We start from the raw sequence: 288358 nt of genomic DNA, 5'->3' as shown, positions 1-288358 counted from the left end.
CACACACACACACAAACAGTGGACCCTCGGGTTACATTATCTTTAGGTAATGTAACTTTCAGGTTGCGAGCGCAGTAGACCTGTATACTTCCGGGTTTTGCCGCATGCACCTGCACAGAAGCGCTCTGTGCACTTTGGTCATGTGCAGAAGTGCTCTATTGCGCTGCGCACGTGCGCAGAAGCAGCGCCTCATGTTGCGGACTTTTCACAGTACATACAGATCCCTGGAACGAATTAAGTTGTATCCGGAAGGTCCACTGTACCTTTATTGCAAAACAATTTACATAAAAAACAGCAAAAACAGACCATTACCATACCCACATAACAACTAGACACTAACTAACAACATATCATTTAACATCACACACACTTTTGACTTCCAATTCACCTCATTATACTTTTTACATATTATTGGTCTATTCACACTTCTTTGGTTTCCCCCCTGTTACATATCAAGAGAGATTTTTGCTTTTATAATTTCCTTGATATTCAAGATTCAATCTAGATCTGTCAGGAGATTTGCGTTGCCTCAGTACTTTTTTAGATATTCTTTAAATATTGTCCAATCTTTACTCACTTTCTGATTTGAGTTTCCTCTTACTCTCCCAGTCATTTTTGCAAGTTCTAAATATTCTATCATCTTCGCTTGCCAGTCATTTTTTGTGGGAATCGAGTCACCTTTCCATTTTTTTGCTGTTAAAATTCTAGCCACTGTGGTTGTGTACATAAAGGTTCTAAAGTTTTGTTGTATTTTGATGGATATAATGCCTAACAGAAAGGCTTCTGGGTTGTTTTTTGAAAGGAGAATTTAAAGATCTTTTTGAGTTTGTTATATATTATGTCCCAGAATTCTTGTATCTTCACATAGTCTCACCACATATGCATAAAAGTACCTACCCCTTTTTTGCATCTCCAGCAAATGTTTGGGGGTGTTTTTTTTTTACATCTTGGCCAGTTTGGCCGGGGTCAGATACAATTGGTAAAACATTTTCATCACATTTTCTTTCAAGTTATAACATGCGGTGAACTTTATAGCCAGAGCCTTTCCCATTCATTCATATAGTTATTATGTCCAAAATCCTGGGCCCAATGGACCATAACCGATTTTACCTCTTCTTCCTTGACTTCCCAGTCAAGAAGGAGATAATACATCTTAGATTATTTCCCCTTCGGCTGGATTAAATTTTCCTCTAGTTTTGATATTTCTCTGGCGAACCCTTTTTGTTTGTCTATACTTAATCTTTCATTAAGTTGGACATATTGGAGCCAATCCGTCAGACATATACGAATATCCTCAAAATCCTTTAATCTCAATTTGTTATTTCCCCCCTCTAATAACATTTTATACTTTACTGTCCATTCTTCACATCCAACTCAACAAGCAATCCACAAGCAGGATGAAATTATAGGTGTTTACTTTCTGAAGGGAGATGAGTAATAATAATTGAAACAAAAAGGTCACACCATCGTTACATCCCAGATGTGGAAGTTCAGGTTCAGGAGCTGACAATGCAAGCTCAAAACATGGTATCAAATGCGGCTCCCTCGATGAATGCACAGAAGCTAGGTATAAACTCACAGCACATGAACAAGTCACGTACAAATGTAGACAAACTGAATGATATTTGGAATTCATTTTTATAAACACTGTATTGGGTTAAGTTTATGTTATCTACAATAACAATCATATAATGTGTGCGCATATTGTCTGTTTGCATTTCTTAGTGCAGAAAGTATTGTTCTGATGTGTAGAGATCTTTCCTATTCTAATTAATTCAAGAGGGTTCTGGAAGCTTCTCTGTGTGAAAGCAGCAAGCAGAAGGTTCATGATGCTTGGGTTATTCCTTCAGAGAAGCAGAATACAGCTGGCTTAAACTGGTTCTGTTTTGTCTTCTGCCAAGGTCATGCTGACTATAATAAGAGGCCAGAAGGAGCCTGGGTTTCACTTTCCCTTCCTTCCTTCCTTCCTTCCTTCCTTCCTTCCTTCCTTCCTTCCTTTCCATCTAGTGTGATGTTCTGTACATAGTATTAAGTTTTAGTCTTATTATAAGTTACTGTAACTTTAAGTTAAGTCTGCTGCAACAGGATTTCTTATAGACTGTGCCAATCCTGAATGTATTGGATTTGTGACCATTATGTTCATTTGCCTTCAGTAGCAGTAAAGCTCTGCTGGGTGAAATATAATTGCCTCTCGTCTATTTTGGGGATGAATCCTGCAACGCGTTTAAGTTTTTACTCTGCTAACTATATGTCAGAGCTCTGCTCTGGATCAATATTGAGTAGAATTTCATGACATGTATATGTACGTGTAAATATATTAAAGGTAAAGGTACCCCTGCCCGTACGGGCCAGTCTTGACAGACTCTAGGGTTGTGCGCCCATCTCACTTTATCGGCCGGGGGCCAGCGCTGTCCGGAGACACTTCCGGGTCACGTGGCCAGCGTGACAAAGCTGCATCTGGCGAGCCAGCGCAGCACACGGAAACGTCGTTTACCTTCCCGCCAGTAAGCGGTCCCTAATTATCTACTTGCACCCGGGGGTGCTTTCGAACTGCTAGGTTGGCAGGCGCTGGGACCGAGCAATGGGAGCGCACCCCACCGCGGGGATTCAAACCGCCGACCTTTCGATCGGCAAGCCCTAGGCGCTGAGGCTTTTACCCACAGCGCCACCCGCGTCCCGGGTAAATATATTACATGGCCATTATTTCTTCTTCTCTCTTTTCTTTTCATGTCTTATTTTACTTTGTGCACTGATGATTTTATACTTTCATACATTCATACATACATACACATACATAAACACACACACACACGGTATCAACAGTTGAAATCGATTGACTAAATGCATGGAATCTCTACAGGGATCTGTCTGGCCCCTGAGAGAAGAAGAGGTTGGATTAGATTGGCCATTGGCTTAATCCAGCAGGAGTTTCTTAGGCTCTTATTACAGCTTCAAACTCTCTCTGGCTTTCCAAGGATATTGAGGGTGGGAGGGAAGTGCCACAGGGCCGGGTAGAATAATATAAAAGGAAGATTAAAAACAACGAGAAGAAAGCAAATAAAATCCCCAGCAAGCAAAAATGCTCCTGCTGCTGCAGAGCTACAACTATTCCCAGCATGTTCTTATGCTACCAATATTAGAGCTAACAAATAATCTTCTGCTTATCAGCTGTCAAAACAAATCAGAAACAAAAAAAACTAATCAAGCAACAACTTCTGCGCATTCCTACATGCATTTCCTTTCAGTCTTCAAAGCATTAAATTCATGCACTGAAGCATCAGAGAAGGGGGAAATCTTGCTATCTTTGCCATCTGAAGAACAGAGGGCCTGGCGCAGGACCAGTTGAGCTTGCGAAAGTCATTGTATTTTTATTTACTTATTTATTAAATGATACTTATATACTGCTGTTTCATTAAAAACATCAAAGTGGTTTACAAGAAAAATGCATAAAATTGCACAGTTCAAACCATCTATTTATTTATTTATCGATATATCTCGGTTATCTTATTTTATGGATTGGGTTTTCAGCAGTTTGCTTGCTTTGCGGCATTAACCTTGAACAATTCTCGTAAACGCATTAATTTAACTGGCATACATTTGCAATCATTTAGATGAATTCCCATGCAGAGGTGAAGAGATCAATTATGGAGAACTGCTGGGTTCGTTCTTTATTGAAGCATTCTTTCGTATTTTCTCACTACAGAACCATAATCTTCAAAAAATTGTTATTGATTGTGCCAGAAAAGAAGTCATTGTTATTCAAACAGAGCTTCCTTCAGGTCTCTAAATCAAATACCTCTTGGCTGTGTCTTCATATCAAGAACGGCTATCTAAGACATGATACTTTCGAGTTGCAATAGAAAAGTGAGTTTGACTTGATTCATATTGGGTTTCTAATATTCCCAACACAGAGAGGAGGCAGGGCTCAGTTGTAGAAATTACAGACAGGAATTTCCTCCCCTGCATATTATAGAGTAAACACAGGCACCAAAACTCTAAATCAGCCTTTGTTTCATCAGTAATAAAAGTGGTGGATGTTTTAAAGGCCAGAGGCACAAGTACCGCATGATTAGAGGCCTTAAAATCAATGACATATTTGCCAAGAATGCCAATAGATGTTGTTTTTTAGTCATGTGGCATTAAGGCAATATATCAGTGTTACTTCATTTAAGTTAGTTCTTTTACTTGCTGGATCTACAGAGCTGTTTGGGAGCTCACACAAAAATTTTGTCCTAGAACGGTGGAACTCTCCTGTTAGTTCACTGTGGGGGAAGAAAGAAATGTCCAAGAGAGGGGAACTGGAAGGAGTAGCCAAACTCATTGTTTCATTCAAAAATACTAAATTATTATATTATTACATACATACCAGCCCGTCATTTTTATGGAAAAATTGGTATTTTTTGGTAGTGTTTTGGAGCAACAAGTTCAATGATAATGCCCAACCATAATCTGCTTTCAACCTTCTGTAACAGTCTTTCTTTATGTTCTTTAACTTTGGTATATTTTGTTTACTGATAAAATAAAACTATTAAAATAATAACATAATGCATTTTCCTTTTCATCCTTCCTCTTCTCCTCACCATTTCCCCCTTCCTTGATTATTTGAGTGATTGTTGTTAAAAGTGGGCTCATGATTATATTTCTTGAGTTGATCGTTTTTTGGGGTTGATTATAGAATAAATCTACATGGATGTGCATTGGAGAGGGATAAAGAAACACGCTTTTATTTATGTTGTGATTTGAGGAAATTTAATTACAATTTTAATAACAATAATAGATCCACAGTTGCGCTTAAATTTCTCCAACATATTTTTGGGCAGGGAAGTTAGGCAGACTATTTTGCTAAATATTCTCTAGAATAGGGAAACTGAAATCCTCCAAAAACACAAGGAAGGAAGGAAATGGTCAAAAATGTTAACAGAACATTCTTTTCTGAGAAATTTCAGTTCAGTTCTAGAATATTCACCCCTTGGACACAATGAAGGAATGTCAGCCGACAGCAGTTTTCTTATACCAACTTGAGGTTCAAGTCTTATATAACAGAAACTACATTATTTGGACTTCTCCATTTTCCAGTCTGGAAGTCAGTCATTTCTAGCTGAGGTCACATAAAACCACCAGCGTGGTTGTCTCACACACTCAAAGCTCCATCTTCCTGCTAAAAGCTCTGGCATATTTATTTTTTACGTGTTCATCCAAGCCAAAAAAAGGACTTCCATAATAGCTTGTTGTGGCGAATGAAATAATTTATGATGCCTGTCAAGGGTCTTGTTCTTTAAATTCACACCCAGCATTAAGTGATTGTAAGTGCTGCGCTTTCTCGGTGTCACACTGACTTTCAGGACGGATGCCTGTGTGTTATGAGCGGCCAAGAAAATGAGCTGGAATAGCTGGTGTTCATCCTTCACAGTTCCCTAGAGGCCTGCTGAACAATACCTCACCAGCTAGGGCTAATGGTTGAATTACCTAACCCCTATTCAAATGTCCAGTGCTGAATGCATTTGAGGGAGAATGGGGGCCATGGCTGCTTGCGCCATTCCTTCTGTCACATTCCCAGTGCTCAGTTCCATTACCCACCCCAAAGATATGCGGGGGGAAGACTTCTCTACATGCATAGGATTCCTTAGGCAATCTAGAACCCTGATCATGCAGGGTTCTAAACCAGGCGGTGAGTTTGTTTGAGTACATCAGGCTCCCTAGTGCAGTTCTCCTCCTCCAGAGAATGGAGGGTTACAGGACCAAGCAATGGGAAGGGTGTAGTTTTGGGGAGCACATTCTCACACCCTCTTCCCTCCAACAATAGTAATCGCAGGGAAGCCCAATGCCTGTGGCGGGCTCTAGGGAAATCAGCACACAGTCAAGGGGTGGAAGAGAGTTTTAGGAACCCTCCAAACGATGTATTTATTGAGCATTCAATCCGATTTGCTTCCACAAAGCTTCCATGGAAGTTAGACTATGGCTGCATTCACACAGCAGTTTATTCCATATTCCATAAGTTTTTGCATACATTCTTCTTTTGCTGGGACTTCTTCTAGCTGTTAGTTTCCAGCAACCTTCTACTAGCTTTGCCTCCACTCCAGCCTTGCCTCCAGCATGGCCTCCAACATCTGACCAGAACACAACAGTTCCATATATATTATATAAAGCTGCTTCTCACACACAGCTTCCCGAGTGCTCATCACAAATCCTACCCATGCAAGTGAATTTCCCATTCAGGAGACTATTTCAGCAAATCACAGACTCGAATTGAGTAACACTTTAGAAGATAGTGATAGCATTCACAGTTGTCAGACAGAAACAGTCCAGTTCGTGGTTAATAATCTGTATGGATTCCTTAGAACACAAATACGAAGAAAACTAAACAAAAATAATAACTCTTGAAGTCGGAATAAAACAAAAACATTCACAACAGGGACACTACTCATCTCATATGTCCCCCACGCTCATCTCCAGCAGAAAATATTCTCTGAAAATATAGCTCTAACAATTTACTGAAGAAGTAAAAGATAATGAGTTTGATACTGTTCTTTAAACGGATATTGATGGATGACTATAGCAGACTAAATTAAGAACAGCTGCTCTGAGCCTAGGTGAAACAAAGTAGATTTAGGCTACAATGAGATAAGCAAACACTAGATGTGATTCTTAGATGAGCAAAGCACAAAGCTGACAGTCTCTAATAAACTACTTAATGGTTTCCATATTAGTGCACTCAGATTGTAGTTTGCTTCTGGATAGCTTCAATTGTGTTTTAATGCACATTTAATCACCCCGTCTACTTTCATCCATGAGTTCTTCTCAGTAGCCTCTTGAAAGAACAGTTGCTGTTTGGAAGTATATATAGCTAAGCAGCAAAACCCTAACATATGTGTTTGGAGTGTCAAGTTCAGAAATGCACCAACATTCATGAAAACTATTGCATTTCCCCCACCCCCCAGTTTTTTTGGAAGACTATAATCTATTTTTAAGTTCAGAAAACTACACCAGAAGTGTTTGGAAACCAGCTCTATAGAAAAAGCAGGATTTTTTAGTATAGCTCAAGGTTCCATAGAATCAAAGATTTGTAGAGTGGGGAGGGGCCGCATGGATCACCTATTGCAACCTGTTGCAATGCAGATCCCCATCAGATCCAACCTCTGTTAAAAACCTCCAATGAAGGAGAGCCTTCTGAGTCCATTCCACTGCCAAACAGCTCTTGCCATCATAAAGTTCTTCCTTACGTTTAGTTGGAAATTTTCTTTCTTGTAATTTTAATCCGTTGGTTTGAGTCATATCCTCTGGAGCAGCAGAACACAAGCGTGTGATTTTCAGCACCCAACTTATGATCATGAAGATAGCAACCACATTTTGATGCACACTTAACTCCAACTGAAATCGGTGGGATTTTCAAGTCCCTGCTCTGTTGGATTGTGGGATTAGTTAATTTTTACATTTATCACCCCTCCCCACCCCACCCCCAGAAGTTTAGGGTGGTGTACATGGTCCTTCTTTCCATTTTATCCATTTATTTACCATTCTGTGAGGTTGGTTGGGTCAAGAGAGCGATTGGCATGAAGTAGCCCAATATGATACTACATAGCTGAGGGAGGATTTGAACACAGGCCTCCTTGGTCCTGTTGTGGCCACACTACATAACACACATATGCCACACTGACTCTTGCATGACATACGGGAGTTCATTCGTGCTGTAAAACTGTTTCACTCACATTGGCTTTTAGCATCTCCCCAGATCCAGGAGAAGGAGGGAGGCTGGAGAAGAAAAGCACTACTTGCTTCAAGGTATATTCTAAATATTTCATGCTCAGAAATGCATTCCACTAGCAAATGAACAGATGACATCCTTTATGATTCACTGTGGCATTTCAGCTCTCAGGAGCCAGCGTGATACATCCATGTTACGTTACATCCACAGTTCAGCAGCTAGAATCACATAAGGTGCTTGTTTCATTTGTGTGCACACTTCTTTCATGTACGGTCTAGTAAAGTGTTTGCTTCAGGATCAATATGACATCTTATTCATGACAAAACAGCAAATGTAATAAAATCAGAAAAGGATTAATGATGCTATAAAACCATCAATTCAGAGTTCCCCCAATCATCACCATCATTAATAAAGGCATAATAACAGCAGAGCCTCTGACAAATATTTGCAGCCAGTCTCCCATATATGTGTGTGAGTAATATTAGCAAAACTAATGAAAACAATTAGGAAAGTAATAAATTGGCTGCAATTACTTATTCCTGGTCATCTACTTTTGTTTTTGTCCTCTATTAGTTATGTTCCCTCTGTAAACAGGACAAGTATAAATTTCACACTATGTCATACTAAATTTCTAATGCATGCTTGGGGTGGCATTGCGATGCTCTTTCAACACTTTTTCTGCTAAACGAATTAACCGGGATCCTTATATTGCATTTCTAGCCATCAGTCTTCCTTTGTGAACAGCAAGTCATGCTATTAATAGTCTCAGTTTCCTTGACAATTAATGTTGTCTTCAGAACATTATCGGGGGTTTTTTTTTTTCATATCTTGTGTACCTGATAAGCAGGCTAATAATTAGTGGGAAATGTTCTCTCAAGTGCGGCCAATGCAGAAAAGTGAGGAGGCGGCGAATATGGGCATATTGCAAGGGCAAAGAACCCTAACATGAAGGCAGAGATGATTAGATAAATGCCCTGACGTGGTGACAGTCCATTGCTTGGAGGAATAGGATGATCAGATGCAAAGAAGACAGGACTTCTGAATCATTAGCTGAATCAGTGTGCTGCAGTTTTTAGATCAGGGGTAGGCAACCTCCAGGCCTCTCCATTTGGCCCTCAAAGTTCTCCTCTTACTGGCCCTGCTTCACAACCCAAAGTGCTTTTGCCCTCAAACTCTGATAATGCCTCTTGCTCGTCATGGATAGAAGACAGAGAAAGGTGTGTGAGCTTGTGTAGAAACGCCTGTTGTACAAGGTTAACATTCATTTCTCTATCCCCTTTTGCCTCTGGCTTTGCCCACCGCTGTTAGATGATCCTTGGAAGGTTTCCCAGAAGTATGTTTCTGAGCACAATTCAAAGCGTGGGTGCTGACCTTTAAAGCTCTAGATGGCTTTGGCCCTTTACACCTGAAGGAGCATCTCCACCTCCATCATTCAGCCCGGACACTGAGGTCCAGCGCTGAGGGCCTTCTGGCAGTTCCCTCACTGCAAGAAGCGAGGTTGCAGGGAACCAGGCAGAGGGCCTTCTTGGTAGTGGCGCCCGCCCTGTGGAACACCCTCCCATCAGATGTCCCCACCCAGAGTGGCTGGGGAAACTCAGCCAGATGGGTGGGGTATAAATAATAAATTATTATTATTATTGTTATAAGGGAATGGGGCCCCTGTTGTGGTCTCATTGCTGAACAACAACAGGCAGAGCTCAGTGAAGTGGGAGACCAGCCAACCAGAAGAGTCTCTGAAGTGTACTTGCCTAGAGGCAGAGGCAGCATCTGAAGTCAGGTCCAGTCCTAGGGTCGGGTGAACAGCAATCTACATGGTCAGATGATCACGGGGTCAAGATGAGCAGGAAACAGCAAGGTAGGACCAGGAACTGCTGCTGGAAGCTCTGCTTAAGAAGGCTGAAGCTAGCTGGTTCTCATTAGCACCTTCTCCTCTGAGTCTTTGAAGACTGATCAGCTGCAGATGGAGTCACTCCACTTTCTTTGCCTTCAGGGTGCTGTTCAGCAGGCAAAGCTGACTCCTAGCCCATGACACCCTCAAGCTGAAGAAGACTTCCCACCTCTGGGTTAGAGGAGGACTGGGGAGTCCTTAAATCCCCATTCAGCCTCATTGATGATATTGAGTTTCTCTCTGGGCCAACCCACCCATCTTGTGAGGATAAAATGTAGGAAAGATGCAGGTATACCACCTTGAGATCTCTGGAGGAAAGGCAAATATTCATGTAGCAAAATACATGCTTAATATGCATGAAGAAGAGAGAACTTGTGCAAGCTTAGTTCATCACAAGGGGCTGAAAATGCTCCACCTGCAGATATCCCTTAGTCTACACAAAAGGGGAGATACAGAAGCCCCTTCCCCCCTTGCATCTAGTTGGCCAGAGGACATGCATAGGCCCACCCTGGTCCATTCTCCACTTCCATCCCCTTGACTTGTCCCTCAACTGTCTGCACTGGCATTTGTGTGTAATAACTTTCCAGGATGTCTGTGAACTTGGCAGAACATCCAGCTCGGTACACTGGGGCAGCCCATCAAATAAATCAGATGCTTATTTGGCTAGGATTTCTTAATCAGCTTTCTATCAATCACTCTATTAGGCTATGATCCAAAGTGGTACACTCATGCTTATTGTGGATGCAGCCAGAATTATTCTGAGAATTTCCATCTCAGCACTTGCCCCCCCCCCCAAGGAACTTTCAACATGCCTTTTGTAGCTCCCTATAAGGAAGAGTTGGCACCAGTCTTAAATCATGTGTACTCCAGGACACTGGTTGCATTGGTGACGTTGCTGAACTACCATGTTCAGGGCCAGCCAAACCATAGATGGAAACTCAACAAGCATGGGGGACATCAACATTCCAGTCATTAGTCTAGCAGAGGGTTCCCCACCTTCTCTGCTCCCCCAGCTTTCACTCATTAAATCCACACTCCACTAATAATAACCTTTCCTACACCTTTGCTCCCTCAATCTAGTTCTTCCAAAACCACCCCTTGAAGGAATGTGAGCTACTTAACCACAAATATATTTACTTTTCATTAACTGAATTCTGTTCTGTTGTGTTTCTCTTCTGCTGATTAAGGTCACTGTATGTCAACCACTGGAATTGTATTCCTTCATCTGTTGAAACTATTCTACTACTGGACAGTTTTTTGGTTTGTTTTTTTAAAAAATCCACTTAAGATAGTTCTTCTTTTTCTTTATACTTTGCAAGGGAACCCACAAGTAGCTTAACAACATGCATACATACACAGGGTGTATCTTATATTGTGACCCAGAAGATGGACATAAGTACTCCTGACATAAATGAAACTGACAGTTGGGATGGCTGTCTGGCTGAGGACCGCAGAAGAAGTTTGTAGTGGTCTATAAAAATAGCAGGTTTTACTTATGGCATGTGAGTCAGTTGGCCCATTCTCTATGGTCATGTAATGGCATGGGCAAGGATCACTGTAATCTGTGCATGTAGAAATGAACCTGAATTATACTGAATTACGTCACTAGTGCATCTTGTTCCCAGCACAGTGTGTGCTCTGAGGTAGGACTGAAATGGGATGTGGCAGGAGCGGGGGGAGGGGGATTGCAAGTAGCATTTTCCCCTCTCCCTTTTCCTCTTCAGTCCACTGAGTATGCAAACCCACAAGGTGAGATTATGAGAAACTGTGGCCCAGATCCCAAGAAACTTAGTCATTTTAAAGTCCCGCTGAAACAAGCAAGACAAGTTTGTTATGAAGTTCATTAATTTTGATAGGATTTTAACACATGAGCTTCCATTGGATCTGAGCCACGGTATTTTGGTGTCATCTCTGTGCTGATTCATTGGCAGGAGATTCAGGAGCAAAACAGCTCCAACAAAAAAGCTGCTGTGCAGATATTCCCACCGACACTGTTCATTGCATTAAGGGACACAATCAGAGAAAGGGAAGGAGAGGTAATTTGCATTCATCAGCAATTACTGCAGCTTCCGGCAGTTTTGCAATATGAAAGCAGTTCACATATCGTAGCATCCAAAGGAGTTCTTAAGCACAGGAGTAAGGCTGTGAATTGTGCAGTTTTCTTCTGCTTTATTTGTCCCACCGGGCATTAAATTTGTCACGAGATGCAGTGCATAGTCTATCGTAGCAAAATGCGGAAGTTTGTTCCTCCAGAAGCCTCATTTGGAACTGCCTAACAACATGGGATTTGACCTTGAACATTGACAGATGTGTAATGAGTGGTGCAGGGAGAACAAGAGCATCTAAAGCAAAGGAAACTAAAGAGGCTAAGGAAAGAGAAAAGGAAAGAAGACCAGCACAATTTGTACAAACAACATTGACCCAAGGACGCCGTTCGTCGGTTCCAGCTGTACTGGTGACCCAAAGAGAACAAGGGGAAATAACTGAGAAGTCCACTGAGGAAGATATGGCAGCAGGTGGGTCAGATACACTATTAAAACAAATATTGGAGCAATTATCAAGTCTAAACCAGAAGGTGGACGACCAGTCTGTGAAGATAGATAAAGCAACTTCCTCGATTCAAAAATTGACTGACCAAGTTTCCCAGCACACGCAAGCCATAGAGAAATTGCAAGGAGCAACAGCGGAAAATCGGGAATTAGCTGGAGAAGCAATCCAGAAAGTGGGAGTTCTACAAAAAGAGGTTGAAGAAATAAAAGGAGAAGTCAGGCCCCTGCACAAACAGGTGGGTGAACAACAAGTCTATCTGTCAATGGTGGAACTGAAAAACCGCGAGAGCAACATCAAATTGAGAGGTATTCCGGAACTCGAGCAAGGAGACTTGATTGGATACTTAACACAGGAATTCTCGAAGTTCTGGGGTTTAAAGGAAGATACAGACTTCAGGATTGTCTCGGCATATAGACTGGGAAGACTGGTAAGGAAAGACAGATCCAGAGACTGTTTGATAATTTTAAGAACAAAGGAAGAGAGAGACAAGATCCTAGGCCTTCATTTCAAAAAAGCAATTGAAATACAAGACAAAAGGGTGGAAATTTACAGAGATATCCCGAGGCAGCTGCTGGACCTTAGAGCCACCTATACAGAATTAGCAAAATTGCTGAGACACAACGCAATTCCCTATAGGTGGGAGTTTCCACAGGGATTATCCTTCACCTACAAAGAAAGGAAGGTTAAAATAAGAACACCTGAAGATAACCAAAAGTTCCTTCACGACCACGGAGAAGATCTCCAAAAAGGAGCGGATTGGCTTCCAGTTTTACCAGCACCAATACTGCCCGGAAGTGGGCCAACGCCTACACCCTCGGGATCTGAGCAAAAGGAAGGCACCCCATCTTAAGAGTATTTTAAATAGAACAGGATGTCTCTGCAGCTACTTAGTTGGAACATAAATGGCGGGAATTCTCCGGAAAAAAGGAGAAGGATATTTCATATCCTAAAAAAAGAACAATTGGATGTAATATGTCTGCAAGAAACACATGTGACTAGGCTCCACAGGAAAGTATTAATCAATAAAAGACTTGGCCAAGAATTTATCTCATCAGACAAAGTTAAAAAAAGAGGTGTTGTAATTTATGCAAAGGAGAACCTGTCGCCAAAATTTTTATTCAAAGATGATCATGGAAGAATTCTCGCAATTGAAATCCAAACACAAGGGGAAAAGATTTTGATACTAGGAGTTTATGCGCCAAATGATGGAAAATCAGAATTCTACAAGAAGCTGCATGAGACAATGATGGACTATTTGGACTATGCTAATATTATTGTGATGGGAGATATGAATGGGGTGGTGTCTACAAATATGGACAAATCCCAAAATCAAAACTTAACAACAGACGGCAGACTCCCCAAAACTTTCTTTGAAATGACAGACAATATGGATTTGATTGACATTTGGAGGACAAGGAACCCCTTGGGTAAAGAAGGAACCTTCTTTTCTGAGGCCCACTTGTCATGGACACGAATCGACCAAATTTGGATATCTAGAGGGCTGGCTCCGAAAACGAGAAAAGTGGAAATCTGCCCAAAAACCTGCTCCGACCATAATGCCTTAAAAATGGAACTGAGACTTTTCCCAACTGGATCCTTCAGATGGAGAATGAATGACACCTTGTTAAGAGATCAAGAGATTGTGAAGAAGGCCCAAAAAACATTAAAGGACTACTTTGAAATAAATTTGAACACTACGGTGGAGAAAAGAACAATCTGGGATGCAAGTAAAGCTGTAATGAGAGGGTTTCTGATTCAACAGAATTCGATAAAAAGAAAATATTGGAATGGAAAAAAAGAAAAAATTTTAGAGAAAATAAGTGAAGGAGAGAAAAAGCTGAGAATCAAACCGAAGTCAAAAGAGGTGCTAAGAGAGATCAAATTCCATCAAGCACAATATTCGAAACTGATCAATCAAGAGATTGAGTGGAAAATCAAACAAATGAAGCAGAGATCGTTTGAATCAGCAAATAAATGTGGAAAGTTGCTGGCTTGGCAGCTGAAAAAAAGACAAAAGTTAAATACGGTTACAAATTTGGAGATTCAAGGAAAAATAGTTCAGAAACCAGAAGAAATAAGAAAGTGCTTCCACAGATATTTCAAAGAGCTCTACGCACAGGGGCCTCAGAAAGAATCGGAAATGGACCAATTTCTGGAAACAAATGGACTATCTAAAATAAGTCAAGATAAAAGATCAATTCTTAACAGCAAAATAACTCAATTGGAAATTGAAGGTGCCATCCAAAACATGCAGCTGGGCAAATCTCCAGGCCCGGACGGACTCACCTCCAAATATTATAAAACTTTGAAGGATTTCTTGATACAACCGTTGTTGGAGGTTTGTAACCAGATCATGGAGGGGAGGAAGGCACCGGAAACGTGGAAAGAAGCATTCATCACATTGATTCCCAAGTCAGAAAGGGAAAAGACTCAGCTTAAGAACTACCGTCCCATCTCACTCCTGAATGTGGATTACAAAATTTTTGCAGACATTTTAGCAAGTAGACTTAAAAATGTATTAAATGAAGTAATTCACAAGGACCAAGCAGGCTTTCTCCCTGGTAGACACATGTCGGATAATACCAGGAACATTATTGATATATTGGAGCTGTTGCGAATTAGAAACACAAGGGCTGCTTTAATCTTTATTGATGCGGAGAAAGCATTTGACAACATTTCTTGGATGTTTATGAAGAAGAACTTGAAAGGGATGGGAGTGGGACGGGGGTTTGAAAATGGATTAGAAGCAATTTATTCAGAACAAAAAGCTAAACTGATAGTGAACAATGTGGTATCGGAGGAACTTCAAATTGAAAAAGGGACACGACAGGGGTGCCCTCTATCCCCTCTGCTATTTATTTCTGTTCTGGAGGTATTGCTGAATATGATTAGGGAGGACCAGTTGGTGCAAGGTATAGTGGTCGGAGCGAAACAATACAAACTGAAAGCTTTCGCAGATGACTTAGTCTTGACATTACAGGAGCCAGAATCTAGCACAAAAAGAGTTTTGGAACTTATCCTGGAGTTTGGTCGGGTGGCGGGATTTAAGTTAAACAAACAAAAAACTAAGGTTTTGGTTAAAAATCTGACACCTACAGAGATAGAGGGGTATCAGAAAGAGACAGAGTTAAGTGTGGTTAAAAAAGTGAAATACCTGGGAGTATCCTTGTCCACTAAAAATTTAAATCTTTTTAAAGATAACTATGAAAAATGTTGGTTGGAAATTAAAAAAGACTTGGATATATGGTCAAGATTGAAACTTACCTTGTCAGGCCGAATCGCAGCTATAAAGATGTGTGTTTTACCAAAAATGTTATTCTTATTTCAAACCCTTCAGGTCGTGGACAGAATGGAATGCTTTGGAAAATGGCAGAAGGATATTTCTAAGTTTGTCTGGCAGGGCAAAAAGCCCCGAATAAAATTTAAAATACTAACTGACTCAAAAGATAGAGGGGGGTTTGCCCTGCCGGATTTAAGGTTGTATTACGAAGCTGCAGCCTTCTGCTGGTTGAAGGATTGGTTTCTGTTGGAAAACACCGATGTCCTAGATCTGGAAGGGTTTGATAATGTGTATGGTTGGCACGCATATTTGTGGTACGACAAGGCGAAGATTCATAAATTGTTTAAAAACCATATTGTCAGAAAATCAATTTTTGCCGTCTGGATGAAGTACAAGGACCTATTAGAAAGTAAGACCCCGAGGTGGTTATCACCTGTGGAAGCCAAGATTTCTAAAAAAAGGCCCAATATGGAGGCCTACTGGCCAAAATATTGGGAATTGATTGAAAGAGTTGGAGATAATTGGAAGCTCCAAAGCCAGGATAAACTAAAAGGTAAGGTGCGAGATTGGTTGCATTATGCTCAAATTCAAGAGGTATTCAAAATAGATAAAAAAGTGGGTTTCCAGTTGGAGAAATCGAAACTGGAGACGGAGTTATTAGAACCAAAGACTAAGGTACTTTCGAGGATGTATGACTTGCTGCTTAAATGGAACACACAGGATGAGACAGTTAAATCTGCTATGATAAAATGGGCACAGGATGTAGGACACAACATTATGTCTGAGGACTGGGAAAGGTTATGGAACACCGGTATGAAATTCACGGCATGTAGTGCCTTGAAAGAGAACATTATGAAAATGGTATACCGGTGGTACATGACCCCAGTCAAGTTGGCTAAAATATATCATCTTTCTGATAATAAGTGTTGGAAATGTAAGGAGGCAGAAGGGACATTCTTTCACCTCTGGTGGACCTGCCCGAAAGTAAAGGCCTTTTGGGAAATGATACATAATGAGCTGAAAAAGGTATTTAGATATACCTTTTCTAAGAAACCAGAGGCCTTTCTCCTGGGCATGGTGGACCGGAAGGTGCCAAAGAAGGACAGAACCTTGTTTATGTATGCAACCACAGCAGCTAGGATTCTCATCGCTAAGTTCTGGAAAACACCAGATTTACCCACACTGGAGGACTGGCAGACGCAGTTGATGGACTACATGGAGTTGGCAGAAATGACTGGCAGAATCCGAGATCTGAGTGAAGAAACAATGGAGGAGGACTGGAAAAAATTTAAGGACTACTTGCAAAAACATTATAAGTTGTTTGAATGTTAAGATAGCGCACGATTAAGAAACGTTATGCTTCTGCAATTTATTTTAAGCAAATGATAAAGTAAGCATTGATGGAAAAAAACGAGACATATTTGAAACAAAATATTATGTTTATTAAGAGTCTTAAAACTAAATTACAAATTTTTGAAATTGGTAACATAATATATTTAAAGGTATAATAAGATGGGAAACAAGATAACAAATTGCTGAACTGGCTAGAACAATGAATGCAATGCTGAGAGGATGTGAGGAGGTCCAAAAGTGAACTGTTGAAGGACGTTAAGGAAAGTTGCTTAATATTTCTTCTTTTTTTATTTCTCTTCATATATATATATATATATAATGTTTCTTGTATGTTGCCATGTAAACAAATTTGTTAACCTATGAAAAGAAACGCAATAAAAAATCATTATAAAAAAAACAACAACATGGGATTCTTTACAGAAAATAAAAGGGGAATTTCCCCTATGCGGTGGCTTGTAATTTTCTCGTGAAAAATTGCCAGCCATTTTCATGTGAAAAGCTCCTAGCTGTAATGAACTGAAACTTAAAGAAGGGAAAATGTGCCATTGACTAAAGACTGTATCGGTGAAGAACAAGCAAAATGTTAGGTGGCAGCACAGCTTCCAGCGGGAGTTGACAGAATCATCATTAAAGGTGTCATTAAAAAATTTAAAAATTAGAAGTGGGAACCAAGAAGAATGTGTGGGTTGCGAGGGGAACACAGGATAAAGAGGCACCCCCCCCCCTTTTGCCTCCTTTCCTTGTACTCTTCACTGTCTCTCAGGTTGCCTTCAGACAGTCAATATTTTGCAGGAGGGAATTCAAGCATGTACTGGAAATTTAGGTTTGTGCAATTACAATGGATCAAAGAGCTCTGCTGGCCTAACACAACAAACCCACTTCCCTTAAAAAATAAAAAATGGACTTTTTGCTGTTAAGAAAGTGGTAGGGATATCTAGTGAAAAGTGTGGGGTGAACAAATGATTACTGGAAAGACATACAACCACCGTTGTTAAGTCTCAGGATGAAATAACCATGCAAACAAGTCAAGATTAAATCTGGATCAGTGCTCATCATGGTATAATCTTCCTGGAAACCTGAATGAATGCTCAGCAAAGACAGCACATCATTTGACTTCTGTGTAAGCTTTGCACAAGGGACTCAGGATGAATGTTCACTAAATGGGCCATCAGGAGGAGTCCTCACACACATGCATGTCTCCTCTCACACACCTGCACATCCACATTGTCTTTCCTGCTCCTGTCCCCTGCTCACCAGGTGGATGTGCAATTTCTTCCTGTTTATCTCAGTTTTTTAAAATCTTAAATTCACATTTCCATACTGGTTTGCAATTTTTAAAAAAGAGAAAGTCATTGTAAAAATTCATCAGCATTATAGTGTGAATTTCTCCCAATATACACATTCTGTATGCAGTTTTGTATAGTATACGTATATATGTGATTGCAAAGCAACTTCCCCTAATGTAATGCAGTTTTGTATGTTATTTTCCATAATATATGTATTTTTATATGCACTTCCCCTTAGCACATGCATTTTACAACATATTACTGGGTTATAGAAATGCATGCATCCAATTCTCTTTTAAAGCTATCAAAGTTGGTGGCCATAAGCCTACAGCTGACTCTTGAGTCTGAGGGACTTTGAATATTCACTTGTGTCAAACTCAGTTCTCAGAATCAGTCCTGTATTGTTGAGCGGCTTAGAGGCTGACTTTCAATTGTATACCTGTTTGCTTCCTCTTCTCTTTCCCCCTCCCTGTTTATTAAATATTAACTCCTGGTTTGACAGTTCTGTTAAGTTATCCACCAATTATTTGCTTTGCCTCCTGACAGGGGACATAGGACTGTCAGCACCAGACGCTATTTTGTGGCCCTAGTATTCTACTCCCATCCACCCCACTACTGTTTGAACCCAGAACTCATAGGTCTCTCTGTAAAAAGGGAAGGAAAGTGGGATTGCGTACGTGCACACACACACACACACACACACACACACACACACGAGTCTCCCCTGCTACTGTTACCTGGGGCCTTAACTGTTGGAGTCACAAGTGTGATTCACAGAATCTCTCTCCTGCACAAAATAATGTAGGAAAAGTGGGCTATCAAATTGGTACTCCTTTAGGACTGGGCGATATCAGCTTTTCAACATTGTGGTATATCACCAACCAAACATGGCGGTCAACATGATATAGTTCATAAACAGGGCTGTTCTTAAACCGAAGTACCACTTTATCTGTATCTGCAAAAGCCTACAAGCTGTATATATCTACATCCAGAATGGTTTAATTGAGCCTTATCTTCTGCAACAATAAACTAGCTGAAACCTTCTCTACTTCTGTGTGGTGACTGGTACTAGGAGCAATTTTCACTGCATGGGTATTTTACCTGAGATTCCCAACAAGCTTGAGGCATTATCACAACTCAGCTACATATTCTAGCCAAGCCAAACCATGCATGGGGGAGGTGGTGCAGAACTGGACTAGTGAGTAGGGGTGGCCAGAGGAGTGTGCATGACTTAGGAAGAGTCTCAGGCACCCGATGGGGAGGACTTGAGGGCTGTATTTGATACCAGTGGTCAATGTTGCTACTCCCCCACCCTTTCTGTGCATCCTTGCTTCTGCTCCCCCATGATTCACCCATGAAAATGACAGGAAATAACTGTATCTCAGCAGAGCACCACAAATTTAATCACTTAACTCCTGTACTTTTCTGGGTTAATAAGGTTGCAAAAACATTTTTTCCCCTGGGAGCAATTAGGATGGAAATGAGTGCTAAACTGACTACTTTTGTTATATATAATAATAATAATAATAATAATAATAATAATAATAATAATAATAATAATAATAATAACAACAACTTTATTGTCATTGCCCTCTCTCGGGGACAACGAAATTCATATTGTAAGCCGCCTGGAACATGGTTTGAACTGCGGAAAGGCAGCATACAAATGAAATTATGTATGTATGTATGTATGTATGTATACTCACTCTATTTCTGGAAGTGGCTTTTACATTGTGTTAAAGGCTAAAAAATAATGCAGAAATTAACAGTCAGGGAGAGCAGAATATGAGAGCAGAATAAACTGCTATGTGAATGTAGTTTCTCAGGAATAGCTGGTGCTCCATTGCTGTCTATTTCTGAATAAGATTGGCCTTAATAAGAAAATAATATCTATTTTTTGGTACTACAAAACAAATGAATTATAGAAATGGAATGTGCTGTCTGCTTACTTTTTGTGTACAGTTTCCTTTGTCAGATAACACTTCCTCAATGTCTTCTGCCTTGGGGATTGTTTTATTCTCAGTCTTTTCTTGTTGCAGGGAATAACATAAGGGCTCCCAGCGATCTGCCAGCTAATAATAAAGCAATAACTTTAATCAGTCTGCTGGGGGACACAGTTTAATATCTTGTTTTCTAGCAAGAAATAAATTATTCTTGTACAATGTAATTCTATATATACACAGGATGTAGTCCTGAACACTCTAACAAGGGAATAAGCCCCATTGAACATAATGAAAATTACTTCCTTCCATGTAGAGTTAACATGCCTCTTATTTCACTGACTCATTTGCATGGGGCAAGACACAGGGTGGGATTTTACTTACTTCCAGGGGGAGGAATACATTTTGAGGGGAGAGATATAAAACACACCAGTGCTCCTCCTAGAACAGGCATAGGCAAACTCGGCCCTCCAGATGTTTTGGGACTACAACTCCCATCATCCCTAGCTAACAGGACCAGTGGTCAGGAATGATGGGAGTTGTAGTCCCAAAACATCTGGAGGGCCGAGTTTGCCTATGCCTATCCTAGAACCTTACCACTGCTGGCCACCATCTTTAATTTCCCATCAACACAGAGAAGTTGATGAAGCCAGGAAAGGGCATATGGGAAAGGGAGTGGACCAATGAGATTGCTTCCCCTCCCCTTCTCATTGTGTGATTCTTGAACACCTCAAGTGGGCTTGCAAGATGGTGAGTGGTCCAAGGTCAACCCATTAACCTAATGGAGATTACAACATGGGTCTTCAAAATCTTAGACGGAGATGATAACCACTCTGATTTCAGAAAAGCTGCTGCATAAGTGGACAAAAACCTGTAGTTAGGGGGAAGAAACCTGCCTATTTGTAGAGAAATTTGCAATGCACAGCATTTTAAAGAGATCCACAGCCTTTTGTCACCTTGTAAATAGGCTATAGCCTACGTGTATCTCCATGGAACTGCAGCCTTTTAAAATGTGAAAACTATCCCTAAGTGGAAATTAACATAACCAAGTGACCTAAGAGCAATGTTTTTAAAGGGGGGGGGGGAATCAGTGTCTTTTGATATTTTCATTTCTTTGGTCATTAATGTCCTGCACAAGGTGTCTTCTCCTAGAATGCATTTGGACGTCTCCTCCGTTAAAAGTAATTCACTATTTTACAGCTTCTATTGCTCAGTCTTTAAATGCCATTAATTAATGGGCAATGGCAGAGTCAATAACCTATTGGAGTCCATAACAACACAGCTTTTAGTATGGCAAAACCTACAGTGTTACCCTTAAGAACATTCTGCCCCCGTACAACACTCTTTCCTACATCTAGGATAAAGTATGATGGCATAAACTTCACGACTCCACTGTTGTTCCAGAAGAGCAAGTGAAATAAAACAGTAAAAAAGTTGTAAAGTGAATCATTTTATTAATCCTCCAGGGAATTTTCTCTCCTCTGTTTATGAGACCAAGCACACAAGGTACTCACAAGGCAATCTGGAAGCTTTTAGTGAAATGACTGGGCATCTCCTCCCCAAACTTCAAGCCCCATTCTAGCCAGTAGCTAAATGGTAAGGTAGGGAGGGAAAGAGAAAATGTGTGGGGGGTTTTTGTCAGGGAAACAGCAACTAACATTTGGCCAGAGTACTGCTAGACCTAATAGAAAATAATAACTTGGTAAACTATATCATCTGTTTCTTGTCCATGGGCTGTAGTGACCAATTTTGAACAACAAAGAATCCTTGTTATCAGATGATTTTCTAAAGGGTTCTGTTCCCTGACATCCCTGTATGTTCTGAAAGTCTAGCTCTAGCAGAGATGGCAGAAGCTCTGCGCTTTTAAACATCTGCTTCTTGCTTTCAGACACATCAGAAGCCCTGAACCAGGCACTTATTTATAGTTCGGAGCTTGTGAAATATGTTGAGGTTTGTTGAATATGTGACCTAGCAACATAGAGAAGGCTTTGTTCTTTGGTTACATTGGAAGGAAGGAAGGAAGGAAGGAAGGAAGGAAGGAAGGAAGGAAGGAAGGAAGGAAGGAAGGAAGGAAGGAAGGCATAGGAAGGGTACATAGGAAGCAATAATTCCTATGCACTGGTGTAAAGTAAATAAACATAGTTATATGGCTTTAAGGGACAGAAGGGGAATGAAAGGAAGGGAAAATGTTAAGAACGAGCTAGATAGTGTTAAATGAGACCACATCAAAACCAGGCCATTGAAATGATGGTAAAGGATCTGGAGACCAAATTCTAATAGTTTGAAGAGGCTGATTAAGAGTCAATATGACATCCATATTCAATTATCCGTTGGGCTGTGACATTCAAGCACATATTGGAAAATTCAAGTGGATTAAAGTGCTCTGTTGCCCTAGTGCGACAAACCCATGTATTTTAATGGACTGTTTGCTGTTAGGAAAGTGACAGTGAAATGCACTGATAAGCATGGGATTAATGAGAAGACGTATAAACACCCCACAAACAAGTCAAGATGACTGTCCATTGCTGAATAACCTCCCCACAAACAGAATGAATGCTCAGTGAAGACAGACATCGTCTAAACTCCACATAAGCTTCGCACAAGCAAATTAGGATAAATGCTCAATAAATGCTCAACACACAGTTGATGGAGCAAATGTGCCTTGTGTTGCTCCAGAGGGAGCACCCAAACCATTGTGTTGAAATTATAAGAAAGGGGATATAAACTAAACATTAATAAGAACTTCTTGGTAGTACAAGCTGTTTGAGAGTGGGACAAGCTGTCACAGAAGGCGCTCCATCATTAGAGGTCTATAAGCAGAAGGTGGATCCTCATAAATGTTGCAGTTGCAGGTTTTCTGCAGTGGAAGTGGGGTGGAATAGATTAACTTTGAGCTCCTTCCAACTCTGTGTTGCTGAGAAATGACGCTGCAGCAAGCAATGTTAGGCACAGACATAAAAGCTGAAGAATTGAGTAGAGATAGAAGGCACTGGCCTAATAGAGAAACCCAAAGGAGAATCAATATGAATCTGAAAGTTTCCAGGAATAAGAGAACGAAAGGCAAGTAGTCTGATCTGGAATAAAGCAGCTTCATCCGATACATGAGTTTGTGTTAATGCAAGTAAAAAAAAAAAAGGTTATGAATAAGGAGATTTGATAATAACAGGTCAATAGTTCATTAGACATGTCCCGCAGAATTCTAAACTGGTTCTGTTCAGAAGGATTTCACAGCACCCATCTTCTGTTTGAGATGGGGGTGAGAATTAACAAACACACACAGGAGCATCAGGCAGACAGGTTGCAGAAGAAACATCAACTATACCCCAATAGTTGATCTCTGCATGGACATTTCGCTTCCATGCTTAATTTGCAGCTGTTGGATCAGAGTGCCTCTGTCTAATTAACTACTGCTCCTTCTTCATATTGTTGGAAGCGATGCCTTGGAAGGCAGAAGCTTTATAACCAGCAAAAGCAAAGAAAAAGGACAGTGAACAAATGCCACTATTTGATCTGGAGGAAGTTCCTTTCCAGTTTCACATCTGGCAATCAGTGATGGCCTGATCAGGAAAGTTCATCCAGTGAAGCGAGGAAACGCTGAGATCACATTACCCCCAGCTTACCTCTTCTGTTAGTCTGTTTGCATTTGTGGCCACCTCTTAAGGAGGGAAAGAAAAGAATCCAAACATCTCAGAGAATGACATCAGGGCTCCCAAAAACTTTCTCAGAGATTTATCTCGCAGAAGTTTCTTGACCTCAAATAACCCACTTTCCCACTTAGGCTCGTGGGTGGATTATGAATTTTTTATCAGTGCCAGAGTGAAATATCACTGCATCTCTTGAATCCCTAGGTCTAGTCCTTGTCTTGTTCACTTCCTTTCTACTTGTTACATTAGTGGGACATCACTGGCTTCAACATACCTCCTCTGGATTTACTCTGATTCAAGCTAGGTGAAGGCCATTTCCAGCCCTACAGCTTCTTGCGATTCTTACTCGGCATAGCCAATGCACCTTAGGAACTTACTGTACTTCCATTTCTTCATATTGCAAAACAGAGAGTGATGAAATGATTAACCGGCATCATTTGCTCTGTTTGTATGTTTAAACGCATTTCTTACAGCTGCGGCCTCTCTGTGCAATTTAGAGGGCAGCCTATGTGTACACAGCAGACTCGCCCACTTCAGACTCCCTGCTAAACACGTGTCAGATGCTGTGGCAGAGATGCAGCTGATGGGGCTGGGCCAGTAAGGGCAGGCTAGGGGATGGGGAGAAATTAGATTCAGACTGCATTGAAAGGGGACCCTATGCATGTTATTCGAAAGCATACACAAGCCAAAACACAACCAAGCTTCAAAATTTTCACTTCTCCAAATTGTGCAGCCAAGTAATGTGTACAAAAATGCATATACTGGGGTAGAATATGCATAAATACAGTGCTTTTTCTCAGAGGGGGGGCACAGGGGTATGCATACCCTTAAACATTTTGTGAATCTTTGTACTTTTCTCCAATTATTGTATTTATTTTTCCTGATAAAATGGTGATTTTCTTGAGTCAAAATGAGAGTACCCATTTTTTTTAGAAAAAAAGAGCACTGCATAAATATACTAGTGAAAATAACATACAAAATGCATTGTTTTAGGGGAAATGGCTTTGTGAAAATGTGTATAATAGGCAGAGATTTGCTGGTGAATTTTCAAGTGGATTTTGTCTGGAAAAAAATCACAAACTGACGTAGAAATTTGGAGAACTGTACTGAAGAGTGTAAAGACTGAGAGAAACCAAAATTGACAGATTTGACCATCCCTTGTGTAGCTCATCTCTTCCCCACCCCCACACACAACTGGAATTACATGAGTATAGACACCTGATTCAGGATTACAGCCACAATGAGCCTCTGGTACCGTGTTCTCTAGTAGCCAAGAAACAAGGGGACTGTGATGGCTAACTTAGCTAGAATTTCTATGCCAGGAGAGATTTACAAAACAAATACATTTTCCAAATACGGAAATTCCAGGGATCCAGTCCCTGGAGCTGATGGCATTGCCTGAAGAAGCACAAATACACACCTACTTTCCCCACAGCGGGAGCTGGCCTGCCTTTGTTCTGTGTTTATTTCTCCTCCAGGGCTTCCCACCTGGTGTGCTGACTGCCTCAAGCCCAGGCGAAAGAACCTGTGTGGATCCCCCCTCTGCTTTTATTGGCCTGGAGCTGGGGGATCTGGTTTGGTAGCCTCATGCCTACCAGTCTCAGGGGCCCATGATCAAGGCTCAAAGTCAGGAACCTAGTCCGGCTCCTCAGCCAATGGCTCTGTAGCGTCTGCGTTCTGGTCACTGCTGAACTCCAGGGTTATGATATTTCCTCACTTCCCCATAAGGCGGGTATTTCAGAATGTGAGGAACTTGAATCCTCTGAGCAGAGGCATTGCTACGTACTTGAAAGATCCAAGGTCTAGATCCAGAGACACAGATTTTTATGTGCTAACTTATATGCACAAATGCAAATTTAGTGTTAGGCTTCAGGGAATCCGATCCCTCCCCTGGTGGCAGCCAGTAAGCAAACAAACAAGAGGCGTTCTTACCAAGTAATTTATTCCATAGATCACAGAGACAAAGGAATGCAGCCTCCCTAAAATAATGGTGTTGATCTGAATGAAGTCCAACCCCTTCCGTCCCTCCTATTCTACATCACCCTTATGATGGCTTATCTGAGCTTTCTGCCTCTGAGCCTTCTGTTCTCCCACCTTTAATGCTCACCTGGTCTTGGGGGGTGGGGGCAGAATGCTCTCCAAAGACACTGAGCACTGAGTCTGTTAGTTGTCTCTCTCTTGGTGTTTCTTCTTCCTGCTGCTCCTCTCCTAATATTTCTCAGCTTCTCCCCTCTTCAGCCTCTGAACTACGACCTTCTGCAAACCACTGTTCTAAATCTGTACTGTCCTTATGTTCTCAGGAAGGTTCAGGAGAAGGGGAGGCAGCCCCCACCATCCCTCCTCAGTCCAGCTCCTGACATTTAGAAATGATGACCGGGATTTGCATTTCACAGAAGGTAAACCAACTTTCTTCCCCAACCGCCCCCCTCATAAACATTTCAATTCATTTTCACTCCAGTACAGATTACCCCAAATCAGTTCAATTCATTTACCTACCCAGAAACATTTCATCTTCAGTAACCCCATCCATCCATCATCGCATCATCACCCACCCTAAATCTAATTAAAGTTGATTGAAAAATAACAAGGGTGCACATTGTGCTTGAATTTAACTTAGTTCTAGTCCTCATCTCCCCCATTCAGACATTCGCATCAAGATGCAGAGGTTAGCCTTGGCATCCTTTTAATAGGTGCTAATTGCCACCATCAGAATTGCTGAAAAACACTTGTACAAAAAGAAATCAGAGTGTTGTCAGTTTGGAGAGATTAATGGAGATATATTTCCCATTCACCGCAGCCATTACTATGGCAGCAACGCAGGCAAAGCACTCAAGAGATGCTTAGAGGTTTTCATGTAACAGCACAGATTTCTTTGCTTCTAGCAGCCTGAACACTTATTTTTGTGGCAGTTGTTCTGTAAGCAAAGAGAAGCAGCTTTCAGAGCCTTTTACCACCTGACCTCCACGGAGCTCCCAACAAGACAAAACAAAAACAGAGATACTGTATATGTCCTAACACTACCTGTATGGAATCTTCCCACTGCAGGGGTGAGGAACTTTTTTCAGCCTGATGGACCACATGCCCTTGAAGGACGGGGCCAGAGTCAAAAGTCAATGGCATCAATAATGTTACCTTCCTACAATAGGCTGGTTTCTACACAAACCGGCACTCACTTCTCCATCCAACATTCAAGTTAGCAAAAGGCATGATCAGAGTTCAAGGCAAATTCCAGCCAGGCAAAAACACTCAAGGAAGTTGTGAATCAGAACTGATGAAGGATATGGTCTGGGGAGTGTGTGACGAGCCAGGCAGAGAGGCTTGAAAGGCATTTCATCCATGTATTAAAGGCAGTGAGCATAGTAAACAAACAAAAAAGAGTCTGGTGGTTAACATTGAGATTGGTTTATTTGTTGCTTCATTGGTCTGCAACTCCATGAATGAGGAGCAAAGCTAATACAAAAGCCAAGAACCCTTGGCTCACAGCTTCCTGCACCCTGATAGTGGGGGCATCCCTACATTAAAAAGGTAAAGGACCCCTGGATGGTTAAGTCCAGCCCAAGTCAACTATGGGGTTGCGGCGCTCATCTCGCTTTCAGGCTGAGGGAGCCGGCGTTTGTCCACAGACAGCTTTCTGGGTCATGTGGCCAGCATGACTAAACCACTTCTGGCACAACAGAACCCTGTAATGGAAACCAGAGTGCACAGAAATGCCATTTACCTTCCCACTGCAGCCATACCTATTGATCTACTTGCACTGGCATGCTTTTGAACTGCTAGGTTGGCAGGAGCAGGGACAGAGCAATGGGAGTTCACCCCATCGCGGGGATTCGAACTACCGACCTTCTGATCGGCAAGCCCAAGAGGCTCAGTGGTTTAGACCACAGCACCACCCATGTCCCTACATCCCTACATGAATCTCAATGATGGAGGCACAGCCATTGGGTCTCAGCCTTCCACACCTGAAAGGCATTTCATCTGAGATTATCTGAGATTGTACTATCAGCCGCCAAAATGTGAGTTCTTCATCCACAGGTACTATTGCCAACTCCTAATGAGAGACACTCGGGGGACATCCTTTGGAAAATGTAAGAGCCTGCTGAATCCCACCTAGTTTAGCATCGTGTTCTCACAGTGGCTAACCAGATGCCTGTGGGAAACCTGCAAGCAGGACCTGAGTGCAAGAACACTCTGTCCACCTGAGGTTACCAGCAACTGGTATTCAGAGACCCGAGCACACAGAAATGCCGTTTACCTTCCCACCGCAGCAGTACCTATTTATCTGCTTGCACTGGTATGCATTCAAACTGCTAGGTTGGCACACCCCATGTTGCCTCTGCCTGGACTTAACTATCCAGGGGTCCTTTTCCTTTACCATTATTCAGAAACATGATGCCTCTGACAGTGGAGGCAGAACATAGCCATCATTGACAGGTTTGTCCTCCGTAGATTTGTCTACAAGTTGCTGGCCATCACTTTCCCATCAGAGAGCAAGTTTTATAGCTTAACTGTGCTCTCTGAACACAGAGAAAGAAATGCTTTAACAGGAGCATTCCTTCCTCTTAGGAGGTGGTTGTTTTCATCCAGCCATCCCAGGTGGAAAAGAACCAAAACTAAGTAATGCAGTTGTGCATTTTATCCTATTTTCATCCTGTATGCTCTGAGAACACACACACACACACACACACACACACACACACACACACACACGTTTTATTCAATGATAGCAGTACCGAGTTTACATCTATCGCTGTGTGCTCTTCTCACAGGAAGGCAAGTGTATTCAAGAATGCTTCTGAGTTTCAGTTCAGAATTATATGGAATCTTGAATTCCAGTGTTATCAACAATTGCAGCATTACACCAATGGGGGGAAACTAGGCGTAATGAGGAGAACTGGCAGGTCAGGAACAGGAACAAAAACACATTGCCTCATCTTTATAATAGTGTCACTCATAACAGCAAGCAGCCACATCTACAAAACAAGCTGAGGGCACTCTTTTCTGACCTGCCATACTTAGCGAAACAGGCAGCTTTTCATATTTCTTAAAAGCATGCAGAATTAACATTGAGGTTCTGTAAATGGCTTCTGGGGCCTTTGTCTCCTTTTGCTGGGGTAATAAGAAACAAAAACAAACTTTGAGAATGGCAATGCCTTTGTTTACTGAGTATACAAAGTGTTCCTCGAAAAATGATGATGATGATGATGATGATGATGATTTTATTATTTATACCCCACCCATCTAGCTGGGTTTCCCCAGCCACTCTGAGCTGCTTACAGCATATCTAAAAACATAAAGATGTGCCACAATTACATGGCAAGGGTTCTGGGGAGGAGGGGGAAAGTGAACCCCGAAGCAGTAAAATGGAGGAGAAAGTAGATACAAAGAAGTGATTGAAAGTAATAGCAAGCATGTACACAAGCAACCATATTTCCAGACTGACCCCAAGCTCCTCGTATTGCGTGGCTTGGAGTGTAGGCATTGTTTGGTCAATGAAAGGCACATACCGTATTTTTCCATGTATAAGATGATATATTTTCCTTAGAAATAATTGGCAGAAATCATGGGTCGTCTTATACACGGATAGCCATGGGGGAACGGGCAATTGGTGGCAGCAGCCAGCAGGAGATTTGCAGTGGTGATTGGGCACATGATTGGTTGCTGCAACAAGGCCTCCTGACGATTGGCTGTGGCTGAGGCAATTGGGTGGGCTATTTACAACAGCGGTGATGCGTGAGTGCAATTGGCTGTGGTTGCGTTGAGTGTTCCTGGTGGGTTTCTGTGTTAGTATGACTATTTGTGAGACAATGAGAGACAGGAGCAGATGCCTGCAAGAAACTGGCACAAAGGACCCAAACACAAGAGCTCTCCTGTCAGGGACCGTGCTGAGGAGGGCTGCACTGAGGAGGAATGGTGGGAGCCACCCCCTCCCCCTGCTCCTGCTCCTGAATCTTCCCAGGAGCAGGAGGACAGTATAGATTTGGAGCAGTGGTTTGCAGAGGGACATAGTTCAGAAGACAGAAGCTGGGAAGTATTGGGTGGGGAACAGCTAGGAGAAGAATAACTGGGAGAGAGTGAGTTAACAGACTCCCTTTCGCTGAAAGGTGTCCATCCGCTCAGCCCAAGGTCAAGGAGAGCAGATAAGGTGGCTGCACAGAAAGTGCAGTGGTTGCAAGATCAGGTTGCAAGACACGGAAGTGACAGGGGAGACTGGGGGGGAAGTGAGTGGAAACCTTAATTGGGAGCACCTTCATTCCTAGAAATGGATTCTTTGCTCTCTCACTGTGACCATTAAAGTTGTAACTGGTAAGAGACCCCTTTCGCTTTGTTCTGCTTATCTATGGCCAAATGGGGAGAGGAAGCCAGGTCCCAGAAGCCTGACATCTCCCCTTTCGGGACTTCTAGCAACTGCTATTCAGAAGTCTTCTGGCCTTTGACCATGGAGGCAGAGTAAAAGCTAACATACATCATTATATCGCGTTGCCAATTTCACCCATGCCCATATCCCTCAATTTATTCTCGTGTCTTCTGCATGCAAAGCTCCATCCCCAAGCTCCATCTACTGCTCACATAGGAAAAACATTGAGAGTACGTGTCAGGTGAACCCTGTAGCATCTCCCTATTGTCATTCTTTAGTAATGCATGAGCAATTCCATAAGCATTTGGACTCGTCACATACTGGGATCGCCATGGGACTGTAGACACCATCAAGCTTATTATATCTCCTTGCCCTTGAGCTCTGAAGAATGACAGGAGGCAACCCTGTTTGAAGGCACAGGAAATCAATATAAGTACTTGACAATCAAATTTGTCCCAACTTCATTCGAATAATGGGAGAGAAAGCAGAAAGTTACACTCATTGGCTTTCTCCCCCAGGGGGAGGGGGATTAATCATGAACAGGGAAATGTGGAGGCGGAACTAAGCTGACTGGGTGAGAACGTAGCAACGTCGTCATTACTTTAAAAGTAAATACAGGAAATTAAACTGACTTATGAAAGGTAAGGGCATGAAAAAATGAAGCATCAGGAGAAGAGCAATTAAGGCATCATAAGAAAACAAATAGGGAATAAGAAGGAGGGGACAGAGAGTAATGCATAAAGCAGATCTCCAGTTTCATTACATTCTCATAAGTATTTGTGACTAAATAATAATAATAATAATAATAATAATAATAATAATAATAATAATAATAATAAAAAAACAACTTTTATTTGTATCCCACCCTCCGTTGCTGAGACCGGGCTCAGGGTGGCTAACATCAAATATAAACATTGATATAAAAATCAATCAATAATTAAATCACATCTTAAAAACAAGTCAGGATAAAATTGAAATCTGAATTAGATGGCTTTCCACCGAATTTGGGTTGGGAACAGTAAACTCTCATCAGGCCCAACTGTGTGATCTTATATGGGCCTGTGAAAATGCTGGGAGGCCTCTTTCGTACTAGTTCTTATACAAAAAGGGAAGGGGAGTCAGGCTGAGCCCTGACCAAACCCTCCATAAATTATTTATTTATTGCATTTATTTCCCCCACGTTCTTTTTCAAGGAACACAAGGTGGCATACTAAGTTATTGGCGCTAATGCTATTTTTCCTAGAAAAAAGAGGTGCCGGAACTCACCACGAACGTCTTCTCTTAGAATGGCAATGGCACCCACCTGAGAGGTACTGGAATGGACTTCTGGTGAGTTTCAGCTTAAAAAAAAAAAAGCCCTGGTTCTTGCCCTCCTCATTTAATTCCCACAACAGCCCTGTAAGGTAGATTAGCCTGAGAGACAGTGTCTGGCCCAAAGTCACCCAGTGAGCCTAATGGCTGAATGGGGATTATGAACTCTGGTCTCTCAGGTCCTAGTCCAACATTCTAACTACGACACCACAGTGGCCCTCAGTTGACAGTAGCATGGAATAAGTAGGCAAGAAGAAGAAGAAGAAGAAGAAGAAGAAGAAGAAGAAGAAGAAGAAGAAGAAGAAGAAGAAGAAGAAGAAGAAGAGTAGTAGTAGTAGTAGTAGTAGTAGTAGTATTTTGGACTTGATGTCCTGCTTTATCACTACCCTAAGAAGTCTCAAAGCGGCTAACATTCTCCTTTCCCTTCCTCCCCCACAACAAACACTCTGTGAGGTGAGTGGGGCCGAGAGACTTCAGAGAAGTGTGACTGGCCCAAGGTCACCCAGCAGCTGCATGTGGAGGAGCGGAGACACGAACCTGGTTCACCAGATTATGAGTCCACTGCTCACCACACTGGGTGACCCGAAAACAGGACATTCCAGGATCCAAGCAGAAGCTGGGCTTGGCTTCTTTGTTCTGGTATGCCACACTTAAAATGGGGCACTTGTGGAGTACAATATAGCAAGTTGGCTGTGGTTCTGATTTTCATCAGAAAATCAGATTTTAACAGTATTCAAATTTGTTTTCATGTAGGTCAGTCCTTTGGATAGTTTATATTGATATAGGAAAATGGACAGCACCATACAGAAGTCAGTCATGAAATCAGCAAATTCTTCCTGAAATAAGGAAGAAATAATGCTACAGTTAACAAAACAAACCCATGCATATCCACTCAGATGGAAATCTAACTGAATTCAATGGTATTTATTCCCAATGGAGTGCAAATAAGATTATAGCCTAAGTAAAAGAAACAGCTGGTCATTTATAGGGAAAATTACCATATAGTTGGTTGACTAATATACTGTAGATAGCGGTGAAATTAAATTTTTATATAGCCTAACAAAATTTAAGATAGGTTCAAGTAGGGATAGATGAGGTCTCAGGATATGGTCTGATGGCACAGACGAGGCCACAGCCTTGCTAATTCTAAGCAGGTCTGGGTCTGGTCAGTGCTTGGAGACCACAGGGTTGCTGCCTTTGGTTTTCATGATGGAAGAAAAGCAGGATGTGGGTTTTCGAAAATAAATAAGAAAGATTTATATGATCTGAAGAGAAACCAGAGTAATAAATGAGGGGTTGTCTCAAAGCAACATATGCTAACAGCAGACCCATCAAAATCAATGAACTTAACTCCACTGATTTCAATAGGTTTGCTTGGAGTAGGACTAAATAAATGAGCATCCCTTGGTTTGATCTCCCATCAGCCCCATCTCCTATCAGCCAACAGCTGGGGAAGATGGGAGTTGTGGTCCTTCAACGTCTGGGGGGGGGTGTCACAGGTTCCTCATCTCTGGAGTAGACAAAGTTGACCCAGGTGGACAAAAGGTTTGACAGTGTGGGGTAATTTAATATGCTCAAACCACGTACACTTCCCAGAGTGCTTGAGCAAGAAGGAGATAAAAATGAAATTAGTAATATTTTTCTTCTTCTGCACACATCCATTGAATTATTTCCCCTTCTTCAGAGGTAATATTTGTTTTAAATACATATTTATTGGGGATAGTGTACAAAAAACACTCATATAACATACAGCTATCAATGAAAACAGAAAAAGAAAATAATAAAAACAGATAGATCTGTATCATGATTGCTTCATTTCCCCCTTTTTTGACATTTCCATCTTTCTTCCTTAAACATTTTGCTGCCTATCTGATCCAGTGAAATCATTATTCAACTGTTATATTTAAAGAGGCGTTACCCAGCTAAAGTCATTAATATTAATCCACTGGAAATTTTGTACTTTACAATTATTTCCTTTCTTCCAACCCATCTTGCCCTCCTTCCCTTTTACTTTACTAAATATGTTTTGTTGGTTTTAACTTTATAGTGTAAGATTGCACTGACGGTGCAGAGGCAAAGTTATTTTGCTGTTGCTGTTCAGCACTTAGCAATTTTCGGTGCTTTGCTTTGACAACTCTATTGAGGTTATTAATACTGCACATATGGAAGCAAATTGGATGAATAAAAGCTGACTTTTAAAAATTGTTTAGCACAAAAATATGGTTCAAAAGTGTTAGTACAGAACTTTACTCCAAAACAACTTGAAACAAATAAAGTTACTTTCAGATAGATGCATAATATCTTACGCTGATCGCAGCACAGGTAAAATATCTTAGATTATTGATATCTTACACTCAGAGCTAAAAAATCAAAGCTCTGTCTCTCTTCCAGCTTTGAAACAACCTCTAGTCAGGATTTTGATTTGTCTCTTCAGCAGTGGCTGAAAAGTAAACTTTTCAAAGCTACTGATCCAGGAAGGAAATGTTACACTTCCCTGCTCTGTGTTACATAAGACAACTCACCATTAGAGTAACTATATGTCAAAATCGTAAAGAACCCTTCTTATTTTTAGATCTGTTGCTCATTCTTCAATGAGAATATTCACTGCCTGGAGCAGTTCCTGTATGTATGTATGTATGAATGAATGAATGAATGAATGAATGATGGTATCTTAACAGCATAACAAAATGCAGGATGATTCAGAACTCAGAACTCAGTGTAGTTTGATTCAAAATGATCCAAGAGCCACTGGAGGTGGGGGGGGGGGAGAGAGAGACTTCATCTTTTTAGCTAACCATCGCCTTGTTTCAAACACACATTCAAGATATTTTCAAATATCAAAAGATTAATATTTCACAAAGAACTTAGTATTTAATATACCCACTTCATATTTCTAATAAATTGAGTGTTAAATGGTTTCCTAAGGTTAGGGTGGGACGCGGGTGGTGCTGTGGGTTAAACCACAGAGCCTAGGACTTGCCGATCAGAAGGTCGGCAGTTCAAATCCCTGCGATGGGGTGAGCTCCTGTTACTCAGTCCCTGCTCCTGCCAATCTAGCAGTTCGAAAGCACATCAAAGTGCAAGTAGATAAATAGGTACTGCTCTGGCGGGAAGGTAAACGGCATTTCCGTGCGCTGCTCTGGTTTGCCAGAAGTGGCTTAGTCATGCTGGCCACATGACCCGGAAGCTGTATGCCAGCACCCTTGGCCAATAAAGTGAGATGAGCGCCGCAACCCCAGAGTCGGCCACGACTGGACCTAATGGTCAGGGGTCCCTTTACCTTTTAAGGTTAGGGTTGCCCAGTGGTGGAGCTTCCTGGTGTTCCAGGTTCTAGCCCCACTCTGGCTCTCCTAGAAGCCATATACTTCTTGGAAACCTTGTTTAGTTGGACTGGAGTCATTCTGTATGTGGCAAAGATGAGCCACTTTGAAGTGGAAACAGTATACATTGCAAAAGAATAATAAAAAATTCAAGCCATTTTATGTAAATATGAACATTTTCTACAATAAATGCAATACATGGCGTGATTGAAAATGAACAAAACAGTGTCATCCACTTTGCACTTAAACTTTGCACAATCTGCTTGAAACATCTACTATGACACTCCTTAAAATCACACTGGAGCTATGCAAAGAAGAAGATTGTTTTCATTATAAACTGAATGCCTGATGCTGAATATATGATTTGCCACTAAAAGCATAAGACTTCTAGGCGGTGTGTGATTTTCTGCCTAATGGTTCAAGCTACAGTGGTACCTCGGGTTAAGTACTTAATTTGTTCTGGAGGTTTGTTCTTAACCGGAAACTGTTCTTAACCTGAAGCACCACTTTACCTAATGGGGCCTCCTGCTGCCGCCGAGCGATTTCTGTTCTCACCCTGAAGCAAAGTTCTTAACCCAAGGTACTATTTCTGGGTTAGCGAAGTCTGTAACCTGAAGCGTATGTAACCTGAAGCGTATGTAACCTGAGGTACCACTGTATATGCAATGGAAAACGTCTTTTGAAATCATGATTTGCCCAACACTGCATTGTTAAAATAAGTGATACTTGATTCAGATCCCTGTTGACTGTGTATGGAATGATTCTAGGCGATGCAAAACAAGCTTGCCAGAAATATTCCCATCAATGCTCCCATATATATATATTTTTAACAGAGTAGCTCGGAGGCACAAAGGCATACATTGTCATTTAACGTTGAACCACAAAGAAGATCAGATAGAATATTTGCACAAAAGCCATAGCCAAAGGAATACAGGCTAAAACTCACAATCATTCCTCTCTTTGAAAGCCTGGGAAGAGTTTGTGGTCATTACTAACCTTTTGCATTTCTCAAGTTTGAAAAATTAATTGATTCACCCACATGCTCTTATGGCTAGTTGGCAAAGAGGTGAACTATTTTTCCCCATAGTCAACAGTGTCAAGCTGTGAAGTTATTCATGTTGACATTACTCTTTTCTTTTTCAAAAAAAGAAAAGAAAAGATAATGCCCTGGTAGAAGCCTGGCAGGTCAAATTTGAAAAAAGGTTGTCATAGATGCTGTGGAGAAGAGCCTTTTTTAAATTCCAGCCTGCATCCAGTGTACAGAATGATAGACAGGAAGCTCAAAAGGAAATTGCATCTTATGAACACCATTCTTATTCATTACAGTCAATGAAACTTTTGCCCCTAGTTTTCCTGCATTTGGTTGAAAGCTTCTCTGTACACAATGTGTACAACATTGCTTGTTGTGTGGGCTGTATCCTCTTCTCGGCAGCCTCAAACCTACCTCTAGGCAGCATATTCATTTAAGGCAAATTAGCATCTATACTGGGCAGGTATTGACACCCTGGGGGCAAAAAGATGGTTCGTGAACCAGTCTTGAATTTGCAGGTGATGATTTCCTTGTATCCTGGATGACAGCACAGCAGATTAGCATTTAACCGAGGCACCTTGAGAGAACGGCAAAGTAAAAGTTGTAGTAATAGCTGCAGCCTCCAGAGTCCAGTCTTCCTCAGGCTATAAAGAAGGAAGCTACATCTATTAATGGTCTATTTAAGGGATGCTGTCTCCCATATGCATGCCACCACAGGTGGTGCTTCCCTCAGCAGAGTCTGGTAGAGGAAACAGCTTTCTTATCTTGGCTCCTCATGGTAAAAGCACACTCTGTAGGAGTTGTGCCATATATTGGGACCAGGGGAACTACAGGGATGCTATAATAAATTTGCTGCTGCTGTTGATATATAGAAACCACACTGTGATGTTTAAACAAGGAGGAAAACAGACATCAGTTCTGAAAAAAATTAGCAGTTGCCATTTGTGGTTGTGCGTTATTTGTTAAAGGTGCCACACTCATAGATTCCATCTAAAGGAAGTCCATTGCACTGCTCAGAGTGCCCCTGCCTTCTGAAGTTAAGTTAGGCAGCTGCAGGGAATAGGGGAATGAGCCCAGAGCATCAAAAGGGGCCTCTTTTTAAGCATTTATTATTATTATTATTATTATTATTATTATTATTATTATTATTATTTGAAAAGAATGTGAAGATGTTCACCTATCAAGAGTGAAGTCTTTGTTTGCCTTCAGCGACACCAGCCCATACTGAAATATGATTGGTTGCACGATAGCTTTGTCACAGCATTCCATGATCCCTGATTGGCTAGCATCACCTATCTAGTGGACCCCGGAAGCATGGCCCTATCTCTCCACTGGCCTTTTGCCCTTGATAATGTGATAGTATAGTAAACTGCCAGTGCAGCACCAGATGTTATTCCCTTCACTGTGTGAACCCTAGTTGGCCAGCTTTACTCATGTGGCTAATCAAGGAAGAAGAAAATGCAGTGATGAGAAGATGGAATATGAGGCCAAAAAAAATATTGTGGAGATGGGAACAATGGGAGCAAACAGGATAGGGGAACAGGGAATGTTTTTGCAAGTACTCAAGTATTTGGGGAAAAACTACATCAAAATAAGAGAACATTTGGGGCACCACTTCAGTAGTTGCTCCCTCAATATGGAACCTGCTTCTCATAAAATTCTAAGATTTATTTTTTTCACTAAGCACTCATAAGCCAGCCAACATGTGGTGTTTTTGCTCAGCTTTTCCTGATTATATATAGTCATAGATATGGCTTTTTAATTGGGCTGTGCTATTTTATCCTTACAGTCTGTGTCATTCTAATATGTCTAATGATAAGCATTTAGGATTCTTAAGCAAGGGAAGTCTGTGTGTGTGTGTGTGTGTGTGTGTGTGTGTGTGTGTGTGTGTGTGTGTTTCTGTAAATGAATCATCCATGTTCAGGTACAGTATACCTCTGAAGAAGAGACCCTGGGAACAAAGAATTGCAATCTTCTTGCTACCTGCTGAATTGCATGGACTTTGATCTGACCTACCAATACAATTGTTGGGTTATTATGACCAAATGGCTATATTGAAAGTAATCACACCATAATCATGCATTCTAAAATTGCTCATTTTTTGCGGCACAGATGATGAAAGAAGACCATCTACCACTATAAAAACCTATAAGAACGCAAAATTATTTATTATCTGAGATGCAGGAAGGATTATTCTCTTCTAAGAAAAAGGTTTGGAAGGTGAATGATAAAAATGTTCTAGTTTTAATGAAGTAGAACAAGAGAAAAACAGGCTGCATTATATATCCATGGTTTGTAGACCTAAATTCTAGGAATACCCTTTTTCTCCTTTGATGTGGTTCGACATGAAGTGTATAGATCATTTAGTATGCTTGTTTGGTGCATAAATTCCTCCGCTCATGAAAGGAATATCTCCTTCCCTTTAGCATCTAAATTATATATGAGGACATTGATAAAGGAAGATCTAATTCCTTCATTAAACAGTCAAGGCCTTTGACTGGCAATGAAAGAAGGGCCATCCATAGCAGGGCTGGGGAAGCTGCGGCTTTCCAGATGTTGTTGAACTCCAACTCCCATCAACCCCCGGTAGCATGGCCAATGATCTGGGGTGATAGGAGTTGTAGTGCAGCAACAACTGGGGGGGGGGGGAGGACACAGACTCCTCATCTCTGATCTATATATATAGTTCATTGGTATTAGCATTGACAATATACTCCATGAACACTCCCCCGGTGGACAGTATATTTCAAAAACCACACTTGTACCTAAAGCAGTAGAAGACAACATGGTAATGTCATTGTCTGACCTCCCAGCAGGTGAGTCATTGCTGCTTACCTGGAGAGAGAAGGGCAGGGTTGAGATGGTGAGGAGGGAAGTGCGGTGCAAATGCACCAGCAGAGGCAGCAGATTAGCGCCACTGGTGTATTTGCACTGCACCAGCCACTCTACCACCTCGTCCCTCCCCGTCTCAGTAAGCAGGAGGGACTCACCTGCCAGGAGAACAGGTAAGCACCTCCAGCCCACCACATTGTTTGCTACTAGCTTGAAGTTATTAGCTCATGAAGTTACATATCTCCAGAAACCTCTCTCATTACTTTTTCCATTTTTCTGGACATTTATTGTTGGTTTGCAAATAGTTGCCTTTGTGATATTACAGTGGTACCTCAGGTTAAGTACTTAATTCGTTCCAGAGGTCCATACTTAACCTGAAACTGTTCTTAACCTGAAGCACCACTTTAGTTAATGGGGCCTCCTGCTGCTGCCACGCTGCCGGAGCCCAATTTCTGTTCTTATCCTGAAGCAAAGTTCTTAACCTGAAGCACTATTTCTGGGTTAGCGGAGTGTGTAACCTGAAGCGTATGTAACCTGAGGTACCACTGTATCTTGTATCGATTGCAGAAGTCATTGTATCACCGCCGTTTTCATTGTTTTATTGCTTATAGCACAGAGCAAGTCACCTTTTAAACAAAAAAACCACTTCTAGGATGAGATTTTAGCTATATCACTGCAAGTCACAGTTTCATCACTGCAGCCAGAACAGAACCATGGGATCAGAGCAAGCCTTTTTTGCAACAGGGAGATCTAATTGCTTCCTCCTGAATCCTTCAAAAGCACCATCAAGCCTTTCATCCGTAACATCAAAATGAATTCTAGAAGATGCAAATGAAAAAAAATATCAAATGTGAATTTCCCAATATTCTCTGATGTATATCATATACAGGCATGTGGGAAGGAGAGAATTGGTGCCAAATATTTCATCATTCATTTCAGTGGTCCAAAGAATACCAAGTCAGTTCCCAACGCATTGCCCTTCTCTGATGTACATTTCCCAGTCTGCTTGAAACTAGCACAGAACAAGCAGCTGGTATCTGTCGTTTTTCAAAAGCTGCTCTGTTGTCATCAGCAGGAAAGAACCAATCATTTTAATAAGCATATCAATGCAATTCTTTCTGATGTGATTGCTATTGTTTCTTGCAGGTATCAGATATTCTGTATCAAGCATGTCCATATCACTACTCATGCTTAGTAAGAAGGAAAATCCACTGTGTTTAGTGGGGCTTCCTTCCATGGATCATAGTGTTGCTTAAGTTAACAGAGTTGCATATGAATCCAACACATTTTTGCTCAGAAGTGAGTTCATTGAGGTTCAGTGAGGATTACTTCCAGGTACATAGGATTAGAGCTCTAAACTGGTGCTTTTCCTTCTTGTGGGTGGGGTTGGGTGGCAATGATCAAATCTGAGTATCCTTGGATTGTTTTGAATGCATGTCTGAATGCTTTAACTGGTCCGTCAAAGCCATTCCTGGGGTGTGGCCGCTGTCGCATGCTGACAACTTCTATGAACTACAGGTGAGCGCTGAGTTCAGGGTGGGGACCAAAGGTGGACAAACTACCCCAGAAGGAGCATGATGTGTCCCCACCCATGGTAGTACCCCTCCCGTAACACCCCACACATTCCATGATATATTCTTCTGAATACTCGTGGCTGGAAACCGCAGTAGAGGAGAGTGGTTTTCTGCTTGGGTCTTGCACCTTAGGCACCAGGTTGGCAAAGACTTGGTGAAGAAGAAGAAGAAGAAGAAGAAGAAGAAGAAGAAGAAGAAGAAGAAGAAGAAGTTGTTGTTGTTGTTTTATTTATACCCCGCCCTCCCCAGCCAAGACCGGGCTCAGGGAGGCTAACACCAGGTATAAAAACAATTGATTAAAATACAACTTAAAAACAAGATTAAAATACAACATTAAAATGCAGCCTCATTTCAGTAGAAACTCAAATCAAAAACTTTTTGAAAACGTCAAATCTTCACCAAAGCCAACTATCCAGACTGGTCCTACGTGGCCAGAAAAAAGCCAGGGAAGTCCCCAAATAGGAGTTCCATCACAGAAGGTGAAAGGAAAAAGGAAAGAGGGGAAGGGGATCAAGTTGATTCCAAGCCAAAGGCCAGGCAGAACAACTCTGTCTTACATGAATACTATTTTCTCTTACATGCCTTTTCTTTTTAAAAATGGTTAGCAGCTAGTGTCAAACTTTGAATGAAATGGCTTGTCTAGAGAATATTCAACATCCTGACAATGTGCCTACTGGGAAAGAGCCAAGGTTAAATGAGCACAATCATGCCTAAGTAACCTTGAATCTAATAAAACAAAACAGCTCCAAGATTTGTTAAGGGAACTTAAGTTGTTATTCAAATGGAATGCCATAACTCACGCGGGGCTGTCATCCTGGGGAGGGAATGTAGATCACAAGCAACCTTCTCTGTCACAACGAATGTTCGCTTTACATTCACACACAAAATGAGATCCACCATGCCAAAAAAGCTGTTGATGCTGAGAGTGAATTCACACGTGGACATATTCATCACTGTGTGAGATGGCCACCACTGATTAAACAAGGCAGAGGGAAAGTTCAGGTCCCCTGACACCACTTTGGACTATACTTTCCATTGGAGGCAATTCATGTATTCAGCTGCAAATCACTGAGTAATGTATGTGAATGTGTACATCAAACTTGAGCTACATTTTACTTTATATGCTCTTCTTGTTTTACATTTATTTAACATCAACAGTGTGCGAGTGCTCTCTCTCCTTGTAGTAGTAGTAGTAGTAGTAGTAGTAGTAGTAGTAGTAATAATAATAATAATAATAATAATAATAATAATAATAATAATAATAATTTATTAATTGTACACAGTGCTTTTTTCTGGGGGTACCGGCACCTTTCCCCCACAAATGTTAAAAGTGTGGCATTTATTAGAATTACTTCATAACGAGTACCAGCACCTTTTTTTCTTAAAAAACACAACACTGTTTGTACCCCACCCGTCTGACTGGGTTGCCCTAGCCACTCTGGGCGGCTTCCAACACAGGATACACCAGACATTTGCTTGCAAAAAGGTCAGTGAGATATAGGTGTTAGAGCAGCCTTAGTCCCCAGATGTTATTGAACTACAATTCCCATCACCCCTAGCTAGCAAGGCCAGAGCTCAGAGCTGATGGGAGTTGTAGTCCAACAACATCTGGGGACCCGCAGGTTGAGAACCGCTAGGTTAGAGTGTCAGATTATGTTCTGACTGAGCTTTCAAAGGTTTGATGCTTCTGACTATCAGCTGCTGGGAATCCAAAATGGGGAGAATGCCACTGCACTCATGTCTTATGTGTTTCCCTTGGGCACCTAGTTGGCCACTGTGAGAAGAGGATGCTGGACTTTGATGAGCCTCCCATCCGATCCAACAGGGCTCTTTTTATGTTCTTCTGTCCCTTAGAGAAGACCCTGGTGGAGGAAAAGGACCATCATGGAAGGAGGCTGGAGATGATTCAGGCATATTGTTATGCACAAATAAATGTTCATTAGCAGACTGAATGTAATTTTCTATGATAAATCCAGCCACAGGGAACATGGCACAGGAGTGCCTTTTGAGATGCAAACCACAGGAATATAATATGAGAGGTTTTATAGACAAACAGGGCAAAACTGTTCCAGACTGAACCACTTTAGCTGGGGTTGGGGGTTGCATGACTGAACACATATCTATTGTTGCATGCCACTCCAATCTCCGAGTGGGGTTCCAGGCGCCTGCCAAGGGCTCATGATTCCTCTGGGAAATGAGGCAAAGTGGAGACTGTGGTGTCTTTATAATATATGGTTTATTTCCACCTATATACAATCCGAGCCTACAATGGACGGGCTCACAGCGTAAACACCCCAAAAGGGCCTTGTTTCTCCCATAGCTGCAACCTTGGATTCAAACAGAAATCAAACATTGCTCTCGAATATTGCTCTTCCTCTCTTTCTCCAGATTGCTGCTTTCCTTGCTAGGTCAAATCACTGCTCCTATTAACTCTAAACTGTTGAGTTATCTGTTGAGGGATGGGGCCCCACATATTTGCTGTCTCACACCGAGCCCCTTAAACACCCTTAATCCTCATCTCCTACCCAGACTATCACCTGACAGTGAGAGCTGTTTGACAGCAGAAGTTGGGGACTCTCCTTCCTTTGAAGTTTTAATCAGGGGTAGGATGGCAATCTGTCACCTATGCTTCAGCTGAGATTCCTGCATTGCAGGGGGTTGGACTAGATGACCCTTGGGGTTCCTTCCAACTCTCTGGTTCTATGAGCTCACCAGGAGGCTCGCCTGGCTATTCCAAGAGTTAGGAATTTTGATTAAATTTTAACACCTGCTGGATCCAGTGATTAGAGGGGGCTGGCACCCAGGTTAAGACCCCAACTCATAACTATACAGTGGTACCTCAGCTTACAGATGCTTCGGGTTACAGACACTTCAGGTTACAGACTCCGCTAGTAGTACCTCGGGTTAAGAACTTTGCTTCAGGATGAGAACAGAAATTGCGTGCTGGCGGCACAGCGGCAGCGGGAGGCCCCATTAGCTAAAGTCGTACCTCAGGTTAAGGTCAAGTTAAGAACGGACCTCCAGAACAAATTAAATTCTTAACCCAAGGTACCACTGTATTTTAAATCTCCCTGAGCATAAAAATTAAAGGAGTCTAATATATATTTCTCTCGAGCAGCGAATCAGCAAACGTCTCTAAAGCATGTACAAAACTATTCAAGGATCAGAATAGGTGCTCCTGAATACAGAGTGAGCAGGAACTTTCTGTCCAGAATATTTTTTTCTTCCCACATGAGAGTAAAGTTTTCTCCTAATTGGACTGTTTTGTTCAAATAATCCTCTCTTGCCACTAATCACACCCTGAGCCATTAAGTGGAAATTACTGTCAAGACAACTTTCTTTCTAGCTGCAAAGAGAATAAAAAGGAATGGGGGAATCTACAGGTAAAGGCAAGTAGACCAGTTCAGTTTCCATCAGGCTGCTACCACCTGCCAGAAAACCTTTTGGATGAGTACCTGATATCATATCTGACTCATAAGTTGAATCAAATGAGGGTTATTTTCTGTCCATCATCAATCAGCAGGGTAAAAACACAAAAGAATAAAATACATGGGTTATTTTTTAAAAACAACCACAACAACAAAGTACACAGAGCTAAAATCTTATGATGAGTTTTGTAAACTGGCCAAGAAATTTCATCAAACTGAGATGGCTTGATCATGCCCTCTAATAGCCAACTCCAGTGGCTGAGTGCTTATCAGTCTGGAAGTATATGGTTCCCCTTGAAAATAAGGTTGCTTTTAGAGACATGTGTATAGCAGGGGTGGCTCACCTGTGATCTTCCAGATATTGTTGGATTCTCATTATCCCTGACTATTGGTCTGACTGGGGCTGATGGGAGTTAATCTAAGCAGCTGTACTTCATTTTCATTTATTTCTTTTCATTTACAGTGGTACCTCGGGTTACAGACACTTCAGGTTACAGACTCCGCTAACCCAGAAATAGTACCTCAGGTTAAGAACTTTGCTTCAGGATGAGAACAGAAATCGTGCTCTGGCGGCGCAGCGGCAGTGGGAGGCCCCATTAGCTGAAGTGGTGCTTCAGGTTAAGAACAGTTTCGGGTTAAGAATGGACCTCCAGAACGAATTAAGTTCTTAACCCGAGGTACCACTGTATTAAATTCCTTCATCTGAGGATCCCCTCGGGGGAGGGTTACAATATAAAAAGGGGGGGGAGTACATAACATAGTCACAAACAGAAACAATAGCGCCCACAGCATTTCATTAGCAGTACCTGGGAATTGCAATGGCTGTTTTGTGTGAGTCCCCCTCAAACACAGACCTGCAATCTTAGGTCTTGGATTGCACTGTTGCACAAGCAGAATTTAAAAGATATTGCCCACTGAATTCACCTTTCTGGGTCAGCAGAAACAGAGGAAAGCCTTTCTTCTTCAGACAAGATTGTCTCTTTGTTCCTGAGGTAGCCATTACTGATTACAGTAAAGGAACCTAACCTTGGATCCTGCCCTAGCACCAAGATCCTAACATGAGATCTTGAAATGACACTAGATGGATTCATTCTGCAGCTCCACTCCCCTGGCTTCTAACCAAGTAGGTCAAAGTTTTCTACATTCCTCATAACCCATATAACATGAGTGAGAGCCGTTCATATCCTTCAAAGTGCCAAAATATATGAAATCTAAGTACCACAATGCAATTGGGTTGTACCTTGATGTACAACTGGGCAGGAGACAGAGCAGACTTCCTTCTCATTGCAGTTAAAGTTCTGAAGCAGAGGTGGGGGTGTGTTGAAACAGGGGCGTTAGCAATCCTACTGCCTAGCAAATGAATGTCCTTGTCCATCTCTGTGGCATTTAGCAACTGAGCCTGGAAATAGTACATGATGGAGAAAGCAAGGAAAAAGTTTGCAGACCAGCAACCCAAGATTGATTTCTCTGCATCTGCATTATCAATGGCATAAGCATTTCGTGCAGCCAAGTCACACAGCTTGTGCAATCATTTGCAAATTTGATGTCTCTATCTATCTATCTATCTATCTATCTATCTATCATCTATCTATCTATCTATCTATCTATCATCTATCATCTATCATCTATCTATCTATATCTATCATCTCCTGATCTAGCGGTTTATTTAGGGCTTTGTAAAGAAGAAGTCATCCTTCCACTCCTTGAAGCGAGGCCTTGAGGCCCCTCATCTTCAAACCAAGCAGGGCCTGGCATCCAAAAACGTCTTCACAAAGTCACCCCGGATGAGTCACTAAGATCTGCTTTGATGATTCATCGGATTCCTCCTGGGACAATGGCACAAGAGGCATCTTGGGGAGGCCTGGAAGGAGAGGGCTCCTTCCTACGTAGATACAAACCCCAGATTGCATCATCTGGAAAAACCACACGGAAGACGGCTCTCTGCGTGCGGACTCTCAAGTAGGGGGCCACCCCCCCCAAAAAAAAAGAAGGAAGGAAGGAAGCGAGCGAGCCCTGAGGTGACTGGATGCTGATCCGTCTCCATCACGCCTTGGGGCGGCCTGTGCGGGTGGGGTCTTCTCATGTGACTCACATGATAAATACCAGGGAGCAATTAGGCTGAGGCAGAGGAAGCTCTCTGGCCCTCCCCACCGCCAGGAATATAAAGTGGAGAGGGTTGGCTTGGTGTGCATTCATTGAGCCCCACACCCAGGAAAGCAGCAGCGTCCTCTCAGTAAGTGCCCTCTCCCTGCTTCAGCGTTGGCTCCTTGCCTTAGGCATCACTTGCATCCAGGTTCCTGCATCTCTCCGCAGCATCCAGCGGGAGGACCAGCCGCCTTTGCCTTCTTTTCATCTCGTCTAGGCTGAGATGCGCTGGCAAGGAGGGGAAAGCCTGTATTCAACACACGCCCAACCCTCACTTTTCTCTCTGTGTGTCTCTGTCTCTTTGCTACAGCTTCTCAGAACTTTTCAGCAGCCGTAGGGCGAGAGGAGGGGACGACGGTCCGGGCTTTTCCTCGACGCCATCCTCTCCACGTCCTGCCGTCCTCACCAAGGGTTCCTCGGGCTGCTTCTCGACGTGAAGGAAAGCGGGCGGCGGCGACGATGAAATTCTTGGCGGTTTTGACCGTGCTGTTCCTAGTCTCGGCTCAAGCCTTTGCGGAAGAGCTGGGAGACAACGAGGAGCTGAATTACTGGTCGGACTGGTCCGATGGCGACCAAAACAAGGTGAGCGAAAGATGCTTTTCAAGCCCCGACGGCTAAGTCCGATGGTGGCTTTTTTTTCCCACGGTGGCACACGGGCGGTGGGGCGTTACTGGGATCGTGCTGGTTTTTGCTGTTGAGTTTGAACTGGTTCTAAAACCAGAGATCACGTCTGGGGAAAGTCCTGGACTTCACGGGTGCGCAGCGATTTTCTCCGGGGTGTGTGTGTGTGTGTGTGTTTATTAGAAAGTGAGAGGAAGGCAAATCCAGAGGGTTGTTTGTTTTTTCTTTTTTCCAAAACCCTCGTCTGTCCATGCAACTTGCCAACATGTTTCTCCCCAGCAAAGGAATTCACAGCGTCGTCGGAGAAACTGCGGACGGTTCTGTGGATGCCCCGTTAAAGATTAGAAGCAAAGGAGACCGAGAGAGAAAGATATATTTTTTCATCGCTAGCTATACTCAGAGCAGATCCCTTAAAAGTAACGGGCATGGCTCCCGTATGTACATTAATTCCAACGGATCTACTCTGAGTAGGGCTCAGTTGGACGCCACCCAGTGCACTTGCTTTTTATTTCTTCTTTCATATTAAGGCTGCCGTCCTTTCCTTGCAAACGGCCAAGCCCCGATGAACGCAGGGTGGGTGGTTTATTCGTCGGACAGCGCCGCAAAACTGCAATCCGATGCACGCTTAATCTGAGAGTAAATCCGAACCAAAAGGGTGGGAGTTTACTTCGGAGTTAAGCGTGTTTTAGATTCGGCTGGTTGTGCAGCCAGAGCTGAGGAAATGGGATATTTTTATTCGTTTAGGACACCGAAGATGCAGTATGTCTTATAAGAACTCCTATACCATTCTAGTGGAACTTAACTTCTGAGCGGATTGCACTGGGAAGCGGGGCGCAGGGGTCGTTTGGAGTTTGATCCTTTAAAATTCCCACTTCTTCTTCTGCCAGACCCCACCAGAGATAATAGATAACAAAGTTGAGAGGCTACTTCTTTGAGATTTGAACTCCCTTCGCCACCCTCCCAAGACTGGTTACATTAACTCATGGGGCAAAAGTGTCACAGAGGTTCCAGGTATAGGATAGAGGGATAGAAATACAGTGGTACCTCAAGTTACAGATGCTTCAGGTTACAGGCACTTCAGGTTACAGGCACTTCAGAACAGAAATCGTGTGGCGGTGGCGTGGCGGCAGCGGGAGGCCCCATTAGCTAAAGTGGTACCTCAGGTTAAGAACAGTTTCAGGTTAAGAACGGACCTCCAAAATGAATTAAGTTCTTAACCCAAGGTACCACTGTAGAGAAAAGTCAGCTCTAAAGCGCTCCTGTCCTGCGGAATAACATTTCTGTCAAGCTCCACAGGTGCCCACTATCTTTACCTTCTAGAAAAACACATTTGCTCCAACAGCCTTTCCCAGCCAGATAGGTGGGTCTTTGCCCTTAGTGTCTATTTTGTATTGCGTTACTTTTGTACTAAATGTATTGGTTGGTTGTGTGTTTGTGTTTCACTGGTTTTTGCTGCTTTTATTGTGCATCCCCTTGGGGCGATTGCTTGGAAGGCAAATAATAAATTATTATTGAGAATAATAACAACAGCTCTGCTGGGTAGTGCCTGAATATAGGGATAAGAATCTGTGGGTCTCCCAGGTGCTATTCAGTTTGCTTACCTGCAAGCCACCTGCATGCCAAAGTTAGAGTGCATTCCCCACATTCAGGGTCGCCTGCAGCAGCAGGATGTGGGAAAACACGGTATCTAGACCAGGGTAGACAGAGGTTGCTGGACTCCAAATCCCACCATCTCCAATCATTGGTTTTCTGGCTGGGGCTGATGAGAGTTGGAGTCCCAACAGGATCTCTAGGGCACCACACTGACTATTCCTGATCTAGACTATGCTGGTAGCACGGTGCCCATAAAATGGAAAGATGCTACGGAGCCTTTGAAACGTGTGTCCTCCAGCAACAATTCCTGGTCTTGCTTCCAACTTTGCACCAGAAAAGTTGAAGCAGGAGGCTTCTAGGCAGACATGCATCCAATTTATTTAAAGACTCCAAGGTCCTTTCCATCCTTTCAGGTCAATTCCATCCATGCCCTGCTCTGTTTCAGATTGGAGTGGCAGTGGTGGTTTTCTCTTCCCCCTTCTTTTTTCCAGTACTGGATACAACATCAGTCTTTGGGGATCTTTAAGGGTGATGGGAGACAATGACAAGGATTCTTCTCTATCTGCATACTAACACGCTAACACATGAACACAAACAACAGCAAAGTGCTCCTGAACTGTAATGCAAATTATAATGGGATGAGAAATAGGGATTACCAGTGGGCACAGGATAAAAGAGGAAAATATCAAGGGCAAGCTATATATTTCTTAATAAATACAATATTGTAGGCTGAGCTGCAGCTGTCAGTTTTTCTGAACTATGTGGTTTAACCTTGTCATACTGGGGTTCTGGGAAAACTTCCATAGCAATGGAATTTTCAAATCTTTATTGGCATGTATATACAGGATTCAAGTAGGGTTCAATACCATAAAATCACTCATCAAAAACCTGCATCTAATACTTAATGTTGGATAACATCCATGAACCCTCACTGTGTGTTGCAGAAACCTCGCAACTAACTCTATCTTATCCGCATTCTGAGTAAACATAAGGAAGGCTACCTTACGTTTGTCTGCATGCCATTCCCTACTAACAACCAACTGATTAATAAACTTAGATCAAATTGTCTGATAGTTGGGGCAGTGCAAAAGAACATGCGCAACTGATTCTATTTGTCTCTGCCCACAGTAACGATGGATATAGGCAATAGGTGAATTGCAATGGGCTCTTAAGTTTGCTCCGCAGCGCTGCTCTCCAAAGGCATGTTTTTTAAGCAAATAATGTGAGATCGTGTGAGATTTTGTCAGTTTCAAGACTTCCTCTGCAGTTTGCTCAAATAATACAGTTTTGGAATGTGAAATTGAGTGCATCCGTACAACATATCACTCCAGGGTTCCCCACCCCTGCAAACACAATGAGGTGGGATCTGGACTGAACGCCAGGGATTGCTTGCTATTTGTTCTCCAATGGTTTAGAACAGGGAAATCGAATCTCTTTTACCTCCCTACAATGGGGGGGGTTTAGAAACCTAGCTCAGTTGGTAGAGCATGGGTTGTGGGTTCAAGCCCCACATTGGGCAAAAGATTCCTGCGTTGCAAGAGGCTGGACTAGATGACCCTCGTGGTCCCTTCCAACTCTACAATTCTATGATTCTATGTGACTTTCCAGGCATTGTTGTACTACAACTCCCATCATCTCTGACCATTGGTCATGCTGGCTGGAGTTGGAGTCCAGCAACATCTGGAGAGCCACAGCTTCCTCACCCATGGAATAAGACCATCTTCTGCCAGTTGGTTAGGTTGCTTGGGCTTGACAGGGAAGATGGCACCAACACAGAAGTTAAGACTCAGAATCATGCTTTAGTTTAGTGTCATACATGCTAGTCTTTAATTTTCATTAGAATCTGTCCTCTTATTGATTGGGGTTTTTTTTAGTGCTGATGAGGAAATAGTAGGGATTCTGCTACACCTTGAGTAAATGCCTACTAATTTCAGGGCAGCAAAAGTACATCATTATTACATAGTCATCAAAAATAAAGAGGGCTAAAGATAAAGACAAAAAGTTGCTGGAGGGGGGAGTAAAGGGTCGTCTCCCAAAGATTTCGAGAGATGGAGCTCCTAGAGAAACATAGCATCCATTATCCATTTTCACAGGATCCTTAATCCTCAATTATCTTTTTCCTAAACTAGCCAACACACATTCAAATGTTATCATATTTAAAGTGAGCTTACACACCAAGTGATTGCTGAAACTACCACCACAGACCAGACACAACAGCTTTCATATCATACGCCACAAAACCTTAAGTGTGGGGCTCAATAGAATCAGTTGATAGACATCAAGTGACAGTTGACTGAGGGATGAGAAATCAAGCAATGTGCATGCATGGATCCAGCTTCATCCTGACCAAAAGCCACCTGGGTTGATTAGAAATGGTTGGACAGCAAAACTGAGCAGAAATAGATTGTTGTTAGGTCTTGCTCTGAACCACTAACAACACCTTGTGATGTCTGAAGGCTTAAAGAAGATATTCTAAGTTAATCTGAAGTAGTTCAGTAAGCAAGGGACATTCTACCTATTCCTTCGGTTCTCTCTGTCTCAACATCCACTTTTAAAATTTGGTGGATGATCAAAACTGAGTTACACATGGAATTTGATACTAGTTGCAGCATTTAACTTTCTGAGAATCTTGAATTTTAAGAAATTCTCTGTCTAGTCTGGTTGGTTGGTTTATATCCCACCATTTCTCCCAAAGGACCACAGTCTACACCGACAGACAGGCAGGTTTTCAATATAACCTCAGCAGTTAGTGGGTGCCTAAGGGTTTGACACATTTCCAGTGGCTGGAGGAAGAAAGTCTTTGTTGCTGTGCAGATTCTCTTGCCCCTCTCCGTAAAAGAATTAACAAATGTTACTTGCCATGAAATGTTGCAGTGTGCTGTGTGTCAGGGCTGGCCCCCATCACCAGGCAGAGTGAGCTGGCTGCCTGAAAAGTGGGAAGTAGTGGCAAGATGTTGGAAAACAGAGCTGCGCATCCTGCATAGCTTGCCCAGTTGCCCTTCACCTGTCCTGCTCAGGTGCTGTTAGAAGGTGCTGTTCCATTGTCAGTGCTGAATAAGCTTCAGTCACCAATACGTTTGCCTTTGGTACATGGAAAGGGAAGGAATGCTATTGTCTCATTTGCCTCGGGTAGCAAAACACCATGTGTATGAGCCCTGTGTTCACAGTTCTGGTCAGCCAGCCATGCCATTCCCCTCGCTATTCCATTCCATTCCATTCCATTCCATTCCATTCCCTCTCCAACATTTGTTTGTTTTTCTGTTTGTTTTTCTCCCAAATCAGTCAGCATACCAAGATGCTAATACTCAATCCACACTGGACTACTTTTGAAGTTTCCCATCATCTGAAAATCTTGGGGTTCCCCAGAGCCTGCTGTTGCCTCCCTCTTGTGTACTATTTTGGCCACATGAACAGCGGCACTCTCCTCTGAACTTTGGGAATAGAGGGAGTCGTGCTAAAATAAGCAAATAGTTTTCAATAAATTAAAAAATAGCGTCATTGGGATCATGGTGGCACAGAATGCTGTGCTGGTGTTGATTTTATTTATTTATTTATTTATTTAAGTGTTTAATACATGCCTAACCACTGCATATGAGAAGTAACGCAAATCTAAATTGTGGGTTGAGTGCCGCATGTGAGTCACACCTTCGTTCCAGCACTTGCTTTGAACTGATTGATTTGGGGAACATCTGGATTAATTATGAAAAAAGCTCCTCTGTGCATGTCTAGAGTGCCTCTCCCAAAACCCTGAGCAGAAATATATTTTGGTTTCAGGCTAGGAAACACGCTACGTCCAGCACACTCCTACTTTTTAAAAACAAGAGACCCAGCAGGGATGGTTTTGTGTATATCTGGTGTGCAGTGATGTGCTTTGTTGCATGTGAGCTCACACAGAAGAACATAGGAAGCTGCCTAGTTTAGACTAGAGCATCTCAAGGGGGGGGGATGTGCTTCAGTGTTTCCACTCCTATCTCCAGAGCCATTTCCAGAAAGTAGCCATGGGAGACTTTGATTCAGTGCCATGGGAGTTGTTATGTAGTCTCCCCTATGCTGTTTAACATCTATATGAAGCCTTTGGGAGCTGCCACCAGGAGATCTGGAGTGCATTGACATCAATATACAGGTGACACCCAGCATTATCTCTCTGCTCCAACTGAATGAAGAGAGGCGGTCGAGGGGTAGACCAATGCTTGCAGGCAGTGATGGGTCAGATATGGGCCAGTAAACTCAAGCTGAATCTTGAAAAGACGGAGGTGTTACATGTTATGAGTTATGAGTCCTTACATCTGGGAGGCGGCCTGCCCTGGAAGGGACAAGTTTGCAGTTTGTTTTTTTCCCCTTTTTTCTGGATTCAACAGTGTCACTGAAGCCTCAGGTGACCTCAGTGCCTTTTTCCAGCTCTGGTTGGTTTGCCAGCTACAGCCCCCTTTGGATAGAAATGACTAGACCGCTGGACTCCATGGTCTGGTAACTTCCAAACTGGATCATTGTATTGTGCTCCACGTGGGGCTGCTCTTGAAAGATGACTTGGAAACTTCAATGGGTCCAAAATTCAGCAGCTGGATTACTGGCAGGGATACCCTTCAGATTTCATATAACCCTATTTTAAAAACAGTTGCTCTGGTTGCCAGTTCGTTTTCAGGCCCAGTTCAAGGGGACCACATTAACTGAGATGACTCAGGTCTCAAATGCCTGAAAAATGGCCTCCTTCCCTGCAGACCCTCTCAGGTGCTAAAATCAGCAGAGGGAGCCCTCTTGGCGGTGGGGTGGTGGCCCTAGAAAGGGCATTCTCTGTGGCTGCCCCTAAATTGTGGGGCTGCCACCCCACAGCGCTGCATCTGGCACCTTTATTATACAGATTTTGGTAAACCCTGAAGATGCACCTCTTTATGTCTGGGTTTTGACACTTGAGATGCATATTTTTGGGACCACTTTATTTCTGTATTTTAAAGTTAATTTAAACTGTTGTGTTTTAACTGCTCTGGGACCCTGAGGTGAAGGGCTGGTAATGAATAGTAATCACCATCGTCATAGTAATGTCTACAATGTTGACAGCAGCTTTCTAGAGTTCGAGTTCCTAGCAACCCTTAAACTACAGGGACCAGAATTCTTCAGAGGAAAGAATGTACTTTTAATGTGCTTTAATGTGCCCAAGATTTGACTGCCAACAGCTTCCATCCAGGAAACATGTTTTCTGTATCGTCTATTGTATGTTGGGCCCAGCTTTTGGCCCAGCATAACCAAACTTCCTAAATATAAAACAGTGGTGGCCTTTATGTGTCCCGTGTGACAGTGGATCGAGTTTAAATCCACATGACATGGGAATATGAAAGCTCCATTGCTTACCACAACCATTTAATTTCCCTTCCATGTCAACTCTCACATATACATCTGCCACAAACAGTGTCAGAAAAGTTCAAAAGCACACATAAGCTTCTCATGTAAAAGCTCCTTGAGAGAACTATTAGCACATCCCTTAATGAATGCATCCCCATTGGGCCAAACCACATTTGACTCACCTGATGCTCTAAAGCAAATTTAAAATGTGCTGCAGATTTAAAACAATGCAACGCTGTGTGATGATAAGGATGATGATGCTAATAGTTGGATATTTTCATGAGATTCTAAATTTAACTGAAACACTGGAGCACCGGAGGAAATTGCATCTTACACTTCCAAACATATACATTCCTCTGATCTAAACTGTCCATCCTTGTTCTTATGTTTACCTCTTCACGCCTATTTCAAAATGCTCATCACAGATCTTCAGCATCAGGTGTAGTTTGCCCCTAGTTTTGGGATTTTCTGACTTTGTATTTCCACTGCCCCCTAGCGGCCTCCTTGTGACAGAACATAGGGTAACTTGATTCCAGATTGGATTTTGATTGGAGTTCTGTCTGGATTCTGTTCAAAATCTGGCCTTAGAGGAAAAGACATTTTCCTTTGCAACAGGATCATTTCTCCCTGGAGACTTTGGGAAAAGGCAGACAAGAAAAGTGAGGAAACTAAGGCACCATATGCTGAGTGATACTTAATACCTCCAGACTGAAGGGCTTCTTTTTCTGTTCACCCAACATTGCGCTGTCAGTCTCGCACACCGAGTGCTCCGCTAATAATACAATATCTCTGTTTCAGGAGGAGTTGCCTTTACCCTTTGAGCACTTCCTCCAGAGAATTGCCAGGCGACCAAGACCTCAGCAATTCTATGGCTTAATGGGCAAACGAGATTCTGGTGAGAACCCTTTTCCGATCTCACTCTTTCATGCAGCTCACTTGATTTATATGATGGTTTCAGCTAAAACTGTCGGCTCTTTTATCGAAATTGTTTAAACTTCCCTTTCTTTGGAATCAGTTTAAAATTAAAAGCCAACCAAGATGTTTAAAAGGTTAGATTTGTGAAGAATTAAGTTTGTTATTATTGTCTATTTGTTTATTGTTCCCCCCTTCCCCCCTTCTTCTTTTTTCTTTTCCCTTTTTTGTTTTTGTGTATCATTTTGCTTTGTGGTTTGTGTTATTACGGTGGGAAAAAAATTAATAAAAATTTATTTTTTTGAAAAAATTAAAAGCCACCGCAACTAACATATAGCGGCTGGACAGAATGCGTTTAGCAAAACACCAAAACGTTTACATTCCCGTCCTGAAAAGTCCCATGGAAATAAACCCCCCTGCTGCATGCAATCAAAGTATTTTCATTTTTAAAGAAATGAATTATTATTGGTTTTTAAACAAATACAAGAACCGTTAAACGCTTTTCCAGCAATACATCTAATGGTGTATGTTCTATCCATTGACTCTAGACAGAAACTTACACATTCAATGTTCAAACATATAACTTAACTTGACCTCTCCACTGAGAATATTGAGCTGTTGTTATAACAAGGTCTTGATTTTGATCATTAACCTGGTTAAAGAAAGGGGCCCATGTTTCTTGGAAGGTGTCTCTGTTCATTATGACTTTAATTGTCTGGTGAGACGCTCAGACACTGCTGTATCCCAGATATTACTTTCTCATATGTTCAGGGGTATTTCAGTCTGGTTCTTCCGTTGTTGAGCTATCGCTAACCAATATACATTTCTTCTTCCACCCACTCATGTCTCTGTCCCTCTCCACCACTTACATACAGCCTCTGGGGAGTTACCCAGAAGGAAAGTTGGCCTTCAGGTAAAAATATATCTCCCCACCCATCAATGCACACACAGTAGTTGCAACAATACCAGTGAATCTGCTAAATTACACTGCATATAAAACCAGTCGTTAACAAAATCCATTTCATTTTATTGCTATATTTTGCATCCGGAACATCCCTCGCAGAGGGATTTAGTGGAGAAGTTGGGGAATGTATAAAGGCATGTTCTTTTTTTAAAGGAAGCTCGTGCAGGAAGCAATCCTGGCGTATTGTGCCTGTATTGAAAAGTGTTTCGTGGCCATGAATTATTCAGAAAATAATCAGTGCATTAACTGCAATGTAACGCTACTGAGCTGGTGCTAAATGCTTTTGTTCTTTTCATGAAAATGACACAATGAAATGCCATCTCTACTACTTCAGCTAATTGTTTCTTTTTTATTGTTTTCCAGGATACAGCCCTCTCTCCCATAAAAGTAAGTTAATGCTGGTTTTGCTGGAAATAATGCTGATTCCCTCCCCTACAATAATTCCCCAGTGTGCCGTTTCTGGCTGATTTCAGTGCAACTGATATCCAGGACTGCAAGTTTACACCTGTTTCTTATTGCTTCCAAACCAGAAACAGGGAAATGCTGATGTACATTCTGGGGCTTCATGTGTACAAAAGCTGCTCTGTGATTGTCTGTACAGGGGACTTTGTGTAATTGCAAACAATATAATTCACGGATAATTTTTGCCAACTGGAAGGAATCAGGTGATCACTGCGTGGCTCCAATCTGAATCTTAAGTGGGAGTCAGCACTTCTGAACACAGTGGCACTTACTTCTAAGTTAACACGCATAGGGTTGCTCTGAATTTCCATTGTGGCAACAGCTTGCTTACTCAGAAGTAAGTCCAAATGAAGTGGAGTTTACTCCCAAGTAAGAGGGGTGAGATTCCAGCTTTGGTTCCCCTGAAGGCAACATGAATTCATACTAACTTTTCAATGGGACTTAGCCATGACTATCTACTGTTGATAGGGGCACAAATGTGCCCCAGTGTGTCATTGGATCATGGCCACTTTGTGAAAGTAATAACAGTATCGCTTATAGTCAGGGCTGGTTTTAATAGGGCTTCCATACGTCCAGAATTTCCCTGACATAGCTGTGATTCATCTGTCAAAAATGGCTTCCGTGAGGAAGTCTCAAAAAGTGGCTAAAATATCCAGGAAAACCTGGAGGGAAGGCAGCCCATATTGTTGGTTTTTGTGTTGGTTTTTTGGTGATTTCTGTAAAAAATAATAATAAGTAAAAACTTCACTCAGAGATTTTGCAAAACAAAAGCAAAACAAAACAAAACCTCAGCATCTTTGCCCCCCCCCCCCAAGTGTTCAGATTTTCACCTTTTGAAATCTGGCAACCCTAGCTTATAGTTATGCACAAAGGTCATGCATAGGCCCTCCAGCGGCTGTTGGACTACAGTTCCCAGCATCCTTGGCCACTGGCCATGCTGGCCGGGGCTTATGGGACTTGGAGTCCATCAACATCTGGAGGGCTACACACACACACCCAGCTTAGCTGTGCAGCTAGGGCAGGCATAGGCAAACTCGGCCCCCCAGATGTTTTGGGACTACAATTCCCATCATCTCTAGCTAACAGGACCAGTGGTCAGGGATGATGGGAGTTGTAGTCCCAAAACATCTGGAGTTTGCGTATGAAGAAGAGTTTGGATTTGATATCCTGCCTTATCACTACCCTAATGAATCTCAAAGCACTAACATTCTCCTTTCCCTCCCCCCCCCCAACAACAAACACTCTGTGGGGTGAGTGGGGCTGAGAGACTTCAAAGAAGTGTGACTGGCCCAAGGTCACCCAGCAGCTGCATGTGGAGGAGCGGAGACGCGAACCCGGTTCCCCAGATTACGAGACTACCGCTCTTAACCACTACACCACGCTGGCTCTCGGTGCCTGAGCTAGGGTGACCAGGTGCAAAGAAAAGGGACAGGGCTCTAGCACCTTTAATAGGTATATAGAAGAGGGAATTTTCCCAGATGTGGTTTGCATGACAAGGTGCACCTGCTGAAGTCCAGGCTTCTACGCACAACTATTTAAGGTTCAGGAGCCCTGCTCACTTATGTACATGAGCACCTGACATGCAGCATTACTGACATTATTTCACCAACACTCAGAAAATTGTGGCTTTAACTCTGGGAACAGTAGCAAAACATTAAATGTGCAAATCTACCCAGACGTGAGAGTAAAACCAGGTCTCCTGACCTAGGCTCCTACGGTTGCTTTTTTCTTCTTAAATCAATTTGGTTTAAGGTGCAGTCCTAAACAGACTTACCTAGTAAAAGTCCAATTGAACTCAGTGAGACTAACTCCTGAGTGGAGGCATAGGAAGGTCAGGTGGTACCCGGTGTGGAAAATTTATTGTCCCCCCCCCCCCATTATTATTATTTTATTTATTTATTTTTTGGCCTGCAAAAATGGTTTTACGTTATTTCATATTTTCTTACAAAGGAATAATAATAAGTAATAATAATAATAATAATAAACTTTTATTTATATCCCGCCATCCCCGGCTGAAGTCGGACTCAGGGCGGCTAATATCAGATACATAGCATTGGTATAAAATCAAACAATAATTAAATTACCTCCTAAAAACATGTCAAAATCAAATTAAAGTCCAATTAGATGGCTTTTCGCAGGGCTTCACGACATAGGAAAATGGCCAAGTAAACAGCTATTTTCGTGGAGGAGGGTCAAGATATTAACGGATATGCATGAAATTTCATATATAGCTATATAATCCCTAGTGTAGTAAGATAAGACCTTTGGAGCAGGCATTTTCAAAAAATAAATAAATTATGAACCGCCCTAGCAGGGCAGTAATTGTTCCTTGCTAATTTGTCACCCGCCTCCATGATGGAACCTGGGGAGACCCGCCCTGCTTCCTACGCCCCTGCTCCTGAGTAGGCTTGCATGGGATTGCATTGTGATGCAAACTTCAGAGCCCAAGGTCTCGGGGTTTTTTTAGAGTTTGCAGACACGTACACAAAATAGCACATTATTACTTCTGGAGTGGGAATGTCTTGTTCTTTGAACAGCTTGCAACCATAAATGATTGTTACAATTGTTAACACATTAATGCAAACTGCACCGATAGTGATTTTGGGTCAGTACAACCTTGCACATGTCTGCTCAGAAGTGAGCCCCACTGTGGTCAATGGGACTTACTCCCGAGTAAGGGTTTATAGTATTACAGCCTAAATCTAATTCCAGCACTACCTTGAACACGTCATTTGATTTAGGTTGTTCCATGCGATACTTTATATATAAGCCTAGGCAACAAAAACTGCAGGTTGCATTTTGTTAGAGAAAAAGCATATCAACAGAGAGAGAAATTTTCCCCCAAACTGTCCAAAGCCATACAAATCCAAATGCTTTGATTTCAATAAGACCAATGCTGAGAGGGTTTTTTTTGGGGGGGGAGTTGTATTTTGCCACAAATTAATAAGACTCCTAGCCATCCGGGCTGGTGGCTATATTAAATCACTAGGATTACCCATTTGAATGACAATTAAAACTCTTCCAGCCAAAACTCATACAGCTGTACATAGTGGCTGCTTTCAAAATTATAGTGTGCTGAGCAGCGCTGTCTCAGCTTGGGAGACAAATCTTTTATATACGCAGATGTCTGGCTTCTGAAAGCTTTGCCATTTGTTTTGTCTTGATCAATAGTTTTAACTAGACAAAACTCTCCCCAAAGGGGGAATTTATAGCTGCCACTTGGTTTTGGGGTATTAAAGAATGGGGAAGTCTTTGGCCAAGTTAGCCTATTGCAGCTCCCTCCTTTCTGTAAGCAGTGGAGTCCAGGTGAGCCTTTACAATGTATGTTCCCTTTGGGAGGAAAAAGAAATAGAGACTTTTGGTGAGTAGATGCCAGAGCTGTGATCTAATCCAGCATCATCCTTCTAAAGCTTAGAAAGGAAGAAGGGGGAAGAGGCATGAAAGAAACACAAAGGAAAAGCAGATAAATTGAAAGAAACAGATAGAGCAATAGCTGGCAAGTAGAAGGCACAGGAGAGGATACAGGTAACCTCAGGAAGAATGTGTGGAAGGGGAGTGAAAGATTCTGCCAGCATCTTCTACTCTGGGCTGGGAAAGTTGTCTGTGATGCACCTTGATTGCACATTTCTAGTAACTGGTCCTTTCTATAGCACTTCTCGGTGCACAGCTGGTGTAATGTACCTGCCGCCCTCCAGAAGTTACTTAACAACGACTCTCAATATCCGTGCAAAAGTGTCTTGCAGTTCAAGATAGTTTATTCAGTAGAGCATAAGACTAAACCTCGGGTCTTAGGGTCATGGGTTCGAGCCCAACGTTGGGCAAAAAGATTACTGCATTGCAGGAGGTTGGACTAGATGCCCCTTGTGGTCCCTTCCAACTTGACAGATTCTATTATTTATCCTTGTAACAATTCAATAAGAACAGCTACACTGAGGGTCACAATTTGCCCAAGGCCCTGCAGTGAGCTTTGCAGTAAGCCCTGGTGCAAAGTCAAACTCAGTACTCCGACCAGTTAGTGTGACTCTCTAAAATTCACTTTCCCCACACGCACCCAAGGATGTTAGCCTCATCCTAAAAAAAGTATTTTTGCAAGGCAACATTTTCTTACAGAACTTAGTAAATGCACTGTAAAATGCGTCATCACCCCCTATTTGAGCTCATTGGACTGGGACTCTTAGCTACAAAAACCAAGGAACTGTAACTAAAGCTAAGCCCCAAGAAACCTCAAGGTATTTAAAAAAAAAGAATTAAGGCATGATGCTTCCCAGCACATGTTCCACCATTAAAGACAGCTCAAGAACAACTGTGGATTGCAACCGAGGCTGGTAGCTCAGTGACCACTATTTAACTGCTAATCCAAACCCATGTTGAATGAATAAACATTGGCAATTATTTGAGCAGGACACAGAAGTAATAGATGAGGGGTACTTCTGTCTTTTCTTACACTAAGACCTAGTGAGGTGCCACATTTAATCATTTGCAGTTTGTTTCTACTGTGTATTCACCATGAACACTCATTGCCACGAGAGAGAGAGAAAGATGTATTTCAAATGTACTTAAACACCCCCAAATATATTTTTCAGGACATAAAACAGATTCATTTGTTGGACTCATGGGCAAAAGATCTTTAGATTCTGGTATGTATAAACTACAGCGAAGCCTGCAGGCACTAGCTCTCTTACCTACTATTTTAAATAGTAATAATAATAAGTATGTTCATAACATATCCATCTTCCCATAGGAATTTGCCTCCCACCATTGGCTCATCTTGCATACTGGTGCACTCTCTGATGGTCAACAGGTCTCCAAGGCTTTTGACACGAGCCTTTCCCAGCCCTGCCTAGAGAGACTGCAGGAAATTGAACCTGGAACCTGAGACTTTGTGCATGCCAAGCCTGAGCTCTGCCATTGAGTTTCAGTGCCTCCCTCAGTCAAACGGCACTTGGCTGAAGTAACAACCAGTTACATATTTTTGGGTGGCAAAACTGCTTCGTGGAGGGGAAAGGCACCATGCCATATCTCTCCAGTCAAACCTGTCTTCACATTAAGCTGTCATTCTGTTGCTGCTAGTTTATCAAGGCTTCATTTACCCACTGAAAATGTGATGTCTGCAAGTGGGTTCACAAGACATGTAATTACTGAATAACAGAAAAAAAGAGACCTTGGTTAGTTTAAATGTGTTCTATAGACTATTGAAAGGTTTCAAAGGAACACCCTCTGCTATTTTCTTAAGTGGAGTAGGAAACCAAACTGCCTAACATGTTTAGCAATTATTTAAGCTTGCGTTGCAAACTATTTTTCTGAAATTCCAATTGTGGGTTGCTTCATTTCCAACCCAGTAGCGTTCATCACTGCAATATTATGTCGGTACTCTGTTTAGTTTTACAAATTACTATGAATCATGAGCAATTGAGTGTAGGGTTTATCTCTGGGTAGAGTAGCCATTAGATACTAAGGCACTTGCAAATACCAATTGACAGATTCAAGCTCGAGTTGAGATTCTGTTCCTATTGTGATCTGAAAATACAAGAAGTGCGAAAAACCATGTTTTTAAAAAATATCTTATTACTTCAGAATTGCTGCAATGTATAGAATAATTTACAGCTAGTTGCCTAAAGTGAGCATGAGCAATAGATATTCATCACCACACTTGGAAACTGAAATATTCTAGCCTGGAAGATTAAGTTCCGATTTCAATCATCTCAGTATTCATTGTTCTTCTCTTCTACTCTGGTGTCACCCACAGAGCCTGAGTGGCCGAATACAATGAAATATATAGATCTGATTGCAGAAATGAAAGAAGGACAGTGTCTTTAATTGCTAGAGATATATACCAGAGTTTTATGTACAAAACCACCCCCTCTGATTGCATTTTGGTGTGCTGCAGAAAAACAAACCAAAAAATGGGAAGTGGTTTCTTTTTAAAGAGACATTTTCCACACTTTAGTTCAATCAGATGTTGACGCTAAAGTAGTACTGACATACCCTGTAATTTATTCACTTCAGAGTGGTCCTTTTAAATTCAGTGGGGCTGCTTCAAAGTGTCCGAGCAAGATTGTGACCTAGCTCCAAATTCACTGTGTAACACCAGAGCTCTGGGATTAGTCACCTACTGGAAATTATGTAACAGTAACCTGAAATTAAGAAGTCTCCTTTCTGAAAGATATTGTATAGACATTAGAGATGGCACCAGGGTTCCAGGCAGACGGATAGCTTTTGAGATATTTTGAGCTGTGAACTGGGAATATATGGTTTGTATAAGCTACTGAGCATGCTCAATCCTTATTATGTTTTTTTGTGAGGAAAGAGTAGCCTCATTTTGTTTTGTTCTTTTTTAAAAAAAGGTTTTGTACATCTGCCTTCCTTGGGGTTCACACAAGTACCGTATGTTGATACCTTGCTTTCGCTTCTCCCAGCGGCGTAGCGTGGGTTGTCAGCACCCGGGGCAAGGCAAGTAATTTGCGCCCCCTAACCCGGGGCAAGGCAAGTAATTTGCGCCCCCTAACCCGGGCAAGGCAAGTAATTTGTGCCCCCTAACCCCTAACCTGCCGCCGCTGCCAGCTTCTTCTTGCTGCTGCCTGGTCTGGTCTGGTGTGGTTCTCTCCCACGCTCAGCGCTGCGCTGGGTGGCCGCTGCACTGTCCCTCCCCCAGATAGTCCCTCACTCTCTCTCCACACCGCACGCCTGGCACCCACCCCCTCCACAGTCGGCGGCGACCCAGCGGCTCGGATCGGATTCGCACAGCCAGCACTGCAGTGAGAGAGAGTGAGTGAGCCAGGTAGGGGCAGAGAGCTGCGAGTGCGAGCGCCACCCCCACCCCCCGATGTTGCGCCCAGTGCGGCCAGCCCCCCTGCACCCCCCACGCTACGCCACTGGCTTCTCCAGCATTCAGTCCTGTCGACACTCAGCCACCTGAGTCTGCTGTCATGGGGAATGACAGCACTGTGCAAACATTAGCAATCGCATAGTATCATTTTCTTTAGGTGTCTCTTCCTTTGTTAAATAAACTCTCATTGAAAGGCTCTGCCTCTAGGAAAATTGAACCAAGTCTATGGGGACTAGGCCTGTTCCAGACTGTCCAAGTGTCCCTATTTTCCAGGGACAGTCCCTGATTTAGAGAGGCCGTCCCGGTTTCTAATTTGATCCCGAAATGTCCCAGTTTTCCTTAGCATCCCTATTTTCATTGAAGAAATGTTGGAGGGGAGTTATCTGACCCCTGAGCCACCTGAAGGCAGCCTTGTATAGGGAAGTTTTTCAAATGTTAAATGTTTTATTATGTTTTTTATATATGCTGGAAGCCTCCCAGAGTAGTTAGTTAGGGCAACTAAATCAGATAGACAGGGTATATATAGTAAAATTACTATTATGGAATGGGTTGTCCTGTTTTCATCGGAGAAAAAATGGAGGGTATGGTGTTCTAACTAAGGGGAAGGGCAGACAGAAACTCTGAATGCTTGTGTAGAGCTACAGTGGTACCTCGGGTTACATACGCTTCAGGTTACAGACTCCACTAAGCCAGAAATAGTGCTTCAGGTTAAGAACTTTGCTTCAGGATGAGAACAGAAATTGTGCTCTGGTGGCACGGCAGCAGCAGGAGGCCCCATTAGCTAAAGTGGCGCTTCAGGTTAAGAACAGTTTCAGGTTAAGTACGGACCTCCGGAACGAATTAAGTACTTAACCCGAGGTACCACTGTACTTTAAACTGAGTTACTGTGTGGGTCCATTTCATGCAACAATGTCTTCCCTGACTGTAAGTATCCAGGTTCTCAGACAGAGGTCATTCCTATTGCCTACTATGTGATCCTTTATAAATGAAGATGCACAGGATTGAACCTGTCAACTTTCGACGGTATGCAAGTCAACTACTCTAGCAGTGAGCTATGATCCCATCTGAGCAGGCATTAATCTGGACTGAGGTCTTGGCCTATTGTTCAGCGAACCTGGTGACATTCTGCTGCTTCCTTATGCATTTAGAACTTTGGGACTTCTTTTTAGAGTAGATGACTGGTAGAATCCATCAAGTAGCCAGGCTGATACCAAGTTAGGAACATTTCTTGTACAGGAAGGGGTTGTTCACAAGTCTTTGGGGTGGTCAAAGTTCTGGAAGTGACTTTTGCTACTAATATGTGGTGCCCTTCCCTTTTCACAGGTAGCTAAGATAATTTTTCAGCCTCTCTCGTCTCCTCAGTCTAGCCCCTCTGAGGCACCGGGGAATGTAGCCAGCCTCTGTCACACTGCCTCATATGCCACCAGTTCTCCCAAGTCTTTCAGCCAGCCAGACCTCCTAGGCTTTGTGAGTCAGACAGAGGCACACTCCAGGCTTCAGGCCTGCCCTGAATATTGCCAGCTGACCCATGGAGATCGTCAGCTGATCTCACAGGCAAATGAAGACTCAACCTGCCACACTGAAAGATCAATTTCTTACAAACGCAGAATGAGTATTATGCAGCACATGTAGCAGTGCCAGTTCCGCAGATCAGAGCAGTCATATAAAGTATACAAAGCACTTCGTTTGCTACACCCCCTCTAATTCCAACCTCTTAACATAATGAAGAGCAAGTTTAAACTAGAGGCATCTTTTACTACAACTGCTTCCAGTTCTGTATTTCTAATCCGTTGCAAGTGTGGATTAGAAAAGCCCCACTCGAAAAACCACTTTATCTCCAACTGTAAGAGCAAATGGGCGATTAAACTAAATCTTGACTGTACAGGCCCTGATGGAGCCCTGGTTCTTATCTTGCAGCAAATGTTGAAGACAGGAAAATTCATGTTTAAGGAAAAGTGTGGCAGTGTGGGCCTTTCTCTGCTTCCTCTGTTTGACTGACATTCTAAAAATCCACCCCATAATAGTGAAATGCAAATAGAAGGGGCAAAGAGAGCAGAGCAGTTACCTTCCACATTTAGCCTGTTGCATGCTGTTGTTGCTTTTTTCTCATTCTCCTTATTGGATGATGTGAATTTTCACAGCAGCTAATGATATGAAAAGCCGGCATGAAGGGGTCTTAGCTGCTCTTCCAACACCGTAGGCAGGGCCACCTCGCCTATGAAGCAGGGTGAGGCAGCCGCCTCGGGCAGCAGACCTGGGTGGGGCGGCAGATCCACTTGCTGCCACCTCTGCTGCCCTCTCCTTCTCCATCACCAGCACCTCCTCCTCTCATCCCAATGCTTCTCTCCAAGTTCCCCTTTCATTCCAATGCTGGTTTTCACTCCTCCCTCTCATCTCACCTGGCAGCAGAGGTGCCATTTTGTGGTTCACCTCAGGTGCCAAAATACCTTGGGCTGGCCTTGATCGTAGGGTATTGCAATGCTTCAGAATTTTTTGCTATCAGAAATAGCATCTCATTTGACATCTAAGTAAACCAGTAAATGAGCAACTGTAGCCACAGATTGACAATTAAACACCTCACTTCATCCCAGCCCTAAACCAATGCTGGCCACTGTGCCATGGGGCATTTCTTGAATAAATGAGTCAGCGCTGTTAGTTATAATGTGTCTAAGGATGGGGAATAAATTTGATTCTATTTGCATGTAAAGACAAACCGATCTAATTCACAAAGGGGCATATATTAGGAGAAATTCACATTTTTATGAGGACTATTTAAAAAATCACAAACAGATATGGAAATCTGGAGAACTGAAGTTAAGAATGGGGGGGGGGGGGAGCATGATAAATTGAAATTGAGAGATTTGCCCATCCCTAGTTAACTGCTTTCTTTCTGCTGCTTTCCCTTGTCTCTCTTATCTTTCCTCCTCAGCATCCTGCACCAACAGTTCTTTGAAGGACTTCCACTTTCTTTCCTCACCATTCTGAGCCCCTCTTCTTTGCCAGCTTGTGTTCTAAAACCACTAGGAGCAGAATACTGTACCAGGGGTGAGGACCCTGTAGGACCCTCGAGATGCTGTTGGATTCCAACTCCCATCAGCCTCAGTCAGCATGGCCAATAGTCAGGGATCATGGGAGTTGGAGGCCGACAGCATCTGGGAGCCACAGTTGGTACAGTAACCATGACTGATTTATAGGGAAATTAATGCACTGGCAAAGGCACACACTTCAGTTGGGATGCACAAGTGCAAATTGAGACCTACAGAGGAGAGATCAGACAGGTGGGGAATGCAAAGCACAGTACATTTCACACATTGAAACCAAAACTATACTGGAAGGATGGACGATCTTGGCTGCAAAACACCTGATCGCAACAGCCTTATGCACAGCTTTTTCCTGGTCTCAATCAGCTGTGAGATTTGGGGACAGGGAGGATGTCATAAATTTGGATGCTCTACCATATTAAAAGTTAACAAGAATCTGCACAGAAAATAAACATGTGAAAGACTCCTGCTTTCTGTCCTGACAAGCTAGGGAATGCGCAGGAACATTTAACTTGTGGAAATGTTCAGTAATCTGAAGTGGCTTAGCCCAGCAACAGGTACATGAGATGAGGCTACCTACTGGGCGTCTTATTTAGCAGCTTAGCAGGAACAGCCCTCATCCTTAAGGATCTGTGCCAGTCCAAAAGTTATTGTAGCAAATGCTGTCAGCACTACTGTGGAGGGAAGGGACGAAAGGAGAGGCAGAAAGGTAATGTGAAACCTTAGGAGGCCACCATTTTCTCTGGTTTTACATTTTGGTACCTTTGGGCACTGTCTAAAAGGATGGTTCCCACCCAACATTATCCTCTCTGGGTGCTAAGCTGCCAAGACAACCCTGATTTTGACAGGAGTTGGCCTTCCCAAAGTTCCATACACTCAAAGAACTACAGAGGTAGAAGGTCCTATAGACTTAACTCCATACTCGGAATGGACAAGGCAGAATCTTGCAACTACAGCATTCCTGACCAATGACCGCCTAGCCTCTGCTTCAATATCTCCATCAAAGGAGAGCCCATCCTTCCTCTTGTCAAACAAGTTCTTCTTATGTTCCTTTGTTCTCTTCTCCATGGTAAACATATGCTGCTCTTTCAACCATTTCTCATAAGACTATCCTGGTCACCCTCCTCTGGATATACTCCAGTTTGACATAGGAAGCAGCCTCATACAGAGTCAGACTATGGATCCATCAGTAATGTTCACACTGAGCAGCAGTGGTTTTGCCAGTCCTACCTAGAAGATGCTAGGGACTGAACCGGGGACCTTCTGCAGGCAAATCAGATGTTCTGCTATGGACCCACAGCCCTTCTCCATCCTTCTTCAATGTCAATGGCTTCCTTAACATGTGGTACCCGAACTGGGCCTGGAAGTCCAAATGCAGGCTATAGTGGAATAAGCTTATGCTTCTAGACAGATTTACCATTATTCATACAATGTCCGATAGCTGAACGACATTCAAATTTACATACCATGTTTTGTTGTCGTTTTGTTTCCCTCCCAGGATCTTCTGAATGGAATGCAGCACAGATGTACGAAAGGAGACGTAAATGAGACTTCCCTGTCCGTTCTATGTTGAGATTTGTTTGTTTAAATGGCCAAGTTAGTGTAATATAGAAGAGCCATTGCAAGGAATTATTTATTTAAGACTTTGTCTTTCTTTTTTTAACGTTGTAAATTTAATTAAAAAAACAAAACACAATTATTTCCCCCCACCCTTTCCTATTGTGGCATTGATACATACAGTAAAGTGGTATGCGAAAGATGGATTCTACTATGGCAACTCTGTACGGAATAAAGAAATCCGTGGTGTTTCACAACAAAGCACATTCTTTGATATGTTCTGTGAAAGAGATGTTCACCAAATGTTTTAAAAAAGTGGTAAAGAAATAATAATAATAATAAACCTTTGTTAATTTATAGCAATTGTATCAGCTTCACTACCAACGCCAACTTGCTCTGGTGTTTAGTGCCTCAATTTGTGTTCATAGCCAAAAGGGGGGGGGGGGAATGTACTGTAATTTCTGTAGCTAAAATATATTTGTATCATTGCAGCATGTTTTTTGTTTGTTTGTTTGTTTCATGCACACACATATATTTTAAAAAGAGAGAGCTTTAAATGTGAATCTAGAAGTCTTTGTTTCATTATCTGGCATTTTACAGCAGTTAACACTTTAAATAAAAGAAAAATCTACTCTGGAGATTTTGCAACTTGCAGGGAATGATGTAATTATTTCAAACCGAAAGGCACTGGATGTAAACACACACACACACACAGCAGAGTGGGTGTGCAAGCAAGATGGATATGGGCAAATTAGGTATTAGTTGTGTTTTCTACCTTCTCTTGACTCTAATCCAAGTCCGGGGTGGGGGAACCTATGACCCTACAGAGGTTGTTGGACTCCATTTCCCATGATCCCTGCCCATTGACTTTGCTTGCTGGCATAGGAGTTGGAGTCCAAAAATATCTGGAGGGCCACAGGTTCCACATCCCTGATCTAAGTAGCTAATAGCACTATCCTACACAGGTATACTCAGAAGTTGATCCCATTGTTTTCAGTGGGAGTTACTCCCGAGCTCATAATCTCCATAGCACAATCAATGGGTCCAAAAGAGGGCCTGAGAGTACACAGCTGGTGCCTATCAAATATGGGAGAAGCATATGTTAGGTGTCAGGGACCGTGCTGAGGAGGGCTGAACTGTGAAAGAATGGTGGGAGAAGAAACACTGGAAGAGAGAGGGTTAACAGATTCATAGTCTCTGGACAGCATTCCCGCCCCATCCCTAAGGACACGGAGAGCCCAGAGAGTGTTAGAACAGAAAGCACAGAGGGTACAAACTCAGATTACAAGATGTAGGAGTGACGTAGATTAATAGGGATGGGAGGGGGGTCCACCTTAATTGGGGGCACCACCATTCTAGGGAGACACTTTCTTTTATCTCTCGACTTTCCCTTCATTTGATCTGCTTATTTCAGGCTTCCTCAACCTCAGCCCTCCAGATGTTTTGAGACGACAATTCCCATCATCCCTGACCACTGGTCCTGCTAGCTAGGGATCATGGGAGTTGCAGGCCAAAAACATCTGGAGGGCCGAGGTTGAGGAAGCCTGGCTTATTTACTGCCATGGGGGGAGGAAGCGGATTCCCTGAAGCCTGACATTAGGACACTGGTAGAGGTTGCCCCCAACAAGTCAGTGGGCAGAGACTGCTATTAATATGTTAATAATAGGGCTGGAACCAGATAGCTCAAGAGGGCAGAGCCAGGAGCTCTTCCCTCCAGTGAATAAGAGTTGCTAGATGTCCTTTTTATTAAACATTCATTGTGGTGTTATTGGGGTGGTTCTACGCAATCGTATTTCCAATACCACTCACACCTGTAAGCATTTGGGGGCAGTTATACTGTTCGTTTGCCATAGATGTGTGTGTGTGTCCCATAGTTCCCTGCTGGAATCCTGTAACCTTTCATACTGCAAATATTCCTGAGGGAGAGGATCATCACCATACGAAGCAACTCCTAGGGGCACAGGTCCCGTCAGCCCCAATAAAATATTTGAGCCCCTCCCCCGAGTTGACAGGCATTGCCATCCAAATGGTATGCATGTGTCACATCTTGTGATTGATTCTGTGAAACAGAGTTCACCTGCCTCCCCCCACAAAAAACTATTTTATTCAGTTTGGCACTCCTGGTCATTATTCTGCTTTCATTCCACTATAGCCCAAGAAAGCCCTTCCAGATTGCAATAATGCAGTAAAACTGGGGAAGCATTGCAAAATTACTAAAGCAGAGCAATGTGTGGATGGTCCAGTATAAATCCACAACTCATGAACTAGAATGGCAGCAATGATATGTTGCACAAAACGCCAGCAAAAACCTCTGAATCCAGCACCTGTCCTAGAGGGGCCCTTCGCATTGGTTTTCCTTTAAAACAATGAAAGTTGAGGGCAGCTGTAGCTGTTCATCAGCCCTGTTACTTGCTAGTTGATCAGCATACCTGTAGAACTGGTGAAATCACTGAACAGGTTGAGAAGGGGGTGGGTTACTGCATAGATGCCTGGGGAGGAACGTCACCAATTGCTGCCAAGTCCTCACCTACCGGTAAGTGTTATAAAAGAGGATGGGAGGGAGGTATTTTGACAAGAGTTTAAAAACAAACTTGTTGCTTTCTATAGAAAGCACATAAGCACTAATGAAACATAGATCCACATTCCTTAACCTGGATTACCTCCAACATTCAGCTGTGAAAAGTTTCACTTTAATAATATAGGTTATTTTTGCACAAAGCGGGGGGTGGGGGTTGGAACTTCCAGAGAGCTACATGAGAGCTCAAGCAATTACCTATCCTCTCAAACCAGTGAAGTGGAAACATTTCAACAACTATGGGGGAAAATGAGTGGATGTTTAAAAGACATTTTAGCGCGTGTCCTTCATGGGTACAGAGATTTATTCACTAAGTGCACGCATAGCTTTGGACTATTATGAATACTTGTTTGTTTTGTGTACCTCAATATAGATTCAAGGATGCTACAAATTTACAAGCAAAACTTCTTGTCATGATGGATTTTTAATGGACCATTCAGGAGCAAAGGTTGACTGTAGTTTGGGTAAGAATGTAGAGATAAGAGTGCATTCCAGCTTTACAAACAGCTATCACAAATTGTACATCTTGCAGTCTTTTGTCCTACTGATTATATTTTCCCAGTAAATATTCTCCTATATGCATCCTGTGGTGTGTTTCTGCCAGTGCTATTTTTTTCTAGAAAAAGGGGTATTGGAACTCAACATGAATGCCTCTTTTGTTCTCTTAGAATGGCAATGGTGCCCACTTGAGAGGTGCCGGAACTGGGTTCCTGTGAGTTAGGGCTGAAAAAAGCCTTGGTTCCTACCCTGCCTAGCCTGTCCCTTCAAGATCCCCTAGTTTCCTAAATCCTTCATCATATTTAAGTGGAGAGATCAAGTCTCCCCTTCAATACACAACCTGAGAGAAGTGTATCTGAAGAAGTGTGCATGCACACGAAGGCTTATACAGTGGTACCTCAGGTTACATACGCTTCAGGTTACAGACTCCGCTAACCCAGAAATTGTGCTTCAGGTTAAGAACTTTGCTTCAGGATGAAAACAGAAATCGGGCTCCAGCAGCCCGGCAGCAGCAGGAGGCCCCATTAGCTAAAGTGGTGCTTCAGGTTAAGAACAGTTTCAGGTTCAGTACAGACCTCCGGAGTGAATTAAGTACTTAACCTGAGGTACCACTGTACCAGAACAAACTTAGTTGGTCTGTAAGGTGCTACTGGGCAATTTTTTATTTTAATTTTTTTATTTCAACCTGAGGGAAGATAGTTGTCTAGCGGGGAAGCAGAACAATTCCTGTAGTATTTTATTACTTTGACAGGCCTCATCTTCCTGCCATTAACACCTAGATCACCTCTAACCCCCAGGTGTAAGTGTAACTCCTGTGATTGGCTGCTCAGAGCCAACCTGTAAAAAGCAACCAACTTTTTCTATCACCAGTGTTCAGGGTTGTTTTGGTTTTCTGTCCCAGTTTTGTTAACACAAGAGCATCCCTCCAGTTGGCAATTATGCAGTGACACTGGGGAGCCATCGCAGAACAGCTAATAAAGCAGAATAGTTTGTGTGTGAATGGTTAGTGTAATAAACCCACTGCTACATGCACAATTATTTCAGCAGAGACATGTTGCAGAATACAAACCTGGAGGTGCCCTTAGGCTGTCACGTAACATACACACGGAAGGAGCTCCCCAATTGTATTGTAGACATTCCTGAGCAATTATGCTCTTTGTTTCTCACCCGTGTGACTTGCCCTGGCATTTCTTCCACATTGCATTGCCAGCTTAGATTGCTTTATGTTCGCTGCTTCTCCATGATAGTTTTGTTCTAAGGAATAAAGGATTTCATAAGGCCCCAGTTTAATGGAGGACTTTTAATTAAAGGTCATTTCTCAGCAGGCCTTTCTAAGTGGGTAAGAGTTTCATTCTTGCCTCTCCAATAACTCAGTTGCATGAGACAGGATTCAATTTGAGCCATTTATTGCCTTTTGTCTGTTGCCCATTTCTCTCTCTCTCTCTCTCTCTCTCTCTCTCTCTCTCTCTCACACACACACACACACACACACACACACACACACACACTTACATACATGCAAAACTCAACTGTTGCTACCCAGCTGTTTCTCCATGTGTCACAAGGACAGCCACATTCTTTCCCGATAGGATATGATGTGATTGACACAGGTTGCCACGGTTCTCTTATACATTTTGAATATGGAGATCTGGGAATTAGTTTCCAAGGAATCTGAAACCATACTACACCATTATTTCTCTGCATCTGGGTAGTTGCTATGGCTCAAAGGGAAGGACCACAGCTCAATAGTAGAGCATCTATTGCAGATATTAATATTGCACAGCTTGAAGCAGTTGGATACATAAAAACTGACTCCTCTTGGAATAAAACATTGTCCAGACCCGTGAATATTATTCTAAGCTTTACTAACCAGAACATATTCAAAACAGGTACAAAACAATCAATGATACACTCAGAAAGTTATATAAAGCATATGCTTGTCCAAGCATAGATTCTTCTTTTGAAATACCTAACATAAGTATGACCAGAGCAAAAATCAAAGCTCTGTCTCTCCCATAGCTTGCATTCCAGCTTAAGGCTATGTGCTCCTGAAGAGGTATAATTATCACATTCTTTGTTCTCTGTGACTTCCAGAGATAGACTAACAGGCAACTACATTCAAGATGAAGATTTGTAACTGAATAACCTTCACATGATCTAAAGATAAACACCATGTGAGAGCAGCAGAGAACATCAACAGCTAATTATCACCCTGTTAATTAATAACATGGAGATATCTTAGTGAGACTTTTAATCTCAGGGCTGTGGGTTCGAGCCCCATGTTGAGCTAAAGATACATGCATATCATGGGGGTTGTACTAGATGATCCTTGCGGTTCCTTCCAACTCTACAATTCTGTGATTCTAAAGAGCTCGGAGAGCTTCAGTATGTGTCAATGGAATTTTCCAGTGTTAAACACTTCAGCAATATACATGCAGGCATTCTCCATTTCAGTGTGCAATGAAACAATTATACATAACAGCATCTGCTTTGCATGCAGACAGCCCTGGGTTCAATCCCTAGCATCTCCAGGTAGGGCGGGGAGAGACTCGTGCCTAAAACAGTGGAGGGACACTGGGCTCATCCACACATTTGTTTAACTTGTATTTTGATTGTATTGCATCCTGATTAATTCCCCCAGGTCCGAGAGCTTTTCTCTTGCTACATGGCTACCTCTTGCATAAATGCAGACTTACCCGCAGAACTGAAACTCGGTTAAGCAAAATCTCTCTTCAGGTTTTCCGCGCATCTGATCCAATACAGCAGTTAAAATTGGATTTTTGCAAGGCACAGAGCAACGAGAAAAGCTCTCCAACCCAGAGGAATACTATCCCAAAAATGTGTCAAGTGAAAGGATAGAGGAGCCCACTGTCGGTCAGTGTCAACATTATCAAACTAGATCAGTGGTCTGACTCAGTAAAAAACAGCTTCCTATGTTTCATTTATTCATGCAAAACAAGTTTGCGTCTTGGAGTTGGCTCAGTTGGTAGAACATGAGACTTTTAATCTAATGGTCGTGGGTTTGAACCCCACATTGAGCAAAAAGACACTTGTGGTCCCTTCCAACTCTACAATTCTATGATTTTACATTACTTAGAAATTGGAGCATGACATTACTTAAGCCACCCACACACCCTCCCTCAACAGTACTTTCCCCAGTATCTTTTGAAGATCTTTCCATTCCACGTTGATTTTTAGACTCCAGGCAATGAATGACTCAGTCAGCTTTCCTCTGAGATGTTGACATGCGCTTCAATGCTCACCATACACATTCCTCACTCACTGTTGTCTCTCGCCCTTCTGTTAACATGGGTAACATCATGATTTCATTGTGCATGTGTGTTTGGTGTTTTGCGAAGACCTGCGGGAGGGGGGGCGAATTGAAAAAGTTTCACACCCTGCTGACATTCCTTCTTCCACTATCATCTACAGAGACAGCACCATCTGTTAACTACTGACAGGTAACCTCACCTCCAGCTGTGTCAATTCACATCCCTGGGCACCTGCAAAATGGAGAAGGCAGCGGGGAGCTAAGTGGCAAGGCATCAAGGGACTGTGTCCAGGAGAGGAGAGGGCTGAAGGAGTCAGGAGCCAAATTGTCAGGAATTAAATAGACAAATCATGCTCAAAAGCTTTGAGTCTTGTCACACCTTGCTCTGCCAACCCAGCACCTTTCAGTTGAGGCCAGATAGGTCCTCTCCGTACTGAACTTCTCGCGTCTACTGAGGAAGTTTATCCCAAAAACAAAAACAAAACAAAACCCACAGGCATTTTGATTGACGTTTTTGTATTGTATCTTTCATACCGCTTCGAGTCTAGCTAAGCATACATAAATTGTTTAAATAAATAAATAAATATCAATTACACTCTTCTAAGGATAAGGAAGACACAGAACATTTATATGCCATTTGGTGGGGTTTCATTTCTGACATGTCAAATGCAGATATACAAATACGAAATTGCAAAATTTGGCATTCATGGTGTGCTTTGCAGCTTTTATTTTTCTGCCTTATCAACTCTGTTTATTCAGAAAATGCAACCCCTGCACTGCTCTTGCATTTTGTAGCTTTGATTACATTTCCTTTTTTTTTTTTGTCTGTACATGTGATTTCACATTTTAAAACAACAACAACACAGAGAGACTCTCCAAGTGTCCCTATTTTCCAGGGACACCCCTGATTTAGAGAAGCCATCCTGGTTTCTGATTTGATCCCAGAATGTCCCCCTTTTCCTTAGGATGTCCCTGTTTTCATTGGAGAAATGTTGGAGGGTATGGAGTTATCTGACCCCTGAGCTGACTGAAGGCAATCCTGTATAGGGAAGGGTTGGGGGTTTTTTTAAACGTTTAATGTTTTATTATATTTTTATATACCTTGGAAGCTGCCCACAGTGGCTGGGCAACCCAGTAAAATGTGTGGGGTATGTTGTTGTTGTTTAGTCGTTTAGTTGTGTCCGACTCTTCGTGACCCCATGGACCAGAGCACGCCAGGCACTCCTGTCTTCCACTGCCTCCCGCAGTTTGGTCAGACTCATGTTTGTAGCTTTGAGAACACTGTCCAACCATCTCGTCCTCTGTCGTCCCCTTCTCCTTGTGCCCTCCATCTTTCCCAACATCAGGGTCTTTTCCAGGGAGTCTTCTCTTCTCATGAGGTGGCCAAAGTCTTGGAGCCTCAGCTTCACGATCTGTCCTTCCAGTGAGCACTCGGGGCTGATTTCCTTAAGAATGGATACATTTGATCTTCTTGCAGTCCATGGGACTCTCAAGAGTCTCCTCCAGCACCATAATTCAAAAGCATCAATTCTTTGGCGATCAGCCTTCTTTGTGGTCCAGCTCTCACTTCCATACATCACTACTGGGAAAACCATGGCTTTAACTATACGGGTCTTTGTTGGCAAGGTGATGTCTCTGCTTTTTAAGATGCTGTCTAGGTTTGCCATCGCCTTTCTCCCAAGGAGCAGGTGTCTTTTATTTTTATTTTTTTTATAACATTTTTATTGCATTTTTTCCAGATAAAGATACACAGTCAGATATACAAAGACATAAGAACATCAAGAAAAGAAAAGAAAAGAAAGAAAGATGAATCATTTCAAAACTTTTTTTCAGTCTTCTACCGGACTTCCCCACATCTCCCTCACCGTGCATTCTCAACAATAAAAGTATCAGCAAATTATAACCTTGTTTCATGCGTTTCTTTTGTACTTTCAGCTAATTGCTTTTTAAGTTTAAATTACTTAATTAATTTACTCCAAAAACCAATATAATGTTATTTTAAACATTTAAACATTAGACCTTTCATTAATATTGCTCAGTTTCATATATCATCCACTCTCATTGCAAGAGCTAACCTTTCCAAATCATGCGAATTCTTATGATTCATATAACTTATAGAATTTTTGCAGATAGTCCTTAAATTTTTTCCAGTCCTCCTCCATTGCTTCTTCTCCCAAATCTCGGATCCTGGCAGTCATCTCAGCCAATTCCATGTAGTCCATCAATTGCGTTTGCCACTCTTCCAGTGTGGGTAAATCTTGAGTCTTCCAATATTTTGCAATAAGAATTCTTGCTGCTGTAGTTGCATACATAAAAAACGTTCTGTCCTTCTTTAACACCTTTTGGCCGACAATGCCCAGGAGAAAGGCCTCTGGTTTCTTAGGGAAGGTGTACTTAAACACCTTTTTTAACTCATTGTAAATCATTTCCCAGAAGGCCTTCACTTTTGGACAAGTCCACCAAAGGTGAAAGAATGTCCGTTCAGCCTCCTTACATTTCCAACATTTATTATCAGACAAGTGATATATCTTGGCCAGCTTGACTGGGGTCATGTACCACCTATATATCATTTTCATAATATTTTCTTTCAAGGCATTACATGCCGTAAATTTCATACCGGTGGTCCATAACCTTTCCCAGTCTTCGAACATAATGTTGTACCCAATGTCCTGAGCCCATTTTATCATGGCTGATTTAACTGTCTCATCCTGAGTGTTCCATTTAAGCAGCAAGTTATACATTCTTGATAATAACTTAGTCTTTGGTTCTAACAGTTCTGTCTCTAGTTTCGATTTTTCCACCTGGAATCCTGTTTTTTTATCTAACTTAAACACCTCTTGAATGGCACCCTCGATTTCCTGTTGTGTTATTCTGTAGTTCAAGATTGATCTCTTCTCCTGGGAGCAGGTGTCTTTTAATTTCGTGACTGCTGTCACCATCTGCAGTGATCATGGAGCCCAAGAAAGTAAAATCTCTCACTGCCTTCATTTCTTCCCCTTCTATTTGCCAGGAGGTGATGGGCCCAGTGGCCATGATCTTCGTTTTTTTGATGTTGAGCTTCAGACCATATTTTGCGCTCTCCTCTTTCACCCTCATTAAAAGGTTCTTTAATTCCTCCTCACTTTCTGCCATCAAGATTGTGTCATCTGCATATCTGAGGTTGTTGATATTTCTTCCGGCGATCTTAATTCCAGCTTGGGATTCATCCAGCCCAGCCTTTCGCATGATGAATTCTGCATATAAGTTAAATAAGCAGGGAGACAATATACAGCCTTGCCGTACTTTCCCAATTTTGAACCAATCAGTTGTTCCATATCCAGTTCTAACTGTAGCTTCTTGTCCCACATAGAGATTTCTCAGGAGACAGATGAGGTGATCAGGCACTCTCATTTCTTTAAGAACTTGCCATAGTTTGCTGTGGTCGACACAGTCAAAGGCTTTTGCATAGTCAATGAAGCAGAAATAGATGTCTTTCTGGAACTCTCTAGCTTTCTCCATAATCCAGTGCATGTTTGTGTGGGGTATAATTAGTACAATTATAATTAAGGAAGGGGACATCCCTATTTTCACTGGAGAAATGTTGGAGGGCATGCACACATGCAAATAAAAATAAAAAATGCAAATACTACCACTTCAATATATCTTTACATTGCCAAATACATGCAAACATGGATTCTTTAAGCCTTTCAATGGAAAGGAGAAAAATCTCATTGGTACTCAAAGGACTACGGTAGTACTTCCATTTCAGAAATAACATGGCTGCCACTTCTCCCAAAGAATCCTGGGAGTTGTAGCTTACTCTAGCACTCTTAACAAATGAGTTTCTTCTGGGGAAAGTTCTTTAAATGTGCCTTAAATGCATAGTGTGTGTGTGCAGCTTCTTACCCAGTTACTCCCCACCCCCGCCTCCCCAAGAGAAGAAAAACCACCAGAAGCATAAAAACTGAAGTTGCTTAAGGAGGTAAAGCAGAATGGCAAAAGTGCACTCTTGAAAGATGCAGAAAGCCTTTTTATTTTTTTATTTTTTGTCTCTCTCATACTAATGCTGTCATTGTATGTGGAAAGCTTTTTGCTTCTTTCGAACAGCCAAGGCCATTTGAGCAGAGAAAGGTGTTAACTGCCGGTTCTTGAAAATGTCCTGCCCTTCCACATTATTATAACTGTAAGGGCAGAACTGCCGTTTTCTCTCAAAAAGCTCCAAGGTTAATTTGTTGCATAAGCTAAAAAAAACCCCTAACATTTAAACTAACAGGAACTTTTCACAGGACGAGCTAGGCAAACAACAACACTGTGAGTGTAGGGGCAGGTATTTCATTAGGGTGAGGTACAAAGGGATGAGCTTTGCTGACAATCACCCAGGATGAACCCCAAAGTCTTTAGTTGAGGCTGGAGGAAAACAAAACCCGGAACTAGTAATCTCCTGAACCTACTTCTTTCCATTTTATCTGCTGCACACCCTCGGCCATGGGAGTCTATGGTAACTTTTCCATGGGTAAGTAAAGGGGCTTCAAATAAACGAGAATACATAACTGAAAGTATTGGGAAGCTGTTAATATTGGACATTTTACTATGTTTTTATACGTGCTGTAAGCCACCCAGAGTGACTGGGGAAATCCAGCCAGATGGGTGGGGTATAAATAATAAAATTATTATTATTATTATAAAGGTAAGAGCAGGCAAGTTTCTCTCAAAACAAAGGAGGAGAATGGTGCCAACTTGAAGAGTATTAGACAAATTCACAGAGGACAAGACTATAAACAGCTACTGGCGATGAATGTTATGGCCTATCTCCACTGTTGGAGACAGTATGCCTCTGAATAAAAAGTGTGGGTGGCGCTGTGGTCTAAATCGCTGAGCCTCTTGGGTGTGCTGGTCCCGGGGGGGGGTACCGTGAGGCGTGGTCAGAGTCCGGTCCTGGGCCGAGGGTCTGGAGACTGTCCACCAAGGGGGAAGCGGGGTCCAAAGCAAGAAGCCGGACGCGGTCGGGAACTCTGGAAAAACAGGTCTGGGTGCTGGCAGAAACAGGTTTCCAACGTCATTGCTCCCACAACCTGGGACTGGGCTGACTGGCCTTTATCTCCTCTGAGGCCAGGGGCGGTCCCGGCCCACAAGTGACCCGCCTCTCCTGTCCTTAAGGCGAGCACTCCTCCTGAGAGAACCCAGTTCCCTCCGCCTCTCTGCCCTGAGCCTCTGCAGCTCAGGAGAGGCTGGAGGGTTACTGGACCCAGGGGCAGCTTCACCTTCCCCTGACAGGGCTGGGAGAGGCGCACCTGCAGGCACTGTGTCCTCAATCACCTCCGGAGCCACAGTGGATGCATCTGGTGTCTGCTCCTGAGGACCCGGCACAGGTGCAGGCCCTTCAGATTCAAGCCCCTGCCCCAGCTCAGCCGGCCCTGGAGGCGGGGACTCCTGTGCAGGCTGGGACTCCTCAGATTCAGCTTCTGAATCAGATTCCCAGGCCATCACATTGGGCTTGCCAATCAGAAGGTCAGCAGTTTGAATCCCCATGACAGAGTGAGCTCGCATTGCTCTTCCCAGCTTCTATCAACCCAGCAGTTCAAAAGCACGCCAGTGCAAGTAGATAAATAGGTACCACTGTGGCAGGAAGGTAAATGGCGTTTCCGTATGCTCTGGTTTCCATCACGGTGTTCTGTTGCGCCAGAAGTGGTTTAGTCATGCTGGCCACATGACCTGGAAAGCTGTCTGTGGACAAATGCTGCCTCCCTCGGCCTGAAAGCAAGATGAGCGCCACACCCCATAGTTATCTTTGACTTAACTTTCCAGGGGTCCTTTACCTTTTGCCTCTGAATACCAGCTGTTTGGAATCACAGCTGGGCAGACTGCTGTTGAGCTCATATCCTGCTTGAGGACTTCCCATGGGCAGCTGGTTGTCCACTGTGAGAACAGGAGGGGCCATTGACCTGGTCCAGGAGGTTCTTCCTATGTACTTACATTTTGCCTCGCATCTCAGGTTCCACAAATTCTAAAAACATAATCTTCATTAAAAAAGGGGAACCGGGAGTTGTGGTTCATCAAATGAACCACACTCCAGACCCTGGATGCTCATGTTGTCCATCCTCCTTCTCTTTCAATAGACTGATTTCTCCCCATTACCCCAAATGTTGTTCAATGGTCCTATCAGAACCTCCCTCCCAATTAACATTACACACTACAACCCTCTTCCCAAAAACAAGGACCAACCCTGGTTCATTGTAATCTGTGTCCTATTTCCCCCTGCCCCACATCTTGCTTTCGGAGAGCAGGATATCTTCCTCTTCCTTTCTTTCCATGCTTCTTCATCTACCTTTCTGGTTTTGCTTTTTTCAAGAATTCAAGGCAATGCAGAGCGGGGGGGGGGGGGACACAACTCCTCAATATAGTAAAGTAATAAGACTGTAAGATCTCCCTAGTTTCCATTATCAGGGATTACTTATTTAAATTATTTTCAGTAATGAATAAAGATGTAGAATAATAACACCGACTCATCACCCTTTGCAAAATATCTCTGGCACAAGGCATATAGTCTTGCATAATAATTGCGCCCCCACAGTTAATTGAATAAGCTTTTCTTTTTCGGTTTGGTTTTTAAAAAATACCCCATATTGCATGTAGTATTTGTACAATACCTAAGACTTACCTAAGATTTATCTAAGATACCCTTTGTTAAAGCTGGGGCTATCATCTAACTCAGAGGCTAGCAAGATTTGGTTTGGTGTGGTTAAAAATATGAACAAAATTGGTTCTCTAAACCCAATGTATCATTTTAAAACAAGAAAAGCAAGGTAAGATGGAACAGATACTGCCACCTGCAGGTGAAAAGAAAAAAATGTGTGCAACCAGGGGAGCGGGCGGAGAAGAGAGGACATGAAATGTTCTGTATGATTTGCAAAGGAGGATGTCTCAAGCTAAAGTGTGCTAGAACAACGCACTTGGCACCTTCACAGTACCCAGAGACACTGCCAAAAAAATCCTCCCTCTCTGGCCCAAGCAGTAGACTAGACCAAATACTAGCAGGTTCAGAACAGACTACTGTAGACTTCCCCCCACACACACACTTCCAGTTAATGGTAAAAGAGCACATCATGCAGTGAGGGGCAGGGGGTGTTGATCAAGCAAATATTTTAAAAATAAGCATGCATGCAACTCCAAAGGTTTGGGGGCCCATTAAGTTTCTCCAAGATATGCTCTTGTTGATAGCACACCCCCCCCCCTTTTTTTTTTTTTTTGCACATGCTCCTTGGTCTGAAACTCTTTTCCCTGAAATGATGCAACATTTGTTAGCAAGGCAAACAAATGGCAATTAAGGAAGAGCATTCTCTTCATCATCACACGGCTAGGGATAGCAGGAGAAATCCGACTTGAGTTTGCATTTTGAGGCAAAACTAATTCATTCCAAAACATTACCCAAATCGAAACAGCCGTCCTTCAAAATTTGCACGGCAGTTCTCCAGTCAAGTCGTGTGTGCAAAAATGCATATACTAGGGCAAAGTGCAGATATAAGTTCATATATTTGGGGGAAAAATATATATATTAAAATGTGTTGTATTAAGAGAAAATGTTTTGGGAAAAAATGTATTTATTAGGAGAAATCTGTAGAAAGACACGGATGAATTTTCATTAGGACTTCTTATTTTAGCTTTAAATTCACCAACTGAAGCAGAAATGTGGAGAACTGACCTGAAGACTGGAAAAAGACTGGTGTTTCCTGCTTGGCAGGGGGTTGGACTCGATGGCCCTTGTGGTCTATTCTAACTCTATGATTCTATGATTCTATGAAAATGACAGAAACCAAAACTGACAGATTTGCCAAACCCTATTGTACATGTTTCAATTTGCTGGAAGCCGCCCAGAGTGGGTGGGGCAAACCAGTCAGATGGGTGGCATATAAATAATGAATTTTTTATTATTACATACACAAAATATTTTCAGTTTTAATTTGTATTTTCTGTTCATATCAGTCTTATCTATTGATGGAAGCCTTGCAAAGACACTAGGCCTAAATGAAGTTAGAGTATGAATGTATTAAATAAATGAAACTAGCCACTACTTTGACTGCAGACTTATACTGTAAATTATACAGCTGTGCAAATCTTCTTGTAACCAAGGTTGTACAAATGTCATTCTTTAAATATTATCCGAAAGTTCTAGGGTGCCACCTTGTGGTTTCAAAATTGCTTTTAAATCAGGAAAAGACAGAATACTATCCAGAGAAAATCATCCGTTTAAAAAAAGAGAGTGGGGGGGAGCTCTTATTTTATTAACGAAAATTGAATTCAATTGTTTGTAAACATTTTAATAAAAAATATGCTATGGCTTGTTTGCCAGCTTGTGTAAAACTGCCCTCAAACTCTTAAAGTTTAGGGTGCTTATATTAGACTATGAATGCTTTTGTACAATAATTACCTATTATTATTATTGCCACCAGAATTTGGAAATTGCAAAAAAATAAAAAGCATGGTATTTTTTGTACTGAAGTTACAATGGTTATTGCTAAGGGAAAACATAACCATCCGATTCAAACTGATAAGGAGTACAACTCTTTCCATTTCTATTAAGAAACAAACCCTCCAGAGTTCATTGCAGCTTACTCCCAGTTAAGTAGGTATAGGATTGCAGCCTGATTCTTCAGGCGTTCCTGAAACAAAAGTCTTTTGTCTTCTGGATGTTGTTGAGCAACCAGGTGTGCAGGCTTGGCCCCGCGACCGTGGATGCCTGGGGCCGTGTGTGCCATGCAGTGTGCATAGGTCGCTGGTGGCGCTGTGGTCTAAACCACTGAGCCTCTTGGGCCTGCTGATGAGAAGGCCGGCAGTTCAAATCTGTGCGACAGAGTGAGCTCCTGTTGCTCTTCCCAGCTTCTACCAACCCAGCAGTTCAAAAGCACGCCAGTGCAAGTAGATAAATAGGTACCACTATGGCAGGAAGGTAAACAGTGTTCCCATGAGCTCTGGCTTCTGTCATGGTGTCCCATTGCACCAGAAGCAGTTTAGACATGCTGGCTACATGACCCGGAAAGCTGTCTGTGGACAAACGCTGGCTCCCTTGGCCTGAAAGCGAGATGAGGGCCGCAACCCCAGTCGCCTTTGACTGGACTTAACCGTCCAGGGGTGGTTTTTTTACTTTTTTTTACCTTTGCAATGTGCATGGCCTCAAATTGTGGGTGCCTGGTCCCTTCATGGGGAATTTTGTGGCTGCTCGGGCACCCAGAGCCCCGGCACCTATGACTCCAACTCCCATCATCTCTACAGTGGCAGCCCTTGGTTCCTACCGATACAGGGCAACCATCAACCTGATGCCCAGTTCTCTCACCACATCACCCCACCCAGCTCCATCCCCATCTTGGTGATGAGGTCACCGTCAGAGTGCTACTCACGCCAGTTGTTGAAATGGTATGGAAGGCAATGCAATATCCACAAGGTTGACCAGGAACAGCCACAATGATTCCTTAAATCACAGCAGGTGGGGGTGGCGATGCTATCGCAGTCATACAAGTCACTGCTGGAAGCCGCGCTTGTATGCAGAGGGTCATGTTACATCTTTCCAAGGGTTTAACAAGCATACAGAGATGTTGATGGCTTGGGACACACATGAACTAGACCTGAATATAAACCAACACCTCTTCCTTGCCTGCCCTTATTTATCTCTCCTTGCAAATACTTGATCCAGGAAAACAAAACCAGCACCAAAATCACCATCAGGTTGAGCCCAACCCTAAACGGCCTCGGCCCAGTATATCTGAAGGATTGTCTCCACCCCCATCATTCAGCCTGGACACTGAGGTTCAGCTCCGAGGGCCTTCTGGGAGTTCCCTCACTGCAGGAAGTGAAGCCACAGGGAACAAGGCAGAGGGTCTTCTCAGTGGTGGTGGCACCTGCCTTGTAAAACACCCTCCCGTCGAATGTTAAGGAAATAAACAACTACAGTGGTACCTCGGGTTAAGTACTTAATTCGTTCCGGAGGTCCGTTCTTAACCTGAAACTGTTCTTAACCTGAAGCAGCACTTTAGCTAATGGGGCCTCCCGCTGCTGCCGTGCCGCTGGAGCACAATTTCTGTCCTCATCCTGAAGGAAAGTTCTTAACCCGAGGTACTATTTCTGAGTTAGCGGAGTCTGTAACCTGAAGCGTATGTAACCTGAAGTGTATGTAACCCGAGGTACCACTGTATCTGACTTTTAGAAGACATCTGAAGGCAGCCCTGTTTAGGGAAGTTTTTAATGTTTGATGTTTTATCATGTTTTTAATATTCTGTTGTAAGTCGCCCAGAGTGGAAAACTGCTAAACTAGCACTTCAAACTAAACTAGCACTTCAAACTAGCAGACTTACAACAAATTTATTATTTATACCCAGATGGGCAGGGTATAAATAATAAATAATAATAAATTATTATTATTAATTATTATTATTATTATTATTATTATTATTATTATTATTATTATTATTATCATCATCATCATCATTACTATCATTATTATTATCATATTTTGCTGGCTGGGCCAGAGCAGAAAATGATCCCTGTCCCCCATCCAATTCCAAATCAAGGTACGTTAATATCCAATGACAATCAAGTTATTTCCACCACAGAGGCAGAATCAATCCACAAGGCCCAGGAGTAAGAAAAGCAGTCAGTGAGTGGTCCCACAGGTTTTAATAATTACTTTGGAGTGTATTAGCTGTAAAATGCAGCTTAAGCATAAACAGTAACTCTTGGGTTTTTTGCTGTCATTTAAATCAGTAGTACAGTCCCATTTTATCCCAATTTGCACATTGCTTTATTTTTAAAAAAATGCTTTGGGTTTTCTGCTTTCTCTTTTAGGCTAAGGACAATTATAGGCTCACAAGCCACCACCCAGAGAGCAACTTCAAAACAGGTTAGAAACATCTATTCTTTCGTAGCCGATTTGTAATGTTTCAAAGTGCGAGCAGATGGATCTGTGGCCTTGATCCACTTCGGCATCCAGTAGTGAGGGAGCCAGTCGGAGCGGCCTGGAAAATGCTTCTCAAAGATCTGGCGGTAGTAATAGCCTTCTTTTGTTTTAGGGGGGTTGAAGGGGAATTTCTCCGCCGCCTTCTCCAGCAGAAGATCATCAACCTATGGGCCCAAAAGGGAAAGAAAATGGAAAGTGTGAGAACTGCAAACATAAAACCCAGTTTTTGACTAGCTATCCAAGTTTACAACTCCCCCTGCCCAAATCAGTCCATGTTTTCCTGACAGATCTGTTACATAATTTGGAAAAACAGTTTGTCTGAAATGCATTTGGACACCTCTGAAGATATTGTAACCCGATTTTGCATGAGGAATTCCTGAGATCAAGGAGCAGGCTTTCGCCTATGTCTGGATATAACAGGACACCATCTTGAATCAAGATGGTGGCTTGGAACTTTCAAAACTGCACTGATTTTTTGGTTTCTTAGAGGCTGCCAGTACAAAAGTTACCTGCCAGCAAAGCAAGACCCGATCGATCTTCACTTGTGAAAAGGATGGGGAACCTGTGGCCCTCCAGAGACTGCTGAAGCCCAACTCCCATCATCTCTGAACATTGACAATGATCCGTTCTGGAGGCCAACAACCACTCAAGGTCCACAGGTTGCCCACCCCTGACTGAAATTCTTTAACACAACAGGCCATGGAGTTTGTTTCGCAAGCCAGCACTGCAGCTGAGGGAAGCATCCTTGGGTGTAATCTCACAGCTACCACTTCACTTATTACAAGTGATTGGCACATCTGCATTTCCATTCGCAAGTGTAAGAGTGCTAGTTTAGCAGTTTTCAAGCAAACATGGGGGTTTGGAGCTGGGTTCAAATCCCTCCTCAGTTGTAGAGCTCTCGGCAAGTGACTTGGGCCAGTTGCTATATCCCAGACTAAGTACCTCAACACAGTTGTTGCAAGGATAAAATGGGAGAGGGAAGAGAACTTGGTTTTTCTTTGTTAGGTAGTCAGGGTGGTGTGCAATGTACAAAGTGATATACAGGCACCACCACCCCAATTTACACTCATTCAATTCACATGTGTTGCTTAGTGCAAAAAGTATTGGTCTGATGTGTAGAGATCTTTCCTATTCTACTAAGTACAAGAGTGCTCTGGAAGGTTTCTTTCTATGTGTAAGAAACAGGCAGAAGGTTTCTGATGTTTGGGTTATTCCTTCTGGGAAGCTGAGTACAGCTGGTTTAAACTGGTTCTGTTATCCTTTCTGTCAAGGTCATGCTGACTATAATAGTCAGGCCAGGAGGAGCATGGGTTTCTCACTTTCTCTTTCTATCTCTTTGTTCTGGTGTGGTGTTCTGTATGATATAGTGTTAAGGTTTAGTCTTATTATAAGTAATAATAATAATAATAATAATAATAATAATAATAATAATAATTTATTATTTATACCCCACCCATCTGACTGGGTTTCCCCAGCCACTCTGGGCGGCTTCCAACAAAGATTAAAAATACATTAAAACATCAGTCATTAAAAACTCCCCTAAACAGGGCTGCCTTCCGATGTCTTCTAAACATCAGATAGTTGCTTATCTCTTTGACATCTGATAGGAGGGCATTCCACAGGGCGGGAGCCACTTCCTTACTGTGAGTTTAAATTAAGTCTGCTGCAACTAGATTTCTTATGGACTCTGCCAATCCTGAATGTATTGGATTTGTGAACATTATGCTCAATTGCTTTCAGTCTCAGTAAAGCTCTGCTGGATGAAATACAATTGCCTCTGGTCTATTTTTTGGCCCCAGAACCACTAACCCCTTGAAGTAGGGGGAGAGACCTGAAGCGTCTCAGCAAAGAAGAGAAGAAGAAGAGTTTGGATTTGATATCCCGCTTTATCACTACCCGAAGGAGTCTCAAAGCGGCTAACAGTCTCCTTTTCCCTTCCTCCCCCACAACAAACACTCTGTGAGGTGAGTGGGGCTGAGAGACTTCAGAGAAGTGTGACTAGCCCAAGGTCACCCGGAAGCTGCATGTGGAGGAGCAGGGAATCGAACCTGGTTCACCAGATTATGAGTCTACCACTCTTAACCACTACACCACACTGCCCCTCCAGCTTGTGAGAAGACCCTCTCTGGAGCCGAAAGAGGATGTCTCCTTCAGGCTCCACAGAGGGTCTCCTCGCGAGCTGTAGGCACAGCGAGGTGTTCCCCATTTATGTGGATTTCACTTATGGGGGCATAACATAACCCCCACATAAATGGAGAGTCACCTTTATAAATATGTGGACTCACCTGAAAGACACAAAAAAAGCAACTTGTATAAGTTTCAGACTTGTAGAAGAATATAAAACATGTAACAGTGTACCTGAGTATCAATATAGTCTTGGAGGATTGAGAACCATGATTTCTTGACAGAAGTTAAGCCATCGCTGAAGGCTTCTTTGGGTCTCCAGAGGATTTCTTTAGGCAATAAGTTGGTATCTTCAAAGGCCTCTCTTAAAAGGTGTTTCTCAATTCCATTCTGTTAAGAGATACCACAAATATCAGCCACCAAAAGACTGACATTAAAATATAGAAAAGATTTAGACTAGAAACACAATCCGTTGTTTCAGAAGCAGCTCCGTTAGATAGTGCCAGACACAACACAGCATTTTAAGAATGAAGTTAAATAGGTAAATGCCAAGTCAATCATACGGTTTGGTGTATTAAGCTGGAATTCTAAATAGACCTCCCAGGTGAGACTCAGCCTTTCATCAATGAGCCCACTGGTGAGCATAGCCTAAGCCTGAACTTCTAAACATGCTTAATAAGGAAGGAGCCTTGCTGAATTTAATAGGGCTAACCTCTCAGTAAACCTGTCTGGGATTACAGTATAAATTTCCTAGCTGGGTTATATGTGCATGGTTTACCTTTGGTGTTCTGAGTTCTGCTGGCAAAGACAGGTAATAAGCAGTAAACTGGTGGTCCAAAAATGGAACTCTCATTTCCAGACTGAAAAAGAGAAAACATCAATAGCTGCTTATTAAACTTATAAGTAGATGTTGTTTTTGTATGAGAATATATCTAAGAGACTTACAGTAACAACTAAGAAATCCTAAAGCCATTTGTAGTCAGACACTTGCACAAAGCTCTAAATGTAATATTTTTCCTTGTGCGACGTCTATGCATTTCAAAATCTTCTCACTGTGCTAGGTTATAGACAGCGCCACCTACCGGACAACAGGTTCTCTTGTCAATTTCTCGAAAAAACCCCAAACCACCATAGAGAATCACTGTTAAAGAACTGATTTCAATTGAACTTTAAATAGGGACCGTAGTTTGTTTTGGGTTCTTCCTGGAGACTCGTTGCGGATTACTGAAAAACTAAAAGGTACCCCAAGTTTGACGTCTACCTTTAGAAGCAATGGCGATGCATTTTTACTTTTGCCCCATTGACACTGCAATATAGCATTACAAAGCAGAACTACCCATGGGCAGCTGTTGCCCTGTCCGCACGGAGGACATCGAAGAGGTAGAGTTCTCGGAGGAGCCTCTCGCTTTCCTCTGCAGCTTCTTCTGGGGTGGGTGCCTGCATCAAGGACACAGGAGAAAGATGACCTTCCTGGGCAAGTAACTTGGGCTAACACGTGCAAACGTAAATCAGCAGAGGACTGCACAGAGCTACAATTCCCAGCACCCTTAACAGACTACAATCCCCAGAATTCTTTGGGGGAAAGTTGCGTGCTTTAAATGGATGCTATGGATGTGACGTCGGTAGCACAGAGGTTGCCTTGTATGCAGAAAGCTCCAGATTCAATCCCTGGCATTTTCAGGCAGAGCTAGGAGAAAACCTGGCAGAGAGCTGCTACCAGTCTGTGTACTCCTGTGTTTTCCCAAACTTGGGTCTCCAGCTGTTTTTGGACTACAGTGGTGCCTCGCAAGACGAAATTAATTCGTTCTGCGAGTTTTTTCGTCTTGCGAATTTTTCATCTTGCGAAGCACGGTTTCCCATAGGAATGCATTGAAACAGTTTCCCATAGGAATGCATTAACGGTTTTAAGAAAAAGGAAACAAACTTGCAAGACGTTTTCATCTTGCGAAGCAAGCCCATAGGGAAATTCGTCTTGCGAAGCAACTCAAAAAATGAAAAACTCTTTCGTCTTGCGAGTTTTTCGTCTTGCGAGGCATTCGTCTTGCGAGGTACCACTGTACAACTCCCATCATCCCTAGCAGGGCCTTCTCTGCAGTGGCTCCACGTCTATGGGATGCTCTCCCCAGGGAAGTTCACCTGGCGCCTTCATTATACACCTTCAGGTGTACTCTGGTTTCACCTCAGATCGTATAGATCTTTCGCCTTTTACTCTCTTATTGTGGTGTGTTCATCCACAGGCAAGGATGAGCATTATTTGAGAAACACAACAAGCATTCTACCTTATGAAAATAGATGTATCCTTGCGTCAACTCATCTGAGCCTTCTCCTGAGAAAATGACGGCGCTGTCCGTTTTCTCCCGTATGTATTTGGAGACCAGATACATGCCTAGTCATGGAGAGACCATTTAAAAAAACAATTTTTTAACTACATACACTCATAACTACAACTACATACTCAGGCCAAGACTTCCCCTAACATGCCACTTAAGCAGTATAATCTGAAGAAGTGAAAAACCAAAGGCGTTTCAGAGACAAAGACAGGCCCTTGTACCTTTGTAAGCTTCACTTTATAGCAGGAATGGAAGGCCTGTTCTGGCGGGGTGACATCAGGTGACTGACAGGTGGGAAACCCCGCCCATGTGTCAAAATGTGCTTGTAAGGATGGAGGAGGGATCTGCTTCAACAGCACCTTCCCCTCAGGGGAAGAAAAAAAAAGGGGGGGAATATGTATCTTACCCACTGAAGCTCGTACAGTTGTAATGTCGTAGGTTTCCAAGGAAAGTATAACATCTTCTAGTACCTGAATCCCTTCTTCAGAATTAAAAATGACCTCATGATGTTCACTCCCAATGTAAGCTGCTACCTGTTAATAAGAATTTATATTAAGTGACCTGCAAAGTGGCTCAACTGGGATTCAAGGCCTAAGTTAAGCTGCATCTAGAATGAAGCAGAAGCTTATGGTTAGGCAAGGGAGCACAGTCGTACCTCAGAAGTTGAATGGAATCCGTTCTGGAAGTCCATTAGGCTTCCAAAATGTTCGGAAACCAAGGCGCAGCTTCTGATTGGCTGCAGGACGCTCCTGCAGCCAATCAGAAGCCACAGAAGCTGCGCCGGATGTTCAGATTCCAAAGAACGTTCACAAACCAGAACATCCACTTCCAGGTTTGCAGCATTCTGGAGCCAAAACGTTCGAGGCACAAGGCGCTTGACTTCTGAGGTACAACTGTATATACACCAATCTATTTATTTCTTTTTAAAAAAATCTACACCCCCAAATAATCTCAAGACCATGTCAAGAAAAGCTGAATTCTACTATCTTTTGCAAACCAACCTATTTAATTATGTACAATATAATTTGCTTCTGCTAGTTATGGGGTAGAGCAATGAGCTATGCAAAGCACTGGTGCAAAAAGAAAAGCCCTGCAGGGTCCAACCAAAAGGCATCCCACGGTGGCCAACTATATATTTCTGAGATGCTCACAGGCAGGGCATTAAAGCCGCCTTCCTGCGAATGTCATTCAGTGGTATCTTCTGAAGATGGAGGTTTCATGTTTAATTGGCTAGCCTCCACAAATGTGTCTAATCCTCATTTTAAAAAAAGACCATCACCGCATCTTGTAGCAGTGAGTTCCATCAATTAAATTATGCATTGTGCGAAGAAGCTCTCTGTTTTGCCTGTCCTGAATCTAACTGTAAGAAGGCATAAACAACTTAGCTCAGGATACCTTAACAACCGCCTTACTCTCCTATGTCCCAGGTCTATCATTGAAATGATCTGGGGCAGCATTATTAGTGAATCACCCATAGATCAGAAGCCCAGCTCACGTCAACAAGGAATCATGCCTTGTAGTAGTGTAGTGTAGTGGGCTACAAACTTGCTCATTTAAAAAAGTCTAGATTCTCAACATGACGTATCCTGTGCTCAGTATCATCTACTACACATTTTGGAAAGATGTTTGTTTGCTGTGCGTTTAGACACACTTCCAAACATATTGTAACCAAAATCTCAATATGGATCCTGAGATAAAGGAGCAAGTTTTCACCTATGTTTGAGTACGACTGCACACCATTTTGAATCACAATGGCAGACCGAACCTTTCAAAGCTGTGCTGGTTTTAACCACGGATTTCAAAACTGCACTAATGTATTGGTTTCTTTGATCGGTGCCAGGTATGAGGTTGCTGGTTCTCTATAGAGTGTGATCACAACATACAGGTGAATATGGAGCCTGTGCCTTTTGAACTAAAATAGTACTATACCTTTCTGGCAGCTAGCAGGTCAGGAGCATCTTCCATGCCAATTGCAAAGGTTTGCAATGGGTAGCGAGTGTTTCCTTCTTTCATCAATTTGATTAGCATTGAAGCAACCAAGCTAGAATCCAGGCCGCCTGTCAAAACACCATTAGCAGTTATGCCTAACCAGGAACATGTAGCTGACATACAAAATGCCCTTGTGAGAAGAGAATATAAACATGCGTATTTTAGGTGGACCACACCAGTAGCAAAGTGTGTCAGTTTGCATTTCTTCGTGCAGAAAGTATTGATCTGATGTGCAGAGATCTTTCCTATTCTAATTAATTCAAGAGGGTTCTGGAAGCTTCTCTGTGTGAAAGAAACAAGCAGAAGGTTTGTGATATTTGGGTTATTCCTTCAGAGAAGCTGGGTACAGCTGGTTTAAACTGGTTCTCTTATCTCTTCTGTCAAGGTCATGCTGACTATAATAATAAGCCAGAAGGAGCCTGGGTTTCGCTTTCTCTTTCTTTCTCTTTCTGTCTCTTTCCTTCTGGTGTGGTGTATGCTTAGTGTTAAGGTTTAGTCTTATTATAAGTTACTGTAAGTTTAAGTTAAGTCTGCTGCAACTGGATTTCTTACTGGACAACTTAACTAAGTTAAGTCTGCTGCAACGGGACAGTGCCAATCCTGAATGTATTGGATTTATGACCATTATTGCTCATTTGCCTGCAGTAGCAGTAAAGCTCTGCTGGACGAAAAACAATTGCCTCTGGTCTATTTTTTGGGAATCCTGCAACATGTTTAAGTTTACACACTGCTAACTATAAGTCGCAGTTCTGCTCTGGATCAATATAGAGTAGAATTTCATGACAAAGTGTACTGCAATCAAACCTGAACAAACCTACATACCGTATTTTTTGCTCTATAAGACTCACTTTTTCCCTCCTAAAAAGTAAGGGGAAATGTGTGTGCGTCTTATGGAGCGAATGCAGGCTTCGCATTGCTTTCGCTGAAGCCAGGAGAGCAAGAGGGATCACTGCTTTCGCTGCACAGTGATCCCTCTTGCTGTTCTGGCTTCTGGGATTCAGAATATTTTTTTTCTTGTTTTCCTTCTCCAAAAACTAGGTGCGTCTTGTGGTCTGGTGCGTCTTATAGAGCGAAAAATACGGTACATAAAGTGAGCATCTCATTATGTTGCAGCTTCCCTAGCCTAATCATCATTCCCATTGGTCAAAGACAAAAGTGGCTAAATTGTGGCCCTCCGGACTACATTTCCCAACATCCCTGATGGTGGGCCATTTTGGGCGAGGCTGATGGGATTTGGAGTCCAACAATATCTGGGAAGACCACAGGCTAGCCATTTGTGCTCAAAGAGCTTCCATTGGCTTCCAGCCCACATCCAAGCTCAATTCAAATTAACCATGAAGCCCCAGCCTTGATGTCAAAAAGGTTTTGCGGCCTTTCTCCAAGACCCTCAAGATGTGTCCTTTTTCAAAAATGGCCATGTTCACTTTTAGACTTTAGCCCCTGGAAGGTTGCTCATAGGTCAGTGTGGCCCTTAGTCCTCTATGGAACTTCTGACTCGTTGTCAGGTAAGGGATTTTTCCAGTTTTGGTCATGTGCTTTCTGCTGTATCCAGCCACCTGCCAGTCAGAATTACTTGCCAAGAAAAAGTGTTGCCTGCATTTTATGGTCTGGTTTAATGGTTTCCATTAAATTGTTTCTATATTGGGAGTGGGGGGGACGGGGACTCATGCACCTACAGTAAGAGACCACGTGCACTACAAACAGGTTGTGGCTGTATTAGTGAAAGGCAATGGTAATCATAAAACGCATTATTTTTTACCTGACAAGAGACAGCCAATTCTTCTGTGAGCCATCAAACGTTTTCTGACAGCATTTTCAAACAAAAGCCGAATGTTGCTTTTAACTGTTTCAACATCAAAGCCTATCAGGGGAGAAAAAGAGAGAAAAATATTCATTTATTAATACTCCACCTTTTATCCAAGAAGCTTGTGTAAGTATTCCTCACCCTCTGTTTTTAATTTTCTTACAAGGTAGGTTAAGACGAAAGATAGCCACTGGCCCAAGGTGAGCTTTCATAGCTGAGCCATGGTCTCCCTGATCGTGGACCAAGACCTTATCCATGACACCATACTGGCTCTCCATACCAGTGATGTGGCTCTCAAGCAGTTGTTGGGCTCCAACTCCAATCAGCCTCAGACGTGGCCAATGGTCAAGGATTACGAGACTTGTAGTCCAACAACATTTGGAGGGTGACATGTTTCGAAGCCGCAGTTCCCTGGATTTGCACGTCACAGGGAACTATGGCTTGTTTAAAGCAGAACTTTCCAAGCATTTGAACCCAGCACTCTACCCACACATTGGCTTTTCGAAATCAGACTGCTTAGACAGAACATAAAGTTCTCCATCAGAAACACATAATTTAATCAAGGTTTGATAATTTGTAGTCTATTCCCCAACAGCAGTGTACTAAGCCTCAAGGCATTATATCCCTAGAACAGTAAATGTACACCTTTACTAAGGGAGGAAGAAGACTATTTTAGATTTGCTGTTACCTGAGGGGAGATTTTGTACAGCGCTGTAGGCAGCATGCAGAGGTTCATCTTTAGGGCTGTGAAATTTCACCACTTCCACTGATGCAACTTTGCCATTTGGCTTTAAATCCAACACTTCATAGTGTCCTGGAGGGAAAGGGTCCACTCTGGGATCGAGGGACATGCTGTGCTTCAGGTTGACAAGACCTAAATATGTAACAAGGCATTGTGGGACACAGGGAGAGAGAAGGCAGAAGAGGTGTTAGCTTTTGCCCATGTAACATAAAATATGCACTGTCAAAGCATCAGAAATTTTCAGAACTGGAACAGCCAACTACAGCATTATAAGAAATGAAGCAAATCTAACCCTGGGCCAGAACAAGGTTAGGAAAAAGATATATAGGGAGACAGTAGCTTTCAACCTTTGCAAATAGAGGAGCCACTTACAAGACCAAACTGCAACACACACACACCTATATCTATATCCATATCTATCTATCATCTATCTATCATCTATCTATCTAATATAACATGAGAGAGAGTGTGTGTGTGATTATGGGAATTGTAATCCATAACATCTGAAAGGCACCAGGCTGCTGAAAGCTATTACACATATACCCCTTTCTCCTCTTTCAGCATGGCCAGATGCAGATGACTTATATCTACAGTCATACCTCAGGTTGAAGTAGCTTCGGGTTGAGCGTTTTCAGGTTCTGCTCTGCGGTGACCCGGAAGTAAAAGAACGTATTACTTCCGGGTTTAGCCGCTCGCGCATGCAGACGCTCAAAATGACGCCAGCGCATGTGCGGAAGCGACCCACGCAGATGCAGGTTGCGTTCGCTTCAGTATGCGGACGGGGCTCTGGAATGGATCCCGTTCACATCCAGAGGTACCACTGTATTTTGAACAGCTTACGAAGGGGGAAATGTGCAAAGCAAAAGGAGGGCACACAAATTTGTCATTTTTGTTTGTCTATCAATAAAGGAGACAAGTACACATATCAGTGCAGTGACTCTAGTAAATGCAAACGTCTTTCTCTCTCGCCTGACCTCAAATCTAATCAAACCCTGCACACATCCGACCTGCTGAGAGCCCTGCTGGAGAAAGTCCATGCCGGAGGCACGATCACTGCCAGTAAGTGAATCAGCACTCCTTAGTCAAGGCTTGTGGCCCTCTCAGTGTTGCTAAGTTCCAACTCCCATCATTCCTGACCACTGGCCATGTTGACTGGAGGCTGATGGGGTCCGACAGCATCTTCCCCATCCCCAGGAGTTAGAGCACCTCACTGCACTTTTGTACACGGTACTCTCTGAACTCACCACCTTTGCAGAGAAACAGAACCCAGTGACACAAAAGCTGAGATGCATTGGTCCCTCAGTACACTAGATTAAGGTTACCAGACGTCCCCGTTTCCTGGGGACAGCCCCCGGGTTTACGAATCAGTCCCCATACAAAATCCATTGAAGCTGAAAAGTGTCCCCGGATTCATTGAAAAAAATCTGGTAACCTTATACTAGATACCTCTGTCTCGTATTCTATTAAAAAAAAAGCAAAGCAAACCTACACTTTCTTCACGTGACCCGAACCTGAAGAAGTTATTTCCCCAAATATTTGTGGTTCAGCCCTTGCCTAGATGGTGCCAATTCAAGTCGGCATGGCTTCCCTTTCGTCTTTGTTGTTTTCATACTCTGATCAACCGGAGCGCGAGAGGCACACAGCTCCCTTTGTCACAACAATAGTTCCATGCAATGCAGAGCTCAGGGGTATTTACAATGGCCCAGCCTCCACTCATTGCGTTTCCTCTGGTTGCTTGCTGGCAACAAGAGGCACCTTGTTATCCATATGAGTCAGGGGGCTGATCCCCAAGAGTCCCCAGTAATACCCCCCTCTCCTTCCATTGCCCTGGTTTTGAGGACAGCCTCAACAGGCACAGCTTGCTGAAGAGGAGCTGCTCTCTGCTTTTCCTGCATTAGAATAGCTCACACTTGTGCTTCAGATTTTCTCTTTCTCCCTCCAGCTCTGATGCAGATACCCCTGCTGCTTCTCAGCAAGGAAATGTAACACATTCTAGCTTCCCTCTCTAAACCAGCCCTAACGTGCAGCCTCCCTCCTCAATGAATTCCTCCTGCCTCTACTGCCCCTTCGGTTTAAGCAGACAATTGCTGGGCCAGCTTGACAATTGCCCATGCAAACTTATCTCTTATTTTTTTAACAACTGCATACTAACAAATCTTGCTTGTTCACAATAAAATGTACACTCTTCGATGATAATGATAAATAAAATTTTATTTATATCCCACCCTCCCCAGCCAAAGCTGGGCTGAGAGCAGCTAACAACAGTAAAATAATTCAGCATTCTAAAATCAATTCATTATAAAATCAGTTCAAATCAATCTGATAGCAACCATTGGGCTAGAGCTCTGTGAAGAATTACCAAAGGAGGGGGTCAGGCTGTGCCTTGGCCAAAGGCCTGGTGGAACAGCTCTGTCTTGCAGGCCCTGCGGAAAGATGTCAAGTCCCACAGGGCCCTAGTCTCTTGTGACAGAGCGTTCCACCAGATCGGAGCCACAGCCGAAAAAGCCCTGGCTCTGGTTGAGGCCAGCCTAACCTCTCTGTCGCCTGGGACCTTCAAGATGTTGGTCAAAGGTTCCCCACACCTGCCATAGAGTATAGCAAAACTTATCTCCATCTTCTGCAGTGTGTGTGCATGGATACTCTGTGTGCTAGGCTAGTACAGGCAAGAGGAGCCTTTGAGTAACTCCTTATCTCCGTATCCCACTATGTTGGGTGAATAAGTGCAGCCGTGTAGGGGTGGCGCTGGACAGAGAGATGGGTCTTCCATTATTTATACTGCTTTATACACACCATAAATAATTTGAGGAATGGGGGCAGAAGGAGACAGAGAGTGAAAACTGGTCTGGAAGCCATTACACCCATCTTAAACTTGATCACATCCTACATATTTCTATCATGGGATAAAACAAACAAACAGATAAAGCTAAGGTGCGCACCAAAACAAGGCACCAAATAACTACTGCAAGTTCTTTCAAAAACACACTGATTCTCTGGGATGGGTTTGCTTTCTGCTGAAAGCTGTCACAAATTTGGTCAAAGCATGGTGTCAAGTAGACACTCTCTACTTCATTCAGGGCAAACGTACTTTCATAAAAGTGAGATGAAGCAACATCTTTCAGAAAGAGAAGAGATTAAACAATTAGGTTTATTGTGGCAGGAACAAGTTGCAGAAATATCTGTACCACATGAAGGCAATTTCAAAAGGGATTCAGAGTTTGAGGTTACCTTTGGCCTCGGAGCAGACACCCAGGAATCCATCATCTGTCAGGACCTTGAACAACGGTCTGACTCCATATGTATCTCTTCCCAGAAACACTTTTCTGTTTGCTGTGTCAAGCAAAATGAATGCAAACACACCATCTAGCAGGGAGGCTGTTTGCTCTATTCCTCCCTTGTTGTAAAGATGAAGGATTACTTCTCCATCAACCAAGGTCTGGTACTCAAATTCAAACTTCTTTTGCAGCTACAAAAGAGAAAGAAATGAGTTTTTTTAAGAATGAAACCAATGCATATTGTCAGGCCCACATGAAAGGAAGGCATTTTTACATCCTAAAAAGGGAATAATTATACATTAACATTCAAATGTCGTAGATTAGTTTTGTCAATAAGTGCTGGAAAGATGTGCAGTTGTCTCTTCAGCATGCAACTTCACCATCTGAATGATTCAAAAAGTAGACTAAGGGGCTGCTGTCTCAGAATATCCAATATCATGAATTAAGCTTGGGATAAAGTTCTTTTCCCTCATCCTACACCTTTCACGACAAAATGCATTCAGAGAAGTACAGTCTTGAAGGTTATAAAAGGGGGATCCTATAAAATATTTTTACTGAGCATTTTAAACATGGAGCCAAAGCAAAAACCATTTTGCAGCACAAACTTATATTTTTATTATTATATTTGTATGCCATCTTGTTTCCAAGAAGCTCAAGACAGCAAATATGGTTGTTCTGCCCCCTGCCATTCCATTTTGCCCTCATAATAACCCAGTTACTGAGAGACAATAACTGGCCCAAGGTCAACTACAGAGCTTCATGACTAAGTGGGGATTTAAACTCTGGTCTCCCAGGTCCAAGTCCAACACCCTAACTGCTGCATCACATGAATGCTGCTTCTGTACTAATGCTTTACAGTTACTTAAAATGGCCAGCCCAAATTCCCAAACAGAGGGGGGGTGTTGTTGTTTATAAACAATTTTTATTTATATGCTGCATTCCGGGTCAAGTCCTTCCAAAGCAGCTTACAAAAACTCGTTAAAACAACAAAGAAATATTTTGAACATGCAAAGCTAGCTCTAAAGAGATCATTGAAGCAAGTGTTGAGGTGGTTGTTGTCGTTTACCTTTTTGAAGTTATAGATTTCTCCATTGTAACACAGCCACAAGTAAGGGAATTTCTTCACCCGTATGGGTTGCATTCCATAGAGCTGGTCAACAATCGCAAGACGGTGGAAGCCAAAACAGCAGTTGGTGAATCCATTGACGTTCTCAAACCGAAACGCATCTGGACCTCTGTGGGCTATTTTCATAGCACAAAGACATTGAGCGGAGAGGCATTCGTCACTTCCGAAAAGAGCCCAAATGCCACACATGGTGGTATCTGCTCAAGGCTGTTGGGGGAAAGTAGCAAAGCTCCTGAGTTCAGTTACAAGCCAATGATCTCCAGAGCAAGGTGGGTAGTACAATGTTCTGCCCAATGGCTGCACTGTGCTTTGTGCTTTGTGCCAGTGATGGGAAGCACCAGAGGCAAGGGGGCAGAACAATAAATGTACATTTAACCTTTGTAAAATTTCTACACCCAGCCACCCTTCTTTGTCCTTCATCCAGGAAAGCAAGATTCATGGACACTTGCCAGCTAAGCCAACAGGAAACACTTGGAGGGTCTGAAAGTATTACACAACTATTCACACTATCCAAAGTTTTACTCTTCAGACAGTGAAGGGTGATAGCCAACACTTACTCATACTCAGAACAGACCCATGCAAAGTATGACTAACACTAGGTATATCACTTTGTAACTCCAGTCTGGGAGTATGTTCCACTGAAGTCAATGGGATTTACTTCTGGAGCAGTTTGTAAGTTTTACTCAGAGCAGGCCCACTGAAATTAATGAACGTGACTAACTGTAGGTCCATTACTTTCAACTCTGAATAAAACTTAGTTGAATACCACCCACTCTATGTTTAAAGGATTGACCTGTTAAAAGGACTTTCACACTAGCACTCATCTTAAATAAATAATAATAATTATGCTAAGGACTTGGTTGGCAGTGAATGACAAGATCTGGAATAATTTCTGAAGACAAGAAAGGCTAACATATGGAGAGGGGAGAAGACAAGAGAGTATCCCTAGGGCAGACTTCTACACTCTTACACTTTATACTCTTTCCCCAAACTACAGAGAAAAGATTCTAGTCATTTTGCAGTTCAGCACATATTACTCATAGAAGTTGAGAAGGGGGCTCTTCCTGATGTTGTTTGACTACAACTCCCATCAGCCTCGGCCACAAAGGGATGATTGCAGCTGTCTTCCAACAACATATGGAGGAACACAAGTTAGTTATAACTCAAGGGTAGCTATCAGAAAAGAATGTGTAACATAATCAAGGGGGGGGACCACTCCTTTTTCTTTTTGCCTGGCAACATACCCAAGTACCTGTAAGAACCGCATGACAACCAGACATTCAACAGGTGCAGCTAAACGAAATAGTCCCAAGTGTTGCAACCTTTCCTGTCAAGTGGCTTGGTTGACCTTTTCTGAACCTTTGCCAACTCCGCAAGGGAGCAGAGGAGACCACAGACCGTACACATAATTGCAAACGTGCTCACATCACAGATCGGTATAACGGCATTATGACACGCCCCACAAACTCGTTTCCTGACGACCCCTAAGCATGGAACCTGCCTGTCTCTCCTTCCTTCCTTCCTTCCTTCCTCCCCCCCCCACCCCACAATAGCTACCACACACTCCGTCTGAATGCTGGATCTCGCCCTGCCACGCCTAGCTCTTTTTGCAGAAAGTGTGCCGGGATGGGGCAAGAATAGCAACGAAGGACCAGGTACAAGCCGGACTCCAAGAAAGTCTCCCCTCGTCGCTTCGCCCGTTACCTGTCGGTGATCCTGCACCGGGAAATGAAATGACAGCTCCGCGGCAAGCCAGAAGAGATTGCACCCACCGGCCAGCTCTGCCGCTCAACCTCGTGCTGCCTTAAACGGGACTTAAACGGGAAGGAGGCAAGCGGAAGCCGCCCGCTGCCTGCGCCGGCCTCGTGTAACACACAGGCGGATTTCATCAGCCCCGCGCTTCGCCCCGCCTCCTGCTTGGGCTTCCCGGTCCCGCTGAGCGGAGGCGATGCAGATCAGTCTGGGCAGGTTGGCTAGCGGCGTTTCAAGGGGGTGGCCGCCCGCTATTATTATTACATGTAGCTTTTTCGTCCCGCTCTTCTCACATGTATATATCCGGCCTACCACCACACCCACACCCAATTTTGTCACCCCGCACAACAACCCTGAGAGATTGGCAGTGCCGGATTTGCGTATAAGCTAAACAAGCTATAACTTAGGGACCCACTCTCTTGGGGGCCCCCCAAAAATTGTAAAGAAAAAACAACTGGATGTACATTTCCAAAATATAAGATAAAAAACAAATAAAATAAAACCTACATATGTACAGCAAGAGTGTTTTGTGTTGTGTAGGTTCCTATGATGTAAGTAATGGGCCCCGCCTGCTAGCCTGCTCCCTAAAATATCACTGGTTTGTTCGTTTCTATATATAGGGTGCCTACATTCTTCGTAATTGTACAGTGGTACCTCAGGTTGCATACACTTCAGGTTACAGACTCCGCTAACCCAGAAATAGTGCTTCAGGTTAAGAACTTTGCTTCAGGATGAGAACAGAAATCGTGCGGTGGCGGCAGGAGGCCCCATTAGCTAAAGTGGTGCTTCAGGTTAAGAACAGTTTCAGGTTAAGAACAGACCTCCGGAACGAATTAAGTGCTTAACCCGAAGTACCACTGTATTTCACTTCAACAATTACTTTGATAAAATACATATTTCGTTATGTGCAAATGGCTTTAGATACCTATTAGGTCCATAAATTACCATATAGCATATATTCCACACAAAAAACAGCAACAATTTGTTGTTGAGAAAGGACAGCTGGACATATAAAGGGCCTCTTCAGGAGCTTAGGGCCTCATCAAACCTAAATCCAGCCCTGGAGGTTGGTCAAGGAGAGAAAGTCATGGATACTGATTTCTTGCAGCTATTTCCATCCCACGTCGACCCTGCGAGGCAGGGAGTGGGAGAGAGAGAATAATAACTGGTGTTTATTTAATGTTTACAGTTACTGAGCTCCCACATTTGGGGATCCAAATCCTTCCACTGTTTTTAAAACAGGAAAAAGCAATATTGACATATTAAGACGTCACCAGGCTCCTTCCCCAAGGGCACCTGGTGGCTGAATGAGTAGGCAGCTGGAGCCAGGTGGGACTGGCTTTGCCTGTGATTCTCCTTCTCTGAATCCTTCTCAAAGAGCAGCTGGTGGTAGGCGGCCCTATGCCCCCCCCCCCAGCGGCAACCAGCTCAAGTATTCTTCTTAATCTGCCACCCACTGGCATAAGACACCCAGCTGGCTTCACTGGCTAAGTAGTGGGTTTGAACCCAGATTTTAATTTAGGCCAAAACACCTGCTTGCTATGTACATAACTTCATGGCTGTGATTATTATTGAAATGTTTTGTTTATAGTACTGTACACCCTGAGACCACATTCACACAAACCCCCCGCAAATTCAGTCCCTCCCATCTCAGTTCCTATCAAGCGCCGACTTCTGCTGATTGTCTCCAATCACAGTTCCATTTTAATTACAGTGGTGCCTCGCAAGACGAAAAGAATTCGTTACGTGAGTCTTTCTGTCTTGCGATGTTTTTCGTCTTGCGAAGCACGGTAAGTCGCAACTGCGCCTCTTCAAGCGGCTTTTAAAAAAAAGCGCAAGACGTTTTCATCTTGCGAAGCAAGCCCATAGGGAAATTCGTCTAGCGAAGCAACGCAAAACCGAAAAACCCTTTCGTCTAGCGAGTTTTTCGTCTTGCGAGGCATTCGTCTTGCAGGGCACCACTGTACACATAGCCGATAGTCATTAACTCATCTATCCTAAGCTATTACCATCTTGCAGTAAGTTAATTTTTTGTTGTGCGGCTACTTACTGCCAATCAATTTTACTGGATGACACTACATTCTAGTATTTTGAGAGAACTCAATTTACATACGCTGCCCATACAAACCACAGGGAGTCATCACAAAACACAGAGCAAAATTTAAAGTTCAGCAGAACTCTTCCTCAAACTAGATTTTATAGACAGGAAGCAAGGGGAGAGGGGAGAGAATGAGAAGAACCTTTTTTGGGGAGTGCGCTGAATGTAGCCATAAGATTTACACAGCTACTCTTTGGATGCTTCTAGGTGTCTTGTTTATTGAGCGTTCATCCCGGTTTGTTTTCAGGCAGGTTATACTGTACACCATTCTGCCAAAAATTGTCATCCTACACTTTCCAGTGCATTTCTCAAAAGTCCTTTCTACAAATCCACTTTAATTGTTCAATCTGAATTTGAAAACTTTAGGCCAAGGACAAAATAATCAGTACCCTTTTTTGTCACAAGGTAGAGCTGTTGCTTTGACATCCAAATCAACTCAGCTTCAGCTGAATGAAAAAAAGCTATTGTGCGCGAACATTTACAAAACACTTATAAAAATGACCTGTATTTGGCAATATCCTTCAATAAGAAGCTTGCCAGAATTAGGTCAGTTTTTCCAAGCAGTTTTGAATCTGAGGACTAAACTACATGTTACATTTACTAGCATATACTCAGACACCACATTACACTATATTTGGCATAATAATCAAGTATTTACAAGTACCAAATATTAAGACACAATAAATGGGGATATTTCTTCTTAGTGCCTTATAGGTGTGTACTGAAATAGATGAGACATAGGTTTCAGCTAAGCAAAGTGATACCTACGGATTAATTCAACAGGTTTGAATTCTCTGAAAATATGTTTGTAATGGAGTATCTGCTTCAAACATTGAGATAGTATTAAAACCTTTGCTGTGCACATTCAACACAATTCTTCATTCCAAGTCAGAGCCCAACTCAGCTTTCACATCCCCATTTTCAAAGGGGAAAGAAAAGGAAATGGGTGTTACTGGAAATTCAGTCCTGTTGAATTCAATGGGATTTATTTTTCAGTACACAGGGCATACACTCCAGCTACACTGCATAACTCTCCCTAGAAGAAGGCATGCCCTAGAATAGTAGGCAGAGGAATAGTATCAAAAGAGCATTGCTAAACGATACTGGAAAAGATAAAAGATCTGAAATAGTATACCAAGATACTCAGGAGCAGCCTATATGTTACTGGAGTCCAATTCAAGATGTTAGCGTATAAAGCCCTGAACGACTTGGGACTTAGATATCTGATGGAGTGTTTCTCTCCACATCAGCCAGCCTGGACCCTGAAAACAACCAGAGGCAGGCCAGGGGTGGGGTGGGGTTTACAGTGCTGTTGGCAACTGTCACTCATTGTGCTGGAATGCCGGTTGGGTTTTTCCTCTGTGACAGCAACCTAATTTTGGCAATATTCTACTCTAGAGGCATGGATGTTAACATCATTGCTGGCCTTTTGACATCTGCACATAAACCTATATGTTGTCCCAGGCTTTCAGATGTTTAGTTTGCACTGGGGTTGTAGGTCTGCAGTATTTTGCATTGTTCGTACATCTTCATTTTGATTTTAAATTGTATATGGTTTTAATCTGCAAAATCTGTACTTTTATTGCTGAAAACAGCTTACAGATCCTTTGGTGAAAAGCAATCTAAAACTCTTCTAAATAAATATTTTAAAATGATTGATCATTCCACAATGCTGAAGAGGCAAATGCCCATTTATCACACAGCCTTTTGATATACTATAGTTACCACAAAGCAATTATACTATGTCCATTTCAAAAAGCATCTTTTAAAGTCAGAACACTAGTCCATTTAGCTCAGTATTCCTTACACTTGCTTTTTACAGCCCATCCTGAAAATGCTGGGGATGGAGCTTGTTGTAAATGCTGGCGATGAATAGCTTGAAATGCAGATGGCAGGCACATGGAGTATGTTAGCTGGATAAGCATACGCAATCCTATGTAAGACACTGAACATATTTGAAAGAAGCAACTCTGCAGGATACCTTTAGGCACACACACAGGTCCTAACATGCACACTTGCAAAGATGAATAAGCATTTCATGAACTATAATTTCAGTCAAGCCATTCATTAAAGCCTTTATGGTTCACAAAGATATTTTTGTGAGTTGAACTCATGCTGAGTTGGACTCCAGGAAGGGCTACCAGGATATTAGACCTTGCTCTACAGAGCAGGCTGGATCCTAACAATGATTCTTCCTCATTTGCCAGAAAAACAAACAGGATCTAAATAAAGTAATAAAAAAGCTGTTTAAAAGTGGCACCAGAGGTTAATTAAACAGATGAAGCCAAACACACTGCTAAATACACTTCTGTTTTACCATAAGCTTGCAGTTACTTCCTGCTATGCGCATAAACAGAACTTCAAGGCTCACTGTACTATTCCAGTTTTCCAAATACTTTTATCCTCATCACACTGAGGTAAGGTTTGCATGACCCTGCACTGCCTGCAGTGTATCCATTTAAAAACAGATGTAGCCGTGGAGGGGTGTGTGTCAGGTGTATCCTCACACCTGACATTGTGGGTGAGTGTATACCAAGATTGCAATCACCACTACATTAAAGGGGGCCGGGCACGCGCAATGTGGAAAAGGCATGGACCACCTAATCAAGGAGTTTTCAAACATCCTTGTGGACAGCAGGATCAAGAACCAATTTAGACTGAAAGCAACATGTTGATGAGAAATTATTCCAGATGAATAAAAACTACATTTGTGTGCTACAAACAGGTTAGTGTATACACAGCTTTTATCTGATTGTAATACCATTGACATCATTGACATCACTTATCTTAAATCAGCTGTGACATTCTTGCCTAGGAACATTTCCTTTTGAAACATTTTGTGTGTGCTGAGTAATTAGGCAAAAATTGGTTGGTTGGTTTTGCATATGACTTGATAGCTATCAGGTTTAGATGAACCTAGACATTTCTGGTGTGGGCTCCATAAAGGCTATACTGTATGAGGGGAAAAACTGTGTGTGTTTAATAATATCTGGGTATCCTGCCACTTATTTCACTGACACAACGAGAGATAAAATAAATGCATAGTGGCCAGTCTCAAAGGAGTGTGTTGGTGGTTGTAGTTGAGTTCACTCTATCCAAATGTCAGACTGTTAAGGGCCTTTTTAAAATGCACAGAAGGTGAAAACATTACGCATGACAGACAAACTGTTGTCTACCTCCATGGGCATAGCCAGGATTTTTGTTAGTGGGGGCAGGACTTGGGGGGGGGACTTTTGTTTGGAGGGCAGAATCTATGTGATTGGTCACTTAGTTGTTTTACTTGATCTGCCCCCGCCTTGACTACACCCATGTCTTCCTCCCTAACAGTAGACCTCTCTCTCTCCTTTCTTTTAATCATCCTAAGCATCCCCTTGGTACATGTATGTAGTACTGTGTGGTGCGCCTGCATGGAAAACTGTTTGAAAAACTGACTTGAGTGCTCATGTCCCTGGGGCTGTTCATGCATTCTACAAGCATAGCTGTTTCTGGCTGCTACAGGAAATGCTACTTATATCTGAGCCTGAAGAGGTAATGCAACTTCTGTTGCATGGCAGCACACACTGTGCTGACCTGTATTATAGGGTAAACTTCATGCCCCGAGTTTTAACAGGGGCATAGTCAGGATTTTTGTTGGGGGAGCACAGAACCTCAGATATGTACTGATTTTGATTGGGGGGGAGCTGCCCCCGCCTCCCCATGGCTATGCCCTTGACAGGGCCACATTGAACCCCAGGGTTGAATTTCCTCACCCCTGCTCTGCCAAATTAATCTTATAATCTATATTCTATCTCTTGCAACAGCCCTATAAAACACACAGGGAGTGCCGTGCACCCAGGGCAAAGAGCAATAAGCAAATGGGCATGCTTATTGTTTCCCAAAGCAAGCTGGCTTCGGGGATGAAATGCCGGGCCGAGGCTATGGTTGCCTAGTAAGAACTTTTATTATTTGTTTGCTTGTTTAGTCAAAGGGCGCGACTCCCTTAAGCGACAACTCCTCGGACTGCAGCTGAGTCACGAGGAAATGAAGTCCTCGGGGATTAAAGGGTATTTATTCCACCCCAGAAGCTGCCAGTTATCCATCCCCGGAAAACGGCCCTGGAGAGAGAAAGCAACTGCCGTCGCCGGACTGCTCCTCCTCCCTCAGCTCTGTCACCAGGTGGGCGGGAAGCGAGGCCGGCCAGGCGCCGCCCCATCGCAGGGCCGCGGGCCGGGCTGGTTGGCTCCGTCCTCGGGCCTCATGAGGCAGCTGGCTCCGGGGCGGGCCGGCCTAGGCCCTCCTCCTCCCTCAGGTCGGGCGGCCCGAGGGTAGCAGGATGGGCGTTGAGTAGGCGCCGGCCTGCTCAGAGGAGCCCTCGCGCGATGGCCGTGACAGGGCCTCGCTCCCGAGCGCCGCCGCCGCCGCCTGGAAGCCTCTCGTGGCTCCGGGGCGCCTGAGAGGAGGACGACGAGGAGGAGGCGCCTTCTTCCACCGCCCCGCGCCGCCCACCTCGGCTGTCCTGGCCGAGGCCCGGGGCAAGGTGAGGGGAAGAGAGGGAGGTGGGCTCGCCCTGGAGGAGGCGGGGAGGGCGGCGTGGCGAACCCCGAGGTCGGGTGCTCAAGTGTCGTGTGGAAACCATGTCGCGGGTGGGAGATTTCGGCCTGGTTCGAGGGCGGCGAAGCCTCCCAAGCAGCTTTTAGGGAGAGGTGTCAACTGCCCTTTTAGCGGGGGCGCCCTGGGGCCAGAAACATGGGCGTAGCCAGAGGGGTTTTTTGTTGGGGTGGACCTCAGATTTGTATTGATGTTTACTGTTTTTTTGGGGGGGGAGGCCGCCTTAGCTGTGCCCACGGGCAGAAGCTCAAGAGTCCCCACTAAACGTAGATCGGCTCCCCGCCCCCTCCCAACGCAGCTGGGCTCGCTTACTACATCTTATAGTAGTGATGGATCCACACCGTCGCCATTGGAGGAAAGCGGGGCTGGGGCGGCTTTTCTGGGTTTCATCCCAGGATCCGCGGGCTCCCAGCCCCATACTTGGAAGCGGAGGATTCCATATAAGTGCTGGGAGGGAGAAATCATTTTATTTCATAGAATTTATATACACACTGCTTGATTGTGGCCTGTGGAAATAATAAAGTAATAAAATAAAAAAATAGGAGAATTGGCAACCTTCAAAAACAGTGGGAAGCCACAGATAAAACACACTTCGACTTTCTGAATTTCCGGGTAAACCTGTCTAAACAAACATGTTTTTAGAAGGAGGACTGCGAAGGTGCCTGCCTGGTTATCATCACTAGGCAGGGAGTTCCAGAGTGTAGGTGCTGCCACCTTAAAACATGTGAGTTCTTACAAGTGCGGAACGGGGATCATGTGGCACCTGCAACAGTGCCAGTTCCGCAGATCAAAGTTCAGTGGGCATGGGGGGGGGGTAAGGAGATCTTATAGGTTAACTACCTCTATACCAGCCTACTGCTTGAGCTTGCTGGAAGGACTGAAAGCTGAGTATTTCACAAGAGGAAGTGGGGAGGCAGCTTGGCAGGGTTGTAAAGGTCACCTCACGAGTGGCAGGCGCTGGGCCTTGATAACACTAGATAACACTATCTGAGGAAACCAATTGTCAGAAACAGGAAGTTTCTGAAGTCTCTGCTGTGTCGAGGTGCCGCCCCGAGGGAGTATTTCTGTGAACATTTTGAAAAGCAGATCTTGCATGAGCTGCAACATAGGAGCAAATCCCATTTAAAGCAGAGGACATGGTACTTCTGCTTGCAAAGGATAGATCTGTTTGGCTGCAGTCCGAGGTACATTTACCTGAGAGAAAGCCCCATTGAATGCAGTGAGACTTACTTTCGCTTAAACATGCATTGTATTCTCTCGTTAGATGGTTTCGTACCTCTCTGCTGCTGTTGGTGCAGAAGCCTGAAAGACAAAAAGGGATGGTTTTTTAAAAAACCACCTGTGGTCCTACAGGAAGGTGGTTTTAAAATGTTTAAACTTTCCTGTAGTTTTTTTGTATCACACCATCTATGAAATGTATTCTTTTCAATAGCAGTTCTAGTCCTCCAGCACATATCTTTTTCTTGCGGAGTTTTAAATATTAGGGAATGCTTTTTTTTCATATGTTAACCACTTCTCCCAGTTTGGGAATATGTGGGAAGGAGGGAGCCGTGTAACTTTCACCAACTCTGAGAAAACATGTTCCAGTTCTTTGCTGTTGCTGCTCCCAGGATAGGAGTGGGATAAAAAGGGTATAAACACTGGTGTATATATAAAAAAGAAAAGTGACATAGTATTGGTGAAACTGACAAAACCACCTACCTTTGTCAAGTTTCACTGCAGAACTGGAAAGGTGTATGTAAAGCAAATTACATGGTGGCAGGCTAGGAGATTAAGGTTAGGCTGAAAGGTAATGAGTGACTGACCCAGTGAGCTTTATGACTTGAGTGGAGATTTGAACCCTGGTCTCCTAGATCCAACACTCTAACCACTATACCATACTGGTGCTCACACTATTCTCCCAGCATGCACACTTTGAATTTGTGCTGTTAGAAGATGAAACACACAACATATCTTTTTCAGTGTAAGTTGTTGACCAATATTACTTGTCAGTCTTCAGATTTCTTGGATGCCTTTTATTACACGCTTCCCCAATTTTAAAGCAAGTTCACAAATGGAAAATTTTAAACATGAAATTATGGATGTGGCCGTTGTTGGTTATGACTTTATTGTTATACTTTCTTATGAAATGGCCAAGATTTATATTTTACTATGTTTAGAAAAAGAAAATGTTTTTATACTAGTTAAAAACATAGTAAAATATTATCTTAAGTATGAGGCATCTTCAACATGAGGTATAATCACAAACTAATTGCCGGGAAAGAAACAGTATGTTCATATGGTCAGTGTTTTTCTGCATTTTTATCTTATGTTTTAAAGCATAACATAATTAGTGTTCTTTCTCTTTCTTGGCAGAAATCTCTTCAGGAAATGGCATCTCCTAAATCCTTAATGCATTTTTTGACCTTTACATTTGGATCAGCAATTGGGTTTTTCTTATGTTATTTGCTATTTAGTTTAGTGTTGGAAGAACAAGTTAAAGTTGAGCCTCATCTCCTTTACAACAATCCTCATGGCATTCACTCAGATGATGCTGATGAAAGCCATCAGCTGAAAGGACAAATGAATTTCAATGCAGATGCTGGGCAACATAAAGGTATATTTATGCAGCTGTACAGAGCATTACAGTTTAATTTTCTTTACAATATATAACCTTGTACTTCCCTCGAAAATGGATTGTACACATATCCCATGTTATAAGTATTCAAACTAAATAAATAATCCATGTATCTTCCTAGGATACAGGCTTAAGTTTTCCCCTAAATTGTTTTGAAACATTAAAATGTTCTGAGTCCACAATTAAATGCCAAGCGAAACCAAATGCCTAAAGAAGCCAGCAGCTCATTATCACATCTACTTTGAAGTGAGTTACACTGCATTAAATGTGGCTTATTCTTATGGAAGTGCACATATGGCTCTACCCCCCCCCAAAAAAAAAACCCCATAGTGCTGATATCTAGGAATCTGATAATTTCTCCTTCTTCCCAACTCTGGCACTCAGATATTGTAAAAGCGCCTGGGAACTTGAAATAGTTTTCTTATCCTGTTTAAAGGGGATGGAGAATATCTTAACATAATTTATCATTTAAAAGAAAGTGAATGTCATGATAAACTTTAACTGAGGTGATGTTCATTTACAGTGTAGACAAGGATAGTTCAAAGCTTTCAGCATACCTTTACAAATCTTTATTCCATTAGCCTTGCTCAGTATCACCCCTCCCTCAACAGTCCAAGTTTGTAGAATCTTGCACCATAAAGACTGCTGGAGCAGCTGTCCCATTATTGTGGCTGTCAGAGCTATGGCAAAACCGTGTTTGTTTTGAGCTTTCTTTAGAAGTACAGTGTGCACCTTTCTGATGTGCCAACTAAGGTATTGTATCTGTCATTTAGTTCAACATACTTTGTTTTTTGAGGGTGTAGCTCTAAAAATTGGCATATAATTACTTAGAAGTGCATAAATAAATATGTGGTGTTCTACTTGTGTGAAAATTCTAACACACTGATGGTATTTTGCAATTTTGCTTCCCTGCACCCCAGATGAAAATAAAAATATTGCTGAAGAACTGTACCAGAAAGTAAGAATACTTTGTTGGGTGATGACTGGACCTCAAAATCTGGAAACGAAAGCCAAACATGTCAAAGCTACTTGGGCCCAGCATTGCAACAGAGTGCTATTTATGAGCTCTGAGGAGAACAAAGACTTCCCAACAGTGGGATTAAAAACCAAAGAAGGCAGGGATCAGTTGTACTGGAAAACCATCAAAGCTTTCCAGTATGTACATGATCACCATCTTGATGAAGCGGACTGGTTCATGAAGGCAGATGATGACACGTATGTTGCACTGGACAACTTGAGGTGGCTTCTTTCAAAACACAGTCCTGAAAAACCAATTTATTTTGGAAGGAAATTTAAGCCTTTTGTGAAACAGGGCTACATGAGCGGAGGCGCAGGTTATGTGCTCAGCAAAGAAGCTCTGAAGAGATTTGTGGATGCTTTTAAAACCAACAAATGTACTCATAGCTCTTCTATTGAAGACTTGGCATTAGGCAAATGCATGGAGAGTATTAATGTAGAAGCTGGAGATTCCAGGGATACAACTGGCAAAGAAACTTTTCATCCATTTGTTCCAGAGCACCACTTAATTAAGGGATACCTACCCAAAACTTTTTGGTACTGGAATTATAACTACTACCCTCCCATAGAGGTAAGATTTTTGCAGTGATTGGAGCTATTATAATATCTTTTCACAGTCTAAATAGGCCACTAGAAAATACCTTTTAACTTTGTCTATATATAGCTGCTGTATACTGTCATGTTGTTGGCCCATCCAATTGAGAAATGTATTCTGATTGATTGATTTCCAAATACTTACATCTGCTAATAGCTCTTCACACACACACACACACACTCACTCGGATGTATCTGAGCCTTTCTATATTGAATCTATTTTTTCTAACAATTTTTCTAATTTAAGCTTTATGGCTATCTTGCCAATTAAAACTGGCCAGGTGGGGGAAGAAAGAGTTTGAAATAGTCTTTTTCTTATGTCCCCAAAGTGATTCTGCTATAGTTTGGTACTTTTATGACCAACTCTGAAAAAAGTACATTTCAAAAGAAAACTATTTTTGCTGTTATGTAACAAAAAAACCACATCCTGAGCACTGATTGTTAAGTGACAAACCATAGTCCATATTAACACTTAAAATTTATTTAAAACATTTATTTCTTTATCTTGCCTGTTCATCCTGTTTTTTCTCTTTCATGGCAGGGTCCTGGCTGCTGCTCTGACCTGGCAGTTTCTTTTCATTATGTTGACGCCACCACTATGTATCAGCTGGAGTATTTGTTTTATCATCTCCGTCCTTATGGGTACCAGTTCAGGTACAATCCTGATGCTCCTAAGGATCAAGGAAAGCAAAATTTAAGTGATGCAGCAAAGGGTGATATAAAAGCCAAAGCTGAAATGGAAAAGCCTTTGAAATCCTCTAAATAAAATGTTTGGTACTGCACTGAAGGCGCCTTATGGAATGCTGAACTAAAACATTTAGCTTACAGTGGAGCTAGATGGATTTCTTAAATAATTATAAGTGTTCCTTCATGTGGCTGCAGCCAGCAGATTCTTTTCTAATCATGCTGGTAGCAAGGTCGTTTCACATGCCATGAGGACTGCAAGGTCAAGTCTATAAAACTTTGTAGTGAGGAATTAAATGTCTTTAATCTTGATTGAGTAATGTATGCACACAAATCTTATTTTGAAACAAATATCTGTTTTCCACATTGACCCACAATATGCAGTATTTTAGTCGTTTTTATCATGAAACAATGCTTTGTGTCAATTCTTGGACACCTTCAATGAATTACATTAGATACTGTTGCATTCTTTGTTAAAGGATTCAAATGTGGAGTATTTAAATGTGGAGCTGTGTACTTTGTGCTAAACTTAGTTTTCCTGTAGCCATCATGCACTCACACTCTAGATACTGTGTACTGAATTATTTCCCCCCACCCAACTTCAGATTTAGACTTTCTCACTCTGTAGTCCTGCTAAAGTGATCTACCAAGGCTTGTTTTATGTTTGCCTTAAATTCATCATATTGATGATAACAGTGAGATTTTGTACTTGATGGTGTTTGCTGGTTAGAAATCATCGCCAAGTTTCCTGAACTCATTACTATGTGCTTTTTAATTGAAATGGAGCACTGGAGAATTACCACTGTCTTATAAGATTGTTTACGTCAAGGTTTCCATATGCAGTACACGTGTCTCTGCCTCTCTCCATTGTTTAGGCATGGGATAATAGTATTGTTCTGTTGCCACTGTTGCTCTTAATGAATGCTCAGTACAATCTTAACATTTCTTCTTAACTAGGTAGGCTTTACCGCACATGAAAATAACAGACTAGATTTTTAAAATTTATACTATAGAACTGTCTGTGAAGTTTTGAAAACTGAAATTTCCAGAATGGTGCAGATCTTGGCTTTTAGACATGCTGTTTCTCTGTTACATCCATCACAAGGGGAAAGTGCAAAAAATAATAGGCATGCCAAATTCTCAGAGCATCTCTGGTGACAGATGCATTGCTGAGACAAATGTTAAGCTATTGCTCAGTAGTAGAATAAATTTTTGCTTATGTGATATATAACATCTTTTTAGTCTCCAGCTTGTTTATACCTGTATCTTCTTTTGCTCGTTTCGACTTTAGTGGCATTCATCTGTCCAACCCATGTCACATGGCAATCTACCTCAAAGTATTTTCCAAGCACCTGGTATAAATTGCCACTGCTTTAGTAAGTGTGTGGCTAATCTTTGGATGGGGAGAGTGAACTATTCTAAGACATTTTGCATTAAAGCATCAGAATGTCTGTTAATTTTTAGACACTTTCTATTCATGAGTTTAGGTAGCTTGATTGCTGTCAGTTTGGCAGCAAAAGGGTACTCATATCTGCATACTTGAGGGACTCTCTAGGTTTACAGAAACTAAAATAAATTAAAATTAAACTCCTCAAGGTGCATGGAATATTGATGTCAGTTGAGTGAAGATAAAGCAAACCAGATATGGGGGTGGGATTAGAAGGAATTGACCTTCTCGGGCCCCTAACAGCTTATAGGAAGTATGATGGGATATATTGCATCTGATTAAAAAAACTCTTCTCTCTGCATTATACAGAGATGTTCTAGAAATAAAGGAAAATATATATGTATATGCATTCTGGTTTGGAACCTGAGCCTTCTAGCACTGTAGGAACATAGAAAACACAGAAATCAGCCTTATAGCCAGACTGCTTGTCCACCTAGCCCTTTATTGTCTCCTCGAGCCAGCAGAAACTCTCCAGGATCTCAGGCAGAGGACTTTCCCATCACTTTCTACCAGATACTTTTAAGCATCCAAAGGCCTTGGAGGAGAGGACTTTGCCCCTGCTTTCCCCTGTGAAATCTGAAAAACAATAGAAGGCTACCGTTCCGGGCTGGTTGGAGCCCTGAACAGGAGCAGTTATTTTTCGTGTGCTGGGAAACACAGCAGCATTTTTTTGCAGGTGGCACTTGTATGCTTAATATATTCTTTCATCTGGGGTGTGCTTGACAATCATTTGTATTGACATGGCCACTCCTGGCATTCCAAGGAGACAAGATGCTGGCTCCTGGGAATTCAATAGATCTACTGGTCCATTGAGTCCAGACTCCCCTAATTTGTTGCCACAACTACTGAGTTATTGTGAATAGTATAAGACTCCCCCTCTATATGCTTAGTTGTGTATATTGTTACAAGATGCATGGGATGTGACTTTTAAATCCTAGAATACACCCAAACCAAAACACCTTAATTTTAAAATATTGAAACTTTTTTGGTTATGGAAATAATAGCAGAACAAATAGTCAATTCATGAAGAAGATCAGTGTTCTACTCAAACCTGGCATTTTGCTCTCCCCTTGTTTATACCTATCAGAACACTCTTATCAATGCCTCTATTCTCTCTCATCTCATTCCCTCCCCCCATACCCTCTTTCAGCGCTTCTAACTCTCCCCTCAACATGTCATTTAAAAAATCTGTCAGTCGGAATCCACCCAAATGTTTCGTCACACGCCCCTGCTGTTAATCATTCTCCCTCTTCTGTTACACCCCCCTTCCAAACAATTGTCTGAATTTGATGTTCCATGACAACAGAAAAGAATATAAATCATAGTTTAAACAGTACTACTGAATTCCACAGGTCTGTATTCCATTTGCAGAACTCATTTGTAACAACCCCTTCCCTGGATCAAATGGAAACTTCACAGTTAATAGAGCCAATATGCACAATGCCCATTGAACTGTCACAGGTGTCATGTTGATAGTTCCTATTAAGGAATCTGATTTGAAGAACCACAACTGGTAATTCAGAGTCTCAGCCTCCTTCAGTATATCAGAAATATATATTCAGTATATTTCTTCAGAAACAAGAATGAGGCCCACATTTAATCTAGGCATACATTTCTAAGAAGGATGTTTCTCGTAGGAGTCACAGGATAATTATTCAAAATTCCAGCAAGGTTAGCAGTTCCTTGCCCTCCTGCAGTGACAATTGCATATTCACCTGTATCCCCAAGTTTAATGTATGAATCCAATTGCCCATTTGCATCCACAGTCAGTTGAATTTATTTTCTGATCCCTGCATCTTGGCAGGTTCTAGACGTTAAAGCAAGATAGAGTTCTTGTTCCCAACTTACCAAGGTTTCACATTTCTTTTTCCTTTTGGTTGAGGTGAAGTCCCCAAAGTTTTATGTTGTCTTCACAGCTGTTTCTCTGTTAGGTTTAGAGTATTCAGTAGCCTTTTTCTGGTTCCCAACAGCCAAGTCACTTTTCCACAGACTCAAGTCCAGATCATAGTTCTCTCAAGTAGAGTGTGTTGGACAGTCATCTGTATTGGCATGATGACTTGTGATGTTCTAAGGGCCCCCATACAATTTCTGCAAGCTCTTGCAGGAATGAATATGCAGCTAATGCCTCCACAGAACCAATCTTAATATGGTCCGCTACAGAATCACACCTTAAGTTTTACTTCCTCCCTATGTCTAGTCTTGCTGTTAACTCAGCAGTGGTAGAAAGGGAATTCCATACTACATTAGCACAAGCTTCAGCAAATTCAAGGTACTTTATTTCACTACTCCTTGGCAGATGAATTTTCACTTGGAACCCTCTCAAGATCAACTTCTGCAACTGTTCATGCTCTTTTGGTTCCAAATCACCAGTACTGCAAGCCACTTGTCCTGGTACACCATAAGGAGCACAAACAGAGTGCAAGTCTCAACCAAACTTTTCTGCCTCCTAGTTACAACTTGTACCTGGGCCACTTAACACCATGAGTTGGCTCTTGGAGAGTGCTGTCTCTAAGCTGAACTGCTGTGGCTCCTGAACCCTCTCGGCCAAGGCTACCTGGGTGGTTCTGTGTATGCACTCTGCAATCTCACATTCTCTGACTTCTCTTGTAATAATCTTCAATTCATTACTCTTTCTACGTCCCTGAGCTTCAATCCATGTTTCTTCTGGGCCTTCTCACTCTACTCCAATTCTTGGCTCTCTGTTTCATTTTCAGACAGAACACCTCAAGCTCAAGCACCATTTTTTAAACCTCTATGGAATCTGGATTCATCCCAGCATCTTTGTTACCTCCATTTGAATTTGGTGCTTTCTTATAAGGCATGATCTAGCCTCTACTACCTCTCCAGACCAAAATAACACTTGACTGCACAGCTCTGGGTCTTCTCTTAAAGTTCCGGGTCACCAAAATTCTGGGGTATTCAGGACTTCACCAGTTTTATCCCATGATTTCCAAATTCTATGAATTTGGATGCTACCAGTTTGCTGCCAAGTTGGGACATCTTGGGGTCCTATAGAAGGCCCCTGGGCATCATTAGGCTTGTTTTGTCAGCTGGTTCACTCAGTCTAGACTTTCCTATTCTCAGAACAACCTGCTACCTGCGTGGATCAGCCAAAGATGTGGCATGACACTTTGATCCTAGAATCATCAAAGCCAGAACACTTAAGAACTTTAGCTGTATTTATAGAAAATAGTATGTCAAATGATAAAGAAGAACAAATTGTTTTACTATACTAACCTGGAATACTTGACTTCTCTGTTTACAGCTGTCATAACTCTTACCTATGCCTTTATTCTCTCTCCCCTCAATGGTTCTTGTTCTGATTCCAGTTTTCCATCATACACCCTTGCTGTCAGTCATTATTCTACTGACTTTTCTGTTCCACAGTGGATCTTAGGCAGTTTCACATTATTTGCTGAAGCACAGTTGCAGAAGTCCTTAGTAGGGTGGGTGGGGGTATTCCTCATCCCTTTCCTTTCCCCTGTAACTTTCCTTTCCCCCATGACATCCAAAAATCACTACAAGGCTCCTGCTTCATGCTGTTTAGAGGTCCCAACAGGAATGGCCTTTTTTGGGGCCTGGGATGCACTACAGCATTTTACCGCAGGTCCCACTTGTACATTTAAAGTTATTTCAGTTGGGGTCTGTCCATCACTTGTATTGGCACAGCAACAATAGTACCACGTAGGGAGCAATGTTTTGCTTCATACATTGGCGCTTGTTTTATTTGCTGATTTTCAAAGTAAAGGCTTGGATCTATTTCCACCAGTTACCTCCACATGTTACATAACACATCATTCTAGAAGATCCCCATCCCCCCCCCAACCCTCAAGAGCAGCGGCTGTAGCTGGAAGTCTGAGTGTGCCCCGTTATTTAGTCTGAGTGAGCCACCGGTGTTCAGTATTGGGAGTGCAAAGGCTACCACTGAGCCAGCTAAACATTTATTTACTTTTTTGACCAGGAGTGCCTTTAGCAGGAGGAGGCACAGGGTATCTTCTGGGAAGCAGCTTATGACTGTGGGGTTCAAGTTTTCTTCCACCCTTTTCTTTAAACTATTTTCTCTCTCTCAGTGTTGTATGCTCAGTGTAGAGAAGCAGAATAGCACCCAGCTGCCAAATTCTGAAGCTCGACTCCTCCTCGTTCATCGCATCTTGGTTCTAAAAGATGGAAATCGTAGTATTCTATTAAATATCTAGTATTCTTAATTACAAAAGCATGTTTGCATCTAAAGGCACAAGAGGTCCCTTTAGGTATTGGTGTACACTCTTGTGGATTGGCATAAAATAATGACTAGCTGAGTTGGCCACGTCCACATCATAGGCTTAAAGCATGGCTTTCTCCAAAGAACTGGGGGACTGTATTTTGTTACAGGTGCTGGGAATTGTAGCTAAGGGGGTGGGGCAAACAGCAGATCCCAGGATTCTTTGGGGGAAGCCGTAACTATTAAAGTGCTACAAATGTAGTTCCAGCGTATAGTGTGGATATGAACATTGCTGAACTGAACGTCAGTTTTGATCTGCATTGCTTTTGCATTCTTTTGTGTTATACAAAATGTGCTTGTCTTGTTCAGCTTGTGAAAAAGCATTCTGCGAATCGTTGCCTAATCAGATTATTTTAATCACTTTTCGTTGAATTCACTTAACCATTTTTAAAGCATCTTTTAAAGCAGTGTTCAAATTACTTTATTGTCAGAGTGATGAGATGGCTTCTGTACATAGTACACTTCTAACTTCTTTGTGTTTCCATTTAACTATAATAATAAAGGTTAGGATTGTGAGACTTCTATCTGTGGAGAAAGTATAAGCTGGTCCCATCCTTGATCTCAATGTATATTGTAAAATGATACCATACTCGGATTGTAAAGCTTTTTTTGTTGTGTGTTTCGTGTATTAACAATGTATATTGTGTACAACAAACTGTACAAATCTTACTAGAAACACATCTGAAAAGATAAACTTAACTGCTGAGCAGTGTATTGAGTTTTTAAGTGACAGGCTGAGGGTTTTTTCACAGCAAACGGTGGCTGACTGGTTTGTTCATGTGATAAATATAAATCACTGTTTTTAAATATCATCTTTGAAGTGCCTTTCTCCATTTTTTAGCAATTAATTTAAATGAAGTGCACAAATAAAAATAACTTATCTCAATTAAAAAAGAACTCCCTTGTGGCTTTCAATGGTATATGTTGTGAATTCCATTATAGTGTTCTGAGCAATGGATCAAGAGATATAAAGTGTTTGAGTTGTATCTGAGTTTTACTTAAGTAGACACCTATTTAAATGGACCCATACTAGTCATGACTGTAACTAACACTAGTTAAAATCCCCTTATATGGATGGATACTGTGTTTATGATGCTTCTTGCTGGAAAGATGGATCATATAAAGAGAATCAAAGAGCTGTCAGATCTTTGGCTCATCTAGCTCAACTTTATTCTGATGCAGCAGCTGACATGTTTACTTTACTATTGTCACCTGATATATTTGTTTTAAACTCTTTTTAACATTGTATTTTAAAATTGCTGTAGCCCACCCTGGATGTTGTGGTGAAGGGTGGATAAGAAATTAAACTAAGCTTTATAAGGTCCCACTTATTCTGCCAGCTCTGCTACCTCAAATCAAGAGAGCCCCTTTATCCTGTGTTTTCAGCTACTCTCTTCATTGGAGCTTCAGAACAATCTCTCTGTGCACCAATAGGTTAACCGTGTGCCTGAATTAAAGTTTATTTACGTTGTAGTACTGTAGATTTATTACTTTTTTAAAATTTAAGCTAGAAATCACCACAAAGAGCCTGATTCGGTGTGGTGTCAGAGTGAACTAATAAAACTATGACCAAGATTCAGGTGGGGTGTGGTAGCTATTTATTTCTTCACTGGAAAGCCCCTATGTGATGATACCTGATGGCCCTGCTGTTTATAAAGTGCAAGGGCAAAACCTTATCGGAGTATAATAGAGAAAACAAGGCAAGACCTTGTGTACTGAATGATGATAAGCACATTCATGACATTTATCAGATACACCTGGCTTAGGTCTATGTAAAGAATTAGTATAAATGGGAGGCACTGCAAATGACAGGCATGTACATTAATTCTAATCCACTAGTCCATGAGCAAGCTTCTACTGTGGGGGTGGAAGTGGCTAACCTCTGGTCCTCTAGATGATGTTGGACTACAGTGTCTCATCATCCTGGACTACAGGTCAGCACTGTAGCTCAGTAGCTAGAGGACCACAAGTTAACTACCACTGCTGTGTATCAAACCACTTTCTGAATGAGGAACCATGGCATAAATGAAACATGCTGCGGACATCCCTAAAGGAGGTGATTGAATTATCCATGTTTTAGTGTTCCGTATGTAGAAAATTACACAAATGCATAACTGCAGCATTTCCATGTAAAAAGAGTAGACACACACCCTCTTGTTCATATAATCAGTTTAATCATTATCCATTTAGCTTGTACAGTACTTTTGCGTAGTGGTAAGGTCCAAAAAAAAATACACTTATGTACATCTTTCAGTGCTTTTTTCTGTTAAAATTCCCCTATAAATTGATTCTACTCTTTACTGCACTCATTTGTACAAGAGCCCTGAGAAATAAAAATGTGTGGACTTAGCTTTAACAAAAATCCCAAAATTACCAGCCCTGATCTGGCCATAAGCCATTTTTGTTACTCATCTGAGCTTAACTAAAGTACCGGTAACTTGGTGGCTCTTGTTGTGATGAGGGCCACCAGTTCTGTGTGTTGAGCTGCCCACCACTACAACGGGATCTTGGCTACTGTAGACATCTAAAGGGAAAGAAAGCAAATGCCACGTCTTTTGATGATCCTTGGCTGCTAAATGTAGACGTTCCCATTCAAAGGCACTTTTTTCCACTTGTTGCTTTGACAGATTTTACCAGTTTCAGGTATCCTCCATTGTTCTGCTCTTCATTTCCAAATAACAAAAGGTCATACTCGACTAAAGCTAAACATTAAAATCCTTGGTATCTTTCTTGTTAAAAGTTCCTGAAACGCTGCCATGGGCAGTACTAGAGCTAAAACACAAACACGGAAGTATTAAGATGCTTTTTGGCGAGTGAAGCTATCAATTACGAAGATAATACGTTCTATAAAATCCATTGAATGCATTGTAAAAAGCAGCAGGTGTGGTACAAAACTAGTACTTGCATTAACACAGCATTTGGAACTCTCTAGTATTCTTATACAAACTCCAGGAATAGTTCGCTTTGTTTTCTTCTCAAAGCTCGAGTTCTCTCTGTAAAAGAACACAAAAACAACATTCATACCTGAAATACGTCGACGGAACCTTTTCACTTCTGTAATAAGAGTATTCTGCTCTTAACTAGTGCAGCTCTAAATATTAACTCCCTCCTGCTCAAACTTCCAACCAGCAGCATTGAACTTTTTAAAGAAAAGGCAGGCAAGAGATATTTATAACTAGATTTTAGAGGCACTAAAACTTGTTTAAGGTACTATAATAACAAAGTCACAGAAGAATCAGCACGATTTCTTGTGCATGTAAGATTTGCACCTGACTGTTATAAGGAAAACACTCCTTGGCAGAGGTCTTGCTATTAACATGACGTACCTGCTCAGTCACGAACGCAGGTTTCCCGGCATTCCTGTTCTGTCTCAAACCTATTTTGGTTACCGTCGCAGCCTCCATACCAAAAGCGAGCACAAGAATTTACATCCTTGGCATAATACCACATCATTGTATAGTCTCGGCAGTCTCCGGTTTTCATTGGTTCGAAACATCTGTCATCTGGAAACAAAATGGGTTGGGTTTTGGTTTTGGTTGTTTTTGTTTTTTTTACATCTACGGAGACCTCCAATTCTACAGAAGCACAAAATCTTGGGCCTTGTCTTTCCTTGCTATTGGTGCTATGAATAGGTGCACCTGAGGTATTTGGTAATGGGAGGGTGTATCTGTAAACAACAGCCACTCCCCTCTTTTCTACAACCAAGGCAAACCTAGATTACTCCTGTGTTTGCCGGTTCTGCCAGTTTTGCTACAGAGCTGGGCTGTACACAGCACTAACTGACAGCTATCATCCCTCTTCCCCAACCCTAGAAGACGTAATGCCATTGTACCATAGTTTTGTTTTTACGTTCTGTGTGGAAGCCCTTCAAATTTGTCCATGTTCCATTCAAATACAGAGGCTTATTTCGTTCTATCATTTACTGACTAGGCACTCTTGCACACACATAACCTGGGACAACATGTCAATGGCATCTACTCACAGGCTGGGGTTGGACATATAAAACTCTCTGTCTAGTTAATGTGCCCCTCTTGTGGCTGTTATGTCCCACAAACCCACTGATGACATGCTAAAGACTGTAACCTGTGTTTTATTCTGTCTTTACCTGCTTCAGGCCATGAAGTGATCTATCAAAAGAGGAAGAAAGCTTTCCCCTTAACTGGTGACCTTGTTCTGTTGCCATGTGATAGCCTTCAATTTCACTGCCTCTATAACTTCAACTTTGTGGGGAGGTGGCCCATACAGTCGTACCTTGGAAATCGAAGGGAATCCGTTCTGGAAGTCTGTTTGACTTCCAAAACATTCAGAAACCAAAGCACGGCTTCTGATTGGCTGCAGGAAACTCTGGAAGCCAATCGGAAGCCCCGTCGGACGTTCAGGTTCCAAAAATAGTTCACAAACCGGAACACTTCTGGGTTTGCAGCGTTCGGGAGCCAAAACGTCTGAGAACTAAGCTGTTTGAAAACCAAGGTATGACTGTATAAGCAAACTCAAGACCCTTAAAAGCCCATAAAGTCTGTACATAGCTGAGTTGGTAGATCATGAGACTCTTAATCTCAGGGCTGTGGGTTCAAGCCCTATATTGGGTGAAAGATTCCTGCATTCCTACCTTCCAACTACTATGATTCTATCCCTTAACCCTTCCATTAGAAGAATCCCTTCACACCTTTCGTATGAGGCTGCAGAACAGCTGGCAGAGGTTGCACATCTCTAGTTACATTAGATACGCGAGTTATATCTGGCTTGGGAGTTCTGAATTCGAAAAACTCTTGTGTCTCATGAACAGAAGGGGCAGCTGGTCGCTTGTGACTATCAGGAAGTTGCTTAGGAGGAGCTGTAGTAACATAGCGGTCCCATTCAGAATACGACACTCCTTTCTCACTAGGAACCCTTGGTGATAGCTATAAAAAAGGAAATAAAGAATTAAATGTCAGTGGCAAATAGGAATAGGGGGAAATTCTATTCAGTTCACATCTCAGATCTATCAAACTCGCACTTTCTGAAACAATATGAAAATTTAAAACACAGCCATCATTCATCTGTTCTTTTCAGTGCAGCTCTCCAACCAACCAAAGTGTATGAAAATGAATGTGTATGGCAAAAATTAATGTATTAGTGAAAATAACATAAAGATGCATTGTATTAGGAGAAATTGCTTGCAAGAATGTGTACATTCATCTATTGTATGCAAAAATGTATTTGTTAGGGAAAATTTGCTCTTGAATGCTGAAGAATTTTCAGGAGGATTTTTTAAATACAAATTCCTGCAGAAATTTGGCGAACTGAATATAAGATTGGAAAAATGACAAAACTTTCCAGCCTTTATGGTAAAACTAGGTGAACTTAAATAGCAAGGCCAAGAATTGAAACCTGGGGACTCCTACGTGCAAAAAAAGAGACATGCTTTACTACTCAGCTATAGCCCTTCCTATATAAGCACAAATCTTTAGAAATACTTACAAAATCAGTATCTTCCGGCTTACGCGGAGGGACGTAAGGCTCATGTGTCTCAACTACAGAAAACTGGCCAGTGTGCTTCGTTCTTGTCTCAAGTCCTGGAGAAAGGGCTGAGCTGAGCACTTTGTTGATGTAGGAACTGAAATCATTCTCACAAATTTGTTTGAAGATCTTATTCTCGAGAGCTGAAAGGGTTTGAAAAAGTCAATGCTGTTAGATGGAAATACACACCGACCAGGAATGAGACCGAGCTGATGGGAACAGGCCCATTTGTTTCAACCAGTGGCCCTCCAGAGGTTGTTGGACTCCCAGCAGCCCCAGCTGGCATGGCCAGTGGTCAGGGATCATGGGAATTATATGAATCAATTTATTATATTGGTCACAGACCAGTTCCAGCTCACATACAAAATCAGAACACAATAGGGATACATTTAAATTGGCAGTTCGGTATAACAGGGACAGTACAGATATAGCAGCAGTTAAAATATATAAATTAGATCTTACTCACTAAAATATAATCTGAAGTTGTAATTTAAAACCTTAATCATAATGATATGACAGCTTGTTCCCTAAGTTTTATAGCAATCGCACAGAATTTGGCCCATGGGAATTATAGTCCCAACACTATCTTGGACGGCCACAGGCTCCTCACCCCTGCTTTAAGTTGAGGTCTGATCCACTGTATGATGTGTACGTGTTGTGGGATGTGTACTGAGAAGTGGAGCTCAGCTGACGAGAAAACCTGGGATGTGGGGGGAAAGCAGACAGACAGCAGGCATAGGCAAACTCGGCCCTCCAGATTTTTGGGACTACAACTCCCATCATCCCTAGCTAACAGGACCAGTGGTCAGGGGTGATGGGAATTATAGCTCCAAAACATCTGGAGGGCCGAGTTTGCCTATGCTTGGACTAGAGCTTTGTACACCCCATACTTTTAAAACACATGCCATGCCCCAAAGAATCAAGGGAACGGAAGTTTCTCTCTCCCAGAACTACAATTCCCTTCACCCTTCACATATTACAGGCAGAGGGGCCTTCTCGATAGTGGCGCCCTCCCTGTGGAACCCCCTCCCTTCAGATGTCAGGGAAATAAACAATTATCTGGCTTTTAGAAGACATCTGAAGGCAGCCCTGTTTAGGGAAGTTTTAAGGACTGATGCCTTATCCTTATCATCTTGATTAAAACGATTTTGCATGCAAACATTAAAACAAGGAAGTCAGCAAATGCAACAGTTAGCCTCATACCGGGAGGAAATGCTTTCATAGCTATATAGGTATTCTGAATATATACACACACTAAAAACAAGCATTTGCTGCTGTTCCTTATTATACTTTATCATCATGCAAAAGCTCCCGCTGCTATCTATAGCAACTAAAATTTATAATACCAATATGCATAACTAATATTCCAGCAAATAACATTCCAGAGAGGTTGCTCCCTCTTACCTTGCAGGGTCATGAAATCATCTATCTGGTAGACGTGCTCTGGGTCCGGGTCTGAAGCGATGAGGTCCAGATCTTTCCGGAAACTTTCAAAATTGGGATCGCTCTTCTGAACCACCCCAATGACAAAGATTTCAATGTTGAGAGCATGGGCGTTCTTCACAACCACCTCCAGCGAATTCTGATCGCGGCGATCTGCTTGCCCGTCCGTTATCACAATAGCCACCTTTCTCACCCCTGGCCGGGCAGCCTGGAACACATCAATGGCGTTGCTGAGAGCTGTGGCGGTGAACGTGCCTTCCCCCAGGTACTGCATGGCATCAACGGCACTTTTCAAGCTGTCCTTGTTGGGGAACTGCTGCAAAGTAGACACCAGCTCGACTTTGTGGCTGAAGTTGATGATGCCGACACGAGCCGTAGCTTGGTTAACGGTGACGGCGTCAATCACCGTTTTCACAAACCGTTTGATCCGGTCAAAGTTCTCGGGCCCGACGCTTTCCGAACTGTCAATTACAAACACGAGCTCCAGGGGGTTTTCTTTGCACTTAACACCGCAGCCTGTTAAAAAGGGGGTGAGATGGAGTTAGAATTAAGTCAGCTATCTGCTATGTAGGGACACAGGTGGCGCTGTGGGTTAAACCACAGAACCTAGGGCTTGCCGGTCAGAAGGTTGGCAGTTTGAATCCCCGTGACGGTGTGAGCTCCCATTGCTCTGTCCCAGCTCCTGCCAACCTAGCAGTTCGAAAGCACGTCAAAGTGCAAGTAGATAAATAGGTACCACTACGGTGGGAAAGTAAATAGCGTTTCCGTGCGCTGCTCTGGTTTGCTAGAAGCGGCTTAGTCATGCTGGCCACATGACCCGGAAGCTATACCTCGGCTCCCTCGGCCAATAAAGCAAGATGAGCGCCGCAACCCCAGAGTCGGTCATGACTGGACCTAATGGTCAGGGGTCCCTTTACCTTATCTGCTATGTAGATTTAAAAATTATTCCCCAAGAGTTGCAGACTGAGGTCCAAAAAATAAGTAAATGCTCTGATGTGCACACAAGGTGCTTCCTCTGTCCATGTGCATGAGAAAGGCTTCCCTACATTCCCTTCTGACAGCAACTTCAGATACTTCTTGGAATAAATGTGTACATGCTGTTTAAAATTAGGAAAGACAGTGGACAACGCCACCTGTTTTCTGTGGATGTGAGTCTTTGGTTCCCGGCACTGGTGAACACTGCACATTCATGCTATTTCGAATAACTGTTCCACTAAGGGTGGCTTCATACATGTGATTTTTTTCTTCTTTTCATTGGTATAGTGCTCCTCACCTCACACAGAAGTAGAGATGCAGCAAGACAGTAAAGGTAAAAAAGAGGTAAAGGACCCCTGGACGGTTAAGGACCTTCCTGCAGCCAATCAGAAGCTGCGCTTTGGTTTTTGAATGCTTTGGAAGTAGAACGGACTGCTGGAACAGATTCCGTTCGACTTCCAAGGTGCAACTGTTTAACACTGCAGAGACATGGGCCAGCACTTGTAAAAACAGCACTCTCAGCTATTTTCCTTCCACTCATGGTTCTTTCAACCCCACCCAATAAATGTACACACTTCTAAGGTCAATTCTGAATTATTTAAGGGAAAGCAACTAATACAATCAAATGGTTTCATTCCTTCAGGTAGATCTTACCACATATCTCCATTATGAGTTTGATTACGTCTTCTTTCTGAAAGAGAGGAGCCATTTTCAGTTGTGATTTCAGATTTGGAAATCAGTTATGCATCATTGACTAATTGTGGTGTTTTTGTTTTTGTTTTTTTGGTTTGTTTTGTTTTCTAATGGAAAATTGAATGCTTGCTTTGCATAAAGCAAGTGACTGGATGTTTTGAAACACTAAAAAATATTATTGTTACAGTGATATGCAGATGGTTCTCTGAACATGTCTAAAAGAGGGGAAAGAATCATGTCTACTTGCATGGGAGTGGAAAGTGCCAAAGTTCGCTCAATTCTCTCATGTCCAGAATGGAAATTAGTGCAGCAAATGCAATCCGTGTTTTCTGCTGTTTTCACAACAGTCTGCAAACAATACTTAATTGAGAATGTGTATTGTCGTCGTCCTCCCCCTGCCATTTGTATTTTGTGTTCTTTGCGTTGAAATGAATGGCCTTTGCATTGAAATTAATGGTATGACATAATGCTACAATACGTAATTGATTGCATAAAATTCTGTCTGCCACGGCAAGACAAACAACATGGTTTTCCCCAAAAGCTGAACTGTAGCAGACTAGAAAGAACGCTGCATACATGGCTCTGAACAGGTTGGAACACATTTTCTAACAAGATACGTAGTTAAATGATCCTTAATCTGTGACAGAAATATCGTTTTTATTTGACGCAACACAAAATATACAAAAAGCCCTGCCGGATGTGGCCAGTGGTCCATCTGGTCCACCATATTGTTCTCATATCGGCCAACCAGAAGCTTATAGTAAGACCACAGGCAGGACCTGGAAAAGACTGATTCATTCCTAGCTGTAATCCAACACCATCTGGTGAGCCACTGATTCCCCATCTCTGATCATAAAGAGTGCCAAGCTGCAGCTTTTACCAACAGTCACATTTTTATGATAAAACACATCAGGATGTACTTACAGTAAGACCAGGTTCACCTTTGAGTCCTGAAAATCCCTGAAAGGTTGTATAATGATATAAATTATTAAGTGCACTATCTTCTGTCGTGAAAGAATAAATAAAAAAGTTGCGGTTTTTTAAGTGTTACCCTTGGTCCTGCAGGTCCAGGTTCTCCAATCTCTCCTTTGTTACCTCTCTTTCCCTGGTCTCCTTTCTCTCCAGAATCTCCCTAATAATAAGATACAACATGGCTATAAGCCTGGCCCTACATAATTGGTCACATGATACAGCACACAGATACCATTTGAATGGTAATGCCCATCAACTTCGGGGGGCAGCCCCCTCAAATACTTTATTGGGGGGTCCAAAGGAGCCTCGGCTCCCATGGATAGAAGACTTTTTAATTTCCATTTCCTCTTTCCCACCTTCTTCCTCCTTTTCTTTATTCCTTTATTTCTTTAATCTTGGTTGTTTCCCCTCTTTTTCCTTTCTAAATTAGTTTGCTTTTTATTGTATTTTATGTTGAAAACTTTTAATAAAAACTGATTTTTTAAAAAAGAGATAGATGGGCAACCCTCTTACCTTAGACCCGGGTAGTCCAACCCCCACAGAGCCTTTTTGTCCTGGTAAGCCTTGAACACCCCGATCTCCCTAAAAACGACATAGAGATTTGCTTAGAAATAGCTTTTGTAAAAAGACCGTAACATTGAGCAGCTGCAAGCAAAGTACTGTTCCCTCGGTTATTTAGGTCGTTTTCTGTTTGAATGCAGAACTGTCTGCAAGGATTGCATTTGGCTATACCCATATGGACATTTATTAAACATACAGGAAACAAGCATGCAGGAAATCCACTGACAGATGTTTAGCCAGCCGTCTTATCCCTTTGAGCAGAGCAGCTTTCCTGTCACTTCCATATGGAACAGTTATGTTAAATGTGGCCCAAAAGCATCCCCAGGGCTCAGCTGCTCAGCTTAAGTGGCCACCAATATTGCTCAGCCACAGGGTTTACTCACATGACCCAGAGACCTAATACACAGATGCTCCTCTTGTGAGACAGCTTCACATGATGGGAAGCAGTTTTCGACTCTATCGCTCTAAGCCAGTGGTTCCCAAACCTGAGCGGCCACTGGAGGTGTCAACGACTATCAGGCTTTGAAAAGCTGGCATTGCTGTATCAAGTTTATCAATTTTGTTGACTCAAGCTACATTGGATTTTGAATAAATGTGCAACTAATGGTTACAGCTTTTAACGCTGCTGTGTAATCACCTTTCTTAGTGCATCGTGATTCAACCACTATTCTGAATAATGCTCTTTATAGGGCAAGGGGCACTGGGGGTGAGTTTATGGAGCCAAGGGAACAGTGGCCCCCAAAAATATTTGGAACCACTACTCTTAGCCGTCCAAACCACAAGCCCCGGAGCTTTACATACGCAAGAAGTGTCACATTCCTGACATCTCTGTGGCCATAAGGAGTGATGACATTTTTGTAGGTGACAACACACTTGCTTTCTAAATTTTGAATTGCCCCAGAGGAGTCCCTACCGGATTCTCCATTCATTCAACATTTGGTACTCTCCTCCAGGCCACACCCCCTCCCCAGACCACGCCCCTCACAAGCCGTGTTCTGCGCCCTCACTGAGGTTCACATAAATGGGAAAGTGTTTTTAAAATGCATTGCTTTAAGTCAGCTTCTTGTGGGAAGGATCCAGCTCAACATTTATTTTGTTTTTGTTTTATTTTGACAAAGCAATAATCATAAATAAATAAGAATAAAAATGTGCACCCCACCACCGAGACCATTCCATTGTAACTATCCAACCTCCCAAAATTTCAACACCTCTTGCAATGGTTTGACCCCTTTCCATTTTACAAATTCTACAAGCACCTTCCGTATCAAAATCATTTCTCCTACATATTCCCCATCTTACCTTAATGGCACATCTCAATTTATCATTAATAGCTACACCTCTTTATACCATTCCTCCATTTTATATTCTGCTTGCCCCTTCCACTTCCCTAGCGATCATAATTCATGCAGCTGTCAATAAAACTGTGAGCAAGTCCTTCATAGCCTGTGAACCTTCCACCCCATCGTAAATTGATAATAATGGCACCTCTGCACTTTCAGTCAACTTTAACCCAGTGATTTCTGTTATCTCCCAGCTCAACATTTTTCCAGATATTTATAGCTTTGGTATAAATAATTGCCTAGTCTGGATGACAGCAGGTGTGTGTCTCTCTCTCTGTGTGTGAAGTCATCAGGTTCTAAAGACCAAAACTAAAATTCTAGTTTAAAAGATATGTCACTGCTAGAATACCCTGACACAACATGATGGCCTTTTAATTTGTTAGAGCAAACAGTATTTACTCAGTTATTTCACTTCCATGGAAGGGGAAAGTCCAGGGTATCATACATCCACAGTTCATCAGTTATTCCAGAATAAATTTCTGTCCTTGATCAGGGTAGAGTTTTAAAGGCCTGATATTTTCACTCCAAGAGTTAAGATGGCACTCAGTTAAGAAACTACTGTCTGTCAACCAAGTGGACATTTAAAATTTAGGTTTTTGGGGTTTCTTTCCCCTCTTAAGCAGCAACATAAATAGTTCCATGAAACAACTGTGTAATGAAGACAGGGCAGGGGGAGTCATTTGCAAAAAAAACTTATGTCAGCACCTACATTCTTACCTTAATTCCTTGTATACTATCTCCAGGAGGACCCTGTGGCCCTGGCAGACCTTTTTGTCCAATAACACCCTAATATTAAAAAAGAAAAAAAGGAAATAAAATTGTCTCAGATTAAGGGGGGGGGGGAGTAGTTTAAGACAACTCCAGGAAGAAGTCAGAATTGTATAGTGCCATGTAAAGTTTTGTGCCCGTCTCTGCCTTTTCCAAACGCTGGAAACTGTGAAAAGAATTACATATATGAGCCTTTGTAACTGCTTGGGGGCACTTAAGTGCATTCCTATACATGTCTACTCAGAAACAGGGATGGACAAATTGAGCGATTTCAGTTTCTTGCAGCTTCTCCTTCTTTCCCATCTTAATTTCAGTTCTTTGGCAATTGGCTTTTTTCTTTTTTAAAAAAAGAAATCCTTGTGAAAACCCATCGGCATCTTAGTGCAATTTCTCCTAATCAATGAAATTTCACATGCAGTTTTGACTAATGTATACACTTGTGCAAAGCAATTCCCACTAACGTAATTCATTTGTAAGTCATATTCCTGAATAGATGTCTCTTTATGCATGCCATCCAGTAATGTCTGTATTCTTGCACACATTGGTTGGTTGGAAAACTGCATTGAAAAATTCAGAGAAGTACAAATTTCAAAGGACAGCTATGTTTCGGTTCACGTATTGGTTCAAAAAGTGTGGATTAAATGGGTTTCTCATTAAAATGCAAACAAATTCAATTCTTCACCCCTACTGCAACTCGGAAATAAGGCCTATTGAGGTCACTCCAGGTAATTCAAAGGCTGGAGTAAGAGGCCAGCAGAATAAGGGCAGCCATGGAAGTGTTTAGGGAGTAAGGAAGCTGATAGCACAATCCCACCTATTTCTCCTTCTCTCTGCCCTTGGTCACATTCAACAGCCAGCCGAATTAAATGACAAAGCTGTCTAGACTATACCATTTCAGGCTTGGGATACACATTTGAAAAACAAAGCAACTCCCCACACACAGAAAGAAGACAGGCTGAACCCTTCCCCCTGACATGCTGATTCTCTGTGTGCAAGTGCTTATCCTTTGCTCCATAAGGTAAGCAAATGTACATCCACAGCAGTCACCTGAAGTCTTGGGCTAAAAAAGAGCCTGATGGCTGGAGTGAACCACTCAGTCCCCGTTATTAAGAGCCTAGGATCAGTAGCATTCTTCTGCAACTAACCCCCCAAACAAAGGCAACACTGCATTTCTTTGCTGGGTGCACTGCATCTAACAATTCGGCCACAAAATGCAACATTATAGAAAGAAGTGCTTCTTTTGCAAGGCATTCACAAACCCGTTAATATTAAAATAGGCAAAAAAGAAGCAGCTGCTAAGATACTGAATGTTAGTGCCAGAGCATTCCAAGAAAGGTGGCTATCAAGTTTAACTTAAATATATAAGGGGCAGGAACTTCTAGATCAGGGGAAGAGAACCTGTGGTACCTACAGATGTTGTTGGACTCCAACTCCCATCAACCCCAGGTAGCACAGACAGTGGTCAGGGAAGATGGGAATTGTAGTCAAACAATATCTGGAGGGCCACACTGCATATTCCCAATCCCTCTGCTAGACTGTGCAGAGATCCTTGCTAACCTTGGGCCCAGGTATTCCTATTCCTCTTTGACCAGGAGGCCCCGGGGATCCTCTTGCTCCTGGTTCTCCCTAAAGTAAAGAAAGACAAAAAGGAAGAGGTTCAACACAGGTATTACATCCACAGATTTTTATGAACGAGCCTGTTTTCAGAACAAATCATAGCAGAGGATGTTCCAACTTAAAAGCCGACAAGCTTCCCATAGATATCAATAGCTAAAGGCTACATTGCATGTGCTATTAATTTATTTACATGCATTCTCAGGGCAGCCCATAGAATAGAAAATGCACAATACAGTAAAATGTAAAGCACCATTAAAGCAATTCCCAATTAAGGCTTTTTCTTTATTTATTTTAAAAGAATATTTAAACTCACACCCAAACCAAAGAGCAGAGAATCAAAGCCACAGAGCCAGGGGAATATTAGGAGCTACAACAAAATTCAAAAAGGTCTTGGAAAATAAAAGACATTTAAAATGTGGTGGCAAAAAGGCATTAAAGTTAGGTACACGTGGCCCTGCTTGGGAAGAGTCACACAGCCACTGAGATGCCCCTTTCACAAACAGCCGCATGCTGCACCTCATTTGGCTTGGGCACCCAGAGAAAGCATTGGGATAAAGATATCAGGGTTGGAGTAGGTTATCCTTGCCCAAGTCCAAGGATCAGCGGCCTGGGGCAACTCAAAGGCAGACTTTTTTTTACTGGTGCCACCGGTGTCGCAAAACACAATGTCTGTATAGATACTGGGCTGGCTTTTGAATATTGCACTTGATCTCTCAACCTGTTTTTAATTGCTATGGGGTTTTTTGTTAATAGGATTGTTTTACAGTCTGTTTAATTATGGTACCCCCCCCCCATTTCTTTTAATGCTTGTGTAACCTTGGAGACCAGAGTTCACCGGGTCACCTTGAACCAGTCATAAACACTTAACCTAACCTACCTCTCAAGCAGGGCCGGATTTAGGTTTGATGAGGCCCCAAGCTCCTGAAGGTAATGGGGCCCTTTATATGTCCAGCTGTCCTTTGTCAACAACAAATTGTCACTGTTCTTTGTGTTGAATATATGCTACATGGTAATTTATGGACCTACACAACACCAAACACTATTGCTGTATGTAGGTTTTATTTTGTTTGGTTTTGTTCTTATATTTTGGAAATGTACATCCAGGTTTTTTTCCTTTAAATTTTTTTTGGGCCCACAAGAGAGTGGGGCCCTAAGCTATAGCTTGTTTAGCTTATACGTAAATCTGTCACTGTTCACAGGGTTGTTGGGAGGATAACGTAGAGAGCGGGAGAGCCATGGATGCTAAATTGAGCTCCCTGGAGCAAAGGTGGGAAATGAATGCAATAAATAAAAATATGGGTGAAGAGGAGGGCTTTTTTCTGGTGGACTCCATTGCCATTATAAGAGAACAAGAGAGGCATTCACGGTGAGTTCCAGCACCTCTTTTTCTAGAAAAACAGCACAAGGGAAGATGTTTGTATAAATAAATAAGAGATGGTCTCCATGTTCTCTCTCCCCTCCTGCCAGAGAGGGAGGCAATTCGGAGCAGGTAAATATTGAGGAGTGTGGAGAGAAGTCTTCACGAAGTTCTCTCTGATTCGCTGAATGATGGGGAAAGCTGCCAGAACTGTTATTTGGAGCAACCTTCTTCTCCCACAGAGTTTCTAACCAGCCCAGCACTTAAAGGTTTAACAATTCAAACACATCATGGAGAAATGTCTAACAAAGTTGCCAGAGATTTAAATAATAGGACAGCTGTTGACAGATGGCTGAGAGGCAACTTGATCTTGGTGAAATCCCTAAAGGACAAAGGTCTGTTTGACAATTTGCGTACAACTGTGGTTTGTTTAGGGGGAGGAGATGTCTGTGATATTAGAGAGGGGGCAGCCCAACCTTCAAACTAGTTAATGGAGAAGTTTTCAGGGCTGGAATGCTGCGACTTCAACGCTTAAATCCGAGAAGCCTGTTTGACTGGTTTGTGGATCAGACTGTGAAAAGATCATGAAGATTAGAGCTGCAGGAGTCCTTAAAAAAACTCAACAATCTTACTTGGGAATAAGTCCGATTAAACTCAGAGGAATTTACTGTGGATCACACACGTGTAGGCTTGCATGGTTGATCCTGAATGCTAAAGATGGGGCCAAACTACATGTTATAGATCTGTAACTGGAAAACATCTGAAAGCAGCTGTGGCATGTTCCCATTTGGACTGGGGAGGGGGAGCTGAAGTGTGGGGACATGAAGTGTCAAATCCTTTTTTTTTTTTCATGTTGGCATTGCTCCAACCCCATCCCCCGAGCAGTTATTATTTGCACATCGAGAGGCACATTGATTCCATGTGCTACCAGCAGGTGGTGCCAAAGGACAGGTCAATTTCTGTATGGGCCTTTTGGTATCTGTGGATGAGTTGAATTTGTATCTCCCCCCCCCCCCAGCTTTTCTGATTTATTCACCGAAAACATTGTGATTTAACTGGATTGCAGGCTACTTGGGAAACCCAGCCAGATGGGTGGGGTATAAATATTAAAATTGTTGTTGTTGTTGTTGTTGTTGTTTTTATTATTATTATTATTATTATTATTATTATTATTATTATTATTATGCCCCTCTGAACTCACTCACTTAATTTCAGGTAAACCTGAATAGGACCAGGCTGCTTTAACTTTAATTCACAGGACTACTGCAAGCAAATGTTTCTCCTCTTAACCATTTCAGAGACAGGCTGTTCAAAACATTTACTGTAAATACTTAGATACAGTTTAGACATGTTGCTAAACCAGCACTCCCTTCTGGATCAGGCCAAAGACCTATCTAGTCCAGCATTATCTTCTCATGCTGGCCAAGCAGATGGGAAACCTGTAAGCAGGACCTGAGTGCCGGCTGGGGCTTCTGGGAGTTTGGAGCTAAACCACGGTTTAGAGCGGAGATGGGGACTCTATGGTCCTCCAAATGTTGTTTGGCTCCAACACCCAGAAGCCAACATGACCAAGGGTCAGGGATGACGGGATTTGTAGTTTGACAACATCTGCATGGTCAAAGGTGGGGATTCCATGACCTTCCAGCGTTGGAAGGGACTCTAAGGGTAATCTAGTCCAATCCCCTGTAATGCAAGAATCCTGTCCACAGCCTGCCCTGGGTGGGCTCAAACCACCAACCTTTTGGTTAAGAGCCAGGAGCACTGACCAATTGCGCCCCAGGAGGACTATTGCTTAACTGCAGCTCCCATCATTCCTGACCATTGACCATGATGGATGAGGATAATGGGAGCTGGAGACCTATATCATCTGAAGAACCACAGACTTAGAGCTACATGAATGGGCCTATTCTCCTCCCAAGCTCACACAACCCTCTTTTCCCCCCTGTGTGTCCAAGGGCAGGGTGGACGAGGAATCAGAAGCTTTTCTTTCAGTTTTTTAATTAACAATGGCTTCTGGAGTCATCTGAACCAGTGGCTGTGGTTTAGCACTATGGTTAGTTTCAACAAGAAAGTTTCATAGCCCGTGATTTGAAGTTGACTTGTTTTGCAGCTAATCATAGTTATTATGTGATACGTAGTCTAAATTGGTGTGAAATCAAACATTAAACAGTTTGCATATATATTATATAGACAGGGGTGTACGTGTTATTTTTCTGCTCCTCTCGATTAACTCTGTGACCTCTGGTGCATTTATTTTTAAATTGTTCCACTACTGTGAAACACAAGGGTAAGGTTCTCCGAGCGACTGCACATGAATCGTAAATTTATGGAATGATATGGGTTGGAAACAACTCTATATAAGGGAAGTATTATGTATATCTTTTGAAATGGATCCAAAGATATACAAAGAGTTACCATGCTGGGCTTTTCACTTTGTTTTTGTTTTTTTGAAGTGCAGGAATTTTTCTGCATACTTATTTTTTCTTAATTAAAAAGGGCGAGGGAGGAAGAAAATGCAGTCAGCTGAAATTGAGCTAATGGGCAGTTACCGTGTGTGAGATCAATTAAGACGCCTGGGGCGAGGAACAGACACTCAGCTCTTTACTGGAGTTGAGCTTATGTTTGATAGGCCAGGATCTTAACATGATACGCTTCCTGCAGCTGGCTCTACCTTGCCCCCAGAGACCACTGTTGGTGGGTTCCCCTCTCCCCAAAAGCTTTGGCTCTGTTCTTCAGTAAAAATGCTGGGGTAGGCTATTCCCACTGTTGTGGTATCAAGGCTGTGGCTTTACAATTTGCATGCCTTTTATATATATACTCAGTTGTTGTGATTACAGCCTGCTCCTTTGCCCTTCATGTCTATCCTATACACAACAAGAAAGTCACGCCTATAGTGTTCCCGCATCCCACAGGCGGTTTTGAGTGAATCAGGCCTCTGTTTCACCAAATTCCTCCTTCCTGCTGCCTGCATATGTGAGCCATCTCTCAAGCCCAAAGAACAGAGCTCCAATTGAGATTGAGGGAACATTCTTACGGAGTGATACTTAGTGGAATTCCAACTTGTATGTAAATGTGTTTATAGGGGGCTCTTCGGTTAAACAAAGCTGTTCGTTTTTTTATTAAAAAATAGAGGAAATTAGAGCAGTACAGAAGAAGGATCGGAGTGGGAAACCAAGTCCTACTGGTCGCTCTGTGTGTGTTTTCGATACCTCAATAATACGGAAAATAAATGACAATGAAAGTGGCTACCAAACCTCTGTGAGAAGGAAAACAATAGCCGGAACCGTTTCTATACTACATTTCCAAATATTATCTCAGTAACCAGTAATGAAGCTGGATCTGGGACGATTCGGGACAGATAAAAGAATGCGCTTCCTCATGGAACTCCTTCCCACAGGAGACAGTAATGGCCACCAACTTGCGAGGACTTTAAAAGAACATTAGGCAGAGTCATGGAGGAGGACAAGGCCACTAATGGCTTCTAACCGCAATAGCTGTGTTCCACCTCCACTGGCAGAGGCAATATGGCTGTCAGGGACTGGACAGAGTAGGAATGGTGGAGACCGTCTCCGCAGCCAGGGCCTTCCAGAGAAGAGGAAGACAGTATAGATTTACAACAGGGGTTTGTGGGAGGTCACAGCTCAGAGGCAGATGAGGGGAAAAGTTGGGAAGTAATGGGAGAGGGGGAAGCAGAGCGGGAGCAGCTGGCTGACACGTTATCACTAGAAAGCATCCCAGACCACCACCACCCCCGTTCTCCCAGAACCAGGCAAGCATTGAAAGTAGGAGAGCAAAGGGCTCAGAGGCAAATGGCCCTAAGCGGCCACCATAAGCTGGGTGGTACTGTTGACAATTGAGGAGAGAAGTCGGGTGGAGATTACTCAGAGCAATGCCGTTACTCCAAGAGACAGCTTTTCTAAGCCTCTCTCTGTGAATATTGAATATAAGACATTGGTAAGAACTCTCCTTGTTTATCTGTTCCTGGCAACCTACTGTTGGGGGGGGGGGTCGGAGTCCCTGACGCCTGACAATGGCTCTGAATACAAATTGCAAGAAATCATAGTTGGGGAGAATGCTCAGGTTCTGCTTGTAGGCCTCGTGCATCAATGACTATACCTGTGTCAGCCCCTGGACAGGGGTAAAAGGCATTATTTGCATAACTGCATTAAAGCCAATATGTGAGATTATTTTCCACCACACAAACTGTTCCTTCTTACAGTTTGTGCAGGGATCCATAATAGCTGCGGCTTCAAGGATTTGTCTGAAAGAATGAGGCCACTGAAGCACAGGTTGTGTCTCTTATTTAATAAACGTGGATTATTTTCAGCTTCTTGGGTACAAATATTCAGGGGTCTCGATAAGGAACTGGCCCATGGAGTCAAAAAGTCCCCCCCCACCATGGTCTAGAGAAGTGGCGGCCAAATTTGGCCCTCCAGCTGTTTTGGGACTAGAATTCCCATAATCCCTGACCACTAGGCCTGTTAGCTAGGGATGGTGGGAGTTGTAGTCCCAAAACTTCTGGAGGGCCAAGTTTGGCCATCACTGGTCTAGAGGGTTACCACAGGGAAGTGGAGTGAGGAGGAGCAGGAAGGAGGAACGGTGAGCAGAACAAACAGAGAGGCAGAGTCCCTAGCACACTGCATTCCTCAGAAGAAAAAGCAGCAGAACTTTTGCTGCATCTAATTTTTAATAGCTCTAATTCTGCAAATGGAATGATTTTATAAGAATGCTCATATGACAACCATGGAATGTAGGAAGCGCTCTCTCTCTCTCTTCTATTTACTAGGATAATACCAAACTGGTCTGCCATTGCCAGAATATGCTCCAGAGTACTATAAGTGATTTATCTGTTTGTTTTGACAAATTCCTGTGCTGTTTTGTTCACATGGGGACAGAAGTGTTTAGCAGCCTTGAGGGCAGCCACCAAAGAGCTCAAGACATACTGAAATGTGCATTTTATTCAATGGCTCAGCTGTGACCGGTTTTGATTTCCCTATGTAAATTGGGCAGCAGAAGGCAACAGCAGATTTTTACATTGTTAAAGCAGAGGACTGATTGAAAGCGGGCAGATTTAGACAAGCATACATAAATATTTCACACAGAGTTTCTATAGACACCTCAAACTTTAAAGTAGTGTTCAAAAAGCTATTTATTTGGGGCCACCTTTCATTAATTTCAGCTTTTCTTTAAACACCCACAGGTGAGGGGATAGCATTTTTATTTTTCTGTTTTCTCTATTTTAGAAAGAAAACATGGCCTATGCTTTGAAAACACTTGCTGTACTGCTGCTAGTTTTAAATTGCTGATTTCTGAGAGTTGGTATGGATTTTTATTTTTATTTTTGAAATGCAAGCTAGTCACACTGGGTGGGCCATTACCCCAAACGGCAGCTTGACATAAGCAAATAAACAAACGTCGTGCCAGAGGTCTAACTTCTGTTAACACTTAAAGGGCTACGTCAAGATGGATTCTGTCAACTTTATAAAAGTTATGTTATCCATCAAGAAGAAACTGTGATTTATGTTCATTTCTGAGGAAACAGAATACAAAAAGAACCTGCTGGATCAGCCAATGGCCTATCTAGTCCAGCGTCCTGTTCTCACAGAGGCCAAGCAGATGCCTGTGGGAAACCTACAAGCATCCAAGCAGAAGAACATTCTCCTCAATATGGAGGGAAACAGTGCATAGAATTTGTTAGAAGAAGAAGAAGAAGAAGAAGAAGAAGAAGAAGAAGAAGAAGAAGAAGAAGAAGAAGAAGAGTTTGAGTTTGAATTTGATATCCCGCTTTATCACTACCCTAAGGAGTCTCAAAGTGGCTAAAATTCGCCTTTCCCTTCCTCCCCCACAACAAACACTCTGTGGGGTGAGTGGGGCTGAGAGACTTCAAAGAAGTGTGACTGGCCCAAGGTCACCCAGCAGCTGCATGTGGAGGAGCGGAGACGCGAACCCGGTTCACCAGATTACAAGACTACCGCTCTTCACCACTACACCACACTGGCTCTCTTTTAATGCTTTTAATGACAGAGTTATCTATTAAAATTATACCTGTTACTTTAGCATGAGTACCTTTTGGCCAGGGTCCCCTGCTCCTTTAAGTCCTCTTGGTCCCTGAAGGCCAGGCATTCCCTGAGGTCCCTAGAATGACGTCAGAAAAATACAGGCTGGTTAGTCTCACAGAACCGAAGGATGTACAAATAATGGGATTTGGGCCTCTATCTAGAAGCTTTTATTTCTTCATTTAAAAACAAACTGTAATGGATTTAGGGGTTGTTCGTGCGTAGGTTGCCGCCACTGCTGGCGAGGTTACCTGGTTAAACCCTTTCTGACTGAACAGCCTCCAGCATCGTGACTGTCTCAGTCGCTAGCAGAATCCGTCAGTGGGCGTTTCTTGAATCTTTTCCAACATAAAAGTTGTTTGACGCCAAGTCTCCTCCTACTCTCCCTGCGTGGAAGTCTTCTGCGCAGGGAGGGTGTGGGCAACGGAGGACCCGTACTCTCTCCGCTGGTCTCCGGTGAAGAGTCTTGGAGCCTCCTCTCTGATTCCCCCATCTGCCCCCCTTCTCCACTGGTGTTACGCTGATTTCCTTCCCCAGCAGATGGGCTGCCTCTCTCCCTACTGGGACCCTCTCCAGCATCCCTCTGGAGCCTTCCCTCCGCCTCTAGCTCCAATGGCAGTTCCCTGACACAAACATACACTTTATTTTATTTTAATCTGTTGTTAAAATTGTATCCTACCTTTCCATCAGGGTGGCAAAACCATATTAAAACAAATGCAATTAATAAAACAAAACAGCAATAAAAGAAAATAAATGACATAATAACAAGGCAAGTAAAACACCGATAAGAACTATCAAAACATAAAACCAATTTCAATACATAAGATAAGAGAGGAAGGAGATACCTAAAGCTGGGGGCAGAATATCCCCAGTGGTGGGCTAAGTAGCAGAAACATAAATGAACCAGCCTAAGATTGTGTCAAGGGCAGAGAAGAGCGCTAACCTTGAAAGGGGGAGAGACTGGAAAAGTAACAATGTCCTCACAAAAACAGACTGGTTAGCAAAAACGATTGACTATTTACATATTGCAAAGTTAACAGGGAGACTAAGAGGAAACACTATACAAAAAGTTAACAAGGAATGGGTGATATTTAAAGAATATCTCAAAAACTATATGGATGACAGACATAGAATGAATCTAAAAAACAGAGAAAACATAGTAAAATTCGTTTAGAAAAATAGAACAAACAAAAATGAAATGCGTCTTAATTAATAAATTGCAAAATAGCACAATGAGAACAGTTGGAAGTCAAACACTGTGGTGTATTTATGTTAGGTATGTAGCTAATGTATGTTTTGCAGTTATATTTGTATTGTATTGTACTGTATTGTTTTGTATCGCATTGTTTATGTATAATAAATGAAAAATTATTTTAAAAAGAAAAGAAAGGGGGAGAGACTCTTCTGGTTACTATGAACCTAAGAGGCGTGCTGGAGCTCTGAAGGCACTTGAGATCGCCAAGGAGGCAAGGTGGGACGCTTCAGGACACTGAGGACAGTGTACTATTCTATCCATTTACCTTTTACCTATTACCTATCACAAGTTAGAAGTGAAATTATACTTACTGGTGCACCTGGAAAGCCATCCCCCTTTGCTCCAGGAAGTCCAGGTGGCCCCGGTAAGCCTGGAGAACCCTGAAGACAAATAATCAACGTCAATATAAATTATCTAAACATCATATTATTAACTCTTAACGTTGCCAGACTTCGATGTCGGCATGTGAGAAGGCAAAACTGGCAGGCTGCTATTTCACAGCACACATAGATTATGCCCGGGACAGAGAAGCTTCACCTTCCTGTTGTACTTCTGGTTGAAAAGGACTCTTGGAGGAAGGTGGAAGCTGTTGCTCATCGGGTAGAATACTACCAGGGAAAGTGTTTGTGATCTGGACATTGACAGCTGATTTACAAATTTGAGAACTGGCAATACTTGAAAACTGGCTTGCACCACAAGCCACAATGAACCGCATGCCGCGCTTGGGGAAATTCAGAAGTGGTATACGATATAGTGCACGGCAAGCTCCTCTTTCCAAGAAGACGGGAGGAGCAGAAGTAATGCTGGACATGTCTGAGTCCTCAGGGTGTGCCTAAAGGATTCCTCTGGTTTGTTGCCAGTGTTTTAAAATATCAAGTAGTTTCCCCATTAATTATTTCAATAACGAAGGAAATCGGGGGCAAGGGGTCTTGTCTCTATTTTGACTTCCAAATTCCTGCACTGGGAAGAGTTGCCAAACAGATGTTCTCACTTTGTGAACAACCAAAATAGGATAACAATACCCTTCTCTTATGAACTGAGGATTTTGTCCCACATATTCCTCCTGATTTTAGAAGGCGTAAGTATTGCTGCATCTTCATTACACAATATCCTAAATCTGACATCCACACCATCAAAAGGCTTACATCAATTGATGGACTGTGGCATTTCAGACTGAGGGTGCCTGAATGCTCCCCTAAGTATGTTAAAAAAATAAATAAATCTGTGTACATATAAAACTAGCATGTCAAGATTATTGCCATCATAATTTATCTGTTTCTATCTTTCATTCCCTGGAGTGAATACATTAACCCATGTCGAGTTGCAGCTCGGCATCCAGGGAAAAATCAGTCTCACACCATGAGGGGTTCCGAAATATGGCTGCTCCTAGGGTTCCGAAATATGGCTGCTCCTAGGGCTAATATGGCAGCTCAGCTTTTATTGTGTGAAATCAGAAAGATTTCGTGGCTCGATTATTGGCATGTAAAAACCACAATCCAGAAGAAGTCACACAACCATCTCCGCAGATGTATGGTGGACAGGATTCCTTCTCTTTCCATGGCGCAATTATCACTTGCAGTATTTGCCACCCCGCTCCTTCCAACAGCTATATTGTACACCACAGGCCAAAAACCTGGGACTGTGTCTATTGTGGAGTGGCTTCACTTGCCTCATACTCCTCCTCGGAACGTGTATGCTACACCCAACAGCGTCATGGACCTTGTTGCTAAGGGCCGACATCGAGCCCTTGCCCTCTCTGGAATGGACTTACAGTCAGTGTACCTGCCCTTCTCACAGGAAGAATTTCAGCATCTGATGATGACAGCAGAATCTACATGTTTGCTTCAATCTGATTTATGGTTATTTTGTGGCAAATTGGACCGAAGCTTTGTTTTTAATTCTATCATCTTTGTTTTAAAAATAATTAACAAAAAAAAAAAAAAAAAGAGTCAGAAATGAGAGAAGTTGCTCCAAATGTCGAGTTGCAGCTCGGCATCCAGGGAAAAATCAGTCTCACACCATGAGGGGTTCCGAAATATGGCTGCTCCTAGGGTTCCGAAATATGGCTGCTCCTAGGGCTAATATGGCAGCTCAGCTTTTATTGTGTGAAATCAGAAAGATACAAAATACAAGCCCAGCAATTTGTTCTAGCCAGCAGATAAGGACATGCGCACTAGACTATGCGAGCGATCAGGCTATGTTAGTTGACCAATCATGTAGGACAGCACGAGCTGTTCACGCGCTGTTCATGCTCCAAGGATGCTTCTAGCTATGAGATCACCCTGCAACAATAAGAACTTTGCTCATGCTCTCATGTACAAGCAATCATTTTCCCACAAACCCATATTTACTGGAAATAGATAATATAAGCCACATCTGAACTATGGACACTTTTCTCCTGACCCAAAACATAATGTACTTAAATAAAAACAAGTCCCCATCTTTGGGCATGTTCGGATGACCAGGGCCCATGGAATAGCAGCTTAAAAATTTCCTTCCTGGTGCCTGTAACTATAAGAAACCTGCAATCTCTAGCTGCCTAATATGCGATTAACTGAAGTGTTTCCACTCCTCTACCTCCTGGGATTTCCGAAGGCCAGACTAGACATGCCGCTAAATGTGTCTTTGCATTTAAAATGCAAGTGTTTACAATGTTTTGTGTTTTTTTTAAAAAAAATAACTTTACAGTCGTACCTTGGAAGCCGAACGCCTTGGCACTCAGACGTTTTGGCTCCTGAATGCTACAAACCCGGAAGTGAGTGTTCTGGTTTGCGAATGTCCTTTGGAAGCTGAATGTCCGGTGCGGATTCCGATTGGCTGCAAGAGCTTCCTGCAGCCAATTGGAAGCCACGCCTTGGTTTCTGAATGTTTTGGAAGTCGAATGGACTTCCAGAACGGATTCTGTTTGACTTCCAAGGTATGACTGTATTGGGTAATCAAAATATTTTACAATGAATTGCAACAAAGACTCAGATGGCAGCTTGCTATTATAAATCCATTGCATCTGCTTGGATATGACTTCAGATTACTGCTGACATCATAACATTTGATTATTCAATAAAGAGGGCCATTTAAGCTTGATATCACTTACTATTATTTTATTACTTACCCTTCACCCTAAGGATGGGTTACAACAATTTAAAACACAAAATTTAAAAACGATTAAAAAATGTACAAGTACAAAAAATGGTATTGCAACAAATAAGGTGGGTCCTGAAAATACACATTCCAGGTGTCAAAAGCCAGGATAAAGAGATGCATCTTTTTTGCTGAAAACTGTATAATGAAGTGGCCGGATGCACCTCTGTAGGGAGGGAGCTCCATAACTTAGAGGCTGCTACAAAGAATGCCCTCTTCTGGGTCACCACCACCCCAAACTCCTGAGGGTGATGGAACTACCAAAAAGGCCCCCTCTGCCAATCTTAACACTTGAGAAGGTCTGTAGGCAGAGGAGGGGGTGACATTTGGGGCCTGAGTCTTTTAGGGCTTTAAACACTAATATGGGCACCTTGAATTGGGCCCCAAACAAGCTGGCAGCCAATGTTTCAAAACAGAGGTGATATGTGATCTAAATGGAACCCCAGCCGGTAATCTGAGGCTTAGGGCTTCAGCATGTCTTTAACCAGCCCTGATCCTGCCCAACAAGCCTAAAAACACCCAATTTAGTATTTCTTTCTACTTCTTTGTATGTGGTCATATTGAATCATATTGCCAATATTTTGTTTTATTAAAACTGCACACCTGAGGTCCCATGATTGAATTTCCAGGGTTTCCATCGCTCCCGGGAGGTCCTGCATATCCTTGCTCCCCCTAAACATACACACAAAAGAACACATCTTTATTAAAGGATCGCACAATTTTGGAGGAAAGTACCAGGATCGGGTGTTCCACTTTGCTTTTTGGCGTCATTTACCTTGGGGCCAGGAAGCCCACGAATGGAAGGTCCAGGGCTACCAACTGAACCTTTGATACCAGATTCACCCTGCAGAAGAAATATATAATCAATGCATGTCTATATTATCAGCAACATATTCACACGGTGACAAGGAGTCCTAAAGTACTGGCTTTCAAGAGGATCCTAAAACATTTTGCCTAGATTGTATATCCAATAATTGGTCCCTGAATTCATTAGAAAGGACTTCAAGGGTCATCTCAGTTTTCTGAACTAAGGTTTTGGAGCCACAACAATTGCTCTTCATCTCGATCATAGCGTTTTTCAGGATAGCTACAATCTAGCAACTATTCTATCATTTTGTTTCCTTTCTGCTAATTTTAATTTCAGCGGGATGCATCTTTGGTGATGTAGCCTGTGCTCTCCCTTTGGTGTTTGTGATTGTGGAGAAGTCAGGTTCCTTGTCTTCATTTGGAAATCAGCTAAGACCAGGGACCTCTCTGCCCACGCTGTTTGTCCCTCGTTCATACCAATCAGCTGCCTGGTCCAGGGATGGAGAGCCTCAGGCCTGAGCATTGAATGCAGGCCCTCAGGCCTCTCTGTCTAATCCTCAGGACTCTGCCCAAAGCCACACCCCTTCTCCCAAGGCCAGCCCCTTCACTGGCTCTGACTTGCATCCTCCCTGAGTATTCCTGCCTGGTTATAATGTGTACATGACCTGTGGCCCTAGGAAGTTCTCCTAGAAGGGGATGCAGCCCTTGAGCTGAAAATCTTTCCCACCTGTGGCCGAGATAGTTGAGCACTAGCTTCTGCTATGTGGACTATGGAACTCAGGTGTGTTATATGAATTGCATTTGATGCCCTGCACACAGGCAGGCTTTTAGCAGACAGAATCCATACAGAGAGAACAACACAGAAATGAAAGTAACACACCTTTGGTCCAGGATCACCTGGCAAACCTCTTTGACCATCATTTCCTTTTGCTCCTCTTTGTCCCTCTTCACCCTAATTAATAAAATAAAATAAAATAAACTGGGGCACAAAGCTATTTCCATCCAACATATATTTATGGGTTTTTAAAGAATATCTGGGGACGCGGGTGGCGCGGGGACGCGGGTGGCGCTGTGGGTAAAAGCCTTAGCGCCTAGGACTTGCCGATCGAAAGGTCGCCGGTTCGAATCCCCGCGGCGGGGTGCGCTCCCGCTGCTCGGTCCCAGCGCCTGCCAACCTAGCAGTTCGAAAGCACCCCCGGGTGCAAGTAGATAAATAGGGACCGCTTACCAGCGGGAAGGTAAACGGCGTTCCGTGTGCTGCGCTGGCTCGCCAGATGCAGCTTTGTCACGCTGGCCACGTGACCCGGAAGTGTCTCCGGACAGCGCTGGCCCATGGCCTATAGAGTGAGATGGGCGCACAAACCCCAGAGTCTGTCAAGACTGGCCCGTTCGGGCAGGGGTACCTTTACCTTTACCTTTAAAGAATATCTAAAATGAAAATTGATAATTGATGGACCCTGAAGTGGTTAACTATCAATTCTGTTCATGAATTCTTTTTTTTAGGGCAGGTCTGCAAAATGGGGGGTGGGGTTCTTATAGGCCAACACAGTTTCCTTTGGGTTTTCATATGAAATCTGCCATTCAGCTGCTGGACAACTGCAAGTGTTTCTGAGCTGTCACCACACAATGGTCACATACTGATGAGTGTCAGTGGTCCCAGAGAAGAGCAGAGGGACAGAAGGAGCTCCAGAAACAACAGTCCATGTGGTCAAACTTCTAGATTAATGCCTTTGCCCAGTATTTCATTAAAGAGTCTCCAGGAGGAAAAAGCAGCCTAATTTTTCAGCTGGACGAACATTAATGTCAACAAAAATTCTGGCGTTGACTTTCAGAATATGCTATTAATATTTCATTATCTTGTAATTTTATTCTTCCTGTTTTTAGTACAGATAGGGTGAACCTACAGATCAGAGCTTGCCACAATCAGCCCCATGGAATCTTTCTTCTTTATTAGGGCCACTTACTTTTAAGGATAAGGAAGGTGCTGTGATGTTTTTATTGCAGCAATCTGTGTGTGATCTTTTTTTTGTATATATTGTACAGGTATTGGTATACAGTATATACAAACGTGTACTTATATTAATTTCATTATTAATGTCCTGTCTTGTTAATAACTGCCTGTTCTGTGTTACTTCTTCAAATCTTGGAATCCCCTTCTTTTCTCAATTAATAAAATCTGCTATTAAAAAGGAAAAAAAATTCAGAAGGATGTACACACTTGGAAGTTCTTGTAGTTTTAGCTAGAGCCCCTTCCTGACATGCATTGTGTGTAGAACAGATGCAGGTAGGAATGCAGAGCAACATCACAGCAGTGGAAGCATTTGCCTGTGGACTTCACAGGTTCAATTCCCCATCTGTACAGGTGCATAAGTGTATCTCTACACAGTTGGGAAGACTTGCAGCCCACAAGAACTCTATCCAGTTTTGTTTTCATAGCAATATTGAAAACAATTGAACTATGGAATATTAGTGATTAAAAGGTGTCAGTCCTACAACTTCCTTCACTGAGAGAGAGATTTTACTTCACTCACTCTCACACTTCTACAGACAATTCTCACACAATTCTACAGACAGAGACTCTCACCTAAGAGATCTACAGCAAACCTTTTTAGAACTAAAATACCCAGCAGATGAAGTTAGACAACAGATCAACAGAGCCAGACTGATACCCAGAGAGAACTTGCTGCAAGACAGACCCAAAAAAGAAAACAACAGAACACCTCTAGTCATCACATACAGCTCCCAAGTTAAAACAGTACAACGCATCATCAGAGATCTACAACCTCTCCTGGACAATGACAGTTCTCTTTCTCAAGCTCTGGGAGGAAGACCTTTCATTGCCTACAGACAGCCACCCAATCTTAAACAACTCCTAACCCACAATAATACTACAACCAGACTTAACACGGACACTGGCACCAGAGCCTGCAATAAACCCAGATGCCAACTTTGCTGCCACATACACCCGGACAACACCATTACTGGCCCCAACAACATCACACATACCATCCAGGACTATTTAATTGCTCATCGTCTAACATTGTGTATGCCATCAAATGCCAACAGTGTCCTTCAGCTCTCTATATTGGACAAACAGGCCAAACCTTACGCCAAAGAATAAACAGACATAAATCTGACATCAAGAATCACAAAACAGAGAAACCAGTAGGAGAACACTTCAATCTCCCAGAACATTCTATACAAGACCTCAAAGTAGCTGTTTTACTACAAAGGAATTTCAGAAATAGACTGGAAAGAGAAGCTGCTGAATTGCAACTCATTACCAAACTTAAAACCATGGAGAGACCTGGTCTGAACAAAGACATTGGATTCTTATCTCATTATACATGACTGAGCCATTTTTCACCTTCTCACCCCTTGCCTTTTCCTGTAAGACCTATTGCAGTCGTTAAGAGTCGTCAACAGGCTCATCTCAGCTATCTGCCAATCTCCCATTCCCACACCCTTCTGAGTAATAATAATAATAATAATAAATTTTATTTATATCCCGCCCTCCCCAGCCAAGCCGGGCTCAGGGCGGCTAACAACAGTCAAATAAACAATCAAATAATAGCACATTCTAAAAATATTTCATTATAAAAATTAGTTAAAATCACATTGATGGCAACCGATTAAACAAAATTCTGTGCAGGTTGCCAGAGGAGGGAGTCAGGCTGCGCCCTGACCAAAGGCCTGGCGGAACAACTCTGTCTTGCAGGCCCTGCGGAAGGATGTCAGGTCCCGCAGGGCCCTAGTCTCTTGTGACAGAGCGTTCCACCAGGTTGGAGCTGCAGCCGAGAAGGCCCTGGCTCTAGTTGAGGCCAGCCTAACCTCTCTGAGGCCTGGGACCTTGAGGGTGTTATTATTTGCAGACCGTAGGTTTCTCTGTGGGGCATACCAGGAGAGGCGGTCCCGTAGGTACGAGGGTCCTAGGCCGTATAGGGCTTTAAAGGTTAAAACCAGCACCTTAAACCTGATCCTGTACTCCACTGGGAGCCAGTGCAGCTGGTATAGTGCTGGATGAATGTGATCTCGCCGCGAAGACCCCATAAGGAGTCTCGCCGCGGCATTCTGCACCCGCTGGAGTTTCTGGGTCAGTCTCAAGGGCAGCCCCACGTAGAGCGAGTTACAATAATCCAGTCTGGAGGTGACCGTCGCATGGATCACAGTGGCTAGGTCAGGGCGAGAGAGATAAGGGGCCAACTGCTTAGCTTGGCGGAGATGAAAAAATGCCGCCTTTGTTATAGCTGTAATCTGCGCCTCCATAGAGAGGGAGGTATCGAAGATTACACCCAAACTCTTAACGGACGGTGCTGGCACTAATTGCACCCCCGCAAGAGATGGGAGTTGCCCCCTCGATCCCATATCGTCCCGCCCCAGCCAGAGGACCTCTGTCTTCGAAGGATTTAACTTCAACCGGCTCCCACGAAACCATCCAGCCACAGCTTCCAGACATCTGGTCAGTGTGTCTGGGGCCGAGTTAGGATGGCCATCCATCAACAGATAGAGTTGGGTGTCGTCAGCATACTGATGGCAACCCAGCCCAAAACTCCGGACAAGCTGGGCGAGGGGGCGCATAAAGATGTTAAAAAGCATCGGGGAGAGAATCGCACCCTGAGGCACTCCACACACCAAGGAGTGACGCGATGACAATTCCCCCCCAAGCGCCACCCTCTGTCCCCGATCAGAGAGAAACGAGCGCAGCCATTGAAGGACTGTGCCCTGGATCCCCACGTCGGCAAGGCGGTGGTCCAGGAGTTCGTGATCGACCATGTCAAAGGCTGCTGACAGATCTAAAAGAATCAGCAGCCCCGACCCGCCTCGATCCAGCTGTCTGCGGAGATCATCTGTTAGGGCGACCAGAGCCGTCTCGGTCCCATGGCCAGCACGGAAGCCGGACTGGAATGGATCCAAAGCAGATGTTTCATCCAGGAACCTACCAAGCTGTTCAGCAACCGCTCTCTCAATCACCTTACCCAGGAATGGAAGATTCGAGACCGGGCGGTAATTGGATAGATCTAAGGGATCTAATGATGTTTTCTTTAAGAGCGGACGCACCACCGCCTCCTTCAGTTCCCCTGGGAATATCCCGGTGCCAAGGGACAAATTGATGATATCCCCCAGGGGGGCCCGCACCTCGTCTGGACACGCTCTAATCAGCCATGACGGGCACGGGTCAAGAGGACAGGTGGTGGGCTTTCCAGCTTGGAGGAATCTGTCCACATCGGCTGGAGATATCCGGTCAAAGTGGTCCAATACTGGACCCGAGGACAGTCGAGGGGCCTCCAGTTCCTTTATTGTATCCAAATTGGCAGGGAGGTCATGGCGGAGCAACAGGACCTTCTCCGCAAAAAAGCTCGCAAATGCCTCACAGCTGTGTGTCAGATTGTTATTTAAATTTGGCTGTCCTTCAAGGGACGTTAAAGACCGAATTATACTAAATAATTGCGCCGGGCGAGAGCTAGCGGATGCAATGGAGGCCGAGAAGTAAGACTTCTTAGCGGCCTTCACTGCCATCTCATAGGTTTTCATAAAAACCCTATAAGATGTTCTTGAGGCTCCGTCACGGGCACCCCGCCATACTCGCTCTAGCCGTCTGAGGTCCCGCTTCATTTTCCGAAGCTCCTCGGTAAACCAGGGGGCCCGGTTTCTGCGGGGTCGCAGAGGGCGCTTAGGTGCGATCTCATCGATGGCTGCCAGGAGCTGGGTATTCCAGCCCTCAACAAGCTCAGTCAATGAGTCGCCAGGGGGAGCAAGGTCCCGCAAGGCCTGACGGAATCTATTAGGGTCCATCAGCCTCCGCGGGCGAGCCCAAATTGGCTCGCCACCTAAGCGGGGTGGGGGTGGAAAATCAATCCTGGCTTTCAGTGCGTAGTGATCAGACCATGGCACCTTCATCGAGGGAGACATGATCACATCTATACCGGCGCCAAAGATCAAATCCAGCGTGTGGCCTGCTTGATGTGTGGGGCCCGAAACAAACTGGGAGAGCCCTAGTGTCGCCATGGAAGACACCAGGTCCAGAGCCTGTGAGGAGGGAGTGGCATCAGCATGGATGTTGAAGTCCCCCAGTACCAATAGGTTGGGGAACTCCAAGGCCCAGCCAGCCACCGCCTCCAACAGGCCTGACAGGGTGGCTGCTGGTGCGCTAGGTGGCCGGTACACCAGCCAGACAGCCAAGCTCACCTCGGAGCCCCACACTAGGCCAACACATTCAATGCCGGGGATCGATGGCGATGGTAGAGCCCTGAAAGAACAGTCTTCTCGGATTAATAATGCCACCCCTCCCCCCCGGCCCACAGTCCGCGACTGGTGGAGGACGGAGAAACCTGGGGGCGCCATCTCTCGTAAGGTGACAGTTTCCCCTTCGCGCACCCAGGTCTCCGTCACACAAGCCAGGTCAACCCCCTGCGAGGTGAAGAAGTCTCGCAGGGTGGCGGTTTTTTTGCCTATAGACCTGGCATTGCACAACACCAGTGACGGAGGTGAGTAATCCTTGCTCACCCTACCTTCGTCCCTCGGGATGGGGCGCAGATTGGAAGGGGTACGAGCATATCCATATCTCGATCCCCTTCGCCTATGACATCTGCCCCCACCGCCATACCTCCCTCGCCCCACTACGGTAGCAATCCCAAGCCTCAAACCAACCTCCATTTACAGAATAGAAACAAGTCAAATCCAAAACAATTGTACCAACACAACAAATCCCCACCCCACTCAATAGCCAACCCCAAACCAAACTAAAACAGAACAAAATAGAAATACATCAATAAAAACCACCGTTCATGGTGGGACAACAAAGTAAAAATAAAAACCCCTATAAAACATTTTAAAATATATAAAAACATATTAAGCATTTGCCGCGGCAACATCAGTGTCCTTAAAACAGTAGCGGTGGCGAGTGTGGGCCCCGCCCCCTAGGCCTGGAAGAGTGTGCCTACAGGAGGGAGCAGCCTTCCTCAACCCCCACGGTGGAGCCGCAGCAATGGTGTCCCAGTGCCTCATGAGGCCTCTTAAGCTGTGGCAGTGGTGAGTCAGTCTGGCCCCGCCCCCTGGGCCTGGTGGAATCAGCCTGAGGAGGGAGCGGCCTTCCCAACTCACAGTGCAGCAGCAGCAGTGGTGTTCCGGTGCCTCGTGCGGCCTCTTAAGCTGTGGCAGTGGTGAGTCAGTCTGGCCCCGCCCCCTGGGCCTGGTGGAATCAGCCTGAGGAGGGAGCGGCCTTCCCAACTCACAGTGCAGCAGCAGCAGTGGTGTTCCGGTGCCTCGTGCGGCCTCTTAAGCTGTGGCAGTGGTGAGTCAGTCTGGCCCCGCCCCCTGGGCCTGGTGGAATCAGCCTGAGGAGGGAGCGGCCTTCCCAACTCACAGTGCAGCAGCAGCAGTGGTGTTCCGGTGCCTCGTGCGGCCTCTTAAGCTGTGGCAGTGGTGAGTCAGTCTGGCCCCGCCCCCTGGGCCTGGTGGAATCAGCCTGGGAGGGAGCGGCCTTCCCAACTCACAGTGCAGCAGCAGCAGTGGTGTTCCGGTGCCTCGTGCGGCCTCTTAAGCTGTGGCAGTGGTGAGTCAGTCTGGCCCCGCCCCCTGGGCCTGGTGGAATCAGCCTGAGGAGGGAGCGGCCTTCCCAACTCACAGTGCAGCAGTTTGTTGATTGTTCGATCTGAAAACTGTCTGTCCTCGCCCAGTTCCACCACTGAAAGTCTGTTCTCTATTTAGTGAAGGGCAGTAAAAGCTAATCCCGGTGGAAGCCCATAAAGTTGATGATAATTAGGGGCATCAGCAGCACCCTTCCTGTTCTGCCTGTGTGGGGCAAACGTTCTCCCTCAAAGCTTCTTTTGTTCAGTCCCCCCCCCTCGCCACCTTCTCACTATATAGAAGGATCTGGCAACTTCTGTTTCAGTGTATCTGAAGAAGTGTGCATGCACACGAAAGCTTATACCAAGAACTAACTTAGTTGGTCTTTAAGGTGCTACTGGAAGGAATTTCTTTATTTTGACTATGGCAGACCAACACGGCTACCTATCTGTATCTCACACTTCTAAAACACATTTTTTTCAATCTTACCTTTGGGCCCACCTCGCCCTTTCCAGGAATTCCCTCTGGGCCTCTTGGGCCAGGTAATCCTTGTTCCCCCTAACAAAAATAAAAAGAGGGTATTAATTTTCACACAGCATTTATTTGCCTTATTGATTTATACTCCACCCTTCAGTAAACTGCATTTCCGGTGCAGCTTAAATACTTCCTATAGATACAATAAAATACAAAGGGCAAACACAACAACCTGAAACAGGAAAATCTCAGCAGCACAAGACATCTGGAGGACAGCCATAGTTCAGGGGTAGAGCATCTGTTTTGCATGTAGATGGTCCCAGGCACAAACACAGGCATCTCTAGGTAGCGTTGGAAGCAGCTGAGAGCCAGTGAGGTGTAGCAGATAGAGTGTTAGACTAGGACCTGAAAGACCAGGGTTCAAATCCCCACTAGACTATGAAGCTCACTGAGTGACCTTGGGCCAGTCACCATCTTCTTTCAGTCTAATGTACCTCACAGGGTTCTTGTGAGGATTAAATGAGGAGGAGAATTGTGTATATTACCTTGAGTTCCTTGGAGAAAAAGGTGGAATACACGGTAGATGCAGTAATGAATACATAGTATACAGCCTCTCTTTTTTTATTATTTTCCTCAATCTCTACCTTCCTGTACGCTAATTTCCTAAATTATCCTCCAATTACCGGGCAGTCCTACTGAGGATATTGTCATTCTTGCTCTGAGAAAAGGCCATGAGCTGTGCTCCCTCACATTCCCCTTCCATTTATACCACTGCAGGGGGCACAAATAAGATTTCGCGGGTCAAAAGCCAAAAGCGCGGGTCTTTATGCTGAGGAATGGTTTGTCAAGGGTGAGTACACTGCAAACCGAACTTGGACCGTTTGTTTTAGACAAATGGCTGACAAACAAAATGGTGTTACCTTTTTCCCAGATGCTCCTGATAGACCTGGCTTCCCACTTTCTCCTGGAAATCCTGGTCTTCCTGGTTCTCCCTTTGGAAGGAGGTTAAAAAAACAAACAAGTTGGAACACACCATTGGATCAGTTGGGGAGGGATGCTTTATCCTTTTTATTCTACAATGTGGCCTAGTGGGCTCAGCATAGGTTGTTTGAATATCTATTCCTTATTTTAACTTCCCTTGATAATGTCAACAATCGGTGAGGCACTGATGCTTTATGGACCACTACTTCTGTGCATTTTGTCAAAAATACCACTGCTATTAATAGTTGAGCTATTAGCAATTGTTGCAACTGGAATATATCTGGTACCTATACCAGAGTTCCAAAAGTATCACAAGAAGCAGCCATCAGTGTTACAAAGCTGAACTATCAGGGAGCGAGGCACACCTCTGAAAGGAAGCTCTGGAACTCCATTTCCTTTAAAAAGGCAGTTTCAAAACATTTAGATACAAGTGTTCAAAACAGGCTCACTTTAGGTCCAGGCTGTCCAATTCCTGTTGGTCCAACTTCTCCTTTTGGTCCAGATGCACCCTCTTGTCCCTTAGAACAACAAAAATATTTATATTGAGCATACTAAGTAATGTTTTCTCCTAATTTCCTGTTAATGTAGGGTGTGTGTGGGTGTGGGTGTACTCATTCAACAGCCCTTCCTTCAACAGGTTCTCAGAGCACCTAACAAAAAGTTAAACTTACAATAAAACAAACGAAATCATGATGAAAGCAGTCAACAGAATTAAAAACCCCAAGAGAGAGACTGAAGGTAAAATGGTGCCAAGCTTCTCTGGGGAGAGCATTCCACAGTCTCGGTGCTACCACTGAGTAGGCCCTTTCAGCTATACCCATCTGCTGAAGGGGGTCAACTGAAGAACAGACTCTGTTGAAGATCTTAAGAGTGCAGGCACACAACTGAGTCCAGATAGCATGAGCACACAACACTGGTCCTTTTTCACCTTCACTGACTTCCCATCCATTTCCACATCCCAATCACAGTGCTGTTTTGGCCTGCACCCTTTGGAATCCAAATACCTGAAGGCAGTGGTTCCCAGAAACTGAACTAATTATGGCAGAGACAGGTCAGAACAGAAACCGCTGCCTTAATGCATCCCTAGCTGTAGTGATCGTTCCACGGCATTGTGCGCTTTGAGGCAAGGACACTCCTCCAATACAACAGAGGGGAAGCTTTAAGTGCTGGTCAGAATGTGGTCATGTACATGTCTTTGAGATCACCCACTGATATTGTGGACGTTTCCCACAAAGATCAAGGATGGAATGTGGCTCAAAAGAGAGTGAACTGTGTTTTCTTTCCATTGCTCCCATCAAATAACATCCTTCAAGAAATGTTTTATCTTAGACCAGGAAGTTGGTCTGATGAGTATCTGCGCACACACTTCCCAGCTCTTGATTTTCAGTCAGTCATGGAAATGCAGATGTAGAAGCAGATCACAGAAATTGTAATTTTCTACTAGTAGGGTTGCCATATGACCTCTTTTTCCAGGACACATCCTCTTTTTCATGGGTAGAGTTGTCATCCATAGTTAAAAGTATATGTCGGCAAATGTGTCCTCTTTTTTGCTCTTCAGAATATGGCAACCCAGAAGCTAATCCATTATGATGGTTTAGGTGGATAAGAATGGGCTTATCAAAACAGATATGATTTAAAACCTATACTTTACTAAGATTTATGTCAAGTCCTCGTAAGGGCCAAATAAACACAATGAGGCAGCCACGTGTATGGTATCTTTGTGTAGCAATGGACAAATCTGAAACTGAATCTGATTTTTTTCCATCATACAATGCATTTATTCCAAGTTCAATGTATACCTTTGGTCCAGGCAAACCGATGCCTCGTGACCCTTTCACCCCAGGCACACCTTTTGGACCTTGAATGCCCTAAAGAGATAAAAGTATGAAGTTAATCAGAACTGCCCTTCCTTAGACACTAGAGATCCTGAAAATAAAGCCAAGGGGAGTGACTTTACAAGCTTTAGTCACAAGGAAAGGTAGGTCACAAAAGCATATTGTGGTTTTGTGTGCACACCGACAGGCATGCAGGGTAACTTGTAAGTTCAACACAACCTTAAGACTTTCCTTATCCCCCCATTAAAAATTATATTAAATTCTAGCCTTTCTTTTATGTCATATTTTGTATTATAAACCTGGAAGAACAGGGTGACACTTGTTGTTGTTTTAAAGGCTATGTGTTCTACATGATCTGTTCACACATGACTTGTATGCTAAAAGCATAATCCAAACATGGAAGTGAATCAGGACTGGGCAATGACTTCCAAGGGGCTCAATAAATCTGTCCTGGCTATGGTTGCATAATGCCCTCGTCCTCAACAGGAATCACATATCCACAATTCCTTCTCAGATTTGTTCATAAGTCAACCAAATACCTAGTCAAAAGTAGGTAGTCTCCTGAGGTACATTTACCTGCTTTCCTTGGATGCCAGTTCCAGGTGGTCCCATTATGCCCTGTGGTCCATCCATCCCTCGTTCACCCTGCATGAAAATATGGTCTCTCCTATAAGTTATTGCTTTAGTCAAGGCATTCTTCATCATCTTCATCACCATACTATTTTTAAGTTTATAATGCCTTTCCCACATTCTTGCACATTGACTAACAAGCTATTCAAGAGGAACATCTCCCGCGGGGAAAGATCATGGGACAAGAGAACATTTGGGGAAATAATGAGACCTCGTCAGGACGAAATGATATGAAAAAATGTGGTCCTGACATCATGGGGCGCATTTGGATGTCACAATAAATCATGTTGGGAACAAACCTAACCTCCCACCAGTCTCAAGCACTTCCACCTCCTCGCTTATTCTTCTAGCATGCCTACAAGTTCAGGAACTTTTGCTTCTGCGTAGCTTCTCGCGTCAACCAAATCTGACAAACCATGGTAAATATCAACTATGGTTTGTTTGAATCAAGCCAACTCCAAATTGTGATTTATGAAGCTATCTGACTTCAAACAAACCACAATGATTAAACACATGCAGTTCACATGCAATGCTATACTGTGGCTAATCAAAATCATCAGTGAAAGCTTTCAGCTTCCTCCCCACAGCCATGCCAGAAAAGAAGTTGAGAGGGGGGCTGTGCAAGTCTGGAGGCTACGGGGAAGCTAGACTCATTTCCATCACAACAAACCACAGTCTACCATTATACCTGAGCACAGACATTATGTAGGCTCTCTCACAATCAAGACAACTATTTATTATATTTTCCCTGCATTCTTTACAATGAATTTCTTCTTTGTCCTTCAGACACCTAGGGCACCATCTTCATATAAGCTTTAATTCTACTGGTTCAGCACTGCAGCAGACAATTTATATCCTCTGTTCCACACATCGTACCTTATCTCCTTTGATGGAGGGTCCTGGTGCTCCAACAGGTCCTGCTGGCCCTTCAGAACCTTTGTCACCCTGAAAATACATGACGTTAGCATTGAATTAAGCTTTTCTTCTTGTTCTTGTTCTTCTTTTTGCATTCCTTCAGGACTGCCGCAAATGCACACATGTAGATAGGATTAGATATGGCCAGGCATCAACTACTTCACAGCAAGGTTCAGTTCTTTAACCCCTAGATTATTTATATACAGGCAACAACCAATTTATGCGTATCCTCTCTAGTAGTTAAATGTCCGCTAGTAGCGAAATAAAACAGGCATAGCAATATTGAAGCAGTAGGACACATACAGCAATATTAACGTGGGGTGAGCATTTAGTTTCAGTCTAGACACTGTAAAAGTTGCCAGCAACTTTTCAGTTAGAGTACGTGGAATGCAATATTTGCATACCGGAGGGAAAAATATTGTAGAAAAACAAATGAGTTCTCTCAAGCCACAGGAGGTTGTGGCTCTTCCGGTACATATCTGCTAGGACAGGATATATGTGGGAAGAGGACATTAAAAACTGCTTTTATTTCCACAGTTAATCACTTTTGTATTTTTAAACTTGTATGTTAATGAGTAGGTTGTTTAATTTTCCAGAAACTGCTAATGGTCCATGAAGATGCAAGTCTCCACAGAGATTTAGACTAGCATTCTTTGATGTTAGACTTTCCCACAGCCCTGTCTTTAGCATATGCACCACTGGGGTGCAAAGATCCACTCAGTGCCCCCAAATTTAGTTTAGCCCCCATATTAATTTTTATTATGCTTATGTCAGACACCGCGCTTATGCCTTATCTCTTGATGTGAATGACAAGCGCCGTTGTTGAGTCTGACAAGTGCCGCCATTGGGAATGGCAAGCGCGCCATGTCTTTGGTAAATGAGCGCACAAAGTCGAAAGTCCCTTAGTGAAACAGTAGGTATACATTTCGGTAATAACTAGGTATATATGTATTTTGTATTTCTAGCTAGATCAAAATTATTTATTATTTCATAACAGGTAGAAGCTTAGGTGGCTTCAGCGTTGGGTGCCTGGCGCCCCCCAGAATTTGGCGCCCAGGTGCCCCACACCCCTTGTACCCCCAGGTAAAGATGGCCCTGCTTTCCCAACATACAACTGCAAATGGAGTCGTCTTTGAGGGTGAAGAATGAGTGGCATGAAGATGCTGAGAAACCAAGTCCACTTTGAGAGTAGGAGGACAGCTGGGGCTGCTAAGGACAGCTGGGTTCCTGCTGGTCTCATTGAAGTTACAAAAGGAAGCCACTTCAGACAGGAAATCACAACCTAAACGCTACACCCAGAGAGCTCATGATGCTATAACAAGGTCCCAGAGACATTGTGGGGGCATTAAAACAATGGATGCCACCCAGGCTCCAAAGGAGTGCTGAGAGGACCACTGACCTCAGATGGCTGCAGATGGATTCTGGATTGTCTGGAGACTCAGCTGTGGGCCCTCCTAAGGATTTGGGCTGTTGGCCATGTTACCAACCCACAAAATTTGATCCATATACCCAGTGCCATTTTTCTAGAAAAAGAGGTGCCAGAACTCACCATGAACACCTCCCTGTTCTCTTAGAATGGCAATGGCACACACCTAAAAGGTGCCGGAACCAAGTTCTGGCGAGTTCCAACTGAACAAAAGCTCTGCATATACCACAGACACACAAATCCTTTTGTGTAATAAATCAAAGAGCATTTGATATATTGGTTTGCTTCTGACATTTTTATCCCACTTTGCTACAGAAAAAATAGAACCAAGCCTTTGTTGTAGGCATTTCCTCGACTGCAGGAATATTATTGGGCTAGGTCAAACAATTCCCCTTTCTGAATAAACTTGGAGCAGGGACTGGTGCTTTGGGATGCAGGCCTAATACAGAGATCCATTTAATTAATGGTTCATAACAATCACTAGGCTGTTAATACTAATTGGCCTGAGGGAGGAGAATGCTAACTGCCTGCGAAGGAGTCACGCAGGCCTGGTGTTTGGTAGCATAAATCTAGGGAATAGGAATCACCACAGACCCAACAAGGCAGCAACAGAAGAAACTGAAGGATTGGGGAAAGAACATTTGTCACCAATGTTTACCCCCATCACCTCCACTAGCTACCACCACTGAGTGTTTTGAGAGGCAGGAACTATCAACAACATCTGACAAGACCCAGGGAAAGCCCTGTTTAAGAAAGGATTAAGAGAAAACAGTAGTGAATTTTTTAGAATTTAGTTATTTTAGGGTGTTTAAACTGTTGTCAGATTTTCGCTATGAAGGTTGTTTGTTAACAACACAGAGTTAACCAGAGATATTGATGACTACTGAGGCATTCTCACACGTATTCCTGAATAGAAAAGATAAATTTCACTCCCAACCTCCTTAAATGGTAACCCTGGGACAAAGTGAGGAAATACTAACATATTTTAGACAAAGGAAGGGAAAGTTGTGACACGAAGATATTGAAGAACCAAACGCACGCCTAGTAATTCACTCAAAGAAGTGGAGCAGGAGGTAATAAATTGAGTGAACTGGAAATCCTCAATTTTTTTGACTGAAACATTCACCTTCTGTCCTGGAACTCCTTCTCCTGGTGGTCCCCTTTCACCTTGCACGCCCTCAGGACCACGTGGACCCTGGAGTTGAAAGGACAAATGGTGTTTAGAGGCTGTGATGCAAAGCCCTATCGGTCTCTGAACTACACCTGGATCCCACAGTGCATGAAAGAACTTCCCTCCAGTTTCTTCAGCGTTACAAAATGCATCGCAGGGATATGAGGTGCTTAACTGGATGCTATTAGCAAATCACATTTGGCTTTTTAACAACTAAGCAGGGATGGGCTCATCTGTCAGTTTCAGTTTCTTTCAGTTTCTCGTTTATCCAACCTTAAGTTTGGCTCACATTTCCACATCAGTTCGTGGATTTTACTTTAAGTAGTCCTCATGTAGCCCCCAACATTTTATCATACTCCTAACATAATTGTTTTTCTATGTCATTTTTGCCTAACATACACTTTTCTGCAACCCAGTTTCCTCTAATATAATGCATTTTTGCATGTGGCTTTGACCAACTGCCAACCTAGCAGTTCGAAAGCACATCAAAGTGCAAATAGGTACCGCTCTGGCAGGAAGGTAAACAGCGTTTCTGTGCGCTGCTCTGGTTTCGCCAGAAGGGGCTTAGTCATGCTGGCCACATGACCTGGAAGCTGTACGCCGGCTCCCTCGGCCAATAAAGTGAGATGAGCGCCACAACCCCAGAGTTGTTCGCAACTGGACTTAACTGTCAGGGGTCCTTTACCTTTACCTTTTGACCAATATATGCATTTATATGCACACTTCATCCTAGGCATTTTTGTATACATTCCTTGGCTGGGGAGCTGCACTGTAAAATTTGGAGAGGTGCAAATTGTGAAGGAGGGCTGCGTTTCAGTTCGTGTATTGTTTCAAAAAGTAATAATAATAATAATAACAACAACAACAACAAAACCCTGCCCATCTGACTGGGTTGCCCCAAATTAGGTAGGTTCATCTTTCAATGTGAACAGAATTGACTTTCTTCCCCAGCCCAACACCATGTGAAGTTAGGTCTCCATGCTTAAGACACTAGAGGAAGCTACTCTGCAAAACTTCATGTATGCACTAAATCACCTGCATGCATGTCAGGGGCTTTGTTTGGGATCAAGAATGTACACTCCATTAAAGCTGCTAAAGCTATAGTTAATATTTCAAGCATGCAGCCATCAGAAGACAAGGTAGGGGAAATAAGGCCCCTTAACAAAAGAAACAACCTAAGACTCCTAGGTTTTCAATAGGTCTGCTCTAAGCATGGTGAAGCCTTGAGCCAATCCCTTGCTATTTTCTGCTGAAAACAAAACAGCACTGAATACAGCAAGAATACAAGGGGTGAAAAAATGAATAAATGTTCTATAATCAGGGATGCTTTGGGCAAATTATATGATCCTAAGGAAAACACATTGCCTCTATTGAAATGCATGGGACAGTCTTGCAGATGGTAGAATTCCACATCAGAGCTCCAGTGGCCATGTCAAATGGGTGGATTTAATATACCAAACTAGAAAGTTCTGCACAAGTCCCCTTGAAATGACTCCATTCAATTGAATGGGACTTATACAGGAGAGGTGCCCAATGCATTGTGACACTTGTTTCCAGCTAAAATGCAGAAATTCTTTAACAGTATGTTATTTTTAATTCTCAGTCTCATTTTGATCCCTTGCACAACTTTCTTTTGCAGGAAGCTGAAAACCTATGGTTTACTTTTGTTTTTGTTCATTACTCTTCGTAATGAATCAATACACATTGCCACTGCATTTCAATCAGCTGCACCCAAAAATTCCAACAGCGTAGAAAAAAATTCTGGAAAACTTGACCGTTTTACTTACTGTTAAGCCTGGCTCACCAATCCCAATAGGTCCTGGAAGCCCGATTCTTCCTTCCTGACCTCTGTCACCCTTGTAAAATTAAAGGATAAGAATTTAAAGGAAAGTGTTGCTGTTCTGAATGCAACACAGTCCAATAACCATTGATGTTTCCATGAGCATATTACCAATGTTGATCTTATACATTACCTTAGGTCCTGGATATCCAATTCCCTGGGCTCCAGCAGGGCCATAAGGACCGGCTGGGCCTGGCTCCCCCTTAAAAGAAGCAGAAATAAACAAATGAGCAGTCTGTAGAGTGGCAAACAATGTGAATAAGAAATTCCATTTAATGAATTCGTGATCCATAGTACCCAGGCTGAGAACCGTGTTGATTTGATCCTTTACGATCCCATTGGACTTTGAGTACAAAGATCGAGCAAAATGGCTTCTAGGAATTGCTGCGTTTCCCCAAGCTCTATTGCTGCCCTGCATTTCAGCTCTGGCTCCTAAGTTATCCTTGTGTGACTCCACTGAACACAGTAAATAGCAGGTGTTCTGACACACTAACATATTCCCATACCAGGAAATAGTCCCTTTATGACTGGGCTGTTTTAAAACATATGTTTCTCTTGTTGTATCTTTCACTCTTCATGTGGCCGTGAACGAGCACAGAGAATCTTTTTCAGTGCTTTTACTTTAGCTAGAAGTTAAAATAACAAAGCAAAGAAACTGGATTTCCTGTGGTTTGGGTACAGTTCAGCAGCACTGCACAGATGAGATAATCTGAAGCAATATGGGCTTTCCATCTTCAGACAACATAATTGAATTTATAAATGGGTGTATGTCAAATTCATGAAAATGCCAGCTTATCAGCAAGAAAGTAAGGACTCAAAGCTTACAAATCCAGTCCCATTTATTTCTGTGTGGAAGATTTAAGCATGTGCTGAATTGCCTAAGTGAAATCAATGGAATTTAAGGCGCAATCCTTTACACAGTCCCCTGAGAGTAAGTCCCATTGAACCTCATGGATTTTACTTCTAAAGTAACATGTACCTCGGAATGGATTAAATTAGTTCCACTGTGTTCAGCAGAATTTACACACTACTCCAAGGCTACAGTGCCACACCTGTTTTACTTGGAAGCTGGAATGTAATGAGGCAGCAATTTCTGTCCTATTCTGTGTTTGCTGCAATCAGTACCGTTTCCATTCCGCTACAGCTCGCCTTCCACTAAAACCTACGTTATGCATCTCTCTACGTGCCCTGGCCAAAACTAACAGTTAGCTATGGAATTAATGACATCATTAATGACATCATTAATTTCAAAGCATTTTACTGGAAAGCAAATGTCAAAACCAATGCAGAAAACAATGCAATTGCTTATGCAACGTTTGCAAACTAAAACAATAATAAACAATAAAAGGGAATACTGCTCATATTCATTGGCAAAGTTTCTGTTCCTGACCTCTATGAATTGCAGCCATTTCCACTCCCATTTCCAAGGAAGTCTCTGGCATCCCTACTTGGGAGTAAGTCCCACTTAGCTCTTCCCTTACCAGGGCTTCTGTGGTAACAGCAGCATAGGTGGTGGCCTGTTAGCATAATAAGGCATCCCCCAAATCCTGAAGCCCTCAGCCAGTGGAAATCAAGTATAGGATTGCACCCTTAAACTATTGACTTTCAAATTAGAAGGCACACCCTTAAGTTTCCATTGATTTGTTCTTTCTTAGACTAAAATCTCTTAGGAAGAAATGTGCAGTTTTCAGAAGTCTGCTACACACAGATGCTTTGGTGGTGAAAAAGTTAATACTTTTTCGATGTTAATTATCAACAAGAAATCTCTTTTTTCCCAACAGCAGGAAAAGGAAGAAAAGCCAAGAACAACATGAGAGCTAATACATGTCTGCTTTCTAATGATCTTGGCAGAGTTTCTACCGTAAATACTATACAATGACAGGATTCATGCAAGGAAGCCCTATGAGGACATCAGAACCAGCCTTTCTAAAAAAGAAGACATTGTATCTAGATTTTTGTCATTTGGTCAAATATATTCCATTCCAAAAGCATCTGATTTTGTCCCCCCAGGCAAATTAACTCTTAATTGCACAAGGATCTTTAATGTCCAGATGCATCCATAATGATATCAAGATATTAAAAAAAGAAACCCCAACCTCCCTTTCCAGGTATCTAGGGCAGGCATCTCTGATAGCAAGTATCAGCCAGCCAAATGCACGTCAAGAGAGGAAGGCTTAAGAAGGTCTTTCTCCTCTCCACCCCTTAAGAACAATAGGTTTCACCCCAAAAATGGAACCTGCAACAAAATGTACACTCCTGTTTAGAGTTCCAGCCAATCAGACATGCCCTTTTCTAGGAAACTCCATTCCATCTCTCCACTGATTTCTTCCCTGCCCTCTACCAGCAAAGAGTCAGCATGCATTCTGCGGCCACCAGACATGCTCAGTCCTCAGGTGGGTTGCTTCTAGGCTTTTCCCTAAAGACATTTTGTACATTTCAAATATTGGGGTTCATTGAAGCCTACCGATTTCTCTGTCTGGATCTGTTGACTACAGAAAGACCCACACTCAAGAGAATTTGGTTCATTATTAGTACATAGAGTAAGATGGGGTTTAATTTTTAACATCTCTCATTTACTTTTCTTGCGCAGGCAGAACCATAACTTTTTTTTTAGCAGCATAACTTTAAAGCATGGCTTACACGCTCATTTTGGTTTATGAAGACGTCCTCCAAGATCTGTAATATTGACAGTAGGCCTCTTTCGGTGGAAAGATTCGGAAAGCCAACATCTGAAATTTCTCAACCTGACCCAGTGTTTTCACTTTGTGCGGGAACTGGCAGTTTTCTTACAAGGCTGGCTTTCTGCTTTCCAAATATCCCTGCTTCCAAGAGCTTGTACAACAAGAAATCATCCAGAATATTTAGCACAATGGAACGTTTCCTAATTTAAAACACTTGTTTGTCCCAGCATTATCCAGAGGTGTATGTCCATGCGTGTATGCCTGAGTGGAATGAAAAAGGCTACCCATGAAGATCATGTAATTGTTTGGATTTTCTTCTTCTTGGCTATGTAAGATGCACTTTATTAGTCCCTTTCAAGTAACTCCTGGATTGTTTCCAGATTCTCAGCAGCTGCTAATACAATTAACATATATGCACCCATGACATTTTCTGGCATTAAGCTGAAGCCCTAAGGCTGCAATGCCTTTTGTGGGTGGGGTAGGATGAAGACTGGGTTTTTTCTTATGTAAGCCATTTAAAAAGAAATATCTCCCATTTTATCTGTGTGAGGGAAGGGGCTACATCTGGCAACTTCTGTGCTTCTTCCCTCCTGTACAAAACAAGAATGCTGAGAATCACAAGGTTTCCATTGTGCCTCAGGATGGTCAGGTGTTGAGACAAGGACGTGAACCAAACAGGCAAGGTCAAAGCCAGTGCAAGCAGATTAGACTCTGGGGAACCAGAGGCCACGGCATAGTCAGGGATGAGTTCAGAGCGGCCACTTTGGGCAATAGCAAAACCAGAGAAAAACACCATAAAAAGGAGTATAGATTTGCATTTTGAAGCTAATGTATATTGACAGATGCAAATTTAAAAAGCAATACATATTTCTTTACAGAAAGTATTTGTATACCACAATTTCATTTTTTTAAAAAAATAAAATCAAAGCAGATTTTAGAGTGTTGTTTGTGTTGTACTTTTGTACTGTTTTATTGTTGTTAGCCGCCCTGAGCCCGGCTTCGGCTGGGGAGGGCGGGATATAAATTATTATTATTATTATTATTATTATTATTATTATTATTATTATTATTAATGCACCTTAAAGTAAAGGGTAAAGGGGACCCCTGACCATTAGGTCCAGTCATGACCGACTCTGGGGTTGTGGCGCTCATCTCGCTTTATTGGCCAAGGGAGCCGGTGTACAGCTTCCGGGTCATGTGGCGAACCAGAGCTGCACACGTAAACTCCGTTTACCTTCCCGCCGGAGCGGTACCTATTTATCTACTTGCACTTTGACATGCTTTCAAACTGCTAGGTTGGCAGGAGAGGGACCGAGCAACGGGAGCTCACCCCGTCACGGGGATTTGAACCGCCGACCTTCTGATCGGAAAGTCCTAGGCTCTGTGGTTTAACCCACAGCACCACCCGCGTCCCTAAAATCACACAAAAAATAGAAATGACAGATAACCAGCTAACTATTCCAGAAAATATTTGTTTTAATTGTCTGAGAAAGACTGGTGGCATAGAAAAGTTTTTAGCAAATGTTTAAAAGTTAGTATAGAAGATGCCCGTTGCATCTATGTTTCAAGTGCACCAGCCCCAGGTTGGCACAGCAGAGAGCTCCAAATTGGGTCCATCACTGACAGGTGGCCCAGCTAATTCTTACCTGTCCCATCCCTCTCCCACCTAACACCATATTTCAGGGGGTTTACTCTGGCTGCTGCAGGTAAAGATGTCACCAGTGGGAGCTTCTGCATCTGCTCACCTGTGCTTCCCCCTCCCCACCTCAAGGCCAGACCTGTAGAGCCAAACAAAGGGACACTTCTGCTATATCTTTATCCCCCACTGCTGCAATGGGTTGGGAGTTAGGCTAGCCCTGCCCAAAAATCCGAATTAATTTCATTGCTTCGCAGGATGTATTTTTAGGACAGAATCGAAATTTCCTAGAATATGACTCAGAGGGAACATCCACGGCTATCAATATTGGCTTGTTTCACGAAAATGGAATTCTCTTTCCCCCTTGACAACCTACAAAACTAAACAGATGCCTTCATCAAGTGCTTAAGGAGACCCACAGAAAATTTTGGCAGTGGCAATCCTAAATGCACGCCACATTTGTGTCCCAGTTGGAAAGCCATCGGTAGCTTCTCCATTAATTTTGTCAGAAACCTCTTCCACGGCAGTTGAATTGCTCCACTGCTATTGTCCTGAGAACAGACTTATTATTTATACACTTGGGAAAAGTAGCCATCCACCATATAAATAACTGCAAGACTTTGAATTCATTCATAAGTGTATGGAAACTTTTTTTCTAAAAGGGGGGCACTGAATGATCTTTCTGTAAAGATAACAGACTTTGGAGAGGTTGCTAAGTATCTGTCTGCCATAGTACTCACATGAAAAAGGCACTGACCTTTACAAGCTGAATGGGTATTTATTGAGCTGTAAACAGCCATTCATTTTACTGGGCAAAACTCTTTCTTGGGCAAGTTCATTTACTAGTTGAAGCTCATTTGTCTGAGAACCAAAGGGTGCAGAGATGCAAATTCCACTTTAAAATCCGCTAATTAAAAAATGGATGGCTTCTGTATCTTTGTATACAGTTTTCAGTCCAGAAGATAAATAATGGAGTTGTTTAATAAAGGAGTTGTAAATAATGACTTGCCAAGGCTTTGCTAAGGATGGAAATGTTTCAGATCCGAATTTACTTTGCAAACAGAGAAAGCAAGAGATCCCTCGGGATTTGTCTGCTGAAAATGCATTTATTCATAAAAGCTTTTTTCTATATCTCCCTTCAGCCCATAAAACAACAATGTAATGTAAGAGCCGATTATTGGCAATACTACTCTTTTTAATCAAGTGCTTTAAAGATAAAAAATATACTGTTTCAAGGTAGTGCTTCCACAACAAGGGGGTTATCTCTATATTATTGTTGTTGATGGAGAACACTGACCAATTCTTAAATGGAATTAGCAAGTGACATTACAGCTTTTTACATGGTGAAGTCAACACAAGTTAACTTTTCCAGTGATTGGAGATTATTCTGAATGCTCCAGCATGTGTAAAGATCACAACAAACCATGTGCTTAAAAAATGTAGTGAATGTAATCAGTGCCCGATTTACGTATAAGCTAAACAAGCTATAGCTTAGGGCCCCACTCTCTTGGGGCACCCAAAAAAAATTAAAGGGGGAAAAAACTGGATGCACATTTCCAAAATATAAGATAAAAAACAAATAAAATAAAACCTACATACAGCAACAGTGTAAGTAAGTAATGGGCCCCGCCTGCTAGCCTGCTCCCTAAAATATCACTGGTTTGCTCATTTCTATATACAGGGTACCATATATGCAACACAAAAAAACAGCAACAACTTGTTGTTGACAAAGGACAGCTGGACATATAAAGGGCTCCATTACCTTCAGTAGCTTAGGGCCTCATCAAACCTAAATCCGGCCCTGAATGTAATCAGAACATTTTTGATAATTCCCAAAATTTTAGATAAACCTATCCCCCCCCAAAAAAAAACCCCAACTGCTTAAAAATGTATATAAAACCTGCACAGAGAAACTGGCCCTGAGTTACAGTTATTCACATTTGGTTACATGCAGTCAATTTATTTCCCTTCTCTGTGATACAATATCCCAGAAATGCCTTTTTGATCACCGCTTTGTTCTCCAAGGGTGGCTTCTAAATAAGTTATTAGGGAGAGATTCAAAAATTCTAAACACACCTTTAAATCACATGGTTGGGATTCCTGGGATTCTTTCAACCAACTGCAGCTGTGGCATCCCCCAACTTGGATCATGATCACAGCACAGGGAGGGGTTTATTCCCCCATCCCAATAACGGCTTTATTTGAAATACAGTTAGCAGTTTCAGAGGGGAGAATTTTGTTGGGGCTGTGGCAGGGAGAGAAAATTACTCCCTGGCCCTAATGCTTGGTTCTAAGGCAGCTCAAGCCTTGTCCTTGGAGGCTCTTTGCAAAATATGCATGGTAACTGCATTCACACAATTAACATCATGTCTAACTTGCCCTGTATGTACAAAAGGCAAATAAATGTGTCAGAGCCAAGAAATAAGTTTTAAAAAACCAGTTAATCTCCACTTCTCCCTCTTCTCATTAAGGTAGCTAGTACTACTGGCACAATAGAGCATGTTGAATTTTTCAACTTTCAGATTCCAAAAACGAGCGATGCTGAAAAGCTGTATCATGACTTGGGCATTCAAAAGATATTTTGGTTAAATTTAGTTTTGCTTGGTGTATAACTATATAAAGATAAATGCTTTTTATATTTTTTTAATGCAACTTCCAATAATTTTAAACTTGTCCTATTTAATAAAAAGGTAAAAAAATGAAACAAGGTGATGTTGCATGCTTAGTAGGATATGTTTTATGCAGAGAAACCTAAAAATTTATTGCATTACCTGACATTTTCAGAAAATTTAAATTCTTTGGTTTTTCCAAGACCAAGTTTATGTGCTTTTGAATCAAATGTAGAATTGCCAAGCAAAATGTTGTCCAGTCACAAAAATAATAGCAGGTTTGAATTCATTACATTGAAAAGCATATTTTTAAGACCCCTCAATGAAGACGTTTGCAAAAATTAAGTTTCACCCCCTAAAATGATACCTGCTACTGGCGCAATGAGTAGGAGACAGGTTGCTGGTGTATCACAGCATCACAGACGATTGACCAATGAGACGCATGGGCAATTGGTGAAGCTGAATCTCCCTTAGATGGGGCTACTCCAAGGCATCAGCTAGAACCCAAGGGCTAAGGCTGGTCACCGCACACCCAGGTTGTGGGTGTGACCCTCCAGAATGGCTTGTGCCAGGATGGCCCCCTAATCCCCAAGCAAATCCCTTCTGGACCCCATCCAGGAGAGCTGGAGGCAAGGGCCATCAGTTGGGCAGCCTTATAGCAGGCTCTTTGCCCTATGCTATTATGATCACAACCAATAAAAGTTGTGGACATGTGTGTTTTTTCCCTCCCCTCCTGTCTGCACGTGGTCTCTGCTCCCCAAAATGCACATCAAATCAATATTATAATCAAAATACATTCTGTTTCGGAAAAGCTTAAGATTCTGATAACGTGTGGGATTTATTCTCCCTTTTTTATTTTTTTGTCTTCTGAGATGGCACAGTAGCAATCTGTACGAAAGGCAGCAAACAAAGAACGAGAAAATTCAAGGGAAGGAAAAAGCCTGTGTGAGGCCAAGATTCCAGCATCTTTTACTGTCACAAATACTTTCCACATATAGCAGTTCCTCTGTATCTTCAAATGTTCTGGTTGCCTCAGAAACAAGGCCAGGATGTTTCACATAATGAACGCCCACATACAGTGTAATAGAGGCCGCATTCATGAAAACTCCCGTGTCTTGACAGTCAAGTGCAAAACAGTATTGTTAACACTAGTCCTGTCATTTATAAATATTTAGCTATTCAATGTTCAAAGAGACCCAAGTAGCACAATAAATATATTGATACATGCTGGCGTGCCAATGATTGGCAATTACGGGGCATGGGGGAAATACACAGAGTTGTATCTAGGGATAGCAAAATGTGCCACTTTTAACAAACCCAAGCCCTCGTGAAAATTCGTCAGCATTTTGGTGTGAATTTCTCCTAACATACACATCTTCAGACTCAAGTTTGCCTAATATACATATTTTTTCCAGAGCAGTTTTCTCTTATATGATACATTGTTTGTGCACATTTCTTGGTGAGAGAACTGCACGGCACACTTCAGAGAAGTGCAAATTTCAAAAAATGCCTCAAGTCATGCACATATCGGACGCACCTAAAACTGTTACAGCCTGTACTCCCACTCTGCCACATTCTGTTGCCAATCCTTACCTTATTTCCTTGAATGCCTTTTGGACCAGGCTCACCTGGAGGGCCACTGATTCCCTTTAGAAAGATAAAGAAAGGAGAATTTTGACTTTTACCAATAAGCATGTTATGCATAACCTCAGGCACAGTCTCAGTAATAAACACAAACCTGTAAATATGTGTGTGGATCCTTGCAATAAGAGAGAATTCATAGCTGTGTATATTTATTTTCATTGTAAAACTTTTTTATTCCCTTGTTCTTAGTTCAGGGGAACTTTCCAACTGACTCTGACCTTCTTCTTTGGTGATCACTCACAGCCACGTAAGATTGTCTTTCATGAATACAGTCTTAACAGTGAGTCTGTAAGTGACTGTGGAGGCCAATTCTGGATCCACACATCCTTCCACAGTGGGGACATAGGTTTCTGGGCGGGAGTTGATCACGGTGAGGATTTGCCAAACGTGCCTTCCTTTTAGCTCATTTCTTCCTTTTGTCCAGAGTACGTGCTTCTTCAAAGTCCATGACGCCTTTGGTAAAGGCTATTCTCCAATTGGAGTGCTCACAGGCCAGTGGTCTAGACACTGATAGTACCTTTCAATACAGACCCCCAAACTTCCTATTACATTTGAGATGAAATAAATATAATATAAACTTGGGGGGGGGTTATAATAAGAATAAGAATAGTATCCACTATTCTTAACCCCAGGAGTTCAATGTGAATTTGAAGGAATTGCTGGAATATGGCTAAAACCCAGTCAGCTTCTTGGTATATCTTATTACTATCTTCTTGTCATATTGACATTCTGGAGGATTTCCAGTGAGTAGGAGCCAATAACATGCGATCAGTTAAGAAGTCAGAGCAAAATAATATTACAGTCAAGGCAGTACTAAGACATGTACAGAATATATATGAACTCTGTCCTCTATCTCTAAGCCCATGAGCTTGCACACTCAAAGATTTCAGTGTTTACAGAAGAAAACTGTGTATGTACATTGTCAGAAATGTTCTTGTCAGTCAGAACTATCCTGTGGGCAGAAAGAGAATCAATATCGGTTTGTGGGAAGAGACTTCTCATGGCTTAACATCAACAAGTGCAGTCTCAGAATGAGCTGCTGCCGTGCAAATGTCTGGGAAGTCATTTCCAGGAAGAATATAGGGTGTTCAGACATTACATTCAACAAGTGTACAATGTGGGTATACAGTAGTTGAGCTGTACAGATCCGCTAAAGTACACAAGTCTTGCTAAGATACTGTAATTTCAATTTCAGCGGTATTTCAGGGATATAGCTATACAACAGTGCTATAAGAAGAACTCAGCAAACTTTCCGGGAAATCCCTGCTCAAGTCTTGCCTGACGTTATCACTGGTGCTGTTCAGTAGCAGTATGGTTTTCTACCATGGGAACTCCTCTTGAGCACAACAAAGCATTTATGGAGAAATACTAGACATTTTTCTACTGGAAGAAAAGCTGAAGAATTGGCAAGGGGGTTCAGCAGTTCCACTGAGAAGTCAAAAATGTTCTCACAGTTCTACTTTAAGCTCAGCACTGTAGCTGCAGAACCAGGACACTGTGACAAGGAGGAGATTGATAGCAGGTTCCCCTTGAGAATGACAGCTTTTAAAAATAATCACACAGAAGGAAAGCTGTGCATTTCAAGAACAGAACAGCACAAAGTTCTCCATTGCTTCAGTTCCTTGGATACAAAAAATATGCTGCCATTGAGCCATATAAGAACATAAGAGGCCTATGGGGTCGGAATAAAGGCCCAGCATCTGGTTTCTTAGCAACAGCCAATCAAGTGCCTCCAGGAAGCCCACAAGCAGGGTGTGAAGGCAATAGCCCTCTCCTGCTGTTTCCCGTATCTGGTATTCAGATATATATCTTCAGTTTTATCTATTTTTATTGCTTGCATTTATATCCCATCCATCACTTTGGTGATTCCATGGTAGCTACCAATGGGTTATATCTCACTAAGTGTTACTCAAAGTAAACCCATTGTAATCAATAGACTTAAGGTAGCCATCCATTAATTTCAGTGTTTCTGTTCTGTCTTAGTCAAATTTAAACCAATTTAAAAAGCTACTAACAGGGTTTGTTGGACAGAAACACACACAGAGAATTTATACTCAAACACAATGTAGAACAGCAGTCAACAGCCATTAACAAGACCTTCCCCCACAAAAGTACAGCAACAGTAACCAAAATCATTCCAGTAGCATTACAGCAGCAGATATAGCCAACAGAATTTCTCCCATCAGTTTTCACTAAAAGCCTGGGAGAATAAAAACGCTTTTAATTGTCATTGAAAGATGGACATAGATGCCATCAACCATATTCCAGAAGGGAAGGAGCCCCACGGTGCTGTCATGGAAATGATCATATCTTGGATCATCACACAATGTGCCTCACTCAATAACACAATATGCTTTTTTTTGTCACAGCTATAGAGTCATATAAGAACACTACGACACTGGATTTTTTATTGTTACTCTCCTTCCCTCCCCCACAACTCTACATTTCCAGCTGTAGAAGCCATGCTAAACTTTTCTTCAGCATGACTTGTTCTTCTCATATTTACTTATTATTGCGGGAGAGGGGGTTAACTTTAATAATTGCTTTCAATAAATGTGGTTGGGCCAGGCACAGGCAATGCCGTCCCTCCAGATTTTTGGGACTACAACTCCCATCACCCCTACCTAACAGGACCAGTGGTCAGGGACGATAGGAGTTGTAGTCCCAAAACATATGGAGGGCCGAGTTTGCCTATGCCTGGGTTAGGCTGACAGGTCTGTAATCTTCTGGCTCTGCTCCACCTACCTTTTATAAACTGGTGTTTATCTGCCTATCTTACAGTCTTCTGGTAAGGAGGCCCACTGTAGCGCTAAGTTGCATATTTTTGTTAGCTGATCAATAATTTTGGTTTCGAGTTTTCAAAGAGCTCTTGGGCATAAGCCATCATCTGGCCCTGGTGACTTACTAATTTTTAATTGTCTAATAACTTCATCCCTGTCAGGGAACTGCCATCGGAGCCAGAGGGAGAGGGAGGGCTCCAGAGGGGTTCTGGAGAGTGTCCCGGGAGGGAGAGAAGCAGCACATCTTCTGGGGAAGGAAATCAGCGTAACACCAGTGGAGAAGGGGGGCAGATGGGGGAATCGGTGAGGTGGCTCCAAGACTCTTCGCCGGGAACCAGTGGGGAGAGCTTGGGTCCTCCGATGCCCACACCCTCCCTACGCAGAAGGCTTCCGCGCAGGGAGGCTAGGCGGAGACTAAGCGTCAAAGAGCTTCTTTGCTGGAAGAAGTTCAAGAAACGCCCACTAACGGATTCTGCCAGCGATTGAGACAGTCACGGGCGCGTGGCTGTCCAGACAGAAAGGGTTCACTCAGGCAACCAGCCAAGGGTGGTGTTGATTTACACACAAGCAACCCCTAGAACCATTACAATCCCCTTGACATTACTATTCAAGTAAGTTCTGAGACGGAGCAGGGAATGCCAGCAAGCAACAACTGATGCATACACAGATAAGACACTGAGGTTATAAATGTACAGAGGCTGCATCTCTTCAGGCTTTGGAGAGGGAGGAACTCACATAAAGGGCCATTCAGTCATGTATCTTGAAGTGTAGGGCCGGCTCTATCATTCAGCAGAATGTAGTTGCAGATGATGCTGGGCAAGCAGTAGTGGTGAACTGTTGTAGGACAGACCTGTGTGTATAGTGATGTGTGTGTGTGTGTGTGTGTGATATGTTGGAAGACAGAGTTGGGTGTGCTGCCCTCAGGTGTGGTAGAAGATGCTGTTCCATCACAAGTATTCAACTGCTATCAGTCCAGTCATATTTTGCACATGGAACAGGAGAAGGTGCCACCTAGTTCTGCTGAAGTATAGCCCAGGCACAGATTGACCACCTCTAGCCAAAGTAATCCACATATCACAAGCCAGGTGTCCCCTGGGGTTGAATAATGCAAACGAATAATAATCTTCACATAGAATTAGGTTGTAAACAAACTTACCTGAGGTCCTCTTGGTCCCTTTGGGCCAAAAGGGCCTTCTAGCCCCTGTTTAAATAAAACAAAATAGAAAGATTAATTGCAAGCTCTGATTCAGCCAAGGCTCACTAAAACACTTCTCAGCTCTCTCCCTGCAGCTGTGGTTGCTATTATCTGCACATATAGGTGTAAGGCGGATTTGTCTAAATTTCCCCTTTACTGGTTGCTCCTCCATGCTCTGTCCATTTCAGATCTCTGACCTGAAACTAGGGTTTGTCAATGGGCTACCACAGCCTTGGCCAACCTAGTCATCTCCAGATGGTTTGCACTACAACTCCTCTCTGTCCCAGGGATGGATAGGAGTTACAGTCCAAACCATCTGGTGGGCACTAAGTTGGCGAAGGCTGGTATAGTATAGTTGGGAAATATTCAGCATCATGTAGCACTCAAAATATAAGCAGCTTTAGCTGGATGTGCAAAGGGGGAAACAGGACCATGGTAGCAAATCCCAAACCCATTCCCTGTACAGTTGCATGTGCTCAGGTCCTCAAAATGTAGCTGGTAAGGCTGCTGTTTTTTGCAGGGTTCCTCATCTCATGTACAAAGCCTGCACAACATTGTAGGCTGTGAAAGGACCTACAAGAGCAATTCTGCTTCTCCCCATGTCCATTGTACCCCTGTTTGTTGTCATCAGAGCAGGGCAAGTATTCCTGGGGATTGTTACCCTCTAAGAAGGGAAGGAAGGGGAAAACAAAGACTGCTCAGAACCCTTAGGAAGTTAAAAATCTCAGAGTTTCTGGGAGGAAGCCATGACGGTTTAAAACAGATCAATCACAAAATATATTTTGAACAGACGTCAATATAAGATTCTTTCTCTCTAGGTTGCTATGCAGACAGCGCAAGATCATTTTCTTTCTCCTAATAATAATGCCTTGGTTTAGGAATGGAGTCTCTGAAAAATGAGAAAGTGTATCTGGATGGCTGGAATATCGGTCTGCAGCAGAGAAGAGGAAAGGAAGCAGGGCTTTTCAAAGAAGCCACCGCCATCCACGAAGTGTCACCTGGCAGCCATCATTCCATCAGCCTGCCCCAGGGGGAAGGAAGGAGAGCAGGACCCGCCACCCACCCTACTGAGAGACCAGCAGCTTTTGGCTCCTGTTTCTCTCCAGCTGTTTCCATTTGATCTGGTCATTAGGGGGGAAAAACTCTGAATGGTAGCCAATTAAATCCCACCCAGAGCAGACTCATTGAAATGAATGAACCTGAGTTTGTCATGCCCATTAACCTCCATGGGTCTACTCTGTGTATAGCTGCTGACTAATAAGTTATAAAGTCAATCATTCATATCTAAGAACTAATGCTGGAGTTTGCTATTTTTTCTTCTTCCTCTCAATCCCCTTTCATGTCACATCTTTTAAATGGAAAGTCCGATTACAGGGACCATCTTATTGCTCAGCTGCTCAGGGAGCCTTCTTCGACTGAAAAGGAGGATAAAAATGCTCCCAGACAAGTATGTGTTTTCTTCCATCCTAAAGTCAATCATTTTCTAGGCTAAAGAAGGGGAGGGATGGGGGCCGGGATGGAACTCTGTGGTCAAAAGATGTGCCCTTCTCCCTTGGGAGCATCACTCTCGTCCTTAGCTTTAGCCCCAGCTGCTTGCTATCTCAAGTGGCCCCCTTTGAACTTGTGAGCCATTGGGCGGGAGGAGTGGGCTCCGCCATCAAGGAAGCAAAACCAGCAATGGAAATAATTACAGCTAAGCTTGGCCTCTGCGGACTTGTGCACACGATCCACATCCAACCTGAATTCAAACAGCCAGCAGTTATTTGCATTTTCAGCTAATATAAAAGCTGTACCCTCCGCTGACTGCCCTTTAGGGAAACCCAGAATTCTGGGCAGTGGGAAACACCAGTAAACACTGATGAATACTATGCAATAAATCTCTTTCCTTTCTTTCTCTTTTTTTACATTTTGTTGGGACACCCAACAGTACAGTCAATTATACTGCTGTGCTGATCTTTCCAGATCATAAATGTGCTCCAGAATATTAGTGCTGTGTGTCCCAATCTTTTGCTCTGTGCTTCTGCTGTGTGTTCTCCATGTCTGCTCATTTTCCACTGGCATGATTGCTGCCTCTTATTCTTCTTTCTTTCTTTTTAAAAAAACTCTTCATTCATTTTTGGCAATGCCGCTTCATCTCCTGTTGTAAGTGGGAATCTTGTGGGTGATGAGAACTTTGGCCTGTTCAGAAGTTTCTGCAAGTGCTTAATCCATTATGGCCTTTTAATCCTTTACAGATGTTCAATGCCTTCTCCTTCCTTGCCCTCAGTAAAAACAAACAACAACTAAAATGCTATTTCCTTACATTTCTACAATCTCGACATATGGTCTTTATGTCCATTTTTTCCCCTTTCCATTTTAACTGCCAGCTGCTAACTAATTTTCTTTTAACTTCGCACATGTGTACATTTCACATCCTCCCTTACAATGTCTTCACCTGCTAACCGTGTAAACTGACACTGCTGTATGGTGCTATAAGAACTAAGACTCTGACAGTTCACATGGATTCCTTCTTAACAAAATATTTAAGCACTAGTTTTCTCTCTCGGCAACCACAAAAACCAGACCGAGCAAACAAATTGATTCTGGATCAGGGATGAGGAACCTGTGACCCTCCAGATGCTCTTGGACTAGAACTCCCATCATCCCTGCAGATTGGCTATGCTGGTTGGGGGCTGACAGAAGAGCAGCGACATCTGGAAAGCCACAGTTCATTCTCAATTCAGGCTGAATCTGGATTGTTTTATATTTATATTAGATGTACTGATTTTTTTTGGTTGCCCAATTCCAGCTCCTTGTTGTGACCCATAAGTGAAGTAGTGACTTGGAGATTAAGTTGGAGGTTACAGTGTCACCGGCCAAGGAGCTGGACCAGGTTCCTGGCTCCAGGCCTGATGCTAGTGGCTGGTGAAGCACTGAACCAGAGGCTACAGGCCTGATCAAACAAACCCCATGACACCAGGATCATCACAGGTTCCTTCTCCTAGACCTGAGAAACTGAGCGCCTTCCTCACAACTTCAGTGGTGCAGGTGGAACAGGAGGTCTTGTCTTTAGCAAGTTAGCCCTAGTTCTCCAAAAGGGGGCAGAGTATCTATTTAAGAAATTTATATGCCTCATGTTTCTTACAGCAACAAGAAAAGCCTACAAAATTTAAAACATAGGGTGGTATTCAATTATTTTTTACTCAGAGGACACTCACTGAAAATAACAGACCTGACTGCACTATATATTTAAAGCACTGTGATACCACTTCAACAGTCATGGCTTCCTCCAAAGCATCATGAAATCTGTAGTTTGTTAAGGATGCTGAGAGTTGTTAGGAGGCCCCTATTCCCTTCACAAAGCTACCATTCCCTGGGACTGGTTGTTAAACTACTTGTTGACGTGAGTCCATGGGAGACCACTAATGGTGCTTCCCTCAAGTGATTTAGTGATCCATTTGGAGCATATAGAGCAAAGTGTTCCTTAAGGTATAGGAGTTTAAGAAAGGTGGACTGGAAACGGTGACAAAAAAGGCCCCAGTTCACTTTCTGTCTGAGTTGGAGCCAGTTGCTCACCAGAAGCTCTCTGTGGTGCTGCAAAAACCAACCTGCTTTGCTTCCTAGTGCCCCTTGGCTCCTCCATGGGGCCAGAACATGACACTCTTCTATTTATGTATGTTTGCTAAGCACCTTTATTTTATAGGCCACTACAAATCTAGAGAGGTATGGAAATTCTCAATCAGGCCAAGGAAAGCCTGTTCAGGCAGCAGAATCTCAAAGCAACCCATAGAGGTCTGAAACAGTCTGACTATTGCCACGGTGTTCCCAGAGAATCAAACTGGTCCACTTTGACCAGTTGGATCCATTTCCATTGATGAAACGCTTTCAAGCTAACAATTAACTAACCTTCCACCAACACCGGTAGGTTCAATGAGAACAGTTATAATTGCCTTTTGCCATTTTAAGAAAAACACTCTTTGCATTTTCACACAGTGTTCTGAACAGAATTTTGACGCAGCTTGTATGTATGCATATGGCAAGTTGTTTATGATACTTACTCTGTCTCCCTTTAGTCCTGGTGTTCCGCATTCTCCTCTCTCACCCTGCAAAAAGTGTATATTATTGGCATGATTTCATGGTGATGCTTCATTGAAATTTGTTTTTGCATAGGAAGTTGAAATGTCACATTCTCTAGTTATTCTGACAATCTAGATCAGGGTTGGGAACCTGTGGCTCTAGACTACAAGTACCATCACCCCAGACCACTGACTATGCTGGGTGGGGCTGACTGGAGTCGTAGTTCTGCAATGCCTGGAAGACCAGAGGTTTGCTGCCCCTGATCTAAATTATCAAAACTTCAATCTGCCTGCCCTGTGTTGATAGGGTCATCCTGCAGCTTAGTTGCTAAGTGGCACTGAATTTAGTCATATATGGCTGGAGTTAGGGGTTTCCTGCTACTGTTCTGTTCTTGTTAGAGAAAGAGAATTAAGTTGTTCTGAAGTTTCCTGACCGGTGTGTCCTCTAAGACTATCCTACTTGTCCTTACCAGCCTCTTTCAGTCCAGAGCAGGATCCTAAAGAACACTCTGAAGAAGCTTACAGTGCAAAAGACTCTAGCTTGTGAAACTTTATGGACTGTATTCATATCTCTTCCTTCTTTCATCTGGTTCTATTAATATTATTCTTTTACAACTCATCCCCTATATTTTTAATGCATTGTCTTTGTAGACATCTAATTATAAACTGCTTAATATGGCAATATAAGTAAGCATTTGTGCATCATCTCACCTTGTCTCCCTTATAACCAGCACCTCCCTATTAAAAGAACAAAATAAAGTTATTTTAACATGACTAATACAATGTCAAGAATATGATAAATAAATATGCTATTTAATCAGCATGGAGGTCAGAGTAATAACCTGGTTGGAGAAAGAATGAAATGCCATCCTTTGAAGAGAGAGAGAGTGTGTGTGTGTGTGTGTGTGTGTGTGTGTATAGCATGCTTCTGATCTTCACACAGAGCTCTCTCCATTCATTTAATTGGAGGAAGGCAGCATTCATGTGCAAAGAAATGAATTAACAAATTGGCTCCCTTCATTAAAATCCAGAGAGAAAGGAAGTGTTAGCATTAGCGTTTCCACATGCAAGACAGACTGCTATTTCTATAGGATAGTGAGGCAATGATTATACATCACATACATAAGCATTCTTCCAAAGATTTCAAAATCCATCAATTCTTGGAGGTGACGTTTAAAGACCCACTGTTTCAATACCACTGGCAACTTGATTTATATTGTGATTGTAGACCTCGCTATATACTATGATTAATATCCTCAGCATTACATTTACTACCTACCGTTCTTCCAAGCAGGTCAAGGCAGTTAACCCAGTTCTCCCAATGCCGCAAAGTAGGTAAGGTAGATAGAGAGAATGGCCAAAGATTACCCAGTGAATTTCATGGTTGAGTGGGGGTTTGAATCTGAGTCTCTCCAGTCATAGTCCAGCACTGTAACCAGTGAGGCTTGTTCATTTGGGCAAATGAAACACTGCCCCACCAATCTCAGTCTGCCTTTGGCGAGCCCCATCTGCCTGTCTTCTTAGGACTTAGGTAGTACCAGCCCAGGGGCAAGAACTGCCTATCAGCTTCCTCCTCCTCCTTAGTCTCCTCATTGCCCTTATAGAACTCAGCAATGAAGAAGACAAAACTGTCATTAGTTGGCTCTTCCCACCATTAGCTCTGTCTCCAACCCACTGTTGGGCTCCCTGCCTTTGTCCTATCAGCTGTGGTTAGACACAACTCCACCTTGATCTTTCTTAACCTTGGGCAGTGCAGCTAAGTCTTGCATAGGCTGCTGTGACGTCTGAGATGATAAGTTAAAGGCCGCAAAAGGAGCTACGATGATGACTCTGCTTGCAAAGTCCCACTGTGACAAAAGAGCGTATCAAAAGAAACAGAGGACAGTTAGAGAGGATACAGATTAAAGAACAGGGCTTGTGACAAAGCAGAAACACACTTCACACTGAATTATTGGAAATAGCAATAATTCACGTACCTCTGCACCTTTTTCTCCAGGCTCTCCTTTCTCAGCCTCACCCTGGAAAAAAGGTACAAACCAGTGAAAATATTTGGAAATATTATTTCCTTTTATACTACACTTACACCCAACTTTGACCATAGTCTTATTAAAAAATATAACAGTCAAGACCAGGGCATTTTTTTTCTCAGCTGGAACTTGCTGGAACTCAGTTCTTGCACCTCTCAGGCAGGCCCCATTGCCATTGTAAGAGAACAAGGGAGGCGTTCGTGGTGATTTACCTTTTCTCCTTTAGTTCCTCGATCACCTTTATCTCCTCTGCCACCATGACCACCCTTGAGGGGACAAGGAGAGAGAAATATCATTAATAGAGCAGATGCCCTCTTTGTTTTGAGAGGACATAGAGTTGCATAAAGTTTGCACACCCCAATTTCTGTGAATCGATGCAATTTTAGAAATCATTACTGGAACTGAAATGCTATGCATGGCTCCAAAGTGGGGAAGAGTGTGACCAGGTGACCTGTGTCCATGCTCAGACAGCTGCCCGGGTCCTAAATGTTGATGAATAACTACAAGGTCCCTGCTTTCTCTCCCTTCCTATAGTTCTTTATCTTTAAACCACATTTGGACTGGACAGTCTGTCAAACAGAGAACTCCTTAAAATGGAGGAATGTACCCTGTAAAGCAGACGTGGGTGGCACTGTGGGTTAAACCACAGAGCCTAGGACTTGCCGATGAGAAGGTCGGTGGTTCGAATCCCCATGACGGGGTGAGCTCCCGTTGCTCAGTCCCTGCTCCTGTCCACCTAGCAGTTCGAAAGCACATCAAAGTGCAAGTAGATGAATAGGAACTGCTCTGGCGGGAAGGTAAACAGCGTTTCCATGCACTGCTCTGGTTCACCAGAAGCGGCTTAGTCATGCTGGCCACATGTATGCTGTATGCCGGCTCCCTCGGCCAATAAAGCGAGATGAGCGTCGCAACCCCAGAGTCGGCCATGACTGGACCTAATGGTCAGGGGTCCCTTTACCTTTACCCTGTAAAGCAGAACACATGCATGGCCAGCCTAACTAAACGTGATGCTTTTAATACTTTCTTCTTGAGTGAACAAGGCACACTTAAACATATTATATTCTCCTTTAAGCTTTTATGTGTGATAGTTTGCTCTTATAAACTATAAGCAGGAAATCTGAAGGTTCCTACTGCCCATCATATATACTCACAGGTGGTCCTGGAGGTCCTCGGTCTCCCTTCTCGCATTCACAGCTCTTTTGCTCACACTACAGGTTCAACAGAAACAGCAATGTTAGAATTTCACCTTTCCAACTATGAACGTAATTGTCCCAAATTGTCCCAGGATACTAATGGTTCATTAGTCTGGTGAAAACCTGATACTATCCACCAGAAATGGAGAACTAGAGTTAAGTCTCATCTCCGATGTAATGCTGGACTTTGGCGGCTCCCATAATCAGAAAGAAGTTCTTACTGGACCCCAGGAGAAGGGAAGTGTCTTGTCTATTATATGATGTAGAGCTCTGGTGGCTGCACAAAGTCAGGCTCAGCGCAAGGCCATACAGAAAGTGCCTGCCCTTCTCCTTAGCCTGGAACTTAAGAAGAAGAGCGTGATCTCCAGCTTGTCCTCACTCTTGGCTTCAGAGCCACTTGGAAACAGTGAAAGGTCTTGCTTCTTCTGAGTGCCTCTGAAGCCAAGGGTAGCATCGAAGTTGAACCCTGGTCCTTATGGGAACGCACACAAGTTAAGTGGCAATCACCCACAAAGACTGGCTACATGAGGCCCACAAAAGTGTGTTGCGTGTGGGTATAGCTATGGGTATCACAGTGTCCATGCACCAGGCAGTAAAATGCAATTACAATTTCTCAGAGACTGACTAGATGTCATGGCAACACAACCCATGTGCCACATTGTAGGTAGTGCAGATTTCCATTGAAGTCTGGGGGCAAGTTAAAGCCCAGGGGGGCTAGACAGGAGACATTTATTTGATGTGATCTTCTCTCAAAATACTCCCCCCCCCAATTTTCAGATGACTATCAAAACCCCACTGGGAGAAAACTGGCTGAGAAGAATTGAACACGCATACCACACTACTGCCCACCTTACAGAGCAATCCACACCCCTTCTCACACTTGATAGGAAATTGGTAGATCACCTGGATCCATGACATCTAGCTCAGCTCTCAACATGCAAAACTCATGCGCACGCAAAAGCACATGTGCTTTTATCATCTTGCATCTTGCCTGGTTACACAGAAGTGCTTCCCCTGTGGGAAGTTTTGTCGCATCCAAAGTGGCCTTGATTCCCCAATGGAATGAAATCTTTTCTATTCCCTTCCCTTGCAACTTCCCTTTCATGCCTCTGTTGGCTTCTTGCTTCTGAGAACAAGTCACTCCGATTCCCACCCCTGCATCCGCTCCTCTGGTCCCACAGGCCCAGGCAGCCACCTTGAAAAGGAGGAATGCTCCTGACCTTTAGTCCTTGCACAGCTGCTTGGGCCTCTCAGAGAAAAAAAACACTTCCATGCTGTTTCTGTTTGATCTATTCCTCTTAAAGAGATAAATGCTGCATACACACCATACATTTAAAGAACATTTTCCTCTCCCTCCACCCGCAAGGAATCCTGGGAAATGTGGGTCAATCAATCCCTCTTCACAGCGAGCTCTTGGAACTGTAGCTCTGGGAGGGGAATAGATACTCCCTAACAACTCTCAGCACCCTGAACAAACTACAACTCCCAGAATTTTTTAGGGGAAGCCATGACTGTTTAAAGTGGTATCATAGCACTTTAAATGTATGGTGTGGATGCGGACTATATTTTACTCACAGCAGACCCATCAAAGTTAATTAACATGCCTAAGTTAGGTCCCTTCCTTTCAGTAAATTCTACGTAAAGCTTATTTTGTTAAGGGTGCTGGGAACTGTTGCTCTGTGAGAGGTAAAAACTACAGGTCCTGGGATTCTGTGTGGTGTGTGTGGAATGTGCTTTAAATATATGGTGTATACACAGCAAAAGATAACATTGGGGGGGGGGAGTTCCATGTTTATGCTGATCTGTGGATGATCCTCGGGGTCCTTTCCAATACTACAGTTCTATGATTCTATGATCTCAACTACATTGCTTGACTGCAGCTTGCTCTTACAACAATTCACTTGTCCCAGTACGCAAGGAGAAGAAACACACAAAGTGGAAATGGAAATGGTAGAAATGATGGACGAAGGCAGAGGTTTTTAAACTGTGGCTGCCAGCCTTGCGCCCAGAAATCTCCACGTAGTTGCAGTTGGAACCACACCAGAAGCAAAACGCGCCTGGCACCTGGCTAATTTCTAACAGCACATGTGCCATTCAGTGGAATGGCAATATTGGGTTGTGTTGGTTGGAAAGAGCGCAAGTTGATGATGATGGTAGCGATGGCATGTATTTGGGGGGTGGGGCCAGCTGAATCATGGAGGAATCACATGATTGTGCACATGTGCACCCCTTTTTCTTATGAGGACGTTATCTTTTTGCAGGGAAATGTTATCTGAGAATCAGCATATATTTCCCCATGAAAAGTGGGACCTGCAACAAAACATTGCAGTGTGCAGAGCTGCTGATCAGGAGTCCATACTCTCCATTTCATTCCTCTTCCCACCCAGTTTTCTTCACCCCCCACAATAATCTAGCATGTCATTGTCACAGAACATGTTCAAGTCATTGGTCTGTTTTTGTGTGTGTCCCTTCATCCCTCCATTCTAAAGCTTCCCCCTTAAAGATCTTTTTTTTTTGTACTTCAGCAAACCTTCCCCCTCGTGCCTGTTGATACCTCATGGTTGTGCATGTGCGAATGGTGCTGTTTTGACTACAAAGGCAACGGCACTCACAGCTTGAACACTGGAAATGGAAGGGATGATGGACATGCCACTGAATACTCAAAAGCTGATCAACTTACCCGCTCATCAAATAGAGTTGCCTGGAAGATAAAACAATTAAATATATTAGCATGACGTGCCATTTCAACTTAGATTTGTCAGGTTAACAACAATGTTTATTTCAGGCATTTATGAATCGCTTTTCAGGTAAATCTCACAAAGTTGCTTACATATTGGAAGAATAAGCATTACTAAAACAATATCATAAAAAGTCAAGGTGCAGCAGGAAAAACACTTCTGGAAATACCAAAGTAAACCTGATATGATAGAGTCATTAGCTCTGTTTACCCAAACTTCGTGGTGAGTATGAATATGTAAAATGGAACAGCAAGGCTCAAACCCAGCTGACTATTAGAAGATCAGAACAAATCCCGTCCGCCTCACTTATTCCTTTCCGTAATATGTTTTCTTCTAATGAGCCACTAGAGGCTCATTTCCTTATTTGTCATGTATGTATTCACAACTTCCGCATCCAGTTCTCCCTTGAGAGCTTCGGTCTTCTACAATGTCTAATATTTCTTGCCGTCTGACCTTACCACATCCTGTTCTTCTTCTGTGTTTATATTTGACAGCAAACTGCTAATCTTTCTCATTATGTCATGGTATAATTAAGGGGCATAGCTCAGTAGTAGCACATTTGCCTTGCTTGTAAAGAGTTCTGGGTTCAATCCCCAGCATCTCCAGATAAGAACATAACAAGAGTCTACTGGATCACACACCAATGGCCCATCTAACCCAACCTCCTCACACTGACCAGCCAGTCGCCTTTGGCAAGCCCACGAGCACAACCTGACCACAAGAGCATTCTTCCCTCCTTCTGTTTCCAGCCACAAGGCTTCATTCACCTGAGACACAGGCCACTGCTGGCCATGGGGGAAGATCTCCATAGGTTCTGCTATGACAGACCAGATTCATCAGGCCTCCTCTGCCTGCAACCATCACCTGCAGGCAGCCATTCCAGCAGTGGGAGAGCTGGGAAGCAGAACTCAAGTGCATCCGCTCTGCTGTGACAGGCCAGCTCCATCAGGCCTCCTCTCCCCTAATGGTCAACCCGGGGGCAGACTTTCCATCAGTCGGGGGAAGAGTTATGGAGCAGTGCTCGTCTCATCACCATCAGGCACCTCCTGCCCCTGAACTGTGCCAGCTGGTCATTATGGAAACGGCTGTATAGAAATTGGTGCCAGAGTTGGGATTTGGGTTTTCCTCTTGCCTCCCTGTTCCCTTTCCCATGTGTGTCATTTCCATTTTTAAGATTGTAAGCCTGTGGGTAGGGTCTGCCATGTTTTGATTGCATGTAAGATGCTCTGGGAGCATTTTTGGCTGAAGAATGGGGTACAAATGTTCTAAATAAATGAATAAATAAGACCTGAGCAACATAAGCCCTCTTTTCCCATGTGAATGTTCCCAATAACATGTGCTGCCCCATTCATATGTTAAAGTTAGCAGAAGAGTTGTGTGTGATCTGAATGGGCACAAGGCTGGAATGCTACTGTTTCAAGCCACCGCGTGTCACAGGAGCTGAGCAGGATTGGAGAGCTTACATGGCTAAAGTCATTCCTGGTCACCATATTGATTGAGTGACCATTTGATTTTTATTTATCAAAATTTATATACCAATGGATTGGGTTTTTTGTTAAAAAAACAAAACCCTCTAAGCTGTTTATGGGGGGGGGGGATAAAATATTGAAATTACCAATAAAAAACAGTTAAAAACAAGCATTTAAAAATATCCAAAAGATTATTTTAAATCAACGGTAGCTGCACAAAACTTCTGCATGTTTGGATAAAGGTAAAGGGTAAAGGGACCCCTGACCATTAGGTCCAGTCGTGACCGACTCTGGGGTTGCGTGCTCATCTCACTCTATAGGCCGAGGGAGCCGGCGTTTGTCCACAGACAGTTTCCGGGTCATGTGGCCAGCATGACTAAGCCGCTTCTGGCGAACCAGAGCAGCACATGGAAACGCCGTTTACCTTCCCGCCAAAGCGGTCCCTATTTATCTACTTGCACTTTGACGTGCTTTCGAACTGCTAGGTTGGCAGGAGCTGGGACTGAGCAACGGGAGCTCACCCCGTCACGGGGATTCGAACCACTGACCTTCTGATCAGCAAGTCCTAGGCTCTGTGGTTTAACCCACAGCGCCACCCGCATCCCTCATCCCTGCATGTTTGGATAGGCTTGCCTAAACATCAATGTTTTGAGCAGGTGCTGAAAAGAGTACAGTGAAAGCGCTAGCCAGATGACAACACACAGTGTTGATGCTGCCATGCTAAAACATTGGTTCCTTACAAGTCCTTCTTTCTTAATTATTCATTTATTTGCAGCCATTGTATGCCACTTCATAACATTAACTTCTCTGGGTGGCTTACAATCAATGAGTAAGAAAAACAATTTTGATATGAAGAAGCCACCCAGAGTGGCTGGGCAACCCAGTCAGATAGGTGGAGTACAAATAAAATATTATTATTATTATTAGGCATGAATCCATACAATCAAAATAAGCAAAAAATGAAATCATTGCACCCTCGAAATTAAAGAAAACCCCCTCAGATTTAAAAACTGAGAGGCCCAGGCCACATCAGGTTTTTTAAAAGGCTTAGGTAAACAGAAAGGTTTTAATTTGGCACCAAAAAGATCACCAGGCAACATTCCCTGGAATGGCTGTTCCATAACTGGGATGCCACTACTGAAAAGGCCCTGTCGTTGGTGACTACTATTGCTGTGGTATAGCTCAGTTGGTAGAGTGTGAGATTCTTAATTTCAGGGCTGCGGGTTCAATCCCCCTGTTGGGCAAAAGGATTCCTGTATTGCAGGGGGTTGGAGCCTTGTGGTCCCTTCCCACTCTACGAGTCTACGAAACTATTACTAGAAGAAGAACCCTTAAAAAAATATTACTTACCAATTGGTCCCGTATTTTGTCTGACAGGTTGGGATCGCTGAGGATGAGCACAGGCTTCCCGGGTGAATCACCAGATATCAAACGCAGTTTGGCTTGATTGGCAACCTTAGAAAGGCCAATGGTGATGAACGATATTCCAAGGGCCCGGGCTGCTTCAGATATGCCCTGCACATCAGGAGACTTTGGGTGGTCGATCCCATCCGTCATCAACAAAGCCACTTTGACACCTATTTTACGGCCTTCTGTTTTGAACAACTGGGTAGCGTTGGAAATAGCATAATAGGAATACGTGCCGTGCCCAATAAAGGTCATCCCAGCGACTTCCTGCTTAAAGGTCTGCAAGTTTCTCCATTCGGTAAAAGGATGGTCGATTTTGACCGAGCTGCTGAACTGCATGATTGCCAGTCTGAAGTCGTACCTGCGGACTCTGGTGGGCTTCATGAGGAAAACCTTGTCGCTTAAGGTGGTGACGAACTCCTTCTGCTTATCAAACAGGACATCTTTTGCGCTTTCGGAACTGTCCAGGACGAAGATGATATCGATGAAGCAGACGGAAGCTGCGGAGGGCAAGATGGGACAGAGATCATTCAAAAACGGGGAACAAAGCCGCAGTGGGAGAAGACAAAAACATGGGGTGGTTTCAAATAGAAAGGGAAGAGGTGAGGGCAATTCCAATCCCGTTATAGGTTCTTCTCATTAGATGGTGGAACAAGCAGGAGTCAGTGGTGGTTCTGCTTGTGGGTTTCCAAAGGCATCTGGTTGGCCACTGTGAGAACAGAATGGTGGACTAGATGGGCAGTTCTTATGTTCTCAATTCACATGATAACAATAATATAATGGTAATAATAAATTTTATTTATACCCTGCCCTCCCCGGCCAGAGCCAGGCTCAGGGCGGCTAACACCAGTAAAATTACAGTAGAAACATAATAGAAAAAAAACCAATTTAAAATACAGGTTAAAATGCAATTTAAAACGCAGCCTCATTTTAAAAGTAGCCCATAGATCAAGACCATAAGGGGAGGGAAACATAAGGGTCAGACTGAATCCAAACCAAAGGCCAGGTGGAACAGCTCTGTCTTGCAGGCCCTACGGAAAGATGTCAAGTCCCGCAGGGCCCTAGTCTCTTGTGACAGAGCATTCCACCAGATCGGGGCCAGTACTGAAAAGGCCCTGGCCCTACTTGAGACCAACCTAACCAGCTTGAGACTTGGGACCTCCAAAATGTTGTCATTTGTGCCCCTTAAGGTCCTCCGCCATAATAGTATTGCTGAAGTAGGGATTGGAAGTGTTGATTTAACATAGGGCTGCAGTCCTTTACTATAGGCATGGGAAACCTGCTGATGTCTGAATGTTCTCTTATTAGTTCATGACTCCATGTACATACTGTATGTTTTCTGATTGTGAATTAAGAAACAGTTCAACTGTGTTATATAAATATCGTTAGTATACTATTAGCCTATGTGTTTCTTTCTGTTTATCAGACCGTTCTGTTTTGCAACACAGAGGATTTTTTTGCAGGAAGACGTCTGAATGCTGTCGGACTACGACTTCCATCACTCCGACCATTGGTCATGCTGGCTGGAGCTGTTGAGAGCTGGAGTCCAACAACATCTGCAGGGCCATTAGTTTCTCACACCTGCTTTAATATGCCATACACTTCATATAATCAGGACAGCCTGCATATTGCTGAAGGCAACCTTTTGTGCACTGCATCTATTTACATTACAATGGCTTCTTCTGCTCTGTATTAAAGAAAACCCTTAGAAATTTGCCTGTTATGTGTGTATTATAGGGAAAATGAAAAGAGCAACAACTAGAAATGAGTCAATTGCCTGAGCTGGATGGGGCTGCACTGCCCTGAAGAAGCAGGCATGCAGTTTGAATCTAGGGCTGTCCCGGGAAGCCAAGAGTTTGTGCATTGGTGACTGCAAAATTGGATACCTGCAATGCACTCTATATGGAGCTTCCCTTGTGCTTGATCTAGGAGCTGCATTTAGTACAGAATGCTGCAGCATAATTGCTGTCAGGAGTGAGAGCCTTTCAGCATATAACACCCCTGCTCAGAGATCTGTACTGTTTGCCCATTTGCTATTGGGCCAAGTTCAAGGTGTCACAACAGCTTGGGATCACCTGATCCCATATATGCTTCTAGACCACTTTGATCTGCAGAACTGACACTTTTGTAGGTGCCACATAATACTAGCTGTGCAGTTGTAAGAAATCAAGCTTTTAGTGTAGCAGCAGTTACACTTAGGAACTCCCTGCCAATTGACACCAGACAGATGGTTTCATCATACTCTTTTCAGCATCTGCTTAAAACATTTTTGTTTCAGCAAGCCAATCCAAACATGTAGAAGTCACATGTGTTTTATCTCTTTTTAGCTACTGTTGATTAGAATCGTCTCTTGAAAGTTTTTAAATACCTGGTTTCAACTGGGATTTTTTTAATAAACATTTTTTATAGTGCTAATGTTTCATTTTCCATTATTGTAAACTGCTTAGAGGTTTCCTTGCAACAAGATATTTTGTTTATTCAATAAGGAAATAAATATTCCAATCTATTCTGAAATTGTGGGTGTGCAATATGCATTTTCCAGTAGCACATTCCACCTGAAAAAGTCTGTTGAGTTTCTTTATGTGAAAGGGAACATGCCTTTTAGAATAGAATAATTATGTCCCTTGTAGTCTGGTCTTAATGGAAAACATGCTGTTCCCATAGAACTCAGGACTTGTTACCAAAATGATACAAAATCCCCATATATTAATAATTTGCCACTTTCCCTTGGAGATTATTCCATTGCGCTTGGAAACATTTCATGCAGCCTATAGCAAATTCTAAGAAAATGACTTTACCCTGAAGGTTCGCTTTTCCTGTTAGAGAACTTGGCTTCTGTCCCCTTCTTCTGTTTTGTCCATACACTACACAGTTTGTAGCAACAGCCAAAACCAAAAGGCAAAAGACAGAATGTTTTTTCCACATAGCGACGGGGATTCAAAAATCAAAGGGTCACTTACTGCTCCTGCTAATAAAAACAAAAAGAGCTGTTAATGTCTCGTGCATATTAATAATAAATCTGTAACTACTTAACACACATTTGCTCAATGAATATAATGCAACCTTACCACAGACCAGAGCCAGCACCCGATAAAAAATATTGGGGGAAGAACAGAAGGGGCGTAGTATATTTCTGGGTGGGCGAGAAAGAAAGAAAACAGCAGCATATGTTAGTGGCAGAGATGGAATGGCCATCTGTCAGGGATTCTTAAGCTGTGATTCCTGCATAGCAGGGGGTTGGACTAGATGACCCTTGGGGTCCCTTCCAACTTTACAATACTATTATTCAAAGAATTCAGAAATGGGGGACAAGGAGAGCAAGCTCCTTGTTTGGGGGCATCCCCCCCCCCCGTGCCGCCAATTTCCCAGGCTTAAAAAATAGAATAAAATTACTTCCCATTTTTTAAAATTAAAATTATGCTTAAGTTATGATCATTATCTTTTTAAGCAATGTTCCTTCCATTGTTCTGCCTTTTTTGCTTTTTGTTTTTGTTTGCTTAATTTTATTTTACAATAATAATAATAATAATAATAATAATAATAATAATAATAATAATAATTTATTTATACCCTGCCCATCTGGCTGAGTTTCCCCAGCCACTCTGGGCGGCTCCCAATCAAGTGTTAAAAACAATACAGCGTTTAATATTAAAAACCTCCCTGAACACGGCTGCCTTCAGAAGTCTTTTAAAGATAGGATAGCTGCTTATTTCCTTCACATCTAAAGGGAGGGTGTTCCACAGGGTGGGCACCACTACCGAGAAGGCCCTCTGTCTGGTTCCCTGTAACCCTATTAGCTTTAAAACAATTTGTTTTAAGCTCTTATACTGCAAGCTGCAGTGTGTATACAGTCATACCTCAGAAGTTGAATAGAGTCTGTTCCGGAAGTCCGTTCAACTTCCGAAACGTTCGACTTCCAAAGCGCAGCTTCTGATTGGCTGCAGGAAGCTCCTGTAGTCCGCAGAAACCCAGAGGCATAGCTAGGTGGGTGCGGAGGGTGCAGTGCACCACAGTTGCCATCTGGGTACCACGTGGCGCTCCCCAACCCTAGCCCCTATGGGCCCCTATGGGCTGCTTGCCCCGCCCCTGGGTGCCCTGCCCCAGGTGCCCCAGAGGCTTCCTCTGCCACTGCAGAAGCCCCATCGGACGTTCGGATTCCGAAAGAACATCTGAAAACTGGAACTCTTGGGAGCCGGGGTACGACTGTATATGGTAGGAAATTGTGGGGAAATGTTCTAAGCCAGGGGTTGTCAACCTGGTCCCTACCGCCCACTAGTGAGCATTTCTAGATTCTAGGTGGGTGGTAGGGGGTTCTACGGCACAAGCTGATCCTCCTTCCATCGAGCATTGGTGGGCGGTAAGGAAATTGTACCATCAAGAAAGATGCATTAGTGGGCGGTAGGTATAAAAAGGTTGACTACCCCTGATCTAAACAGACAGACAGACAGACAGCTTTGCCCTTCCAGTTCATGAATTAGATACACATATTTTCCAGAAAGCAAGATAAACGTTTCCCTTGGGGAAAGGGTCATAGCTCAGGGACAAACCATCTGCTTTGCATGCAGATGGTCTCAGGTTCAATCCCACGGCTTCTCCTTGGAGGGCTGAGAGATATCCCTGACTGAAGCCCCAGAGAGCAGCTGCCAGCCAGAGGAACCAATACTGAACTAGATAGGCCATTGGTCTGACTTGGTTTACATCAGCTTCCTATGTTCCTGTTGTCCAAAGCTATATCATCCTTTTCACTTTTTTGAAATATTCTCAGGTATACTGTACTTGGCATTCTCCTACAATAAAATAAGCTGCCCCATGGTCTAATACCAGCTATTATAAACGCTGGAAATAATTGATGCAGAGAAATCACTTTAAATAACAGGAATTAGCACTGTCATCCTATGCACACACTTCCCTGGAAGCCAGTCCCATTGAAGTGAATGGGGCCTACTTCTGAGTAGGCATGCATGAGATTGTGCCGCAGGTTACATTCTGAGATATGTGCAAAGTTCAAACTCTCCATTCTTTGTAGAAAACCTTTTGAGCCCACCTCAACCCTTTATTACAATGCTGCTCATTTGGGTGCCTGAAGTGAACGTGCCTCAAAATTTCATTTTAACACACAGGCGTGTCCATAATAATTCGTAGGCATTGATTTTAATTTATGTAGCCCCATATTTTAGTAAGAAAATTATTTAGCAACAAAAAGCCACTACTAAGTTTTCCATTATTATAGCATTATCTTTAACATAGTCCATGGGATGTTGTTTGGCATATGCATATTTGGTTAGATTTACAAGATAGATGAGCAGCTTGATTGAACACACTTGTACTGTGACTTGCAGCCAAATTCTATGTATGTCTACTCAGAAGTAAATCCAGCTGAGCTCAGTAGAACTTAATCTCAGGTAATTGTGCATTAGACTGCAGCCTTACAATGCAATCCTATACATATCAACGCAGAAGTTAATCCCACTGAGTTTATCCTAGTAAAAAGACCACCTCTAACCTTAGATGCAACTTACAAGAATATCTTAAAGAAATGCATTTACAATATCACTAATATGAAACATTTAAACAATATGCTTCACTTTCCAGTTCCAAACTCCCCTTACAGAATATTGTTTAACATCACCCAGTACTTTGATCTAATTAATTCATTCGCCACCCCCCCAAAAAAAGATACAATACAATGTCATTTTAACAATAGGACAATAATTATTATGTCATTTTGTTTCAAGTCCCATTTGAAATTTTTGCTAAGAGAAACAACTTCTAAAATATTGGTATCTTACCTTATAGAACACCAAATCAGCAAGCTTGGGAATAAATAGTCTGTAAACAAATATGAACTAGAAAATGCATTCCTAGGGTCGCTGGGTTTTTTGTTTTGTTTTTAAATACTTTTAAGCACAGCTGTCCTTAAATAAATAATTAGTCCTGATGCAAATCAGGGAGCCCTGCATCTGGATTTTTCATGATCCTTTATTCATGTTTTATTAGTCCAAGTTGAATGCAGAGTGGTTAGGCATGCAGCCAGGTCTAGCAATCTGGGTGGGAGCATAAACAACTTTAAAGGAACAGCCATTCAGAGAGTTTGCTATAGAGTTGGTTGCTGTTTGCTATTCAGTAAATGAAAGCGGTACTTCTTACAAACAACTTTGTGCCTGTCCCTGCCATGCCTCCAAAGCACACCCATGCTTATTATTCAATAATGCTTCCTGTACGAGATAAGAAAGCAACCATGATACTATGTGTACATTACAGTGAATGGCCAAAATTTGGGGAAGGTTACAGATGAACTTTGAGAACATCTGGAAACAGGTACACCTGTTTGTTCACCACACACACACTAGTGAATGCTAGCAGTTACCTTTATGCCACAGGTGGGGAAGCTTTTCGGTGCCATGGGCCAGGTCATTATCAAGATTGGGTTGCTACCCGTCAATCATCTGATGTCACAATGGCTGGGAACTGGCGTGCACTGCCAAAAATGGAACAGGATTTAACCCCCACTCATCAGCTGCTGGTGTTAAATCCTGATGTCTTGGTTGTGTGTGCCAATACAGAATTGAAAGCCACACCCCTGTCCATCAGCTGATATCACCTGCCAATAGGTGTGATATCAGCTAACTGACCTATAGGCCAAACCTGAACCCCCAGCAGATGGGTGTAAGTGGGTGGAGCTATTTTTGTGCTTAGAAGTGGAGCATGTCCACCTGCACACTTGTGCAGATTCAGACTGTTCATAAGGTGCTTTGGTGGGCTTCCCAGCCACTCTGCTCAGATACACATTATCTTACCTGTGCATCAGTGAATTTCACGACCTACGAAGGTACTTTTTCTCTTGGGTTTGGTGTATTCTTCAGCAGTTGGTTCAACAATTAGAACTGAAGAATTCTGCTCCCATGAATTATTTCAAATACCAAAAAGAAAAGAGTTCACGGTGCTTCCAAAAACATATCTACTTCAACATTTTTCATTTCAACAGTATAAATTAGGGAGTCATTTTGTAGCTGCTACTTTGGAGAGTCCTAAGTCCTTGGCCATCTACTGCAAATCATCCAGGGATCTATGGCTGGACCCAGATCTACCCATCCCTGCTATGGACTACATGTATGTAAAGATCTGTACTCACAATCAGGAGAAATCAGGGTCCCGAAGCAGTGGGGAGAGAGCTCTACACACATAGAGCTGTACACAGTCAATCAACTGGACACATGGAGGGGCAGCACCCTACAATCGCCCTCCATGCATTCAGTCTAAGGCATGAAACAGGCTGCATACTGTCCTGCAAAGGGTAGGGGACATCACCTACCAAACAACCATTTGCAGTTATCAACACATTCTGTTACCACTCCAGTTATTACTAAATATTTCTTTCCGAAGGTTGGCCTACTGCAGAAAAAAATAAGCAAATAATCTTCTGGCACCTTAAAGACTAACACACTGATAATGGTAGAAGTTCTCATGGATTACAGTCCACTCTATCAGATTTGTTATGCCTCTGTGTGACAAGCACAATAAGTACTACAGAGGTGGCAGAGCCTGAGTCCATTTAGTCAGAAGCTTCAGTGCCCAATAGGATTAACTTCCTATTCAATAGGCTCAGGATTGCAGCCTAAGACTGCAGTCATAACCCTACTTACTCGGGAGAAAGTCCCACTGAATTTTGAGTAGACATAATTAGGATTGCAGTCTTTGTCTGTCTCCCATTCCAGGCTGGGTCCCACAGAGATGCTCTGGCTAGGTGTGTGGAAAGGTGCAGGCCCAGCAGCAAGTGATCAGGACCAGGGACAGCTCATTGTGAAGCTTGATTCAGGAGAGCAGCCAGATACCAAGTTCACTCGGAGCTTGGAGTGTTGCTTTATGCTGTTTGGAGCCAACTGATGGCAAGCAGTCTTAGAGCAAGATGGCCAATCCTTTACCAAGTCAAGTTCAAGGATTTGGTACTAACATTTATGACCATAAACAGCTCAAGGGCAGCTTGAGAAAACACCTTCTCTCTGATATGTCCAGTAGGCCTCTGCATTCTGCAAGAGAGTTTCTCCTCCCAGTTCCTAAAATATCAGAAATCCACTCCACAGCAACATGGAGCAAAGCTCTCAGTGTGTATACCCCTGTTGTGTGGAACAGGATTCCTGTTGTGATATGACAGACATCCACCATTTGTACTTTCCCCAAACAACTGGACACACTTTTGTTTCAACAGGTGATTCCAACTGGATGAAAATGACTCTGGATTGCATGTTATCATGTTTTGGTTGTAAACTGATCTTCTATTATTTTTGGTATTGTTTTTGAAACTTTATTATTATTATTTTAATTGTGTTTGTAAATTGTCTTCATACACTTGTAGAAAGTAATTCATAAAATGATCATTATCATTCTGATCATCATCCTAGCTTCCCTGGAGAAAGCTGGCATTCTGTTACACAGCCATGTGCTTCAGTGGACTGGAATGCACACAGTGGGCCTACTTTTGTAGTAGATGGTTCTCCTGGGCTGTTGGTGGTTCTGGGGAGGAGTCTTCAAAGTCCACTTAGACAGACCTATTTCCTCAGGAGCAGGGGATGAAGGCTCCACTCACTATTCTCCACTCACTATTGTAAATGTAAATGTAATTGTAACTTCTTTTCTTTGAGATCAACATGTCTCTATGTTTCTCTAAAGCCACAGCAGGCGATGCAACCTTCCAGCAGTTTGACTTCACCCCAAAAGGTTGTCTCCTGAGACAGATGGATGCCAGCAACTTTGTTTCTTTGAGATCAGCATGGCAACTGTTGCCTCTGAATACCTTACAAAGAAAATAGAGACTCATTAGTGTAAAGTCCAGGAAGTGCACTTACAAGCCCCAGCATTTCCCAAACCAAGTAATTTGAGCAGACTAACATATGCTGCTGTAAGGGTATGAATTCTTTCAAGCTACACAGAAAATCTAATCAGAAATGAACCACTTTGACACCCTTGGGGACCTATATGATTGGACCAAATATTGTGTCACCATGTTTATTATTTCAGAATTAACTGAAATAAATTTCTTGTCAAGTTTATCATATAGTTCTTTCTTTGGATCATTAGCAGTTTATTATTAGCATTCCTATCTTTCATAACATTCATGAAAGTCACATGACAGGTCCATTGAATCTTTGTCAGCCTTGCTTGGGCTCTTGGGAGCTGGAATGCAATAACATTTGGAAAACCACAGGTTAGCCACCCCTGGTCTAGAGGAAAGTTAGTAGTTCTTTTCTCATTTGGTAGTTGTTATGTAACAACTTCAGGCTGGTCTCCAGGCTGTCTGGGAAATGTTGCTTCCATTAGCCTCTTTTCATGGATATGTTCTTGGAAACCTGGCAGACCCTGAATGTGTGGGAATATTGGGAAAAGGTTGATGTAGAGACTGGCTGGATGCTGCCTCACAGCTTCCAAAACATTTTCCTCTTATAGTTCACTTTTCCTGAAAACCTAAAAAGAGAGGTTAAACAAATCCACCAACATTCACATATCTTGGCCTGTTATTTTCTAAACCGGGAATAATTTAGGATCAAATTAGGATCTACTACCTGTATCACATACACAGAAATCAAGGATTAACTACTTTGATTGTGAGATAACTGTATATCTAAAGAGTAAATAATAGATTAAAATAGATGGCATTGTACTCTGTGGTTGTTGGATTGCAATTAGAAGGAAGCAGCTATTCTAGATTTATGTTTTCATATTTTATATAGTTGTTCTTTTAAAAAATGTAATTGTTTTCAACTGTTTCCATAATAAAATGTAAATTGTAAAATATAACTTGTTACACACACACACACCAATTTATATAACTGCTTTACATATGCAAATATGAATAAATAGGTACCGTTTTGGTGGGAAGGTAAACGGTGTTTCGTGTGCTCTGGCACTCATCGCGGTCCTCCATGTGCCAGAAGTGGTTTAGTCCTGCTGGCCACATGACCCCGAAAGCTGTCTGTGGACAAACGCTGGCTCCGTCGGCCTGAAGCAAGATGAGCACTGCAACCCCATAGTCGCCTTTGACTTTAACCTTTAACCTTTACATATGTAATTATGGTGTGAATTGCTTTGAGAACATTAATTTGAGATGTACCTTAGTAAGCAATTCAGAAATGAATGAATAAAAACTACAGTTTTTCAGCAAACAGGAAAAAGCTTCAGTTGTAGTCCAACAAAGTTTTTGCTTTTGACAAGCTGAACAGATACAAGATGCCTCTGTGGTATTTAGTTTCAATCTGGGACCAATTTGTTGCCTGTTTACAAAACTGAACAAGGTTCCCAGGAGTACCCAACAGGGTGCCCTCCAGATATTGCTGGATGACAATTCCTATAATCCATGACCATTGACCATGCTGGCTGCGGAAGATGGGTGTTGGGAATCTAACAACATCTGGAGGACACCATGTTGGTGCCCCCCATCTGAGATTGTTTCCATTGCCAGAGTCAACTCTTTTCAAAGTGTATTTCCCACACAACTGCTAGCCCCTCAAAGATCTGTGATGAAGCAACAGAGTTACTCTATATGTAGCTTTCAGACAGACTTGAGGCTCAGTATTTATTGTATCTTTAATCATTAATCAGTTGGTATTTCACACTAAATAAACTGACATGAAGTGTGTCGAAAGTTTTGTACTTTGGTTAATATCCATTGCCTGTTTGACAGCACTGAATGTGGGGCTCACTCTTCTCAGACCTTAGTTTTGCAAAAAGAAAAAGAAAGAAAGAAAGAAGATTTGAGCTCCACCTTGTGGGTCTCAAGAGCACATCATTTAATTCAGGTCCTGTTAAACAGCTGTTTCTGCAACCTTTACAAGACTAATGAATGTTGTAATCTTCCTCTCATATGCTCCGCTACATGCTGTTACTTTTTTGTCTGTAAACTGCTCAAAGTTAGGATGACCAGATTGGTAAAGAGGCACAGTCAGGTGCATTTTTAATAGTTGTGTAGAAGAGGGAATTTTATTAAGCATAACTTGCATGGCCTGCTGAAACTGAGTTTTCAACACAACTATCAAAGTGCAGGTGACCTACCCTCTTTTTCATCTGGCAACCCTATTCAAAGGGTTTATTATTGCAAGGTATCAGGAATGGGATTTGTGGCTTCAACAAATTCTGCCTGATTTATAGAGCAATCCTATGTGTGTCTACTTGGGGGGGGAAGAGTTCAATCCAGTTTCTCATTAGGTAAGAGGGAAGAGGATTGTACCCTTAAAAGTGGCATGAAGGAAGAGGATCTTTCAGATTTTTTCCTTCCAAACTGCACCAGTATAGCAGTGCTATGTTGGTGTCAACATAGCAACTGGTTCTTCCAAAAATATTGTCTGCTACTGTCTACCAGAACAGCACAGTGATGTCACATATATAGCTCAGCTGGTAGAGCCTGAGACATTCCTCCACATGTGATGGGAATGCCCTAAAATCCAACCCTTCTGGACAGCAGTCCTACAATAGATATGCAAAATAACTAAACAGGTATTAGAACTCATTCCAGAACTGGCCCTGCTGAACATCTTCCAAGTTCATAATGACCACTCACATTATACAGAGCTTATAACCCACCTACTCTCAGCAACCAGAAGCCTCATAGCCAGACACTGGAGAGACCTGTCAGGAGTAGACATGGACCAATGGTATCCAATTGTATGGGAAACGGCCTTACTAGAAAAGCTAACCAATAAACTGAAACTGAAAAAATAAATAAACTGGCAGAGCCTGACCTCCTCAATCTCAGGGTGGTGGGCTCAAGCCTTCCACTTGCAAAGGGGGAGCTTTGAAAGGAGGGCCAGATTTAGCTTTGATGAGGCCCTAAGCTCCTGAAGGTAATGTGAAGGTGTTTGTCCAGCTGTCCTTTGTCAACAACAATTTGTCGCTGTTTTTTTGTGTTGAACATATGCTATATGGTAAGTTATGGACCTAATAGGCACCTAAAGCCATTTGCACATAACAAAATAACACAAAGCACTGTTGCTGTATGCTGGTTTTCTTTTATTTGTTTTTATCTTATATTTTGGAAATGCACATGCAGGTTTTTCCCCCTTAATTTTTGGGGGGAGCCCCCAAGAGAGTGGGGCCCTAAACTATAGCTGGTTCAGCTTATACGTAAATCCGGCATTGTTTGAAAGTGATGTTTAGGCGGGCTAGCTCAGCCTCCTGGAATCCCGGGCAGCCGAAGTCTGCGCCACCTCCTTGCCACGTAAGGGCTGCCGCTTATCAACCCCTCCGCGCTCGAAGAACCGAAGCCCAGGAAAGCCACGCCCATCCATTCTACATAAGGTCTCCTCCTCCGACTCGCCCCCACCTCACCGGATGTATTCCCGCTCGCACCGGAAGCGGAAGTCTCCCTGAAGACGGAAGTGGAAACTGCGACCCACCCAATTATCTTATACCTTTACTGTTTTGCTTCATTTTGACTGCGCAACTCCGGGACCCCAGGAGCGGAGGGGCTGCAGGGTGAGTCCCTCGCGCGAGACAGCTCCGGTTTGGGCGGTGGCGGACTCGGCCTCTCTTTCCTCTTGAGCCGCAGGGGCGGCAGTGCTCAGCATCCTGCAGAATTGGGGTGGGGTCTTTGGGGACGGGGCGGCCTCTGCGCGCCTTCCCGGTGCTGCGCCCTTATGAGTTCAAGGCGGGTACGACACGCCCATTCGCGCTTCAGACGACGGGTGTGGACGCGGGGCGGGTATGCAAACTGCGTATTGAGAATCACGGGTTTTGCAGGATGTATCGACCGCGCGTGCAAACGATCCCAAGTAAAACTTTTAAAATTATTATTATTTTACCTAAAACCTAGGTAAAACTGCAGAAAAAATTAAGTGGGTTATATAGTGCAATCTTAACCATTTCTCCTCAGAAACTGGTCCCACTGAATTCATTGGGGCTTTGTGGCAGGTAAGGGGTTGGGATTGGAGTCTTAGTCTCCCGTTGCATGATTACCCCAGAAAGCATTTGGGAACGAGAAATTTGAATGTTATTAAGAGATTCTCATTTAGATCTGGAAGACATTTACGGCCTTGTCATGCTATAATATTGTTTTCTTTTTCTTTTTTTGAAAAAAACAGTGTCCATATGAACGAACACAGTTCTAGTCTTCCAACAACACTTTAAACTACTTACATCAATTTGCAGCAGCAGACATGAGTGGCTCCAAACCTGATATTCTGTGGGCCCCACACCATGTTGATAGATTTGTTGTCTGTGACTCAGAGCTCAGCCTCTACCACATTGAATCTGCTGTCAGTTCTGAACTCAAAGCAGGATCACTGCGTTTATCTGAAGAAACTACAGCTACCCTTTTGTCCATCAATTCAGACACTCCGTATCTGAAATGTGTGGCTTGGTATCCTAAATATGATCCTGAATGTCTCCTGGCCGTTGGGCAGGCCAATGGCCGAGTTGTCCTTACCAGCCTTGGCCAAGATCATAACTCAAAATCCAAGGATCTGATAGGAAAGGAATTTGTTCCAAAGCATGCTCGGCAGTGCAACACTCTGGCATGGAATCCATTGGACAGTAATTGGCTTGCTGCAGGCCTAGATAAACATCGGGCTGATTTTTCAGTGCTGATCTGGGACATAAGTAGTAAATACACTCCAGAAACTCCAGTTGCTGCTGAGAAAGTAAGGCTTTCATCTGGAGACACTGAAGCAGGACTTGTTGTGACAAAACCACTTTATGAATTAGGCCAGAACGATGCTTGCCTTTCTCTCTGTTGGCTTCCACGGGATCAGAAACTTCTTTTAGCTGGAATGCACCGAAACCTGGCTATCTTTGACCTTAGGAATACAAGCCAAAAGATGTTTGTGAATACGAAGGCTGTTCAGGGCGTAACGGTTGACCCCTACTTCCACGATCGTGTGGCTTCCTTCTATGAAGGTCAGGTTGCTATATGGGACCTTAGAAAATTTGAAAAGCCTGTATTGACCCTGACTGAACAACCAAAACCTCTAACTAAAGTAGCATGGTGTCCGACGAGAACTGGATTGCTAGCTACTTTGACTAGGGATAGTAATATAATCAAGCTCTACGATATGCAGCACACTCCTACACCTATTGGGGATGAAACTGAGCCTACAATCATTGAAAGAAGTGTGCAGCCCTGTGAACACTATATTGCTTCCTTTGCATGGCATCCCACTAATCAAAATCGAATGGTGGTTGTGACTCCAAACAGGACTATGTCTGACTTCACTGTGTTTGAAAGGATCTCTCTGGCATGGAGTCCCATTACCTCTTTAATGTGGGCATGTGGGAGGCACTTGTATGAGTGCACAGAAGATGGGAAGGCTAGTTCTTTGGAAAAAGACATAGCCACTAAAATGCGTCTTAGAGCATTATCCAGGTATGGCCTTGACACGGAACAGGTCTGGAGAAATCACGTGCTAGCGGGAAACGAAGACCCACAACTGAAGTCACTTTGGTACACTCTGCACTATATCCTTTTAAAAACTCTTGTATGCTGGGAGGAATCTTGATATAGAGGGCTGGCTGCATTGTTAGGCAATGCTTTTGTCCTGGTGACAAATGAATGAGATATTCTCTTCTTAGCATTGTTTTGATGTATTTATTTCTGCTGCTTGGGAAGACTGTAGGTGGGATGGACCAAAGCTTCAGCTAGGCAAAAAAGAGCCAGACAACTGCAAAGACGTCCATTGGTTGTGGGACAGGAGGTGAAAGAAATAAGCAGCAATAGAAACTTGAGACTTAGGGCATATTGGCAGGAGCAGAATATGTATTGATGATCCACTGGTGTCCAAGAAGACAGTGGTAGTAGGAAGGAAAGGTAGAGGAGGGAGCACATGGAGCAGCGTGGGGTCAGGGTGAAGCAGCACTTTCCAATTCTTTTAAGGAGCCAGAACAGTTCTGCTGACATGATGCAGATTTAACCAGTAGTATAGTCTGTGTATTACCTAGGACACGTGGCTGATTTTTCGTTAAAAGGCTACTCCTCTTCATCCAAATGTGTGTTACTCTGTTGAAGTTTATTTATTGCCTTAGGCTATGACAACTAGCAGAAAATAATTTATATGTTCAACAGAACAAACATCAATAGTTACAAAAAATCCAAACACCAGAACAAACTCATATAAACTGCCCCAGACTATATCTTTCATTATTTTTTAAGCCATTAGAAGAAAAAGGTTCTGCCACCCCCCTCCCCCATTCAACCAACCTGTTAGATAATGGGCTTTGCAAAAACTTTAATTAATTTACCTTATGCCTGAAAAGCAAAGTCACCACTGACCTTCAACCCAAAACTCATTACTGGCAGTGCTCAGGCCACATGATATGACACAAATACCTGCTGTTGAAGGGTCATAAATTCCACTGGGATAGCACAAGCTCTTTCTTTGCGGACCTTAAGCAGCTTTTGGGATCCAAGCTGTAGTTCGTTTCTTCAAGAACTGAGGAGGGCCAAACCCAGTGGGGTATAGGAATTTCCTAGCCACCAAATGCATCATCATCATCATCATCTTTGCCGCATCTCATTTTAATGTTAATTTGCCAAGTTTCCTATACTTGAAAATACTTATGAAGCAGTATACTGAGGATATGGATCAGAAATGCACAGGAAACAAAGGATCTTTAGTTTATGCAGGCATCAAATCTATCGTGAAATCCTCTATGGGTAAGTGCATTTTGACTGATTTCTTACTTAATTTTTAAATTTTATTTTAATGAGTGACTTTGGCCAGCTATTTTGTCCCAGCTACACCTACTTCACAGGGTTCATGTGAGTGGGAAATTTAATGGCCCGATGTACACCACTTTGAGGTTCGTCAGAGAAGGGTGGAATGTAAACACGTCTGATAACAAAAATGAAACCTTCCCAATGTCTTTTGAACTCATGCCTTTTCTGAGTGTGTTTTCTCAACCACTTTCCTGGTTCACATGACATTCTGTATGACTTCCTAGTACCCCAAGCCAACTTAATCTGTTTCTACACAGATTTCTAAAAATAGATAATTCCTTTCTCTCCAAATGAGTAATTTTTGTCAGGTTTTGACGAACTCTGCAAGAAATAGCTGAAGAGCTGACTTAATTAACAGTAACTGTGATGCCTTTATCATAAATACAGTGGTACCTCCGGTTGCAGACGGGATCTGTTCCAGAGCTCTGGTCGAATTCCAAGGTTTCTGCAACTGGAGGGACCGCTTCTGCGCACGCACGCATGGCAAAAACCCGGAAATATACTTCCAGGTTTGCCGCTTACATATCCAGTTTACATATCCAGAGGGATACGAAAGCGGAGGTACGACTATTGGTTTTAGCTTTACATGTTCCTGAATCTAAGATTCTATTTATCTGCATGCAAATAACACAAAAAACAATTGCTCTTTAGGAACAACAGAGAACCTCAGGCACAGCAGGAGTGGATCAGACAGACAGGCCGACATTATTCAATATCTGAGTGAGGAGAGGTCACTGGCTTTGCAGCTTTGTGGATGGATAAAGAAGGGCACAGATCTGGATGTGGAGCCCTTTTTATACTCTTTGGAACAGGAAGGAGACTGGGAGCGAGCTGCTGCTGTAGCTCTATTCAACTTGGACATTCGAAGAGCAATACAGATATTGAACAAAGGAGCATCTTCTGGAAAAGGTACCTGCTGTGATTTGGTATCACTTTGGCAGAGTGAGCTGCTCCTTGTTGCATTTTCTTTAATAATATCCTGCTTATCAGTGAAAATAGAGATTTCATATTCTCCTCGGCTACACAAAGGATTGGATCAGGAAGGTGCTCTTCCAGGTGCAGCTGGTGTCTTCTGTTTGTGAACGGCTGTTTTACACCCTATGTTGAACAGTACATGAGAAAAACCAAATCTGAATGTTTTCCACTTGCAGAAACAGGAGACATGAATGGAACCCACTGATTATAGCACTGTGCAAGTGTTTGTAGCCAGTGGCTGTTTTCTATCTGTTCATGGATCTTTGCATCCAACACAGTATATTGCGGGGGGGGGGGGGGATGACAGGAAAGGATAGACATCACAATTCTACTGTAACACTGCATTGCCATGGATGAAGAGGCTGAAGGAGCAGGGTACCAACCAACCCCCCCCCCACCTATTTATTCATCTAATGCTGCACTAGGTCCTGGAATCAGCCATTCTGAATGGTAGATCAAACTAAACAGTTATGCATGAACAGAGTGTGGTGTGTGAAATAGTTCATGTCAATACAGTGGTACCTTGGTTCTCGAATGGCTTGGCTCCTGAACAAATCTGCTCCCGAGCGCCGCAAACCAGGAAGTAAGTGTTCCAGTTTGTGAACGTTTTTTGGAAGCCAAACATCCGATGCAGCTTCTGCTTGACTGCAGGAAGCTCCTGCAGCCAATTGGAAGCTGTGCCTTGGTATTTTGTTTTTTTCAGAATTGACTGAAAACATCTTTATTATTCAAGTGCCCTGTCCCACCCCGCCCAGCAGTTATACATGCATGACTAAAACATTTTGACTTTTAAATGTATAGGATTACTTCCAAGTACAATCAACATAAAATAGAAGGGAATACAAAGTTTGTACATAAACTCAGCAAGGAATACACAGGTTTGCAACGGTTTTGGGAGTTGAACGGTCTCCCGGAACGAATTAAGTTCAAGAAGCAAGGTACCACTGTGGTGTTACTTTTCCCAGTATCGGGAAGTCAGGTTCTTCTCATAATCAATAAATTGTACCAGCATCTTTTGTTCTGCCTTTCAGAGCGAGTTCTGTTCCAGGGTCAGTGACAGTTGTTTTTGTTGAACACCTTGATTGCTGAGTTTCGGGGTACAGATCCCTCTGTCATCCCAAAAGATTTTAACTGTATTTTCAAAATGTCCTTCAGAAGTGGAAACCAAATGGCTTGAAATGTTTGCTATTGTGCGGCCTTTATTTTTGCTGTGCAGGTGATCTAAACCTCAACGTAGTGGCCATGGCATTATCAGGCTATACTGATGAAAAGAACTCCTTGTGGAGGGAAATGTGCAGCACCCTGAGGTTACAGCTCAACAACCCTTATCTGTGTGCCATGTTTGCTTTCCTAACAAGTGAATCGGGTTCTTTTGATGGAGTTTTGGTAAGCTATTTTTGTTAGCTAATCTCCGTTGACTAAATACACACAGGCACAAATATTCAGATGCAAAACTGAGAACTTGATCTGGTTCTTTGTGTGTTAGAAAATTTGGCCCTGGGCTGCTTAGGACTTCGGTCTTCAGCAGCTTTCATGAAACAATCCACTGTGAAAATGTTATTGAAAAGGGAATAATGAACTCAGGTTTACAAGTGTTGGCCATCATCTAAGAGGTGGAACATAGCCCTAAATAATTAATTTCCCCAGATGGATTCCACTTCTCAACTTTGAGGTGGGATCTCAGCTTCACTTGCTTGACAAAAATACATTAAAGGTCCCATTCTGAAGATTAAGGGCAGGGATGTAGAATCGGTGGTCCTCCAGATGTTGCTGCACTCCTGGCTTCCATCGGTCCCAGCTAGTGGGGCCAGTGGAGAGCAGAGACAGGGATGGGATGGGAATCCAGAACATCTAGGAGGTCACAGGTTCCCCAGCCCCATGTAAACATTTTCCTAAGATACTGCAAAGAGATAGGATTTATTCAGCAGAGGTAGAGCCTGCTCCCCCTGCCATTGATGGTACAGTGGTACCTCAGGTTACATACGCTTCAGGTTACAGACTCCGCTAACCCAGAAATAGTACCTCGGGTTAAGAACTTTGCTTCAGGATGAGAACAGAAATCGTGCTCCAGTGGTGCGGCAGCAGCAGGAGGCCCCATTAGCTAAAGTGGTGCTTCAGGTTAAGAACAGTTTCAGGTTAAGAACAGCACTCCGGAACGAATTAAGTACTTAACCCGAGGTACCACTGTACGCTGCTTCTAAAACTCCCCCAGATTTGGGAAGTGGTGCTTGGAAACCAAACTGAGAAGTTGCGACATATCTTGCACTTGGCAAGCAACGAGAAAAGAGAATAGTTTTCTCAAAATGACTAAGGCTCTTTTTATTAATTTGTCATCTTATACAACTGTAAATATAGAATTGTCACAAAACTTAACATCAGCCTTTTTTTTCAGGAGACAGTGGCTGATTTCCCCCCAGGCTAATGCTAATGTGTTTTGTATTCTTTCAGTATGAAAGTAATGTAGCTGTACGAGACAGAGTGGCATTTGCTTGTAAATTCCTAACTGATGCTCAGGTGAGATGATCAGATCATTCATTTTCTTCCTTTACTCTGTTCTTTCTAGATAACATAAAGGGTTGAATAAGTAATCACACACAATCTTGCATGCTATTTTCTGGGTGTTGGAAAAAGAGTTTTGTCATCCAAAAGAATTTTGATAGCCATCCTGAAGTATCATAGCCATTTGAAATAAGTGTAAAATCTAATAAAGTCTTCTTGTACCTTAAAGATAAAAGATTTTTTATGACATAAGCTTTTGAGGACAGAGGTCTAATGATCTCTGTACAGTCTTGTAAAGCATTTGCCCGTGGCAAGTATGAACTGCATCTGGGCAGCAAATATTTAACAGAGAAGAGTCAGCTTGGAATTCATGATTCTTTTAGGCCACTGCATTTGTTATGTATCCTTTCGGAAATATTTTGAAATTGAGTACACATTGAAGTACACATTGAAATTGAGTACACATTGAATATTATTTATTGTTTTTATCGCTAAACCCTGATGATTAGATATAATAATCAAGACCTTAATGCTGCAGTGAACCTAGCCCAACCACACCCCATTTGTGTACGAGTGTGTGTGTGTCTGTGTGTGTGTGTGCAGGCGCAGGCGTGTGGGTGTAATTCAGGGTATGAGCACAATACTGACCACTCTTATTTTAAATAGCTGAATAGGTTCATTGACAAACTAACAAATGAAATGAAGGAATCTGGGAACCTTGAAGGAATTCTTCTGACAGGTCTCACAAAAGATGGAGTGGATTTGATGGAAAGCTATGTTGATAGAACAGGAGATGTTCAAACAGCGAGTTATTGTATGCTGCAGGTTTGTATTTTTTTACATAAAAAATCTCCGATTTATAGAATTCATGTTAATACTATACAACTATCATTATTTTTTGTGCAACATGCATAATTTAATAAATACTTAATATATCAAAATTTAATTAAATAATACTGTGCATGGGGTTATTGTTTTTGTTCATTATTATTGTATGTATTTTTGTGTTTTTATATTATCAACCACCCTGTGATCTTCGGATGAAGAACGGTATAGAAATTTAATTAATAATAATAATAGCAATTCATTATTGTGCTACCCAAATGTTAGCTACTGTGAAGCAATTCTGATAGGATATTGTGGGGCAGTTTGGATTGGGGTTATTTGCAAGCTAGGCAAATTTATTACTATTATTATTATTATTATTATTACAGATAGGTAGCCGTGTTGGTCTGCCATAGTCAAAATAAAAAAATTCCTTCCAGTAGCACCTTAAAGACCAACTAAGTTAGTTCTTGGTATGAGCTTTCGTGTGCATGCACACTTCTTCAGATACACTGGAAGTATCTTCAGTGTATCTGAAGAAGTGTGCATGCACACGAAAGCTCATACCAAGAACTAAGTTAGTTGGTCTTTAAGGTGCTACTGGAAGGAATTTTTTTATTATTATTATTATTATTATTATTATTATTATTATTATTATTTAAGTGGTGTTCATAAACAAGCTTTAAAACTATTTAAAATGGGTAAAACATTTCTTAAGCTTAAAAATAATGTAATGATGGTTTCAGACCATCTTTGGGGAGACCTTTGAAACAGTCTCTTCTATGCCTACCTTTTTAGGGCTCCCCATCCGATGTGCTTAAAGATGAGAGGGTTCAGTATTGGATTGAGAACTACCGGAATCTATTGGATGCATGGCGGTTTTGGCATAAGCGAGCAGAATTTGACATTCATCGGAGCAAGCTGGATCCCAGTTCAAAACCTTTAGCCCAGGTAAATGTGCTTCGAATTTTCCTGGCCACGTAATGAGTCAATTTAGCCAATGGACATAAAGCAGCAGATTTCATTTGACAAAGAACAGGAAGATCCAGTTGTTTGCACAGTCCTTGTCTGAGCCGCTACTGGTGAGCATTGTTTTTGTTTGGTACTGTTTTGTGTTTTTATATTGTAAGCTCTGATCCTTGGATGAAGGGTGGTATAGAAATTTAATAAATAAAATAAATAAATGCGAAACCTTTATTTCTAAACAGAAAGTCCACCCAATATTGGCATATAAATTTTTATATTTTTCAAAATCAGTCTCTCACCCCATATCACCTGTCTGTCCTTTTTTTCTTTCCTGAACATACAAGCTTTTAATTTTTTTTAAAAAAGGTTTTGCTTCTGAACTTGTAAGCTCTGTTTAGCTATTATGGCCCATTGATAACCCTATCATCCCAATGGGTGGGTATGAAGGGGTGCAGCTTGAAAAACCTATAGGGTAGTAAGATATCTACCAGTTGCTTAATAATAAAAGCAAATCTAATCACCCTCGTATCCCTTTTTTATATTTGCAAGGTGTTTGTAAGTTGCAATTTTTGCGGAAAGTCAATTTCGTACAGCTGCTCAACCATCCCTCATCAGGGCCGAGGATTCAGTCAGTATGGCGTAAGTGGCTCCCCGACCAAGTCCAAAGTCACAAGTTGTCCCGGTTGCCGCAAGCCTCTTCCTCGCTGTGCACTTTGTCTCATAAATATGGGCACTCCAGTTTCCAGCTGTCCAGGTATGGCTCCCTCCCATTTGTTGAACTTCTCCATTTTATTATTCATAGGCTTCTAGCTTTGTGGTACAGAAAACTGAACACAGTCCTGCGAATGCTTATTTTGCTGAACTGCTTTACATCAGTTCAAATCTGAATGACTTTCTCTGCAAATGAGCTATTTGTTACTGGCTTTGGCCTGCTTGTATTAACTGCTCCATCCTTATTGGGGCGTTGTTGTTGTTTAGTCGTTTAGTTGTGTCCGACTCTTTGTGACCCTATGGACCAGAGCACGCCAGGCACTCCTGTCTTCCACTGCCTCCCGCAGCTTGGTCAAACTCATGTTCGTGGCTTCGAGAACAGTGTCCATCTCATCCTCTCCCGCCGCCTTCTCCTTGTGCCCTCAATCTTTCCATACATCAGGATCTTTTCTCTTCTCATGAGGTGGCCAAAGTATTGGAGCCTCAGCTTCAGGATCTGTCCTTCCAGTGAGCACTCAGGGCTGATTTCCTTAAGAATGGATAGGTTTAGCGCCTCCGGCAATGGCGCCTCCGGCAATGGGGGATTTCCTCTGATTGGGAGGAATCTGCTTCGTGGAAATTAGGGTCTGGACCGCCATGGCGAGGCGGAGACCCATCAAAAACCACAGGCGGGAGAAGCCTGTGGACGTGGGATTTGGCAGGCACCTTTTGTGCCTCCCCTACTCGCGGGGAAACCCGGTTTCGGGGATCCGGAGCGACGTGGGGTGAGCGGCACGGTGCTTCGAATCAACTGCTCTTTTCACGGAGTGAAGCCGCATTGCTGTTGTGGGAGAGCACTGACTTTTTTCTGTGGACAATTGGACTTTAAACAACTACCCGTGAGTAGAACGGAAAATTGGACTATGAAATATTTTAATTTGGCACCGAAGCGGGAAGGTTCTAAACAGGAAGTCCGCCTTCTGCTTTTGTAAATAGATTGAAGCAAAGACATTGCAAGCTAAAGTCTGGAAAGATTTTTGTAAAGAACTAAATCTCCATCGGCTGAAACTACTATACCCCCCCTTGGAAGCAGGAGAAGAGGGGGGAAATCTTAGATTGTTCAAGCCTGCAGGAGAGAGAGTAAAGAAAGATAAATTTCCACCGCCTTGAACCTGGGGACGGGTTGCTAGGAAGACAGACGTTTTGGGAAAGTCCATTGACTGTGAATAAAATGTTTGTTGATAGATAGTTAAAAAAGAGAAACATTGATTCCAATGTTTCCTTTTGCATTTAAAAGGAACAAAATATTTGAAAAACGAAAGTAATTTTGTTGCTGGATCTGCTTTTAAAAGGACGGATACAAATAGAAATTGATTCCCCTAGAGGGAGCTTTGAAAACTGTTGTTGGAGTCGATTTGGGGAATTCTCCAGCTGTAGAGATTAAAGATCGTGAGAACCAGACATTGACCTTGAACAAGAATGTGCCCAGAAGAAGCCTTAGTGATTGCTTTTTGTAAGACAAGCTCTTTATTGGAACAGCTACATGAGAAGATGGATTTGATGACTGTTGCAGTTAATAATTTTGGACAAACAGTGAATACCTATATAGAAACCACTCAGGAACCAACCCAGGAATCTGCTTTGACAGGGCAAGTTGTGCAGAAGACAAAGGAGGAGGTTGCTGTTGAACCTCAAGTAATACAAGTGGAGAGAGCTGAGGCTTTGCAGGAACATAAGCTGTTGTTTTTGATGACCGAACCTGGAGAAAGTCAGATTTGGAGAGATGGAGTCTCGTTTGGATTGGAGATGAGAAATTGGATAGATCCCCCTATGCAGGGCTGTTCTGGCTTTTGGGATCTGGTTTTGCGCCAGGGGGAGTCTGGAGTTGTGGGGGCCTTTAACTTTGGAGGGACTTTGAAACATGCATTGAAATACCGTATTTTTCGCCCCATAAGACGCACTTTTTCCCCTCCAAAAATGAAGGGGAAATGTGCCTGCGTCTTATGGGGCGAATGCAGGCTTTCGCTGAAGCCTGGAGAGCGTGGGGGGTCGGTGCGCACCGACCCCTCTCGCTCTCCAGGCTTCAGGAAGCTCTGCGCAACCCTCGGGAGACCGGTTGAGCTGCCTGCAGGAGACCTGCAGAGCTGCCTGCAGTCCCGGGATCAGCGCAGCTCTGCCTGGCCACCGGGAGCCGGGGGCGAAACTCCGCCCCGCTCCCGGTGGCCGCGCAGAGCTGACTGCGGTCCTGGGACCAGCGCAGCTCTGCGCTGCCATCCGGAGCGGGGCGCTAAGCTCCGCCCCGCTCCCGGTGGCCACGCAGAGCTGCCTGCGGTCCTGGGACCAGCGCAGCTCTGCGCGGCCACCGGGAGCCGGGGGGCGAAGCTCCACCCCTCTCCCGGTGGCCGAGCAGAGCTGCCTGCGGTCCTGGGACCAGCGCAGCTCTGCGCTGCCATCCGGAGCGGGGCGCTAAGCTCCGCCCCGCTCCCGGTGGCCGAGCAGAGCTGACTGCGGTCCTGGGACCAGCGCAGCTCTGCGCTGCCCTCCGGAGCGGGGCGCTAAGCTCCGCCCTGCTCCTGGTGGCCGCGCAGAGCTGCCTGCGGTCCTGGGACCAGCGCAGCTCTGCCTGGCCACCGGGAGCCGGGGGCGAAGCTCCGCCCCGCTCCCGGTGGCCGCGCAGAGCTGCCTGCGGTCCTGGGACCAGCGCAGCTCTGTGCCGCCATACGGAGCGGGGCGCTAAGTCCCGCCCCGCTCCGGATGGCGGCGCAGAGCTGCCTGCCATCCCGGGATCAGCACAGCTCTGCCCATCGCCAGCCCCACAAGCTCGGGGGACAGCGGGGAGGCAGAGCGTGCCTTCCCACTGTTCCCCGACCTGGTTCTTCCAGCCCCGCACCTGGGGGGGAAATAATTTTTTTTTCTTTATTTCCCCCCCAAAAAACTAGGTGCGTCCTATGGGCCGGAGCGTCTTATGGGGCGCAAAATACGGTATCTTTTGGATTTTAGTGCTGACTATGGAGAATGGGCCGACCTGTCGAGAAGGGATAAAGACATTGTTAGGTCAGCGATAAAGGAAGGAAACTAAGAACAAGATCAGCAGAAGACAAAGTAAGGTGCAGGTATAAATATGAAGAAGATCTGCAGAAGGGACATGGAAAAAAGTTAAGAGCCTCGGATAGAAGATCACCAGGTTGATGGACTAAATGGAATGGATAGAAAGGACTGACAGAACCCGAGACCAGGAAGAAGAGACGGTGGATGAAGATTGGAAGAAAGTTTAAAAATTCATTTAGAGAAATATTGTAAAATTAATGAGTGTTAGAAAAAATGTTGGAATGAAACTATTTGGCTTTAGTAGAAATGCTATAAGGAGTTATGTACAAATAAGTTTTAAGCTTTAGGGCTTTTTATGGCAAGATAAGGCTAAAATAAATTAAGACAATTTAATGACAGAACATAGTGAAAGATGGAAAGGATTTGCTGAGATAATTAATAACTAGAATACAAAAAAGGGAGGTGTGAGGAGGTCGATGAAACAAGATAACGAAAGATAAAGATTTGGGAATATTGGATTTGTTTTTAATTTTTTGTTTGCCTTTGTTTTTGGCTTTGATGTATTGTGTGTTTTGTTCTCTTTTTTCTTTTTATTGACTTCTATTGTTTAATTTCTTTTTTCCTTTTTTTTCTTTTGCTTTTTTCTCTCTGTAATTTTAAATTCTCAATAAACATTATTATTTTTAAAAAAAAGTATGGATAGGTTCGATCTTCTTGCAGTCCATGGGACTCTCAGGAGTCTCCTCCAGCACCATAATTCAAAAGCATCAATTCTTCAGCGATCAGCCTTCTTTATGGTCCAGCTCTCACTTCCATACATCACTACAGTGGTACCTCGGATTAAGAACTTAATTCGTTCCGGAGGTCCATTCTTAACCTGAAACTGTTCTTAACCTGAAGCACTATTTTAGCTAATGGGACCTCCCGCTGCCACTGCATCACCACCATGCGATTTCTGTTCTCATCCTGAAGCAAAGTTCTTAACCCGAGGTACTATTTCTAGGTTAGCGGAGTCTGTAACCTGAAGCGTATGTAACCCGAGGTACCACTGTACTGGGAAAACCATAGCTTTAACTATACGAACCTTTGTCGGCAAGGTGATGTCTCTGCTTTTTAAGATGCTGTCTAGGTTTGTCATTGCTTTTCTCCCAAGAAGCAGGCGTCTTTTAATTTTGTGACTGCCGTCACCAACTGGAGTGATCATGGAGCCCAAGAAAGTAAAATCTCACTGCCTCCATTTCTTCCCACTTCTATTTGCCAGGAGGTGATGGGACCAGTGGCCATGATCTTAGTTTTTTTGATGTTGAGCTTCAGACCATATTTTGCGCTCTCCTCTTTCACCCTCATTAAAAGGTTCTTTAATTTCTCCTCACTTTCTGCCATCAAGGTTGTGTCATCTGCATATCTGAGGTTGTTGATATTTCTTCCGGCAATCTTAATTCCAGTTTGGGATTCATCCAGCCCAGCCTTTTGCATGATGAATTCTGCATATGTTAAATAAACAGGGAGACAATATACAGCCTTGTACTCTTTCCCAATTTTGAACCAATCAGTTCCATATTGGGGTGTAGCTTCCCTTTAATTCATCTTTAAGTGCAGCCTTTGCCTAACTCACATGCTCTCTTGCACCTGTTGGCTTGTTCACGGTGCTGTTTGAATACCACTTCTTTAAATGCCAGTCAGGCACTGAGAAAACAAGCCCTTGTGGGTTAAGTTCAGACTAAATGGTTCTTGTTCTTGGAGTTTTTAAGACCTTTAAAAATTTTGCAGATAATGAGAAAACTTAAATCATGTCCAGAATTCAAAGAGCTACTTAGGGTCAACTCGGAAAATCTTTAAATATTTTGCCATAAATAAGAAAACATGCATACAGACTCACAAACTGCTTTTGAAAGTCTGTCTCATCAGCAGTTTGCCATGTGTCATGGGGAACTGCTCTTTGCAAAACACAAGCCCAGAGCTGGCTTGGGTATGCAGGACTCATCATGTGTTTCATCGGATCCTGACACCTCTATAGCAATTTCACGCATCTGTTGCCCTGCAGATAACACATGCTGGGAAGGGCGACTGGCCTCAGCTTTGTGTGCTGTGAAATAGATGAGTATGGTGATGACACATGACTACATTTTTGACACTTTATCTGTGAAGAAGTGCTTCATATTTACAGGAAACATAATGTTTGAAGAGACACTTATTTCCCTGATAATGATTACCCTCACAGCTGGAAGCCAAGTGTACAGTGGTACCTCGCAAGACGGGAAACTCGCAAAACGAAAGGGTTTTTTGTTTTTTGAGCTGCTTCGCAAGACAATTTTCCCTATGGGCTTGCTTCGCAAGACGGAAACATCTTGCAAGTTTGTTTCCTTTTTCTTAACACCGTTAATAGAGTTGCGACTTGACTTTGAGGTAGCCTTTTTTGAGGTTTTGAAGACTTTGGTGATTTTTGAAGCTTTTCCAAAACTTTTCCGACACCGTGCTACGCAAGACGAAAAAAATCGCAAGACAAAAAAAATCGCGGAACGAATTAATTTCGTCTTGCGAGGCACCACTGTAAGATCTTTTCATCAAAATGGGTACAGATTATTTGTGCGATATTTGAAAGATGCTCTCTGCTTGCATGAAATTCCCATTTACAAATATTTGTAAACTTTAAAAAAAAATCTAGAGGTGTTCTCACCTGTATTATGGAAATTGGCTTAATACTTTTTTTCAGTCTGGGGATGTTAACTGCTTGAGACACTGATTACTATGTTGCTTTGTTTATACTGGGTAATTTTGTTTTCTGTGCCATTTCAAAGTTGTTTCCAATCCTAGTCATACTCAGGATAGACACATAGAACTTATTGGTCATTAATTGCAGTGAGTCTCCTCTGAGTTGAACTTAATTGGATACAACCCTCTGTCTCCGTTGGTTTTAAACAACCTGTTCTCATTACCATAGAAATCAATTTAGATTACATTTTCTTATTCATAGGAGGATCAAAGTCAGATGAAAAGGTGGATCTTAGCAAGGACAAGAAATTGGCCCAGTTCAACAACTGGTTTTCCTGGTGCCACAACTGTAGGCACGGTGGTCATGCTGGACACATGCTTAGCTGGTTCAGGTAAGTTAACAAAGAATAATGTGTTGCTTAAGCCATGGGTTCTTCCTGACTGCATCCCACCTATTTAGAGCTTCTGCTTCTATGGATTTATAGGCCAGCACATACTACCAGGCTACTAATTCTGCTACAATAGCACCGAGAATTTAAGACAAAGCCCTAGAAATGATAAGATTACCCAGCAAATGAAAGCATACGCATGAATTTGATACCTTCGATGAAAGTCTGTTCACATTTCCTCAAAATATACAAGAATTAAGGAGCTTTTTTATTACAAAACCCAACACCATCTTGAGCATTAACCGAACATGGTAACACATAAAGTAGAATGATTCATAAGACAAATTTAGTGTATTTGAAGACTAAGGGAACACAGGGCTTTCTGCTGTTCTCAGGTGTGGTGTTCAAGAGTGGTTTAATGTTGAATGTTTGCCTGGACTCTAAAAAGTGGCGGTATAAGAATTGCAGCCAACATGGCATGATCAGAGTTCTGCTTGCACAATGGAACTTCCACTTCCCCCTGCAGTCCCCCTACTACCCTCCGAATTTTCTCTGGAAGGTCCCCCAACCTGCCAGTGCAGATGTCAAAGGCATAGAGGGAGGTTAGGTTCCATTGTGCAAGTGGAACTTATTGTAGTTCTGCTTTTGGACTAGCACTGTTGACTACTGCTCTAAGTCTAAATACCTACAACAGGCATGCTCAAGGATTTATGTGACCCCTTGGTGGGATTCCCCCCCCCCCCCCCGTTCTGAACGGCAGGTCTTCATTGCATATGGTGCCTTACAAAACATGCCTTCCTAGTAACTCATGCAGTTGGCATGAGTGAATTCATTACACGTGTGAAGGCTAAATTGCTTTTTTTGCACTTCTACAACTTTGGGGCATTTTTTATTTCTCAGGGTCTTACAAGTATTTTCTCTGTAGCCTACATGCCCTCAGATGTTATAATAAAGCTGTTCATTATTATCACAGTAAATGCCAGCTGACACATGGTAGGATATTTGAGGCATATGGTTTTCTCGGTATTGACCTCAAAGCAGTTATATTACCTTTTAAAGTTACCGCCCTTTGTTCTAGAAGCTCTTTCAACACATTAGCTGTAGCCCAGAGCTCTATATAGATGCACTCATGAAAGATTCTACAGGGAATGAACATAATGTTCCAACTGCAGTCAATTGATGTTTCCAGGCAGTGCATTTAGGCCCAAATGGGTGGTGGGATGTTACATACATTATTCTGTGGTAGCTAATCATCTTGTATTACATTCCAAGCTGCATTCCTCCACTTCCAACTGTTCAATCTTTAGCAGCAAATCAATTTTACTTTTGGAGCATGAACACACTGCTTTCAATTTATTGCTTAAAATAATAATTGGAGGGAGATATTTCAGAGACACTTTTAAAACGTAGCTTGTAGAGTGGATTATAGACATGAGCAGCTCTGTATTTTTATTTTTTATAACAATTTTAACCATTTGTGTATTCTGTAATCTCTAACCAATACCAAAGTGCTTTATTCTTTTTTAATGAGAAAAATACACATTAAACTTGTTGGTTTTTTTAAAAAATAAAAAGGCTGCCTTGCAGTGTTATAACGCTACTTCTTTCTTGTCCAGGGACCATACTGAATGCCCTGTTTCTGCCTGTTCCTGCAAATGTATGCAGCTGGATACAACGGGGAATCTTGTCCCAGCAGAGATGATCCAGCCATGAAACATTAGAGCTTAAATAAGGTCCTTCACATGAGAGGCTTTCTCCAGTATGTTTCCCTCACAGCCCGAACACATACCTCTGAACATGTTACTATTGACTTGCCTGTAATAGAAAAATAAATCATCCTATCACATCAGCAATTTGATGTGTGGTTGATTTTGATTCTTCAAATCTGGCGTGTGGACTTTGTTCAGTGGGTTGTGAAGCAGTTCATTTCAGAGGCATTTATAGGTTTCATTGAAATTCAAAGCAGCCTTCAGGAAGACTTTCAGCACTACACTGTCCAGACCTTGAGGCTTCCATCTGAGATGAAGTGGCATCATTTGCTGTGCTTTGGTAACTCCACGAACCTATAAAACACTATTGAAAACTCTTCTTGGAAAGACAGTCATGCTGGATATACAGATGTTTCCACCAGCATTTTTTCTAGCTTAGATTTTAAAGTTTTTATGCTCCCATCTATAACTTAGCTCACACTGCATTGCTTTTCTGTGACACTCCTAAGACAAATCTTTGCAGGAGTTGAGTTGCTTTGGTTTGGATGAGTATATAGTAGTATCTCAATGCCAGTGTAACATGCTTTGCAGGGCATCCCAAAATAATGTAATTAGTGTTAAAAAGCTTCAGATTAATTAATACCGGACTGTAGCTGTGTAAGTTCAATGATGTGAAAGACCTAACCTTTGGAAAAAACGACAATTTACCTGTATTCCCGAAACATACTATAGTGTGAATTGCATACATCCAAATTTTGCTTTGGGTCAAGAGGACATTCATTAGCATCAGAAAACCACAAGCATATAATAATCAAGAACAGCCTGAGACGTAACAGTTAAAAGTTCACTTACAAAATGTGGACAACATAGAATATCACCTGCCTAGTTGTGGCAATGGCTGCTTGTATCAGATGTTGATGAGCAAATAAATCTCACCCCTCCAAAAAAACTCCCCATCCACCTGGTTTAAACCTCTGTCAAAATAAAAAAGAGCTTATCGTTTTGGATAGTGGATAGTATATACTTCCATAGGGTAAAATATAGAAAGGTAACATTGCCATGAAATGAATACAGAAGATGGCAATACACTGACTGGTATAGAACACTAGTGCAGGTGTAGGGAACTTTAGATTTTGCTCACCTACAACTCACACTATCAATGGCCACATATACTGGGGTTGATAGGAGAGCCAAAGATTCCTCACACCTACTGTAGTGCATGTTACATTTTAGTTTAATTTTTTCTACTGTTAATTAGCAACACGGCAAGTAAGTTGCATTCAAACTTTCACTAGTCAACTAGAAACTTGAACTGCCTTTGTGCACATTTTCAATGCAATGTAATAATTGTTTGGCCTACATTATAGCTGCCTAATTGACAATCTTCTGTTGGCTTGGATGCAAAGAACCATGCACAATATTCTGTGCATGCCTCTGGGCTTTCCTGTCTACTTTCTCACTGCATTATGAAGGGCAATGTGGTGCAGTGGGTAGGTCAAAAATTGGCCACAGATGCAAGTGGGAGAGAGTTCTACTTGCATGCAGGCCACTTTGGATCCAAGCTTCCGTCTTTGTACAAAGATACGATGTTAAAAGGGGAGGGGGGAAACAAATGCTTAATGGAAGCAGAAATATTTATTTCTATGTACACCATTTTTTTAATTGTTGTATTGCCTTAGTCAAAGTCTACTTCCTGTCAGAATTGCATTTTTACCATTGATCAATATTTGAGATGCATATCACAATATCTAAGTTCCTGTATTTTTGTAGTTGCTTCAATACATTTCCAGAATATCTAGAATTAATTTTAAGCCATTAAGAGCAACTTATAGACTTTATTTTTGTGCCCTTATATTCAAAGTATTAAAAGAGCTCTGATAATATGGTGTCTCCTTCCCTTCTGTAAAAAATCATACTGAGTATGTAAATAGGAACTGCTATTAATGTGTTACCCAGTTGTCTTAACAGTATTTTGTAAAATGAAAGCAGCTGTATTTGCTGACTTTGAGAGGGCACAAAGTCTTTTGTGTACATGAAAGTTCTGTATGAATATCTTAACACTCAGTGCTCAATGATGCAGGGGCTGTACTGCATAGAGGAGTTCTGACTTGAAGTCAGTTCTCAGGCATTTCGGCTTGTGTATGTATTTCTGCAGACCGAGGGTTTTTAACCACTTCTGTTAATACAGTTGCTTCTCCTTTTGACATTGTAAAATAAAAGCTTGATTTAACTTCCCATTTTGATTAAGCTGAATGTTTCATGACCTTCATACAGGTGATGCTGCAATAGTCCAGGTAGATACTAGTACCAGATTTTGTAGTATTGTGTTCTGATTTCAGCACCGGGCAGTATTGGGTGTTAAAGTAAACAGGGAAGCTCCAACATTCAAAGTGCTTACCTTTATAGTAAATCTCCATTGAAAAATTAGGCTTTGATTTATGGTGCCCCCCCTCCAAAAAACCCCCAGGAGTCCTGCTTTACAAAAATATTCGAACTACCTTGTAAAGAACAGATATTTGGTATGAATCATTCTTCAGACAAGAACTACTACATAAATGGTGTTTATTGTTGAACTGCTATAACATGCTGGTTAGGTAGGGAGACTAAAGCGCCAATTAAGTCTTAGAATAAAACCAAACACGTTTTACTTTAGATGTCATCAATATTAAGATAGTTTGCTTTTTATTTAATACACTGATTTCTCTGATACTTTTCATGTACAAAAGATCACCTAAAAATAAAATAAGCACTGTGTTATGTATTTACCTAAGATGGTTACCTGAGTGACAGCTTAACATTAAAATGCTTATCTATTGCGAAATACTGTCTCTCACTAGACACAGGTTTTTTGTCCTCAGGACAGCATCGCCATTTAGGATACAAATGCATGAACTTCTAGATTACGTACTATATTGCTGGCATAGCAGACAGTCCCAAGTACACTTTAAGCAAGATTATTTCATACTGAGATTCTTCACAGTTCTGTTCAGTAAGCATCACCAAATTGTCCACTCTTAAGTTGTAACAAAAAGTACCAATCATGCATTAGTACTAAAAGGGTAGTAGTCAGGAAATTCATGGATAATTTTCAGAGCTTCATTATATAGTGCTAAATCTGAAAGAAACAAGAATATAACATTAAAAAACATTAGTGCAGGTGAACTATCTTATTTATACAATACTACCTAAGAGACAACGCTAACTATAATGTGCATCTCATTCTTAAAGAAACATACTCAATTCCAAAGTCAGGACAGTTAAAGATATTTCAAGGGGTTGCTTTAACCAGTATCTTGCCTGAGTGTGAACAGGGATTAATTGCTCTCCCTCTGTAAGAGCAATAACTATATTGGATAGAAGAGGCCAAATAACAGATCTAATACATCAATAACAGAATTATCCTATTTGGCTAGATATATACTAAGTTCAGTGTTTTGAACAGACAGGAATGACAACTTGATCAATGACTATGAAGCTGTCATCGCAAGTGAATCCTTCCCACCAATATTTTTTTTGTAACTGCAGTGCCTGCACTTGGCAAACAAAATATTCAAAATGAAATAGTGGTACCTCGGGTTACAGATGCTTCAGGTTACAGACTCCACTAACTCAGAAATAGTACCTCGGGTTAAGAACTTTGCTTCAGGATGAGAACAGAAATTGTGTGGCAGCCGGAGGCCCCATTAGCTAAAGTGGTGCTTCAAGTTAAGAACAGTTTCAGGTTAAGAATGGACCTCCAAAATGAATTAAGTTCTTAACCCTAGGTACCACTATCCACATGGGATTTTAATTTCTGACAATGTATTTTGTGCATCTACTTTGGGAATCATGCCAAACATAACTTCCATGGGGGAAAATAGTAGATAAGAACTGACCATTATTGAAAGAAACTTGTTAATCAAGAGTGCCAGAAGCTTATTCAAAAGTATTGAAAAACTGCAATTTGCAATGAAGGAGGAAATAATTCACTTACCAAATGCGTTTTTATCTTCTCTGAACTGGGTATATGATGCACACATGATGTTTACTTGATTTGTAACTCTTCCTGCTACTTCAATGACCCCAGAGATCTCTTCTTCAAGCTACAATAGCAGACGAACAAATTTCTTTCTTAAGAATTTTACCAACAATCAAGTTTACACTTCCCCTACCCACCATGTTTCTGGTAGTTCACTTTATGTTCCAACATAGCACTTAGGAATTGAAATTACAACTCACTGAACTTGGCTCTCTATTTTACATTTACACCTTACCATAAAACACTTTTAAGAATTACTTAAGAATGTTCAAGAAAGTGAAGTTCATTCCAAGTAAAGGTGAGGTTATCTATTCTCTCAAACATCCACCTAGCTTAACTACATCACATATTTTGGGAATCTGTGACAAACATACATTCAAGCCTTTTGTCTTGCCTGCCCCACCCCAGTAAATTCACCTGAATTTTGCTGTGCATGTGAGCATGCACGCACACACACGCGTGTGTGTGCGCGCGCGCACACACACACACACACACACACTGATAACCCTATACAAATGATACACAGATGACTGTAAAGAATAGGCAAATCAAACATAAGACAAAAGAGTTTGTTGGTGTGGAAGTTACCGTATTTTTCGCCCTATAAGACACACTTTTCCCCCTCCAAAAATGAAGGGGAAATGTGTGTGCGTCTTATGGGGCGAATGCAGGCTTTCGCTGAAGCCTGGAGAGCGAGGGGGGTCGGTACGCACCGACCCCTCTCGCTCTCCAGGCTTCAGGAAGCTATCCGCTAGCTGTGGGAGACCCAGCTTTCCCAGGGCTAGCAGAGAGCTTGCCTGCACCCAGAAGCTTGGGGCGTGCTGAGCTCCGCATGCCCCAAGCTTCGGGATTGGCGCAGCGGTCCGCTAGCCCTGGGAGAACCGCGCGGCTCTCCCAGGGCTAGCGGACTGCTTGCTGGCACCCAGAAGCTTGCGGCGCGCTGAGCTCCGCACGCCCCAAGCTTCGCGATTGGCGCAGCGGTCCGCTAGCCCTGGGAGAGCCGCGCGGCTCTCCCATGGCTAGCGGAGACCTTGCCGGCACCCAGAAGCTTGGGGCGCGCTGAGCTCCGCACGCCCCAAGCTTCGGGATTGGCGCAGCGGTCCGCTAGCCCTGGGAGAGCCGCACGGCTCTCCCAGGGCTAGCGGACTGCTTGCCGGCACCCAGAAGCTTGGGGCGTGCTGAGCTCCACACGCCCCAAGCTTCGGGATTAGCGCAGCGCACCTGGGGGGGAAATAAATTTTTTTCCCCTTTATTTCCCCCCCAAAAAACTAGGTGCGTCTTATGGGGCGAAAAATACGGTACTTTTGTTGCACCAAGCAGAAGCATCAGTACCGTACAGCACAGAAAAGCAGAGGTTATGTTAGCTGAATATCTGTAGCACTAGTAGGCTATTGCATTTGATTCTAACCTTATATATAGCTTAGGAGTGAGCAACAAACAATCCCAGACAAACCTATGGGACAGAGGAGCTATGCAGAGCGGAAGAGTTAAGAATATAAAAATATAATCAGCACACTGTTCAGTCTAAGAAGATGCTTCTATAGTCTTCAGGTACTTAACTTGATAGGGCAGTTGTAAATGCAGTAGTGCTTATTCTTGTTACTGGGCCAATACCAGAACCACGTAAGTTCCTTTATCTAGCTGAGGTTTAGAAATTGAAGCCCCCATATATGGAACTGCTATACCAGCAACACAAAGACTGTTCAGGTCAATTCCGCTTCTACAATTAAAGCCACTGTATGCTCATCACCAGCAAAAACTGTTAAGTGTAAGAATTATGAAATCTTCCAAAAGACAAGACATACTTACAGGTGTGTCCAGTTCCACGGTTGCATTTTTTCCTTCTCCATCAGATAGGAAGAAAAATTTCCCAGATGGGTGAATCTAAATAAAATTTCAAAACACACATTTTCAAGGCACTTTTAACCTGCTGCACCTTCTTATCAACACCACTCTGTCAGTCTTTTGTTGGAAATACTGAAGCATTCAGGTAATACTCCATCTATATGTGGGCATAACTTCATGCTTGAAAACTACATGGCAGTCTGTAAAAATGCAAGTCACATTCCAGGAAGGAAAAAAAAAAAGCCACATGGGAGCTACATCTGCAATAACAATATTAAGAGGGAGAAAATAAATGGCAACATCAAGCAAGCCTAAAAACCAAACAGGTTGAAGGGAATATATACAAATATATCCTCTCTCCTCCTGTTGCTTCCTCTCATTTATAAGTTTGTGGGGGGTTGGGGTTATAATTGCCTTGAGTTTTTGCCGTTATCCAAAGCAGGGTACCAATATTATAAACTTCATTTGCTAGATATCTTATGAATAATTTTCTATACCACCCCTCCTGTGTATATTTAATGTGTCCCCACTGTAAACAGTTGAAATCACTAGCAGGAATACATTAACACTTGTAAAGTACCACGAACTTTGGATACTATGGATTTATAATAGATAGATTACATTACGGTAAAAGATGCAGGAACAAAATTTTAGAAATGGAACTCAGGGAGGGAGGTCAGAAGCTTCGAGAGAAGCTTTCTTTTTTATTGGAATTGTTATGTTTGTTGTGTATAATCAACAATCACCATGTAAAACTAACAATATATACAAAATATTTGATGTGTTCATACTGCAAACCAAACAAGAGATAAATGTTTTGTTTTTAAATAAAGGATAACAAATTTCAGCTGTCTCACAAACGGCAACATTAAAGAGCAGGCGCCTTTGGCGAAAGTTTGTCTGGAGCTAAGCGAGGGAGATCATGGGTATTAAGGATACACCACCCCAAGGGGCCTGTGATGCCCCGCAAGGCAAATCCCCCGGCGGACGAAAAGGAGCCACCCCGCACCACTCTTACCTTTTCCAGGCGCCCCACGAAACAAACGGGCTTCCCAATGTACTGCGCCAACTGATTTGTGGCTACGCGCACCCGGGGTCCTTCCAGCACGTCCGCCATTTCGGAACTGGGCGTCTGAACCAAGGCCGCCTCCCCCCGCCCTCTGCTTTTATCCAAGATACATTGGCGGGAAACTTCGACTTCCGCTCGCCGCGCGGGTCACCACGGCAACGGGCGAAGCGCGCAGAGTTCGACGGTCCCTGCGATAACCTTCCAATGCGCTCGCAGAACGTTCCATACGCAGGCGGACTTACGTCATTTCCGTGTAGCGGAGCGCGCGTTAGGGTGTATTTGCGCATGCGCGCGCCAGCTAACTTAGACTGATTTTCCTCAGCCGACGAGGTTACTTCAGTTCATTCGCCGGGAGGTGTCCCTCGTGAACCCGGAAGCGGAGGTTCTTGTGGAAAAAAGGCTGCCGGAGGTGCGTATTCAGGACAGGCAGGTAGGGTCGGCTGTCAGAGAGGCCTCGCTCGTGGCGAAAACAGGAAGCCGAGGCCGAGGGTTATTTCGTCCTTCGCTTGTGGCGCGCGGGGGCAGTCGTCGAATAACGCCGGCGGTGTTGTTTTTTTGCGCTTCGACGGTTATATCCGTTAACATTCAGAATGTACGTGCGGATTTGGAACACGCGCATGCGCGCCGCCAGTTGGGAAACGGTGTTGTGGTGCTGTTACGTCAGCTGCTCTTGTCTCGTGGGCGGAGCTATCCGCGCCAGCAAATTGGCTTCACTTCTTTTCCCACCTTATGGGGCAGAGCTTTTCTGGGTCCTCCTTGAGGTGGGGCTGGTGGGTCGTCCTACCCATAGATACTGACGCCGAGCCATGGGATGACGTTGAATTCCGACAGCCTACCTGTCTGGTCTTCTATGTATAAATTAACGTCTGAACTGGTGACCCATAGAATAGAGGGGTGTCAAGAAGAAAACAAGGATTGGCATCCCATTCAGAGAAACTTAGTTGATTAGCAGTTTGCAACTTAGTTGATTGATTAATTCGTTAAATTCAAATACGTCAAAACAAGCAGGAAATGGAGTCTCTGTTTCTAGATTATTTATTCATTTATCACGGCAGGCAAGGGTGGAAATGCTCATCATAAGATGGCACGTGCTATCTGTGGTTTTTGTAAGTTCTTGTATACAGTGGTACCTCGCAAGACGAATGCCTCGCAAGACGAAAAACGTGCAAGACGAAAGAGTTTTCCGTTTTTTGAGTCGTTCTGCAAGATGAATTTCCCTGTGGGCTTGCTTCGCAAGACGAAACGTCTTGCGAGTTTGTTTCCTTTTTCTTAAAGCCGCATAGCTGTGCTAATAGCCGTGCTTCGCAAGACGAAGAGACTCGCGGAACGGATTAATTTCGTCTTGCGAGGCACCACTGTATATAAAAAGTTTGGTTTTCCAAAGCTGCTGCTTGTTAATTTTAATATAATCTGCAAATCAACGAAAACGTTGCATCCCAAGAAACTTGTATCTGGGGGGGGGGGAATGCAGCAAAAGTAGGTTGTGGAGACAACTGTGTGCTCTGTCTTGAAACATTACATTGTTTATGTGGGTAGATCACTGTGAGTTATGGGATTGGCCAGGTTCAGTCATGTATCGGAGGTGGTCATACATTATTGCATCTGGTTAGCTCCTGTAAATGAACTGTTCACCTGAAAAAACTACTTCTATGAAAAATTATTTGCCCTCAAAATGCCCATTACCTAAGACATTTGTATTTGCCATAGAAAGAACCGTTTTTTGTAAACCTTCAGTGCTGATTGGCTACAAGCAATTTTTATTTGCCAAAGGTAAAGATACCTGTATCCCTTTGTGCAGTGTTGAAGGAAACTTTGCTAACTAGATAAGGAAGACACTTCTACAAAAGTTAGAGGAATTATTTGTTTCAGTAAGCAGCCTTCAGGATTCAAAGACCTTCATGTGCATAAGTCCACTATTCCTTAAAAGAGCCCCTACAAGTTAGGTTCAGTATTACTGTTCCTATATATGTGTGTATGAGTTGTATCCAATATTACCCCTACTCAGGGTAGACCCATTGGAAAAAACAATCAAGATTGAGCATCCCCCACACACCTTCATTCAAGATGTTGAACAACAACGGGCCCAGGACAGACATGTAGACTGTTAATAATTTTCAGCATTATTTTAAAAGGGCAGAAGCCAGAGTATTTCCATTGGGCATTGGAACACACCTAGACCTATAACAAAAAGCTTTGCGATCTAAATATTGCAGTTTATGAGTTTTGGTAGGACTTTTAGTGTGCTTTATTGCAGCTTTGTAGAACTCTAGTAGCCTGGTTTATCAAAATGAAAATGTGAACTCTTTCTTTCATTCTTAAATATAATCTAAATTTTGTGATTGCAGATGAAGTTTTGAAATCCTGATACTAGCATGTGAGCGTTAGTAACTCTGTGTTTTCCTCCCTTTTAGCCTAGTGTATAAAGGAAGGACATCTTTGCAGTTCAAGAAGAGTACTTCATAGTCAAGCATTTGGAAGGAAGTCAATGCTTGGAGCTGCTGAAAGTGAAAAGGCAAGTACTGCAGGATTTAGGAAGAGAGAAAGACATATCTGCACATCGGATTGGGAACTGATAAGAAGTGAAAGGTCGTGGGGCAGTTTCCAACTCCCTCATTCCATCAGCTCAAGGGTTTGTGTTTGTGCAACAAGACTTTCCCCATGCGCTCTGCCCGTGCACCCCCTCAAAATCTGCTCTGGAGGGTTGTGAGAACACACTGAACAGATTTTGGTGGCACACGGGGATGAAGGGGGTGGGGAAGCTTCATTGTGCAAGTGGAAATCCTTGCAGTGATAGGAGGCGTACTTACTGCTACATGGAATGAAAGCTATTAGGTTAAGGATCACCTTACTTATAAAAGAACTACAGTGGTACTTTGGGTTACATACGCTTTAGGTTACAGACTCCGCTAACCCAGAAATAATACCTCAGGTTAAGAACTTTGCTTCAGGATGAGAACAGAAATCGTGCTCCGGTGGTGCGGCAGCAGCGGGAGGCCCCATTAGCTAAAATGGTGCTTCAGGTTAAGAACGGACCTCCAGAACGAATTAAGTACTTAACCCGAGGTACCACTGTATTGTTTTGTTTCTTACTATGCTATTTTTGTGTCTTTATATTGTAAAACATCCTCAGGTCCTTGGATGAAGGGCAGTACTGAAATTTTAATAATTATAATAATGTGGGATAGATTTTAAATAAACAAATAATTAAAACAGGTCATTTCATAACTTAACTTAGTTTAGAATATGTCATCCTGTTAAATCAGGGGTTGCCAACCTTTTTCGAGAGGGTGCTGTAGGCCCCAGCCACAAAATGCCTGCCATGGGGTGGGTGGCATAACACAAAAAGAGAAGAGCGCAGTCATTGCTGCTGCTGCTGCTGGTTGCTTCCATACCCCACCCCACAGACAACCTTAGGTTTAGCATGGAAAGTCAGTTATGCCCTGCTGGTCCTGACTCTGGGGAATCACACAGTATTGATTTCTCTGTAACACACATAATTATTTTGCTTGACAGTAAAAATGCTCTTCACATAATCAGATTGTGTGCTGATTAAAATATTTTTATGGTGGAAAATATAATATTATCTTGACTAACTTTTTCCAGTGCTTGAGTTATTTTTCCAGGTGTCAGAGGTTGAGACTCAGCCAACACTGCTTGGGTGTACATAAACTCATATTTCTTGAACTGAGCAATAGTGAATAACTGACTTGTATCTCTCTGGTGTTCTCTGTTTGCTCCAGCAAGATCCTCCCCCAGTTCAAGTCTCTAATCTTAGAACTTGATGTAAAGATCATTTCGTAATGTTTATTTTGATAATACCAGAATTGTGTAAGCCCCCCCCCCCCCGCATCACTTGACCCATTTCTCACCTTTTTGTTTCTAGACTTGTATTTCAAAAAGATGTTCAACTTCTTCCGAAAAAACCAAGATACCAAGAAGGTATTGGTGACAGAAAAAGAAGCAGATGGATTTGTTTTTCTCGGTAAGTGATTCTAAGAGTTTAGAAAAAATCATATATTTTGAACATAATTTTCTGGGTATTTCACAGGTTGTTACCATTTTCTTTGTAAAGTACTTTCAGTTCACTAAGAAGTTCATCTTGAACCATGCAGGGATCCCCCCCCCCCCCGGAGTGGTCATGTATGAGCTGAAAATATAAACTGTAGACTTGGCATAGATGTTGTTTCTGCCTTGCCATTATTTCTCTTGGGCCCTTTGCATCGCTTTTGGCACCACCCTCCCTGCTCACAAGTAACAAAGAGCTTAGTCGTAGGTCTATTTCCTGTGGTTGTAACAGTTAAAGAATTAAAATGTTTTTAAGGGTAAGGTACAATCGCTGGTTTTAAAATATTCACTTTTTAAGGTGTCTTTGATCCCACCTACACCATGGAATGCATTTATTTTCTATTTCTATTTCACCTTTCTTCCAAGCTGGGATTCAAAGTGGCTAACAACATTTAAAAATACCATTATAAAATGCAAACAAACAAGCTTAAAAACAATAGTTAATATTCATCAAAACACATTTAGAACCAGCATTAATATACAGTTTGCTGTGGCATTTAAAGCACATGGCTTTCCCCAAAGAATTTTGGGAAGTGTAGTTTGCTAAGAGTATTGGGTATCATAGCTCTGGGAGGGGTAAACTAGAGTTTTAAAGATTCTTCAGGGAAAACCATGTGCTTTAAATGTATGGAGTGTGTGTGACCTTTATTCTGAGGCAGCATTTAGTGAGTGACCTAGTTATGTTAGCAGCCTCCTTCAGCTTGGTGCCTTCCAGATCTTTTGGTCTTCAGCTCTCATCATCCTCAACCATTGGCCATTTTGGCTGGTGGTGATGGGAATTAGAGTCCAAAACACCTGGAGGGCAGCTGGTCAGGGGGAGGATGTGTAATCCCTGTAATGTTGACTCCTTAAGAGAAATAGAGTGACATAAGATTCTTGCAGAGCCTGTGTTTGCATAGGGGGATTACCGTGATGAGACTATTGTCTTTCTGTGTTCTTCAGCTTACTTGATCCTATTTTGAGGCCTAAATATAGTGTGCGTGGGGAAATGTACACCGAGTTCGATAAAGATTTTGTGACATAGAAATGACTAATCAATAGCCCTGAATGACAACTGAGTCATGGACACAGGAGAATCAGGAGCAATTGGGAACCGATACAGGATAGTGAGTCTTTCCATTCCTGGGTGGATAACAGCTCCTCTGTTGTTTCTACCTCTAAGTTTGTGCATTACATTATCTCTCTGGGGGAATGACAACCTTCTTCATAAATATCCTAGATGTGAGACTTGTCAGCTAGTAAATTAAAAAGTTCTAAGAATTCTTTCCCACGAGGGTTTGTGCGCTGCGTCATGCATGCCCCAAATTCTCTGTGGATTTTTTGTTCTTGAGAGTGCGCGAGTGGAATTTATTCCAATCATTTGCCTGGGGGAATTAAGTAGTAATATTTCTTGCTGCATGTTGTTTTTCAGTAGGAGTTGCTTAGTACCAGAGCATTTGTGCTCAAGGGTATATGCTCATGTGTACCCTGCTGGGTGGTGTGCTGAATAGTTTATGGTCTTGGAGAAGAAACTTTTCAGATCTATTAGCTTGCTGAGAAAGGAGGAAAACAGTATTGCTTCCCATATAAATGAAATTAAGTACATGAAACACTTGCTGTTTTTCATTGGTTGCCTGCGTTCAACTTTGCTTGCTGAACATTTGTGATAGTATTTTGAACTTCTGGGTTTTCTGATTCAATGAAGCTTCAAACAAGATTGACTTGAGCCCATCTTTCTCTCCTTTTGTTTTCCTGAGAAGTGTCACAAATATAATATTTAATTTCCTAGAAACTGGAAGAATCAGGGTTCGTCTTTGTGACACTGTTTATTTATTTCCAATATCTATATGCCACCTAATGACAAAAGTCCTCTGGGTGGTTTACAAGTAAGAATTAAAAACACAAAATACAAAAAGAGAGAGAGTCACAACTGAAATTGTCCATGTTGGTTGCTATGGCTTGGGCTGGCCCAATAATGAAACAGATTGAGACCATTGTCGCAGGTGCCCCTGTCCTGGGGACCTTCCCCCCCCCCCACCTCATTATTGTACATTCGGTGAGGCAAAGATCTTCTGCCACTGCCTTAGTTCCTCCTCACTGCCTTACTTTGCTTAGAGAAAGGGCTGAAAGGGCCTTTTTTAGAGTCAGGCATTTTGAGTGAGGGGGCCAGCAGAATGCCTGCACTCCTGTCATGGTTTGCCATGGCAGCTTTTTAAACTAAGAATTTTAAAAATGCTTTTATGGAAGTTGGAAGTGCATTCTCCTGGTCATCTGACCCAAAATGCATGGCAGTGAAGAAGGACCCTCTTCAGCCCTTTCTTAGGTGAGAGTTGAAGGCTGTGGTAGAGAGCCTCCATTAAGTTTCCTGGCATTATAGTCATGTTAATATGAAGCAACTGCGTGTAAAAATGCTGTTTCCTTGGATGACTAGTGCAAGAAGGAATAGCCACTATTCTATACAATGTATTATCATTGTGTTCCTTCTTCTAAAATTGCTTGCCATAGTTCCATAAAACTTTTCCTATGCTATATGATTGGCACCATATCAAGATCATATGTATATTCAGGAGAGATGTGCCCTCCTGGCATCAACAAGCTTCATTATTATTACTTTTAGCTGCTTTTATTATATGTTTCTAAATCACCTTGATGCTCATGTAGCTGGTGATTCAAAAATGCGTAAATAACAACAATATTAATAATTAGTAATAATCATTCTGTCCTTCCTGCAAAGTACTCAGAGCAGCATACATAAATTTGCTCCCTACTTAGACTTCATTTGCAAAACAACCCTGTGTGCAGGTGAGGAAGGTAAGGCTGAGGCTGGACCAAGGCCACCCATTGAGCTTTGGGACTAAGAAGGAATTTGAACTTGGGTCTCCAGCTTATTATGCTGTTATTATGCTGTTCGTACTCGCAGCATAATAACAGCTACCCCACATAGGTAACTGCTGCTTCTGTTTTGTGTACGAAATATTTGCAATGGCTCTGCCATGACTGCCCTTTTCCATTTGGAACGGTTTCATGTGTTTTATCATTGTAATGGTTTTGTTGGTTTTTATAGTTGTATGTTTTGTTGTTGTAACCAGCCCTGGAACTTTAGAATGAAGAGTCGTTAGGAAATCTTAAAAATAATAATAACAAATAATAAAAAATACCCATTCTTAATGATTGCACTGGTGTTCATCAGTGTTTCCTGCTTACCAGGATTTGAGGTTAGTTAGCAAACTCTTGTTGAGAAGAATTCTGGTTATTGATTGATTGATATTCTGCCTTTATTTCCTTATGGCACTCAAGGCAACAACACAGAGCGTTCCCTGCTGCTAATCACATCAAGACTTGGATTAGATTTCGCAAAGTTACAGTATCATATGCCTTAAGACCATGGCCTGAGTCCACTATAAGCACTGCTAGCTGGGCTTAAAGGATTGCTGTGTAAAGATGTAATAAACTGGGGTCAAGTATGTTGTCCTCAAAGTCTTGGTAAGCAGTATAGAACATATGGGGTTAGAATGGCTTTTAGAGATGGTTGTGGCTTTCTAAGAATGAAGTGGTAGGAATTATGTAAAGCGGTAGCCAATGGGGTATCGTCTGCTAGGTGTTGAAAACTATGACTCCCACCATCCCTGAGCATTGGCCAAGTTGACGGGAATTGTAGTCCACAACAATTGGAGGACACCATGTTGGTTGCCTCTGGTGTATACTGTTTTATTTATTGGTAATTCTTATTGATTTGTCTTTCTGGCAACCTTGCATTCATTCCTTGTAGCGTTTCAAATGCTGTTCAACAGGTTTCTGCTCAGTATGCATTTGTTGCAAAAGTGCTGGGAGGGGGGGAGAGATTTTTAATAAGCATCCCACCTTAATCAACTGCTCTATGCAAAAGTCGATTGGGACTTTTTGTCTACTGATTGTCACTTCTTTATAATAACAGCTATATTTTGAAGTGTGAGTTTCTTTGGCTATCTTGCTCTTGCCTGTTCTGTGAATAACAGGGTTAAAAGCTCCATGTGTCTGATTACTGTAGTTTGAGTTCACTGGGCAAGGAAGATGAGGGAGACCTGAAAAACAACCCTCTCCAGTGTCACTGATTTCTAGTCGCATAAGGAGATAATTGCTACCCCTTCATTCAGTGTGGAGTCAAACTAATCCTCTTGGGTTCTGGTTTTACACAAAAACAAAGTGCAGTATTGCTTTTGCATCATTAGGTGGCATCTTGCTTCATGCACTTCTCAAGTAAATTGAATACAGCATTAATTGCCAAGCTAGCTCTTTCTCCTACTATGGTGTGTGTGTGTGTGTGTGTGTTTTAAGAATCTGTATGTCTGAAGTTTAATATAAAGCATAAATGGAATGATGTTTTCAGCCAGAGAGCAAATTTGAAATAATGGGACCAAAACCCCTAGAGCTGATTAGTACAGTCTGAAGGGTCACAGGAGAGCCCCAAAACACAAAGGAGTGAATTTGCATATTTTTACAAGAGGAAAATAACTGAATGCAACAACATGAGTAACTATCAGCTTCATGCTTTATTAATACTATAAAAGAAACAGAGAGAGTTGGCTAACTTAAGAGTACAGTTGAGTTTTGCTTGAATGAGCTCAATCAACATCTCCTATGCAGATTAACAGAATTAGGTTACCAAACAATGGACCTTCATAATGCTTTGTAGTATTAGCAGGTGTGTTTCTTAAGAGTAGAATATGCTAAGTACAGCTTTCTCTGGACTTTGTATATTACCATATCTGAATGTTGGCATCGCCATTCAGAAGCACAATTGCCTGTCCCCTGGCTGTTTCGTCCATGGGTCCAGCTTATCATATAGTTTACAATTCTGTAAATACAGTGGGTGTAGCCTTTATGAAAGAACACCTGGCACATTTGGTTGATAATGTTGTTGTAGTCATTTGCAAGGTGTTCTTATTCTGGTTGTCGAGAACACGAAGTTTTTAAAGTTGCTGATGGTACATAAATCCAGTTGTGCTTGTAAACCTGCACCACCCTTTGGTCCAACAAACACAGTTACAGGTGCTTAAAGTGTGTTTTGATGGGCTAAATTATCTGAAGCTTTGAGGTTGGGACCCTTTGAGCAAAGTGCCCCTTCCTGTTTTGACACATTGTGGCTTGGGATAAGCAAACGTGTGTGTGTGTGTGCGCGCGCGTGCACGCGCGTGCATGCATGGATGCAAAAAGACAGGAGTCAACTAATCTACTTGTTGCATATAGTCCTGGCAACAACACCTCACCTACTCTGGAAAATGTGACAAGTCGCCATCCACTTATTTAGCTGGATGTACACTGAGCAGTCCTTCCCTTCTCGGCACCAACCACTGCTAAGTATGCACGCCTCCTTCTCCCTGTTTCTCTGCACATCTGTGCTAAGGAGAGCTCTTGGTGGAGAGCTTCTGCTGCCTGGCAGCAGTGCAGCCTTGCACTGTACATGTTTAGTCCAGGATGGACAGCAGAGGCAGGCCAAGCACTGAGTGCTTCCTAGAATTCAGAAGTTTCAGAGGCGAGGAAGAAGCTTGCTTCTGGTTGGTGGGTGAGAAGAGGAAGGAAGTGATAGCTGCCACGACAGCCACAAAGAGGGACGGATGGAGACGGGAGAGAAAAACTAATAAGTGGCCTCTTCTTAGTTTCAAGTTCAGGAGGCTCAGGCTGTCTTGCCCTCTGAAGCGTTCTTCTGAGATTGGAATTGGGCAGGAGCTTCAGAGGCTCTGGAGTTCAGCATGACATCAGATAATAGTCCTGATGACTATGCATTTGGGTTGGCTACCAAGGCCACCCAAAATCTGTGGGCCCCGGTCAATGGTAAATTTGGCAAAGGTTGACTATTTGAACTCTGTTGATAATCGTGCTGTAGTTTGTTTAGATGGAGAATTGGTGTTTAAACTGTGCTGCAAAATGAGTCTTCCTCATATTCTTTCAACTTTAACCCTTTTTCCGCCTCTGTTAATAGTTCTGTATACGTTGGCCAATTTTCTTGAATTTTATTTTAAGAGGGTCGCACTCACCTTCTGTTTGAAAGTCACCAAAACTTAAAGCTATTCTGACAGTTCAGTCCTTCCCCCCAATGCTAAATGGCAGCTGAGCTTTGGTTTCACATAGGTTAATAATAACAGCACTGAGGGTCTATAAGTTCAAGCCATTGGGGTCTCTGCAATCTACACAGACACCTGGTTTTGGATCCCTGTCTAGCAGCAACTACCAATGTTGAAGACTTCCTGGATTAACATTGTAAGCATTGCTTTGCCTAGTGTACAGTAACTTCAAGAGTTATGACCTTGGCCAAATACTGCATTGTCAGGTACAGAATTGGGTTCTAACCATCTGCAGTCACTAGTTTGTTCTTGTTCGGGCTTGCACAGTGTTGGTGTTTGACCTGTACAGTTCAGATTTTTCGCAGAGTGAAAGACTACTGGCCGTAGACTGCTTCAGGAGTTGTGAAGGGCAAGTATATATTGGGAAGGATCCAAGAATGCTGAAGTTGATGTTGAAAACCACTTTGTGGGAATACTCAAAAAAGAAAAATCCTTTGTTTATTGACCATGTGCTAGCAAATGACTTCTGGCCTACCTCATTACTCTTATAGATAACAAAACATAAATAGTGTATCAGGAATACTTCCCATATTGAGGATTTTATTTACTGTTCCCTCAAATCATGAATACAATCATAAGGTTGGAAAGATCAGTATATAGTGCATCTGACTGAAGGGTGAGCACTTTCATCTAGGATTCTAGATTGTTTTTCGGTTTATCACATGATGTTCTATGGATTTGGCTTGTGATCACAGCATTAATCTGACTGCAGCACTTTACTGCCAACTCTTTTAAGACATCAGGTTCACCAAGAGAAGAGTGTTGGATGTGGATTGTGGGGGGGGGGGGAGACCCTCCCTTCTATAATATTTGGCCTTTAGAATTGGTTGGTGGTTATCTAGTTCCTGAGGAAGAAAGCATATAAACCTTTCCTAGATTCCTGTTTTACTTGTGGACAGAAGTCTTGATGAACAGTTGTCAAGTTAAGCTGATTCAAAGGGCAGGTGAGGAAAGAAAGCAACCATTTGGTTTGCAGGCCTACAGATTTGTTGCTCATTTATTTTAAATTATTATTATTGTTATGTATTTATTTATACCCCACCTTTTTCCCTGTTGGGACTCGGTGGCTTATAGAGAAAAACAAGAATCGCTAAAAACACAGAAGAATTAAAAAACAATTAAATATTGATAGAATTAAAATTTAAAAACCCAAGGGACTTCACCTCAATAACTTGGTGTAATTTGATCTATCTTATTTTTCAGAAAAACAAAAACCTGCAAGTGAATTGCGATATGCTTTAAATACCAGTTTTAAGATATATATTCCAAAAATACCAGTTTTACACGCCACCCTACAGTTGATCCCTGAAGCCTTCTTTAATTTATTATTAAAATATTTAAACCCTCCTTTTCGAGCTCAAGAATGAGACCCGCAGGGTAGCTAACAACAGAGAGATGGCAAGGCATTCTACAAGAAACTTAAGAACAGCACAGATATTCCAGTATCAGAACAAATAAGTAGCAGCAGAATTTAAGAGGCAGCCAGTTCTACCGAAACAGAAATCTTTTGATCTGGTATTTAAAGGCCGATTTGATCTCTCAGTGCCGGGCTTTCAAAGCCTCGAAGCCACAACTGAGAAGACCCTTTCACCACTTCTGATGGTGATGAGACAAGGAACAACAGTTCAGACGATACTGTCATAGATCAGTGGGCAGGCAGGATCGTAGAAGATACATCAAGCGACTTAGTCCTAAGGCGTTTATGGCTTTAGAAGTAATAACCAACATTTTGAACTGAGCTCAAAAGCAAAATGGGAGCCAGTGCAGATGGAATATCAGCAGAGTCTTCTGATTTAAAAATCCTGGCTATTGCATGTTGGAATAATTGGTGTTTCCAAATGCTTTTCAACAGAAGTCCTCTATATTTAATCTTGTACATGTGTTGGTTATGTAAATAATTCGCTTGGAAACAGGGCAGTTGGATCTGTTCTATAGGGCAAATTAATATTACACACAAATGCTTGTTCATTCAAATAGGTTGCCATGAAATACAAAGGAATGGGAAACGTGTGAAAGGTTAAGTTAAAACAGAAGCGCTGCATAATTAGAAAAGGACAGTAGAGGTGTAATTTGTTTTCTACAGTAACTGTAAATTTCTGAGATGGGGAAACAGCACAGCATTGTTCAACAAAATGCAGGTGGTATTTTTGCATCTTATACTGAAGCAGTGCATGAGACAATATATATTATGTTGGAGGCAACCCAGCAGGCTCCATGATGCCTCCGAAAAACTTCATTGGTTCCCTGGGGCAGGAGCCCCCAACTCTGAGCTTGTTTTAAAAAGGCTCTAGCTATCCCAGAAAGAAAGTTCTCTTTGTGTTTAATGGAGCAGCTTAGGCTTTGGTTTAGGGTTGGCATTTCTTGTGTCTTCAACAGCTGTATGGTAGGCAGACATTCAACAGGTCTGTCCTTTTCTAGTATGGAAATACAATTATGTGAAAAGCTTCACCATGACTGGGCTGTCTAACTTTGTGATATGCCATAGTGGCCATTTTGTGACTAGCACCCACAGGACTCTTAAGATTTGAAATATGCCCACTGGTCCAAAAAGGTTGGTGACTTCTGTATTAGATGTTGGCATGTCTGCCATTTACTAGTTCCTCTGAAGTTGGTTTGCTTTTGCTTTGTTTAAAGCTTCGTATCAGTCCTTGAAATGAAGAGACTGGTAATATCAATTGAAATAACCACACATACAAACCTCGTTTCTCCACCCAAAATGGCTTTCAGTAACCTTTTTTTTAGTTCTGGTAAGTACTCAGGAAAGAGTTCAAGGCTTGGTGAAAAAGAAAATGGAGCAATGGCCTTGTGAAGACGTCAGAACTGCTGTGTACTGTTTCCATGAGCCGTGTACATGTATCATTGACATTTTATGTTTATTTAGGCTCCAAAGGAATACCACCCATGCTCATATGCAAGGGCACTTTGGACTTTTATTTATTTTTGAACAGTGGGTTCTCAGTGCTGCAAAAGCAGTTTATGACTGTTGATGGGGATCTGCCACTCGAGAAGTAAAAATTAAAAAGCCACTGGGTGAGCACAAGTCCTTGGGCTGTTTATGGATTTCAGCCATTTGTCGGTTTATATTTATACTTAACTATTTTAAGTGCTGGTTTCACATGTGGTTCTAGTGCGTAAGAAGTGCAGTTACACCTGGGAGAAATGCTAAGGTTGCATGTCTTCATTCACCAAATAGAAAAACTTGCATGTGAAGTGGGAGCCACAAGTGGAAATTCCTGCAAGGGTAGGCCAACTCACACAACAGTGGTAGGGTGGATTGCATGTGTGATGTCCAGGTTTGTAAGCACTGAGCTTCATTGATTTTTGTTCCCATTGTAAGCTCTGTATGTGTAGAGAAAGGGCATGCAAGTCCAAAGCTCTGTTCTTGCTTCATCATGCATATGACCTACATGCTAAGACCTTATGTGACATGACCTTGCATCTCTGCTGACTGTGTCAACTGAAAGTCTAAAGGGCTTTGTTAAGAATTTCTCAATGTTTTGGTGTATATCTCAAATAAGCAACATTATTGAACTGTGGTCAGTTAGGGTTCCTAGCACTTGTAAACCACTTTGGTCTCTATGCAAATAGCTGGATCTGCTGGGTGTGAGCTGAATATTTATTTATTTTATTTTATTTTATTTGTCTACCACCCTTTATCTGCAGATCTCAGGGCAGTTCACAACATAAAAATGCAACATAAAAACATCTCCCATCTCTTTCCATACCCCACTCCCTTTGAGTGTAGAAGCCTGAACTCCACCTGAATGGAAAATGCACCATTCCAAATTCTGGTTGGCTTTCAAGATCATAGCAAACAAGCCACATTTGCTTCCCAGTTCTGATGTGTGTTTTTTCTTGCTGATGCATCTGACAGCCATATGATTCATTTTTCTTTGCTAATATTTGTCAAGATAGTGCCATGAGATCAAGCATGATTCTTAGTCTCTAGCCAACGCCGTGCCTTCCAGATGTTGTTGGACTACAACACCTACCAGCCCCAGCCAACATTTCTAATGGTAAGGGGTCCAACAACATGTGGAGGGCCCCACGTTGGCTATCCCAGCTGTATACAAAAGGTCCTTCTGTTGATGGAGGCTCTCTGGTTCAGTAGAGGCTTCTGTTGGTGCAACTGGAACAGGGATGATTTTCAGCCATTTGTCCTCCTGCATCGATTCCCAAGCTATTTAGAATGCCCCCCCAGCCCTCTAAATGCAGATTTGGAAGGTGAATTGCAAAAACCCACCTCTCTCCCAGTTTCAGTGCTGTAAGCCTCTACTGGATCAATATGCAGGGATAAAACTAGGATAGAACCCAAAACTAAATACTTGCAAACCTCAAAGTTAACCTAAAATTCTTAGGGGTTTTACTTTATTTTTGACCTATTTGAAATTACAGAACCCTGGAAAGAATGGGTTAGTAATCTGTTCCTTTCCGTACATAATGCCTGGGATCCAAAGAAGGGCATCCCCAGTTCTGTATCTCCAGGGGGTCTTTGGGCATTTTCTGAGACAGTGCCTCACCCCACGCCATGGGGCAAACCACTTCTGAAACGCAAGTGCTATTCTAAAAAGCCATTTCTGATACAGCATGGCAGTCAGCTCTTCAAAGAGAAAAGAAGTTCTGCAAAATTATACCGGTCTCATCTGAGCCCTCGGGCGCGCCTAATGTAGCTCTTTGAATCACAGCCAATGTGTCTGGCAAGGGGACTGGCATTGTTGCTGAGCATGATTAAGAGCTAAAGAAGTGATGATAAAGGGAGGCTGAAGTAGATAAGCAATGTGGGGAAACCCCCCCACCACCACCAAAAAAGGTCCATAGTAGGAAAAAAAGCAATACGTTAACATTGGTTTGTTAATGTTTGTCTCCTCCTACCACTCCACCCCAATGGGTCTTGGTAGTGCTGTGCATGACACCGTCTCTCTCTCTGCTAAGTATTTCTGGAATGCACAAAATTGAGATTGTGATCTGGTATAGGGGCAGGATTTTCTCTCCTCCATAAAGCAAAAGGTAGGTGACCTTGAACAATCTGCTGCTGCAGATTAAGAACACTCAAATGGATCACTGAATAAGTATTTCATAAGTGAAGAGGGAGACAGAATGCTGATCTCATTTGTTATTGGGGGATGAGTGGAGTTTTAGGGCACGGGGAACGAAACTTTCCCCCCAGTATAATGGTTATGGATGAGAATATTAATAATTTTATTATTTATAAGCTGCCTATCTGACTGGATTGCCCCAGCCACTCTGGGCAGCTTGGAACAAAATATTAAAAACACACTTAAACATCAACAATAAAAGACAATGATACAGTGAGGAACTATCTTGCTCTCAACTATGTAACAATAATCTTGAACCCTGCAGTAGATTTCCTTCTGTTTTTTCCGCTCCACCCTCACCAGTAATGTAAACATATTCTGGATAGCCTCACAGCTTTCACAGATCTACAGCAAAGCTTGTATTGTCCTGACCTGGGCTTCCTCTGCCTTTCCCAAATGTGCCCGGAACAAAAACTACAAGTATCGCTGGAGTCTTGTGATATCAGCAAGCATAAAAAATGCAGTGTGTTCAGTGAAGATTGTCAGTGAAATGTCAGCAACCAGATAAATTTACCAGCATAGAATGTATGTCCACAGTTCAAAGATCATAGAATCATAGAATCATAGAGTTGGAAGAGACCACAAGGGCCATCGAGTCCAACCCCCTGCCAAGCAGGAAACACCATCAGAGCACTCCTGACATATGGTTGTCAAGCCTCTGCTTAAAGACCTCCAAACAAGGAGACTCCACCACACTCCTTGGCAGCAAATTCCACTGTCAAACAGCTCTTACTGTCAGGAAGTTCTTCCTCATGTTTAGGTGGAATCTTCTTTCTTGTAGTTTGGATCCATTGCTCCGTGTCCGCTTCTCTGGAGCAGCAGAAAACAACCTTTCTCCCTCCTCTATGTGACATCCTTTTATATATTTGAACATGGCTATCATATCACCCCTTAACCTCCTCTTCTCCAGGCTAAACATGCCCAGCTCCCTTAGCCGTTCCTCATAAGGCATCGTTTCCAGGCCTTTGACCATTTTGGTTGCCCTCTTCTGGACACGTTCCAGTTTGTCAGTGTCCTTCTTGAATTGTGGTGCCCAGAACTGGACACAGTACTCCAGGTGAGGTCTGACCAGAGCAGAATACAGTGGCACTATTACTTCCCTTGATCTAGATGCTATACTCCTATTGATGAGGCCCAGAATTGCATTGGCTTTTTTAGCTGCCGCGTCACACTGTTGGCTCATGTCAAGTTTGTGGTCAACCAAGACTCCTAGATCCTTTTCACATGTACTGCTCTCAAGCCAGGTGTCACCCATCTTGTATTTGTGCCTCTCATTTTTTTTGCCCAAGTGCAATACTTTACATTTCTCCCTGTTAAAATTCATCTTGTTTGTTTTGGCCCAGTTTTCTAATCTGTCAAGGTCGTTTTGAAGTGTGTTCCTGTCCTCTGGGGTGTTAGCCACCCCTCCCAGTTTAGTGTCATCTGCAAATTTGATCAGGATGCCCTTGAGTCCATCATCCAAGTCGTTGATAAAGATGTTGAATAAGACCGGGCCCAAGACAGAACCCTGTGGCACCCCACTAGTCACTCTTCTCCAGGATGAAGAGGAACCATTGATGAGCACCCTTTGGGTTCGGTCAGTCAGCCAGTTACAAATCCACTGAGTGGTAGCATAGTCAAGACCGCATTTTACCAGCTTCTTTACAAGAATATCATGGGGCACCTTGTCAAATGCCTTACTGAAATCAAGGTAGGCTATATCCACTGAGTTCCCTTCATCTACCAGGCTTGTAATTCTGTCAAAAAACGAGATCAGGTTAGTCTGACATGACTTATTTTTCAGAAATCCATGCTGACTATTGGTGATCACAGCATTCCTTTCTAGGTGCTCACAGACTGTTTTCTTAATGATCTGCTCCAGAATCTTCCCTGGTATTGATGTCAGACTGACTGGGCGGTAATTATTTGGGTCCTCTCTTTTCCCCTTTTTGAAAATAGGGACAACATTTGGACCGGTGTCCAAATGGACCGGTATAGGAATAGAGGAAGCTGCTTTATATGCAGGCCATTGGACAATCTAGCTGACTGGCAGCAATAGAAAAGGATATCGCCCAGCTCTACCTGAAGATGCAGGAAATTGAACATGGGATCTTATTCATGCAAAGCAGATACTCCACCACCGAGCTACAGCCCCTCCCTTTTGCCAGCCCAAGCAAAATAGGGACCTCTTTTGACTTATTATCCCTTCCTGCCCTTGAAATAATTCTGTTTGTGTGATCACAAATGCCACAATTCCCCCTGCACAAATGTCCAGAAAAGGTGGATCTAATCTTACCAGATGATTACAGTGGATGTGGGTATCTTCTCTTTTAAGTATAATCCAGTGATGACTTACAGTTGAGTTGCACTATAGCAGTCAGCAGGATTACGTATGGGTAAATTATTTAAAGTTGGGGGTTTCACCTGTTGCGTTTTGGGAAAGACAAATCTTGTGGTGTGCATCTAGTCTGTCTCTTGACTTAAACCGGTGAAGGGTATTTTCTGCTTGAAATTAGAATGATTCTGCCTGTCTAACACATCTGGCAAATTATCACAGACTGTTGCTCTCTGCGTGGATGTGGCTTTGCATGCAGAGGGGGAAATTTTAAGATCAAAACTGAAGGCTGAAGACCAACAAAGCATAACACACACACACACACACACACACGATCCCCTGTATATTGAGGACCCTCTTTTAAAATATCAATGGCTTTGAAAAGTTGAAAGTAGTGTAGTTTTGCGTTTCCTGTGGAACCTATCAGCAGAGAACAATTTACAGTCGGTGCCATTCTTCACAGCTGAATGGAGAAGAGGTGCTTGTTCAGTGAAATGGAGCAGCTGCACCCGGTTTGTCCTGTCTCACATTAACATTTTGCTTTTTAATCAAGACCTTCACAGTCCTCTGCTACAGTTTTTCAGGACAGAAGTGGTCAGTAGTGAGGCAGCTGCAGCATAATTCAACATGTACATGAAAGCAAAATTAAAATAATAATAATATGGAACTTCTGAGAAGTGAAGTAGTCCCTTAATGTTGCCCAACCTTAATGTTGCTAAACCAAATTCAGATGGCAGAATGAAAACCTTGTTTGTTTGTTTTCAAAAAAAGGGTGCTGCTAAGTATTCTCTGCTGCAGAATGGAGGTTTTAACACTTCTTTTTAAGCTCAACCAGAACTTGAAAGGATAGATATGTAGATGAGAATATATTGGTTTGAAGTCTTATGGCAAAATAATTGATGCCTATGCAATAGCATAAAAAGATCTGAGAAAGATACACTTTTCTCAATTTGTTTATGTACAGTATTGCTAGACTTCAATACAGTGGGTTCCCAAAGTGGGCGCCATGAGGGGGGCAGTGGGATTACCTAGGGGAGGCGCTAAGAGGCAGGCAGGTGCAAATCACTATCAAATTTTGTAAAGCTGATATCACTGGATCAAGTTTATCAATTTTGTTGAATTAAACTAAATAAATGTGCAATCAATCATTTATGTTTTGAATTTTACTGTGTTACTGTCTTCCTTAGTGGGTTGTGCAAACCACGATTCTAGGGGACACTGGAGATGAGATTATGGAACTAAGGCGGCAGTGGCTTGAAAAGGTTTGGGAACCACTGCTTCAGAAAACCAGCTTCTTCCTGGTGCTCGGAAGTCTTTACAACTGGGGTTGCAGAAACCCCTATGAATTATCAAGCTGTGGGCTGGGAATGGCTTTCAGGTGGGCCTCAGTCTGTCTCCCGGCCACGCTGTTGCCTTTCAGCTATCAGCAGCAGCTGCCCACAAGCACCTGCAAGAGCAGGAGTTGGTTAAAGAGAGCAAGGTTGTAGCATGGAAAGTTGCCAGGCAAGGAAGGAAAGAGGGGAGAGAGATAACAGGAAGGAAGGAGGTGAAAGGGACTGATAGGAAATGGGAAGTGCCGGGTGCAGCGCTTTTTGATGCCCCGCTTTACACACGCACACACAAGCACACTTGCACCCCAGTTCCTCCCCACTTCCCATTAGGGATGGAAGCTTACACAAGCTCCCCTGCTCTCTAACGGCCTGGAGTGAGTCTTATAACTGATGCAAAGTGGATGCTTTCATACCAGAAGAAAGCACAGCCCTGCAGGTGCTTCCCCCGCAGGAAACAACTACGTAACTGGGCTGTTGCCACTCAGCACATGGGTTTGAAGGGCATGAAAGGAGCCTGTGCTTGACAGTTTTTCCTCAAGCCCCTGGGTCTTTATATCTGCAATTTGTTTGGACTTGGGGCTCTTATCCTGTAAGATTCAGTAATGAAATTAAGGGTGCACAGTATTGTGGAATAATAACTTGGCAAATATCAGAAAGCATGTGTAAATTGACAGTTCAGGTTCTCTCTCTCTTTTATGTGTGTGCAGGAGGAGTCTGGCATCTTTCTAAGCTTAGCTTTAATCAGGCTAAAAATAAAAACTTTTGTTTTACATGACAAGCTGCCCTCCAAAATTGTTCTTTGCAAATGAACACTTTTGCATGAGGAGCAGTATCTTTTGACTCTCAGATTTGGAACACAAATGTTTTTGACTCGAGTGTCTCCTCTTCTTGCCCAGGGCCTTAACTCCGCATTCTTTGTGTATGCACAACTGTTGGGCTGCCTTGGGCTGCCATCATGCTGCCTGTTCCACATGTTCAATTTTTTTGTCAGTGGTGCCAGGTGCAAACTCAGCTTTAAAAATGTACTTAGATTGGTTGCCACCACAATCTGAAATATTTAAAATGCTTTTACCTTCACTTCCATCTGTTCTTAACTCATAGTACTATATCAGTGGATAGGACTTTCAGGGCTTTTGGAATGGAACTGAAAGATCAATGTTGTTTTATTTTTGTTTTGATTTGATCCATTTGAGGATATGGGTCCATTAGCAAAAATGTCATTTGTACTTTTTAATGGAACGCTTTGGACCAATGTGTCTGTGCTCTTCCCACCTACTGAAACATGGAATTCTAATGAGAAACATGCCCTAGTTTGGTTCCACTGGGCTCCAGACTTTTGTCTTCAGTTTGGGGAGAGACTTTTGGGTAGATCTCTAGATGTAGAGTTCCTTGGGAGTTTTGATGTCAAAATAACCTTGTGTGTGGATTTCACAGAACAAATGGCTAGATTTTGAAACAGCTTGATAATGTAGTACTTTTCTGTTATTTTATGAGGCTTGCCTGTTTTCCACATAAAGCCTGGAGTGCTCTCCCAAGCATATGTTGCAGAACAACATGATAACTTATGGGCAGGTGAGGAAGGAGAGAAAATAGGCCTGAACCTGCTGGTACTAAGCATTCTGACTCTGTTAAGCTTAATGCAAATCTTGAATTTTAATATTTTGCTAAATCTGCTATGTACACATAACAATACAGCTCCAAGTCTGGAGAAGACTCTGGGTGGGTGGTTATCCCTAATCATGAGATGTCACTTTGGGTCAGGGGGGCAGTCATTAGACAAATAGTTGCAACATTTTTGAGCTTTTGGTTTTCCTGTGGCCGCCTCTGGTGGGCTTTTTGTGTCTTTGCACCTACTCCTTTCCTTTAATTGGCTAGCCTTCTAAAGAAGTGGCCAATAGAATAGCCTGCATTCGCTGCCCTTGTCAGGAAAACAAATGTTTCTGTTGCCCTTCAGGAGGCTCATGGTGACACAGTTTTTCAGAACACCCTGTTTAGTACAGTCTCCTGCAGATGTTCATCTGGCTTGCTTTTATCACACCAAAAGCAGCTTTTGTCAGAATCAAAGATTGAATGTGTGCTAGCCCTCTGTTCCACTTGAAGCTACAAGGATTGTGTGTCCTCAAGTATATGTACAACAGGTAAGGCCATCATCATGATGAGCTTGGGCTTCGTGTTTTCAGTGTCCCAAGAGGTGTGACTTCTGTATTAACAAGCATTCAACCCTACGTTTTTTTTCCAGGCAGCATGAGAAGGCTGAAAGTAATGATAACCGCATTCAAAAACAGTTGCTGGTTATCGTTGTGGTGTCTCTTTCTTCTAGCTTTGTGTGAGTCCTAATTTTAGAAGTTGTTGTGAAAGATATCTAGTTTGGCAGCATAGCAAGATCACAAACGAAACAGTGCAAATGAGATTTCACAGTGGGAAGGAAATAGGAACCCATTCAGAGGTCTCAGCCGGCCACAACTATGCTACCTCTACTAATAATTACATAAGCGTGGTTCAACATAGTAGACCAGAAAATTTGAAAATGCTTGATCTCTCCTTTTCAGTGAATTTCCCAGTGCATCAGAAGTATCTTCATTATAATGCAAAACATCTTTGATGTTAAAATTTGCAAACATGACAGCTCTCTACTGAAATGCAGTGTGATATGATGTGCCCTTTTGTTGAATAATACCTATGTTTTTATAAACAAGTTTGTATTTTATAAGTAGTTTTGAAAATGTTTCCAATAAGAAGAGAGGGAAGTAGTTTGTGATGAGGAAACTATTTATGAGAAACATTTTGCGGAATAAGAAGCTTGCTGAAGCACATGGAACACGTCTCATTTTTTCAGCTGTTTCTTGAACATCTCACTGCCTGTTACTTTCAGTGTTAGATGTCTTGATTTGGGCTGGGTTTTGGTGGGGAAGCAAACTGCAAACTTTTACATTGTAAGTGATGTTGCATTCACGAAAGGGACCAATAACACAAATCTCTTGCATTGTGTCTTCTAGGCAATACAGTGAATGAAGAAAGCAACGAGTCTTCAGGACCTGAGGGTGACCAGACTACACAGGTCAGAAATCCCTCTTTTAACTCTGTCTGATAAAAGGATATGGTTGGTGTTAGCAGGAGTTACTAAGCATCAGTTTTCATTCAAAAACGTAATTCTTTTTTCTCAAGCACTGTAAGGCATGCAGAGGAGGCTGACTTTTTCTATGAGCAGCAAAAGCATCTGGCACAAGTTGCAAATCTGGCCACACTCAGGATGGAGCCCAACCATAGTTCTGTCAATATTGTGGAGTGAGGCAGGACTTTATTATGAAAGGGAGGAGGTTCCTATGTTTCTGTAGTCCAGCCCACGTCATAACTTCACATCATCGCTTTCTGTTAGGTGGATGAAGTTACATGGTATATACCCTCCTACTTCATCTTGCCAGACTTCTTCCCTTACTTGCAGTGATCTATTAAACATTTACTGCTGATGAGAATAAACTGGAAACAGAGCCTTACCAGGCTCAAACATAAAAGACTTCTAGAAGATTTAAAGTACACAAAGCATTGAAAATTAATGTGTAAAAGAATAAATGCTACAACTGCTATATGCAAGCCAGTATACTTGATTTAGTTTTTAGATAATTGCTTTATTTAACTACTTAATGTTGTAGCCAATGTTAGTCCTACTCAGAATAGATTCACTGAGCACAACTTACTTAGTCATCCAATGGGCATGACATACTTAGCTTCATTCATTTTAGTAGGTCTACTTTGGGTATACTTAGTTGGAGACAACCCTTTTAAACTAGCATTTATATGAAAGTGTGTGTTCATGGGAGGCACACAAATATGCAAGAGTAGTACTGTTAACGACTAGATTTTATGGTGTCAAGACAGTTTCACTGGCCAAAACCGTAAGTCATTTTGCAGGATAGTGGAGCATACCATTGGATTAGAGGTGGTTCTTTCTTTGCTTCCTAGCTGTTGCTAATCTACTTTTATGGACATATGATGTCCATTGCTTGTAATCAGTATATCCCTATAATAGATCTGGCTCAGTAAAAAGTTATGTTATTCAGATTTGTAGTACTAATTAATATAACTACAGTGGTACCTCGGGTTAAGTACTTAATTTGTTCCGGAGGTCCATTCTTAACCTGAAACTGTTCTTAACCTGAAGCACCACTTTAGCTAATGGGGCCTCCCACTGCTGCCGTGCCGCCAGAGCACAATTTCTGTTCTCATCCTGAAGCAAAGTTCTTAATCTGAGGTACTATTTCTGGGTTAGCGGAGTCAGTAACCTAAAGCGTATGTAACCTGAAGCATATGTAACCCAAGGTACCACTGTAATGAGTTCAGAAAAAGGAACTGTGTGTGTTGCAAACACTTTACTTTTTAGTTCATTGCAGTAGCACTCGCTGCCAAAGAGGCAAGCTGCTAGTGACTTTGAAAATGGCTTGTTTCTTCATTACTAATTGCTGTAGTAAAAATATGAAAGAAAATTGTGGTTGCACATGTTGGATGGTATCCAGTGTTAGTTCCATTCATAATAAACCCATTGAAATCCATAGATTTAAGTTACTTAAATCATTGGTGTGGCTGTTTTTTCTTCTCAGTGGGTCTGCTCTGAATATGACTAAGTTGTGTATCTCCTTTAATTCCCATTCATATCTGTAAACATAATATATGTCTTCATTTGTATTGTGGCCACTATAGTGTCTCTTTTGGCTAAGTATAATGACATAGTCAATGAAAAATATTAGAATATAAAGATTCAGGTGGCATACATTTATAAATATATTTATAGATACATTTATAGCACAGATGAAACGCTACTGTAGCAGCTATGGCTTATGGTATAGTGAAATATGTTTCCAGGTAGCAGATTTTGGTCACACATAGAACCTACTTTGCTTCTGAAACTCTCTCCAGGTAGGCTTTTCTAACACCGGCTCTGATGTCTTTTAATAGTTCTTTTTTAAATGATTTGTGTTTAATGTATGCTGAAAGGTGTTCTATGTTTATATTTACTATTTTAATTGTTTCATGTTGGAGGCAACCCATGGTTAAAGCAACTTAAAACTAAAACAACTTGCATAATGGGATGACTTCATTGGATACAACCCTGTGTCTTTAAATTTCTTACTTTGTTGATTTAATAATGTAAGCTATCCTCAGAGTAGAAACACTCATGGATGGGAGATGACTGGTTTAAATAAACAAACAAGTCATCTATATACTAATACTGATTCAAATCTTCCCATGCTTTTGTAACCAAAACCTCATTATAAATACTTATGAGAGATATCAGAAATTTATAGCAGAAATTACCTATTGCTGGGAGAGGTGGAAACAGCCCCATAATAATTTGGTGGCACAGGCTGCTGCTGCATTTACCAGGGGCCAGAATCTTACCATGGTGGGCGGACAGGGAAAATTGAAAGGCTGGTGAGAGAGATGGAAGAGTACTGGTCAGACCTAGACCAGCAAGGTGATGGCCTCCTGTGCTTTCAGACCATATCCTGGGACATATGTATGTGTGTTTTGTAGAAAGGACCATCTCATTGTTTGGCTAGGTCACTTCCTGTTGCACCCTGAGGAACTATTTGTAAATGTCCCCAGAGATGGAAGAAAGAAAGAGCTGCCTATAGAACCCATGGAGAATTTAATTGGACATGAGTTTATACAACCCCCTGTCCAACCCGCCCCCCTCAAAAATGAAGTGGGGAAACCCAAATGGAGCAAAAAACTCATCAGTTAGAAAGAACTGAGCATGCCCAGTGGGCATGAAATGCCTAATGACTGTTGCCAGGGAAACCTTGGAGGGAGGGGATTTAAAGGGAATCTGGAATTCCAAGCAGGGAGTGATGTACACTGCAACATTTTGTCGCAGTTCCCTCTGAAAAATAAATAAAAAACAAAATAAATAATTACCTACTGTCAGGGGTTTAGGTGCAGAGGCACGGGCAAGGGAGGAAACAGAGAGCGAAGGGGAGGAGACAGAGGAAAGGATGAGTGATGACGACGACCCGAGATCTCCCAGTCTTTCCAGTGAATCAGAGGATTCACAGAAAGGAGCACCAGTGGCCAGGGCAAGAGGGGAATCTAGAGAGGCACCCCAGGAAGATAGAGCCAGAGGAGACTCAGGGGGGAGCAGCTGGAAATCGGGACCAGCGTCACCGCCAGGAAGCAGGGAAGAGGAAAGGAGCCAGGGGGGAAGCGCTGGCAGCTCACCACAGGAGGGAGGGCAGGAGTCAGGAGTGGCCACACCTCCATCGGGGAGCGAAGAAACGGTTAAGAGGAAAGTGGAAGGTTGGGCGCGCGCGCCAAGTTCAAATGCAGAGGAAGGCGGCGCAGTGAGCAGCCCCGAAAGGGAACCAGGTCCTAAAGCCCGGCGCAAGGAGGCAGAAGGGTCCGGGTCAGCGTCAGAAGAATCCCGGAAGGAAGAAGCCCCGGGGGGTAGAGGGACCCAGAGGAGGACAGTCAGGAGGAAAAGGTGGAGCAAGGCTAGGATATTAAGTTGGTGCGCACGGGGCGGAGACTCAGACGGAGCCTCGCCGATCTAGCTAGTAGACGTAGAGTTGCAGACAGCAGCGTGAGAATGGAAACTGTAATTCAATAAAGACTTTTACTTAATGACCGCTGGCTAGCGTGATCCTCTGTGAGCTAGGATCTTGAAGCAGCTCTGACAGTAGGCTCCGTCTCTTACATTGTGGGCATCTGCAGCCTCGAGGAGGGGAGAGAAACAGGCGCCCACTAGCGAGCTCACGAACGGCAGGAGACATGACGGCTGAGCAGCAGATAGAGGACCTCAGAAAAGCAGTGGCACAACTGAACGCCGAGGTTCTCGCATCCAGGAAGAGAGAGGACGAGGCAGCTGCCGCCTGCAGGGATCTCCAGGTCAGGTTAGACGTACTGGCAAAGCAACCACCCCGGCAGGAGGGAATTGGGTTGGCGAGACGGACAGGCGGGCTGCTCTCTCACTTCGATGGGAACCTGCAACAGTATCCCAACTTTAGAGCCGACGTACTGTGCGCACTGCAACTGTTGCATAAAGATTTTAGAGATGAACAGGAGAGAGTGGGGTTCATCATGTCCCATCTGCATGGGGAGGCGAAAGCATGGTTGCGCAATTTATGGAGAGATAACGATCCGGCGCTCCAGAATGCGGATGCCTTTATTAAAGCGATGGATGGGTGTTTCTTATCAAGTATTGACATTGATCTTGCACGGAAGGAGGTGCATGGGCTGAGACAAGGGAGGGCCAGCGTCAGACAGTATCATGCACGCTTTTTCGCCTTGGTCAGCGCCCTGGAATGGGACAGAGATTCGGCTCCTGTAAGAGACCTCTTTTGGGAGGGACTGCACAACTCGATTAAAGATGAGATAGCGAGGGGGGAGAGACCCCGAACCACCCAGGAGGTCGTTCAGAGGGCACTGGCTGTGGGGGTGAGGCTGGAAGGACGTCCGTGGAGCAAGGACGAAGGACGTGGAGGGCGCGAACCAGCCGGGGGCCCCTCCTTCTTTCCCAGAGAAGCAGCGCGAGCGCAATCCACGCCTCCGCCAGGAGGAGGAGCCGAACCTATGGAGGTTGGAGGTGCAAGGGCTCAGTCAGCAACCAGAGCCCTAGCACCGGCAGCAGTGAAGGCGAAGCCTCCTAGAGGGACCAGGAAGTGTTACGTCTGTGAGCAGCCAGGGCATATGGCGAAAGAGTGTCCCCAGAGGCCCCACAAGCTTACTGCAGCCTCAGCAATGGTGACTGCAGCAACGCAGCAGAGAGGACCACAGCAGGGAAACGACGATGTCTGGCTGGAGGAAGAGGCACTGGGGCCCAGCCAGACGTGTTAGTGACGCAGTCCCCAGAAATTTTACAGCCAGTGAACCCCCTCCCGCCCAAACCAGTAGTGAGGCTCACAGCATCTCTCCAGCTGCCCAATGGAATCACCATGGACGTGCCAATCACCATCGACTCCGGCAGCAACGCGGACTTTATAGGGCAGGAATTTGTCGACAGGCACGCTGTGCAGTTGCTGCCGGCCACACTGCCCCTGCAGGTTGTCACGGTGGATGGCAGGGAGCTGCTAGGGGGGCAAGTGGTGAAGCAGACGCCACCAATGGTGATGCGACTTGGGAATCACAGGGAAGTCATCAGCTTCAACGTCACTCAACTGTCTGACACGCCCATTGTATTGGGTATGAGTTGGCTGGACAAGCACAGCCCAACGATGGCTTGGTTCCAGAGGCAGCTGGTCTTCGGCTCTTCCTTTTGTGCTGAACACTGCATCGTACCCAGGCAGGAAGGAGAGGAAGAGGAGTCACAGCTGCTGCTAGGCACGCTGCAAGCGATTCCCCACAAGTACGCAGAATTTCTGGAAGTTTTCTGCGAGAAGGAGGCGGACAGGCTACCCCCTCACAGACCATATGACTGCAAAATTGACCTGCTGCCGGGGGCGGCGCTGCCTAAAGGGAAGCTGTATTCCATGTCTGAGGACGAACTGCAGGAACTCAAAGACTTCATCGATCATAATTTGGAGCGTGGTTTCATCCGGGAGTCTAAGGCAGTGGGGGGCAGTCCTGTATTCTTTGTTAAGAAGCGAGACACGCCCCAAAAAAGACTCGTAGTGGATTACAGGATTTTGAACAGTGTGACCAAGCCGTCGGACTTCCCCATGCCCCGCATCGACGACCTCCTGGCGAAGGTATGGAAGGGAAAGGTGTTCACCAAGTTGGACCTGCGGGGGGCGTACAACCTCATTCGCATGCGGGAAGGTGATGAGTGGAAGACAGCCATGTTCACGCCACTGGGTACCTACGAATACAGAGTTATGCCTTTTGGACTGCAAAATGGCGCTCACGTTTTTCAAGCATTTATGCATCACGTGTTGGCGGGACTTCTCTACAAGACGTGCGTCTGTTTCTTGGATGACATCCTGATCTTTTCGGAGTCGCAGCAAGAACATGACAAGCACGTCAAGGAAGTGCTGGGCAGGCTAAAGCAACACAGGCTCTACGCCAAGCTGGAGAAGTGCCAATTTGACGTGCCGGAGGTGGATTTTCTGGGCTACAAGCTGTCTGCCAAGGGGCTCGCCATGGACAGCGCCAAGGTTCGAGCGGTGTTGGATTGGAAGAGCCCACGCAACCGGAAGGAGGTCCAACGGTTTGTCGGCTTTGCGAACTTCTATCGCAAGTTTATCAAGGGCTTCGCGATGCAGACGGCGGCCATCACTGACACCCTTAGCTCCAAGAAGAAGAAGTTCATCTGGACAGAGCAGGCGGAGCAGTCCTTTCAGGCCCTCAAGCGTCTCTTCGCGTCGGAAGAGCAGCTGCTTCATGTCAACCCCAGCATGCCGATGAGGGTGGAGACAGACGCTTCGGACAGAGCAGTGGGGGCGGTCCTGCTGCAGAAGGACCCGCAGGGCGTGTGGCGGCCGGGAGCGTTTTACTCCAGGAAGCTCAGCAAGTCCGAGCAGAACTACACCATATGGGACAGGGAGTTGCTGGCCATTCATGCAGCGTTCAAGGCGTGGAGGCACTTTCTGATCGGCGCCAAGCACACGGTGCAGGTTTGCACGGACCACAAGAATCTGGAACACTGGCGCACGGCACAGTTCCTGAACCAGAGGCAGATACGTTGGGCTGAGTTCTTTGCGGACTTCGACTTCCGAATAGAGTATGTCCCGGGGGACACCAACATCATGGCAGACGCTCTCTCCCGCAAGCCACAGTATCTGGAGGACGCAACACCAGCGGCCGCCATGCACATCTTTGCACCGACAGTGTGGGCGTGCGCCGCGGCGACCGTGGACCTAGAGGCGGTGCGGCGAGCGTTGCAGGGGGACTCCTTCGCACAAACGAAGATGGCAGAGGTGCGAGGGGGCAAGGCAGCGGCCGACGGTTTCCAGCTACGAGATGGCTTGCTCATCCGTAAAGGGGCCATCTACGTGCCGGGTGACGGACTTCGAGCCAAGGTGCTACAGCAGCTGCACGACGCACCCACGGCCGGGCACTTTGGCAAGGAGAAGACGGTGGAATTAGTAGCCAGGGATTTCTGGTGGCCTGGAATGAGAGGGGAGGTCGCAGACTACGTGGCGAGGTGTGACACTTGCCAGAGGGCAAAGACGGTGCACAAACCGCCGGCTGGACTGTTGGAGCCGCTGCAAACTCCGGTCGAACCTTGGGAAAGGGTGGCTCTGGACTTTGTCACGGATCTGCCCAGCTCAAGGGGCAAGACTGCAGTGTTGGTGGTGGTGGACCTGTTCTCCAAGATGGCGCATTTCATTCCGTGTGCTAAGGTGGCCACGGCAGAGCAAACCGCCAAACTGTTCATAGACCACGTGTTCAAGGTTCACGGTCTGCCACGGTCTATTCTGTCCGACCGCGGGCGGCAGTTCATCTCGAACTTCTGGCAGAAGCTGATGGGCTTCCTAAACGTCAAGATCAATCTGGCGTCGGCGAGACACCCGCAGACCAACGGGCAAGCGGAGCGAGCCAATGCCATCATGCAGCAGTACCTGAGATGTTATGCGAACCAACAGCCTGCGACGTGGGTGGATTACCTGCCGCTTGCAGAGTTTGCCTACAACAACACGAAGCACGTATCCACGGGCGTCACGCCGTTCTTCGCCAACAACGGGCGGCACCCTAGAACCTTCCCGGGACTGGAATGCAGGGGAGAAGGGGAGCCGCAGTCAGCAGATGCGTTCGCGTCGGAGCTGCAGGAAGTCCACGATCAGCTGCGGCGCCACCTGGAGCTGGCTAAACACGCATACAAGGTACAAGCGGACAAACACAGAAGGGTTGGCGAAGAGCTCCACGTGGGAGACTGGGTCTGGTTAGCAGCCCACGCAGTGCCGGCCAGGTCGTTGGCCAAGAAGAAACTAGGGCATAAACAACTGGGGCCCTACCAAGTCGAAGAGCAGGTCAACCCGGTGGCTTTCAGGCTGGCGCTTCCGGAGGGTTCCAGAATGCATCCGGTGTTCCACAGATCGGTGCTCACTCCCTACAAGGCACCGCACAGGTTCCAGGAACCCGGAACGGCGCCGAGTCCGCTCAGAGAAGGAACGGGGCACGCGGGAGTGGCACAGGAGGAGCGCATCAACGAAGTCACGGAGATTTTGGACTCCAGATGGGGGGAAGAGGGAGTAGAATACTTTCTCGCCAGGGAGGGCACCCCGGCCAGTGCGAACAGCTGGGTGCCGGGCTACGCTTTAGACGAACCTCTGCTCAAAGACGAGTTTCATGCTCTCTTCCCACATAGACCTATGCCAGCGGACTTTTTCGACGACTGGCTTTTCACGCCCACGCTTTCGGACAGCACGTTCAGGGGGTTCGACTCGGACGAGGAACCGACACGAGACGTCCGTTCCCCGGAGGGGTCACCCTCGGGATCTGTCTCAGAACCCTCGTATTGGTGGGACGATAGGCCGGAGGAGCAGTTCCGCAGGAAGTGGCTGGACTGTTCCGGCCGAGCAACGCCGCCTGGAGGAAGTGCGGGAGAGACGGACATGGACATTTTCGGGGACGACCCTGGTTTCGAGCACGGCGGCACAGAGATGGAAGAGGAGGTGACTGTCGTCAACGAGAGCAGGGAGGAAGACCCGGAAGAGTTCCGATGGAGGCCTGCCACGGGAAGCGACCGATATCCGACGTTCGTCCCTTTGCAACAGCAGCCCCCAGCTCCAGCACCGGAAGGAGGGGAGGGGGGACTGGGGGGCTTCGAGGGGGGGATGGATGTCAGGGGTTTAGGTGCAGAGGCACGGGCAAGGGAGGAAACAGAGAGCGAAGGGGAGGAGACAGAGGAAAGGATGAGTGATGACGACGACCCGAGATCTCCCAGTCTTTCCAGTGAATCAGAGGATTCACAGAAAGGAGCACCAGTGGCCAGGGCAAGAGGGGAATCTAGAGAGGCACCCCAGGAAGATAGAGCCAGAGGAGACTCAGGGGGGAGCAGCTGGAAATCGGGACCAGCGTCACCGCCAGGAAGCAGGGAAGAGGAAAGGAGCCAGGGGGGAAGCGCTGGCAGCTCACCACAGGAGGGAGGGCAGGAGTCAGGAGTGGCCACACCTCCATCGGGGAGCGAAGAAACGGTTAAGAGGAAAGTGGAAGGTTGGGCGCGCGCGCCAAGTTCAAATGCAGAGGAAGGCGGCGCAGTGAGCAGCCCCGAAAGGGAACCAGGTCCTAAAGCCCGGCGCAAGGAGGCAGAAGGGTCCGGGTCAGCGTCAGAAGAATCCCGGAAGGAAGAAGCCCCGGGGGGTAGAGGGACCCAGAGGAGGACAGTCAGGAGGAAAAGGTGGAGCAAGGCTAGGATATTAAGTTGGTGCGCACGGGGCGGAGACTCAGACGGAGCCTCGCCGATCTAGCTAGTAGACGTAGAGTTGCAGACAGCAGCGTGAGAATGGAAACTGTAATTCAATAAAGACTTTTACTTAATGACCGCTGGCTAGCGTGATCCTCTGTGAGCTAGGATCTTGAAGCAGCTCTGACAGCTACATAAGATGTATCCTAAGGAAGTGTTCCAAAAATATGGCAAACTGTGTTGTCCATCACACTTCAGAAAGTTTTTACAAAAGATTAATTGCTTACATAAGGTTCGCCGAGCAATAAGGAGTCCTTATTTTAGACCTAGTTTGCACAGTAGGGAGGAATTAGAGAACATGGACAGAATAGGTACCTAGGGAGAAAGTGATAACGAAATGTTTGACATCATGTTTCTAAGAAAAGAATGGTACTGAAAATAGTAGACAAAAGATAATGGCCTTAATTTTTAGTAAAGTACCATTAGGTAGTAAGAAAAGAAAATGAGAGAAAAAAACTGTGAAATAGTTTTCAAATTAAGATGGAGTCAGAAAAGCTGTTCATTTCTGAAAGTTATCTTGGGAAATGCCAATGCTAACACAATACAGTACTGTGTACTCGGACAAATTATACAAACTAGGAAAATTAGAACAAATATTTCATTGCTGATGAGAAGAATTCAGGAAGCTCATTGGCATTAGAAGCATGGAAGAATGATTCTTTGTATAAAATATGTTTTCAAGCATAATAAAAGTGAGGAGGACAAACACCTCAAGTGAATTATAGGTGATTGGGGATAGCAGGAACTACAGGCAAAAAAGCTGATCTGTCTGTGAACCCCATCACAAGACTGCTGCTACCCATACTCTTGCTGCTGTCCCCCCCCCCCCACTGTACCTATTTAAATGGCAGAAGGAGTGACAGCTGTCGCCACCTTGTTGCCTGCTACCACTTTATTTTTTATTTGGGGAGCTTAGGGGAAAATATTGAAATATGAAATGCAGCAATGAATGAGGGAAGTCTAGTTGATCACTGCAGTCCTTTCTGAAAACAGCTTTTGGTATATCATTTGCCCTCTTTGCTAGTGCTTTTCAGATTATTCACAGGTAAGTGAATTGGTGAAAAATTTAATACTGGGACTGGTCATGCACATCACTTTTTCATGTTTGAATATGGTAGATCCCTGAATCCCTCAAGGGACGAAAAGAATAAGGCTATGTCTGAAGACTGTGTGTACTCTTTATTGTGCAATCACACTACGTATATACCAAAACTGCTTTGGGTAGCATTTTTCTTATCCCAAGAATCCTGATTGTCTGTGTGGCTTGTTCTGAAGATGCTTCAAGCCTTATAGTAGAGGCAGAATGGTAGGATTCCAGGAGCAAGTAATTGACTGTTTTCATACTTTGGCTCTGCAGTGTGTTTTTGAACTACAGCTTCCATCAGCCCCAACAAACATGACCAATGGCCAGGGATGATGGGAGTTGTAGCTCACCAATATCTGGAGGACCGAATATTCCCCACACCTGCCTTACAAGGACAGAAAAAAATGTGAGGAAAATTAGCAAGGAGAAAAATGCAAAATGGTGCATGAAGCAGTAATTTTAACATGTATTGCCTCACAGAAATCCTAGGAAGATGTAATTGGTGTTCACATAGAAATATTTAAGATCAAACTATCTGTTTTTGTCAACTTAAAACATTTATTGATACCACTTTTATTGTTTATTTCTATCTTTTTATGGGTTGCTGTTAGAGATGAAATGTCATGGAGGGGAAAACAATTTTTTTTCACAGCTCTCCCCCATTTTTATGTTTTCTAAGTCTTCACATCTCTAGTTGCTGTGTATAGGCAAGCTTCTAAACAGGCTGAATAAAATAAAACAAATAGATCACTTTTCCTAGGAAGTTTGCAGACATTGACTGATGTTTAAACCTTTATTTCCATGCCTGTGCATTACAAAGAACAAACTGTAAAGTTGATAGATGTTTGTGTTCTAAGCTATGCATTGAAATGAAGACAGAAATGCTTGTGTGGTTATGAATAAACAAGAAGGGCATAGCTACTAGTGAGTCATATTTCATGTATTTGCATGTCAAGAAGTTCTTTGGAAAACATTGCACAAGGATATACAGCAAACACTTCCAACTCCCCCCCCCCCCAATAATAAATATATGAAGGTTTGCTTCATATGAAGGAACCTATCTTACATAATCACAATTGTATTAAATATATTGTGTATCCCCAAGAAATGTTCTCTTTTTGTATATGCCTTCCTTGAACACAAGTGCTTCAAATTCCACCTTGGACTTCAACTCTGTTCTACTGCTTTTAGGCAGTGCTGACATTTATGAGCACTGAAACATTGGTCACAGTAATTTTCCTGGGTTTAGGGGCATCCATGGTGATGGTATTGCTCATCTAAAAGGGGTGACAGTGGACAAGGTCTTCTGAATTGTAATTTCCAGTAATGGAGCAAAGTTGACTTTTTAGTAATGTGCTGCTGAAAGCAGTTTGCTGAACCAGAACTAAGACTTCCTAGAGGAGAGTGGCAAGAAGGTTAAACAAGAAACTATACAATTCTACAATTAGCTTACTGTCAGAGTTGTATGGCTTATTAGAGATGATGGCCTTTGTCATTTGGATCCATTCTCCTTGCTTAACAAAAAAATAATTTTAATTAAATTATATTGCAAAAAAGCTCAGGTTAAAAAAGGAAAACATTCCTGTCTGCAGAGGCAATATACATAGTTTATTTCCTTTTAACATTAGCCTCTTTTGAAATTAACCTTTGAAGACGATGGGAGAGGACTGAGAAATCCATCTGTTCTCCTAATGCTGATCTTTGCTCTTAAATCATGAGACTGTCAACTTTTTATGATCACTAATATGGTTATTGTAGGTTGACAAATGTACTGCATTAGGGTGGTTGTATGCCAAGGTGGTTTTTAGGACTGGGAGACTCAAGTTCCAAGCCCCAGTCAGTCATCAGGTTTGCTGGGTTGCCTTGGTCAGCTTGCTGGATTATAGTTTAACTTTGTTTCACATAATTGCTGTAAAGATTGTCAATGACTTTGTTCATGGAAAACTACCATAGGAATTTTCATTAACAATAGTTTATGTTGATGATTTTCCAAACTCTACTTGACTGAATTGTTCAGCCTTGAATCTCTGGCTTATACTCTTGACTTCCCACCCCCTCCTGCTTCATTTACTGCTCACCTATGTGCAATCCTCATAGTCTTGCCATTTCCTCCTTTTGTTCTTTGCTATCATAGTCCTTGTCTAAATGTCTTTTGGTTGCTCCAATCTTATTTTCAAAATAAAGAGTTCTGCCCTTAAGAATGAATACTGAGTTGCAGTGCCAGAGTCCACAGCTATCATTTCACCTATCCCCCTTTAATTCTCTCTTTGACTCATTAAGAAAATTAAGAGAATAATTGTTGCTTTGTTTTGTTTTGCAGCAACCAACAGCATAGTATATAATACCTGTAACAATAAATAAAACCTCATCTGATTCTGACAGATGGCATGATCATGAATTAGGATTTATAAAGCTTATCAAACATCTGTGTTTGAGTGCCCTGGGGAATAGACTGGTACAAGAAACAAAGAAGGTAGTTGTAGAAATAACTGCTGTGGTTTGTATTTGTCTACTGTCACCATGTAAAAGTAACTTATGCTTGCTTCTTTGACATTGCATTTTGCACTGATGGCCAGATGTGCTTTTCTTCAACAGATGCCAAATGTATTGGTGCTTCCTGTCAGTTATTTATAAAAAAGCATCCAAATATTGTTTTGTGAAGCTGATCACAAATTCACATATTTGCCCCCCAACCTTATTTTTCATTGTGATTCTTCACTATACTCTTCTCCTGCTTTATTGGGTGACATACTTCTAGTGGTCAAAATAAATATATTACCCAGTACTATACCAGCAAAGAAATTAACAAGTGGTCAGTTTATTGTCTTGCTATTTGATCTTCAAAACAGACACTTGGCTTTAGTCTTGTAGTTTCAGGTTTACTGTTCAAAAGGAACCAGTGATCATTATAGGCAAGTGGGCAAATGCTGTCTTTTATTGACCCTTGTTTGTGCTTTATAGTTCATATGAAAGACACAAGCTTCACATCTCCTCTGCTTGGGAGCTGGCTTTGGTCCAAAGCTATCTGGTGAAAACCAGGTGCGGCTCAACTTGTAGTGTGTTCATCTCAAAGTAGACTTGCATACTCAGTTTGACACAAAGAGCCAAAGGTTTGAGGTCAGCTTGTTTCTGAAGAGGCAGTGGGTTGGAACTGGAAACACACAGATATTTTTTTAACACTCTCCCACCAACAAAATGTGTGCTAAGGCAGAAAAAAAGTTATATAAATCATGCAACTTTAGCAAATTTGCCTGTGTGCAAATTTTGCATTATCTTCTACTTGTAGAAAGAGCTCAGCCCATTAGAAATCCTGCTGAACTCCCTCTGGGGTTTCAGCAATTGCCCATGCACTTTGAAGGCTAACTTCACAGTTGTAAGTCCTGCAAATTTGCTTTAAAAATATTGAAAGCTGAGATTCTCAAGATGTTGGATTCTGTGATCAGTACCAGACTTTGGTGTGTCTGAGTTGTGGCACAGCACAGAAGAATTACATACATACATGTATATGTCCTGCATACTAAGCTCTTCAGAAAGATGCCCTTCAGGCTGGTCAAGGCAGACAGAGGAGAATGGAAAGCCTTCTGCATCTTTGAACTGGATGATTGGTTCATGAGGTCGAGCAGAGCTGAAAGGAATCTTGGCAACAGCTGTAGTACAGCAATGTTAAAAGATCCAGAGAGTGCAGAAAAAGTTGCTATCATTTATAATCAATCCCTGATGCTTGCTCTTTTGCCCTTTCTCGTAATAATTAAGCTGATGCAAAGGAATTATTGAGCATACACTCTTCCTCCAGCACTTTGTATTTCTATCATCACAATGTCTTTCCATTTTTGCAACACACCTTGCAAATATTTGGTAACAGGATGATAGCTTCAGCTTCAGTTTGATTTTTCCAGTTCCTAAATAGAACTGAGCAGTGATAGTTTGGGAGCAGAAGTCATGCCAAAGCTGAATGAGCTGTTCTTTGCTACAATTCAGAGAAATTGCTACTGAAGAGGATCCTGTTTTTATAAAAATGCAGGAAGTCTCTACCTGAACTCTTTAAAAGAGATTAGAAGGGCAATTCAGAGTTGTACAATAGATGTAGATGAGTTCTTATATATGCTTTTGTCTTGAGATAACTTTGAGAGAGGTTTCATGTCCCCCCCGCAAGTATGTTGTTGTTGTTTAGCATCATGTTCCTATAAGCTTCATTTTGCAAACCCTGTTAAGACATTTGTGCAAAATCTGAAAATGAGGAACAGACAAAAACCAGTACCTTTTCATAGTAGTGGCTTCTCACCTCAGCTGTTTAATGAGTTGTTCTGAAGAATACTCATGCATTTAGCCCCAAATTTCTCAGGCAATTTAGTATTCGCAGCCTTTGTGTCTGATTTGAGAAAATAAAGGAAAACTACAGACCAGTGCAGAATTTCTCCCTCAGCCTGGCATCGATGTCCCACTATACTCTATAGGAACACCTTGTACATCCCCACAGGATGCTGACTGTACTTCATAATTCCCAAAAGAACAGCCATTCTCATGATTCATCTCAATTCAAATTAAATCTTCTCAAGGACATGCACATTTTATTTTTAACTGTTCCTTCTCCTCTTTCAAAAAGGAACAGCTATAAAAAATGCTCCTCCTTGTTAGTCAGTAAGGTGCAGGTGTGTGGTAGAATATATGGTAAAGTGGTCATCTTTATCCACCCAGAAGTAGGGCAAGTCTATCAATGATTGCAAGTGATTCAGGCTGTCAGTGGCTACCTCTGTGTTTGACAATAGGATGAGGCTATTGTAGGCTTCCAAGGACAATCTGGTTGGCTGCCGTGGAAACAAGATGCTGTACTTAACCCAAGTAGATCCATGCATGCTGCTAACCTTGTTCACATTAACCTCATACGTTCACTGGATGTGTGGGAAGGGCGGGGAGCAAAGTCATTCTATCAAGCTCTGAAATCTCTCTGTGATTTCAGCTGAAGACATGTGTGTGACTTGGTTTATGCATAATACCATGATTGAGCAAGCGTGCCAGAGCGTGCTGATTTGGCTTCCTCTCCTGGTTTGCTTGGATAGAAAGAAACCATAAGCATTGGTTTGCATGTGATACTAAATCAGTGCTCTGGTTCATTTACTCTCAGGAAACAAGGGAGGTACCAACATGCTTGCTCATTGTAAGCCATCATTCAGCTTATTGTGACATGTGAACCAGACCAGGGGATGTTAGATGAACAGGGATTTGTACTAAGGACTATTGAGGCTAGGGCCAGGATTGTGTGTGTTATGGCACAGTGCATTATTTCCCCCCATGATTGGCTGACATGATGAGACTTCCTGATTGGCTAGGGAGAGATACTCCTTCTGCCCTGGCTTTGTCAGCAAAGTTATATTTCCTAGCTGCTGATCAAGGTCTGCCTTCAGCTCTTGACACTGATTGCAGGAATCATGAGTTCAGGGAACATTCACGGCAGTCTAGTTCAGAGTACAGTCACCCACCGCACCAGCCCTGATCCAGTGGGCTTCACTGACTGGAAAGGATTTGAACCTGGGTTTTCCATCTAAGCCAGGGGCCAGCAAACTTTTTCAGCAGGGGGCTGCTCCACTGTTCCTCAGACCTTGTTTGGGGTTGGACTATATTTGGGGGGGGGGGGAATGAACGAATTCCTATGCCCCGCAAATAACCCAGAGATGCATTTTGAATAAAAGCACACATTCTCCTCATGTAATAACACGCTGATTCCCAGCCCGTCCGTGGGCCGGATTTAGAAGGCGATTGGGCCAGATCCGGCCCCTGAGCCCTAGTTTCCTACCCATGATCTAAACCCTCTGCTGTAGCTGCTTTGTTCTGCTGACTGCCCTCTCCAAATATAATTTGTTAAAACTCAGAAATAATGGAGTCTCGGCCGATGTGTCCTGCGTTATTAACATTTGCCACTGAAGTTCTGTCTGCAAGCTCAAGCTTTCCATTGTAGGATATTGTACTATTACTCATCTCTTTGAATTGTGAACATACAGCATTTAGATAATGGGTGCTGAGAGAACATTGCTGAACAAGAAAAGCACCTGTTTTTCTAAATAATTGTTTACCGTCAGCTGTCATTGCAGCCTATCTATGGTCCCTGAATTTCTAATGTAAAATGTTAAAGACGCTCTTCAAAATTATTTGAATTGACAGTCCACTTTACTTGGAAATTGTGATGATGGTATACCTGACAGCATTTTGTGTAGCCAACTGTTGAAGAATATGTTTTGAATGCCCCACACTTCACAATGGGACAAGCTGGGTAAAGGTGAATGTTATGCAGAATCAACATGTCTAAGGTAGAATAACAAATCCTCCAAACACACTGCTGTAAATTACTGTATGTGCTGGAAAAGACAAGCATGGAAGCATAAGCCAATTTTTAACCTTCACTTTGCGCAGCGCTGTTTTGTTGTGATATGCGTGTTGAAACCAGCTTGCCAAGTTAACAGGATTGATAAGGTGCTGTCCCATGCTTCCATACTTAGTACTGTTAGAGTGGGCATAACATTTTGGGATTGACAGATACCGCCCTTGCTCTTGTCACCAATGTTGTTTGTCCAAAGCTAGGCATGGAAAAGCTTAGTTAATTGCTATGGTTGAGAAGTAAAGGTTAACCTAACTTGATAAGATCTTATATACAAAACAATACCTTTTTAGTCAGCCTAGTACTGATGTGTAGGTGCCACATTTTGTTTAAAAAGAAATCTGGTTTTAAACTATCCAGGTATAACACATTTTGTCCATGGTTTTTTAAAATGTGTGTAATTCGGTACCCCCGTGGCAAACTTAATTGGCCAGGATTTGGAAGCCTGCTCAAGTGCTTTGTTGTTCTTGTTTCTTCTTTTTCCATTGGTAGAGTTCATTGTTTACCTGCAGTTTACCTAGATCTTTATGAAGTATTTGGAGGAGTAGGGTTTGCAGCAGGGTTTTTTTTTCAACTGGAAGTCACCGGAACTGAGTTCCTGCACCTCCCAGGTGGGCGCCATTGCCATTATAAGAGAACAAGGGAGGCGTTCATGGTGAGTTCGGGAACCTCTTTTTCTAGAAAGATAGCACTGGCTTTCAGACAGCTGCAATGGGTGCAGAACTCTCCAGAAAGGCCCAAGCTTCCAGGATATCTCTAGGATGTGGATGGGGAACCTCAGGCTGGGAGCAAAATGTGGCTTCCTGGACACTCATATCAGGCCCTTGGGACTTTCCCTAGCCACTCCCGAACTTTTCCTGATCGACAACCCTCTTTGAATGGTTTTGCCTGGCTGGCATGTGTGCTTGAGCTGTCATAATTCTTTTTGCTTACCTGGATAGCAGAGGGAGGTGTGTGTGTGTGTAATGACATTAATTGCTCCACTCATTTTTGCCTTTGGCCCATCCCAGTGCCAGCATGAAGTCCCCTAAGGTTATCCACACAACTTTTTCAGACTTGTTAACTTCTTTGAGAGTTAAATACATGAAACAGTGTGCTAGGTAGTAGTCTCTAAATGATACATGCATCCAGTTGTGTCCCTTTATTCACAGAAGGCCCCCTGATCTGGCAGAGACTTCCCTGAGGGGAAAGAGGGGAAATGATTTTTGCTTGTTCCCCTCTTCCTTCTGTAGTCCCCTCTTGCTTCCACCACCCCACAGTCTGCTCCTGACAGCTGGGGTGGTGTGGGCTTCAGGAAAGAAGGAGAACTTGTGGAAATCACCCCCCCCCTTCTATTCACAGAAAAATCTGCTAGTTCAAAGAGCCTTCTATCTTTGGAGGAGCGTGATTGGATACAACCCATGGTTTTAAATCTCGTTGGGGCAGTTAACACAGCTTCTTTGCCCTACATAAGAACCCACACATGTTTACCATGCAATATGCATTAAAAATTATTTTTTTAATGGAATTGTATACCTAAAATCCTTTATTTACACGGAACTTCCTACACAATATTTCTTTTAGAATATATTTGATTGAACATTCATAACTGTTCAAATTTAAATAGAATAATGTAATCTGAAGAGAGATAAACTAAAGGACCAAATAGAAGTAGCATTAACTTCACAAAGTCTCCATATCTCTTTTATTATTTATTTGTTTGTTTGTTTGTTTGTTTGTTTATCATTTGAAGCTGTTAAATTTTCAACTACAGAACTCCTTCTGAATTTTTTGTTGCCCATCTCTTAAGAGCCATTTTCTGCTTTATGGTTTTATTTCATGGCATGGTTTCTGCAGGTTACTCTCATAGGGAAAACATAGCATAATATGGGAAAAAGATATATCTGGTGATGTACTTTTGATTGCACATGACAGCTCATGTTCTTATTAAGAGATGGGGAAAAGCAATATGCTTCTTCCTAGAATGTGCAAGGTTTGCACAGACTGAAGCGGAAACAGTTAATTAGAGCCATCTGATGTTTGAAAACCAAGGAAGCAAGTCAGTGGGTTTTGAGACCCTCCCCCCTCTCCTACTTTCCAATGAGCTTTGCTTCTTGATGGTTTTATAAAGCAAACTCTTGCAAGGAGGAAAAGAAGTTCACGCAACTGGGTTGTTGCTGTTGCCTTACCATTTCCTCGTATTGCAGCAATGCAGTGGAGAGAATGAAGAGGGATTTGTTACTAAAAAGGAGAGAAGCACTTTTCCTTTAATAGGATGATTTAAAAAGATGTCAGAAAAGGACCAAATTCGAAAGCAAAACAGAAGGAAATTGAGATACGGAAAAAATGAGTGCCTTACAATGCAGAATTGGTAGTGGAGGTGTATATACAATTCTAGGTCATGGCAATTTCAGACTTCTGAATCTTATAGTTAATGCATTTTACATCATATTCAGGCTAGATTGCATATGTGTAGGCGAGAGTGTTTCTTTATGTCTCTCAATAGTGGATGGTCCTAGGATGGGCCTCATTCACTACAAAATACAACTAAGCACAGTAAAATGACATTAAAATGGTTATAAATTCATAAAACCCAGCACATTAATACATTTAAATACTGCTCCATAAGCATTATGAAACACAGTCTTTGCTGCTTTCATGATGCTACTGATTAAGGAGGAAAGATATGGTCCTGCTACCAAGGCGTCCCTTTTCACAGACATGGCCAGCCTTGCTTCTGATAGTGGTGGTCTACCAAACAAGGCCCCCCAGAAAACCTAATGGATTGAGAAGATGCACATAGAAGCAGATGTTTTCCCCTACTTAAGTTTAGCTTGCATTTTCTTCTGTTTGAGATGTAGGAGCACAGAGCCTTAACTTGGTAATGATAGAATTTTCTGGTAAGTTAATTTCCTGCTTTTATAAAAGTGTTGTGTTTCTCAAACACCATGGCTTTCAGAGATATTAGCTGTAGTTCTTGCATACATGGCCCACAAGACTGAAATGTTAATCCTTGTTTAGCCAAATGAACTAGGTATGGAACCCAACACCAGAAGAGGAGAAGCAGGGTGCCTGTAAAAGCGAGATGGAATGAAACAATACATTGCAAATTGTCATAATTAGGGTGTTTAGCCATTTGAAAACAAGAGCTTAACCTCTCTTTTGTCTGCTAAAGATTCAGAACAGGATTTTTGTAAATCATTCATTACTGCTTGCAGCGCTGCTGTATAAAAGAATAACTTCTATTGTTTTCAGCATGGCATTTCTTCCAAATCCATTTCATTCCACTTGTAAGGAAGAGGAACGAATGGGACAGGACAACATATGAAGTTACCTTCCTTTCTCCAGCTTTTTTTTCAAATGAGTGCAGTTAACTTTAAACATATTTTCCCTCACATGCTATATTAATATGGGTCATTATTTGAAGTCCTACATTTGTGCAACAATTAAACTGCAAGCAGGTGTTCCCTGGTGTGTAGTTTTAGCAAACAAAACAAGACTCTAGGGATTTTAATTCTGTTTTATGCCGTTAAACAAGGACATCATGCCTGACAGCATGTTTTCTCTTACAGGGGAAAGTAGGTGCTCTGATCCAGCATGCACAGTTGCTCTTATTGTTCAGGGAAAACTACCAACAACAGAGGCCTTGTGACCTTTCCTCCTTCAGGCCACTTTCCCCTGCTTATTAATCACAATAGCAATAAATGCACTGTCTGGGGAAAGCATCAGATTATCGAGCTGCAAAATGTTATTGTTTTTTGCTCTTGAAAAACGCAGTATTCCATGTGACCGGAGGACAGTCTTGCGTGTAGGCAACGTACACCAAAGAGAAACAAACACACACATTTATAGTCTAGTAAGCTGCTTGTGTGGAAAGGCCCCTGTAATCTGATTTAAGAGTTGCTGATACAGGATTGAGTCATGTAAATGAATACTGGAACCTCTAGAATAACGCTTGTCTCTTTAGATCACTATCTGGTTAAAGTAATGGCTTTGTGCAGCTGCGTTTTTAAAGAGAGATGCTCATTTAACAGCAGTGCTGACGTAGACACTGTGTTACCATCCTCGCACACAAATGTTCCCTGTCTTCCCAGAGCACAATATTCACAGGAGGCACTTCGTTTGTCACCTGCGATTATGGCTTCGGCTTCGCTTGGGGCCACATCATGACATGAATTGACTGTTTCAATTTTATTCAAGCCAGTTCACAACGACGGCGCGCAAGAAGGCCACTGTGAACAAGTGCAGCGTTCATAATACCCATTTTCTCTCTTCTGTTTCCTTAGACAAATTCAGAGAATCAACCAAAGTTGCCTGAGGTGGGGACAGAGAAAAATCAGAACATGGAAAGCCAACCTTCTATGTTGGAACTTCTCAGTGATGTACCTTTCACGCTTGCACCACATGTCCTGGCAGCGCAAGATGCATGCAATGACTTCCCCAGACCGTTGCTCTCCTATGATGTCAATGACAACCTAACAAGGTTTTGGTACGATTTTACGCTTGAAAATTCTGTGCTGTGCGAATCGTAGTTGTTGAATCAAATGTACCTTGATCACTTGATGTAAAATACCGAGGCGTTGTGTGCTACGTAGCTCATCTACTTTGTGACACAATCTGAGTCATTGTCTGGTTAAGCGTTGACATTTTCCATCCTCTGTGATGTCCCTTACAAAGTTTGAAAGTACCTGTGCGAAACCTGGCAATTCCGTTATAATCTACAGCTTGAATTCCTCGAGCAGAGTTCCTTTTAATTCCAGATAAACTATCCAGGTGTTGACATTAGTTCAGGGCTTGCCTTTTCAAAGGGAGACATTGCATATTACAAGAGCACTTTGATTTAATAAACGGGTAAGAAGTACATGATAGTGAATAAACTGGCTTATTTTGGGAGAACAGCCTTTAAGTTCTCTAACATTAGGCACAACTTTGTAGAAACATTGAACAGTGCCGGATTCTATTTTACCCCTTTTATGAAATACAGAATTGTCTGCATCCACAGCTCAAAATGGGCTGCTGGTGTAGTTTTTGGGGTTTTCATACTATATTTCCTTGGGACTCAGCAGTTTTTCATTTGCTGTTTGTTTTCATCAGCACATATGTTTCTGGTTTATATCTTGATCAGCTTTTCCATTGCAAACCTCTGTACCCACTAGAGAGTGAAATCAGGGTATGTGTTTATGCGTGCACACACACACAAAAGTTTACCACTGATCCTATAATTTATATGGGTCAAATGTAAAATTGATGGGTTGCAGTATTGGAAAAGATCAAATAGTTACATGTTTAACTATATGAGGTATCCTCTGACCCACATATTCAATTCACAGGTCTTATTCCTACTAAAGTTTAGCTGAACTTCCCTGTGCTCACTATTGTAGTGTATATGAATAATTATTGTGCACAGGGTTCATTTATTTTCTTTTTACCAGGGATTGAGTGGAAGAGGATACATTTGTTCTGTGCCAAAAGCAAGTATTTCAAAAGGAATGTGCAACATGGTTATTTAAAAACATGATACACATTTTTAAAATTAATATTCTGTGACTGCCTTCCCCAACCTAGTACCACCCAGGTGGTTTTGACTACGATTCCTATCAGCCCTGACTTTCAGCCACGCTGTCTGGAGGTTATCAGGCTGGGGAAAGTTCCTCTGTGGGATGAATCTTCTAGATTACATTAGATACACTTAACTCCCATCAAAATCACTGGGATGCTAGTCATGCCTTAGGTTCCATTGATGTTAGGGGAACTTATTCTGGATCCACTGCTTTGCTTTTGTATTACACTAACAAATGTTAAATGTTTCCTTAATGTCTATGTGTTTTTTTCTTGAGAAAACTATGTTATAAAGTTTGACAGATCTAGGTGTGCTGTATATTTGTATGTGTGCAATAACAGCTAATTAAATGTGATATTCCTTTTGAAACTGGAAAATAGTGTCCTTGCATGTTCAGTTCTGTAGCCGTGTTTAATCAGATGTCACAGAAGGGACCAGACATTGTTTTTAATGAATTAGAGATTTATTTAATGGTAAATGAGAGATGACTTTCTATTAATTAACTTGAGTGATAGCTTAGAAAATCTAATTTGCACTAAATTCTGTATGATGTTGCATGCATATCAGCAGAAGAACTAGATTGTGATCATATTCGAGGATATGAATAATTATTTCTAGAGGAAGGAATAAACAGTTTAAATGAGGCTGATAGAATTTATGTCTCTTGCAAATTTGATGGCAAGGCGGGTCTCAATCCCTGATCATCTAGGTTGTATGTTGTACTGTTTGTTTTTGTTCTTTAATTTGACATTAGCCATTATATTTTGACTAGTCCAAAGGAAATATTGCCACTACTGTTGTCCTGTTTTACTCTGTTAAAAACTACTTTGCAGTATAATCTAAAATATACTTAAAATTAGATGTAACATACAGTATAAAACATAAGCTAATATTTCAAAATGCTTTGCATTAAATAAAAGGCAGGCTGCAGGACATACTTTTATATTTGGCATTTCTTTTTTATTGTATGATTATTTTACGATTCCTGAAATAATTTACATCGAAGTAAGTTTCACAGTATATATTTTTATTGGGGCTCCAATAAAACACACAAAAGTGTTACAATGAAGGTATTTGTGTTAATATTTTGATTGTCTTTTTTATTGTGTTGCTTGTTGTGAGCTACACTGGAGTGTATTTCTTTGTTGGGGCAGGTGTTAATAAAATGAAATAAATCTATACTATTAAACTGTCCGTGCAGCAGATCTTTATTGGGCTAATGAGTCCCAGTTATTAACAATTGGGTACTGGAGTGTTGTGACATATTGGAGGTGTTCTGTAGCAAAGTGACAAGTGGGAGAGTCTTTGGGACAGTTGTTCTGCAACTGACAATTCCTCTGCAGTGTAAATTATTTCTACATTTACATTTGTTTAGAGGAGCCTGTGAGATTGGTAAATCTCAGCTAAATGACAGTTTGGTGAGTACAGTCATACCTTGGTTGTCGAACGCCTTGGTACTCGTATGTTTCGGCTCCCAAACGATCAAAACCCGAAAGTGAGTGTTCTGGTTTTTGAACTTCTTTTGGAAGCCGAGTGTTTGATGCGGCTTCTGCTATTGTTTCACATTTAGGAAGTCGAACAGACTTCTGGAACGTATTCTGTTTGAAAACCAAGGTACCGCTGTCTCTTATTTTATTTTGGCAATAGGTGATGCCCTTGCTCTGACATAAACATTACAAATCACTTTATTTCCCTTGAAAAAGAATCTTCTTATAGATTTTTGGAAAGGATTTTAAAATATAATCTTAACACAAGAAATAAGCTATTTATAGCTCAAGATAAACCTATGAAATGGTCAATTATGATTTTCCAGACAAACCACAATCTGCAGAAAGAATTGTTCCTAGCTTAGTGATAATGGTTTGTTGCACCAAAACAAACCATTGTGCCTGATTTGGGCACAGCGCTAAACCAAGGATCTCAGTTTGTGTTTTCTGCATGTTAACAGAGAGGAACAAAGCAGGCATGATAGACATATTAACTATGGTTTACCTTGATGTGCAAATAAGGATAGACTACAGAGTCTTTGATGGTCAGTCTGTTGGCAACATAGAAGCCAATGGAACCTTATAAGTGAAGGAGATGGAAATCAGTCTGAATGTTTACATGAGAAATGGAACATGGAGCATGCAGTTTCAAGCTACATCATTCTCTTGTGTGGCTTCTACTGATTTCAGTTGAGCTTTCTTAGGAGCTTTATTAGTGTATTGTGTGTTTATGTGGTCTGCCTGTCACCTTTTGTAATTTAGTGACTACAGCAAAGGTAAAGGGACCATATAATTCAGATATACTCTATGAGTAACTGCAAAGAAAGCATCAAAGAAAGCTTTGAAGAACCATAATAAAGAGCAGGAAACATCCATGAAGGTAAAATGTGTATCTCAGAAAACATTCTTTGGCATTATCTCATGTCTGATCATTCTTTTATGTGTTTCTCTATCTGCATGCATCTGAGGGTTAAAACTAGATTTGTCCCTAGGGATCTGTCACTGTGAGTAGAAGGGTTTAGGGGAGGAAGTATGGGATGGCAAGGGAGAGAAATGTTCAATCACAAGTTGGCAAAAATGGAAATAATTATATTCGCCAGGCTATAAATGAGTCTTCAAAAGGCTCTAAGTCTTGGAAGAGCTGGTAAACTCCTTGACAGGCCTGCACTTGATTAAAAATTATGGGGATGCTCAACACGTCTTTGTTCTTAGGACCCAGTACTCAAGGTGGAGAATATATCGTGATCTTGACATGGAGAGAGTTTCGTTTCACCTGAGACTTGAAAATCCCTGTGTAAAACACGTGTGTTCAAATTCTTTGTACTCTTCCATGCAGTGCTTTTATTGTGAATTAAAAGATGGTTCAACTCTTTCATCAAGTGTATCTGACTTTTTGGTTCAAAGTGGAACTTTTCAAAATACCGTATTTTTCACCCTATAGGACACACTTTTTCCCCTCCAAAAATGAAGGGGAAATCTGGGTGCGTCCTATGGGGCGAATGCAGGCTTTCGCTGAAGCTTGGAGAGCGAGAGGGGTCGGTGCGCACTGACCCCTCTCGCTCTCCAGGCTTCAGGAAGACATCCGCAGCCTAGGCAGCCCTGCGGGAGGTCCCGCAGGGCTGTCTAGGCTGCGGATAGCAGCGTGCTTCCTGGAGCACCGGGCGCGCTGAAAGCAGAGCGCCCGGCGCTTCGGGAACGCATCCGCAGCCTAGGCAACCCTGCGGGAGGTCCCGCAGGGCTGTCTAGGCTGCGGATAGCAACCTGCCGCCCGGCGCGAGGGGCGCCCTGAAGCAGAGCACCCCTCGCGCCGGGCAGACATCCGCAGCGTGGGGAGCCCTGCAGGCAGACATCGGCCAGCCCGACAAGCTTGGGGGACAGCAGGGAGGCGCAGCGCCGCCATCCCGCTGTTCCTCAACCTGTTTCGGTTTCCCCGACCTGGTTTTGGGGGGGAACTAAAGGGAATTTTTCCCCCTTTATTTCCCCCCCAAAAAACTAGGTGCGTCCTATGGGACGGAGCGTCCTATGGGACGAAAAATACGGTAATCACTAAACTTCAGAAGTGGGTAGACACAATACAGATTGTAGCAAGGTCATGTATTCCAAGGGCTTGGAAGCCCAACTTCCTGAGATCCTGGATCAAGAGATTCCGGGAACTGGGAGCTTCTGGCACTAAACTTCCACTGAACTATGGCTCTCCCCAAGGTCATGTGCAAAGCAGAGCCATCATTTGTTCTCTGGAATGATTTTATATGCATGCAGTTGTTTTGACCCATTTTCTGCTTAAATCTAAAACATTCTATAAAAGTAAAGTCTATAAAGTCTATAAAGAGGTTTTTTTAAGTGTATGTGATGACATAATAACCTTTTCTTTTGTGGAGGGGTATCTTTTGGGTTATCTCACCTCTGTTACTGTTTGTTTCCAACGCAATATGGTTGTAACCCAATACCCATCTCTTGTTACCAGTGAGGCTGGGTGGAATTACACTTCATCCTACAGAAACGGAGCCTACAGCAAACAAACTGGCTGCCCTGAGAGTAGAATGGGTTTGGCAACATGCATAAACACGCACAGGCATAAAAGATTAGTTATACCAATGTCACTGCCGCTCTGATGGCCTAATGTCATAGAACAAGGGTGGGGAAGCCTGGAAGCCAAATCCAGACTTCCAGACTTCTCTGTCTGGTCCATGGGACCCTCCTCTTTGGCCTTGCTCTGTGTCCTCCTTGAGTGCTGTTGCCTGGCACCTGAACAGTGATAATACCTCTTTCTTACCTAGACTGAGAGCTGTGGGTGCATAGAAACCTCTGGTCTTTGCACAGCTAAAATGTATCTCACGTCTGTTGCTGCACCTGCCTCTGGCTACACCTCCTTTTGCTTGTGGTCACAGCCACTACTGGCCACTACTGGCCTCTGGAAGGTTGTCCTTGAGGAAATGCAGCCCTCTGGCTGAAAAGGGTTTCCCATCCCTGTCACAGAGTGTTACTTGAGTGAGTTGGTCTCTCTAGGTTCCACCATTAACGCTCTTTTAATTCCACTCAGTTTTGCATTCTAGAGCAGTTGAGTGTAAATGTGGCTGCTATGGTGGTGGCGATTATTACCCACAATTGTAATTGAGCCATGCCAAGACACATTCCGATGCAGATACGCTATCCTAGGTTAGCGTGATAAGAGTATATAGCAACAGAATTGTGTTTGAATAAGTGCTGCAGTGCTTCGTCTCCATTCTGTAAACAGTGTTAACTGGGTATCTTGGAACTGTAATGGAAACCACTTGAAGGTGCCCAGGAGAATAAGAGCAGTTTCTGTGTTGAGCCAGTACTGACTGAAGTGTCTGGAAGCAGACTTGTAAAAGAGCTGTTATATGTTTCCAGATGACTACAGGAAACTCCCAGAAGAATGGGAAAATTCTAGTTTCTGACCAGTTCCTACATAGCAAACCATGAGTGAATCAGAAGTTGTCCCCACAAAAATACACACCATGGCTTGTTTCTCCAAAGCTTTGTTTGTTTTCTGGCTGCTCATGCCTTTGAAACTTGGTGAGCCTATGGGGTGAGGTTGTTTGGATTTAAAACTACCTCTAGTGGTCTTGCCATGTCCATTTGGTACTAAAAAGGCCCTGGCCACCAAACTGTCATAGTCATATGGTGACAACTCACTTCGTGCTGCTGGGCCAGGAGTTGTGCCACCCGTTTTAGCTGCTTATTTGCCAACAATGCTGCTCATAGGATTGTGCTGCTGTTCCATAAAACTAAAGAAATAATTAATGATTCTCTGACAACCAAGAATGCAAGCTGTTCAAAACATATTGCAGGCTTTTTGACCAAGCCATTGGGTCATCTCCTTGGGTAGATTTGGAGACTTTCCAGCTTCCCTGCTCTAGAGATAAAACAGTATTTGACAGCCCTGCATCCCAGGCTTATTGTGACTTGAATGAATTAAGAACAATAGATTTCAGTTGTAACTCACTTCCAAGTATTTATGCTTAGATGTGCAGCCTCAGGCTGCAACATTCCCCCTACAAGTTAACTTTCTCATTATTACTAAAAACAAATAAAATTCCATAACACTTTGTTGTAGATGTATCTAGCAAATGAATGCTGTGACTTATTGGGATGGTTCAGCCATAACAAGAAACTAGTTCCCATTCTGAGAACAAGCCTTGGGATTCTGTGCTTCCTTCTCTTTTGTGCGTCAGAGAAGATTAAGCACTGCCACTTCAAAGAAGCCTTAGCTCCCTGTAATGTGCAAATAACTGTGGTTTGTTTAAACCAAAAATTGGGATTGTGACCCTTCACTTGTTGGACTACAACTCCCATAATTATTGACCAATGTCCGGGGCTTGATAGGGAATCCCACATTGGGAGGGCATGGTGTTGTCAATAGGGTGTAGGGTGTTGGACCAGGGCCTCAGAGACTAGGGTTCAAATCCCCACTCATCCATGAAGCTCACTTGGGCCCATCACTACCCATCATGAGGATACAACACGGAGGAGGAGTGGTGGGTTAGAAATGTAATATAATAATGAAATGTGGTTGTCTCCAATCTCTTGAACACAAAAGAGGAGTAGAGAGTGAGAGAATCTGAGATTCATTGCAGCTTGCTCATGTAGCAGGAAACCACAGTTTCCCATCCGGTTTCAATGTCTCCCATTACTTCTGAACATAATGAAGCGTCCTATAGTGTAATCCATATTTGCACTGTTAATTTAAGGAATTCTCTCATAGTAGGATACTGTCTGCCCTTCTAAATAATAAACTGAAGCAGATGGACGGCTAGGTTTTCTGTTCCCAGTATTTATGATGGCCACTTACATGGTGGGCTTAGTTTTACAGAAAAGAAAGATTACGCATAGCACAAAAGAAAATGGCTGTGAAGGTTTCAGTCATGTGAAGATTTAATTTCAAGAAGAGCTAAATGGCCTGGTATTCACAGCTTATTACAGCATCTGGAGATGTGGGCGGTAGCTAAGAGAGAGAGGCTCAGATATCATCCTAGATGTAGGCAGCAGCTGCAGTACAGATGAAAAAGAGGACTTGGTTCAGCCACCAACTCCATTTAGTTTTATTTGTTACAGAGATAAAATAAATGCTTGAGATCAAAGATCCCATTTAGAAGCCTGTCTTCCTAAGTCACTCACCACATACACACAACTCATAGGACATTAAAAAGCTATTTACATGCAAACAGCAAAAACATGTGAAAAAAAATCTCACCAGAGAACATTCGCAGATTTCTTTCATAATAGTTTTCCTGTAAAGTATTCCATGCATTTGATTGTATATATAAGCCACAATTGAACTTTAAAAAGATGCCTGAATGGTGTAACATCAAATCTGTCTTTGCTGAAAGCTATGTGTCCCCCTCCTTTCCTGCCTAGTTGTCCCCCAACCAGATTCAAGAAATAAATAAACTGAAGGACGGAGAAGATAAAAGTAGGATGAGCAAGAGTGTGAGGGAATTCTACTTTTAAGAAGTGTGCAGCTCAAAGAAGACAGGGTTTTCCCCCTTACAATTGCCCCACACCAAATCATAGCAATTTGGCCACCTGGTTCATACAGGAAGTTGTTTATTGTAATGATAGTCTGGTGCAGCAACGTTAATTCCTCTTTCTCAAAGATCTGTGAGATGGATTTGACATTATCAGTTCATTCCTTCCATCCATCATACTACTTGTTACGGATAGTCTGTTTCTAAAACTTTGTAGGGAAGCCTTTTGTTAAACTCTGCCCCAGTTCTTTGTTCGGTTAGCTTATTTTATTTTATCTCCTTAGTCATTTTTAGAAAATATTAAGCTCTTTTTTGTTGTTGGTTTTTAATCTTGATTAAATTGTAGAGCTTGGTACTTTCCAACAGAGTTGTATTGCAGATTTAAAATATGCCATCAGAAGAAAAATGCTGGATTTTTAATGCACCATGAATTTGCAGAAGAATTTGTGTATCTTTTGCCAAAACCTGATGTCAGATACAGCCATATAATTAGGTCTAAAATCTTGACAACTGTATTTAAACCTCCTGAAAGTTAAGACTGTCCTGCTGCTCACCAAGTTAATTTAGTATTATAATATTTAACTGGGAAGTGCCTGACTTTGCTTTTATGCATATGATTACAAGCTTTGCAACAATGATATTAGAAAATATTCTCCCAAGCACCAGAAGATTGAAAGGAAAATAAAGCAAGCAGAACAACAGTCTTGCTCAGAGGTTAAAAAGAGAATATTTAAATATCTTGCAATCATCTATATTTTAATGTGAGATGAATATATTGTTCTCTTGAAATCCTGTTTTTCCATTCTAAGTACAGATGCTGAATATGTTTTATACAGCACAATCAATACAACGTTATTAGAGCTGAGATTTTTCCATAAAAAACTCTCTACAAAATTAAGATGAGGCTGAATTTTAAATCTTTTTCTACCTTCACATATTTGATTAAAATATTCCATTAACTGAGCAAAGGCAGTCAGTTAATGGAATAGCAGGAGGTTGTTTTTGCTTTTTTTAATTTCCTTGGATATTCCATCTCACTATTTTCCTTTGATTAAATATGTGTTCCTACAGAACACCTTTTGATTCCACATTATTTTTACTTGCATTTCACATGTAAGGGGCATCTATTTGTGATTTGCAGCTTATGTCCTTACACATCATGCAGTACAATGGGACTTACTCTCTAGTAGGTATGGTTAGGATTGAACCCATTCTCATTCATCAAATTCACTCAGATCCTGTACAATGGTTTAGTCGTTTATTTTCCAAGCAAGGTCAAGATCCTTACTATATCTTGGTCAAGAAACTGAGATGAGGTGCTCTGCTGTGACATAATTTCTGAGTTATCTCTTGGTTTGTTTTCAAAGGCAAGGAGAAAAAGAAGGTGAGAAACAGGAGAGTGGGGAACGGAGGGGGTGGGAACAGAAGAAAGATAAGAGATGGAGGTTTGGACCAACCCAAAGTCTACTTCCAAGACTACTGATCTAAAGCTGGTTGTTAGGCTGGGTTTCATTTTGGTGCCTGTTAACCCAGTAATTATTCCTGCTGGACCAAACATGCCAGTAAAATGGCAAAGTATGAAACCAGGGGATGGAATGTTGTGTGGGATCTGTTCCCTTGGGCTTTCACTGACGGAACAGGCTTGCCTGCCCTGCCCAGATCTCCAGCAGCAACGAGAAAGGCGCCATTCAAACAGGTGAGTGCTCTCACAATGCCCTTGGGAACGTGTGTTCTCTGCGGTTCAGTAAAACGTTTGTGTCCGGCATTCAAAGACATCATAAAAGAATGGGAGTATTTTAGGTGTAGAATGCCCTGCGGGCTTTTTGGTATATTTAAATGGTTGCTAAAGAACAGAGAGGGTTTTATTCAGCCAAAGATAGATGAATTAATGGTTAACAGCCCAACTTGAAACATTGGAAGTGGTGGAACTGTCTTTGATTATTATCACATTTTTTTACAGGGGGGTATTTTATCATTATTACTACCCTGTGAGAGAAGTCTAAATCAAGGATGGGAAATCTCTGTTCTTCCTGAGACGTTGGACTCCAACTCCCATCAGCCCCGGCTACCATGACCAGTGGTCAGAAAAGATGGGAATTGTAGTCCCTGGAGTGCACCAATTTCCCACTCCAAGGGCTAAGTGGCAGGGTCTGATTGAAGCTTTGTGGCAAAATTTGATCCTGGGTTTCTCTGGTACTAGTCCAGTAGGTAACCACCACACCACACTCTGGACAGATCCACACTATATATTTACAGCTCATCTGGCGCACAATTAAAGCACATGACTTCCCCCAAAGAATCCCAGGAACTGTGGTTTGTTAAAGGTGCTGGAAATTGTACCACTATGAGGGGGAAATTGCAGAATTCTTTCTTTTGAAATGTTTCTTGGGTGTACTTTAAATATATGGTGTGGATTTGCCTTGGCTTGCAAGGTTTATTCTGGCAGCCTTTGGAAGAATGTCGCTTTTTACAATACAAAACCTGCAGGTAGGATGCAAAGAACTTTGGACAGTATTTCGAGGGAAATATTATGACCTCCAGGCTCTATTTTTCAAGTCTCTGCTTCTGACCTGCAGTATCTTTACTGGGATTATAATACTGGCCTACTTCACATGGTTGTTGTAATGATAATAGAACGAGGTACATGAAATTCTGTGAACACTTGAATGCACTTTATAAATCCTAAGGTTGTCAAGGCCAAGGGAGAGATGTTTTTGCTCGTCACAGCACTGTGCTCCATCTGAACTTTGATTTACAACAGAGGTTCTTGAACTGTCATCCACGGAAAGGCTGTGGAATAGTTAAGCATATCTGTACTTGGCCCTCGGTTTTATTTATTTATTTATTTATCTATCCTGGCAAGAATGATCAGTTTTGCAGAACTTGGCTCCCCAAATCAGCACATCCACCGCATGAGAAAGCAAATGCTAAGGTTATTAAAATTTTGAATTAGTTGCTATAGATTTTTTTTTTTAAAAAAGAAGTTTGAGTGGTCCATCAAGTGGTCCCACCTCCAAGCAATGTTCAAATGATCCACAAAAAAGACAAATTTGAGAACCACAAATGTATAGCATTTTTACCTTACCCCTTTCTCCAAGATCTTCAGAGAGCCATACTTGATTTCCTTCCTATTCCCCATTTATTTTTTATTTTTTGTTACCTAGGTAGACTTGCTTAAGGCCACCCAGTGAATTTGATCCCCAGTCCTGGACTAAAACTGCAGACGTATGTGAGTTTCATAGGCAGATCAAACTGTTTCTGCGTTTTCCTTTGTCCTCTGCTGCCTGGATACCACAAGTGCTATTTGTACAGCAATTTTAAGTGTGTCACACCTTTGTTAATGAAAGTGTGTCTGTTCTCACTTGTTCTGCGTCAGGTGGACCAGAGCTTAGGTTCCAGCCCTCTGCAGAGAGTTTTCTGACATCTGATTTAAAGGAATGTGTAAATTGCCTCATGTGGTTAAGTCAGTAGGTAATCTATTTTATTGTACCTAGTTAATGCCTAATTGCAAACTGTAAAGGCAAAATGAAGTGTTTGAGGGAGAGAAATACTATAAAAGGAAATAGAAAACTTTAGAACCTTCTAGGCTTTAGTGTGCCAGCTAATGCATCCATCCACCTTGAGTGATTTTCCTGACTGTTATGTGTCCTTGAACTGAAATAGCACTTACTGCCTTCTCTAAAGGAGGATGGAGTTGTGGGTAGCTAGATACTACTGTCCTTTGCATGGCTGGAATGTAGCCTACTGTGCACTGATAAGAGTCACATTCGTTTCTCCGCCCAGTTTTGCTTCTGGGCCCACCCACTGTTTTGCATATGTCCCCACCCACCACTGGCTTGTAGCCCCCAGAGTTTTGCCCATAAGGCAATGTGGCCATACAGCTGGAAAATGGTATTCTACCCCTTTTTTAATATAAATCATAGGTGCAGCAATGATAGTTTCCGGATCCAAATGTTTGTTCATTTCAAATCTCTCAAAAACTTTAAGAACCTAAATTACAGTTCCACAGCACTATCCCTGTTCAAAGTGCTTAATAGCCACCTTTGCTATTGATCAACACCAGAGAAAAGATGCACTGGATTCAGAAGACTGGGTGGCAGGATTCTACATTGTAGGACCATGGATTCTACATGCATAGAACTGTTTCCCGTGATTAAAGAGTTTAAATTAACATTTCCAGTCAAAATTAATTTATTTTAACTGCCGTTCTCTGGAATTTCTGACTTTTAAAGTGGGCGGTATTGATTATGCATTATTGCAACAAAGAACACTGAGCTCATTGAAGTGCATCAAAAAAGGAGGATGTTTTATGTAATGGTCAAGGATCTTGTTCCAAGCAAGAGACATAACTCATTTCAAGGCCAATGTCTGCTTCTCTTTAAATACCATGACTAAGGCCAAGGAACATCATGTAAATAACACCATCACTGCAAACTGGATCAGGTAATTGCCTTGTTTTACCACCATCAAATTTTTTTTTTAAGATTTAAGGGTGTTTTATTCTGTTTTTACAAAGTAGCCCTCAAAGAAGGGCGTTCAAATTTTCCACATCTGTATCATGACATAATATTGGCTTGTATCTGCTCTTCCATTATTTTAAGATTTGTGTAGAAGAACATACAAGAAGCAGAGGGTCAAAAGATGGAAATCATCTAAGGACTGTAGGCAAGCAATGGGGAAGCAACATGATAGAGGTGTATGACATCATGCATACTGTGGAGGAAAGTAAGTTTTCCTCCTTTTCTCATAATATTAGAACTTGGGGTCATCCAATGAAGCCGAGCGTGGGAAAATTCAGGGCAGACAAAAGAACTTCTTCACACTTTGCATAGTTGAACTTCAGTCTGCTGCCACAAGATGTAGTGATGGCCAACTTGGATGGTTTTAAAAGGCAAATTCATGGAGGATTCGACTATGAGCAGCTGTAAATCATGATGGCTGAATTACAGCATGCTTCTGTGCATCAGTTCCTGGAGATACGAGTGGGAGAGTACTGTTTGCTCAATGTCCTCCTTGTGGCCTTTTTCATTAGGCAACTGGTTTGCCACTGTGAAGACTGAATACTGTATTAGATAGACCTCTGGCACAGCTCTTGTTATGATCACATCTGATGCATATGTTCCCCTTATGTACTCTATGCAGCTGCACTATTATGCTTGGGCAGTCAGAAATTTCTTCTTAGAACAGGGATAGCCACTGTGGTGTCCTTCAGATGTTGGGAGCTACAACTCCTCCATCCTTGACTGTTAGCCATGCTGCCTGGGGCTTATGGGAATTGTAGTCCCAAACACTTCGAGAGCAACATGTTGTCTCTAGGACTGACAAAATGGGAAGGGCTACCAGTCTTAACCCTTCAGTTCCTTGAAGAAGATGCTTCTAACATAAGCTACTGTTCAATAGCAAATGACACTTTATTATAGTGGAGTACGTATGATTAAAATGTGACTGCAATTTTTAAAATCTATAAATAGACAATAAAGAACTTGCAAACATGCATAACTTGAAAACTCCAGTTGGCAGACGTGTGCTATCTATGTGTGATTGTACAAAGGGTGCTCAAAGAACAGTTGCAGGTTAATTATGTGCATTGGCTGCAGAAATTTATTAAATTAAACATATTCAAGGAAGATGGGTTTGGCAATGGCTAACAGCCATTAGCTAAATTTCATGTTGGCAATATAAATTCACCTTTAAATATTCCTTATGTATTTGCCAATCCATTGTAGTGTTAATCCATGTAATGTAATCAATCAGACTCTTTAAATTCTGATTCCCGATTACACTAGGCCTTAGTCCAAATGATGTTGCAAGGAACTGATGTGTTTCAGTGTGTTGCACATGAGAGAAGTGACATGGATCTATTAACTGAGATCACAACAAGGAAGTGATTTGGAAGGAAGGTTCCATAATGCCTTTTCTTACAAAGGATGCAGTTGAAAGAAGTGCCAAGATTCCTTAACCTGGTTCACTACCTCAGAACAAGTCTCCTCAGTGTAGTTCTAATATTTCCTCACCAAATTTAGCTGCAGAAGCCTCACTTCAAGGGCTCTAGAGAAGGTGAAGCAAACTCTGAGGGGATGACATATATTAATTTTATGTAGAGATAGATAAATCTACTTGTTAAGATCAACTGATTCGTTCCCCCTGGGTCTAGAAGAGCAAATACTACTGAGAAGTGGCAATCTAATCCTGTTAGTACTGTTCTATTTTAGGAGGCTCTCTGATGTATCCCGGGAACTTTGGAGTCTACTAGGCTCTTTATATAATTCTGTTTGATTAGAGCAAGAGTAGTCGTCCAAAAACGGAACCTGAAACAGTTCACTTACTCCCCGAGTGCTTATACTTCTACTCTAAAAATAAATAATTTTTTTTTGCCGTTTCTGTTCAAGTAGCCTTGTAATTCAGATGAATCCTGTTTGAGCTTTTATTGAGAGTTGGGCTGTTTATTTATACGCATACATGGGAGGCAGGGTCTCCCCAGGGTGCCCTGTGATAGTCAGAACACTCTTAAGTGTGATTTTAATTTGCATGTCCACATATCCTGCATTCCCCATGGCCTGCAGACAGAAGAATGCAAACACAACTCAGTGGTGGGGAGTGCGGTTTCAGCTTGTGACAATGAGCCCTGCGTCTCTATTGCCAACTTCACAATAATAATGGCAATCATGGCGGGGATCGTATACCATGACTGCAGAGTCTGGTTGTTAGGACAAGTTGTGAAGCTTTCTGACTATACACACAGAGGGAGGAATCATATTTCTGATTCCTACCCTATTTACTCCAAGTAAGTGTGAACTTGCAGACATCAGTCAAGGTGGCTTCAATTATATATAACTGTGTCACTTTGCAGCAATTGCACGTCAATAGATCTGCATGTACTTCCTCTACACAGGAATGCAAATAACTCTGAGCCTGAGGGTGTCAGCATGTTGTAGGCACTGGCAGAGGAAGAGGAGTGTGGGGAGAGCGCCCCGCCCCTGGCAGCGTGATCCCCAGGGTGCCATCGCAGCTGCCCCCCCGCCCGTGCTGGGCGCCCCATCCCCGCAGGCGCATGAAGCTCCGCCACTGGTTGCAGGGGTAGCCAATGTGGTGCTCTCCCAGTTATACTGAACCACAGCTCCCCTCCTCCCTGACCTGTGGCTATGCTGGCTTGGGCTGTTGGAAGTCAAATGCCACCATTAAGTATGTGAAATGCTCAGCTGGGCAAGGTGGTAGTAGTGGGTGAAAAAACCCGTTCATGTTTCAGTTTGTAATCTTTCCAGAAAAGAGAAGTGGAAGAGCAGTTTGCGAGAGGAGTATACTGTATTATATTATTTTCTCATTTTCTTTGTGAGTTACTAATTGCTGCATTAAATGCACACAGTTGCTTCTGCCATTGAAAGCCCCATGATGTGAACATTATAAGCATCTCCCTTCCTGGGAGTGTTTGTACAATACCCATGCCACTTTTTAAAAAAAAAGAAATCAAGAACCTGTTTTCTGCACAGCTTTTACAAATAAAATGAAATGTTGAGTGCAACAACGCCTGAAGAAAAAGAAATATGCCTTTTCTCACAGTTATTTCTATATGCACAGGTGTGTAGAGTGGTTATGAAAAGGAAGTGGGTGGTTTGATGACAAGTGCAATACAACAGCCTGTTCCGTATTTTCAATTCCCTTATGTAGCTTTTTTTGTTTGTTTAAATGCTGTTGAATTTCAGTCTTATGTCATTTTGACTCTCCCCTATGATATTTGGAAATGTTACCAAGTAACAGAAGCTGTTATGCACAAGAGTGACGCTCTTGACATCCGTGGGGTTAGCAACAAAAGAACCTCTTATGATGTAAATAGGCTGGAGAAGGTCAGCCTTATAATGTTTCTCATGGAGACAGGTACTTTCAGCCAAACGGGAGGTAGTGAGATATAAGCCTCATCTGCTGGAGGTCTTGGAAACCAGCATAGATCTATTGTCAAGCCAAAATCACCATGGGAAATGGTTCTAGAATGTTTGGAGGGGTGGTTTTCTTTTTGTATGACAAAGGGGAGAAGTGATAGAGAGTGACAATACTAAGCAAGTTGTGGAGATCAATAGAAGGTCCCCCATATAATTCCCAGTAACTTGGGATCATACAGTGAAATACACTGGCAAGAGATATAAGACAGGCAAAAGGGATGTGGGTGGCGCTGTGGTCTAAACCACAGATCCTAGGACTTATCGATCAGAAGGTCGGCAGTTCAAATCCCCGCGACGGGGTGAGCTCCCGTTGCTCAGTCCCAGCTCCTGCCAACCTAGCAGTTCGAAAGCACGTCAAAGTGCAAGTAGATAAATAAGTACCGCTCCAGCGGGAAGGTAAACGGCGTTACCGTGCACTGCTCTGGTTTCACACAGAAGCGGCTTAGTCATGCCGGCCACATGACCTGGAAGCTGTACACTGGCTCCCTCGGCCAGTAAAGCGAGATGAGCGCCGCAACCCCAGAGTCGTTCGCAACTGGACTTAACTGTCAGGGGTCCTTTACCTTTATAAGATAGGCAAAGAACTTTACATTGTGCATAATTAATTTATGGAATCCACTGCCACAAGATGTGGTGAAGGCCATTATCTTAAAGCAGGATTAGGCCAGTGTTATTGGACCCCCAGATATTTTCCCATCATCCTTGACCACTGACTAAGATGGCTAGGGATGATGGCAATTGTAGTCCAACCAATTCTGGAGATTCTGAACTGTGGATTCACAGAGGAAAACTGTTCTATCAGTGATTGCCAGTCATAATGCAACCACTAGTTTCAGCAACAGCAAACAGAACAAGAGTATTCCCTTCATGTCCTAATGAGCTTTCCAGAGGCATGTGGTGGGCCATTATGAAGAACAAGTCATCGGTTAAGAATATACCGCTAAGTCTTCTCCAGTGTGGCTTCTCTTGTGTTTTCATGCATGCATGAGGCACACACATGGGGGCACCATAGTGTTTAAAGAACTAGTTATTTCTCTTTGAGGGTCACCTTCAGATTCCACTTTTATGACCTAGAGAGCTCTTAGTCCCCACTTGGACTTGGCAAGCTATACTATTGCTGCTGCTGACATTCCTAAAAGAGAGACTGTCAAAAAAGGTAACAGTAGTTTAAGGGAAATATTATTGGAACATGTATAACACCCTCCAAAACACATCACTGGCCATATCAGGTAATTGCCTTGATCAAATGCTGAGGATCACAGTCTGGCCATGAAAAAGAAGTCTATTCTAATGAGTACTTTAGCCAAGGGTTAGAGGCTTTCCCATCGTTCAGGAAATGTCTGTGAGGAAAAAAATGTGGGATGCAGGGGTAGCTAACTTTATTTAGTTAGCCTCCAGAGGCTGTATGCCAGTGGTGTTGGGTGCAATGCTCTCGACTTTTGCATGCTATTAGCAAAGAGGCAAAATGCCTAGATTGCTATATAGCAACATAAGCAGCTTGTCTTGTTTGTTAATAGGATATACAAGTGGAAAATGCACAGGATGACTGTAGGACTCGTTAATAGCAATGTAAATGAGATAAATTAAAATGCAGGTATTGTGAAAAGTAACTGGCTAGGAATAAACAAACAAACTGGGTAACACGTTAATGGCTTTCCTGTAAAATTTCTATTGATAGGTGTTTGTCATAGTGACATTCTGTTTCTCACAATAAATAGTGTGGAATAGAGAGCTGATGCATCAGCTGAAGACAAGATGAACATCTCACCAGAATTAAACTTGCATACTTTCAGCAAAAGCTTTGAACTCTGGAATAACTCTCACATTTATTCTTATAAGAAATTGTCCTTTAGCCTTCCTCTAAACACACGTATAAGTAAGATGAAAGAACGCCCCAACCCACAACTTTTTGATAGCTGCCTCCATATTAATCAGCTCCCACACAAATGCTGGGGAACACTTAAGTAAGCATCATGCCACTGCTCATATAGCTCAGAAGATTTCCTAATGACTAATCACTCCACCATCATTTTAAAAGATGGGGCAAGTTGAAAAGCTTTGTTCTGCTGTGATTCTATGATAGAGCCAAATAATTAATTTTACTGCTAACATCCAGATCTTCTCACAAGCAGAAAATCCCACCCTTAGAAAGGTGCATGCAGTCATTTTTGCAAATCTGTCTCCCTTCCTTGCATAAAAGAAAATGAGAGTCTGTTTGTTTTTCATTTTGGAAATTCCTTGTCCTACCACAGCTTCCTTTGATTTACCTTTGGCAACTTCTGAATTTTCAAAGCCAGACAGAATGTTTCTGTTCCATTCTGAGCTTTCTGTGTCCCTAATATTTAAGTTTATTAAATATTATATAGCTTTATGTGGACGGTTTTATGGGGATAGTGGGAAGCTAGTGTTAAAGCTCAATCCTATACATGTTTACTTTGAGCTACACCCCGCTGTATCCATTCTGAAGGAAATCAGCCCTGAGTCCTCACTGGAAGGACAGATCGTGAAGCTGAGGCTCCAATACTCTGGCCACCTCATGAGAAGAGAAGACTCCTTGGAAAAGACCCTGATGCTGGGAAAGATGGAGGGCCCAAGGAGAAGGGGACGACAGAGGACGAGATGGTTGGACAGTGTTCTCGAAGCTATAAACATGAGTCTGACCAAACTGCGGGAGGCAGTGGAAGACAGGAGAGCTTGGCGTGCTCTGGTCCATGGGGTCACGAAGAGTCGGACACAACTAAACGACTAAACAACACACCCCACTGTGTTCAATGGAGTTTGCTCCCGTGTAAGGATTGCAGCCTGTGTCACATACTGAAATCCAAATTTTAACATACTGAAGCCAACCCCATCACTACCTGCAAAATGTTATTGATAGATGAAGATTCCACATGGATCATTCTTACTTAATAGTGTTAGTTAGGCACCTCTTGATTGACCTGTCATATACATGCTGGTGCCCATAGTGACTTTCCGCTTGGACAACAGTGTCATCAGCTAGTGTGTTTTCTTTCGCTGTTAGGTTCCTCTTCCTGCCTTATCTTTGTTCCTTCTGCAGTGTGTCATGGGTCTTCACTAGTTATTATTTAATTACAGTGGTACCTTGGGTTAAGTACTTGATTCGTTCCGGAGGTCCATTCTTAACCTGAAACTGTTCTTAACCTGAAGCACCACTTTAGCTAATGGGGCCTCCTGCTGCTGCCGTGCCGCCGGACCACGATTTCTGTTCTCATCCTGAAGCCAAGTTCTTAACCCAAGGTAATATTTCTGGATTAGCGGAGTCTGTAACCTGAAGCGTATGTAACCCGAGGTACCACTGTATTTTATTTTATTCATAATAGTGATACACTGGCTTTCCTCATACAAGTTCCAGGCAACTCCCTGCAAACAACATAACACACAGTAAAACTAGAAATCGCAAAACTATAGGAGCATAGGAAGCTGCCTTATAATGAGTGAGACCATTGTATTCAGGAATGACTGGCAGTGGATCGCCAGTATTTCAGGCAGAGTTCTCTTCTAGCCCTGCTTGAAAATGCTAGGGATTGAACCTGGGACGTTCTGCATGCAAAGTACAATGGCAGATCAGGAGGCAGAGACAGGTTTTTTGGGTTTTTTAAAGCAGCAATAAAATATCAAAAGCAGAGCAATGAAGACTAGTTGGTAAAGTCAAGCTTTTAAAAGCCTATTTAAACAGAACAAAAAAAAAGTTTTAACACTAATTCAAGGGCAGTAAATGCCTTGGAATCATCAGCCTTGCAACAATTTTGTAAAATAAGTAATTATTCATTTTTTCTTTTCTTTTTTTACAGATGATATACCTGAAAGACAGTTCTGTAGACAAGGCTGCTCAGTGGGCCTTGAATTAAAAGACACTGGTCTTCTATGTCTAAGCCTAGTACTTTATCTATGAAACAATACTCATTTTTTACATATTGGTCTTCTTGTTGCTGTTGGATATGATATGGGGACATAACCTTTGCAAACACAACTCACGTTATGCAACAAGAGATCAGATATATCACTCACTCTCTTTATATCCTTGCCCGTTGCACTGGGTGGCCAGATACTGAACAAGAACACAAGTCAGTGAAGGAGAAACATTTGTGGAAAAACAGCACGCATCATATAAACAACTTACCTTAAGGGTAGGATTAATTATATAACAGAGATCCATTACATTCTGTTGATGCAATTATAAACTATTATAGCTAATTAGTGATTATACTAAATCTGTAAAGAGGAATGTATGCAACACACAGTCAACAGTCATTATCACTTCCGCTTCTCTACCACCTATCATTTTGAATTTTTAGCAATTTTGAATATTCCTAAAGTGGTTTGCAAGCTATGCTGTGAAAGCCTTGGATTTTTGGCTCCATATAAAGGCGGAACGATCAGAAATGGGGATCATGTAGGATTTTCTTACCTCACTCCAATGAAATAAAAATACTAATTAAATGTTAAATGAAATGAACTTTCTATTTTCCTCTCCTCACACACTTGCTTGCAGTTGCCAACAAGTAAACTTCCTGCCTGTATTTAACAGTGTTTCAGATCAATGGGTTCCTCCCCCATCAAAGGATCTCAGCTAAGCTATGACTTTTTAGATTGAGCTATATATGCTACAGTATTGTTATTACCACCAAGAATGCAGTGCTTTTTGGTGTGCTTAAACATACTGATGCCAATGGCATCTTTGTAGGATAAGGCTTCTAAATTTCTGGTGTACAGCCATATATGCAGGATACATATCATACCAGTTTAATCTGCTGCATTTTCGTGATATTTTTGCAAGATCCTTCAATTTTAATAATGTTTTGTATATTTTTGACAACAGCCCTTTTACCTGCACTATCAAATCAATTCCACTATTCACATTTGATTAGTTCTCTATCAGAGGTAATCTGGCTTCTGAACAAAATTAGCAACCCAAATGGAAGTATGGAAACAAGACTGGAGTGTTAAGTGTGTGTGGAGGGGGGTTAAAACCGTGCATTTTACCAGTTGGTTCCACAAAAGGGAAGATTGCTGTGCACACTTAACCCAGGAGTAAGTCCCATTGAGCACAGTGGGCCTACTTCTGAATAAACATGCAGTGGATTGCACTGTTAAGTCTGCAACAAAATCTTGGTTTCTTTCCAAACCGTTCATGTCTCAGTTATGAAATCTCATTCTGCTACCCTTAAATGTTGATTCAGAGTTCCTAAATTTTGCAGTTCAGCATGATTTATTCTAATGTCTTCTGGCTTATAGCTAAACATTTAAAAGTTAAGAGTTAGGATAAAGAGAAGAACCATTTCCACAGAGGTAAAGCAGCAGGTAGAAACAGGGTTGCCAGAAAAAATACAAATGAAAGATCTTTTGTTGTGTTCAAAATAAGAAATACTACAATGTTCTATGGAGGTGTGAACTGTGAAGATAAGGGAACATCCATTCATTTCATGAGACTGTGGTTTTCTAGAATAATGGACAACCTTTAGACAAAGAATGCCATGGTACCCTAGCATCTGATAAAGAAGGCTATGAAAGCTCTTGCAACCATTACACAATTTGTCCCTATGTCACAGTGTGCCCTGTGCCTATGTCACCTTCAGGTTTTCTACCAATACAGAACTTGTTCTCCAGGGGTCCTGCCAAGACATCCCCACTATTAGCAGTAGTTGTGAAAAGCAATATAGCTGGGGCAATATAACCAGCTGCTGACCAGTAAGAAGTTGGTGCGGGAAGTTAGTCCTTTTCTTAGCTAATGCGATTTGGTGGGGCTTGGGTTGCGGAAGAGCCCAGTATGATTAGAAGAAGTCCAGAAACTCAGCTATAAGGTAAGGCACTTAAGCATCTAAAATTTAGACAGAAAGCTCCCCTGCCTGAGAATCCATCTGCTCTTGTTTCATAAGCCCTTGAGCATGCCTAGTTTTACACGGGATAGAATCAGTCAATTCTTTCTTCTGTGCCTTTTTCTAACTTATAGGGCTCAGGCACAGCAAAAAGGGTGGACTGACAGCTAGCTCCCTATTGGCCAGATGAGCAGATGAAGTGGTTAAGATCTTTCTTAAATGGGTAAAAAGAAGAAGAATAAATATAAATCTGTACCTGCAACATGAGGGAATTGCATGACTGAATGGGCCTCCATATAAAAACTCTCAACAAAGGGCCTTTAGGTGGGACCCTCCTACACCAGTAGATCCCACCCTAAGGTGAGTGAGCCTTTGTGGGATTACCTTGTAGCAGCAATGCTCTGGTCATGCTAGGGGACTAGGACAGCAATATAAATCTTTCACAATGTACCCAGCATAGTGCTGCTGTAGGGCATCATGGGAAATTAAAAGGCATGCCTGATGCTGATCAGAGTGCTTTGTGTGCTGGGGGGGGGGGTGAATTTAAGGGGACCGTGGGACAGGCATCTGTGTAATGTCAGAGCTCTGGCAGCTGTCTGATGATGGGAAAGGACTGCAGCCCAGTGAAGAGGGCAGATGCCTTGCATGCATCCTACATGCTGCCATACAAAGTTTTTACAAATAGGCAGTGCTTTATTCTGGGGGTACGCAGGGCTACGCATACCCCTAAACATTTTGTGACTCTAAGTTTGGCCTCATTGAGGGGCAGTATTTCAATATGAGTAGGAAAACAAGAGTACCCCTAAACATTTTTTTTTAGAAAAAAGCACTGCATATAGATATATTAAACTTTTTTTAAAAAAAACAAACCTGGCTGTACCTTTTTAGACAAAACTTTTTAAAAACGTTTTTGCAACTATGTTTAGCATGAAGATCTAATCTTTAATAAATATCCTATAGTGAGAGTCTGGGTGAGTTGGGTGGTGGGCTTCTGTGCAGCTAAGTTAGGCAAACTGGGATATACTCTACAAGAAAGATCAGTCCTTTTAATTCTCTGGCTATTATGCTGCACAGTTTTCTAGTTTAAACGTTGGATCCTGCTAATTTCTACTTGGGAGGAGACAGATTGAAATTAACAAGGCTAAATGAGTCACGTCCATTAATTTCAATGGGTCAACTCAAGAGTGTTGGATAGAGTACTAAACATCTGGACTGCTCCCATTTTAAGCATCACTGATGGGTTGATACAAATTAAGAGAAACTGTGTTCTGACTCAGGCACCTCCTGTACTCAGGTTGCCCCTCTTTGAAAAGTTATATACACATTTTCCTAAAGATCACGCTGCCTGGGATTGGCACTGGTATCTGCTTGCAATCTGCCAGTTCCGAATAAAAGCGGATGCAAATCAAAGAGAGAGAAAGCAAAGCCCAAACAGGTATCAGAGCAATCCATTGTCACGTGTTCCCTGTAATATCAGCTTGGTCTTTGGACAGAGGGCCACCCATCCCAAAAGGATAACTTCCACTTTCCCACCTCGGAC

General features: G+C 42.7%; 7 protein-coding genes across 17 annotated transcripts; 4 read left to right on the top strand and 3 right to left on the bottom strand.

Annotated features, from left to right (window-relative positions):
• Positions 1 to 40884: 40884 nt before the first annotated feature.
• Positions 40885 to 67589, top strand: TAC1 (tachykinin precursor 1). Of its 2 annotated transcripts, XM_081165034.1 has the most exons (6): positions 40885 to 41142; positions 45949 to 46220; positions 53988 to 54084; positions 55429 to 55452; positions 60111 to 60164; positions 66893 to 67589. In XM_081165034.1, the coding sequence occupies exons 2-6, from the start codon at positions 46098 to 46100 to the stop codon at positions 66940 to 66942; spliced, it is 348 nt and encodes a 115-aa protein (XP_081021160.1). In that variant the 5' UTR covers positions 40885 to 41142; positions 45949 to 46097; the 3' UTR covers positions 66943 to 67589. The 2 variants fall into 2 exon arrangements, with proteins under 2 accessions (XP_081021160.1, XP_081021161.1); XM_081165035.1 differs by lacking the exon at positions 60111 to 60164 and having other exon boundaries at positions 40888 to 41142.
• Positions 67590 to 83924: 16335 nt separating this feature from the next.
• Positions 83925 to 99488, bottom strand: ASNS (asparagine synthetase (glutamine-hydrolyzing)). The gene is made up of 12 exons (XM_081164649.1): positions 99311 to 99488; positions 97547 to 97813; positions 96434 to 96671; positions 93155 to 93340; positions 92422 to 92523; positions 90603 to 90730; positions 89080 to 89206; positions 88623 to 88729; positions 87680 to 87780; positions 87122 to 87203; positions 86578 to 86733; positions 83925 to 84383 (listed from the first exon to the last, which is right to left on the bottom strand). The coding sequence occupies exons 2-12, from the start codon at positions 97793 to 97795 to the stop codon at positions 84174 to 84176; spliced, it is 1686 nt and encodes a 561-aa protein (XP_081020775.1). The 5' UTR covers positions 97796 to 97813; positions 99311 to 99488; the 3' UTR covers positions 83925 to 84173.
• Positions 99489 to 105628: 6140 nt separating this feature from the next.
• C1GALT1 (core 1 synthase, glycoprotein-N-acetylgalactosamine 3-beta-galactosyltransferase 1) lies at positions 105629 to 111053 on the top strand. Its single transcript, XM_081164825.1, has 4 exons — positions 105629 to 105972; positions 108399 to 108639; positions 109581 to 110248; positions 110813 to 111053. Exons 2-4 carry the CDS (start codon positions 108414 to 108416, stop codon positions 111035 to 111037), a joined length of 1119 nt encoding a protein of 372 aa, XP_081020951.1. The 5' UTR covers positions 105629 to 105972; positions 108399 to 108413; the 3' UTR covers positions 111038 to 111053.
• Positions 111054 to 117278: 6225 nt separating this feature from the next.
• Positions 117279 to 191425, bottom strand: COL28A1 (collagen type XXVIII alpha 1 chain). Of its 4 annotated transcripts, XM_081164366.1 has the most exons (36): positions 191206 to 191425; positions 188215 to 188384; positions 185360 to 185916; positions 182483 to 182503; positions 179761 to 179817; positions 178822 to 178875; positions 178559 to 178600; positions 177294 to 177320; positions 176565 to 176609; positions 172489 to 172533; positions 168502 to 168555; positions 160116 to 160184; positions 159930 to 159998; positions 158098 to 158166; positions 155507 to 155575; positions 154577 to 154645; positions 153965 to 154033; positions 152615 to 152683; positions 152105 to 152176; positions 151200 to 151268; positions 144025 to 144096; positions 143113 to 143181; positions 142941 to 143009; positions 139511 to 139579; positions 137955 to 138023; positions 130472 to 130540; positions 128864 to 128932; positions 126759 to 126827; positions 126325 to 126405; positions 126198 to 126233; positions 125235 to 125271; positions 123567 to 124121; positions 122124 to 122305; positions 121330 to 121564; positions 119990 to 120166; positions 117279 to 119656 (listed from the first exon to the last, which is right to left on the bottom strand). In XM_081164366.1, exons 2-35 carry the CDS (start codon positions 188339 to 188341, stop codon positions 119994 to 119996), a joined length of 3507 nt encoding a protein of 1168 aa, XP_081020492.1. In that variant the 5' UTR covers positions 188342 to 188384; positions 191206 to 191425; the 3' UTR covers positions 117279 to 119656; positions 119990 to 119993. The 4 variants fall into 4 exon arrangements, with proteins under 4 accessions (XP_081020492.1, XP_081020493.1, XP_081020491.1 ...); XM_081164367.1 differs by lacking the exon at positions 182483 to 182503 and having other exon boundaries at positions 185339 to 185916; positions 188215 to 188381; XM_081164365.1 differs by lacking the exon at positions 182483 to 182503 and having other exon boundaries at positions 185339 to 185916; positions 191206 to 191424.
• A 6320-nt stretch (positions 191426 to 197745) lies between these two features.
• Positions 197746 to 217161, top strand: MIOS (meiosis regulator for oocyte development). 2 transcript variants are annotated; one of them, XR_014000938.1, is made up of 12 exons: positions 197746 to 197878; positions 198484 to 199855; positions 200952 to 201050; positions 201765 to 202022; positions 203305 to 203474; positions 204537 to 204602; positions 205254 to 205412; positions 206211 to 206363; positions 206928 to 207132; positions 213091 to 213220; positions 214834 to 216006; positions 216047 to 217161. XR_014000938.1 is itself a non-coding variant. In XM_081164458.1 (11 exons), the coding sequence occupies exons 2-11, from the start codon at positions 198559 to 198561 to the stop codon at positions 214928 to 214930; spliced, it is 2634 nt and encodes an 877-aa protein (XP_081020584.1). In that variant the 5' UTR covers positions 197746 to 197878; positions 198484 to 198558; the 3' UTR covers positions 214931 to 217161. The 2 variants fall into 2 exon arrangements, 1 of the variants encoding a protein (XP_081020584.1); XM_081164458.1 differs by having other exon boundaries at positions 214834 to 217161.
• A 310-nt stretch (positions 217162 to 217471) lies between these two features.
• RPA3 (replication protein A3) lies at positions 217472 to 222062 on the bottom strand. Its single transcript, XM_081165033.1, has 4 exons — positions 221808 to 222062; positions 220754 to 220828; positions 218900 to 219008; positions 217472 to 218041 (listed from the first exon to the last, which is right to left on the bottom strand). Exons 1-4 carry the CDS (start codon positions 221904 to 221906, stop codon positions 217965 to 217967), a joined length of 360 nt encoding a protein of 119 aa, XP_081021159.1. The 5' UTR covers positions 221907 to 222062; the 3' UTR covers positions 217472 to 217964.
• Positions 222063 to 222108: 46 nt separating this feature from the next.
• UMAD1 (UBAP1-MVB12-associated (UMA) domain containing 1) lies at positions 222109 to 267265 on the top strand. 6 transcript variants are annotated; one of them, XR_014000965.1, is made up of 6 exons: positions 222109 to 222267; positions 224270 to 224370; positions 225742 to 225840; positions 243741 to 243802; positions 264798 to 265893; positions 266366 to 267265. XR_014000965.1 is itself a non-coding variant. In XM_081165017.1 (5 exons), the coding sequence occupies exons 3-5, from the start codon at positions 225759 to 225761 to the stop codon at positions 265041 to 265043; spliced, it is 390 nt and encodes a 129-aa protein (XP_081021143.1). In that variant the 5' UTR covers positions 222109 to 222267; positions 224270 to 224370; positions 225742 to 225758; the 3' UTR covers positions 265044 to 267265. The 6 variants fall into 6 exon arrangements, 5 of the variants coding, with proteins under 5 accessions (XP_081021143.1, XP_081021144.1, XP_081021145.1 ...); XM_081165017.1 differs by having other exon boundaries at positions 264798 to 267265; XM_081165018.1 differs by having other exon boundaries at positions 222139 to 222288; positions 264798 to 267265.
• Positions 267266 to 288358: the final 21093 nt, after the last annotated feature.

Source organism: Podarcis bocagei (assembly GCF_964188305.1).
Source record: "Podarcis bocagei genome assembly, chromosome: 12".
Taxonomy (NCBI): domain Eukaryota; kingdom Metazoa; phylum Chordata; class Lepidosauria; order Squamata; family Lacertidae; genus Podarcis; species Podarcis bocagei.
The sequence above is the reverse complement of the archived record's forward strand: the minus strand, read 5'-3'. Positions and strand labels throughout refer to the sequence as shown.

What these genes read in the sequence shown, in the direction of transcription:
- RPA3 (XM_081165033.1), bottom strand. Translation starts at nt 221,906, where the DNA reads ATGGCGGACGTGCTGGAAGGACCCCGGGTGCGCGTAGCCACAAATCAG. An exon ending in TCGTGGGGCGCCTGGAAAAG is followed by an intron (nt 220,829 to 221,807) that starts GTAAGAGTGGTG and finishes AATTTTATTTAG; the next exon opens with ATTCACCCATCTGGGAAATT. An exon ending in CCGTGGAACTGGACACACCT is followed by an intron (nt 219,009 to 220,753) that starts GTAAGTATGTCT and finishes CTGCTATTGTAG; the next exon opens with CTTGAAGAAGAGATCTCTGG.
- TAC1 (XM_081165034.1), top strand. Translation starts at nt 46,098, where the DNA reads ATGAAATTCTTGGCGGTTTTGACCGTGCTGTTCCTAGTCTCGGCTCAA. An exon ending in CCGATGGCGACCAAAACAAG is followed by an intron (nt 46,221 to 53,987) that starts GTGAGCGAAAGA and finishes TCTCTGTTTCAG; the next exon opens with GAGGAGTTGCCTTTACCCTT. An exon ending in CAAAAGATCTTTAGATTCTG is followed by an intron (nt 60,165 to 66,892) that starts GTATGTATAAAC and finishes TTTCCCTCCCAG; the next exon opens with GATCTTCTGAATGGAATGCA.
- C1GALT1 (XM_081164825.1), top strand. Translation starts at nt 108,414, where the DNA reads ATGGCATCTCCTAAATCCTTAATGCATTTTTTGACCTTTACATTTGGA. An exon ending in AGATGCTGGGCAACATAAAG is followed by an intron (nt 108,640 to 109,580) that starts GTATATTTATGC and finishes CCTGCACCCCAG; the next exon opens with ATGAAAATAAAAATATTGCT. An exon ending in ACTACTACCCTCCCATAGAG is followed by an intron (nt 110,249 to 110,812) that starts GTAAGATTTTTG and finishes CTTTCATGGCAG; the next exon opens with GGTCCTGGCTGCTGCTCTGA.
- COL28A1 (XM_081164366.1), bottom strand. Translation starts at nt 188,341, where the DNA reads ATGTGGAAAAAACATTCTGTCTTTTGCCTTTTGGTTTTGGCTGTTGCT. An exon ending in GAGGAACTAAAGGAGAAAAG is followed by an intron (nt 178,601 to 178,821) that starts GTAAATCACCAC and finishes CCTTTTTTCCAG; the next exon opens with GGTGAGGCTGAGAAAGGAGA. An exon ending in CAGGTGATCCTGGACCAAAG is followed by an intron (nt 143,182 to 144,024) that starts GTGTGTTACTTT and finishes TTTCTTCTGCAG; the next exon opens with GGTGAATCTGGTATCAAAGG.
- MIOS (XM_081164458.1), top strand. Translation starts at nt 198,559, where the DNA reads ATGAGTGGCTCCAAACCTGATATTCTGTGGGCCCCACACCATGTTGAT. An exon ending in TATCGTGAAATCCTCTATGG is followed by an intron (nt 201,051 to 201,764) that starts GTAAGTGCATTT and finishes ATTGCTCTTTAG; the next exon opens with GAACAACAGAGAACCTCAGG. An exon ending in CACATGCTTAGCTGGTTCAG is followed by an intron (nt 213,221 to 214,833) that starts GTAAGTTAACAA and finishes TTTCTTGTCCAG; the next exon opens with GGACCATACTGAATGCCCTG.
- UMAD1 (XM_081165017.1), top strand. Translation starts at nt 225,759, where the DNA reads ATGTTCAACTTCTTCCGAAAAAACCAAGATACCAAGAAGGTATTGGTG. An exon ending in AGATGGATTTGTTTTTCTCG is followed by an intron (nt 225,841 to 243,740) that starts GTAAGTGATTCT and finishes TGTGTCTTCTAG; the next exon opens with GCAATACAGTGAATGAAGAA. An exon ending in AGGGTGACCAGACTACACAG is followed by an intron (nt 243,803 to 264,797) that starts GTCAGAAATCCC and finishes CTGTTTCCTTAG; the next exon opens with ACAAATTCAGAGAATCAACC.
- ASNS (XM_081164649.1), bottom strand. Translation starts at nt 97,795, where the DNA reads ATGTGTGGCATTTGGGCTCTTTTCGGAAGTGACGAATGCCTCTCCGCT. An exon ending in ACCTGCTAGCTGCCAGAAAG is followed by an intron (nt 89,207 to 90,602) that starts GTATAGTACTAT and finishes TCTTATTAACAG; the next exon opens with GTAGCAGCTTACATTGGGAG. An exon ending in AAGACTATATTGATACTCAG is followed by an intron (nt 84,384 to 86,577) that starts GTACACTGTTAC and finishes TTGGGCCCATAG; the next exon opens with GTTGATGATCTTCTGCTGGA.